This window comes from Leptodactylus fuscus, chromosome 11, assembly GCF_031893055.1.
Source record: "Leptodactylus fuscus isolate aLepFus1 chromosome 11, aLepFus1.hap2, whole genome shotgun sequence".
In the NCBI taxonomy this organism is placed as follows: domain Eukaryota; kingdom Metazoa; phylum Chordata; class Amphibia; order Anura; family Leptodactylidae; genus Leptodactylus; species Leptodactylus fuscus.
This window is the reverse complement of record NC_134275.1, coordinates 61120170-61389627: the sequence shown is the minus strand read 5'-3', so window position 1 is coordinate 61389627 and position 269458 is coordinate 61120170. Positions and strand designations below refer to the sequence as shown.

The 269458-nt window shown below is 43.3% G+C and overlaps 13 protein-coding genes across 17 annotated transcripts; 9 read left to right on the top strand and 4 right to left on the bottom strand.

Annotated features, from left to right (window-relative positions):
* The first annotated feature begins 12983 nt into the window (after positions 1 to 12983).
* Positions 12984 to 13943, top strand: LOC142185476 (olfactory receptor 6B1-like). The gene has a single exon (XM_075260907.1). It carries the CDS (start codon positions 12984 to 12986, stop codon positions 13941 to 13943), a length of 960 nt encoding a protein of 319 aa, XP_075117008.1.
* An 8957-nt stretch (positions 13944 to 22900) lies between these two features.
* LOC142185475 (olfactory receptor 6F1-like) lies at positions 22901 to 23845 on the top strand. Its single transcript, XM_075260906.1, has one exon. It carries the CDS (start codon positions 22901 to 22903, stop codon positions 23843 to 23845), a length of 945 nt encoding a protein of 314 aa, XP_075117007.1.
* A 2595-nt stretch (positions 23846 to 26440) lies between these two features.
* Positions 26441 to 27394, top strand: LOC142185474 (olfactory receptor 6F1-like). The gene has a single exon (XM_075260904.1). The coding sequence runs from the start codon at positions 26441 to 26443 to the stop codon at positions 27392 to 27394; it is 954 nt and encodes a 317-aa protein (XP_075117005.1).
* A 7862-nt stretch (positions 27395 to 35256) lies between these two features.
* LOC142185473 (olfactory receptor 6F1-like) lies at positions 35257 to 36189 on the top strand. The gene has a single exon (XM_075260903.1). It carries the CDS (start codon positions 35257 to 35259, stop codon positions 36187 to 36189), a length of 933 nt encoding a protein of 310 aa, XP_075117004.1.
* Positions 36190 to 42311: 6122 nt separating this feature from the next.
* On the top strand, positions 42312 to 49595 carry LOC142185472 (olfactory receptor 6F1-like). The gene is made up of 2 exons (XM_075260902.1): positions 42312 to 42380; positions 48630 to 49595. Exons 1-2 carry the CDS (start codon positions 42312 to 42314, stop codon positions 49593 to 49595), a joined length of 1035 nt encoding a protein of 344 aa, XP_075117003.1.
* A 24393-nt stretch (positions 49596 to 73988) lies between these two features.
* LOC142185471 (olfactory receptor 6B1-like) lies at positions 73989 to 74954 on the top strand. The gene has a single exon (XM_075260901.1). It carries the CDS (start codon positions 73989 to 73991, stop codon positions 74952 to 74954), a length of 966 nt encoding a protein of 321 aa, XP_075117002.1.
* A 7756-nt stretch (positions 74955 to 82710) lies between these two features.
* Positions 82711 to 83637, bottom strand: LOC142185470 (olfactory receptor 287-like). Its single transcript, XM_075260900.1, has one exon. The coding sequence runs from the start codon at positions 83635 to 83637 to the stop codon at positions 82711 to 82713; it is 927 nt and encodes a 308-aa protein (XP_075117001.1).
* Positions 83638 to 83713: 76 nt separating this feature from the next.
* Positions 83714 to 87592, bottom strand: LOC142185469 (olfactory receptor 6F1-like). The gene is made up of 3 exons (XM_075260899.1): positions 86665 to 87592; positions 85665 to 85731; positions 83714 to 83804 (listed from the first exon to the last, which is right to left on the bottom strand). The coding sequence occupies exons 1-3, from the start codon at positions 87590 to 87592 to the stop codon at positions 83714 to 83716; spliced, it is 1086 nt and encodes a 361-aa protein (XP_075117000.1).
* Positions 87593 to 95770: 8178 nt separating this feature from the next.
* CETN2 (centrin 2) lies at positions 95771 to 101178 on the bottom strand. Its single transcript, XM_075260624.1, has 5 exons — positions 101099 to 101178; positions 99735 to 99893; positions 98058 to 98186; positions 97455 to 97592; positions 95771 to 96580 (listed from the first exon to the last, which is right to left on the bottom strand). Exons 1-5 carry the CDS (start codon positions 101099 to 101101, stop codon positions 96491 to 96493), a joined length of 519 nt encoding a protein of 172 aa, XP_075116725.1. The 5' UTR covers positions 101102 to 101178; the 3' UTR covers positions 95771 to 96490.
* A 229-nt stretch (positions 101179 to 101407) lies between these two features.
* On the top strand, positions 101408 to 116561 carry NSDHL (NAD(P) dependent 3-beta-hydroxysteroid dehydrogenase NSDHL). 2 transcript variants are annotated; one of them, XM_075260101.1, is made up of 8 exons: positions 101408 to 101546; positions 104541 to 104588; positions 107070 to 107231; positions 107345 to 107491; positions 113634 to 113762; positions 114987 to 115129; positions 115389 to 115491; positions 115986 to 116561. In XM_075260101.1, the coding sequence occupies exons 2-8, from the start codon at positions 104568 to 104570 to the stop codon at positions 116316 to 116318; spliced, it is 1038 nt and encodes a 345-aa protein (XP_075116202.1). In that variant the 5' UTR covers positions 101408 to 101546; positions 104541 to 104567; the 3' UTR covers positions 116319 to 116561. The 2 variants fall into 2 exon arrangements, with proteins under 2 accessions (XP_075116202.1, XP_075116201.1); XM_075260100.1 differs by lacking the exon at positions 101408 to 101546 and having other exon boundaries at positions 104527 to 104588.
* Positions 116562 to 118628: 2067 nt separating this feature from the next.
* On the top strand, positions 118629 to 196744 carry ZNF185 (zinc finger protein 185 with LIM domain). Its single transcript, XM_075260897.1, has 38 exons — positions 118629 to 118759; positions 150984 to 151116; positions 151461 to 151532; positions 153549 to 153620; positions 154746 to 154832; positions 156886 to 156909; positions 157736 to 157801; positions 158131 to 158223; positions 158387 to 158467; positions 158879 to 158962; positions 159699 to 159740; positions 161197 to 161289; positions 161654 to 161722; positions 163949 to 164065; positions 165854 to 165934; positions 166347 to 166418; positions 166962 to 167027; positions 167123 to 167236; positions 168607 to 168678; positions 169444 to 169515; positions 169810 to 169875; positions 169971 to 170084; positions 171242 to 171343; positions 172051 to 172104; positions 173174 to 173296; positions 173952 to 174044; positions 174414 to 174479; positions 175333 to 175389; positions 182246 to 182305; positions 183709 to 183768; positions 184502 to 184705; positions 186092 to 186196; positions 192991 to 193080; positions 193226 to 193333; positions 193936 to 194007; positions 194775 to 194858; positions 195853 to 195955; positions 196643 to 196744. Exons 2-38 carry the CDS (start codon positions 150989 to 150991, stop codon positions 196742 to 196744), a joined length of 3168 nt encoding a protein of 1055 aa, XP_075116998.1. The 5' UTR covers positions 118629 to 118759; positions 150984 to 150988.
* A 16310-nt stretch (positions 196745 to 213054) lies between these two features.
* Positions 213055 to 236446, top strand: LOC142184126 (SLAIN motif-containing protein-like). 3 transcript variants are annotated; one of them, XM_075258846.1, is made up of 9 exons: positions 213055 to 213130; positions 219348 to 219968; positions 222243 to 222382; positions 223293 to 223442; positions 226722 to 226862; positions 228854 to 229171; positions 230748 to 230885; positions 232089 to 232398; positions 234707 to 236446. In XM_075258846.1, the coding sequence occupies exons 2-9, from the start codon at positions 219361 to 219363 to the stop codon at positions 234771 to 234773; spliced, it is 1872 nt and encodes a 623-aa protein (XP_075114947.1). In that variant the 5' UTR covers positions 213055 to 213130; positions 219348 to 219360; the 3' UTR covers positions 234774 to 236446. The 3 variants fall into 3 exon arrangements, with proteins under 3 accessions (XP_075114947.1, XP_075114949.1, XP_075114948.1); XM_075258847.1 differs by having other exon boundaries at positions 213062 to 213227; XM_075258848.1 differs by lacking the exon at positions 223293 to 223442.
* A 931-nt stretch (positions 236447 to 237377) lies between these two features.
* On the bottom strand, positions 237378 to 261880 carry VAMP7 (vesicle associated membrane protein 7). 2 transcript variants are annotated; one of them, XM_075258851.1, is made up of 8 exons: positions 261776 to 261880; positions 248185 to 248340; positions 246556 to 246613; positions 245472 to 245609; positions 243952 to 244042; positions 242648 to 242715; positions 241134 to 241226; positions 237378 to 240299 (listed from the first exon to the last, which is right to left on the bottom strand). In XM_075258851.1, exons 2-8 carry the CDS (start codon positions 248328 to 248330, stop codon positions 240231 to 240233), a joined length of 663 nt encoding a protein of 220 aa, XP_075114952.1. In that variant the 5' UTR covers positions 248331 to 248340; positions 261776 to 261880; the 3' UTR covers positions 237378 to 240230. The 2 variants fall into 2 exon arrangements, with proteins under 2 accessions (XP_075114952.1, XP_075114953.1); XM_075258852.1 differs by having other exon boundaries at positions 248185 to 248337; positions 261776 to 261877.
* Between the last annotated feature and the right edge of the window lie 7578 nt (positions 261881 to 269458).

Here is a 269458-nt window from a genome sequence, read left to right as displayed (position 1 = left end):
CTATGGGATTTTTGCTATGTTACTGTTGGGGCTGATCATATTCCTATGGCAGGCCTGAGAGCCAAGACAGCTCCCGCACTATTGCTGTAAGAATTGTGAATCTTTGGAATAGCCTACCCCAGGAGCTGGCACACCAGTCACAGCTGACAGCTTCACTGAAAGGCTTAGATGTATTTTTAGAGAAAAATAGCATTGATGCGTATAGAAATGCATGGAATTCTTAATTCCTTCACTTGTCCTTTCAGTCGTGCCCTTTTCCATTCATTGGTTGAACTTGATGTACATGAGTTGTTATTCATATGTAGTATGTAATATACTTTATAGCAAATTTTTGCTCCTTTCTGTGAAATCCTGCATTTCTTTATTCTTTGAGAGCTGTACTCTGCTTCTCACAGTGTATGTTGTACAGCTCCTAATAGAAAAGCAAGGCAAAGAATAAAGAATTGCAGAATATCCCGGAAGAGAGCCAACATTTTCTAATAAAGTATATTACAAAATTTATTAATGGCACAAATTCTGCCAGAAAATCAAAAGTTGTTCAAAAGTTTAGTTAAACTTTAAGGACAAGGTCTATTTTGGACTTTTTTTTTATTTCAGGAAAGTCTGAGTGAGCCTCTAACCAGCAGAGTTGGGAGAAATCAGGGTGTATTTCAGCCTCTAAGAAAACTTCCTTAACTTGAATAAGGTCATCTTTGTCGTCAATAAAATTTTGTTTAATAAAGTAAATGTTTAAACTCTGTTGATCCTTTTCTTTTCCTTATATATTTGTTACTTTGCTATCATAGCATAGATTTACTGTGCACATGGAGATCTATGCTAGACACATAGCGGCAGCCCCTGCTCTGCATAGATCACTACGTAGAAGACGACGAAGGACCTTGTAGTGGCGTCATCACAGGGACAAGCCAATCACAGAGCAGTACTGACGTCATCACATGTCCTGTTCCTCTCGTCTGGGAAGAGACGGTTGGAGGCTGTGAACTGAAAGCAGGAGGAGGACTTACATAGAAGAACCAAGAGAGGAGGGCATGAACAGAGTATGATGTGGAGGGCTGCACAGAACCCCCACGGTGTAAGGTAGGGTTCATTTACATATATGTTTAAAAGGTAATTCATTAAAACGGGGGGGGGGGGGGGGTCTTTTAACAAATCATTAGCAGGACCTAAATAGCCTTTTTAAAGGCTATTCAGGCATACATTTATCTAAAATAGCAAAAATCCAGCAATAGAGCCCCTTTAAGTCTAAGGCCCTACATTGCGGAAATGCAGATTTTTTGGGGGGCAAATTTTTTTTTTTTTTTTTTTTAGCCAAAACCAAGACTGGCTACAAATGGAACCGAAAATATAAAGAAAGTTCATATACTTCTTATTGTTTAACTGTATTTTTATTGAAAATTTTAAGATTACAAGTAAGAAGACTAATGCGAAGAATAAAACGGAAATAAGGGGGAGGCCACAACGCCAATCCTGCAGCAGGTAACAACATAAAAAACCGTGTTAAGAAAGTATAATGAAAAACTAGAATACAGGGGGAGACAAATACATAAAGACAGAGGGGGAGGGGAAGGAGGGGGGAATACTAAGTCACAGGCCTCGCAGAGCGCAATAGGCATCCCAAGGGGACCAAATGGAGTCAAAGTCCTCCAATGTATTATTGAAGCTGGCCGTCAAAAATTCAAGGCTTCGTACGGCCAAGAGTTCAGTACTAGTGGGGGGAATAGGACTCTTCCAATGCTTAGCAATAAGGGTCTTAGCGGCGGTGCAGAGGTAAAGAAACAATCTGGAGGTCTTACGGCCAAGGAGTTTGGGTGGGATTTTCAAGATATAAGTGAGGGGATCTAAGGGGACTCCTTGAAGAAAAAGGGAGTCCGTCAATGCTCTGACTTCTTGCCATACGCCCAGGATAAGGGGGCAGGTCCAAAAAATGCAATACAGGGTGCCCACAGCAGTACCGCAGTGCCAGCACCCCATGGGAAGAGCAGGATTCAGCGAATGAAGAAGAGTTGGCGTGTGGTACCAATGCATCAAAAGTTTAATTTGCATTTCCCTGAAAGTAACGTACTAGGTGGATTACTGAGTTCATGACTAAACAATCTGCCACTGTCCCGGGGAAATAGTTACACCCAAAGCTTCCTCCCATTTAGACATATAACGGTGTCGGATGGGGGAGCCAAGAAATGCAGAATATACCTGCTGTAGACCACACCTTGACCATATCAGAGGACAAGCTGGAGGGTAGAAGGGGGTTGTAGAGGATGGAGACTATCGACGACCGCGGGCACTTTAGAGAAAATCGGGTCTTACAGGCCAACCAAACAGAGCAGGTAAAGCGTATGGGGCCCAATAAGTGAGGAGAGGGGGGAGCAGGGGGGCAGTCCACCCATAGGAAAGCATTGGGATGCATGGGAGCCAACCAGAGTTTTTCAATCTCTACTAGAGATGAGCGAACAGTAAAATGTTCGATATTCGATATTCGTTTCGAATAGCCGCTCAATATTTGACTGTTCGAATGAATATCGAACCCCATTGTCTATGGGAGAAAATGCTTTGCTACAGGTGAACCCACCACACTCCAGGAAATTATGCCAACACCCTGGAATGCAACTGGGACAGCAGGGGAAGCATGTCTGGGGGCATCAAGTACCTTTATTATGTCGGGATCCCTGTCAGCTTGCGATATGCTGGAGCGGAATTTTTCCCATAGGAATGCATTGACCAGCGTTGATTGGCCAGTGTACGCATTCGGCCAATCAATGCTGGGTCTGCCTGAGGAGGTGGAGCCTAAAATCGGGTACTGCGCGGGGAGATGTCTCCCCACCCAGTACCCGTCAACACTCTCCTAAGCCCCGCCTTCTCTATAATAATAGTCGGGAGAGGGGCAGGGCTTAGGAGAGCCGCACTAAGCCCTGCCTACTCCCTGCATCTCTACAATACTAGTTTAGGGAGGCGGGGCGCAGGGCAATCTGAAGAGGACAGAGGACCCCGCCTCCCTACACTAGTATTGTAGAGATAAAGGGAGTAGGTGGAGCCTTTTGCGGCTGGAGAGTGTGGGCGGGGAGACATGAGTGCATCACTCATGTCTCCCCTCCCAGTAACTGCCCACACTCTCCCAAGCCCCGCCTTCTCCATAATACTAGTCTCGGGATGCAGGGGCAGGGCGCTCTGAAGACATGTGGACAGAGGACCGGACCAAGCTAGGAGCTGCAGTTATGCAGGTAAGTGGACAACAGGGGGGGGGGGGGAGAATCACTACACAGCGTGGGGTCCAACAATTTTTGGACTACATGCTGTGTAGTGAATAGGATCGTGTTTAAAATCCAATCTCCGAATGATCGGAAATTGGTTTTTAAAAATGATCCTGAAATGTCAATATCGGCTCAACCCTAAGTGCTGGCCGATGTAGCAGTGTCCAATGTAGCATCGGTAGAGCTGAGTGTGTAGCAGGTTCAGCTCTGCTTCATCTCAGTACTTCTGTATGGCATTCGGCCAATCAATGCTGGTCAATGCATTCCTATGGGAAAAAGTCAGCTCCCGCATATCGCAAGCTGACAGGGATCCCGACCAGATAGAGCCCCAAAGAGCTGGGTGAGTGACATTCCCACCTAAATAAAGGTAATCCCTAGCTAACCCTGCCTGTACGTCTATCCCTGTCTCACAGTCACCTAGTTCACAGTCTCATATGAACCGGATATTAAATCCACTGTTTGTATAAATTGGAGGTCACCTGAATTAGCCAGCCAATTACTTTTTCCGATTTTTTTTCAATGCCTCCGTTGTCGTAGTTCCTCTCTCACCTCCCCTGCACAGTTATTAGTGCAAAAAAAGTGCCAGGGAAGGTGGAAGGGGAATTGAATTTTTTGTGAGTTTGCCTGGTGTTCGACTTGAATCGAACAGCACAATATCCGATCGAACATGTACTCAATCGAACGCTGTTCGCTCATCTCTAATAGTGAGTAAAGGGTCTGTGAAATTTTGCTGCAAGAAGTTGTCCAACTTTTGATTTGCTTTTTTCTTTTGATTTGTTGTGGCATCACATAAGTTAAATATCGCCAAATCCATTCCTCAAAAAGCTATTCAAGTTCATTTTTTCCTCCAAATTATTATAGAGGGCAGTATTTGGATGCAAGAATGTAGTGCAATGGAGTGTAATATATCTTCTGCACTTTTGATACATTTGATCTTCTTCAGGATGCTCATCCTACAATAATGCAATAAGTCATTTCTGTGATCGTTTCACCATTGAGTTCTGATCCTTGTTAAGTCTTACAGATGTGAGTATTGTTTATTATGTTTGTATCCGAAGATGGGATTGGATGAGTCCTTATGCATGTAACAGATTTAATACAACTCTTTATGAACTATACCGAGTAGCTCTTACATTGAGAGTGGTCACAATAAATCCTTCTTGGTTTTAAACACATTTAGTGACTATGGTAGGGTCATGTGCCCCGCCGGCCACTTTCACAGATCACCTATAAATGATGGTGTATGAAGGGATCCATGAAAATGGACAAATAAAGGACATAACATGTCCTAATAGACCTTCAAAATAACCTACAACTGCGTAACAGTCTAAATCACCGGGGGATGTGAACTTTTGGACGGGGTCATTTTGATGTTTTTGGTTGTCAATATGATTAAAAAAAAGAGAAAACAGAGAATTTTGACAATAAATAGCTCCAACCAACCACTAACCATGAGGGGAGAAAAACTTCTCTGAGAAAAACCCAAAAATCTAAAACTTAATTAAACTTTTTAGCACAACTGTAAGCAATAACACAGTATTACAATTTCTAAGTATTGTCATTCATCTAAGTTTAAATTTCTGTAATTTTTAGAGCATCTAAGGGATAGAGATGATTGTGTACTCACTAATTACTAACAATCAGTCCTGGGATTAATTAAAATGCTAAAATGAAAAAAAAGAGAAAAAGTTTCTAAATGTATTTAAAGGCCAGACAATGGTCTCCATCTTCTCTTTGATGAGACTCTGCTAAGGAGATGCAGCAGATATCCGGTCACTGAGACCAGGCATGGTGAGTTCTCACTGGTTTAATGTATATGTCACATTTATAACTCCACAATCTATTGAATTGCTAACACCAATACGCCAATAACACTGGAAAACACGCTGTGGATATCTTAAATGTCAGTGTTTCTTAGGGGTCATTCACACGGAGTAACGCCGATCACATCCTTGCATAGCGGGACAGCAGAGATAGCAAGTAGAGATGAGCAAGTAGTATTCGATCAAATACCTCCCTGCCATAGGTATTCGTATAAGTGGCTGAACACCAAGGGGTTAAACACTTTGAATATTCTTTTTTTTTTTTGTTTCAATAATTTTTATTAAGAATTTTTCAACACAAACAGTATACAAATAGTAATATAAACATGTATACATACATCCAAGTAGCCACAGCATTACGTTAGCGGTATAAGATGAGCAGCAGATATATGTACAGTAACAAAGGAGCCAATAAAAGGAAAAGAAAGAAGGTACCGGTCAAGCAAAACAATCATAAAAATTCAGTCCCAAATGTCAGGGACAATATCAGAAATAACAGAATCTCTGGTCAGGAAATGTCTCAAAGCCATACAAAATATTTAGATTTAGACCACGGTTCCCAGATTTGTAAAAAGGAATGATAAGAGTGATTTCCTAATGCAATTATTCTCTCATATTTGAATGTGATGTTTACCATATCGACTAAGGCCGAAAGGTTTGGAATCAAATTTGATTTCCATTTCTGAAATATCAAAATTTGTGCCATCGTTAAGAGTTTGCAGAAGAGGCGTTTATATGGTTTGATAGTAATAGGTATATTCAATAGTAATATCCCTAAAGATGGAGTTGGGGTCAATCTGCAGTGGAATAGATCAGAAAGCAGTGCAAATACTGCCCGCCAATATGGAATAATGAGTGGGCATTGCCAAATCATATGAAAAAAAGTCCCTACATCCCCACATGTTCTCCAGCATGACCCAGACGTTAAAGGGTACATTTTTTGTAGAGTCGATGGAGAATAATACCAGCGTAGGCGTACTTTAATTGCAGTTTCAATATGTGAGCTACACGTTAGGGAAGAGTGTATCAAACGAAAAGATTGACACCAGTCCTCCGCGGAGAAAGTCTTCTTAAGGTCCCGTTCCCAATATCTAAAAGGGGGCGATTTATGAAACTCCAAGACCTCACCTAATAAATTACCGTATTTTTCGGACTATAAGACGCACCTAGGTTTTAGAGGAGGAAAATAGGGAAAAAAAATTTTGAAGCAAAAACTGGTAAAATATTTAATATATGGGAGTTGTAGTTTTGCAACAGCTGCAAGGCCACATTGACAGGTGACCCTGCAGCTGTACGGGGACGCATAGAGTGGTTTTTTTTTTGCGGGGCCAGAAGTACTTTTTAGTTTACCATTTTGGGGAATGTCTATTGCTTAGATCACCTTTTATTGAAAAAAAACCGGTGGTTTATGACATATAATCTTCTACTTTTATATATATATATATATATATATTCTAGGGACAGGAGGTGATTTAGAACTTTTATTTATTTCATATTTTTATTATATATTTTTAAAGCTTTTTTTTTTTTTTTTTTTTTTTTTTTTACAATTTTATTCCCCCCCGGGGGCTTGAACCTGCGGTCGCTTGATTGCAAGTCCCATAGACGGCAATACAACTGTATTGCCGTCTATGGGACATTCTGTCTATTAGTATTATGGCTGGTCATAGACCCAGCCGCAATACTAATATAGCAGTGACAGGCCTCGGAGCCTCATTAGGCTCCCGGCTGTCACCCGGACAGGTCGGCTCCTGCGATATTGCCGCGCAGGAGCCGGCCTGCATCTTTACAGGTACGGGGGAGGCACAGGTTCGGGGGAGAAGGGGCCGCTGATACTGACCCGGCATCCGCTGTACTAGAGAGGCGGATGCCGGGGAGGGATAGACGCCGGGGCCTGAGACATCGCTGCCCTGCCCTGCATGAAGCCAGCTCCCGCTGCTGGCTTCATGTAGGGCAGAGGAGCGCAGCGATGTCGCAGGCCCCGGCACCTGTAATGGCGTCTATCACTTGCCGGCTTCCGCCTCTCTATTACAGCGGATGCCAGGCGCCACATTCGGCCTATAAGACGCACCCTTCTTTTCCCCCCAAATTTGGGGGAAAAAAGTGCGTCTTATAGTCCGAAAAATACGGTATACAAAAAGCGTAGGCCCTTCATTTTTTTGAAACATAGGTTATTACTCTATTGCAATAAGGCACAGGTGGTACCGGCGTCTTAGTTAAAAAATGGGAGATTTGTATATATTTATAATAGTGATGTGATGGCAAACCAAACTTTCGTTGCAACGCTGGAAAGTGTAATAAGTTTTTACTTTCGTCATATAAATGAGAGAGATAAACGATCCCTAACTCTTCCCATGAGGAGACCTCCAAATCAGTAATTAACCATGACAACGTTGACAGAGGGGTAGTAGATGGAAGCCAATGAGCATGAGAGGAGGCCTCCGCATGCACAAGAGACCAAGATTTGAGGGAGGCCATCATAGTAGGAGAGAGTGATTTCGGTGGCAACACATTCCAAAATGGGAGCATAAGCAAATCTCTAAGTCTGCCGGTATACATATAAGCCCGTTCAATTTGAATCCAAGGAATAGCATTATCTGCATTCCACCACCCAGAACATTGGGCGGTTAGAGTAGCTAAGTAATAATTACGGATATTAGGAACTCCCAGTCCCCCAGCCAGTTTATGTTTGAACAAAGGACCTCTACATATTCGAGGCCTCCTCCCATTCCATATATAACAGGAAATCACTCTTTGGACAGATTCAAAATATGACTGCGGAACAAATATCGGCAATGTGCGGAACAAATAAAGCAGCTTAGGCAAGAGAAGCATTTTAAATGCAGCCACTCGCCCAATCCAAGAGACATCAACTCGAGACATCTTATCACAAGTATCTTTCAATGTTTTAAGTATAGGTAAATAGTTGCAGTGGAAAAGCGAACCAGCGGAGGACGTTATCTGAATACCTAAATATTGAAACACTTTGAATATTCAATGCGCTTAACCCCGTGGTGTTCGGCTGCTTACATGAATACCTATGGCGGGGAGGTATTCGATTGAATACTACTTGCTCATCTCTACTTCCTATCTCTGCTATCCCGCTATGCAAGGATGTGATCGGCGTTACTCCGTGTGATCGTGACAACATTCTCAGGCCACCGCTTCATATAAAGTTGGGACTTACGAAAAATTTTGCAAAGAAATTAGACAGCGACACTGATCCATTTCGGTTCCTGCGCAACAAGTTCCCAGGGTTGAGTTATGCAAAGGTAAAAGAAGGCGTATTCATAGATCCACAAATAAAAGAAATCATGGCTGATGAACACTTTTCAAGACATTCTAAGTGCTGCCGAAAAAGATGCGTGGGTGGCATTCAAGTCAGTCGTAACCAATTTCCTTGGAAATTAGAAAAGTGCTGACTACGTGAACGTTGTACAAAAATGCATTAGTGTGTACAAACATCTTGGCTGCGATATGTCTCTAAAAATTCATTTACTCGACTCGCATCCGGACTTCTTCCCAGAAAACCTAGGCGCAGTCAGCAAGGAACATGGCGAGCGCTTCCGCCAGGACATTTCGGTGATGGAGTCACACTATCAGGGTCGGTGGAGAGCAGCGACGTTGGCAGACTACTGTTGGACACTTCATCTTGATTTGTCAACTCATCAGTATAAGCGGAAGTCCACAGCCATGAACATGTTTAATGAATTTTTGCAAGTTTTACAGATATTAGACTTCAAACTGAATTTTTAGCATATAATTATGTATGTTATATATAATTTCAGTAGCTAGAGCCCCATTCATGTTTATGTTTAACATTCATGTAACAATAACTTTTAATATACACTACCTGGACAAAAAAAAAAAAGTCACGAGTGTTAATATTTAGTTGGGCCACCATGAGCACGAATAACAGCATGAATCCATCTCGGCATGGTGTCTATAATGTTCTGTAGTGTAGACTCAGGGATTTTGATCCAATTCTCGAGTATCAGGGAGCTCAGGTTACGCAGATTCGTTGGGGGTGGTGAGTGAGAGCGCAGGTTCCTTTCCAGCATATTCCAATGTTTCGTGTGCTTCTTGTCGCACCGGGACACGACCATCACTCTGGAACAATGTGAAACGTGATTCATCTGACCACATGACCTTTCTCCACTGCTCTAGGGTCCAATCCTTGTGGTCTTTTGCAAATGACAGGCACCGACGTCTGTTGGTCTCTGTCACCAATGGCTTTCATGTGGCGACACAACTGTTGAGACCCATTCCTTTGAGTTCTCGTCGCATTGTTCGCTCCGAAATGTGTCGCTCTGTCGAGTTGAACATCTGTGTGAGCTCAAAGGTGGTTTTCCAGTGGTTATTCTTCACCAGTCGCTTTAGGGACCTACGACCTCGAGTTTCAAGTATAGTCTTACACCCACACTTTCCATGGTTGGAGGGGGGATCTCCACCATCTCGCCATGCTCGTATGATACGCTGAACAGTTCTCTGTCCGATACCGGTTACTTTGGCTATCTCCTTGGTCGATTTGTTGGCCTACTGCAATCCAATGACTTGCCCCTTCTTGAAGGCACTAACATCTCTTCCTCTGGTAGCTCTTCCGTTGGTAGACATCGCTTCACTCCTTTAGTTACGATCTGCACTTGACAGGCTACAGCTCAATTATATATATTCAAGAATATCTGCAAATTCCTGTCATGAACAGTTCATAATTATATCAGGGGTGGAACGGTACCTTGTTGCACAAGGCGACTTTTTTTTTGGGCAAGGCAGTGTACAAGTTTTTGTGCAAAAATTACATTTCTTATGTTTTGAAGTAATTCATTGAAATATAAACTTTACGATTGTGGATATTTCAAGAATGGAGGGTGATAGAGAAAAACAGTTTGCATATTCGAAATCAGCATGTTCAAATTGACTAAGATCGATTATTGTATACCAAGATATCCGCTGAAAGGTTTTATTCTTTGTGTAGTGTAATATCCTAATATTATATAACAATATTCTTATGTGATTCTCTCTGCACCTAAACTTACATTTTGACATTGTATGCTTGTATATAAATGTACAATATTATCCGTAAAAAATTAACGCCTTAAGGACACAGTGTAGTTTGTACATTAATGCTTGTCGAGTTTTATCATATTCCCCCCTCCCGTCTTCATTAGTAAATTTTTCTGCTGATGGCCATGTGGGGACTTATTCTTTGCGTGACGAGTTGTACTTTTATTTATGTTTCTTGGGGGCTCCATGCGAAATAACCCAGGATTCTATCATTATTTTTTGCATTTTGATTTTACGGCGTTCACTCTGCATTAAAAATTACACAGCAGCTTCGGCCAGCGGGTTATTACGTTTACGGTGATACCATGTTTATATTGTTTATTTCTATTTTTTCCTGGGGTCACCTTATTCTTTTTTTTTTTTTTTTTTGTCAATGTAGATAGTGAGCCCCACATAGCGCTCACAATGTACTTTTTTTTTTTTTTCTCCCTATCAGTATGTCTTTGGAATATGGGATGGAAATCCATGCAAACACGGGGAGAAGATACAAACTCCTTGCAGATGTTTTTTTGCCCTTGGCAGGATTTGAACACCAAGACCCCAGTGCTGCAAGGCTGCAGTGCTAACCACTGAGCCACCATGTGGCCCTTGGTGGTCACCGTATTCTGTACTTTTTTTACTGTATTTTTTTTTTTTTTTGCAATTCTATTTATTTATTTCTTTATTATTTTTTTTTTACATTTAAGGTCATAATAGACTTTTGGGGACATGTAAACATTTTTTGTTTTGTGTGTTGATACATATATTCTCAGTTACAGGACGAATGGGACCCAGCTGCCATAACAGTCTCTGATCACAGCTCCCATAGCTGTGTATACAGCGCTCATTGAGAGCTGTGTATACAGTGATCGGGAAGACAGGGATACTAATAAATCGTACCTGTCTTCTTTAGGGTAGTTTTGGCCAGTGGCGTAACTACCACCATAGCAGCAGAGGCAGCTGCCACAGGGCCCGGGACATTAGGGGCCCGGTGACAGCTACCCCTGCTACCCCCGATCTTATAAACTGTTGTAACTGAGATAAGATTGGGGGAAAGCTTGCAGGACCTGTGGATGAAGGACCTTGTGTGACGTCACATGACTAGGTGGCGTGTCGTTATAGCCCGTGCAGTCCTGCAAGCGAAGAAGAGAAGGAGAGATGTGCTGCTAGGTACTAAGGGGAGGTATTAATGTGAGATGGAGAATGGAGGGTGTGTGTGTGTCTGTGTGTGAATGTGTATGTATGTGTGTTGTGGAGGAGGGGGAGGTCAGTGTCCTGATATCTGTGTATGAGGAGGAGGGGACACTGTCCTGATACCTGTGTATTAGGAGGAGGGGGAGGTCAGTGTCAGTAGATGGATTAGTACTCTACACATTGTTTGTATCCAGATTTGCCTGCAATTGCTGTTACTAATGACTGTCTAATAGTATTCAGGGGGCGCTCTGTGTATTGTATTGTATTGTATTGTACTGAAGGGGAGGGGGGATGTGAGATGCAGAATGGAGAGTGTGTGTGTGTGTGTGTGTGTGTCTGTGTGTCTGTGTGTGAGTGTGTATGTATGTGTGGTGGAGCAATTAAGGAGCAACAGTAACCTAGGGGCAGAGGTGGAGGGGAGGACATGAAAATGGGGGTAGAGATGAGGGGTGCATGAAACTGGGGGCAGATGGAGGGAGGACATGAAACTGGGGGCAGATGGAGGGAGGGCATGAAATGTCATGTGACATCCGTGCGTTATTAAAGATGGCAAACACAACCAAAGACTGCAGCGGAGCCGGAGACAGGTAAGTAACTTTTTTTTTATGTCTGTATCTCCCCTCGGTCTCCGATTATTATACTCTGTGGTCTGAAAATACCCCACAGTATAATAATTGTTCATGGGTGTTCATTATGAGGCATAATCTCGTGTGCAGGGGCCACAATGGGGTGTAATACTGTGTGCAGGGGCCACTGAGGGACATAATAGAGCACGCAGGAATGCGGCATGGGAGGGGGGGGGTCGGTCAGTCAAGGTCTTCGGCGTTGGTCAGGAAGGGGGGGGGGCATGTCAAAAGTTCGCCCTGCCATTCCTAGTTATGCCACTGGTTTTGGCAGTAGTAACAGGTGGACGCCAACTTCTACAACTTCACGATTTTGTGCAGCTAACCCTGCAAGGACATACTAGTATACCCTTAGGGCCCGTTCACATGGAGTTAACGCGCATGCATTCTGACACGTATACACGTGCGAGTGCTCAAAACAGATCCCATTCATTCCGGCTTACGGGAGCTACACATTGAAATAAATGGGAGGCTTTTAGCCTTCACACAGATAACGCTCCGCACATTTTGCCACAAATTACACGTGTAAAAATACACGTGTAGAATGTAGTAAGCCATTGAGTTCAATGGCTTTTTTTTTTCTTTCGTATAATGAGTGTAATTTTGCGGGCGCAAAATGATATGCCCATAAGCTGACACATTGAAATGAATGGGATCTGCTTTGAGCTCTCACACTCTGACACGTGTATACGTGTCAGAATCCGTGCGTGTTAACTCTGTGTGAACGAGCCCTTACAGAAAAAGACAACCACTATCCAGACATAAAAACCCAATGGGCAGTCCAGAAGTGGTAAGATATAAAAGTGTTTTTTTTCGTAAGTTTATTTTTTTGTGTATTTTTTTTTACTTCTTACATGTTTCAGAAGGGGAGTTGAAGCTAGGATCTCAGATCCCCTGTACAATGTACTGCGATACGTAGTATATGCATGCAGTACATTGTAGTCCCTATTGAAACTATGGCTGTGGGTTCTGAGGGGTGACGGGGGTGACGGGGGCGATCTTGTAACTATATGGCATATAATTGTTCTAATTTATGTTTATTTTTGTAGATTGACATGGTGATGAACCGTCAGAATAACCAGACAGATGTAACCAAATTTATTCTAATTGGATTTTCTGTTCCAGAGAGGACAAGATATTGTCTCTTCCTTCTTATATCGGCGGTATATACGGCCACCATTGTGACCAATGTCTTGATCATTGTCATAGTAATAGCTGAGAAACGTCTTCACAAGCCCATGTACTTCTTCATCAGTTGTCTCTCCTTCCTTGAGCTTTGGTACCCATCAGTCACCGTACCCAGATTAATATGGGCTCTTAAAACAAAGAAGAGGTCAATTTCCTTCGCTGGTTGCATGGCACAATTTTATTTCCATTTTTCTCTTGGTGCCACCGAAATGTTTCTCCTGACAGTAATGGCGTATGATAGGTATGTGGCCATATGTAATCCTCTGCGGTATTTACTCATCATGAGCCCCAATACTTGTGCTGTACTCATAGTAGGGTCATGGGTTTGCGGCTTTCTGGTCGTGATTGGCCCATGCTCATGGATGTCAACTTTATTGTTTTGTGAGAGTAATAAAATTGATCACTATTATTGTGATTTTGCCCCATTACTACGACTCTCCTGTTCTGATACAACGGTGGCAGAAAATGGTTTTTTTTATACCATATGTTTCGTATCTGTGAGTTGTCTCCTTCTTACTGTCATATCCTACATGTGTATCACCCGGACAATCATTAAGTGTCCTACTGCTTCGGGGAGGCGAAAGGGATTTTCTACATTTTCCTCCCATTTGTTTGTGGTTATTCTCTTTTATGGTACAATTATTTTCATGTTTATGAGGCCAGCCAAAGGAAACTTCCTTCACTTTAATAAGGTCGTCTCTGTTGTCCCTTCCATAGTGACCCCTCTTCTGAATCCCATCATCTATACTTTAAGGAACCAAGAAGTAAAGGAAGCTGTGATAAAATTAGGTCAAAGAATAATGGCCGGCAAGTCGGGGAAGGCATAAAATATAATGCTATTGTTAATAAAATGATGTGTAATAAAGCAAATGTCTAAACTCCGGTGATCCATTTCTTTTCCTTATATATTTGTTATTTAGAATTATTCTATTAATCTATTGTACAGAAGTTATGTGTTCACCAGTGCATTATTTTCCTTAGGCTTAAGAACATATAGGTGTATTTTGGTATTTTTTTTATTAACTTAAAGGGATCCTATCATACAAACAGATTTTTTTCTTAGTAACACGTCGGAATAGCCTTAAGAAAGGTTATTTGTCTCCTACCTTTCGTTGTCTTCTCCGCGCCGTTCTGTAGGAATCCCAGTTCTTGTTGGTATGCAAATTAGTTCTCTTGCAGCACTGGAGGCGGGCCCCAACGCTCAAACAGCACTGGGGGCATCCCCAATCCTGCCAGAGAACTCTCTCCAGCACCGCCTACATCTTTGTCAGGATCGTCCTCTTCATCCTCTTCTTCCGCTGCAGGTCTCTGACTTCTAGGCCTCGGGCAGGGCAGACTGCGCATGCCCCCAGGCCACGAGAAAATGGCCGCTTACCCTGTATTGTAAGCGGCCATTTTCTCATGGCGTGTGGGCATGCGCAGTCTGCCCTGCCCGAGGCTTAGAAGTCTGAGATCTGCGCTGGAAGAAGAGGATGAAGAGGAATTTCCTGACAAAGATGGAGGTAGCGCTGGAGAGAGTTCTCTGGTGAGACAATATTGTGCCTATTTTGTCAGTGTGGCTCGAAGTAATCCAGATGTATAGTTAGTTTAAATGGGTGGTCCCACAAAGGATGTCACTTATTCACAGAACCTTCTGTTCCTCCTCCCTGTAGGACTGATGTGAGGAGTTTGATGGGGCAGTGGTCATACATTCAATGTCTATGGGATGGACAAAAACAGACTTGCATTGTATTTAACTGTTTCTGTCATCCCCACAGACCTACTACAGTGCGGAGAAATGGATGGCTTGGGACCTCTGTTTTAATGCTTATTGGGATCCCATGTGGCTAGGTGGTAAATGTCCTTCTAAGAGCAACCCATTAAAGACTGTTCCAGAACAAATAACCGTACATTTAGTACAAAACCAATGGTGTAATCTTTTTGGAAAATTCATAAAAAACCTAATCATAATTCATAAATGGGTGGCCCCACAAAGGACGTCACCTATTCACAGAACCTTCTGTTCCTCCTCCCTGTAAGACAGATGTGAGGAGTTTGATGGGGCAGTGGTCATACATTCAATGTTTATGGGATGGACAAAAACAGCCGTGCATTGTATTTAACTGTTTCTGTCATCCCCACAGACCTACTACAGTGAGGAGAAATTTATGCCTTGGGACCTCTGTTTTAATGATTATTGGGGCCCTATGTGGTGAGGTGGCAAATGCCCTTCAAAAGACCCATTTAAGGCTGTTCCAGAACAAATAACCATATGTTAAGTACAAAACCAATGGTGTAATCTTACAGTAGCCATATGTAGTGGTCTGACACTGTCCCCTGACACTAGTTATGGCTACTTGGAATCTAATAAGGTGCTTTTGTACCTGTAAACTTTACTTTACATCTCTTGTGCCCATTCATGTATCTACCAACACAATGGAAAATCTATAACAATCAAATGATTTCCTATATCTGATCTGACAGACCAAAGGAACATTGTTCAAGTTCTGCACATAAAACTTCAGCCTTAGAAGTTTCCCATCTATTAAAAACCCAACAAATAATACCATGAAACGTTTCTTATTATTGTTGGATTCACCGCTCTAGTAGGAATTCTTATTGTTCTGCAAAATGTAGCGTCAATTCTGGGCTCAAACTCTAACTCCTTTAGTAGACAACATGGAGATTCTGATAACTCAAGTAGATAGAAGAAAAAGTACGATACCATCATATGGTTGCCCTCAAATCCAAAGCTGTAAAATAGTTATCCAGCCTTCTAAAATGGACAGGTCATTAATATTACATGCTTATGGGTGAGACGTTTGGTAAACCGTATCAGCTATTTGTAGGGACCGGGTTACTTGTTCCAGAGCTGCAGCCTTTACAATGTCTACATCAGGTTGCAGCTGCAGAAAACCAAAAGTAGAAAGAAGAGCGCCAGGCGCTACATAGAGTAGATCTGTTACTGTATGGCAATAGACATTCCTGAAAACACTTATAGGCTCACTTTTTTCATGGCAAGTGCACCATCAGAAGATAAATGAAGTGGGGTAGGAAGTTCTATTATTTGTAGAATCTTTCTTCACCATTTGGAGGTTTTATACAATCTACATCAATCTGTACTAGAACAGTAAAGGAATTGTGCTAGTTTTTGCAAAAACTGGCGCTTTTGAACATCTAGTGCCTATAGTTTTCCTAGATGCGTACTATTACTGATGGTAAAGATGGTGAATATAATTCTGTTATAAGATCTTCATGTTTCATCTATATCTATTGTGAGAAGGTGACAGGCAGAGTGCTGGAGTCCAGATATATCAGCCCCAGGTTTCTGACATATGTGTGGTCCAGAGAAGATCTGAAGTAGACCTCAGTCCAGGTGTAGATGCTGGACTCATTACTGAGCCAGAAAAGGCTGCAGATCCTGCATTGCAGGACAGTTCCATGAGGTGAAGGAGGTGTGTGGTTCTGTCCTGTAACCCTATGTCTGGTGAGACTATATTACTCCTGTTTTGTTTGTGTGGCTGTTAGTAAGCCACATGTATAGTTAGGTTATTAGTTCTGTTTAGCTAGTGGCTCAGATGAGCAGGTTTTTTCTTTTATTTTGCCTGAAGTTAAGGCTGTATTTTGTTTTGCTCATTTGCCTGAAGTTAAGGTTTATTTATATTCCTGTTTTTTTTTTTAAATAAACCATTTTTTTTGCTTCATATTTTGTGTCCCTGTCTTGACTGTTTGGGTCCGCACCACTGCTTTTACCGAACTAACTTCCCCACAATGCAGAAAGTGATATTGTAATATGATCATCATTTCTGTGATCGTTTCACCATTGTCTTCTGATCCTTGTTAAGTCTTACAAATGTAAGTATTGTTTATTATGTTTGTATCCAAAGAAAAAATTGGATGAGTCCTTATACATTCACACAACCGAGGTGTAAAACGGCCATGAAAAATGTCTATTTTTCACAGCCATGTTGCACCGCGGGGCGGCCATTTTCACAGATCACCTATAAATGATGGTGTATGAAGGGATCCATGAAAATGGACAAACAAAGGACATAACATGTCGTAATAGACCTTCAAAATAACGTACAACTGTATGGCAGTCTCTGGAACTTTCGGTGCTTTAGGCTCCCAGCTGTCATAGGAACAGGAAATCTCCTACGATTTGACTATGTGAGAGTCGTCCTGGATCAGAAGAGGGATTTTTATTTTTTTTTTTACTTTGAGGGGCTATTACTACAAGCTCAAGTTAACTCTGATCATGGCCATTAGTTCTGGGTCTCTACCGTACAATACGATTGAAACCCAGTGGCTATGCTTTATTGATTTTCAGTAAAAATAAAAAAAACATGCACAAAACTGTATTGTATGAAAGTCATAACAAGTACAACGTTGTACCCAGGTAACAAAAGGGTCAAGAACCCCGAGCAATGGCTTAAGGGTAGAGAAAGAAGGGAGGAAAAGGTGGACGATGATTAGAGAGAGGAAGAGGAAAAGGTGAAAGAGGATTAGAGAGGACAGGAGAAAAAGAAGGTGCAAGAGGATTAGAGAGGGGAAGAGGAAAAGGTGGAAGAGGATTAGTGAGGGGAAGAGGAAAAGGTGGAAGAGGATTAGTGAGGGGAAGAGGAAAAGGTGGAAGAGGATTAGTGAGGGGAAGAGGAAAAGGTGGAAGAGGATTAGTGAGGGGAAGAGGAAAAGGTGGAAGAGGATTAGTGAGGGGAAGAGGAAAAGGTGGAAGAGGATTAGAGAGGGGGAGAGGAAAAGGTGGAAGAGGATTAGAGAGGGGAAGAGGAAAAGGTGGAAGAGGATTAGAGAGGGGGAGAGGAAAAGGTGGAAGAGGATTAGAGAGGGGGAGAGGAAAAGGTGGAAGAGGATTAGAGAGGGGAAGAGGAAAAGGTGGAAGAGGATTAGTGAGGGGAAGAGGAAAAGGTGGAAGAGGATTAGAGAGGGGGAGAGGAAAAGGTGGAAGAGGATTAGAGAGGGGGAGAGGAAAAGGTGGAAGAGGATTAGAGAGGGGAAGAGGAAAAGGTGGAAGAGGATTAGTGAGGGGAAGAGGAAAAGGTGGAAGAGGATTAGAGAGGGGGAGAGGAAAAGGTGGAAGAGGATTAGAGAGGGGGAGAGGAAAAGGTGGAAGAGGATTAGAGAGGGGAAGAGGAAAAGGTGGAAGAGGATTAGAGAGAACAGGAGAAAAAGAAGGTGCAAGAGGTTTAGAGAGGGGAGTAGAGAGAAGAAGAGAGGGGAAGGAAGTAGAGTGAATGTCTAGTGAGTAATTCCATAAAAAGCTGAAGGAAGACAAAAGATGAAGAAAGAAAAAAAACACATAGCAGGAGGTGAGCATATTGAAATCATAAAAATCTAGGGATATTTTGTGTTTTATTGAAAACTTGGGTCTTATGGATATCACAGCCACTAATATATGGGCTAAGAAATTCATACTCAAGAAGTCTTTGAAAAACTTACATATATCTAAAACTTTTTTGCATCTGAAAGTCCACTGTGATCTCTTATTTTCTCTTTTCAGAAAAGTTTTCTCAAGAATTTCTTCTGCGCAAATGAACCTAAACACGACTATTCCCTGGATTGAACAAAGCTAATGGGAATTTGGTATTTACTGAATTATTTATTTTTTTTATTGTTAAAGTATAGGTAAAATTATCTATTTATACTGAGACACATATTCCTATAGGACACCACAAGCAGTATGAAGAACATAGAAGATGATCTGTCTATATGTATGGTAGGTACAAGAGGCAATATCTATCTATCTCCTATCTATCTATCTATCTATCTAATCTCCTATCTATTTATCTATTTATCTATCTATCTAATCTCCTATCTATTTATCTATCGATCTATCTATCTATCTATCTATCTATTATCTATCTATCTATCTATCTATCTATCTATCTCCTATCTATCTATCTATCTATCTATCTATCTATCTATCTATCTACCTATCTATCATCTATCTATTTATCTATCATGTATCTATCTATCTATTATCTATCTATCTATCTATCTATCTATCTATCTATCTATCTGTCTTTCTATCTATCTATCTATCTATCTATCTATCTATCTATCTATCTATCTATTATCTATCTATCTGTCTGTCTATTTATCTATCTATCATGTATCTATCTATTTATCTATCTATTATTTATCTATCTATCTATTATCTATCTATCTGTCCGCTATCACGCCGACGGACTTGGATCCCCGCGGTGGGGAGCGTGAGATGCGAGGGTGCCCCGGTTGCGAGACAAGCCTCGGACGGTGCAGGGCTCCCAGGTAGGATGCAGTGTCGGTGCCGGTGCTGCCATCCCAGGGAGAGGCGACGGGCGCCTTCAGAGAGAATCTCCACTTCCTTAGGCACTTTGAAAAAAAAAACGAGCGCCGAGGGCTTTCCTCCAGGGCGAGCTCTCCCTCTGGTGAGCGGCGGCGTCATGTTGGCGGCGGTGCACCTCGGGTTGGCCTGGAGGGTCCCCCAACGCTCCCCTGCCAGAATGGCCGCCGTGGAACCGGTCGTCAGATAGCCCCGGAGGAGGCCTTGGTGCCGGAAAGTGACTATCGGAATGAGGACGAATTTGAAGCCCGGATACAGGCGGGAGTTCCACAAAGTCGGACACTTTGAGTAGTTGGTCTTCATGTAACAGGACGGGTGACACTCTCTCTGTGACCTACTTTTGGACACCCCCATGTCCAAGGCAGCAGGTCCTGCTATTATCTGTCTGTCTGTCTGTCTGTCTATCATGTATCACACACAGTAGGGTGATATATTCACATACATTTCAGATTTAAAAGCATTTATTGCCATGGTTTAAATGCGAAAATAATTCCTAAATGTCATGAATCCATGAAGTGATGTAACCATTGATAACTATATATGTTAGTCTATCAATAAATCAGAATATGAAAGGATAGTCCAAGCAAAATCTGAGAATTCATTTCTATATCTAGTTAAGCACGATGTCATACAACATTCACAGAAATCTACAAATCTGAGTTATGTGTATGAAGAGCTGAAGATGAGATACAAAAGCTGTAGGTAAAACATAAAGAACTGTATATAATATATAAAAAGCTGTAAATGAGTTATGAAGAATCTGTAAATGAGATATGAAAAGATGCAGACGAGATAGGAGGATCTATAGATGAGATGTGTAGAGGTGTAGGTTACCTATCAAGACCTGTAGATGGGATACAAAGAGCTGTAGATAAAATGGAAAGAGCTATAGATGAGATATGAAGATTTGCAATAAAATCTAAGTAGCTGTACATGAGATATGAAGAGTTTTACATGAGATACAAAGGGTGCAGATAAAATAGAAAGAGCTATGGATAATATGTGAAGAGCAGTAAATAAAGTATAAGGAGCTATGAATGAGATATGTAGAGGTGTAGATGAGATAAACCTCCAAATAGTGAAGAAAGGGTGAACAAATAATAGAACTTACCCTACGCCACGTCATTTATCTACCACTTGCCATGATGGTTGTGAGCCTATAAGTGTTTCCATGAATGTCTATTGGTACTCTATGTAGCGCCTGGCGCTCTACTTTCTGTCTTATGGTTTTCTGCAGTTGTAACCTGATGTACACATTGTAAAGGCTGCAGCTCTGGAACAAGTAACCCGGTCCCTACAAATAGCTGATAGTCAGGGTTTGCCGAAAGTCACACCCATAAGCATGTAATATTAATGACCTGTCCATTTTAGAAGGCCGGATGACGACTTTACAGCTTTGGATTTGAGGGCAACCATATGATGGTATCGTACTTTTTCTACTATCTACTTGAGTTATCGGAATCTCCATGTTGTCTACTAAAGGAGTTAGAGTTTGAGCCCAGAAGCGACGCTACGTTGTGCAGAACAATGAGAATTCCTACTAGAGAGGTGAATCCAACAATAATAAGAAACATTTCATGGTATTATTTGTTGGGTTTTTAATAGATAAGAAACTTCTATGGATGAAGTTTTATGTTCAGAACTTGTTCTATCACATCAGATATAGGAAATTATTTGATTGTTATAGATTTTCCATTGTGTTAGTAGATACATCAATGTGCACAAGAGATATAAAGTAAAGGTTATAGGTACAAAAACAACCTTATTAAATTCCAAGTAGCCATAACTAGTGTCAGGGGCCAGTGTCAGACCACTACATATGGCTACTGTAAGATTACACCATTGGTTTTGTACTTAACATATGGTTATTTGTTCTGGAACAGCCTTAAATGGGTCTTTTGAAGGGCATTTGCCACCTCACCACATAGGGCCCCAATAATCATTAAAACAGAGGTCCCAAGGCATAAATTTCTCCTCACTGTAGTAGGTCTGTGGGGATGACAGAAACAGTTAAATACAATGCACGGCTGTTTTTGTCCATCCCATAAACATTGAATGTATGACCACTGCCCCATCAAACTCCTCACATCTGTCTTACAGGGAGGAGGAACAGAAGGTTCTGTGAATAGGTGACGTCCTTTGTGGGGCCACCCATTTATGAATTATGATTAGGTTTTTTATGAATTTTCCAAAAAATTTCTGGTTCTGCACAACTAAATGTTTTTGGGATTCACCATCCACAAACCACTATTATACTACCCTGGGGTCTGTTCATGCACCTAATTGTCTAAATTTCATTATATTAGTGTTCCCCATAACTGAAGCCCAATCACAGACCTGTGTGGTTAATCAGGGCCACTGACATTATTCAAGAAGATAGAAGAGGCCAGAAGAGAACAGAAAGTGGCACTGGATACTGCAATGGAGCCCAGGAGAGGTGAATGAGACTGTTAAGGTTATTGACCTTCCCCAGCCTCTGATTATTAATCTCTAGTCCTTGAAGAGAACCCAGAGTATAATAACAGAAGTCCTGGTTAGGACCGAACTTGTTTGACCCAAAACTAATCTGCCAAGCAAATCCCATGATGAACCCCATGAGGTTCAGCCAACCATAGTCCTGATAGCTTTTGTAGAAAGCTTAATTTATAATGTTATGTTACTTGTACTTTGAGATGGTGGTGGACTTTAGTAAATGGAGAATTACTCTGATCCTGGTGGAGATCCAAGGAATTTTCATTGAGATAGTCTAGATCTATAAGTACCTGGGTGTGCTCCTCAATAATAAACTGGACTGGGCTGATCACCTGGATGCACTGCAGAGAAAGGGTCACAGCAGGCTCTACCTGCTCAGGAGGCTGAGGGCCTTCAGAGTCCAGGGGGCACTTCTTAAGGCCTTTTTCAACTCTGTGGTTGCTTAAGCCATCTTTTTCAGTGTAGCCTGCTGGGGGACCAGTATATCAACCAGGGGCAGAAACAGACTTGACAGGCTGATCAGAAGGGGCAGCTCTGTCCTGGGGAGCCTCCTGGTCCAGTACAGGTGGTGGGTGACAGAAGGATACTGTCCGTGGTGAGCTCCACGACGGCACTTGGCTTCACCCCAAGTGTTAGAAGGAGCTCTATCGTAGCTCATTCCTCCCAACCACGATCAGGCTACATAATCTACTGTACATCAGACCAAGTGAAGATCACTCCGCACAGAGAACTAAGTGACCCTGAAGTCTTCCTTCTTTCCTCTACTACTTAGCTGCTACAGACTCCTGGTATATTGTCTTTTTCTCAGTATATGTGTGTCTACTTCTGTAATATATTACTGTTTTATTATCCTGTATCTGTATTACTATGCTACTGTAACATACTGAAATTTCCCCACTGTGGGGCTATTAAAGGATTATCTATTATCTATCTTTATTCTAGGACAAAACTCGAAACATTTTGCTTCCTATTCAGCTTAATGTGTGGACAATGAAGATAAGAAATGAGACCGCTGTAAGTGAATTTCTGCTTTTGGGGTTTTCTACATTGAAAGAAACCGGATTCTACCTATTTGTTCTAATCTCTATTATTTACATTGTCACCATATCAGCCAATGTATTCATTATTCTTGTTATAAAAACTGAGCGATGTCTACACAAGCCCATGTACTTCTTTATTGGAGGACTCTCATTTCTAGAGATCTGGTATCCTTCGGTCACTGTTCCAAGACTCCTCTGGTCTCTGAAAACTAGAGAAGAGTCCATTTCTGCAGCCGGCTGTATGACGCAGTTTTATTTCCATTTTTCTCTTGGCGCAACAGAAATTTTTCTCCTGACAGTAATGGCGTATGACCGGTATGTGGCTATCTGCTATCCGCTGCGCTATTTACTCATTATGAGTCCTAATGTCTGCACTGTACTCATCACTGGATGTTGGGTTGGTGGCTTTACAGCAATTCTTGTCCCATGTCTACAGATTTCAAGCCTTTCATTTTGTGATGGAAATGAAATCGACCATTACTATTGTGATCTTGGTCCATTACTCAAGCTCTCTTGCTCTGAGACTTCAAGTGTCGAAAAATTGTTTTTCTGTTTCACCTTGTTCATTATTTTAGGCTGTTTTCTATTAATTATTTTGTCTTACATATGTATAATCCGAACAACAATGATGTTTCCAACAGCGAGCGGGAGAAGGAAAGCATTTTCAACCTTTGCATCCCACCTGATGGTTGTATTACTTTTTTATGGTCCCATTATCTTCATGTTCGTCCGACCCAGTACCGGGAGCCTATTGCACTTGAATAAAAAAGTTTCTCTCATCCCATCTGTAGTGACTCCTCTTCTTAATCCCATAATCTATACTCTACGGAATCATGAAGTTATAGAAGCCATGAAGAAAACAGCCATGAAAGTGAATGTTTTCCATGGATTGTGAAATTGAAGTTACTACATAGAAAAAGACTAAATTAAAAATGGATGTGCTCAGTCTCCAACTCTGAATGAAGTCATTGGTTATATAGAAAGGACAATATCTATCGTCATCCCATGCCCAGGAAAAATCAGGAAGATGCCGGAACCCATTACACTTTCCACTGTAGGTTCCCAAAGTGAACAAATCTACCCAGAACTTTGCTGCTTCCTACGTCCTATGTAGTGCACATACTCCTATACAGGACCTCTTAACAGGTTTCAATTCTGGAGCCATACAGGAAGGCAGGGGCATGAAGACCCCCAAAAATGAATGATCTGTGCTCTTATGAATGGTGGAATCCCAGGTCACTCATGATAGAAATCAAGCCTCTTTATTGTTAAAACGAAAGCACAACACTTTTTGGGAACAGGAATCACCTTCTTCAAGTGCAACAGTATTATTATCCAGGAATAGTTGTGACAATTTTTGCGCTGTAAACAAAAAAACTTGAATTCAACCATATCCACTTTCCGACCCTTCCTTTTGTGGAATAAGAAAAGTAAAAACATAAAATGTCACAAAATCTTTGTGCAGGTAAACAGAAAAAGTTACAAAATCCTATTTTGCAACTTTTCGATGCTAAAATTCTGCCCACACAGTGATGGCCTTCTGTATGCAGATTCTGATGCAGGACTCTCACTGTCTCTCCTAGGAGTCCTGTCAAGATTTATTCTTGTTAGGAACCAAATACAGTACCGAACGGACAGTTAGTCCCAGACAACTAGACTCCTATGCACAGCGAAGCAAAACAGCACTGAGCATCCAACGCCAAGCAGAACCAGGTCCCAGAGGTCATCGGCCAAGCTCCTGATGGTGGAGATAGACTGGTAAATTCTGGGACCCAGAACTGTAGAGGGCGTCACAAGCAGAGCGCACTCCAAGTTACTGCATGACCAAAAAACACGAAAACTACTCACCTAGGTGGGTGAAGAAACAAAAGAGGCTGGTCAGCAGAGTTGAGTGAAGTAACAGAAGATTGCCAGGAGATGGCTGAAGCACCGCAGAGTAGTCGCACAGGCCGGATCGGTAGTCAGGAGGTCACATGGTTTCCAGGGATGAGAAGATGTAGCCAGACAAGCAGGGTCATACACTGGAGGTCACGTGCTACGGAAGGATGAAGTTAATGGGTAATCAGAGAAGCCAGGTCATACACTGGAAATCACGAGGTACAGAGCCACAGGACAAGAAGAGGCGGTCTTCAGGCAGGCCGGGTTATACACTGCAGGTCACGTAGTTCAGAGTGGGAGGACAAGGAGAGGTGGTCTTCAGGCAGTCCGGGTTATACACAGGAGGTCACATGGTACCGAGTCACAGGTTAAGGAGAGGAGATCTAGAAGGCAAGCAGGGTTGTACACAGGAGGTCACGTGGTACAGAGTCTCAGGTCAACTAGAGGAGGTCTTTAGGCAAGCTGGATTATACACAGGAGGTCACGTGGTACAGAGTCTCAGGTCAACTAGAGGAGGTCTTTAGGCAAGCCGAGTTATACACAGTAGGTCACGTGGTACAGAGTCAGAGGTCAAGGAGAGGAGGTCTGTAAGGCAAACAGGGTCATATAAAGGAGGCCAATAGCAGATACACAGTAGGAGGCAGGAAACCAGGTCAGGGGAAAACAGGAACGTAGGTTGAGCTGATACCAGGGAATCTGAATAACAAGCGGCGAGCTGGAGCCAGAATCAGGCCTATATAGCTTCTGGCTCACCGCCTGACCCCGGAAGTCCGGGTTCTGTTCCCAGGAGGAGACTGGCAACCCCCTCAGACTATTGAGGGCAGATAGTGGAGTGGGCCGGCAGCCTCTGTGCATCACAGCGGAGACTCCGGTCCAGCACCTGACAACTCTCCTATTAACTCAGAAATCCTGCTCCAAATGATGTAGTGTTATGGAGATTAGTTTTTCTCTATCAGACCCTGCTCTCCGACAGGGCATCAGAAATCATATTTCATATTCACTTTAAGGGATTAAAATAATGTACCAGTCCTTGTCTAGTTGCATTGAATGGCTCACGTGCTGCTATTTGTATTATCTGAGAATCTTGTGCTTGAAAAGTTTTTTAAAAATTATCTGAAACTTTGTGCAGCTGCAAGTCCTCAGAGATATCGGAAGACGTAAGAAATATTTTCAGAGTTAAGAAACTTTTCTTTTAAAAGAACACAAATGAGTCTATTCCCTGGTATGAAAGCAGCCAATGGGAATTTCCAGTAACCTATTTATAGTGAAGCAAAACTCCCATAACAGATACAGATCAAGGAAACGTATCAAAGAATACTCTGTGGCATTGTCATTGAGACATATCGGATGAGGGCACTGAGCCTAACCTTCCTGGGCAAACATTTGTTGTGAAGGTAAATGCAAATCTATCAGCTAGGATAGAACTGGGACAGGGCAAGTTCAATGCTCCGTAGTCTGGAGTCACATGTGGTGTCACCTTAAAGTCTATGTATCACTATCAAATGTGTCAGATGTTTTCTATAGGACATCGCCTTACTATGTCCTATCGAATAGGGAAATAATTTACATTATTCTATCATTAAACTGTTTTCTTTTTCTTAAGCTCAAAAGGATGGCAATAAAACAGAATAATGAGACGATTGTAACCGAATTTCTGCTTGTGGGGTTTTCTCTATTGAAGGAGACTGGACTCTACCTCTTCATTATAATATGTATCATTTACATTGTCACCATATCAGCCAATATATTCATTATCATCATTGTGAAAACTGAGCGACGTCTACACAAGCCCATGTACTTCTTTATTGGCGGACTCTCATTTCTAGAGATCTGGTATCCTTCGGTCACTGTTCCTAGACTCCTCTGGTCTCTGAAAACTAGAGAAGAGTCCATTTCTGCAGCTGGCTGTATGACGCAGTTTTATTTTCATTTTTCTCTCGGCGCAACAGAAATCTTTCTCCTGACTGCAATGGCGTATGACCGGTATGTGGCCATCTGCTACCCGCTGCGCTATTTACTCATTATGAGTCCCAGGGTCTGCACTGTACTCATCATTGGATCCTGGGTTGGTGGCTTCGCGGCTGTGGTTGTCCCATGTCTACAGATTTCAAGCCTGACCTTTTGCGGTGGGAATGAAATTGACCATTACTATTGTGATCTTGCTCCGTTGCTCAAGCTCTCTTGCTCTGAGACATTAAGCATCGAGAGACTGTTTTTCTGTCTTAGCTTGTTTATAATCTTGGGCTGTTTTTTCTTAATCATTGTGTCGTATGTATGTATAATCCGAACAACAATGATGTTACCAACAGCGAGCGGGAGAAGAAAAGCATTTTCAACCTTTGTATCACACCTGATAGTTGTTTTACTATTTTATGGGACCATTATCTTCATGTTTGTACGACCCAATACTGGTGGCCTCTTGCATTTGAATAAAATAGTTTCTATCATTCCATCCATAGTCACTCCTCTCCTGAATCCCATAATCTATACTTTGCGGAATCATGAAGTGATAGAAGCCATGAAGAAAACGGCTCTGAAAATGGTTCTTTTCCATTTGAAGGGGTGAGAGAATGTATTGTAGTTCTGATATTTATGTAGTGTTGCTGTTGCAGTCCACAAATTGTCTAAAGGTCTGAGTCAAAAGGCAAGGTTGGAGAACAGGTCACTTTTGATTATGCTATTATTTACATTTCATATTTAAAGCAACTGTCCAATCAGGAGCTCAGAAGGGACATGTAAGAACGCACCGATAGGTAATGATCACCTACTACTTTTTATAATTAGTACTCGCTCCTTGTCTAATATCAAGTAAGTGCCATAGAGACAATTCTGAGATCTGTGACTACAGGTAAACTAAAGTAGTCTGGGACACACGCCTTGGCCCATAATTTGTTCACACTACTATTCTTCCCTCCGGCTGCACCTGTGCTTCTTCATATTGGCTCTTGTATAAACACAGTATAACCAAGAGAACGCATGGAATGCTGAGGTCCAGTAGAGGAGAGACGCAATAATTATGAGCCAGCAGCGAGAAAAAGATGGACACCTGTGCAAGCAGGCTTTGACTATTAATGTCTCCCTCACAGAGGCAGTATATATGGTCTTCATGTGTTGATATTTGGTTCCCAGAGGCTCTCCTACATGTACCCATGGACATCTAACCTTTGCTTGAGGTGTAATAGAAGTGAGGGCTTACTCCTCCATATTTGATGGTCCAAATATGCACCTTTTCTTGGTGAGGGCTTCTAACCTAATTAACTCGTGTTTAATGCTAATTAGTATACTGTATGTGGCAGTAGGGACTTACTTTGGTGTGGCGTCATTTCAGAGATGGATCTCTTTATGCTTTTTGGCCGATACAATATAACACAATCATGGAAGCCATTGGTCTGCATCAATTTGGAGAAAATGGAGTCCATTTAATTATATAGACATAAATTGTTTAATGCCACTTGGTCATGGTATCAGTATTCGCACACCATGAGATTAGGGTCAGAACGATGACCAAATAAGAAATGGATTGACTTAATTAATATTATTTCTTCTGTCCCCTCTATTTTCCACTATTTTTTTCTTCTCACATCTTGAGTATTGGCATGGTGCTGTTTGCCTTGTAATTTTTTTTCCTCTTTGCTTGCTTGTGTCTCAGGTGTGATCACTCCCCCTTTATTCCCTTTCCCACCTTGTTATCTTGAGCGTCTTGTCCACGTTGTTTGGCTTGTTCCCCCTTTTTTTACCTTTTGTTTTGATGTTAGTTTCATTCTTGTTGACATATGTGATGCCCTCTCCCTTTTTATTTGGTGGCTCTTGAGTCAACTTAGGGCAGGGATGATATTAGTATTGTTACTAGTTATGGGTTTTTTAATGGTTGATAGTACTTTTAGGAAATTTTACAGTACAAATCTTTCAGAAATTAATTTGGACATCAGATAGTTCTTAATAAGGAGTAGCCTGGATAGCCAAATTGAAATTAAGAGTTAAAGGGGTTCTCCACTTTCAGACCAATATTGAAAGACAAATGTTACTATTTGCAGAATAAAAAATTTGCACAATTTTCCAATATACTTTCTGTATCAATTCCTCAAGGTTTTCTAGATCTCTGCTTGCTGTCGTTCATTCTGCTTACTCCCAGTGAATAAAAATCAGCTCATGGTCATGTGATCTACAGTCCATGGTCATGTAATCTACAGTCCACAGTCATGTGATCTACAGTCCACGGTCATGTGATATATACAGTCCATGGTCATGTGATATACAGTCCATGGTCATGCAATATACAGTCCACAGTCATGTGATATACGGTCCATGGTCATGTGATATACAGTCCACGATCATGTGATATATACAGTCCATGGTCATGCGATATACAGTCCACGGTCATGTGATATACAGTCTATGGTCATGTGATATACAGTCCACGGTCATGCAATATACAGTCCACGGTCATGTGATATACAGTCCATGGTCATGTGATATACAGTCCATGGTCATGTGATATACAGTCCATGGTCATGTGATATACAGTCCACGGTCATGTGATATATACAGTCCATGGTCATGCAATATACAGTCCACAGTCATGTGATATACGGTCCATGGTCATGTGATATACAGTCCATGGTCATGTGATATACAGTCTATGATCATGTGATAAACACACAGGTGCATGGCTCATTACTTTTTTCCTATTTTCATTCCCCACCTTCCAAAATTCATAACTTTTTGTTTCTGTCCACATAACTATGTTCTAAGCTCTGCTATAACTTTTAACTGTTTAGTTGATGTAGATCTATAAGGGCTTTTTGATCACTTTTTATTGCTATTTTTAGGGGAAAGCGAGGTGACAATATTTACAATTTTGCGCATTGCTTTTTTTTCTTTCGGGGTTCACCATAATATAGATTAATAACTCTATATTTTGGTAGTGAAAGCTTATATGCACCTGGTGATTCCTGACATGTTTGTCTATTTTATTTTTACATAATGTGTTTTTTAAATGTAAAGGTGGGATTTTTTATCTTTATATTATTTGTTTATTTTTTATTTTTAACTTATTAAACTTTTTTTTAACTTTTTGCCTGTCCCATAAGGGGACTTGAACTTGGGATCTCTGACCCCAGTGCAATGTACCTCAATACATAGTATTGCTGTACAGTGTACATAAGCTCCCTATGTGGCATAGCAACCCCTTGGACCCCACAATATTATCATGGGGATTCCAAGAGGTGAGGGAGGGACAATTTTGCCCCTGTTTTACAGGAAGCCAATTTGCCTATCAGTATATTTTTAACATGTGGTTTTTATGGCTAGAATTTTTCCCCCCTTTTTTAGAGATATATAGACTTTACTTTTATGTTATTTTTGTTTTTTCCATGTTTACTTTAATATCCTAGAAAATGTTAAATAAAAAAAGAGGGGGCGAAATGTCTCATTATTTACATTTTTAATTTTAATATTTTTTTTAATAACACAAAGTGCTACTAAATAAATGTTTTAAATAGTTTTCTCTTTCCATTATAGTCATTTTTACTTTGGTGACTCTTATGTTGTGTCGCTGGAGAAGGGGCTAGAACCTATGATAGGTGCATGGCTAGAAGCCCTAAGAGTATTAGTATTCTACACTATGTTTTATAGATAGGTTCCTAGGAGCCCTGACAGTGTTCTACACTATGTTTTATAGATAGGTTCTTAGAAGCCCTGACATTGTCATACACTATGTTTTATAGATAGGTTCCTAGGAGTCCTGACAGTGTCATACACTATGATTTATAGAGAGGTTCCTAGGAGCCCTGACAATAAAAAAAATACACTATGTTTTATAGATAGGTTTATAGGAATCCTGACAGTGTTATACACTATGTTTTATAGATAGGTTCCTAGGAGCCCTCACAGAGTTCTACACTACGTTTTATAGATAGGTTCCTAGGATCCCTGACAGTGTCATACACTATGTTTTATAGATAGGTTCCTAGGAGCCCTGACAGTGTTCTACATTATGTTCTAAGCTAATTTACAGTGTGGTTCATTCCAAATTTGTTTGACCTGAAACAAATCTCAGACCCAAGCTACCCAAACCTGAATGAAAATGAATCCTGAAAGTTTCACCCATCTCTGATTATTTCAATTTTAATACTTTTGCCTATATCAAAGGGGCAACTCTTCAAATGAAAACAGAGTACTAAATGCCTGGACATCCAATACTTTTCCATGTTAAGCTACCAAAGATTAATAAGCAACCAATATTGAGTTTATTATTTAACCCCGGAGAGATGGTGTTCTCAAATTATAAATCTACATAAACATGATAAATTCAGTCTGTAAGAGAACCTTGTTACTATCTCCTCATCCCTCTATAACCCCTTCCCGCCGATGGCATTTTTTGAATTTCGTTTTTCGTTTTTGACTCCCCTCCTTCTAAACCCCATAACTTTTTTATTTCTCCGCTTCCAGAGCCATATGAGGTCTTAATTTTTGCGGGACAAATTTTTCTTCATGATGCCACCATTAATTATTCTATATAATGTACTGGGAAGCAGGAAAAAAATTCAGAATGGGGTGGATTTGAAGAAAAAATGCATTTCTGCGACTTTCTTATGGGTTTCGGTTTTACGGCGTTCACTGTGCAACCAAAATGACCTGTCCCCTATATTCTGTGTTTCGGTACGGTTCCAGGGATACCAAATTTATATGGTTTTATTTACATTTTGACCCCTTAAAAAAATTCCAAAACTGTGTTAAAAAATTTTTTTTCTAAAAGTCGCTATATTCCAACGGCCGTAACTTTTTTATACGTACGGGGATGCATAGGGCGTCTTTTTTTGCAGGGCCGGGTGTACTTTTTAGTTCTACCATTTTCGGGAAATGTTATTGCTTTGATCACTTTTTATTCAAATTTTTATCAGAATCAAAACAGTGAAAAAACGGTGGTTTGGCACTTTTGACTATTTTTCCCGCTACGGCGTTTACCGAACAGGAAAAATATTTTTATAGATTTGTAGAGCGGGCGATTTCGGACACGGGGATACCTAACATGTATATGTTTCACAGTTTTTAACTACTTTTATATATGTTCTAGGGAAAGGGGGGTGATTTGAACTTTTAATACTTTTTATATTTTTTTATATTTTTTTTTACTTTTTTTGTAATTTTTTTTTTGCATTTATTAGACCCCCTAGGGGTGTTGAACCCCAGGGGATCTGATCACTAATGCAATGCATTACAATGCTAATGCATAGACCAGCCTGCAAAAGAGACAATTTGCAGACCAGCCTGGGAGCCTTGTACAGGCTCCCGGCTGTCATGGCAACATGACGTCGGTCCTGGAGCATGCTCCAGGAGCCGGCGATCCCGGGCAAAATGGCGGCGCCCATGCGCCACCGGGAAAATGGCGCCTCCAGCGCCTTTGACCGCGGCCCCGGAGGGGTTAATGCCTCCGATCGGTCCGGGGACCGATCGGAGGCATTAGAGCCGGTTGTCTATTGCTTAAAGCAGTAGACACCCGGCGGCTATGGCCATAGTTACAGACCCGACATGCGCCGTACTATTACGGCACATGTCGGGAAGGGGATAATTGATAAATGGCCATGAAAGAGAAACCGGACAATTTTTTTTTTTATGTTTATGAATAAAATATGGAGCCAGATGTTACTAGCAACCCACCAAAATTTTACTTGGCTAAAGAATCTAAGAAGTTTCTATTTTCACATATTTACACATTTTAACATCCACATCGGAACATTGTCATGAGTCGTTCTCCTACATCCACATCGGAACATTGCCATGAGTTGTTCTCCTAGTCATGTCGATTGGGAGTGAACCGTACACTTGACTCCATTTCTCACAAGCATGTCTTTCATATTAGGTGTTCTTGTTACAAACGCACTTGGCCTGGCACCCACAATTTCATAAATTTCCTTAGATAATGTGAGATGACACCAATCTGTTCTCAACATAGTCTGGACATAGTCCTTGTGGAATCCATAGTTGGCAAACAATCTTTGTCTATCCCTATTAACAATCGACATGTCTTTTGAAGGATTTCTTTTTATACAGCCCACTTCTATCAGATCAAAGTTCATTCCTAAAATCTCTCAATTTGTATTTTTTATATATTATTAGACTTTTAAAATCCAAAACACATGCTGTACAAGTAAGTAAGCGGACTTGGTTATATGGGTACAAATACGTGTCCATTTTTACATACCCCCCCCCCCCCCAGGGCCATGAATGATATTATATTCTGGGGTGACCATGCGGTCAGAAGGAGTGTTACGTTATCCTGGGGCTGCCAGATGCCTAGGAGAGGTGAGTATAGCCATTTGTTGTCTTCACTCACCTTCCCTGGATCCAAGAGCATAATATTGTTTTGGGTATAAAAGAAAAACATTGGCAAATGGATGGACAATCCATAACTCTGATTATTGACTCTAATATAATAACATTTAATAAGAACTATGCACACAATACACAGCTGGGCCCATGTGAATATGAACAAGTCAGGTCAAAAAGTGAGTGAGAGCACCACACATAGGGAAAAAATAAGTGATAAATATACCATATGTACTGTATAAAAAATAGCACAAGAATAAGCTTATGTTAGTCAAGGGAGAAGAATTGTTGTGGGACCTGTTACCTGAATTAGTAGTAGGGACATTGAGTAAGGACCCATACTTTATTTGTGAAAGATTCATCTACTGTAAGGATCAAAAAGCTCTAATATATTATGTTGTCATATCGATAACTGAACTGTTGCTATACCTGCTCTTCTAGGACTATATTGTGGAGGAAGGCCCACTTCTAAGCCGGTGTATGTACATAAATGGAAATTGTATGAGTGCATCTTAGTCTTGGATACTGTCTCTAGTAATCTAAAGACAGTAACCTAGGCATATTAGCATGCAGCCCAAACTTCCTTGTTGGGGATGAAGACCAGGAGGGTCCCTTAGACTTCGCACTTCACTTTAGTCAGCATCAAACCAAATGCACGACAAAGACCCACATTCATTTTGCAAAGCTAAACATTGTCCTTGGATCTGCCTCTTCAAGAGGATCATTCCAAATGCAGTGGTCAACATGGTCTAGTAATAGTTTTGTCCATGTATTTAGTTTTTGGTATTATATACATAGAGAGAATCTTAAAATACTTTCCTTCTAAATGAGGTTAGTTTACTTCTAAATTGTACTTGATTTTTCTCCATTCCCAAAGTGCTTATTACTTTGCAGCAGGGAGGGAATAATTATCTTTAGATGAATCCCAAGAAATAGCAAAGGAACAAGACGTCTAGTATTAATAGCGGAAGCACAGTGTTATTCCTTATTGTGTATGCATTTCAGTCGTACCCTTGTGAGCCACCAAAAATAACATTATGGTAAGGAACATAACTAGGTTCATACTGGCAAGCTATTGTAGTTCATTGAAAAAAATACAATTTTTTGTCTATTTTCTTCAAGCAGTCCATTGACTTTGTGCACCTCCTTTTAGGCACCTTCTGTATTGCTACACCCGATTTTACCAAGTTATTTGATGCATGGAATTTTCTTCACAACATGATCTATAAGTGTTTGGTAACATAATTCCAAAAATTCCTTGCCATCACAGTCCTTCTTCTTTGTGTTGTCTGACCCCATTTTTTCTTATAAGAGTTTTCCATTGGAACACTACTGATGACCGAGCCTTGCAGATCAGCACGGGTATGACTTGACATCCTACCTAGAACACTATGGCCACTACAGACAGCTTATTGTGGGGGTGCATATATTAGACACCCACTGATCTGCTACATATATCTTAGGGATCTTAGGGATAGGTCATTAATAATATTCTCCTGAACAGCCCCTGTAAACTATTTCCTCTCTTCTAGTATTTAGACCAGTGGTGTAACTAAAGTTTGTGGGTCCCGGTGCAATCTTTTTTGTAGGCCCCCTACCTCATCCTTACAGTGAATTCTTGATAGTGATGGTTACGGGTGCTAAGGAGTTTAATCCACCTTAGTGTGGTTAGGGTAATCTGTGGGTCTCCTTGACTTATGGGCCAGATGGAATCTGCAATCTCAATACTAATGGCAGTGCTTATGGGTCCCCTAAGGCTCCTGGGCCCCGGTGTGACTTTACCCAGTGCACCCCCTCAAGTTACGCCTTTGATTTAGACCTTTCCAATTTTTCTGAATGTTTATCAGTTTCCTTTTTCTACCCATTTAGGTTCCGTAAACCCTCTCCATACATATGACTAGCAGTTTCATTACTATAGAGACTATACATATCAAACAGTCCAACTTTACTTTGCAAAAATGTGAAAAATTTGGTCAACATATCTGCTTGTCTGATAAGTCTGCAAAGAGTCTGAAGATTTATTTCATGTCATTACATACACAAAAGTGGATCGATCTTTGGATCTGTTGCGGAAGAATCCACCATCCATTTCAGATTATCATGTACAAGTATAGATACAACAAAACTACCATCACCGAATTCATTCTGGTTGGATTTTCCAACTATGGTACAATGGGGCATTACCTCTTCACTATTATATTGATTGTTTATATTGTCACCATTACTACTAACGTCTTCATCATTGTCATAGTTAGGGTTGAGCAACGTCTTCACAAGCCCATGTACTTCTTTATCAGTGGACTCTCTTTCTTGGAGATCTGGTATCCTACAGTTACCGTTCCTAGACTACTATGGGCTCTGCTGATGAAGAAGCAATCTATATCTCCAGCTGGTTGTATAACCCAGTTTTTTTTCCATTTTTCCTTTGGTGTAGTGGAGAACTTCCTCCTAGCCATCATGGCTCTTGATCGATATATCGCCATCTGCAAACCTTTAAGGTACACGCTTATCATGAATCCCGACACTTGTGTCAAACTGCTGTTGGGATGCTGGTTTTTGGCTTTCATTACAGTATTGGTCCCATGTTTGCAGGTCTCAAACCTTTCATTCTGCTCGAACAATGAAATTGACCATTATTATTGTGATTTTGCCCCTCTGATCCGGTTGTCCTGCTCCAATATATCAGAAGTTGAAATGTTATTTTTCATCTTTGCTTGTTTTATCATTTTCGGCTGTCTTCTGATCATTTCCTTGTCTTATATTTGTATCATTCAGACAACAATGACTTTCTCATCTTCTAGAAGACATAAGGCGTTTTCTACATGTGCCTCCCACTTAATGGTTGTTATTCTATTCTATGGTACAACGATCTTCATGTTTATCCGGCCAACCACGGGCGACTTAGTGCACTTAAATAAAATAATCTCTATCATCCCGTCTTTAGTGACTCCTCTACTGAATCCCATTATCTACACTCTACGGAATCAAGAAGTGAAAGAAGCCGTGAAAAAGCTCATCCAAAAAATGTTATAATTAGAACATCAGTATTCTAAAAAAAAAAAAAGTTTTAGGCATATGGCCGTATTATTTATGTGTGTTATAGTAGATCCATAATACAACTCCCATGGAAATCTATAGACCCATAGTGTAGCGCTGTGTGCTGCTAGTGCTTTACATTAATTTAAATTTTTCATGGGCTCGATCAATTTGTAGAAAAAAGAATTTTTTCGGTGGGGTATAGTTTTTTCTTTTTTTTTAATAAATGTAGATATGTAGATTGTGAGCCCCATATAGGACTCACAATGTACATTTTTCCCTATCTTTGGAGCATGGGAGGAAAACCACACGGGGAGAACATACAAACTCCTTGCAGATGTTGTTCCTGGCAGGATTTGAACCCGGGACTGTAATGCTGCAAGGCTGCAGTGCTAACCACTGACCAACCGTGTCACGCCTTCCCGGTGGGGTATAGTTGTTAACAGTCTTAAAGGGGCTGTCTAGGATTTGGGGCAACCCATGGGGCATCCAGGACGAATTTAAAAGATAAGCCTACTCACCTGTCCATGGTGCTCCATTATGTGCTGGAAAAGTGGCCTTGGAAGCCTTGAGGCTTATGTGACCGCTCAGACCAATCATTTGTATGTAAATTAGGATGACAAATGATTCTTTAATGCCACCTATAGGTAATTACCCCAATAAATCAAGGTCCAACTCATTATGGAGCATTGAAACTGGGGAGTCTTTTCCAAAATGGGTGCAATGTTGTATTATATATTATGTACAAAATTTACATCTAGGGGTATTTGGGTCTCACATAGAGGCACCGTACTGCACTACATAGACTGCCTACATTACCCCAATACTTTTCTCTCAGCATTTTTCCACATATTTTAGGGTAAGTTCACACGTGAGATTTTTGGACCGGAATTTGACACGGAGGCCGCCTCAGATTACGGTCCAAAAACGGCTAGCCGCGATTGGATGCCGATGCAGTTCATACAGTACCCCGGCATCCAGTCGCGGCATTCTGCTCCGGATTAGGCTCAAATGAATCAGGAGGGAGGTGTCGCGAGGCGGACGTCCACGCCTAATCAGCTGCTGAAGAAAGGGCAGGTCACTTCTTTTCGCTCGGGGATAAAGGAAATGACCGGCTCCCATTGATTTCAACGGGAGGCAATTTTTTGAGCCACATTCTGACGCGGATTCTGACGTCTGAACGCGGCCTTAGGTGGAAACTTAGTGGACACCACTATAGCTTGTAACTGCTGTTTTACACAAATTAGGTTTCCATTCGTGGGGACCACAAGCGCTTTTTTATTTATTTTTCCATATGGAATAGTCAATGAATTACTACAAGTAAATAACATACCGTAAATAAAAATGATAAAAATACTTTGTGAAACAAATTTTTACTTTCTCACTTTATAGGGTTTTATACACACTATTAAGAAGTAATTGCGTTTTCTTATTTGCATTCACTTTTAATAGTACAGTTGTGCCTTAGATGACCTATAGAAATAGAAGAAATAGGGAACTTTTGTAATATGAAATTTGATAATTTTACATTTTAGAAAATTTGTTGAAATTTTAGATCTTTAGTAGAGATGAGCGAACAGTGTTCTATCGAACACATGTTCGATCGGATATCAGGGTGTTCGCCATGTTCGAATCGAATCGAACACCGCGTGGTAAAGTGCGCCAAAATTCGATTCCCCTCCCACCTTCCCTGGCGCCTTTTTTGCACCAATAACAGCGCAGGGGAGGTGGGACAGGAACTACGACACCGGGGGCATTGAAAAAAATTGGAAAAAGTCATTGGCTGCCGAAATCAGGTGACCTCCATTTTAGACGAATAGTGGATTTCAAATCCGGGTCATATGAGAATGTGAACTTTGTGACTATGAGACAGGGATAGCTGTACAGGCAGGGATAGCTAGGGATAACCTTTATTTAGGGGGGAATGTTATTAAAAATAACTTTTTGGGGCTCTATCGGGTGTGTAATTGTGATTTTTGTGAGATAAACTTTTTCCCATAGGGATGCATTGGCCAGCGCTGATTGGCCGAATTCCGTACTCTGGCCAATCAGTGCTGGCCAATGCATTCTATTAGCTTGATGAAGCAGAGTGTGCACAAGGGTTCAAGCGCACCCTCGGCTCTGCTACATCAGAGCCGAGGCTGCACAAGGGTTCAAGCGCACCCTCGGCTCTGATGTAGGAGAGCCGAGGGTGCACTTGAACCCTTGTGCACCCTCAGCTCTGCTACATCAGAGCCGAGGGTGCGCTTGAACCCTTGTGCACACTCTGCTTCATCAAGCTAATAGAATGCATTGGCCAGCGCTGATTGGCCAGAGTACGGAACTCGACCAATCAGCGCTGGCTCTGCTGGAGGAGGCGGAGTCTAAGATCGCTCCACACCAGTCTCCATTCAGGTCCGACCTTAGACTCCGCCTCCTCCGGCAGAGCCAGCGCTGATTGGCCGAAGGCTGGCCAATGCATTCCTATGCGAATGCAGACTTAGCAGTGCTGAGTCAGTTTTGCTCAACTACACATCTGATGCACACTCGGCACTGCTACATCAGATGTAGCAATCTGATGTAGCAGAGCCGAGGGTGCACTAGAACCCCTGTGCAAACTCAGTTCACGCTAATAGAATGCATTGGCCAGCGCTGATTGGCCAATGCATTCTATTAGCCCGATGAAGTAGAGCTGAATGTGTGTGCTAAGCACACACATTCAGCACTGCTTCATCACGCCAATACAATGCATTAGCCAGTGCTGATTGGCCAGAGTACGGAATTCGGCCAATCAGCGCTGGCTCTGCTGGAGGAGGCCGAGTCTAAGATCGCTCCACACCAGTCTCCATTCAGGTCCGACCTTAGACTCCGCCTCCTCCGGCAGAGCCAGCGCTGATTGGCCGAAGGCTGGCCAATGCATTCCTATGCGAATGCAGACTTAGCCGTGCTGAGTCAGTTTTGCTCAACTACACATCTGATGCACACTCGGCACTGCTACATCAGATGTAGCAATCTGATGTAGCAGAGCCGAGGGTGCACTAGAACCCCTGTGCAAACTCAGTTCACGCTAATAGAATGCATTGGCCAGCGCTGATTGGCCAATGCATTCTATTAGCCCGATGAAGTAGAGCTGAATGTGTGTGCTAAGCACACACATTCAGCACTGCTTCATCACGCCAATACAATGCATTAGCCAGTGCTGATTGGCCAGAGTACGGAATTCGGCCAATCAGCGCTGGCTCTGCTGGAGGAGGCGGAGTCTAATGTCGGACCTGAATGGAGACTGGTGTGGAGCGATCTTAGACTCCGCCTCCTCCAGCAGAGCCAGCGCTGATTGGTCGAGTTCCGTACTCTGGCCAATCAGCGCTGGCCAATGCATTCTATTAGCCCGATGAAGTAGAGCTGAATGTGTGTGCTTAGCACACACATTCAGCTCTACTTCATCAGGCTAATAGAATACATTGGCCAATCAGCGCTGGCCAATGCATTCTATTAGCTTGATGAAGCAGAGTGTGCACAAGGGTTCAAGCGCACCCTCGGCTCTGATGTAGCAGAGCTGAGGGTGCACAAGGGTTCAAGTGCACCCTCGGCTCTCCTACATCAGAGCCGAGGGTGCGCTTGAACCCTTGTGCAGCCTCAGCTCTGCTACATCAGAGCCGAGGGTGCGCTTGAACCCTTGTGCACACTCTGCTTCATCAAGCTAATAGAATGCATTGGCCAGCGCTGATTGGCCAGAGTACGGAATTCGGCCAATCAGCGCTGGCTCTGCTGGAGGAGGCGGAGTCTAAGATCGCTCCACACCAGTCTCCATTCAGGTCCGACCTTAGACTCCGCCTCCTCCAGCAGAGCCAGCGCTGATTGGCCGAATTCCGTACTCTGGCCAATCAGCACTGGCTAATGCATTGTATTGGCGTGATGAAGCAGTGCTGAATGTGTGTGCTTAGCACACACATTCAGCTCTACTTCATCGGGCTAATAGAATGCATTGGCCAATCAGCGCTGGCCAATGCATTCTATTAGCGTGAACTGAGTTTGCACAGGGGTTCTAGTGCACCCTCGGCTCTGCTACATCAGATTGCTACATCTGATGTAGCAGTGCCGAGTGTGCATCAGATGTGTAGTTGAGCAAAACTGACTCAGCACTGCTAAGTCTGCATTCGCATAGGAATGCATTGGCCAGCCTTCGGCCAATCAGCGCTGGCTCTGCCGGAGGAGGCGGAGTCTAAGGTCGGACCTGAATGGAGACTGGTGTGGAGCGATCTTAGACTCCGCCTCCTCCAGCAGAGCCAGCGCTGATTGGCCGAATTCCGTACTCTGGCCAATCAGCACTGGCTAATGCATTGTATTGGCGTGATGAAGCAGTGCTGAATGAGTGTGCTTAGCACACACATTCAGCTCTACTTCATCGGGCTAATAGAATGCATTGGCCAATCAGCGCTGGCCAATGCATTCTATTAGCGTGAACTGAGTTTGCACAGGGGTTCTAGTGCACCCTCGGCTCTGCTACATCAGATTGCTACATCTGATGTAGCAGTGCCGAGTGTGCATCAGATGTGTAGTTGAGCAAAACTGACTCAGCACTGCTAAGTCTGCATTCGCATAGGAATGCATTGGCCAGCCTTCGGCCAATCAGCGCTGGCTCTGCCGGAGGAGGCGGAGTCTAAGGTCGGACCTGAATGGAGACTGGTGTGGAGCTATCTTAGACTCCGCCTCCTCCAGCAGAGCCAGCGCTGATTGGTCGAGTTCCGTACTCTGGCCAATCAGCACTGGCCAATGCATTTCTATGGGGAAAAGTTAGCTTGCGAAAATCGCAAACTGACAGGGATTTCCATGAAATAAAGTGACTTTTATGCCCCCAGACATGCTTCCCCTGCTGTCCCAGTGTCATTCCAGGGTGTTGGTATCATTTCCTGGGGTGTCATAGTGGACTTGGTGACCCTCCAGACACGAATTTGGGTTTCCCCCTTAACGAGTTTATGTTCCCCATAGACTATAATGGGGTTCGAAACCCATTTGAACACTCGAACAGTGAGCGGCTGTTCGAATCGAATTTCGAACCTCGAACATTTTAGTGTTCGCTCATCTCTAATCTTTAGGCCTTCTGTTCTTTAGCTATTAAAACGTATATTCAAAATGTGGTGGACGACAACTAGGGTTCATTTTTTAGGGGATTTAAACACTCTTGTTTGAGGGGATTGATTTTGGCTACATGAACACGATCCTTGTAAAAAAAAAAAAAAAAAAAAAAAAAAAAAAAAAGGACTACTAAAAACAGATGCCCATTTTCCATATGTGTGTCCCATAGTTTTCCTCTATTTCAGCTATCTATTAAAAAAATTGAGGAACGTCATTGGTCTTGTTTTTAATCGACCCGCTGATCCGTATTTCACCGCCATCACTTGAATGATGCAAGTAAAATGTCAAATCCATTGACTTGCGTTCGCCAATTGGCAAAAACTATCAACAATAGGGTGCAAGTCACTGTGCGTTAAAATAAATGGGTAAAAAATAGAGATGAGCGAGTAGTACTCGATCGAGTAGGTATTCGATCGAGTACTACGGTATTCGAAATACTCGTACTCGATCGAGTACCACTCACTATTCGAATGTAAAAGTTCGATGCAGAACCAGCATTATTTGGCCGAATGCTGGTTCTGCATCTGTATAGCATTCGGCCAATCAATGCTGGTTCTTCTCCTACCTTTAGAAGTCTTCTCCGTGCAGCTTCCCCGCGGCGTCTTCCCCGCGGCGGCAGCGTCTTCCGGCTCTGAATTCATTTTGCCAGGCATCGGGCCTGGGCAGAGCCGACTGTGCATGTCCGCTTGTAGTGCGGTCTGCCCAGGCCCGATGCCTGGCAGAGTGAATGAAGAGCCGGAAGAGCCAGAAGACGCCACGGGGATACTGCAAGGAGAAGACTGCATGGTGGATCCAGCCCGACCCTCACTCGTGGACTTGGTAAGTATAATTTGATCGAACGTTGCCTACCCCTGAAACGAGCATTTTCTCCCCATAGACTATAATAGGGAACAGAGTCCCATGTGTCCACAGTAAAAGAAGGAAATACCAGTCAGCTGTAGCATCTTCACACATCAGCAATAGACACCAAAAATCATCTCCTTAAAGAAGAAGTCCACACTTCCATGCAGGTTTCTTCTTCAAGCTTTGTCTGCCGCATGGTGATCATGCTGTCCTTAGCTCGTGGGGGGATGGTAAGAGGCACATGTCCACACTGATCAGGGGAGCGAGTGCTATAGGGAAACCATGGGTGTTACCATGGGTATAATTGACATGTGTGTCCGCAGCATGTATTTTGCGTGGATGGGGCTTATCACTTTGCAGGGAGTGTAAAACACTGCAGTTATTTCCACCGTAGCCAAACTGCTGCGATTGCACATGGCCCTGGCCAAAAGCAGATTTTTATTTTGTTTCATTTTCTATATTTTCTATGTCTCTGGGTCAGTGAAAAACAGAAGATACACGGACATCACCAGTTTATTTTCAAAGATTCATAGACTTTTATTGATGCAACAGGGTCAGTGATAAAAGGCTTCTGTTGGTTTTTTTTGTGAAACATTTAAATAAACCCATTGAAATGAATGGCTACAACTGTGGATGCTATACCTGTGTGAAATACTGATGTGTGCATAAGGCATTAACCTACGTTTACATCTGCATTCTGTAAGCCGCTCAGGGAGTCGGCATGGGGACCCCCCAATCTGACTACCGAACACACTGGCAAACGGTGTGCAGTGAAAGCACACGGACCCCATAGACTATAATGGCTTCTGCGTGCTTTCCATGTGCTGCCCGCACAAATCATGCGGACATGAAAGTAGATCACAAAGTACTTTTCTGTCCATGTGTTCCATGCGGACACCACACAGAGAGCCCTTGGACCCCATTATACGGGTCCGTGGGGGTCCTTGTGCTTTCACTCCACACCGCTTGGCAATACCTTTGGTATTCTGTTCGGGGGGCTCCCCACGCGGACTCCCCGAATGGATTACCAAATGCAGATGAGAACGAGGTTACACTGTTACTGATGTTGTGGTACACACTGGGGCAAATTTATTAAGACTGGTGTATATTACGTTATGTCATGGGAATACCCCTTTAACATTTTAAAAGCAAAGCCCAAAAGACAAGTGCAGAATTGGGATTCTCATGAATAAATTCTCCTACAGTTCCTAAATACACTGCTCAAAAAAATAAAGGGAACACTTAAGAAACACAATGTAACTCCAAGTAACACCGATTGACAATGAATTTCACCTGCTGTTGTGCAAATGTAATAGACAACAGATGGAAATTATTGGCAATTATGGAGACACTCTCAATAAAGGAGGGGTCTGCAGGTGGGGACCACAGACCGCATCTCAGTACCAATGTTTTCTGGCTGATGTTTTGGCCACTTTTGAATGTTGGCTGTGCTTTCACACTTGTGGTAGCATGAGACAGACTCTACAACCCACACAAGTGGCTCAGGTAGTGCAGCTCATCCAGGATGGCAAATCATTGTGAGCTGTGGCAAGAAGGTTTGCTGTGTCTGTCAGCGTAGTGTTCAGAGGCTGGAGAGGCTACCAGGAGACAGGCCAGTACACCAGGAGACGTGGAGGGGGCCGTAGGAGGGCAACAACCCAGCAGCAGGACCGCTACCTCTGCCTTTGTGCAAGGAGGAACAGGAGGAGCACAGGCCAAGCCCTGCAAAATGACCTCCAGCAGGCCACAAATGTGCATGTGTCTGCACAAATGGTTAGAAACTGACTCCATGAAGATGGTATGAGGGCCTGACGTCAACAGATTGGGGTTGTTCTCACAGCCCAACACCGTGCAGGATGCTTGGCATTTGCCACAGGATTGGCAACTTCGCCACTGGCGCCCTGTGCTCTTCACAGATGACAGCAGGTTCACACTAAGCACATGTGACAGACGTGACATAGTTTGGAGACGCCGTGGAGAGCGATTTGCTGCCTGCAACATCTTTCAGCATGACCGGTTTGGCAGTGGGTCAGTAATGGTGTGAGGTGGCATTTCTTTGGAGGGCCGCACAGACCTCCATGTGCTCAACAGAGGTAGCCTGACTGCCATTAGGTACGGAGATGAGATCTTCAGACCTCTTGTGAGACCATATTCTGGTGCCGTTGGCTCTGGATTCCTCCTAACACAGGACAATGCCAGACCTCATGTGGCTGGAGTGTGTCAGCAGTTCCTGCAAGATGAGGGCATTGAAGCTATGGACTGTTCTCCAGACCTGAATCCGATTGAGCACATCTGGGGCATCATGTCTCACTCCATCCACCAACATCACGTTGCACCACAGACTGTCCAGGAGTTGGCAGATGCTTCAGTCCAGGTCTGGGAGGAGATCCCTCAGGAGTCCATCTGCACCTTCATCAGGAGAATATCCAGGCGTTGTAGGGAGGTCATACGGGTACATGGAGGCCACACACACTACTCAGCCTCATTGTGACATGTTTTAAGGACATTACATCAAAGTTGGATCAGCCTGTAGTGTGTTTTTCCACTTTAATTTTGGGGGGGGACTCCAAATCCAGACCTCCATTGGTTAATACATTTGATTTCCATTGATGATTTTTGTGTGATTTTGTTGTCATCACATTCAACTTTGTACAGTATTCAAGTATTCAATGAGAATATTTCATTCATTCAGCTCTAGGATGTGTTATTCGAGTGTCCCCTTTATATTTTTGAGCAGGGTACATCATATAGAACACTAATGGATAACACATATGGATTATTGCAGTAATCAGGATCCCCTCCCATGTGATATCGATGACCCAGTCTAAGGATAGGATAGGTCATCAATATCAAAAGTATCAATATCAAATATCAAAGTAAAGTTATAGAATATACTTTAATTTTCCAAGTTGCATCTGGCAGCGAGTTGACTTATTTTTAGGTATTCCCTAATTTCTTGCAATCAGTCCTGGGATTAATTAAAACGGTAAAATGTGAACGAAAGAAAAAATTCTGCAAATATTTAAATCCAGGCAATGAGTCTCTGTTCTGACTTTGATGAATCTTTTCAGAGGAGATGCTGTGGATATATCATCATTGTGAGAAGGCATGGTAAGGGTTTATATGTTATTCGCAATTAGAATTCCACAGTTAGCAATTAGGCATTGTTCACACTGTTAATTTCGTTCATGTTTTTAATGCATTTGTTTTGCCTCATTCAATCAAAGCATTTTAAGACCTGCTTGATTTTTTTTTTTAATTGCATGCATGTGAATCTGCGACAGGGGTTCATAATAAAGTTTCTAGCATGTGTACAGAGACTTACGTACATCGTTATATACACGGCTGAAACTAATCTGGTATCTGCAACAGCTGAAGATTGCTGCAATTCTATCTAGTAGGGACAATGAGCAATATACATCTATAGGGTGAACTTCTCTCCTGTTCAGGTACTATAAGGTAATGTCAAGGTAAATGTATCAGTCTGAAGACACAGGATTACCTGGACTGGATCCAACTGTAAGAAACCGTCATCTGTGATAAATATATTCCACAGCACTGTACAAAGTGTAGGGTGCAAGCACTGACAAAAAGATACATTACAGAGAAATAGTCAATTCACATAATGGGAGTGAGGGTCCTGTTCGCAAGAGTTTACAATCTATGAAATTTCACAGCTACATGATGAACATAATGATAGATAGATAGATAGATAGATAGATAGATAGATAGATAGATAGATAGATATCTTGATTGATAGATAGATGATAATGATAGATAGATAGATAGATAGATAGATAGATAGATAGATAGATAGATAGATAGATAGATAGATAGATAGATAGATAGATAGATAGATAGATAGGGGTCTATGACCAGCCGCAATAGTAATGTATAGAATCTCCCATAAAATAGTGAAAAAAAAGAAACTTAAAAAAATAAAGTAAATAAAAGTTCTAAATCACTCTCACTTTCCCTAGAATACATATAAAAGTAGAAAATGACTGTGACACACATACACATTAGGTATCCCTGTGTCTGAAAGTGCCCGGTCTACTGAATATAGGGGATCTGCAGTGCTCCTGTTCTGTCGGGAAGGGGTTAATAGGAGCACTGCAGATACCCTATAGTCAGCCAGGCTGAATGAAATGAAAAAAAAAAAAAACCAGTCCTCAAGCTCAGGGAAGGGGCAGACAGACAACCAAAACACCCCCTCCCCTTCCCCAGCATCTACTGCACCCAAAAACTCCGACCATTTTAATTTTTGAAATTCTCCAGTAGCTGCTGCATTTCCCCCCTCGGCTTATACTCGAGTCAATAAGTTTTCCCAGTTTTTTGTGGTAAAATTAGGGGCCTCAGCTTATATTCGGGTTGGCTTATACGCGAGTATATACGGTATATAAACTTCTGTACGACTATTACTTAGGTACTATTATTTGGGCACTGTATTACATTGTTATATGCGCACTATATGGCAGTATTATGTAAACATCTGTATCACTATTATTAAGGTACTATAGTATTATTTGGGCAATGTATTACATTATTATTATATGTGCACCATATGGCAGTATTATGGAAATTTCTGTATGACAGCTATTTAGGTATTATTATTATTATTTAGGCAATGTATTACTTTGTTATATGAGGACTCTATGGCATTATTATATAACTTGTGTATCACTACTACTTAGGTACTATTATTTAGGTAATATATTACATTGTTATTGGAGCACTTTATGGCAGTATGTATTTAAGCACACAGCCATGATTAGGCAATTTACAATATTTTTCCCACCATATCACACTGTTATTAGAGCCTTGTATAGAGATTTATTTTGTTACTATAAGGCATTGCTCTGTAGACTTTTTATGTTCTCTCCATATTGTTCAGAATACAGGGGCAATTGTCATTGTTCTCTTTACAGATACGTCCTTCCTCATCTTTCCTCGTAGCTCAGTATATTACAAAATGTGTGGTATGAGATGAGCAGCTTTAAAAAAAAAACACATGATTTTGTTGTATTCTGTCACAAGATCCTGTATGTGACAATGTATGGACGCCCAGAGAATCTGCTGTGAATTTCAGACTGTTAAGGGTTTTGTTACCATGTTGCAATGTGCATCATGAAAATTTGTCTTTATTCCAGCTAAGGTAAGGACGGACACACTAAAAAAGGGTTTTTTTTGCAAAATGTGAATAATAAAATATGTAAAAGAAAAAATATATATCCTTGTACCGTGTTAGCCAGTGTAACTTCACATAATAAAATATGGTGAATGTTCCCTTATATGTAGTAAATGCTATAGATTTCTGGTTTGCACTCAGTGGAGGAACTGCTGCCATAATACCCCTACCAATCCCTGCTCCTGACCACGGCCCTCTCCACTCACTCTCCAGCGGGTCCCACGTTTGCCATATCATATCACTTACTCTAAACAGTGATGGCAATGTGGTATAAAATGCATGGGTCCCCCTGAAGTACTGAAGAGAAAGCAGAAGGAGCCGTGGGCAGGAGCAGGGATCTGTAAGTAGGGCTGTGACAAGGGTATTTGTTGTGTAAACCTTGTGAGGATAAAAAAATACAGCCTTGTCATGTGACCAGGGGTAGATTATAATATGCGTGAAATATGAGAATGCCCAGGGCCCGAGGCTGTAGGGGGGCCCAGCTCCAAGTTACTGCATATTTCTCCCATTATAATTTGCCAAGACAGTCGATTACTGTGGTGGAGAATAGAAGTCTATTGGTGGTAAGTTTGTGTTGGGCAAACCTCCAAGATTCATCTTGCAAATATTCATGAGGGTCACCTGGCCTATTCATCAAACATAACAAACAGTGTTACTCACCTTCCCTGGGCTCTAGTGCGCCCACTTTGAGTCATCTCTGACCCCATCAATGATGTTAGCGAGGCTGGTGATTATTCCAGTCTTAATCGATTTGCCAAAATATGTTTTAGATTTATTTTTGTTTAAAATTTTTGTTCAAAATTAGAGATGAGCGAACACTGTTCGGATCAGCCGTTCCGAACAGCACGCTCCCATAGAAATGAATGGAAGCACCTGGCATGTACACTTTGCCGGCGGCCAGTCACCGTGCCAGGTGCTTCCATTCATTTCTATGGGAGCGTGCTGTTCGGAACGGCTGATCCGAACAGTGTTCGCTCATCTCTATTCAAAAGTTGACACACCTGAAAATCTATATAGTGAACATTTGATATCACTATAATAGTAGTGACATGCACAATGCAGGTAATATGTTATCTATACTGCCCGGGGAACAGCTTTGCATTTTACATAAAGTTAGAGAATACATTACATGTAATCTTGAAGTAGACCTGAACAATACAACCTGTCCTGCAAAAAACAAGTCCCGATAACTCTATATCAATGGGAAAATATAAAAGAATGACTGGCATGATGCACACTACAGTATATCCCCTATAAATGTTCTAATTTATGATTATTTTTGTCTTTGCAGATGGACATAATGAAAAACCATCAGAATAACCAGACAGTTGTAACTGAATTTATTCTTATCGGGTTTTCTGTTCTAGCAAAGACAAGATATTGCCTCTTCCTTCTTATATCGGCTGTTTATACGGCCACCATTGTAGCCAATGTCTTCATCATTGTCATAGTAAAAGCTGAGAAACGTCTTCACAAGCCCATGTACTTCTTCATCGGTTGTCTCTCCTTCCTTGAGCTTTGGTATCCATCAGTCACCGTGCCCAGATTAATAAGAGCTCTTAAAACAAAGAAGAAGTCAATTTCCTTCGCTGGTTGCATGGCACAATTTTATTTCCATTTTTCTCTTGGCGCAACCGAAATGCTTCTCCTGACAGTAATGGCGTATGATAGGTATGTGGCCATATGTAATCCTCTGCGGTATTTACTCATCATGAGCCCCAATATTTGTACAGTACTCATAATAGGGTCATGGGTTTGTGGCTTTATTGCATTTATTGGTCCTTGTTTTCAGCTCTCAATTCTATTGTTTTGTGAGAGTAATAGAATCGATCACTATTATTGTGATTTTGCCCCATTAATACGACTCTCCTGTTCGGACACAACAGGGGCAGAGAATGTATTTTTTTACGCCACGTTTTTCGTAACTGTGGGTTGTTTTCTTCTTACTATCATATCCTACATGTGTATCACCCGGACAATCATTAAGTGTCCTACTGCTTCGGGGAGGCGAAAGGGATTTTCTACCTTTGCCTCCCATTTGTTTGTGGTTATTCTCTTTTATGGTACAATTATTTTTATGTTTATCAGACCGGCCAAAGGAAACTTCCTTCACTTGAACAAGGTCGTCTCTGTCGTCCCTTCCATAGTGACCCCTCTTCTGAATCCCATCATCTATACTTTAAGGAACCAAGAAGTAAAGGAAGCTGTGATAACATTAGGTCAAAGAATAATGGCCGGCAAGTCGAGGAAGGCATAAAATATAATGCTCTAGTTAATAAAGATATGTGCAGTGCTGGAGCCCTAGGTTCGAATCTGACCAAAGACAACACCTGCAAGGAATTTGTATGTTCTCCTCGTGTTTGTGTGAGTTTTCTCCAAAAATCACACTGATAGGGAATGTAAATTGTGGACAGATATGGGACAGTGATTGACAGTGACGTCTGTAAAGTGCTGCAGATTATGATGGTACTATATAAGTAAGCAAAATAAATAAAAATATTGTAAGTAAAAAATAAAATAAAAAATTAGTCGGGACTAGAGATGAGCGAACACTAAAATGTTCGAGGTTCGAAATTCGATTCGAACAGCCGCTCAATGTTCGTGTGTTCGAACGGGTTTCGAACCCCATTATAGTCTATGGGGAACAGATACTCGTTAAGGGGGAAACCCAAATCCGTGTCTGGAGGGTCACCAAGTCCACTATGACACCCCAGGAAATGATGCCAACACCTCTGGAATGACACTGGGACAGCAGGGGAAGCATGCCTGGGGGCATCTAACACACCAAAGACCCTCTATTACCCCAACATCACTGCCTAACAACTACACACTTTCCACATTCAAAAAAACCTCTATCAAAGTGGGAAAATACCTGGAAACCTTCTTTACTCCCCAAATGGATGGACACAAACCCCAATTTAAGCTCAACAAACAGTAACAACCACCCCTTTAAATCACGTTCCCCATGACAACCACAAATGGAATAGGCAATGGGAATTCCAAAAGCCCTCACCCTTAACTGTCATTTTGAGTGTGTGTGTGTGTGTGTGTGTGTGTGTGTGTGTGTGTGTGTGTGTGTGTGTGTGTGTGTGATGTGGTAAGACCTTCCAAAATTCACTTTTCTAGCCCTTAACATGAGCCCTTCCAAACAAAGTTACATGACCTTAAGCTGAGCTACCAGCAGAGATTGAGGCCCTTGGCATGAGTAGAGCCTTGCACCAGCAGTGTTTTTGGCACTTAGGGTGAGTTGAGCCTTGTACCAGCGTGTGTCCCTTAACATCAGGCGGGCCCTAAGTTCTGCGCTTTGCACAAAAGTTCCACATTAACTAGGCTGAATGGTACAAAGATTAGTAGGCCCGAGAACCAGGAACAGGTCTTGCAATGGCTGTCGGATAACGCTTAAAGCACATTGTCCACCAGCCAGTCAGCCTCTACCTCCTCTTACCCAACAGTCTTGTCCTCCTTCCACCCAAAATTCCCAATCTTCTCAGAACAATAACCCCAACTGTCCCTGCTCCCCAGAGCTGTTCTCCCTTCCTTTGACTGTACCGCAACCTGCCCCTCCATTTCGCGATTCCACGGACCTAACAGACGAGTATCTGTGTCCAGATGCTCAAACACTAGAGTCTCCTCCATTCCATCTCCGGTCGATTTGGTGGCGGATGACCAGCAACCCACCCTCATCGACGACGATGAGACGCAGTTGCTGTCAGGGCAGCCAGTTGACATGCGCATTGTGCAGGAGGAGGAGGCGAGACAGGAGTTGGAAGAGGAGGTGGTGGACGACGAGGACACCGACCCCACCTGGACAAGGCAGATGTCAAGCTGGGAAAGTAGTGTGGATGTTGAGGCAGGTGCAGCACCAAAAAGGGTAGCTAGAGGCAGAGACATGTCCAGAGGCAGAGGTCAGCTGCTTTGCCGAAGCCAGGCCAGACCCGGAATGTCCGAAGATGTTCGCTTTTGTACCCAGCCCAGAAAAACTCCCCCATCGAGGGCACGTTTCTTGAAGGTGTAGAGTTTTTTCAAGGAATGCGCCGAGGACAGATATAGTGTCGTCTACACAATTTGCCTCTCGAAATCGAGTAGGGGCCCTGAGAAGAGCAACCTGTCCACCACTTCAATGCACCGTCATTTGGAATCCAAGCAATGGAATCAGTGGCAGGCAGCAACGGCAGGACAAACGTCGCCCGCCGTTCATGCCACTGCCTCTGCTCACAGTGCTGGCGATGCACTCCAGAGGACGAGCCAGGACATCACTTCATCTGCCTCCGCCACTTTGTTGACTTCTCCCTCATCCTCCCCTGTTTCTGTCTTATCTCCTTCTCCTGCACCATCAAAGGCACCATCAGGCGCTTCTTTACAACAACCCACCATCTCTCAGACATTGGAGCGCCGGCAGAAATACACTGCTAACCACCCACCCACGCAAGCCTAGAACGCCAACATCGCTAAACTGCTGGCCCAGGAGAGGTTGGCGTTCCGGCTTGTTGAAACTCCCGCCTTCCCGGACCTGATGGCAACTGTGGCACCTCACTATGCCGTCCCTAGCCGTCTCAACTTCTCCCGGTGTGGCGTCCCCGCCTTGCACCAGCACGTGTCACTCAACATCAGGTGGGCCCTTAGTTCCGCGCTTTGCTGCAAGGTCCACTTGACCACCGACACTTGGACAAGCGCCTGTGGTCAGGGATGCTGCAGTGCTTATCTTTAATGACAGGCAGGGTGAATGTGGTGGAGTCTGTTCCCCGGGTGCAAACTGGGGTGGCCTATCTCCTCTCCCAGGCCAAAATTCATGGCAGGAGTAGACTGAAACCCTACGACGCTGCAACCTCCACCACAGCTACTAGCGGCAAACGCTAAAACACTGGTGTGGGGAGACGTCAGCAGGCGGTGCTGAAGCTCATCAGCTTGGGGGACAGACAGCACAGTGCCTCCGAGGTCAGGGATGCCATCCTGGCTGAGATGGCATTTTTTTTTCCCTGCTACACCTGGGGCCTGGCATTTTTACGCCTGTGATAATGGCTGGAACCTGGTAGCGGCTCTGGAGCTTGCCAGCCTCCAACACGTTCCATGTTTGGCCCACGTCTAACCTAGTGGTGCAAAGTTTTTTAAAAACATACCCAAATGTACCGAAGCTACTGTTGAAAATGCGGCGCTTGTGCGCCCACTTTTGCAAGTGCACAGGAGTCTCTGCTAGCCTAAAAACACTCTAGCAAGGCCTACATCTGTCCAAACACAGGCTGTTGTCCGTCATTCACACACGCTGAAACCCTACAATACCATATCTTGAGCAGGGTGTGTGAGCTGCACAGACCTTTGATGGAGTTCCATCTACAAAACCCAAGGGTTCCTCAAAGTCAGCAACCAAAGTTTCTGCACCATGAGTTTCCAGGGGTGGCAGAGTTATGGCTAGGGGAAGAGGCATGGATAGGGATGATGTCTAGGGGCAAAAGCAGTGTGGATGTGGAGGCAAGCTAAGCAGGAAAAACTGGGGGTACAAGCTAAGGCATGGACTGGGGTGATGTCTAGGGGCAAAAGCAGTGTGGATGTGGAGGCAAGCTAAGCAGGAAAAACTGGGGGTACAAGCTAAGGCATGGACTGGGGTGATGTCTAGGGGCAAAAGCAGTGTGGATGTGGAGGCAAGCTAAGCAGGAAAAACTGGGGGTACAAGCTAAGGCATGGACTGGGGTGATGTCTAGGGGCAAAAGCAGTGTGGATGTGGAGGCAAGCAAAGCAGGGAAAATGGTGGCTAGAGGCAAAGGGATGTCCATAGGCAGCAAGGGCAAAGATGCAAAACTCTCCCGTTTCAAGAATTTTCCTGACTTGTTTCCCCACAAAACATTCCTGGGAGGAGGGCTGAAACACCACCCTCCTCCTCCTCCGCTGTTAGATTTACCCCAGCTACGAGCTGAAAACGCTGCAACACTGGTGTGGGGAGACGTCAGCAGGCTGGGCTGAAGCTCATCAGCTTGGGAGACGGACAGCACACTGCCTCTGAGGTCAGGGATGCCATCCTGGATGAGATGGCAATTTGTTTATCCCCGCTGCCCCTGGGGCCAGGTTTTTTAGCTTGTTGGAGGGCTCTGGAGCTTGCCAGCCTCCAACACGTTCCATGCCTGGCCCACATGTTCAATGTAGTGGTGCAATGATTTTTAAAAACATACCCCAAATTAGCTGAGCTAAGGGTGAAAGTGCGGCACTTGGACACCCACTTTCCCAAGTCTACAGTACCTGGAGCTAGCCGCAATACACTCCAGCAAGGCCTACATCTGCCTGAAGCACCTACTGTTGTGCGAGGTCACCACACGCTCTAACCCTAGATACCGTATGTTCAGCAGGGTGTGTGAGCAGCAGAGACCTTTGATGGAGTACCAGCTACAAAACCCAAGGGTTCCTCAGAGTCAGCTCCCTCACTTTCTGCACCATGAGTTTCCATGGGTGGCAGACTTATGGCTAGAGGCACAGGCATGGATAGGGGTGATGTGTAGGGGCAAAAGCAGTGTGGATGTGGAGGCAAGCTAAGCAGCAAAAACTGGGGGTACAAGCAGCCGGTGACATCATCACTGACAAGCACAGCTGTCTGTCAGCTGACAGGCTGACTTTCACCAAAATGAACAGACAATGGATAGACTCATCATATACATGTCAGTTACATGACAAATTTAGTGCAATTTGCAAGTCCAAGATGGTTTGGAGATCTGCGGAGAGGAATCTCACCACCTCTTGCGGGTGCCATCATTTGGAAGGCAAGCCCTGGGCTCAGTGGGTGAGAGCAAGCGCAGGATAATCGTCGTTTGGCCTGGCGGCCACTGCCTCTTCCACTGTTGACAGGGCTGGCGCTGCAGTCCAGACCAGGAGCCAGGACACCTCCACATCTGCCTCTGACACTTTGGGGAGTTCACCCTTATCCTCACCTTTTCCTGCCATTTCTCCTTTTGCCCGCGCCATCATGCGCCTCTTCCCAGCAACTCCCCATCTCCCAAGCCTTTCATTTCATGCTAAAGTACAGCGCAACCCACCCACATGCCCAAGGCTTCAACGGCCTCATCTCAAGAAATCTGGCCCAGGAGATGTTGGAATCCCGGCTGGGGGACACTCTGCCCTTTTTGGGCAGAGTGTCTACTGCGCCACCGCACTGTGCCGTCCACACCAGCACTTTCCCCCAAACATGAGGCGGTCCCTAAATTCAGCGCTTAGCCCTAAAGTTCCATGTGACCAGTTACGAATGGACAAGTGCATGCGGACAGGGACGCTACCTTTCAATTTGGGCACAGTGGTTGAATGTAGTTGAGGCGTGGACCGGGTCGCAAAATGTGGTGGCCTGACTTGTCTCCCCACACAACATTCCTGGGAGGAGGGCTGAAACACCACCCTCCTCCGCTGTTAAATTGACCCCAGCTACGAGCTGGAAACGCTGCAACACTGGTGTGGGGAGACGTCAGCGGGCCGTGCTGAAGCTCATCAGCTTGGGGGCCAGACAGCACACTGCCTACAAAGTGAGTCATGCCATCCTCGATGAGACGGCAATGTGGTTTTTGCCACTGCACCTGGGCCCAGGCATGTTGTCATGTGTGATAATGGCCATAACCTGGGATTGGCTCTGTAGCTTGGCAGCCTGCAACATATTCCATGCCTGGGCCACGTTTTTAACTCATTGCTGCTAATCTTTTGAAAAAGGTACCCCAATGTTCCTGAGCTACTGGTGAAAGTGTGGCGCTTGTGCGGATAGTTTTTAAAGTGTATAGTTGCCGCTGCTAGCCTCTATGCACTCCTACAACGCCTGTACCTGCTGGAACAACGGCTGTTGTGCGACGTCTCCACACTGCTGGCACTAAACATATCATGTGTTGAGCAGAGTGTGTGAGCAGCACAGACCTTTGATGTAGTTCCAACTCCAAAACCCTCGGGTTCGTCAAAGTCAACTCCCTCAGTTGCTCAACCATGAGTGGCCATGGGTGGCAGACTTATGTGAAATCCCATCCCATCCATTGCACTGGACACGAAACATTAGCATGCGCTCAGCACAACTTCGGATATGGCAGATGCGTTAAGCAGGGTGCAGGGTACAACACAGACCAGGCCCGAGCACCAGGAACAGGTGTTAGAAATACTGCAGCATCTGCCATTTCCTTCCAATTTTGGGGTTTTGGACCCGCCACCGACTTGTCTGGACCTAAGTGGGGATCATGAGACACAGTTGCCATCAAGGCAAGCTGTGGTCATGTGCGGTTTGCAGTAAGGGGGCAGTGCGCAATTGGAAGAGGAGTTGGTGGATGACGAGGCCACCGACCCCACATGGACAGGGGTGATGTCTAGGGGCTAAAGCAGTGTAGATGTAGAGGGAAGCTAAATCAACAAAAAACCTGGGTAGAAGCAAAGGCATAAACTGGGGTGATGTTTAGGGGTGAAAGCAGAGTAGATGTGGAGGGAAGCTAAGCAGCAAAAACAGTGGGTAGAAGCAAAGGCATGCAAAACTCTACCCTGTTGGAAGACTTATTCCTAGGTCTGGAACACGTTAATGGCCCCCCTGGACAAATTACTGCCACTCAGGGGCCTAGTGTCACCAGGAGGGACAAGTATAGGCGCATGTTGTGGGAATACCTGGCCGACACCAGCTCTGTCCTCTCCGATCCCTCTGTGCTCTACAGCCTAAACTTATTTTCTCATCTTTTTTTCTGAACTGCACATCTCTTGCCTGCTTCCTTTGGGATCTTAGAAATGGTGGTCCACTTCCACAGATGGTAACTTCAATAGACAGTGTAACGGGAGTAGCTGAGGGATCGCTGTCTTAACCACTTTTTGGCACAAAATTAACTTCCAAAGCCAAATATGGTGCAAGTATATGATGCAAGGACACCTACACACCTATCTCTGACACATTGGGGAGTTCACCCTCATGCGCCCTTTTGGCCTGCACCATCATGCGCCTCTTCCCAGCCACTCCACATTTCCCAAGCTTTTCATTGCAGGCAGAAGTACAATACAACCCACCCCCATGCCCAAGCCTGTAACAGCCTCATCGATAAACTGCTGGCCCTGGAGATGTTGGTGTTTGTTTATGCTTCTGGAGACCCAGGCCTTCCGTCAGCAGATGGCAGCTGGGGCACCTCCCTATGCTGGGCCTAGCCGTTACTACTTCTCTTGGTGTGCTGTCTCTGCCTTGCGCCTGCATGTGTCCCATAACATCAGTCGGGCCCAGAGCTCTGCGCTTTGCTGCAAGGTCCACTTGACCACCGACACATGGACAAGCGCCTGTGGTCAGGGATGCTGCAGTGCTTATCTTTAATGACAGGCAGGGTGAATGTGGTGGAGTCTGTTCCCCGGGTGCAAACTGGGGTGGCCTATCTCCTCTCCCAGGCCAAAATTCATGGCAGGAGTAGACTGAAACCCTACGAAGCTGCAACCTCCACCCCAGCTACTAGCGGAAAACACTGTAACACTGGCATGGGGAGATGTCAGTAGGCCGTGCTGAAACTGATCAGCTTGGGGGACAGACAGCACAGTGCCTCCGAGGTCAGGGATGCCATCCTGGCTGAGATGGCATTTTTTTTTCCCTGCTACACCTGGGGCCTGGCATTTTTGCGCCTGTGATAATGGCTGGAACCTGGTAGCAGATCTGGAGCTTGCCAGACTCAAACACGGTCCACGCATGGCCCACGTTTTCCAACTTGTTGGTGCCATGTTTCTTTGAAACCTACACCATTGTGCCTGATATACAGGTCAAAGTGGGGCCATTTTCGTAAGTGAGAACTAGCCTCTGCTAGGCAGAAAACATTCAGAGCACACTCCTCTCATCTTCGCACCGTTGGCTGGCGGAGGAAGACGAGGGGGTTGGAGTGGCATCTGATGTCCCTATCCCACACGAGGCTAGAGGGTGCACTTCAGTGCATCCCATTGCTTCACCACAAATGGTGTGAAGGGGAGTGGAAAATGGAGGAAATGGAGAGTGACCCTTACAGTTGGGGCCAGCAAAGGCATGCCAAGTAACACACTGGCACACATGGCTGACTTCATCTTGGGTTGCTTTTCAACACATATTTCACATCATGAAGAACAAATAATACTGGATTTTTTCAAGCCTCGAACCCCGGTCTAGGTCTAATGTCTGTTCCTTTCTTATATTAGGGGAGAGGGAAAAAAAATTACTTCAGTGATACGTTTAGCGTACATAGACTGACTATTAATGTGTATCCCACTTAGTGTTGTTAGGGTTACACACCGTCACAACCTGGCTAAAGCTTCTATAGCTGTTAATAAAGTCAACATAACTTTACGGTATCCAAAAAGACAGCTGGTACCGACAGAGAGCAAGACAAATGTCACCCAAAGCTGTGAGCTCTGAACACCCACAGTGACTTTGGCGTCATCATCATTATAAGGGAGCGGGTGGTAATAAATAACTTGGCAGTGCCTAAAACCCAAAAAGCTTATACAACTATATTTACATTAAGATACACAAATGAAACTTTTCAGTAGCATGTCATGAGACAAGCTGATAAGCTCTTCCTTTGTGCAGTGCTATTTGAAAGTTAAACGCTGCCTTTATTTTAATTCTGGAGAAGGTGCAGACATTAGATTTAGAACATGTTGTCTTCATTGTCCAAATCCTCTATATAGGTAACGCGTTTTTCGGGCCGAGCTGTCTGGGAACGAGCTGGTGCAGCACTGACAACCTGGGTGAATATGGCAAGAGCCTGAGATGTAGGGTGAATGAATCCCCAAATTATTTGTGGAATTCCCAGTGAGACAATGGCACTGTATACCAGTATTAAAAATTGTGGGTGCACATAACCCCCATATATTCTTTGAATTCCCAGTCAGACAATGGCACTGTATAGCAGTATTAAAAATTGTGGGTGCACGTAACCCCCATATATTCTTTGAATTCCCAGTCAGACAATGGCACTGTATACCAGTATTAAAAATTGTGGGTGCACATAACCCCCATATATTCTTTGAATTCCCAGTGAGACAATGGAACTGTATAGCAGTAGCAAAAATTGTGGGTGCACGTAACCCCCATATATTCTTTGAATTCCCAGTGAGACAAAGGAACTGTATAGCAGTATTAAAAATTGTGGGTGCACATAACCCCCATATATTTTTTGAATTCCCAGTCAGACAATGGCACTATATACCAGTAGTAAAAATTGTGGGTGCACATAACCCCAATATATTCTTTGAATTCCCAGTCAGACAATGGCACTGTATACCAGTATTAAAAATTGTGGGTGCACATAACCCCCATATATTCTTTGAATTCCCAGTGAGACAATGGAACTGTATAGCAGTAGCAAAAATTGTGGGTGCACGTCACCCCAATATATTCTTTGAATTCCCAGTCAGACAATGGCACTGTATACCAGTAGTAAAAATTGTGGGTGCACATAACCCCCATATATTCTTTGAATTCCCAGTCAGACAATGGCACTGTATACCAGTATTAAAAATTGTGGGTGCACATAACCCCCATATATTCTTTGAATTCCCAGTCAGACAATGGCACTGTATAGCAGTATTAAAAATTGTGGGTGCACATAACCCCCATATATTCTTTGAATTCCCAGTCAGACAATGGCACTATATACCAGTAGTAAAAATTGTGGGTGCACATAACCCCAATATATTCTTTGAATTCCCAGTCAGACAATGGCACTGTATACCAGTATTAAAAATTGTGGGTGCACATAACCCCCATATATTCTTTGAATTCCCAGTCAGACAATGGCACTGTATACCAGTATTAAAAATTGTGGGTGCACATAACCCCCATATATTCTTTGAATTCCCAGTGAGACAATGGAACTGTATAGCAGTAGCAAAAATTGTGGGTGCACGTCACCCCAATATATTCTTTGAATTCCCAGTCAGACAATGGCACTGTATACCAGTAGTAAAAATTGTGGGTGCACATAACCCCCATATATTCTTTGAATTCCCAGTCAGACAATGGCACTGTATACCAGTATTAAAAATTGTGGGTGCACATAACCCCCATATATTCTTTGAATTCCCAGTCAGACAATGGCACTATATACCAGTAGTAAAAATTGTGGGTGCACATAACCCCAATATATTCTTTGAATTCCCAGTCAGACAATGGCACTGTATACCAGTATTAAAAATTGTGGGTGCACATAACCCCCATATATTCTTTGAATTCCCAGTCAGACAATGGCACTGTATACCAGTATTAAAAATTGTGGGTGCACATAACCCCCATATATTCTTTGAATTCCCAGTCAGACAATGGCACTGTATACCAGTATTAAAAATTGTGGGTGCACATAACCCCCATATATTCTTTGAATTCCCAGTGAGACAATGGAACTGTATAGCAGTAGCAAAAATTGTGGGTGCACGTCACCCCAATATATTCTTTGAATTCCCAGTCAGACAATGGCACTGTATACCAGTAGTAAAAATTGTGGGTGCACATAACCCCCATATATTCTTTGAATTCCCAGTCAGACAATGGCACTGTATACCAGTATTAAAAATTGTGGGTGCACATAACCCCCATATATTCTTTGAATTCCCAGTCAGACAATGGCACTATATACCAGTAGTAAAAATTGTGGGTGCACATAACCCCAATATATTCTTTGAATTCCCAGTCAGACAATGGCACTGTATACCAGTATTAAAAATTGTGGGTGCACATAACCCCCATATATTCTTTGAATTCCCAGTCAGACAATGGCACTGTATACCAGTATTAAAAATTGTGGGTGCACATAACCCCCATATATTCTTTGAATTCCCAGTCAGACAATGGCACTGTATAGCAGTATTAAAAATTGTGGGTGCACATAACCCCCATATATTCTTTGAATTCCCAGTCAGACAATGGCACTATATACCAGTAGTAAAAATTGTGGGTGCACATAACCCCAATATATTCTTTGAATTCCCAGTCAGACAATGGCACTGTATACCAGTATTAAAAATTGTGGGTGCACATAACCCCCATATATTCTTTGAATTCCCAGTCAGACAATGGCACTGTATACCAGTATTAAAAATTGTGGGTGCACGTAACCCCCATATATTCTTTGAATTCCCAGTGAGACAAAGGAACTGTATAGCAGTATTAAAAATTGTGGGTGCACGTAACCCCCATATATTCTTTGAATTCCCAGTCAGACAATGGCACTGTATAGCAGTATTAAAAATTGTGGGTGCACGTAACCCCCATATATTCTTTGAATTCCCAGTCAGACAATGGCACTGTATACCAGTATTAAAAATTGTGGGTGCACATAACCCCCATATATTCTTTGAATTCCCAGTCAGACAATGGCACTGTATACCAGTATTAAAAATTGTGGGTGCACATAACCCCCATATATTCTTTGAATTCCCAGTGAGACAATGGAACTGTATAGCAGTAGCAAAAATTGTGGGTGCACGTCACCCCAATATATTCTTTGAATTCCCAGTCAGACAATGGCACTGTATACCAGTATTAAAAATTGTGGGTGCACATAACCCCCATATATTCTTTGAATTCCCAGTCAGACAATGGCACTATATACCAGTAGTAAAAATTGTGGGTGCACATAACCCCAATATATTCTTTGAATTCCCAGTCAGACAATGGCACTGTATACCAGTATTAAAAATTGTGGGTGCACATAACCCCCATATATTCTTTGAATTCCCAGTCAGACAATGGCACTGTATACCAGTATTAAAAATTGTGGGTGCACATAACCCCCATATATTCTTTGAATTCCCAGTGAGACAAAGGAACTGTATAGCAGTATTAAAAATTGTGGGTGCACATAACCCCCATATATTCTTTGAATTCCCAGTCAGACAATGGCACTATATACCAGTAGTAAAAATTGTGGGTGCACATAACCCCAATATATTCTTTGAATTCCCAGTCAGACAATGGCACTGTATACCAGTATTAAAAATTGTGGGTGCACATAACCCCCATATATTCTTTGAATTCCCAGTGAGACAATGGAACTGTATAGCAGTAGCAAAAATTGTGGGTGCACGTCACCCCAATATATTCTTTGAATTCCCAGTCAGACAATGGCACTGTATACCAGTAGTAAAAATTGTGGGTGCACATAACCCCCATATATTCTTTGAATTCCCAGTCAGACAATGGCACTGTATACCAGTATTAAAAATTGTGGGTGCACATAACCCCCATATATTCTTTGAATTCCCAGTCAGACAATGGCACTGTATACCAGTATTAAAAATTGTGGGTGCACATAACCCCCATATATTCTTTGAATTCCCAGTCAGACAATGGCACTATATACCAGTAGTAAAAATTGTGGGTGCACATAACCCCAATATATTCTTTGAATTCCCAGTCAGACAATGGCACTGTATACCAGTATTAAAAATTGTGGGTGCACATAACCCCCATATATTCTTTGAATTCCCAGTCAGACAATGGCACTGTATACCAGTATTAAAAATTGTGGGTGCACATAACCCCCATATATTCTTTGAATTCCCAGTGAGACAAAGGAACTGTATAGCAGTATTAAAAATTGTGGGTGCACGTAACCCCCATATATTCTTTGAATTCCCAGTCAGACAATGGCACTGTATAGCAGTATTAAAAATTGTGGGTGCACGTAACCCCCATATATTCTTTGAATTCCCAGTCAGACAATGGCACTGTATACCAGTATTAAAAATTGTGGGTGCACATAACCCCCATATATTCTTTGAATTCCCAGTGAGACAATGGCACTGTATAGCAGTAGCAAAAATTGTGGGTGCACGTCACCCCAATATATTCTTTGAATTCCCAGTCAGACAATGGCACTATATACCAGTAGCAAAAATTGTGGGTGTATATAGCCCCAATTCTATTGCTAGGGGACTTGCAGGGTATTTCTGAGGTGAAGGTGGGGGGGCACACCATTGGAACGGGGATTTGGGGTGTATATATGGGGTATACGGGAATACACTGTCAGTGTGTTCCATTCAGGATCCTGGGAAAGCTGGGTTGCGGCGATTGAGCCCGTCAGTGCCACGTTACACTGACAAGCTTCTCCCTGGAATTGAAGTTATATGTAAGCCCAATATATTCTTTGAATTCCCAGTGAGACAATGGCACTATATGGCAGTAGCAAAAATAGTGGGTGTATATAGCCCCAATCCTATTGCTAGGGGACTTGCAGGGTATTTCTGGGGTGAAGGTGGGGGGGCACACCGTTGGAACGGGTATCGGGGGTATATATCGGGTATACGGGAATACACTGACAGTGTATTCCATTCAGGATCCTGGGAAAGCTGGGTTGCGGCGATTGAGCCCGTCAGTGCCACGTTACACTGACAAGCTTCTCCCTGGAATTTAGCTCTTATAAGAGCTGTTGGTTGTCTTCTCCTTCCTATCCTAGCCTGTCCCTGCCTACCCAGAATCTAACCCCTAGCTAACTGGACGGAAACCTCCGTCCTCGGTGAATTGCAAGCTCAGAATGACGCGAAGCTGGGCGGCGCTGTTCTTTTAAATTAGAGGTCACATGTTTTCGGCAGCCAATGGGTTTTGCCTACTTTTTTCAACGTCACCGGTGTCGTAGTTCCTGTCCCACCTACCCTGTGCTGTTATTGGAGCAAAAAAGGCGCCAGGGAAGGTGGGAGGGGAATCGAGTAATGGCGCACTTTACCACGCGGTGTTCGATTCGATTCGAACATGCCGAACAGCCTAATATCCGATCGAACATGAGTTCGATAGAACACTGTTCGCTCATCTCTAGTCGGGACTTGTAGTCTCTTTGAAAACCCTATCTTACTACTGGAGTGGGCAGAGTTAGGGTGGGGGAATGGAAAGATAAGGGGAGTAGCTCTTTCTAGTGGGTGGGGTATATGAAAGGGGTGTGGCTTATTAGAAGAGGGGTGGAGGTTAAGATGTGTCACATCATGCAATACAAAGATGTTGGTGGAAAATAAACAAAATGAAAAGTGTTATTAAGACAGACCAGACTGTCTAGAGATACGGCATCGGCCACTTTGATAAATCTGGTGCAGTTTAAGGCGACTGAGTCTAAGCTTACATTATCTAAAACTTAGAGAGTATTAGTAAAACTGCCCCAGTATCTTCTGTGTAGACAAGAAGTCAGGTTTTCTGTTAATTTACATTGACACTCATAAAGGAATGAATAAAGATACAGACTTCGTCTTCACACATAATACACAGCGTTGCTTGTAGAGACTTATTGCCTCTGTCACATGACAAAGTTGAGGACCTGAATGAAGTAAACATCTTACAAATGCAGCCCTAGGTAAGATTACCTGTTTGTGGGATAACATGTTTGTGGGAGTTCCACATGTAAGAAAGGGCAGGGCAAAGAGGTGCAGCCTAAGGGAGGACCACATGACGCCAGGGGAGTCTGGACTGCAGCTATTGGTCTAATTGAAGGGAAGAGGTGGAGTTTGAGTTTGAGTTTGCAGTGCGTGAGTTATAGGGAAAAGCCCACAAAGCCAACGGCATTCGCGGTGAAGAGGAAGAACTGTGAGGGACAATCTGAGCCAGCTTTTCTACCTCTTCCCAAGATTGCATCTATTGATATCTATCTATCTGATAACGCAGCTCCACGCTTCAGTTGAAGTGTGGGGCATTGACTGGATGCAGGCCCAAGGCTCTGGCCTGCTTCAGTGGCCTGGAGAAACTCCCCCTGTTGCTTCTCTCTCTCCTTCCCGTCGGCCGCGGAGAACAAGGCCTCCAGTACGCCTGAGTCCCAACCAGGCCCCACGATCCCAGTGCCACAGGCGGAGCCCTTCATGGAACCCTCTGTCCCAGGATGCCAGGTTGGCAGCTGGATTCAGGCAGACCCAGGGTGGGAGGAATTAAGGCGGGACTCATGGCAGAGGCGGCAGGCCGCGCCTCCGCCATCTTGTGATGGCGACGTTGGAGCAGGACCAGGAGCAGCTAAGCCCCAGCCTTACCTGGGGTTAGCCCGGCAGTCTGAAGTTCTGGAGGGTGCAAGGAAGCCGTCGGCAAGCCTCCTGTGTTCCCTTGCAAGCGGGTTACAGCAGCAGGCCTCTGGTGAAAGCGTATGTGAGATGGTCCAGTCCCCTGCTCCATTGACCTCCTCCTCAGTCAGAGGGGGAGGGTCTGACTTGCTAAGTGCTTCAATGGGCTCAGTGGTGCATCTATGGGACTGGTCCATGTCTGGAGGATGGATGCCTGAGGTTCATCAGGATTCAGGAGCGACGACTGATGGGGTCACAGAACTCAGGCAATTAGGTGGGTGCCAGTTTGTGTCTTTTCCTTCCTATCTCTTGCTACCTGCTCAGGGTGGGGGTGGCCATTCTGGGGGGGCAGCCGGGGCCTGTTTGATTTTATGGGGGTTTTGGGGCATTTGTTGAGGGGCATATCAGCCCCAGTACTCACATCCAAAGTCCCGGTGTGGGTGGGTTTGGGGTTACTGAAGGTGGAGTCTCTGGGGTCACCTGTAAGTGGGGGTTCGGTGGTGGTAGCGAGCGTGGCAAGATCTGTGAGTGGGAGGCCGCAGGAGGAAGCTGAGTCGAGCGTGACAGGCACTTCACAGGCTGCTGGTACATTGGCAGGCTTAGAATCGGACAACACTATGGATAAGGAGGATGATCTCCCTAAACTGGATGAATCGGCCAAGGGGGAGGTATATGTTTGCTATGAAGGGCATTTGGAAGCTCATTTGAAGCAGGAAGTCCATGAGAGGATTTGGAAAGGGGAGTACGTAGAGATTTTCTCCCTTTTCCTGCTAGAAAGATTTAATTTAGAAGTGGCAAAAAAAAAGACGAGTCCAAAAAAGAGAAGGAAGAGAAGTGTCGTTATAGGTTAATCCCCAGAACTTTTGCCACATGGTTTCAAGCTTTTGCCATATTGGAAAATGTAATTAGTGAGAAAGCACTGCAGAATTGCTCTGCGTTTTTTTGCTACATTGACACAATAGGTGAGGCGTACAGAGTTTACAGTGGTCATGCCTGGTTAAGGTATGATGAACAAATTAGACAACGTAAGACGGTAAGACCCAGTATCCGGTGGGATCACAAGGATATTGGGTTGTGGCTGAGAGTTACAACACTGGTCAGATCTGGTCAGTCCTTTCCAGCCAGCGCTGGGGGTTCCGACGGGTCGGGACGCTCGGCAGCATCTCAGAAGGGATTGTGTTTTGCCTTCAATGAAGGTTCATGTAAGTTCGGAGCTAAGAGTGCACCTCTTGTGGTGGGTCCCATGGTGCGTCCAGATGTTTTAAGGGAGGCAAGCAGAAAAGCAGGGATGGTGCTGCAAAAGGGGCAGAGCCATATGCGTCTGGATGTGATGCGGCCATTTCTAAATGATCATCCGGATAGGAAGTTAGCATCATTGTTAGAGAAGGGGTTTGAGGAGGGATTTTTGATCCCGTGGGTGGAGGGGGACAGACAGTTGGTGCTTAAGAATCTGAATCCGGAAATGGTGAATGATAAACTGTTTAAGGGAGTGGCATTGGGTCGCATGGCAGGGCTTTTTTCTCAGCCTCCACTTCATAACTTGCGGATGTCTTTGTTGGGGGTTGTTCCTAAGAAGGAACATGGTAAATTTAGACTTATAAACCATCTGTCTTTTCCTAAAGGGTTGTCAGTAAATGACGGTATTGACCCTGAACTGTGTTCAGTGGTTTATATTTCATTTGATGAGACCATATATTGGGTAAGGGAGTGTGGTCAGGGGGCTAGGTTAGCAAAAACGGATGTTGATGCGGCTTTTCGTTTGCTGCCCGTGCATCTGAGCAGTTTACATTAGAGATGAGCAAACAGTGAAATGTTCGAAGTTCGAAGTTTGATTCAAGTAGCCGCTCAATACTCGACTGTTCGATCGAACATCGAACCCCATTATAGTCTATGGGGAATAAATACTCAATTAGGGGGAAACCACTATTCGACTCAGAAGGGTCACCAAGTTCACTATGATACACCAGGAAATGATGCCAACACCCTGAAATGCAACTGGGACAGCAGGGGAAGCATGTCTGGGGGCATCTAACATGCCCAAGTCACTGTATTACGTCGGGATCCCTGTCAGATTGAGATATGCGCGAGCTGACTTTTTCCCATAGGAATGCATTGACCAGCGTTGATTGGCCGAATGCCATACAGAGTACAGCATTCGGCCAATCAATGCTGGTTCTGCCGGAGGCTCGTCTGTGAGGAGGCAGAGTCTAAGATCGGACCAGAATGGAGACTGCTGTGGACCGATCTTAGACTCTGCCTCCTCCGGCAGAACCAGCGTTGATTGGCCGAATGCTGTACTCTGTATGGCATTCAGCCAATCAACGCTGGTCAATGCATTCCTATGGGGAAAAAGTCAGCTCGCGCATATCGCAAGCTGACAAGGATCCCGACCAGATAGAGCCCCAAAGAGCTGGGTGAGTGACATTCCCACCTAAATAAAGGTAATCCCTAGCTAACCCTGCCTGTACATCTATCCCTGTCTCACAATCACATAGTTCACAGTCTCATATGAACCGGATATTAAATCCACTGCTCGTATAAATTGGAGGTCACCTGAATTAGCCAGCTAATTACTTTTTCCGATTTCTTTTCAATGCCAACGTTGTCGTAGTTCTTGTCCCACATCCCCTGCACAGTTATTGATGCAAAAAAAGTGCCAGGGAAGGTGAGAGGGGAATCAAATTTTTAGTGAGTTTGCCACCTGGTGTTCGACTCGAATCGAATATCTCGAACAGCCTGATATCTGATCGAACATCTACTCAATCGAACGCTGTTCGCTGATCTCTAGTTTACATTTGTTGGGGTGTTATTGGGACGGAGGTTATTTTGTTGATTGTTGTTTGCCCATGGGCTGTTCTCTCTCGTGCGCTTATTTTGAATCATTTAGCAAATTTTTAGAATGGGTAAACCGAAGCGAGATGGGCTGGGCTTCAATTATCCATTATTTAGATGATTTCTTGAGTGTAGGCCCAGCCTAGTCCGGGGAATTTGGGATCCCACTGGTGGGTGAGAAGACTGAGGGGCCAGTTACAAATTTGACGTTTTTAGGTATATACATTGATACTGTGGCTATGGAATGTTGGTTGCCAGAGGACATGTTGGCTAGTTTGCTGGAGGAGGTGAGTGGGGCATGTCGACGTCGGAAGCTGACATTGTGGGAGTTGCAATCGTTACTAAGGAAACAAAATTTTGCCTGTCGAATTTTGTCGATGGGTAGGGTGTTTTGCAGATGGTTAGCTGCGGGGACATGTGGGGTTACAGCACCCCATCATTATGTGAGCTTGGGTAAGGAGTTGAGGGCAGTTTTGGCTGTTTGGAATTCCTCTTTGGGTACTTACAATGGGCGTTCGCTGATGTTGGAAGGGGTGGTTGAGTGTTTTGATTTAGAACTTTTTACGGATGCGGCTTAGAGTGTGGGTTTCGGGGCTTACTGCCAAGGGCAGTGATGTATGGGCTCTTGGCTGGTGGCGTGGATTGAGAATGGGTGGACTGGCAATTTAGCTTTGCTGGAATTGTTCTTGATTGTGGTGGGACCTGCCTTATGGGCGGCGTACGGTTTGATCTTTATCCAGGAGTACTAGTATTGCTTAGGGGTTGCTTGGCAATGATGGGAGGAATGGAAGAAGTTGTTTGGTGACCTGGTCGAGGGTGATAAGGCGTTAGTGTTCCTGCTGGTTGGGCAATGTAAGGAGGAGGGTTGGTCGGTCGGAGTGAATAAGTTCATGGTGGGTTTAGCTTATGGGTTTAAGGCTAGGGGTTTCTGGGATGCCACAAAGGCTTTTGATGTACGGCAAGCTTTGAAAGGGTGGAGGAGGGTTTGTGCATCGAAAGATACTAGATGCTCAGTTTCTTTTCAGTTGCTACAGGATTTGGGTTTGAGTCTAGTTCACATTTGCAGTTCACGATCGGAAGTTAGACTTTTCAGGTTGGCCTTTTCACTGGCCTTTTTTGGGGCGATGTGGATGGAGGAGTTATTGAGCCCTTCCAAGAACTGTCCTGGAGGCTTATACACTGAGGATGTGGCCTTATTTAGTGATAGTTTGGAGTTTAAAATTAGAAGCTTGAAGACTGATCCGGAAACTAGGGGCTGTAGAGTTCTACTTTTTGAAGTTCCTATGTGCCCGATGCAGTGTTGCCTGGAATTTTTGCCTGGGAGGCATTTGTAAAGGTACCTTTGCTGAGGCATGAGGATGGTTCTTATTTGTCCAGATACCAGTTTCTGGCAGTGGTGTTTAGGAGATGTTTGGAGGATTGTGGTTGTAGTCCTGCGGACTTTGGGGGCCATTCGCTTAGAATCAGTGCGGCTACAGAGGCAGTCAGAAGGGGTTTGAGTGATGAAGTCGTGCACCACATAGGCAGGTGGGAGTCTGTGGTTGAATTGAGAGTGGTTGGTGACAGTGTTGCATGTTTTCTTTTCTTATTTTGTTTTTCAGGTGGTGGAGGCTTCGAGCTTGTTTGGATTATGGGGCATTTATTTGTGTTCTGGGGGGCTCTCTACAAAGAGGAGCGGACCAAAATTCCTCCTGACATGTGTGCAAACTTCATCATCAACTTCATAAAACCTATGACTGCTGTGCGCACCAACAAAGGTTTTACCACCAAATCTTGTTTGCCAGAGGGATCAAATACTTATTTCTCTATGCAAAATGCAAATAAATTTATAAAATTTATACAATGTGATTTCATCTCAAACATTGGACGCCATAATGGAAAAACAATCACAATGTCCAAATAAACATTTTTTGGAAACCTCAGATCCAAAAGTCGCACTTCAAAATGGGATCCATAAGAATTATAGTTCGCCCCTCATAAAATAACAGATCGCTCAGCTCCATAGGTATATAAAGAGCATCCAGGATGTCAGAATTACTGAATTAGATTTTAATGCAAATTGAATTTTGCTTTGAGAAATGATTTTTATTTTTAGGTATTCCCTAATTTCTTGCAATTAACCTGGGATTAATTAAAACGGTAAAATCTAAATGAAAGAAAAAAAATCAGCAAATATTTAAACCCAGGCAATGAATCTGTGTTCTGACTGAGGAACCTTTTTTTCAGAAGATGCAGTGGATATATTGTCATTGTGACAGGGCAAGGTAAGGGTTTATATGTTAATTATGTAGAATTCCACAGTTAGGTTTTGTTCACACTGCGCATTTCTGTTGTGTTTTTTTGCATTTGTTTTGCCGCTTTCAATCAAAGCATCGGCTTAATTTTTTTTTTAAATTTAAATGCATTTCAACTGTAAGCCAGGGGCCATTGTATTAGAAACCAGGAGTGGATTGACAAAAAAGACGTAGCACCTGCTCTCTATACTTTTGCTCCTCTTGTGGACTACACCATTTTGACTTCCAAAGGGGTTTCTGAAAACCAGAATACTTAACCTTTGATCCCATACTTAAAGGGGCATAGCTAAAGGGGGTAGAAAAGAGGTAGTCGCTATATGGCCAATGGTCTACCTGACACATAAAATATACAGATATTCTAATTGGGGTATGGTTGTTATGTGCCCAGTTGCGCTGTAAAAACGCAGCTTTTTGTTGCAGATTTTGCTAGATTTTTTAAGCCATTGCCAAAAATGGCTACAAAAAGAATTGGAAATATATAGGAGGGACTTATACTTCTACCTTCTGCCAAAAAAACAAAATCCACAACAAAAAAAAGCCATGTTTCCACGATATTGGGCCTTAGCCTAAGGCTAAAGCCCCACAGCTTTTTTGTTGCAGATTTTGTTGTGTTTTTTCGAGCCAAAGCCAGGACTACATTGAACAGAAGTTAGAAGTATAAGAGCTTCCTATATATTTCCAATTCCATTTGTAGCCATTCTTGACTTTACTCAAATGGACAACAATATTGTCTCCTACAGTGAGGTTTGCAATGCACAGGCTTGAATGGGACCGCAGGTGAATTCCTCCGCTTGCCCTATACATCCATATAATATACTATTTGGTTTATTTAAAAAACAACCTACTTTATTTTTATATACTGTAGACACATTGGAAGACTGAAATGACCGAGGTGCAGACTCAGACCAACCAGTGCCCTTCTTCCCCAGACTCCATATTATCACCAATCATCTTGCAAAGTCTGAATGCTACCTAAGGTCCGCTCCTGTGTGGGCATGTATGCCCGGCTCACAGAACTAAGGGCCCCTTCACGCGGCGTAAGCGCTCGGCTCATACCGAGCCGTATACACGTGCCCTTCTAAACACTCCCCATTCACTTCAATGGGAGCGCGTGTAAAGCCGGCTTTACGAGCGCTCCCATTGAAGTGAATGGGAAGTGTTTAGAAGCACTCGTGTGTACGGCTCGGAATGAGCCGAGCGCTTACGCCGCATGAAGGGGCCCTAAGAGGGCCTTAGTCCATGGCAAGAACCAAGCAGACTACTGATAGGACCTCAGAGGCAAGAGCTAGATAGCAAGATACTACTGGGAAAAAAATAAGGTTAGCGACATTTTAGGAACTTGCCTACAAACTACATTCATAGCCTGAACTTCTCTCCTGTACAGATAGTATAATATATTGTAAAGGTAAATGTAACAGTCTGATGTCGCAGGATTACCTGGACTGGATACATTGCAAGAAACCGTCATCTGTGATAAATATTACTGTACATGGGAAACAAACTCATTGATACATTATGAACGGAATGATAGATACATCAGCAACTTCTGTTTCTACAATGACATATTGTCCACAAATAATAAAAAATAAAAAAAAAATGTAGCAGCAGGACAAAAGTTTTAGTAAACGGAGCAGACAGCCCATAATTTAGCGTCATTTAGTACCATGATGAATATGTGGCGTATACTGTCTTACCTTGTGACAACATAAAAACGATAGCGGAGCTTCACAGACTTGTATCAGGGTATATTATTGGTAGTATTATGAAAATTTGTATATTACAGCTACTTAGGTACTATTACTTGCACAATGTATTACATTGTTACATGAGCACTTTATGGCAGTATTATGTACTTTTACATATCACCACTACTTAGGTACTTATTTGGGCAATGTGAGCGCTTTACGCCACTATTGTGGTACTACGGCACTATATGAGCACTTTAGGCACTATTATGTAAACTTGTGTATCACTACTACTTAGGTACTATTATTTGGGCAATGTATTACATTGTTATATGTTCACTCTATGGCAGAGTTATGTAAACTTCTGCATCATTACTACTTAGGTGCTATTGGGCAATGTATTTCATTGTTATATGAGAACTCTATGGCAGTATTATGTAAACTTGTGTATCACTGCTACGTAAGTATTATTATTTAGGTAATATATTACATTGTTATTGGAGCACTTTATGGCAGTATGTATTCAAGCACACAGCCATGTTTTGGCAATTTAGAACAATTTTTGCCACCATATCACACTGTTATTACAGCCTTGTATAGAGGTTTATTTTGCTACTATAACAATTTATGCTACCATATTGTTCTGAATACAGATGCAACTTCCCTTGTTCTCTTTACAGATGCGTCCTCCCTCACCTTTCCTCTGAGCTCGATATATACAAAAATATGTGGTGTGAGACGACCAGCATTTAAATAAACCATGATTTTGTTGCATTCTGTCACAAGATCCTATATGTGACAATGTATGGACACCCAGAGAATTTGTTATGATTTTCAGCCTGTTAAGGGTTTCTTTTAGCATGTTGCCATATCGTATTAAAAGTGCTTAAGTCCTTATTTCTGCTAAGGTAAGGATGGACACACTAAAAAATCTTTTATGAAATGTTAATAATAAAATTTGGTAAATGTTCCCTTATATGTAGTAAACACTAAAGCTTTCTGGCTTGCACTCAGTGGAGGAACTGCTGCCGTAGTGGTGTCATTGTGGTGCCCCCGTACTACAGATCACAGTGACATGCACACAGCCCTGGGCTCTCACATACTGAGGGCGGTTTGTCAGGTAGTCTAGGATCCAGTTGGACAGGTGATGGTCCACGCCAACAAGATCTAACTTGTCCCTCAGTAGCCCTGGCTGAATGGTGCTAAACGCACTGAAGAAGTCAAAGAACATTATTCTCACAATGTTCCCTGGTTTTTCCAGATGAGAGAGAGCTCTGTGAAGAAGGTGGATGATGGCATCATCCACCCCAATGCCTGGCCGATAAGCAAACTGGAGGGGGTCCATAGAGCTCACTAGAGGTTGGAGATGTGTCAGAACCAGTCTCTCTAGAACGTTTATCAAGTGGGATGTCAGTGCTACAGTAGAGGAGAGTTGAATGACATGCTGGGGTAGATGGAGCTGATGAGTGATCAAATCTGTTGAAGAATGGATTTAATTCATTAAGCCACTTTGTGTCTCGTTCTACCTGGGAGACAGGCTGTTTGTATCCAAATATTGCTTTAAGACCATTCCACATTTTACTGACTCATCCTTCAGACATTTACTGCTCCATTCTTCTCCTGTAATTGGATTTCTCCTCCCTAATTTGTCACCTCAGCTCCTTTTGCACATCCCCAGGCTTTCCTTATCTCATGCCCTTAAGGCACTTTTTGTTCTTTAAGAAGAGCTTTTATATCAGGATTAATCCATGATTTGTTATTAGAGAAACACCTCACCACTTTTGTGGGTACTATGTTGTCCACACAAAAGTTAATGTAGTCTGTTATGCAATGTGTAAGCCCCTCCATGTCATTCAAATGAGAACCCAGCAGCACTTCCTATGCAGTTGTTTCAAAACAGTCCCTCAGAGCCACCACATATTCATCTGACCAGATCCACACTGTGTGAGTAACAGCCAGCTCTCTACGTACAAGTGGCTTGTACACAGGTCACAGGTACACCAGGTTGTGATCTGATCTTCCCAGGGGCAGTAGGGCTGATGAGTTATATGCCTCGCTTACATTGGCAAAAAACAAGCCCAGTGATTTGTTGGCTCTTTTGTGGCAGGTTACATACTGTGTGAAGCTGGGTAGAGGATGATGATGGGGAGACATGGTCTAAATCTCCAGGCACAAGGAGGAGGGCCTGGGGGGTGTACCAACTGTGGCTGACTCACCACTGCTTGCAGCACCACACAGGCAGCCTCAGCTTTTGTTGAGGGGGGGAACATATGCAGCTATTATGATAACATGTGAAAATATTCCCTTGGTAGGTAATAAGGTCTCATGTTCACAGCTGATAAGGTCTCATGTTCACAGTCCAATATCCTTACAGCAAGATTGTTCCTTAACCACAATATGCCCAGCGTTACACCATCTTTCATTCACAAATATCGCAATACCAAGCCTCCTCCTTTCCTTTTAGGGCACTCCCATGTCCTCTCTGCCCGAAGAAGCCATCCAAGGAGACAAGAGTGTCCACAGTAACAAAGTCCTGCATGTCTGTCCATGCAAAAGAAACCATTTTCATGGCAGAGAGGCTATATACAGACACCAGCAATTTGCTTTAAAAACCTACTGTACTTGATGGGTGTTAAACTGACTGCTGGTAAGCCATCCCTATGCAGATTTTCTGGGGATTTAGGCAGAATCACGGTGGACAGGTCAAGGCGCAAGTGTGAATGCTGCATAATATGTTATTCATGCTGCACTGTGAACAACATTGCATTGCAAAAACAATGCAACATCAATGGAAAAATAAAAAAATAATGACTGGCATGATGCACAGTACAGTATATCCCCTATAATTGTTCTTATTTATGATTATTTTTGTCTTTGCAGATGGACATGGTGAGGAACCGTCAGAATAACCAGACAGTTATAACCGAATTTATTCTTATCGGATTTTCTGTTCCAGAGCAAACACGATATTGCCTCTTCCTTCTTATATCGGCTGTATATATGGCCACCATTGCTGCCAATATCTTCATCATTGTCATAGTAAAAGCTGAGAAACGTCTTCACAAGCCCATGTACTTCTTCATCAGTGGTCTCTCCTTCCTTGAGCTTTGGTACCCATCAGTCACCGTGCCCAGATTAATATGGGCTCTTAAAACAAAGAAGAGGTCAATTTCCTTCGCTGGTTGCATGGCACAATTTTATTTTCATTTTGCTCTCGGTGGAACAGAAATATTTCTCCTGACAGTAATGGCGTATGATAGGTATGTGGCCATATGTAATCCTCTGCGGTATTTACTCATCATGAGCCCTAATATTTGTACAGTACTCATAATAGGGTCATGGGTTTGTGGCTTTATTGCATTCATTGGTTCATTTTTGCGGATCTCAAATCTCTTGTTTTGTGAGAGTAATAAAATTGATCACTATTATTGTGATTTTGCCCCATTACTTCGCCTCTCCTGTTCTGACACAACGGTGGCAGAAAATGTCTTTTTTTATACCATATGTTTCTTATCTGTGGGTTGTCTCCTTCTTACTGTCATATCCTACATGTGTATCACCCGGACAATCATTAACTGTCCTACTGCTTCGGGGAGGCGAAAGGGAATTTCTACCTTTGCTTCCCATTTGCTTGTGGTTATTCTCTTTTATGGAACAATTATGTTCATGTTTATCAGACCGGCCAAAGGAAACTTCCTTCACTTTAATAAGGTCGTCTCTGTCGTCCCTTCCATAGTGACCCCTCTTCTGAATCCCATCATCTATACTTTAAGGAACAAAGAAGTAAAGGAAGCTGTGATAAAATTAGGTCAAAGAATGATGGCCGGCAAGTCGCAAGGGCATAAAATATAATGCTATTGTCAAAAAAGTTATGTGCAGTGCTGGAGCCCTAGGTTCGAATCCAAGCAAAGACAACATCTGCAAGGAGATTGTATGTTTTTCCTGTGTTAATGTGGGTTTCCTCCAAAGAACCTTCTGATAAGAAATGTAAATTGTGAACCCTATTTGGGGCAGTAATTGACAGCGTCCGTAAAGTGCTGCGGAATATGATGGCGCTACATAAATAAGCTAACTAAATAAAAGTGTTGTATAAAGTAAATGTCTAGACTCCCATGATTCATATCTTCTCGCTATGTATGTAAAGTCATTAGTTTTCCTCATGTGTATTGTGAGAAAGTGACAGGCAGAGTGCTGGAGTCCAGATATATCAGCCCCAGGTTTCTGACATATGTGTGGTCTAGGGCGGATCTGGAGTAGTCCTCAGCCCAGGTGTAGATCCTGGGCTCATTACTGGGCCAGAAAAAGGCTGCAGATCCTGTATTGTAGGGCAGTTCCATGGGGTGAAAGGAGGTGTGTGGTTCTGTCCTGTAACCCTGAGTCCGGTGAGACAATATTGAGCTTGTTTTGTTCATGTGGCTGGAAGTAAGCCACACATATAGTTAGGTTATCAGTTGTTTAGTTAGTTGCTCAGACGAGCAGGTTTTTATTTTGTCTTGCCTGACATTAAGGCTGTATTTTGTTTTGTTTATTTTGTGCCTGAAGTGAAGGTTTATTTATTTTCCTGTTTTTTCCTTTACTTTTACTTTACTTTTTACTTTTACTTTTTGGTAGATTTGGAAGGGACCTCAAGGACCATCGGGTCCAACCCCCTGCGAGTGCAGGTTTTCCTAAATCATCCCAGCTATATGTTTATCCAGATTCCGCTTGAAGATTTCCATTGATGGAGCGCCCACCACCTCCTGTGGCAGCTTATTCCACTCTCTCACTACCCTCACTGTCAGAAAGTTTTTCCTAATGTCTAATCTGTATCTCTTTCCCTTTAGTTTCATCCCATTGCTTCTTGTATTTCCTTGCGCTAATGAGAATAGGGTAGATCCCTCTGCACTGTGACTACCTTTCAGATATTTGTAGACTGCTATTAAATCTCCCCTCAGCCTTCTCTTCTGCAAACTAAACAATCCCAGTTCTTTTAGCCGCTCCTCATAGGACATGGTTTGCAGACCTTCCACCATTTTGGTTGCTCTTCTCTGGACTTGCTCCAATATATCGATGTCTTTCTTGAATTGAGGCGCCCAGAACTGTACACAGTATTCCAGGTGTGGTCTGACCAGGGAAGAGTACAGCGGAATAATGACCTCTCTTCATCTAGATTCAATGCTTGTCTTAATACATCCCAGAATTTTATTAGCTTTTTTTGCAGCAGCACCGCACTGTTGGCTCATGTTGAATTTGTGATCTACTATTATGCCCAAGTCCTTTTCCCCTATGCTATCACTTAGTTCTATTCCTCCCATACTATATACACTCACCGGCCACTTTATTAGGTACACCATGCTAGTAACGGGTTGGACCCCCTTTTGCCTTCAGAACTGCCTCAATTCTTCGTGGCATAGATTCAACAAGGTGCTGGAAGCATTCCTCAGAGATTTTGGTCCATATTGACATGATGGCATCACGGCATCACACAGTTGCCGCAGATTTGTCGGCTGCACATCCATGATGCGAATCTCCCGTTCCACCACATCCCAAAGATGCTCAATTGGATTGAGATCTGGTGACTGTGGAGGCCATTGGAGTACAGTGAACTCATTGTCATGTTCAAGAAACCAGTCTGAGATGATTCCAGCTTTATGACATGGCGCATTATCCTGCTGAAAGTAGCCATCAGATGTTGGGTACATTGTGGTCATAAAGGGATGGACATGGTCAGCAACAATACTCAGGTAGGCTTTGGCGTTGCAACGATGCTCAATTGGTACCAAGGGGCCCAAAGAGTGCCAAGAAAATATTCCCCACACCATGACACCACCACCACCAGCCTGAACCGTTGATACAAGGCAGGATGGATCCATGCTTTCATGTTGTTGACGCCAAATTCTGACCCTACCATCCGAATGTCGCAGCAGAAATCGAGACTCATCAGACCAGGCAACGTTTTTCCGATCTTCAATTGTCCAATTTCGATGAGCTTGTGCAAATTGTAGCCTCAGTTTCCTGTTCTTAGCTGAAAGGAGTGGCACCCGGTGTGGTCTTCTGCTGCTGTAGCCCATCTGCCTCAAAGTTGGACGTACTGTGCGGCGTTCAGAGATGCTCTTCTGGCTACCTTGGTTGTAACGGGTGGCTATTTGAGTCACTGTTGCCTTTCTATCAGCTCGAACCAGTCTGGCCATTCTCCTCTGACCTCTGGCATCAACAACGCATTTCCACCCACAGAACTGCCGCTCACTGGATGTTTTTTCTTTTTCGGACCATTCTCTGTAAACCCTAGAGATGGTTGTGCGTGAAAATCCCAGTAGATCAGCAGTTTCTGAAATACTCAGACCAGCCCTTCTGGCACCAACAACCATGCCACGTTCAAAGGCACTCAAATCACCTTTCTTCCCCATACTGATGCTCGGTTTGAACTGCAGGAGATTGTCTTGACCATGTCTACATGCCTAAATGCACTGAGTTGCCGCCATGTGATTGGCTGATTAGAAATTAAGTGTTAACGAGCAGTTGGACAGGGGTACCTAATAAAGTGGCCGGTGAGTGTATGTTTTTTACATTTCTGTTACCCAGATGTAGAACTTTGCATTTGTCCCTGTTAAATACCATTTTGTTCGCCTCAGCCCATTGTTCCAGTGTGTCTAAGTCCTTTTGAATACACTCTCTCTCCTCTCTAGTGTTGGCTATTCCTCCTATCTTCGTATCATCTGCAAATTTTATGAGTTCCCCAATAATTCCATCGTCCAGATCATTTATAAAGATATTAAAAAGTACTGGGCCCAGAACAGAGCCCTGCGGCATCCCGCTTTTGACTTTCTTCCAGTTCGATATGTAGCCATTTAGTATTACTCGTTGTGCCCGATCATTAAGCCAGTTGTGAATCCACCTAACTGATTTTTTGTCAAAGCCATACTTAATAATTTTTTCAATAAGAAGGTTATGTGATACTTTATCAAATGCCTTACTGAAGTCAAGATATACTATGTCCACGGCATTCCCTTGGTCCAACCATTCAGTGATTTTGTTTCCTAAATAAACCAGTTTGTTGCACATTTTGTGTCCCTGTCTTGACTGTTTTGGTCCGCACCACTGCTTCTCCCAAGCTAACTTCCCCACAATGTATAACAACAATAGAAGAATATGCAAATCTGCCTCCCCTGATGTAAATAGGCAGACAGTGCCTCAGTCATGCTACATGGTGGTCTCTCCCTAAGAAGTGACAATATCCCCTTAACCTGGTCTAGAAGGGGTGGGGACTTGCCTTTAAATAGTGTGAGCCGACGCCCGCCTGGCGCTCACACTTTGATTGAAGTTTACTAATGACAGTAGTTCAGGGCTAGGCTCCAGTATCCAGGCAGGTGTTCAGACTAGGGCTCTCTGTGGGGTTTCTTTAGCCTCTATCTGCTCTGTAGGTAGTACCTATAAATCCTGAACTGTCAGCCCTACACTAGACTAGGAGTGGTGGGCTCTGTTCCAGCCTGAAGCATTGATAGCAGGTGGTCTCTGAGTTAACCTCTTTATACTGTCAAACTTCCTGTGTACTCCTAGCTGTTGCAGGAGAATGTTTTGTTGCTGACCTGGGGTGTTGGTTAACCCTTGGCAGCCTTGCTGTTTCAGCTGTACTGTGCACCTTTCCAGTGAGGTTAACTGGCAGGGTGTTGTTGCAGCTTGTTCACATTGTGTACCACGCCACATGACTGCCAGTGCAGTTTAACTGGTAGCAGTTCTGTAGTTAAAGTTTATTATTTTTATATATACACAGAACCATAACAGTCGGGCATGATGTGGGCAGCATAACTGAGGTACTGTCTCCCTATTTACATCAGGGGAGGCAGATTAGCATATTCTTCCCATGATCCCTCACAGTACAGCACATATGGCTGAATAAGACTCCACACACCTACATGGTGGTCTCTCTGTAAGGAGTGACAATATCCCCTTAACAACAATAGAAAATAAAGTATATAGTCTTTGCACTGGGGAGCTCATATTTCTCAATATCAAGCATGTTCAATATCAAGAGCAGGGGTTTGATTTGCCTCTAGGGGTCAGATTGTAAAAAAAAAATTGGTTGGCACTTGTATTCTCTTTAAAAAAATAAACCCCATGGAAAGATAGTGGGGTGGGGGCATAGAAAGATAGGGGTCAGCTCTTCTTAGTGGGTGGAGCATACTAAAGGGGGTGTGGGTTATCAGAAGAGGGGTGGGGGTTAAGATGGGACAGAGTATCTTATTTCCACTCCTATCTTCTGTGGCTCTTTGATTTTCTCTTTCCTCCCCCACTTAAATGTTTTGTAGTTGTGCTTATCTGGTGACAGCTGTTTATAGAGTTGAAGCCCATAATCCATGGTCTGTAAACTTAAAAACCTACTCCCTATAGATGCTGTGGGTTAGTGTACTAACACTTCGAGTAGAAAGCAGTGTCCGTGGTTTTTCTATGTCTTCATACTGTACAAGCCCTGTACTGTAGGCCCCATCACCAGTCAATTTAATTTCGACTGACCTGATGTTCTTTAAATGCAGCTCACTACTGTTTACATAGCTTTTTACTATAGCTATAGATTGTTATCTTGTAGACTTGCAAACACTCTCCAAGGACATCAAAAAGCCAGGAAACCTTCAGACATGAACTCCATACCAGTACAACTCTCCGTGAACTTGTTAGAATTGCCTGAAGTTAATTCCCAATAACAGCTGCTAGGGAACAAGAAATAGTGATCCCTAAACCTAGGCCCACCCCATGCCCTTACCTATTTGCCACAAGTGTCCTAATGACAGGGACAACTGGACAACAAACCCTACCCTACAGGAGAAGACAACACAACACAGAAGAGGAATCCGCAAGCCAAGGGTCAAAGCCAGAGAGACAAAACAGTACCAAATCGCAATCCAAAAGTGTAGCCAAAAAGCAGAGGTCAGTGAATACAATACAAGAGCAAGGGAAAACGCTTAACAAGGTCAGAAACACAATACCTAGCCACCATGTGTGGGTTGGTTGCCAGTTAAAGGAAGTCCAGAACCCGCTCAGGCTTAATTGGCAGATAAGCTGTCAATCACAAGTACACAAAAGTTAACTCTATCAGTACCAATATAGAATGGCAAGAGTCCCGGAGCAGGTATTCATGAGCGGACACGCCACCTGCGCCATACAATGAGGCCAGAAGAGTTCAAACAAGTGATGGCGTAAAAGAACCATACTCTGAATCAGTTCCGAGTGCTGACACTGTGCCGCACAATACACAGGACTACACAAGGGGATGAACTGGGATGTCAGCTCTGAACCACACCAGGATTCCAAGAATTAAGGCCAAAGAAGAAACACCAAACTCACAGGTCATGGTTTTAGCAGCAACTTTATTTAGAGGTAGTTTTTGGACTTTAAAGCAAATTATAGTAGTTAGACAGCAGCTGCAGTGCTTTCACAGAATGCAGGTGATGGCTTCTTCAGTCAGCATAGGAGTTACACTTCCAAAGAGACACCTAGCAACATGAGGCCGCATTTGGTATCCAGACGCCGCAGGAGGATTTGCGGGCCGTATACGCTCCCATTGTTTTCAATGGGAGCCGGTATCGTACACGCGGCGCTATTTTTGCTATTTGGCGTCTACATACCAAATGACGAGCCAGAATACTCCGTGTGAACCCGGCCTAAGTGTACAAATAGCACTAAGAAATTCCACATAACTCACCCAAAATATGCATTATCTGAACCTGACATCCAGTGGATCAAGGTCGGTGCATGGTCCCGGAGGAGAGCATTACATATGAATAACTTACATAAAAACAATACTTTTATTAATCTGTGTTAAAAATACACAATCATAAATTTTGATTAGGATTGTGATACCGAGGAACTGCTGACGTGTTTTTATGGAATTCTCCCCCCTTAATCATAGCATGGTACCAACTACACACTAAAACTGTTTAAAACCAAATAGAACAATAAGGAAATACAATGTCACATATGACATATACACTATGGAACATTAGAAATAATACTTATATAAATCACAAGTTGTGTTCCAAAAAACCCATAAAAAACAATCAGGTGTGAGAAGGGGACAGGCAGAGAGCTGGAATCCCTGGAATCCAGATATATCAGCCCCAAGTTTCTGACATATGTGTGGTCCAGGGCAGATCTGGAGTATGCCTCCGCCCAGGAGTAGATCCTTGGCTCATTACTGGGCCAGAAAAGGCTGCAGCTCCTGCATTGTAGGGCAGTTCCGTGGGGTGAAAGGAGGTGGATGGTTCTGTCCTGTAACCCTGAGTCCAGTGAGACAATATTGCACCTGTTTTGTTTGTGTGGCTATTAGTAAACCCCACGTATAGTTAGGTTATCCGTTTTTTATTTATTTTTGCTCATTTTGTGCCTGAAATCAAGGTTTATTTATTTTCCTGTTTTTTTCTAAATAAACCAGTTTTCTGCATATTTTGTGTCCCTGTCTTGACTGTTCGGGTCCACGCCACTGCTTCTACCGAGCTAACTTCCCCATATAGGCTATAGACTTATTTGTAATATTGCAGCAATGTGTTTGTTATCTGGACATATCCTGGAGACCTCTAGACCCAAAACAAAAACATACCATGAAAAAAAACCTTTACCACCAGAAAACACCTACCAATATGCTAGCCAATTCTTGTAGGCGTTTGCTGTGTGGACTTTTAATGGACAATTAATAAAATTTGTGACATTGTAGCTAGATTCCCATGAAGTGACTGGACATTTGTTTTTCTCCATTGCTGCTGTCCCATCCCCTAGGCTGTCCATGCACGTGTGGATGCTCTTATAAAGTAATCAGAGTTTTGGCGATGTTACTTTTTTTGGTGAATACCGGGCTGCTGTAGCTTGTCACTGTCCCAGTTTCACCTAAGCAGGAGAAACATGACTTTCTTTCCTAAAACTAAATAACAGGAATGCTCAGTGTCCTCTTGTGTAAGGGGTTCAGGAACCCTGTGCTTGAGCACCCCATTACATATCTGCCATTATTTATGCCAACCAGAAGGGGCTATTCATTATTCCAATGGATGTCAGACTGTTTATTAGTACTCCATTGTTATATAACCATTTCTTTAAGGAGGTATACCTTCATTTCCACCAACTCCAACTGTTCTTCAATAGGCTCTGATTCAGTTGGATTTTTTCTGTAGCCCCCACCATTCCCAAGAAATTGGTACTGTTTTAGCACCTAGTAAGCTATATAAGCACTCTACTGTCAAGTGAGCAGTCCCAGGAGGTCTGTTTCAGTCTAGGACTACCCATGTGACAGTAGAGATCCAAATTAACATTTCGGTCCCCAAAATTGACAGTACTGATTGCTCAGGAATGCTGAGGGCAAGAGAAAACAATCCAACTGCTCTGCACCTATTGAAGCATGGTTGTATGCAAAACCAAGAGATGGTTTTATATCTTTCTCTGTTATCAACCTGATGCATTGTCTGAAAGTAAGAACACATTTGCACCTCACGCAGTATACAGAACTGAGGTGCATCTATATTATGTAGCCACTTCATTACCAGGGCACACCCCATTGGCTATAGCTTATATCTTAATATTTGCCAAGTGTTGACCAGAGTAGGGAAAGCCTGGCAGGAATGCAGGATACTTATTCAATATTCAACATTTACTTTCTTATTTTCTGTACTGCTTTCTTCATGGCTTCCTTAGCCTCTCGGTTCCGTAGGGTGTAAATAATGGGATTCAGAAGAGGAGTCACAATGGACGGAATTACTGAGATTATTTTATTCATGTATGAGAAATCCCCTGCCGTAGGTCGGATGAACATGAACATGGTGGTTCCATAAAAGAGAAGAACAACGATCAGATGAGATGCACAAGTAGAAAAAGTTTTGTGTCTTCCAGAAGTTGGAAGCTTAACGGTGGTCCAGATAATACAAATATATGATACAATAATCACAGTGAAGCAGCCGAGTATTATTACAAAGACTATGACAAAAAATTGCTTCTCAATGCTCATTGTATTAGAGCAGGACAACTTAATGACGGGGGCGAAGTCACAGTAATAGCTGTCAATCTCTCTCTGAGCACAGAAGGAAAGACTGAACATCTGGGCACTTGGGATAGCAAATATGCCAAAACTCAGCACCCAAGAGCCTATGAGTAGCCTCTTGCAGAGCTCCGGGTACATGATCAGTAAATATCTCAGAGGGTTGCAGACAGCCACATAGCGGTCGTAGGCCATGATAGCTAGCAGGAAATTCTCTACGGCACCCAAGGAAAAATGGAAGAAGAACTGAGTTATGCAACCGGCTGGAGAAATAGAATTATTTTCTGTTAGCAGGGACCACAGTAGTCTGGGAACAGTAACTGATGGGTACCAGATCTCTAAGAACGAGAGTCCTCCAATGAAGAAGTACATGGGCTTGTGAAGACGTTGGTCTGTGCCGATGATGATAATGATGAAGACATTTGCTGAGATGGTGACCACATACACAGTACCTATTAGAAGGAAGAGGCCAAATCTAGCCTGCTTTACTACGGTGAATCCTACAAGAAGGAACTCAGTTACCACTGTGAGATTATTCTGCATCCTGTTGTTCCGCAAAGCAAAAATCTATTCTCAATTGTATAACCAAAAGTGATCCTAAGTCTACCACAATGTTATGTTAAATGTATCCTTGAGTGAGAAGTACCTTCAACTTATTAAACTTAGGGAATGAGAATCCTCCAATGAAGAAGTACATGGACTTGTGAAGACTAAAAGAGACATAGAACATAGAACGTAACATAATTAATACATTAAAATAAAATAAAAAACATCATCCATGGCACGTACACATTTTGAGTGGAGCTCTTAAAAACACAATGATCCAATACCCTATGATCCAATGAGACACAGCATTAAGATCACATGACTAGCAAAAAAGCGGCTGAAAACTCCGCAAACATAGTAAACAAGAACCCAAACTGATATAGCACACTAGAGGCACTTCCAGTACGAAGAGAGAGATGAACAACATTGTACAAGATAGTCCAATACACGGAACCCCCGAGAACATCCCAATCGTATATGGAACGGAAACCTATAGGTGCATAAATGGCATTACATAGATGGCACGTCCGACAAATAAATAAATGATGGGGAAAAAATAACAAACAAAGACGAAATGTGAATTTTGCTATTTGTGTTCATTACTAACATGTGGAGCGCTGACATGTAAGATGCAGTCACCAGCATGGCCCAACATCTCTCTTTGGTAAATGCTTCAGCTCTTCATATTCACAATACAACTGTGTACGGACTCAGAGGGTTACTAGGGAGAAAGTTACAGCCTGTTCTTCTATAAAAAGTAAGTTAGATAGGATACTAAAATATGTTACAAAAATGTTCACCAGGATGAATTGTCTAAGAGGAGCGCCCTTACAATTGAGTAATCATAATCCTTTCCTGCAATGTCGATGGACCTGATAATGTGGGGAGGGGTGTCCATATTATCTCATACATCTACAAGACGGAGGCTACTGTACATAACAAATTTGCTCACAGAATAAAATAGGTATGTATGGACAGAGTATAAAGAAAGGGAATATATTGGTGACCAGCATGGCCTGAAATACCAATGTAACTGAGCTGAGTCTGACAATGTAGAAAATAAGCTTGTCATTGAAATATTTCTCCTGTGCACCCAGATTTTAAAAAAAAGCCCTCTGATGCATATATATATATATATATATATATATATATATATATATATATATATACACTATTCTCTTATATATGTTTTTGCTCCTCTAAGAAATATAAGTGATAGTACTCGTACCTGTCAGGTTGGAAAGATCTGCCGTGTGATGAAACCTAACAGAGACATTTATAGGTAACTCTGGTCTGTAGTATACAGTAGAGATATTATAATGACGTCCTTGATTGCAATACCTAAGAGATTAGTCTCAACTAAGAGACCTATTACCCTGCAAGCTAACAAAGTTTACAATTTTATAGTTTTATAATTTACGGTTTTATTCAGTCTATAAATCAAATCAATTAATGGCAAAATCATTTTTATTATTTTTCCTAGATTTTCCAAAAACCATTCCAAAAACCTTCTGGCCTGTCCTGGAAATCTTTAGCAAAGTTGGCACTCTATAAATAAAATGTTATATTTTATTATTAATTATTATTATTATTATCATCAATAATAATAATCGTTATTATTATATCTCCTTACAGACTCATCAACTTTCACATTAGTGAGCGCAAGAAAGATCTTTAGTTGCTTAGAGGTTACCTTGGGTTTCTTTGTGACCTCACTGAATATTATACACTAAGATCTTGGTGTGATTCTTGTTAGTCAAGGGTAATAATGGTCTTGAATTTCCTCCATTTATACACAATCTGTCTGACTTTGCATTGGTAGAGTCCAACCTTCTTGGACATGGTTTTGTAACCTTTTCTAGCATGTTGAGCTTCAAGACCTCTTCCTTGGAGGTCCTCAAGATTTTCCTTTGTTCATGCCCAGGAGTGAACATACCCTCAATGCGGTGTGAGGCATAGAAAGACGTCTGTCTGGTGTCATACGTCCCAAAGGTCAATGTTGAGTGTGAAGGATATCACCTTACCAAAGCCGCTTGGGAAACCTGTGATCACTCTTCTTTCTTACTTTCCACTCACCCTCCGTGAGTGTGCCTGAATTTATAGGTTAACATGAAACAAGCTTTATAAATTTTATATATTTATTAACCCGAGTGAGTCGGTACGAGCCTCTAACATATACAGAAATACATAGCAGTGGATAACAAGTAAATACAGATAAAAGCACAATACAATACATAAAATAAAATGGGAAGAAAAGATAGAAAAGAAACAATACCAAAGCGAGTCCCTGACATACTGGAATTGTGTATTGAAAGACCTCTGAATACACAAACCCCAGACCTGGTGTCTGGAAGCCAGACTTCAAAGGGAATATGGGTTTCTGATAATATTTGCCTCAGAGAACAGGCTATAGTCGTGCTGATAAATTCCTCAGGTGCACAAGATGGAGACGCACAGTTACAGTCCAAACTCGGTAGTTTTGAGAACAGGGAAAAAGTCCAGACACTGAACTCAATACCCAAAGGGAATTGAGGTGTCTACATGATGGGGATCTTGCCATGAACCCCATGATACCCATCACCTGACATTATGGTCATCTGGTGAGGAAATATGACGATATGTGGTTAGTTGGTTTCAAGAATGGAGGGTTGGACTTCCCCCTAATGACATCACTCATGGAAGAACCTGGGAGGAGACTGGGGAGAGTTTAATGGTCTCACCTGAGGGAGTTCTGACAAAGGGAGTTCTGACCCTGGGAACCATGTGAGCAGATTGAAGCTCCTTACCACAGGTACTCCTACACTAGCTCTATCTATTTTTTTTCTGTCAAATCTTCTCATTTCAATATTTAACATGAACATTAAATAGCATGACTAAAAATGGTACAAATGTTTAGTCACAATCTAGGGTCTAATATTATTACATGGGTGTTAATATATGATTTATAAAGCCCCTCCCACTTTTGATTTCAGCTACCAATAGCAAGTCATCCTTAATGGGTTTCTCTTGCATTCTACCTCTTACTCATGTGAACCATTTTCTTCATGGCTTCTTTTACCTCTTGGTTGCGTAGGGTGTAGATAAGAGGATTCAGAAGAGGAGTCACTATGGATGGAATAACAGACATCATTTTATTCATGTATAATAAGTCGCCTGCTGTGGGCCGGATGAACATGAACATGGTGGTGCCGTAAAAGAGAAGAACAACAATCAGATGAGATGCACAAGTAGAAAGAGTTTTGTGTCTACCAAAAGAAGACGACAATGTCATTGAGGTTCTGATGATACAAGTATAAGACACCATAATTACAAAAAAACAGCCAAATAATATAACCGACGCTACAACTAAAAATTGTGTCTCAATGATGCCCGTCTCTGAGCAGGACAGTTTGATCAGTGGGGCAAAGTCACAATAATAGCTGTCAATCTCTCTATCAGAACAAAAAGAACAAGTGGATATCTGTAAAGTTGAGACAGCTGTCACGATAGAACCACATGTCCAGGATGCCAATACTAATTTTAGACAAACTTGAGGTCTCATAATAAGTAGATATCTCAGGGGGTTGCAGACAGCCACATATCGATCATAGGCCATAATGGCTAAGAAAAATTTTTCTATCGCTCCAAACGTAAAGTGAAAATAATACTGAATCAAGCAACCCACGATGGAAATAGTGGCCACCTTGGTCAGAAGAGCCCACAATAGTCTTGGAACGGTAACAGATGGATACCAAATCTCTAAGAAAGACAGGGCACAGATGAAGAAGTACATGGGCTTGTGAAGACGTGGCTCCTTTTTGACAATGATGATGATAAAGATGTTGTTTGAGATTGTAACCATATAAATCGTAAAGATTAGGACGAAAAGGCAAAAACTTGCGTTTTCGGAAACTGAAAATCCTTGTAAAATAAATTCTGTAACCATGGTTTCGTTCTTCTGTGCCATTGTCATATGGACTTGTAGGTCTAGAAATGATATATAAGTTTTGCTTGAAGTTTGATTAAAAAAATATTAATATCTATCTATCCATAAATTTGGTCGTACAAATTTGCCAGAACCTGTGTACTTTGGTAGGACCAGTTGACCAATAGATATGAATGGGGACCTCCTGACTCTCCCTCAAAGGAAGATGTGTAAGAAGGTAAGATTGGGTAGATGGATTTCAACTTCCAAATACATGCATACTCTACAAGCCCAGTGTGCATATCTTTTTGGGAGTCCATCCATTCAGTAACCAATATCATCTTGGCACCTATCATGGGGTGTGATAGATATGGAAGGAAGTGAATAGCCAGTTCTGGAAGTTAATGTGCTGGAAGCAGAAAAAATGGACTTGTGTAAGGATCCAATCAACTATGACAAGGACCAAGAACCATGAACTGGCAATAGGTCATGGCCACACAACGCTCATTCATGTGTCTGAACCGTGGAAATCCTACTCAAACTTACAAGACGTAAAGAATCTGCTGCTAATGTCTTGGTCACTGATATCACAGGACACCTCCAGAAGTTTTGGAGACGCTAGAACTAAGAGCTGTTTTGTTGGAACTTGGCTTGTACTGGCTTGTAGATGGTGATGCTCTAGATACATGGGTACACCAGATTTATGATACCAATAGATATGCCTTCCTGGGCCTTCTATAGTCCACATATCTGTTAATCTAATAAAAAATTCAAAAACACTTTCATAGAAATTTTTACTATGTTCCTTCTTCAGATGTTATATATCCATGATGGTGAACCTATGGCTCGGGTGTCAGAGGTGGCACTCAAAGCCCTCTCTGTGGGCACCCATCTGCGGAACAGATTATACTTGTACTATGTGAGGGCCACTTTGCAGCAGATTATACTGTACGGGGGCCACTGTGAAGTAGATTGGACTGTGTGGGGGCCACTTTAAAGCAGATTATACTGTATGGGGGCCACTGTGAAGCAGATTGGACTGTGTGGGGGCCACTGTGAAGCAGATTGGACTGTGTGGGGGCCACTGTGAAGCAGATTGGACTGTGTGGGGCCACTGTGGAGCAGATTATACTGTGTGGGGTTCACTGTGGAGCAGATTGGACTGTGTGGGAGTCCTTCACTATTTATATCACACAGTATCTATTTTTTTTTTATTATTATTTATTTTATTTTTTTTTAATGTAGATTGTGAGCTCCACATAGAGCTCACCATGCACATTTTTCCCTATCAGTATGTCTTTGAAATATGGGATGGAAATCCATGCAGACACGGGGAGAACATACAAACTCCTTGCAGATGGTTTTTTGCCCTTGGCGGGATTCGAACACCAGGACTCCAGCGCTGCAGGGCTGCAGTGCTAGCCACTGAGCCACCGTGTGGCCCCACCACACAGTATCTATTTTTTATAGCAGACATGTGATATTATTACAGGTCATAACAACATTACGTGGTCACTATAAAACAGATCTGTGCAATGTAAATAGTGAACATTAATTGTTCAAAAGTACCAAATGCAGTACAAAGTTGTTTGCAATATTGAAAGCTCTGTAAAGCCCCATTCACACGACTGTATTTTGCGGGTCCTTAATTGTCCACAATTGTGGATCTGCGCAGTATTAAGGTTAAATTGTCGTGTTGGCACTTTGTGATAAATTAGTGGGTTTTGGGTTGCAGTTTGGGCACTCGCTCTCTAAAAGGTTCGCCATCACTATTACATATGATCGCTGTTAGTTTTGGTATCCATAGTATGACCTCAATACCCCAAGCCTATAATGGTCTTTCGACTTAGCAGAACCTCATGATGGCCAGATCTTGAAGACATCATACGGATAATAAAAACCCGTTTTTATGTCCATCTGAATGAACCAAAGTAGAAAATATGGACCAGTAAAAAAGTTACCTTATCTACATGTTTATTTGCAAGAATATTAGTGGGATTTGGTAAAATGCAGATCTCTCATGGTTACCAATTGTCTTTCCATAGGCGTGCATGGTAATAACATTTATCCAGTAATTTTAGATGATATTAGTGTGATAAAGACTCTCTAATAATAAATCATATAAAATATATCTCAGTGGTTTTGATCAAATTGGTTTCATAAAAGGGATGTTGTTCTCCACCATACAGTACATGCCCAAAATGAGATCTTCTTCTGAGATGAGGATCTTCATATATTGTGTGTCGGGCACAAATAACGTCTCATTACCGTTTCCTCTTCCATTATAATATCGTTAAACCATTGGGAAAATTTTCTTCGCTTGGGAATATTCACAATTAGGAATATTTTTCAAAAACATTCTATAATCCTTTATAATGATGGCTACAAAGTATTGTCAAGGGGTAAAGTCCTCCGGGGTCCGTTCAGGGCGCAAGGGAAATGGTGATCAAAACAACACAGGATCCTAAAGGAGGTTTTTAGAAAAGTCTTCGACTTTGGCTCCACAGTATGTAAAACCACCCTTGGTCTACATGCACATGAACAAATGCATGTGGCCGGTCTGTGTTAAAACAACATGGATGGCACATGGGTGCAACCAAACAGATATACGACCTGTCCTGATTTTTGCTCGGGTTCACTAGCCCATACACTGACCCGTGACAATACATGGACGTGTATAATGGTTCCATAGAATATAATGGGTCTTTGTGCAACTTAGAGTTATCTCTATGGACTGAGACTTGTCAGAAACCCAGCTATGATTTCCTTCTTCTATACAGACAGTGACATTACTAGATAACATGGCCACAATAACGAAATCATGGCTAAGTTGCAGTGCCTAAAAAATTCCTGCATTCACGGTGGTGCCCATTGACAAGCGATCAAGAAAAAAAGATTGTCACCACTAATATGGGGAAGAAACTTTTTAGTGACTTTTATTTGAAAAAATATTTAACTTTACATTGTAACATCCACAACCACCAATACTATTACTGCAGTTCAGCTGTTACGGTGATGATGAGTTTCATTGTGCGCTGGAGGATCATCCCCAGGAGGACCATGACACAATAATGAGGCAGAAAGTGACATTAAACAGAAATTCTCCTGGCTACAAAGTTTCATCCAATATGAAAAATCCATAGGGATGAACCATTATGGGGATTGCAATGTTCCAAAGGATCTATCGTTCACTAGAATGATCGGTATCTCAGGAGGCTTCCAATAAGAACTTGGCAGCCATTGTACGGAAGAGGCAACAAGTCGTTGGTAGACACCAGGAAGAACATTAACCCTAAAACTAGACCCTGAAAATCTTTGTGGACAGAGATAGTAGTATATAGATATACTACAAGTTTCACAGATGTAGCAGAGCTGGATTTGCTGGTGTAGTTTTAAAGGTAGTAGTGATAAGCTGACTTAGTAGTAAGCTGCCGCTAGTAAATAGATACTGTGGTCACTTGTGAACAAAGCATCTAAAGGATTCATGCCCACTATCAGACACAACGCAGACCCCGAGAATATGGTACCATATTTAAAGGCTTGAGATCTGCCATAATAGTAAATTGGGAAGGGTTTGAAGAAGACCTGTCAGATTTGCAGTGTCCAATGATATACATCACCTAAGCACTTTGGTGTATTGTGTATCCAATCTGTTCAGCCATTCCAAAGATATAAGCCAACTCAATAACTCAGAGAAACACCGAAATGGTCAGGGTGACGGCACACATCATAATATACAGTATGTCAGTAAGCTTTTCAAACCTGGTGACGGGTCAGAGCTTAGTGGGCAGAGTTTAATGGCAAGCACATGGAAACATTGGTACTCTAGTGGACGGAGGTACTCCATTCACTTTTATGGAGGTGCCAAAGATACCCAGTGGTCCAATATAGAATAAATGCAGTGGCAACTATCACTGCAGTCATACAGGGGAACATTAGTGGTGGGGGACCCAGTAGTCAGACCCCCAATGATCAGACATTGGTTAGAGAATAACATAAAATGACAGGAGTAGCCCTTTAAGGGACATATACAGTTTGTAGTCTGACAGTTTTTGACCCAAACTGAAAGTAGAGTGCTCATGTAAACCCCCAAAGAGGTTAGCTGAACATGCACTAATATAGTCTATGGAAGATCCAAAAACAGCTTAGTAGTTGACAGAGAGGGCTATTAAGAAACCCAAATCTTGGGAGATGCCTGTAATAGGCAGCAAGTTATGGACTCGGTTGGCACTTAACCAGTTTGACTTTGGGCCATTTCCATGGGTGCTGTCTAAGTACCCGCCTTGGTATTCACCCTTAACCCTTTATGGGGATCTGGACTTCACTGCAAGGAGACCAGGTCACTAAGTGTAGGGAGTGACACAAATGTTGGAGACACCTGACCATCAGTGTGTAGCAGAGGCACAATGACGTATAGCACCGAGTAACTAGGTAGGAACAAAGTCAGATACTGGCCAAGGAGTCAGTAACAAGGTCAGAATGAACAGGTAGGTGCAAGGTCAGGACAAGCCAGATTGGTGACAAGTAGCAGGAAGATCAGGATGAACAGCCAGGTATGAAGGCAGGACAAGCCAAGGTCAGTAATGAGCAATCGTTTAAAAAGTGCAAATTGAAACTCATGCAGAAACAAACAGAGGCTATGAACCTGTGTTTCTCAGGTACCTGTCTGATGGCTGATCACACAAAATAAATAGGAGAATTCAGGGATAGGGACTCATTGGCAGAGAGCACAGTGACCCTTTAAGAAAGCACACACAACGTGTGCACCCTACAGGCTGAGGGTGAATTGCAGGGGAATTAAGTGTGTGCACGAAGTTGCACAAAACACCGGGTCAGCTGTGGAGGAGGAACCCAGAGGGACAGTCACTCTTTAAAGGGGCTCTATCAGCAAAATTTTGCTGTATGAGCCCCACGTATGCATGAATAGCCTTTAAAAAGGCTATTCAGGCACCACTAATGTTATTTTAAACCCCTGTCTCGTTTTAAAATAAAACTATAAAAACATATATGTAAATCATACCTGAACGTGCACAGTGGGCGGTCGTGCACAATCCAACAACATCTTCTGGCATGCCTAACTCTTCGTTCTTCTTGCAGCGACGCCCGCTGGTCCTGGCTCTTCCGCGCCTTCAGCGTCCTCTTCTTCCAGCGTAATGGCTTCAAATCCGGCTCCCGTGTAGTAGTGCTTCCCTCCGGAGTGCTACTGCGCAGGCTTCGGCGCTCAGGATGCTCAGTTCCCCTTACAACTTCACTAACGTACTGCCATTGCTAAAAATGGCACCGAAGCCTGCACAGTAGCGCCTCCGGAGGGAAGCACTACTACACAGGTGCGGGATTAGAAGCCATCACGCCAGAAGAAGAGAACGCTAAAGGCGTGGAAGAGCCAGGACCAGAGGGCATCGCTGCAAGAAGAAAGAAGAGGTAGCGTGCCAGAAGATGACGTCAGATCATGAATCACCGCCCACGTTCAGGTATGATTTACATATATGTTTTTATAGTTTTATTTTAAAAGGGCCAGCTCTGTCCTGGGGAGCCCCTTGGACCCAGGTGGTGGGTGACAGAAGTATACTGTCCGTGGTGACCTCCATGAGGGAGAACAAATCCCACCCCATGTATGGGACCTTGATGGCACTTGGCTGCACTGTAAGTGACCATCTGCTTCATGCCAAGTGTGAGAAGGAGCTATCGCAAGTCCTTCCTTCCAACCGCAACCAGGCTGTATAATCTACATCAGTCCAAGCGAAGATCACTCCGCACAGAGAACTAATGATTATGACTATGAAGTCTTCCTTCTTTCTTCTTCTGTTCCTTAGCTGCCATGGACTCCTATTATATCTTCTCTTCTCAGATTATGTGTGTCCTGTAATATATTACTGTGTATTATCCTGTATCTGTATTACTATGCTGTTGTAACATACTGAAATTTCCCCACTGTGGGACTATTAAAGGGTTATCTTATCTCTCATCTTTAAAATAAGATTAGCGGAGCCAGAATAGCCTTTTTAAAGGCTATTCACGCATATGTGGGGCTCATACAGCAAAATTTTGCTGATAGAGCCCCTTTAAATACAGAAATGATAAGACATCATGTAAGTGACAGGTGGATGATATTTATACGGTATATTTATTCAGCACACAAGGCATCTCAGACACATCAGATATAAATACTGTATAGAAAACACTTCTCATGGCTGACTTTACTGGACCTTTGTGAATGTGCTCTATAGCTCTTCTCCAGTAGTTCACCCAAATACAGAAATAAAAAATACACATCACAACATCTGAAGACACACATTCACATACAGAGGTTTCAGTACAAAAAGCTACAACTAAAGGACACTCTCAGCGGGGTCTTGTTATCTGCAAAACGGAACCTTCAACATCATGAAAACAGAAGTAGTAAGAAAAGATCTGACTTTTTGACATAAACATGTCAACCTTTAAAGGGAACGTCCACCATTTAGTCATCGCGCTGTTCTGGATATATTTTTAGTGGGGTCAGAGATCCACTTTGCTTATAGAGAGCTCTATAAAGTTACATTAGTAAATCCTGGCAGCCTTCAACCACCACTAGAGGGAGCTCAGGAGTTTTACTGCATACTGCTTTATGATTTAGGGCAGGGTGTATATCGTATACAGTGAACTCCCTCTAGTGGTGGTTCAAGGCAACAAGAATTTTTATTTAATTTTGTGTTTGTAAGGGATTTGGAGCTTTGTTTCAGAAAATTGATGCAATGTATTGATCACAATAAATATATATGGACCTATTTGAGTGAATAAAATCTGTTTAAAATTGGACAATCACTTTAATATATTGTACTTAAAAAAACGGATTGTAATAAAATAAAGACCTTTCCCATCTTTACTACATAGAGCAAGCAAAAATAGCATTCCATGAATATACTTTTTATACCACAAAACTCGGTCTTTTCTGGGCTACTTACAGAAAGACTACTGGGTATAGAGAGATACAGATGTGCTAATGATCCATGTGATCCAACCAGCAAGGAGTGTTCACTTCAGTTACTTGTGTGTCCATGAGAATGATCGGACCAGACCAATATTCCAATAAAAATATAAGCATAGATTTAACGCGAACACGTCCTTTCATCTCTGTTGCCCTATCTAAGGGTACGATATGCTACAGATATATATAGGTGATATATAGGTTCTTACAGGACTCCTAAGCGAGACAGTAAGAGTCCTCATAAACCCGCCATAAACAGCGATTGACAGTCTTCTATGCACACACACCGATACGGGGAGAGCTGTCAATCACTGTAACTGGGCGGAGTCATCAGGACTCTCACTATCTCTCTTAGGCCAGGCTCACACAGGGTTTTTTTGGGCCGGATTGTGATGCGGAGGCCGCCTCAGACCTTATCGGTCCAAAAAACGGCTAGCTGTGACTGGACGCCGATGCAGTGCACCAACATCCAGTCACACACTCCTCTCTGGATTAAGCCCAAATGAATGGGCCTAGTTGGGAGGGAGTGTCTTCAGGCGGACGTCCGCGGCTGAACCGGCCGCGGAATCCGCCTGAAGAAAGGGCATGTCGCTTCTTTTTTCCACAAGCCGGAATAAACCGTTCACAGAAAAAAGAAATGACCGGCTCCCGTTGATTTCAAAGGCAGGTGGTTTTGTGAGAAGGACTCCGCATCAAAATCCGTCTAAAAAAAACCTATGTGAACCCGGCCTTAGTGTGTGTTCACATGGAATTTTTTGTAAGCTGAAAAAAATGCTTCAGGAATTAGGAAAGGTTTTTTTCCCGCGGTTTTTGGCATTTGTATTTTTTTTTTTTTGCTCTAGTACACTGTATGGACCTGGATACTTCTTATTTAAAAAGACACTAGCGGTTTTTGCAAAAGCCGCACCAAAAAAACCACTTGCGTTTTTTCCACCTCTCATTGAATTCAATGGGTTTTTCCAGGCAAAATCCGCCAGAAGACATGTCATGTCGCTTTTTCTTCCCGCTAGCTGAAAAAAAAAACTGCTAGTGACTCCCATTGAAATGAATGGGAGGTGGTTTTCTAGGTGGATTTTGAGGTGGATTCTGCGCCAAAAACTGCCTGCAAAAAACTCCGTGCGAACTGACCCTTAGGAGTCCTGTCAGAACAAAAATTCTTTATATTATAATAATGGATAGTAAGGAATTTTCCATTTCGGTATAAGGAAACATGAGCTTGGCATGCTTTAGGATGGCTGAGGCATTGTGGAATATAGATATTAAAGATAAAATATACATATACAGTATATACACAACACACATAAAAAATAAAATCACTATTTGGTTCAAGAACTTGTAATAAAACACAGATGATATTGTCAAGTTTCGTTTAACTGGTCATTGTCACCAAACACTGCACGCGTTTCATACAATAGGTCGCCTCCCTTGCATTACCGGCTACACGATATATAGGCACGTCTTTTCTAAATAACAAAGTAAAACCAAAGGGCTGCTTACAATACTCTGGTTGGCACATTGTGTGGGTTTTCGGGGCAAATGATACTGAAGGCCTATCCGTAGGGTAAGAGAATCAATCAAGAGTCTGATAACCAGGACCGCCGCCGATCAGCCGCTCTCAGAAGCTGCTATATAGAGAATAGAACAGGAAGCAGGTAGCTCTGTTCTCCATCTTGTACAGGAGCTGATCTGCAGTAGCTCAGCACAGGTACTATGTGGAGAACAGAGCTACCTACTACCAGCACTGTTTTCCATGTAACTGAAAACAGCTGATCAGTGGAGGGTCACAGATATTAGACCCCACCGATAAGGATGGGTTATCGGTATCATTTTCCCTATATGCCCCTTTAAGACATCTCCATTTCCCAGAACTGGACAAGGTATATAACACAGTTGTGCTTTTATGTGCTTCAAGGGTTTTAATCTGTCAGTTCCCTAAGGAGAGAAGACGAAGATCAGGACGTGGGTGCACAGAGGAGTGTTCAGTACAGGCTGGTCTTCTTCATTATTCTAAGGAACTCCTGCTCATTCACTTCCCCGTCTCCATCTCTGTCAGCTTCATCGATCATCTCCTGTAAAAACAGACGTAGATAACATATAGGATCGTGACGTCCACAACTCCAAGTACTCTGCAGCCTCCTCTTCACTTTATTCTGTTAGCCATTATGATTATGGCGATACCAAATTTATCCATTTCCATGCTAAACCACTATTACATAATAAAATCACCTCTTCATTTGTTTTAATATTGCCCTATTTTGAGAGCCATATCTTTTTATTTTTCCATAAACGGAGTGTGTGAGGGTTTGTGTTTTTGCGGGGCGAGCTGTAGTTTCTACTAGTATCACTTTGGGGTTTTACGCCACTTTATGATCCCTTCGTATTCAAATCTTTTGGAGGCAATGGGATCTAAAAACAGCAATTTTTTTGTACCGTGTTCACTGTGCTGGATAATGATGTGTTATATTTTGTGAGACTTGTATCCAATTTCTCATAAAACCAATTCAATAAATTATCATGACATCAAAACACTTGACAGGCTGCAACATACAACGTAACCATTGGCTGGCACACATAGACCTACACTAGGTAGACACGCTGGGACAAAATATTCCGATATCAGGGGCAACACGGTGGTTCAGTGGTAAGCACTGCAGCCTTGCAGCGCTGGAGTCCTGGGTTCGAATCCTGCCAAGGACAACATCTGCAAGGAGTTTGTATGTTCTCCCTGTGTTTGCGTGAATTTCCTCCCACTCTACAAAGACATACTGATAGGAAAAAAAACGTACATTGTGATCCCTGTATGGGGTTCACAATTTAAATTATATAACGATATTGTGTTTTAAAAATGTTGGTCACTTTGTGTCATTGGTAACTTTCCATACTCAGCAAAGAGAAGAATATATCTGAACTTGTACCCAATTGTAAAAATTTCCAAGCACAGACCTGCAATTCTTCATCAGTGAGATTTTCTCCAAGCTCTTTTGCCACCCGTTTCAAGTTTTTAAAAGATATTTTTCCAGTTTCGTCGTCATCAAATAACCGGAAAGCCTTCATTATCTCCTCCTTGGAATCTTTTTCAGCCTACAAAAGAATTTGGTGAAGAATTAATCAAAAACGTAAATAAAAAATTACAATAGTCCTACGCAGACCCCATGGTAGACGCTGACCTATATCAAAACAGGAGAATGTCAGGTCAAATGGCAAGACATGCATGGAGAGTTTGTTCCATGAAGACATGAGGACTATAGGTACCCGAGACTGAGCTGTGATACATACCCTATTATAATGGTTGGGCTGGCATAACGTTCCCCTGCCATATTGGAAAAAAAATCTTGTATTTTGTCACAACATACGCCATATCATAAAATACCCAATATACACTATCAGCACCGGACATCCAGCAGTAGTGTGATCCCGTCCTTCCATATTAATATGCTCTGTTACACTTTACAAAACATAAGAATCTGAGTCTCTCATAAGTCGCGTATCAATGCCATACAATAATTTATATACATAGTATCTGCAGGATCTTTCCTTTGCACTTACCATCTTCTGAGTCATAGCTGAAAGGAAGTCACTGAAGCTGATTTTTCCTGTCCCATCTTTATCAATATCTGAAATCATCTTCTTGATTTCCTCCTTCTTGGGTTCAAACCCGAGCGCCCGCATGGCGACCTGCAAAGGTTAAGCAAAGCTAGAGATTGTATAAAATGTGCAATTCAAGTAAGCAGTGATAAAGAGAATATATAGAAATTATTTACATTAAAAAAAATTAAGAAACAAGTCATTTCTCTTTTTATGTCTGGTTTATTAGTGCTAGGGTTCCTTAAAGGGATCCTATCATTCAAACTCATTTTTTTGTCCCTAACACGTTGGAGTAGCCTTAGGAAAGGCTATTCTTCTCCTACCTTTCGTTGTCTTTTCCGCGCCGCCGTTCGCTTGAAATCCTGTTTTTTGTCGGTATGCAAATGAGTTCTCTCGCAGCACTGGGGGCGGTCCCCAGCCCTCAAACAGCAATGTGGGCCTCCCCAATGCTGCTAGAGAACTCTCTCCAGCCTCCATCTTCTTCAGCAACGGCCTCTTCACCGTGTCTTCTTCCGGCGCATGGTAGGTCAAAATTCAACACATGCGCATGTTGGCTCTGCCAGCGGGCCTCGGGCAAAGCCAACTTCACATGTGGGCAGCCATTTTTTTGTAGCCTCTTACGCGAGCATGCCCGCATGTGAAGTCAGCTCTGCCCGAGGCCCGCTGGCAGAGCCAACTTGCGCATGCATTGAATTTTGACCCACCGCTCTCTGGAAGAAGACGCGGTGTAGAGGCCATTGCTGAAGAAGATGGAGGCGGCGCTGGAGAGAGTCCTCTGCTGCGAGAGAACTCATTTGCATACCGACAAAATCCGGGATTTCAAGCGAACGGCGGCGCGGAGAAGACATTGAAAGGTAGGAGAGAAGGAGAAGAATAGCCTTTCTTAAGGCTATTCCAACGTGTTAGGGACAAAAAAAATTAGTTTGAATGATAGGATCCCTTTAAAGGCATGATCCAATTCTTTTTTTTATGTAGATTGTGAGCTCCACATAGGGCCCACAATGTACATGTTTCCCTATCAGTATGTCTTTGGAGTATGGGAGGAATTCGACACAAACACAGGGAGAACATACAAACTCCTTGCAGATGTTTTGTCCTAGTCAGGATTCGAAGCCAAAACTCCAGCGCAGCAAGGTTACAGTGCTAACCACTGAGCCACCATGTTGCCCCGGCGTGTTCTAAGTCTGTTTAATAATAATAACGCACTTTGCATGCGTCTACTTGGCTGAGGATCTAGTAAAGAGTCTCTGATCAGGCCCTGGTGTTCCTGACTTTCGGCCCGCACATGAACAAAGCAGTTATGTTGTGTTGGCAGCTGCTTGAAACTGTACAAGACGGGGGAGTGAGAATGGTTTCAGCGATGTTCTGGGAGCTGAGGTGCACTCACTGAGTGCACCAAATGCTTCATTGCTATAGGTCTTCATGATTATCAAGATTTTCGTGCAAATCTACTGAACCCACATACAGGCGGAATATTTTTTCAGTGTATTTGGTACACGATGAGGCCAGTTCTATATGCTAAGTATAAGTGAATTGAAGCTGTATGTATGAGGCTAGAGAAGTGAATGGGTCAGTGTGTGCTGTCCATTTAAAAATGGATAACACACTAGAGAAAAACACATTCCCTAACACTGTCACCTTCAGCTCCTTTACATCTATGGTTCCACTTCCATCAGTATCAAAAAGATCAAAGGCCTCTCTGATCTCCTGCTTCTGCTCCTCGGTGAGTTCCGGCTTCGGACAGGTCTTCTTCCTCTGAGTCGTTGCTCCTAATGATGGCTTTTTGTAGTTAGATGCCTGAAGGAGAACATGGGAAAGTAGGATTTGGTGAACAACAAACCAATGGTTAAAAAAGCAGCAAATAGAGAAGAAACAAAATTACAGTAAAATTTCATCAAAGCAGAATTATTGTGTCCAGGAAATGTCATGGGTCACGGGGTCTCAGTTACTGTCTAAACGGGAGCGACAGGGGATCAGTGAAGTGAGTCTGATGGAGCCGTCCATATAAACAAACCAAGACAGACTGAAAACTGTCAGCAGGAATCTGATTGTCTAAAGCATTGCCCCACTTTCCCTTGTGCGAGTTTTGGAAGATGTCTTGTGTGTGCGTCCATGTGAGATTGTGTCATGAATCAGTATGTGGACAAAATAGGAATTGCAACTGCATCAATTAGAATTTACATTTAGAACATAGGCCTCAACTTCACCTTCACTGTGAGTTGCATTTAATTTAAGGTAGAAGTAAATTTGGAGAAATAAAGTGTGAAATTGCAGATATTTGCAGATATTTTACTGTAATTACGCTAGCGGTATTATATTATTCCATCTATACTGGCATCAATAGGAGGTTCGGATACACATTCGACATTGCCAATACTTAATGCTTATGGTCATAACTCAGGGCTCTAAGTTGGGGTCACGAGTCACAGCCAAACTACTGAGAGCTCATTTTGTTTACTATTTACTATTATTCTTTACTTATTTATTATGGAACATACTTATTAGTATTTATTAAACACTCCAGGCTTTCCACAGACCAAAATACATCTTCTGACAACCAATCCTTATCCTCTATCCACAGGATGGGGAATAAGTGTCTGATGGCTGGAGATGTGACTGTACCCCCAGTAATCATGAGAACGGGGTCCCTCAATCCCCTGTGTGACTGAAGCAATAGAGTGCATATATATATATATATATATATATATATATATAGTGTGTGTGTGTGTGTGTATATGTGTGCGTATGTATATATGTGTATATATATATATATATATATATATATATATATCCATATATATAGTGTGTGTGTGTATGTATGTATATACGTTTGTGTGTATATGTATGTGTGTAAGTGTGTGTGTGTACTGTATGTATATACCTATACATGTTCCAACCTGTGGATCAGAGCTCCAGCCCCAGATACCTGCACAGCCATACAACCTACACTACTCCTATACAATGTCAGTCACAGCCCATAACCGACCGATAGCACCACTCACCATATCGGGCTGCAGCACTACAGAGCCAATACCTCTCCTACTACACACCACTACCCGGCCCAACCAGCCGCTCCAATCATTGACACGGGACTCAGACATACAACCAATCACAGCTCAGCAAATTGAGCAACTCATTCCTATTGGGTTCCCGTCACAGGTTCAACCAATAGGAAAGAAGATGTCATGAATCAGAACGAGGCTTGATACGCAGCGCTATTTCCCGGCGCAGGATGAGTGACGTTACGAGCTGGTTACCATGGGAGACGCTGCTTTCTCTTTCTATTGGTTGACTTTATGTGTGGCTAGCCAATGAGATGCAGGCGCCTGTGCTCTGCTGATTCTCAGCCCATGGTGAGGCATGTTATCTGTGTGTTACACGGGCTGGACTGAGTGATCTGCACATAGCGGCAGGTGGAGAGGGCTACGTCTAGCGGCTTCTAGGAGACAGGTAAGAGCTGGGCACACCTGCTGGGATGGCATCATGGTACGAGCCGCAGTAACCAGAGTGGCAGGATTTAAAGGGGCCGGTTATAAAATGTGTTCCAGATGCTTAGAAAAAGGGGGCAGCGTCTCCTGGGGTGCACAGTTTATGCAGATGGAAGGGTGTATCATGCAACAAGAAAATCCTCATAGAAATAGCCCTCACACAGCAGCAGACATTCACATTCCTCTGATGTCACTGCAAATAAATATCGGATTTTTCATTGCTCAAAAGTCCACCATGTGAACATAACCCTAGGCTAGGACTATGCGGCAACTTTGGTCGTGCGCCTAAAGATCAGCAGGATACCCTAATATTAGTGAATGTCGTCACTCTGTGACCCTAAGTGCGCCACGGCCACCATTTCTAGTCCCCATGGGTCGCGGTTGCCTCTTATTAGAGATGGCAGTGTGACTCCATTCATTAATAGTAGTGACATCTACTGTATTACTAAACCGTGCAGCTCACAATCCACAGGCTGCAGATACTGATGGCGGCCAAAGCCCTATAGGCTGACGTCATGTTGTGGAAAAGCTGTGGTTTATATGTCTCTTCTATATATCTATCATCGCTCTATTTACTATTAAACTATATCTATTTATTTCATATCTAAGGGGGCGTTCACACTTGTGCCCATCTCCATCCTTTTCCCCAGACAAGCTGGATAGGGGACGGCTTCCCAGCGCTCAGTTTTAAAACCCATTCATTTGACCGCCGGTGTCCATATGCTGCCTCACCGCGGGCAGACTGTTTTTGGGGGCGGACACAAAGTCCTGCATGTCTAACTTTGTGTCTGGCCAAAAAAAAAATGGTTTCCCTGTCTAGAGGCTGGATACGGACACTGGGGGTTTGCTTTTAAAACCTATTCGAATGAATGGGTTTTAAGACTGACCGCCGGGAAGCTGTCCTCTATGCAGTTTCCCTGTGGGTGGACACGGGTGCAAGTATGAACACCCCCTAATCTGTCTCTCTATCTAATATTTATCTATACTCTGTTTATTTCATGTATTAATCTCTGTTTATCTTGTATTTATATATACTTTTATGTGTAACTCACAGCTATCCATCTATCTGTATTTATATCACGTTTGACTATCATCTATCTTTCTGCTATTAATCTATACTCTATTTTGTGTCTGTCTATGTATCATATCTATCTTCTATTTATCTATACTGTATCTCGTGTGTATCTATTTACTATTAATCTATACTTTGTCTATCTATGTATCTATCCTCTTTGTACCTCTTGTCCTATCTATCTATCAATCTATCTCCTATCTATCAATCTATCTCTCTCCTCTCTCTCTCTCTCTCTCCTATCTCTCTCTCTCTCTCTCTCCTATCTCTCTCCTATCTCTCTCCTATCTCTCTCTCTCTCTCCTATCTCTCTCTCTCTCTGTCTCTCCTATCTCTCTCTCTCTCTATGTCTCTCTCTCCTATCTCTCTCTCTCTCTCATCTCTCTCTCATCTCTCTCTCTCTCTCTTATCTCTCTCTCTGTCTCTCTCTCTCTCCTATCTCTCTCTCTCTCCTATCTCTCTCTCTCTCCTATCTCTCTCTCCTATCTCTCTCTCTCTCCTATCTCTCTCTCCTATCTCTCTCTCTCTCTCTGTGTCTCTCTCTCCTATCTCTCTCTCTCTCCTATCTCTCTCCTATCTCTCTCTCTCTCTCTGTCTCTCTTTCCTATCTCTCTCTCTCTGTCTCTCTCTCCTCTCTCTCTCTCTCTCTCTCTCTCTCTCTCTCTGTCTCTCTCTCCTATCTCTCTCTCTCTCCTATCTCTCTCTCTCTCCTATCTCTCTCTCTCTCCTATCTCTCTCTCTCTCTCCTATCTCTCTCTCTCTCCTATCTCTCTCTCTCCTCTCTCTCTCCTATCTCTCTCTCTCCTCTCTCTCTCCTATCTCTCTCTCTCTCTCTCTCTCCTATCTCTCCTATCTATCGATCTATCCTCATATCTGTGTATCTCAGAATTTTGTCACGTTTCTAGGTTCCCAGTACTGTAACGTTATACTTTGTCTTTTGTCCCATAGACCTTTCTATAACAAACTACAGGTTCGTGTCATTGACCTTTGTAGAAGCAGTATAACTAGTCATGTGACTCTGTAGTCAGGAAAGTTGGTCTCTGTGCTGCTATAAAAGCTATTGAAGTGTCACAAAGACATTCCCGCAGTCTCCTATGTCCACTCTTAACCTAAAACCTCTTAATTTACTGGTTGCTTGAATATAATTTATTATTCCCTATAGCCGGGGTAGGCAACCTTTTTTTTTGTATGTTGTGCATGAAAAATAAAGGGCGGGGGGGGGGGGAGATACTCATGTGCCAGCAATAATTATGTTGTCGACCCCTACGTAAAAGTTATTATAACAGGATTTACTGCTGCCATACAGAGAAGAGATTACCCCAGTATTATAGCTGTGTGAAACCTGGCCACATTTATGTTCATATGTGCATTGTATGATCTATTAGAAGCCTCCAATACAGGTAAAAAGAAATAATACAATAGTGCCAGGACCCCTATATACCATATAATGCCCCTTGTTGTCCCCTATGCGCAGTATAACGCCCCATTTGTCATTTGGATTAATTACCCAGTAAATTATCCTCGTGCTAAAGGTATTTTACAAGACAAAGATATTAATGACCTATATTTAGTATAAGTCATCAATAGGAGATCGCTGGGGGTCTCACACCTGACACCCCCAGTTCAAAGTGACAGCAGTGTTTTATATTGCAGTACAGCCACATTTACTTGAATGGGACTGAGCTGTATACAGGCCAAGTAATCAATGAATATGACGGTAAATGTCCTGTGAAGCAGCGTTCTCCGGAGCGCCGCTGCCACTTTGATCAGTTGATCTATCCTAATGAGTGATCATCTGTGTTTTAGTCCTAGCAAACCCCTTTAACATGGGGTTATATATTCATTATATAGGACTAATATTTCTTTCTTTCTTATTGGTTTCAGGTGGACTGAAGGAAAATTACCTCGGAAATGGCAACACGAATACGACCCGTAAGTACTGTGATGGTCGCTGGAACTTTTTTTATATGGAAGCACAGGAGGGTCCCAATTTTAAAGACATTTTTACAGGGATCTGTCCTATTATTATGTGGATGTTGTGTGCATTGTTTTAAGGATCAAACCCCCCCCCCCCCCCCGAGGGGTTTAAAAATTACAATAAAAAAAAGTGATAAAAAAAACAAATAAATTCAACTTAATCCTCTTTCTCTAGAAAAGTACATTAATAAATTGAAGCACATACACATTAAGCAACCCTCTGTAGGAAAATGCCCAGTCTACAAACTTAGGGTGCATTCACACTACGGATACGGTGACTGATTCTGAACATTAAAACACATTCAGAATCAGCGTGTATAAAGCACATCCCATTCATTTCTATGGGAGCCGGCATATGAGCGCTCCCCATTGAAATGAATGGGCTGCTTTTTACTCTACGAGCGCTCCCATTGAAGTGAATGGGAAGTGCCGGCGTGTACGGCTCGGACTGAGCCGAGCGCCGGGCCCCTTCACACGGCGAGCCGTACACGTGAGCGCTTCCCATTCACTTCAATGGGAGCGCTCGTAGAGAAAAAAGCAGCCCATTCATTTCAATGGGGAGCGCTCGTATGCCGGCTCCCATAGAAATGAATGGGATCTGCTTTATACGCGCTGATTCTGAACGTGTTTTAACGTTCAGAATCAGTCACCGTATCCGTAGTGTGAATGCACCCTTATACAAATATTTTTCCCATACGGTGACTGGGGGAAAAAAAAATCTCCAATTCACCCCATTGTAAATTCTTTTCCAGCTTCCCAGTACATTGTACAGAATATTATTGGTACCCAAAAATTTGGCACTGGACAATTAATGACAGTCCTTCAATACTGGAAGGCAGCAGCTAGTGACAGTCAGAGACGTTAAAGCAAATGGAAGGATGGACCAGCCTTATGGAGACAGGCAGAAAACCAGCGCTCACCCACAGTAGGATACAGAAGGCAATTTTATTTAGCACGACGCGTTGCGGGCATTGGAGCCCTTTCTCAAGTGCAAAAACAATAGTAAATATGGGGAAAATCAAAATATGGCACTGGAGGTTAGGGGTTAAAAAGGTTGCCCAGGACCTGAAGATAATTGGTACTAATGGCCTATTTACAGCATATAGGACATCAGTATCAGATTGGTCGGGGTCTGACAACCAGGCTCGGTGCCGATCAGCTGTTTCACGTACAGGAAGTTATATGCTAGACTAGGTGTATGGCCAGAAGCAGCTCTACCCCTATTCAAGTGAATGGAAGCCAGACTGTAGTTCCAGGCGCCACCGCTATAGTGTATGGACTGGAAGCTGTATACTGTGGCTAGATCAATTATCAATTGACATTGTTACTTACAATTATTTCCTATTCTTCCAATGCAAATGCATTGGTCAGGGGTTGGGTTGGGAGCCTCAGGCAACGTTTTTGCATTGGAAGAATGGGAAATAATTGTCAGGGGCCCACAAGAGGATTCACCGGTCAGTCCTAGCCTGGGTAGGCTATTCTACAGATTTACAGTCCTTACAGTGAAGAAACTGTGTTGGCTCTTAAGAGACTTTTTTTTTTTTGCTCCAGATGGAGGAAAGGATTTTACATGGAACAGCTTTTCCCCATATTTACTATTGTTTTTGCACTTGAGAAAGGGCTCCAATGCCCGCAACGCGTCGTGCTAAATAAAATTGCCTTCTGTATCCTACTGTGGGTGAGCGCTGGTTTTCTGCCTGTCTCCATAAGGCTGGTCCATCTTTCCAAGGACATGAAAGGTCGTCTTTAACCCTATGGTATCCTTTTAATGCCTGAATTCTGCTGCCATCCTCAAAACAATACCTATTATTCCTTATGCAATTTAGGTTCTTCAAGTTAAGGGGGTGTAAAACTATTGGAAGAAGTCTCCTCGGCACACCCAACCCATTAGACTTGGGACTTACTATTCTGCATAAGGAATACCAGTTATTTTTCTGAGAATGGCTGTAGTTCTTGGGAATTATAAGGAAACCACTGTGAGATATTTATGGTGGCATGTGATGCCCTGTGAGGGACTTATGGTGGTTTGGGGTAGAGGGTAAGTCAAACTGACAGGTTCCCTTTAAAGGAGTCTCCCAGAATCGTAACTTATCACCTTTATACAAGATAAGTGGGAAGTGTCTGATCCTTGGGGATCCCCCCACTTGGTTGGATGGGACTTGCACCTGGCCGCTGCTGTTCTGTTCATTCACATGGGGAAGATGGATATAGTTTAGTACAACCTTCACCCCTTTATGGTCGCAGACCTCCTAATATCGCAGCAGAAGTCCCAGACATGACCCACCGTATATTCCCTGTACATAAATACTCATGTCATGGTTTCTTCCTATGTGACTATTAAGGACTCCATGATAGATTTGAAAACAGAGGCCATTGCAATATCTCAGAAGCCGCGTCTTGGAGGATATTTGTTCTAAGTCCTTCTCTCTGTTTCAGGCCAGCAAGAAATGTGCTGTGATTGGTGGGTCTGGATTCCTTGGACAGCACATGGTGGAGCGCCTGTTAGATAAAGGATACTCTGTCAATGTATTCGACATCCGGCAGGGCTTTGAGAACGACAGAGTGCAGTTCTTCATTGGTGACCTGTGTAGTAAAGCGGTAAGTAATGTACATACACAGGGTCTACAGTATATGCAGGCTGCACAGATCTGTGTATTTTACATACATTCATTTCATTTTTATAACTTGTGTCCTCCTCATGATTCCTGCAGGATTTACTGCCCGCCCTTCAAGGTGTGAATGTCGTCTTCCATTGCGCCTCACCAGCCCCTTCCAGTAACAACAAGGAGCTGTTCTACAAAGTCAACTACACTGGGACAAGAACAGTCATTCAGGCCTGCAAAGAAGCCGGCGTCCAGGTGACTATAGAAGGAAGATCATGTTATTAAGATATAGTGCTCAGTGTCACTGTCCTGGACAATGCAGGAACTCCAATGCAGTGTTCAGATGACTGTTGCCACCTTGTCACTGAATACCAAGCACAGTGCTGTACACCTCCTAGGGGCTGTGCTTAGTATTGCAGCTCAGGCTGATTTAATGGAATGCGATTTAGCTTCTGTACTGCAAGACGTTATTGGCACATGGAAGTGTTGTCATAACCTGTGAGGTTTAATAATAAGGTGTTGACTGCCATTGCAGCTCACAGAAGTGTCTTTTTGTGCTAGGCTTGTATATATCCTATTCCTTGTTTTATCAGTTATATAGAATGGACACAATTAGAGATGAGCGAACAGTGAAATATTCGAGATTCGATATTCATTTCGAGTAGAGCTTCAGTATTCGACTACTCGATCGAATATCGAATCCCATTCTAATCTATGGGAAAAAATGCTCGTTTCAGGGGAAACCACTATTCGACTAATAGAGAGTCACCAAGTCCACGAGTAGCAGGAGGAGAGTGTTTAAGAGGAGGAGCGCTGTGCAGTTAAAGCGCACGGACCCCTTTATAGTCTATGGAGTCCGTGTGTTTTAACTGCACAACTTGCAGTTGCGCTGATAAAAAGTAATCTCCCTCGTAACCGCAGGCTGGCAGCTCTCCCAACTAGCAAAGACAAGCCTGCGGCAAATCAAAGCTGGTTCTGCAGCAGGCTCTTCCTTGCTAGTCGGGAGAGCTGGCAGCTTGCTGTTACGAGGGAACTGACTTTTTCTCATAGGAATGAATTGACCAGCATTGATTGGCCAGTGTACAGCATTCAGCCAATCAACGCTGGTTCTGCCGGAGGCTCATCTGTGAGGAGGCGGAGTCTAAGATGAGACCTAGACTCCGTCTCCTCACAAACGAGCCTCCGGCAGGACCAGCGTTGATTGGCCGAATGCTGTATACTGGCCAATCAACGCTGGTCAATGCATACCTATGAGAAAAAGTAAGCTCCCTCGTAACAGCAAGCTGCCAGCACTCCTGACTAGCAAGGACGAGCCTGCTGCAGAACCAGCGTTGATTGGCCGAATGCTATACACTGTATAGCATTCGGCCAATCAATGCTGGTTCTGAATCAAATATTTACTGCGAATAGCTAGTAGTATTCGATCGAGTATGAATATTTCGGATACCGTAGTATTTGATCGAATGCTACTCGCTCATCTCTAGACGCAATGAGATAGATTTATGAAGCCTCGCATTATCATTGCCCCATCACCAGTGCAAAGGTTGTGCAATATGACAAGGCACACTCTTCCTAATAAATGAGGCTCACCCTCCACCGAGCAATGAATTTCCGGCATCATCTACCCCAGATTTATGGCGTAACTGATAAATTGCGACTTTTTCATCATAGTGTGCCTGTAAAGGGGAATGAGTCGGTAGTTCAGGGCATGAAATTCTCCCAATCTATATACCTCAGACAATATACAGTATAAACAGTGTTCCAGATACAGCGGCGCCGCACCACAGTCATTGATTCTACACGCGTGTTCCCTCACCATATTATTTTCGCTCCTCACACTCCTTCATGCAGCGCTGAGGCTGCTGGAATCACAGGACATTATTAACTAGCATGTTCTCCCTGTTGTGCTGTCTGATAAATGGCATATAATATAAATTACTATATTTTTAATTCTTGAAAAGATACTTGAATGTACAGATGTAATATTTTGCAGAAATCTCCCCTCTCCTCCTTGACCCCCAACCCTTCACTTTGGTACCGCAGTAAGGAACTCTAGTTACGAGATCTAACAAGGAAGGGTTTTCACCTTTGATGGGTCATGAACTTTTGTCACCATTGGACCCTTATGTGTTCTAGACATGTATACAGCAACACCACTGAGTATAACTTAGTTTTGTCCCATCATCTTCTGTTCCCGTTACCATAATAACACAAGGAATAAACAAGCACTTTCTTGTAATGAGACAAGTTTCACTGCTTACATAACAGACAGGTTCCCATCATGGCCTCCGTACATACCTGACATGACAGTCATGTAGCATTCCAAATGCGACGTGTAATATCTCTACTATTTATATATCATTACATTACATATAGTGAATATAATCCACGTATTGTGTCATCATTGCATCCGGTCATGTCCCAGCCTGTAAGGTAGAGTCTTCCCTTATCGTTTCTTATGTTGTCCCACCTTTCACTTTGGTTTTGTCTTAGGGAAATTGAACTAAAACATCTCTTACTTTGCAAAATATCTGGTTATGGGGGCGATACAGGAGCGGCTGTTGCTTTGCTCAGTTTCTCTATATGCTCTTTGCTGACTTTGATGAACAATGAAGTACTTTTTCCTGTATAAATAAAACTGCTTATATTGTAATGTTCTAGTATAGCAGTTAGTGGAGTCCTTCCCATAATATCATGTAATAGCCACATCTGCTAAGGGGTAGTGGGACACATAAAATGGTCCCCTGCCTATTCTTACAATGGGAATGCAGCAGGACACAGTCCCCACATACATTTCACGTATAGAAGGTGCCTTGGATGCATTGTTCTCAGCCGCTCCCCATATAGGTCACCTCCCTTCTGAATACTAGATGATTTACTTCCTCAACCCCCAAATAGGAGATAACAAAGGAGGAAGCGGCGCCTGCCGTACTCAAGTGAAATATACCTCATTGCTCCCTCAATGTTATAGTGAAATGTACTTGCATGACATCCGAGTCCTTTCCGTTCCCCCATTGACTTCAGCGGGGTTTTCTGTTCACATTCCCATGTCATAGAGCAGGATAAGAGCAACGGAGGCCGCCATCATTCATTCATGTGCATGAGGCCTTAAAGGGGTTCTATCAATAAAAAACGCTTTTTAAACTAAAAGTACCTAGGAATATACTTTATAAAGGCTATTCATCTCTTATCTTTATCTTGAAGGACCCCAGCGCCATTTTTGAATTTCTCTTCTTTTCTTCTTTAGGCTAATTGAGCTCAGAATGCACAGGGGGCGCTCCCTCCATGCTCTGAGCACAGCGTTGTCATCCATACAGCGCCACCTTTTTTTCTGCTCTGTCAGCCATTCTCTTCCTCTTCTTACAAGAGACCACCACAAAATGGCCAACAGAACAGCTGACCGCGCATGTTCCTCAGCCATTTTGTGGTGGTCTCATGTAAGAGGAGGAGGAGAATGGCTGACGGAGAAAAGCCTTGATCAGTAGATCTATCCTCTTGTAGCATAGCCTCCAGTCCGAGAGAAATGTTGAACAGCACAAGTGTGTCGCATGACCTGGTTCCCTCCAATGGGGACCCATTATCCGATTACAGCAGCCCCAGTCTATATCATATTAACCCCTTATCCTTCTTAGTGGGCAGATTGAATCTGTGCTGTAGAGTGCCAATACCTGGACAGAGGTGAGATATGTTACTCTTTTGTTTCCTGTATTATATACAGATGTAGCATTTGCCAAAAACTTTATTTGTGTAGTTCCCTTTGTACGAAACGCTCTTGCTACACAATGGGGGGAATTTTTCATTCCCTCTATGCTAGAAAACTGGCGTAGAGGAATGATATTTAAGTACCTCAAGCCCAATTCGTCGCCGATCACATTCTCTCAGGGTTCGTGAGTATCGGGGTGATTGATTTACTAAAACTCACGCCAGTCTTATATCTGTGAGTCGTCCGGTCATTGATCTAGTTCATGTCGCACCCAGTATGATGGATGGCGACGTGCCAGGCGTGCAATGGTTATATATAGACTTACATGGGCAAGGTTTCCTTTCATATCACATCATGAGTAGGTTTCTTTTTAGCTCCAGTTATGCAAAAGCTCCGCGTGTCCTCCAGCTATTCAATTATTCATGGAAATTGCATAAGTAGCACTTACCGTACATGTTCCTCAGTGGTACGTTGCGGTAACACATCATTTCTCTACTGACAGATTTGCATGACATCCTGTAAAATTTCCAAGTTTTTTATAATGTTATTGCTGCTGCAGCATCTAATGGCAGAATCACTGGCACATTTAGGGAATTGCTATTTATACATTTGTATAATATGTATGTCTTAAAGGGTTTTTCTGGCCCTTTTACGCATGTTTCATAGTGATGATCTATTCTTAAATGGTTCCATATTTCCACAGTACATATATATGATTCACTGTTCGCTTCTCTGGGCATTCAGTTAAAGGTGTTTTCCATGCTAAATAATCGATGACCTATACTTAGAATAGGATACCAATTGAAGAGCAACAGGGGGTCCAACCCCTTTCAGATGGATGCTGCAGTCGCTTCAGCCATTACCAAGCACGTACGTTTATATAGTGGTTTTGCTTGGTATCACAGCTCAGCCCATTCACATGAATGGGACTGAGCTGTGAACAGGCCAGGTGACCGATGAACAGGACTCGGGGAGTGCCACTGTTGCTTCAAACAGCAGATCGATGGGGTCCTGGATGTCGAATCTTCACTTGCTGACCTATCCTTTTAAAAAGTCCTGGAAAACCCCATTAATTTACCTTAAAAACCAGTGTTACAGGGTTCTTCACTTTGCATTATTAGAAGATTCCCTATACCATAGAGTATCCCCCCGCCCCATCTACGACGCCCACTGATCAGCTGTAATAATTGGAGAAACCAGGCTGTAAGTGCATGTCCGTTTGCTTGCAGCGCCACTGCTGGGGAGAACGAAGCATTACACAGCACCCATTCAAATCAGTAGGTCATCTGTGTCACCCAGGACAGGACAAGTCCTCCAGAGTGAGAGACTCTCTTGGTAACTTACATAGATTACATGTAGCAGAGCTGAGTTTGCTAGTAAGGCACACTATATGTATGTATAGATAAATAATACCGTATATATTTCTGGCTCAATGGATGTTGAAATGTCACCCAGTAGTTTTTTGCCTTCTCTGGGTGGAGGCTGCTGGGAGTTCCCGGCTGATGTGACATGTAGAGGTGTGGGGGATGATTAAGGGCAGAAGGCAGGGCCGTGTGTTGTAAGTCACTACTAAATGGAGATTATCTGCCTACTGTGACACTGGAAATCACTTACTGATCTATTGTGTGTACCAATGAATAGACAGGCGGGTGATTAATAGCCCTGGATTTGGGTTTTGTTTCACTGCACTAGTATCAGGGACAGCGCCATAGTGTTCACATATCTCGTACATGACATGTTCCTGCACGCAGGGCTATGGCCGTCACTGGGTGTCCCTCTTACGACACAATAGAAGACTAATTCAGAGGTTACCCTGTGTGTGTATAATAAGGAGCACAATGATTCCCTAATATCCTCTGGGGCAGAATGGTGAATACAAGAACAAGAATATGTTACGATATGTGAATGTGGACATGTATATAAGCGACATGTATAAACTCCTTAGCTCTTGCTGGGGTTTTTTTTAGTAGGTTTTGTGCATTTCCAGTGCCGCTATCCTTAGGATAAGTCAACCATATTAGATCGGCGGGGGGCCTGAACAAGGATCCCCACTGATCGGCTGTTCCTAATGTAGAGACCGTGCTGAGTTACTGCAGCTCAGTCTCCATTCACTTATATAGGAGTTGAGCTGCAGTAACTCTGCACGATCACGAAACGTAGGACAGATCTGCATCCGGCTTTGTTCTACATCTATCAGCTGGTGTCTGAGACCTGCCGATCTGATATGGATGATCTATGCTGAGGGTAGGTTATCTATATAACTTGTCCAGAAAAGGAATACTCCCAGCTTATTAGGTAATGACCTATTACTGGCATACGCCATCTTTTTAGTATTGGTGGAGTCCAGAATCTGGGATCTCCCATCAATCCTGAGAATATAGAAGCTGCAGCACTGACTTAATATTGCATCACCTTCACTATAGTGGCGCCCTCAACTCAATGTACAGCCAGGGAAAACTTAGATGGGGTCCTTCAGCCTCTTCGGCCTTAGGTTATCCTGGAGGTTGGGCACACACCAGTGTTCGTAGTGGCAAATCCTGAGTTATGAGATGACGTTTTCCTTAAAAAGGTGACCTCTGATGTGTGTAGACCCATTAAACATGTCCTATCAAAACTTTTCTGAATGCTAAAAATAAAGAAATTTCAATGCTGTTGAATTTATGGCCACTGACCAGTCTTTTCTGTTATCTGTAGAAACTGGTGTTGACCAGCAGTGCCAGCGTGGTATTCGAAGGCAAAGACATCAAGAATGGCAGCGAGGACCTTCCGTATGCCCAGAACCCCATAGACTATTATACAGAGACCAAGATCCTGCAAGAAAAGGTAAAAGAACGCTATACTATTGATATATGGATGAAGATGTTGGCTGTTACCTCCACCTAAGAGCGCCCCCTTCAGATATTTTTTTCCCTCTGCACAGTACCACCGTTAACCCCGTGCTATTTTGACCCTGTATGGGGCAGTGTCGCAGTCTCTGCTTTGCCTCTCCATCATTCGCGGTGCTGTGCACAAGACTTCCAGTGAATAGAGCTACACTGCAGTACCGGGCACAGCCTGTAGACAAGAATGGCACTATCTCTTGTAATCCCATTAAATAATTACTTACAGACACTTAAGGGTATTTTGACACGTTGGATTTACACATTGTATTGTAACACAAGATCACACAGCACGAATCCAACGCTGACACTTGGCTTTGTGTCACGGACATGCTGGTTGAGCTGCTGTGAGTCTGTATGAGGTTTTAACGCCATTCATTGAGGCTAATGTGCATTGCGATAATGCAATGGACTAGGTTGCCGACATTAACATGTGCACAGGGTCACGGGCTCCCCATTCACATGAACTAGGGCCACACATGCAATATGACAAACTCTATGCCACATGGAACGACACATCTAATAACGGTCAACGTTATTGCCCCCTATGGCTGCATGTGTGTACCTGCGGTTTGGTTGCATCTTTACTGCCAAATCACATTGTCACATAACAGCAAGTCAGAGACAAATCACACTTAGGGTGGGGTCAAACCTGCGCCCAGTCTCCGCTTTAAACAATCCGGCGGATTTCGTCTTCTGCCCCGAGAAACTGGACAGGAGATGGAAACCCTACAGTCAGTTTTCAAATCCATTCACTTGAATGGGTTTGCAAAGTGACTGCCAGTGAGCGTCTTCTGCCCGTTCGCAGCTAAACATTTTTTTGTTTTTTTTTAACCGGACACAAAGTCGGACATGCAGGACTTTGTGTCCGGTTAAAGAAAAACTGGTTTCGCTGCAGAGAGGCAGAAGACGCACACGGGCGGTCATTTTGCAAACCCATTCAAGTGAATGGGTTTGAAAACTGACTGCTGGGTTTCCGTCCCCTGTCCCCACCGGCTTGGTTAAAGTGGAGAGCGGACGCAGATGTGAACCCGCTCTTGTCGCCATATAGACCCAGCCTGCTGAAGTGAGCCTACCACAAAGAGTTAGGGGGGGAAAGGGGCATACAACTCCATTGTCTACCATTTGTTGATCTAACCCATAACTGTATTTGTATAATCTGTTACAGGAGGTTTTGGGATCAAATGACCCCGCAAATAACTTCCTGACAGTGGCTATACGTCCTCATGGCATTTTTGGCCCAAGAGACCCGCAGCTTGTTCCTATAATGGTGGACACAGCAAAAAGTGGCAAGATGAAAATCATGATCGGGTAAGTAGTGATGTCTGTGCCGGCTTCTATCATTATCCTGTCCTGCTCATGTATTACATGTGACCAATCAGAGCTCGGCTTTCATTCCTAAAACTGGTCTGGAAAAATAAAAGCTGCTCTCTGATTGGCGGATATGGACAAGGTCAGTTTTTAGATCTTTTTGTTAAAAATGAGGCTCCTTGATGTCATATTTCTGTGTGTTTAGGATCCTTTACAAGCTAAATCTTCTACTTTTTATATTTTTGCCTGTTCCTTTTAGAAATGGTCAGAATTTGGTGGATTTCACGTATGTGGAGAATGTAGTGCATGGTCATATCCTGGCAGCTGAATACCTACAGAAGGACTCTCCTCTTTGTGGAAAGGTATACTTTTTGTTGATTCTTGAAGCTAAAGTTTCTTGTGTGGGGCATACAGAATGTACAGATGCTGGAAAGCCTAATTCTTCATTAAAGGAGTTTTTCCGGGACGTACATATTGATAATCTGTGTTTGGGATAGGTCATCCGTATATGATCGGGGAGAGTCTAGCACCCAGGACCACCACAGATCAGCTGGTTTAAGAAGCCTCCGTGTTTGGATGTGGCCTCTTCACTTAGCACCAAGCACAGCATCCTACATTGTGTATGGGCTGTGCTTGGTAGTGTTATTCACTTGAATGGGACTGGGTTGCTGCTGTACCACGTGATCATAGATTCTTAAAATGGGGAAGGCAATCAAAAGTTGTCTGCAAATCTGAGCCAGAATATAGAGGTTGTACCAAATATATTTAGTAGGCTTCCTCCATTGTTAAGCGGTTCTGTGCCCCTAAACTGTGGGGCTGTATATGTGTTTGACTTGTCTATATTCTCTACTCTTAGGCATACCACATAACAAATGACGAACCCATTCCCTTCTGGACCTTCATTTCCCGGGTCTTGGTTGGCCTGAATTATGACGCGCCCAAGTACAAGATTCCCTTCTGGTTGGCTTACTACCTGGCTCTGTTCCTCTCCTTTTTGGTGTTCATCATAAGTCCAATTATCACAATTAAGCCGACTTTTACACCCATGAGAGTCGCCTTGGCCGGGACCTTCCACTATTACAGCTGTGAGCGGGCCAAAAAAGACATGGGCTACAAGCCACTGGTCAGCCTTGACAAAGCCATAGAGAAGACCGTCCAAAGTTACCCACATCTGCGGAGGGCAAGTTAGGTGGAAGACGACACCGTGGGCAGCGTTGATGTAAAATATTTTCTGCAAATAACTGAAGGAATAACCGAAGCTGAAGGGGACCCAACATGGACTCCACATGTTCTGGATGACATCTGTATTTTTGCCATTTTTATGACTATCTAGGGAAACTAGGTGTGAAAATAAAGGCAAAAATTTCCTTAATGCAGAGCGTAAAGGGAAAAAATTACTATCGGCCGAATATCAGTTTTTCCATTTAATTTAAGCACATGTTCTCTATGCAGTTTTTTTGTTAGTAATTTTTAACTGTCGATGTTCATATTGAATATAATATTCCTAAATGAAGTAAAATTAAAATATGTAAAAAAAAATAATCTAAATGACACTCTGCATTGTGCCCTTTTTTATTGAGAATTTTAGATTTTGATTAGAAAATGTTTTTATTTTTTCCATGCGGGGTCATTTTATTGTCTTGACTAGCGATGATGAAGGGAGGCAAAATAAAGAAAATTATTACAGGATAGATATTGGAGGGTGCTCATCTGCTCATATTATGGGGTTAAAGAGGACCTTTCATGGTTTGGGGCACAGGCGGTTTTCTATATCGCTAGAAAGCCAACAGTGTGCTGAATTCAGCGGCTTTCACGATTTGTGCCCCGGGTGAAGAGCTATCGGTGCCGGTACCGTAGCTCTTCACCGTCAGAAGGGCGTTCACTGTCAAAACTCCCTCTGCTCACAGTGCTCGTCCATAGACGAGTATTATCAGGAGGGGAAGGGGGCGTTCCTCCCCGCTTACACTGTACAGCGCTATAGATGCTTCTGTACCGATAGCTCTTCACCCGAAGCACAGATCGTGAAAGCCGACAGTGCGCTGAAAAGCGCCGGCAGCAGTAGATGGGGAGCGTCCTATTCAAGTTCTAGGAATGGCGCTAGATATGAGTGTCTGACCCTCCCCACCCCACAGATCAGACACTATGAATAGGGCATCAGTATGAAATATGCATTTTGGCCAGGACAACGCTTTTACGATATGGGGATCTAAAGGGGGGAAAAAGCATGTCCTTTGTTGCTGCAGTTTTATCGCCAAAAATGTAGTCAAACGTTGGCAGATGGCGTTGAATGATGCTATATATTTGTGCAGGTCCCTGACAATGCAAACTACTGAACCATATTCAATGCTTCTATTCTTGCCATGGATTCCACTGCAAATATACTTTGGATATTTCTGATGTGATTTGTGTGAACCCTTAGGCCCCAGGCACCCAACCATAGTTGTGTGCGCATTGCTGGAAAACAGGACACAACGCACATAGGTGGCATCCATGTGCCATCTGTTCTTTCCATGGACCTCAATAGAATAGACAGACCAAGCTGCAAACACGGCTAGAAATAGGACATAGTCCATGTGGTGCAGCTCTGTCCTACTGCATCCACACAGATCCTTAAAAACTATGGATGTGCACATTAGGCCATAGAAATAATGGGTCCATATGCTATTTATTATGGATCCGTAATAACAGCGCATAAGAAGAAACCAGTCATGTCCATGGAGCCTTAGACGCCCACATCTGCAGCCATGCTATATGGAAGAACTGGGATCTTAAGATATGGAATTGGTAGGCCAAACCACCAACTCTGATTCAGGCTCCTGTATATTTCCACAGCCCAACTCTGACTCCAGATCCGACTCCAACTCCTTCACAGCTATGGTCAGTCAGAAGCTGGGATCGGAGTCAGTAATTGTTTTTGCCCGACTCCAACCAAAATGGACCTGATTACGTCTACAACTCCAACTTGAGACTGGTTGAGGCCTACAACCATAACAAACACCTTCTCGTAGTTCATTCAGTCTTGCAGTACTTGTAGGTAATAAACATGGCGCCTCCATGTGACATTCAGTGTCTGAGATAAAAGCGTTTTATATTGTTGTCACCCTTGTTGTCACAATACGCTCACAGCATGAATTATTCCACGTTACCCAAGTTTGTGTTGCGTTCCTCAAAGCTGTTAAACTGGTTTGCGGTGGAAAAAATCTATAGGTGTCAACATGCGAAGAGTTCAGTGTTAAAATACTTCAACCTGACCATGGATGGTCAGTGACTAATAAAATGCTAGGTGTCTGTTTCCAGGATACTGGGTCGGCGATGACGCCTTATGTGAGAATGTGAAGAATGTGGCAGCTATGCCCACTTAGAAAAAGAGAAAGATGAGGACGGAGGAATTTGTAGGACAAACCTGTTTGGTTCCCTAAAGGGCACAGCCATGCGACTCCTCCCAGGCTTCAGACCTGGGCTTGGCTGCTTTCTGTAGAGACATCTTCAGTCAGGGCTCGCACAGGTAAACCTGAGTCACATCGAGCTGACAGCTCCGGAGACGGCTATTACAGACACGCCTGCACTGGGATTGCTCAAGGAGACCGAGGTCTGAATTTTTAAGGCACGGGGGCTTGTAGAAACAAACAGGTAAGATCTTATTTTGGATAATTCATCGCTACCACTTTAAATACATACGGCTGATATATACTTATATATAGGGTAGGGGGCTGTAGGGCCTCGTGGCTACATTTATGTCCCCACTGACTTCTATATCAATGTCGTAATCGCACGGAGATCTATGGGCAAATGTCTACAAGTACAACAGCCGTGATATCAGTCAGCAATGTATGGCTATATACAGGCCAACTGTATTGCAAGGTTATTGTATAGCAGCTGTATATCTAGGACGCCATTATCATACGTACATACATAGATATCTATGGACATAGGTGGATTATCAGCGTGTGTGCAAATATATTATTTGCATTGGTTTGTTGTATTAGTGCATCTATGGGTGGCTTTATTTGTGCCCTTTATCGTGTCATTTATTTGTATTACTATCCTATTGCAGTATATATTGATGTATGTTATATTGCTAGTCATTCATTTTTTTGTTAGGATATTGTCCTGATATCATTTATGACACAAGTCCATGTCCAACTTATCGTAACCCTGCAGTTTATCTTCATTCCATTTATGCAGTTAGTTCTAAGCTATTGTCTCCTTATATCAGCCATGCATAATATGGCGAGACTGATTGTAATGTTGGCCATTACAATCTGATACACATGCACACTCGGCTCGGCCAAGCATGCATGAGGGACGGTGGAGGGAGTGTTGTCTAGTGTTCATATGTCTCCAAGAACAAAAGGATTGGGCATATTGAAATCCAGCATGTCTACATTTGCAATCAGTGAAGAGTTGGGAGGTCCCATGTACAATAGACAGTCCGCCACTCTCAACAAAGTAGTACACCTATTGCCCAAACACTCATTTGGCATACATCTATCTATTGCAATCCCCCATACACACGCAGAAAGGAACCCAAGGAGCTGTGACTGCGACTTCTACTTACAAAAACCACCGCTGGATTATTTTGGGACTAGAAGTCACCGTCACGACGCATCTCCATTCACTTAGGCTATGTTCACATCTGCGTCAGAGTCGACGCCATCACAGTGTCCGTCAAAAATTTACTTTTTCCTCTACTGAAACGACGGACCCCATTGTAGTCGATGGGGTCCAGCGGGATCCTAGTGTAACCAATATTTTAGCAGTCCGCTGATAGACCTGAACAATGGAGAAGCGACCCTAGGGTGAACCTAGCATTATATGGGTGAATGAGTCGTAGGGTAACATGGCAATCTTTGGTACAATGTGTAACCTTAGGTGGTCAGCCAGTCCCGTTGGAGTCATCAGGTTTGGTCAATCCTATCTAATGTGCACATACACACAAAAAACCCAAGCCCCAATGACCCCTGCTTCATGTCCCACATATCCAGTGCTGAGATTCTCCGAGAACATTGCCTTACATAAGTGTGATTTACAGTAGAGGCCTCTCTTGTAAGCTGCACTTTTATAAGTCGCTGCCTTCGCTTTTATGGCCCTTTAAAGTTTCGCTTTATTACAGACTAATGTATTTTATAGAAATCGTATACCTATATGGTGCTTGCACTGAAGGGGTTAATGGGACGTAATAGTCTTTGGTATTTTTGCTCCCATATATGCTTACAATCCTATCGACCTCAGGGTGTCATCGTTATGTAATGTGAATTATTATTATTTTTCAGAATTTTCTAAATATAATATAATTTAATAGGAATTTAACCTCTGGAACTTGTAGTTCTCCAGCGACCACAACTCCCAGCAGTCAATGACATCGGACTATAATGTGAAATAAATTATTGTTTTCCTATTAATGACTGTTATATTAATGCAATTGCGCAATGTAACAATGTAGGGACGAGTTTGTCATTTGGCGCAAATTTTAGTGTTGTCGTCCAAGGTTTTGCATAAGATAGGAGTCACGCAGAATTGGCTCTGCTACATCTGTATACAAGATCAAGGCGTTTTATAGTTGCTTGGTGTTCTGTCCTTGGCTTGTCAACACATCCCTGCCTTTGTTTTCTTGGCATCCATCGGAGATTGTATGTAAATGACATGGTGCGCAGTCTGCGATACAACTGAATGCCCACCTACAGGGATGCTTCTATTGCATTTGTTAAAATTCAGGTCAGGAAATAAGGGGTTAATGTGTGACAGTCTGGGGTAACTGTAGTTGGTGCAGCAATAGGAGTCGCATCCGGGCCCCGGCGCCTGAGTGGACACCCGTATTATAAATAGCACATGGTAGGTTCAGGGCCCTGTTACAGATTTTGCATTGGGGTCCAGAAGTGTTAAGTAAGGGCTTTTTACGGATGTTTGATGTCATGGACAGCACGTGATTCTGTCTTGTGCTGTGATTGGATGATTCTTCTTTTTAGGTCTGTGAAGGCATCAATTTTTTTTTAAATTTCCTATTTTTTATGTCCCAGGGTGTGTGTCCATGATTTTCGAGAATTCATACACTTTAATGGAGCTCTGTGGTCCGCAATATGGACCAAAATATATGCACCCATTAAAATGAATGGACATCACATGTACAAAGAATGCTGATGTATGAATAAGCCATAACCTAAATACATTACGTTACCCATAGTCCAGAGCTGAATTCACAATTCTGCTTCACAGTACTGGAAACCATTTACAAGCTTGTCAATGGACATATCCTTACAGGGGTTTCCCACAACTATCCTGTATCCAGTGGCATAACTAAGAATGTTGGGGCCCCGTGGCGAGCTTTTGACATGCCCCCCCACCCACAGACCGACGCCGAAGTCCCCGACCGATCCCCCTCCCCTCCCTGCCCCCCACATTCCTGCATGCTCTATTATGCCCCATAGTGGCCCCTGCACACAGTATTATGCTCCATAGTGGCCCCTGCACACAGTATTATGCTCCATAGTGGCCCCTGCACACAGTATTATGCTCCATAGTGGCCCCTGCACACAGTATTATGCCCCATAGTGGCCCCTGTACACAGTATTATATCCTATAGTGGCCCCTGCACACAGTATTGTGCCCCATAGTGGCCCCCGCACACAGTATTATGCTCCATAGTGGCCCCTGCACACAGTATTATGCCCCATAGTGGCCCCTGTACACAGTATTATGCCCCATAGTGACCTCTGCACACAGTATTATGCCCCATAGTGGCCCCTGCACACAATATTATGCCCGATAATGGCCCCTGCACACAGTATTGTGCCCCATAGTGGCCCCCGCACACAGTATTATGCTCCATAGTGGCCCCTGCACACAGTATTATGCCCCATAGTGGCCCCTGTACACAGTATTATGCCCCATAGTGACCTCTGCACACAGTATTATGCCCCATAGTGGCCCCTGCACACAATATTATGCCCGATAATGGCCCCTGCACACAGTATTATGCCCCATAATGGCCCCTGCACACAGTATTATGCCCCATTGTGGACACCCATGAACAATTATTATACTCTGGGGTCTTTTCAGAAAAAAAAAAAAAACGCAACGGTAGTGACTGACACTTCCCTATCCAATCAGTGACTGACACCAGGTGCTTAATGTCCTGGGCCCTGTGGCAGCTGCTAACGCTGCTACACCGGTAGTTACGCCACTGCGTGTATCCACACAATACAAGACACTTGACCTATTGCTAAGGGTATGTTAGATTATGTATCTTGTACCGATCACAAGTTACAGCCTATATTATACCATAGAGATGCATTCACTAGTCTGTAGACTTCAGAGCTGAAATCCCCCAGCAAAAATTCATCAACAAAGGCTCATTGAGAAGTAGGGGTTGGACAACTGGGACCTCAGTGATCACAAAAACAAGTAATCATGGGGTACCCTTAAGTGTCCCGTGCGAATGAATTGGTGGTACGTATGCTTGGCCACCCCTCTGTTCACTTCAATGTCTGCCGTAGGTGTGCTGGATAATTTCAGCTCTGAAGCTTACAGAATTGGCCATTGAATCAGTCCGTGTTTGACCTCCATATAAACACACGTGACAAATATGTATAGATGACATCCGCAGGTAAACTAGAGGACAGAAGGCGTGTGTACCTTTGTCTACTATTCCATTTACTTACCCATCAATTGAGGACCTTGCAGTGGCCTCCTCTATATCAACCAGTCATTGTTTGTAGACCTTGCGGTTAACAAGACACAAACACAATCCAGACCTGCCAACCATATGACGGATCTTTACCTTGAAAGCTATACCTATTGTGTCACATCTGATGAGGTCGAGACTCTTTAGAAATGCGTTTTCATGGTAATGATTCCAACTTCTTAAAAAATATCAAAAATAATCATCAGTCTGGAGATTTGTTCTTGAAGTGATGTCATCTTAGACAACTTTCACTTCATTCCATTGGGATCAGGTATTGGACTGGGCAGCATTATACATAGTTACTTAATATGGTTGAAAACAGACATATGTCTATCAAGTTCAACCAGGGGATGGGAAACGTCATGACAGTCTATACATTTTGCGGGGACGGTAGCTCGGTAGCAGCAATGGTGAGGACCCAACCAGAGACAGGGATACACATGTCTGGTGAAAAGAGGTTTATTTGGGGAAAAAAAACGGCAAAATAAATAAATCTTCACTTCAGGAACAGAATAAGCAAAATAAAATATAGCCTTAGCTTCAGGCAAAAACGTCAAACAAAACCCTGCTCGTCCGAGCACTAACTAAACCGTATAATGCTAACTATACTTGTGGCTTACTATCAAGCACACAAACAAACAAAATAGCACAGTACGGTCTCACCCAGACCCAGGACAGACCCAGATGCCTCCTCTCACTCCCAGGATCTGCCCTGAAGTGCAGGCTCTGCTGCCTTTTATGGCCTAGTAATGTGCCTAGGACCCACACCTGGGGCTGAGGCCTACCAAGACCTACCCTGGACCATGCATAGGTCAGAAACCTGGGACTCCAGCACTCTGCCTGTCACCTTCTCACAATTTCCATAACAATCAATGCTATTTTGCTCTATTTAAACTCCGAACTAATAATTTTTTTTTTGCCTGTGTGGCGACTTCGTGATTTGTCAGCTGGATTTATTCCATGCTCTTCAATGGGTCAGAAGTAACCATTTCTAAAATGAGACCCTTTCCTAGAGTAACATACAGTACAGGTAATAAAAGTTGCATTTGACGTTGCACTTGACTTGCATGAAGAGGTATTGAGGTGGGCAGTGACGGTATTGCGGTATGTGCAGGAAAGTTTGTGAAAGTGATCTGGGTAAAGTGTGAGTAAAGATTAGAAACTTTTTATTGGAAACCAGTAGAAAGGTGGAGTGCGCTGTAGTTATAGGACTGCTCACTCATAAAACTTTCAGCTACAGTGCAGAGCAAAACTTATAGGCAGGTAGCAGAAGTAGTGCTACAAAGTAAAAGGATTTCAGAAATTGGAGTGTTAATAGTTAATAACTGAAAATAAGGAATCCTGGAAGTGATGTCATCATCATCCAGTCTGTCTGGGAAAACATGATGAGACAGACGGATTGGTACAAGCCAATATCCACAGAAGATCTGGGCTTAGTTCTCCAAGATGGCGGGAACAACCTCCCTGCCAGATCCTTCAAAACCTGTCTGCAAGTACCAAGAAGAATTGATGGAAAGGCAAAGGGCAAAGGTCAGACCAGATATTGACTTTCATTTTCCATTAACTCTTCTGTTTCTGGAAGCCTTCTTACTCGGCAGCATTACTTCCACACCTGCCTGACATTTTTGCACAGTACTGTGGTTTGTTGACTGTAGACATAATGGTGCCCCATACCTACGCTGTGTCTCATATCTAGCCCCATGCAAGTAAAACGTCCACGGATATCAGTCTTTTGGAAATCCGTGCAATCTTCCTAATGTCTAAAGTATATCGCCATTCCTAACCACCTAGCTAAACCTTAGTAAGCCTCGAGCACTACACATAAAAGCTGCCTATGTACACACTTACCACTATTGACTCAAACACCGGTGAGGTACTCAAGTACCCTCAGATCCTTCTGCCATACCTTACAGAAGCAACATGACCGATTAATAAGTCCTTGATGCACAGATAGGACAACTCCGTTTCTTAAAGGAGTTATCCGGGGCTATGATATCGTTGACCCATACTTAGGAGAGACTATCAGTAGTAGATTGCTAAAGTCCTACACCCAGGACCTCTGCTGACCAGGTGCTAGGATGAGCTCCACTTCCTCTTCATCATGTCCATTGGTCACATGGCCATGCTGTAGTTCAGTCCCTTTGAAATGAATGGGTTGAGTTGCAATACCAGGCACAGCCACCATACAATGTATGGCGTTGCACTTGGTAAGTAGTAGAGAAGCCACTTCCAACAGCCCCTTCAGTTTGCAGATTTGTTGGGTTTCTGAGTATTGGCTTCCACTTGTGTGATAGTGAGGACCTAGCCTAAGGACAGGTGATCAATATTATTTTTTATAGATTGTACTTTTTTTTGTCCTATCAGTATGCCTTTGTAGAATGGGAGGAAATCCATGCAAACACGGGGAGAACATACAAACTCATTGCAGATGTTGACCCTGGCGGGATTTGAGCCCAGGACTCCAGCGCTGCAAGGCTGCAGTGCTAACCACTGAGCCACTGTGTTGCCCCCGATCAATATTATAGTCCCAATATTCCCCTTTTAATCTATATACTGTACAATATGATTGTCAAATATTCTTTATGCATGCATTTTACCGATGGGGACGAGAGGTGAATGAAACGAAACATTTAGAACCGTATGCAACCTAAAAGTTGGAAACTCAAAACTTTTGGGGTTTGTCACCCACAAAATAGTATTATACTCTGGGGTCAGACCCCAGAGTATAATAAGTGGAGGCCCAAGGGATGTGCGATTAGATAACAAACACTTATACTCACTTTGCCTTACCTTTCTTGGGCATCTTCTTCAGGCCTCTTCCAGTCTCCAGCTGAGGTCATGTGCTCTTGGACTGCCCCATGCAGGCCTCTGACCCAATCACAGGTCACCATGGACCACATGACATCAGCTGGAGGCTGGAAGAGGCCTGAAGATAACACAAGGAGATCACCAGATGTTTGGTTGTGCCAACTATCCTCGGACAGTAAATGTTGAGGGAAAGGAAAGTTAGATGCGTTGGATTTTGGCAAGTCCAAGTCTCTTCTCAAAGTCAATCGTGAAGGATTGAGCATATTGAAACTCAACATACCTGACTCTTTCAGTCGTGGAAGAGTCAATACACCCCCATACACATTAGCTGGTTGGTCAATCCCACCCAATATGGGAACATCTGATGTGTATGGACACCTACAATGAGAGGTGTAGAGATGTTATTTTCCCTCATAGGGTTGTTACATTTCCTCACTTGCTCATTATATCGCTGATGACCTAATATAATGTAATTACTAAGATGGCATTGGCACCAACCCAAGTGCAAACATAGGATGTGGTTTGGCAATAAATAGTTAAATTTGTATCTTCTGAGCCATTCAGTGTGAGCTTGTTCGGTGCGTAAAAGAAATTATAAAATACATCAAATAAATTTTATCATGACATTACCATTACAATTAGCACAATGATATAACCTCTCATTGGTATCCTCCCCTTCATTTGCATTGAATAGTACTAGCATGACAGACGCTAAGGAGAGGCCTGTCAACAGGAGGAAAACATGACGTGATATCCATGACTAGTGAAATATGAATGTTCTGGAGAAAGTGACGCATATACATCAATAGTCTATTATTGCCAGGTATCTCATTCCACTGTATTTCGTCTCATTCAGTATACAGGTTTTCTTATTGAACACTGTGTGATATACAGTACTGTGCAAAAGTGTTAAGGCAAGTGGGGAAAGAATACTGCAAAGTAAGAATGTCATCTGAAATAGAAGAGTTAATAGTCACAAAATGCAAACAAATTAACAAAAGAGACATCTAAATTCCATCAATATTTGATGTGACCTTTGCTCTTTGGAGGAGGAGTCCTGGAAGTGATGAGACGGCCCCCACAGAGCCCTGATCTCCACATCATCCAGTCTGTCTGAGATGACATGAAGAGACAGAAGGATTGGAGCAAGCCTACATCCATGGAAGATCTGTTCTTAGTTCTCCCTGCCAAGTTCCTTCAAAAACTGTCTACAAGTACCAAGATGAATTGATGGAAGGACAAAGGTCACACCAAATATTGATGTGATTTAGATTTCTGTTTTCTTAATTCACTTCATTTCTTTCTGAAACCGTTCTTACTCTGAAGTATTTTATAAAAGATCTAGCTAAAACCAGTAGTGTATAAACATGGTCTGTATTGCTTTTGAACCCCTTTGTCTACTGGGGAAGGTAACAATAGGTAATGTATTAACTCTTTTTGAAACATCTACCTGTTTATGACTGTTCCAAGTGTAGACCAAGTTCTCTAGGAACATGTACATAGTCTTCTCTCTTTGGCAACATCTAAGTACCCAAATGTTGGGCCTTCAAGAGGCCTACACAAGATAAGTGTATGTTACTGTAACAACGCCAAATGAAGACAATACCTCTGCACAGTCATTATCTTGTAGTAGGAGTGTGTGTCAGCTAATAGTCCTGGTGTATTCTCTGTATATGACATGACATGGGCGACAACAGGCTCACCAACCATCCATAAATGTACATACAATTGTTGTCATTTAAGCCCAATGCACACTGTTGTGAGGGTTCATTGTACAAGGAGTAGTGAGGTTTCATGCAAAAATATTACAATTTATGGCTAGTAGATTTTTGTAGTTGACAAGTTTTATACTGATATGGGGCAACTGGCACCAGCCATATGGGTTTTTATACCATTGTCAACACTTAAGGAATATAAATTGGACTTGATGGACCTGTGTCTTCTTCCAATCTTATCTACTATGTTACTATGTCTGTTGCACCATATCTGAGCCTTTCATCCGTAGTCTACATTGGGAAGGCTCTGACTTATGTCTCTATATAGATTAACAATGGCATAACTAGGTTGTAAGTAAACAGATATCACATTGTATACTGTACATATAGCAAAAGTGATGTCTATCACCCAATGGAGGCCAAAGGGCTACTTCTCATAAAATGGAAGGAACTTAGACTGAGCTAACCATTGAGTAAATATCATGAGATCACATTGGTGTAGACTTTAAGTGGGTTTCATTGGTCATCTTGACCTACGCTTGGCTAGTGTTCCATACATCTGATGTCACCATGTTCATCAGTCATCGTCCCAATATATGAGGTTTCTGTAATATGTGTTGGTAGCTTTTAATTTGCATGAAGCGTGATAAAACTATGACATTAAGGATGATAAACTATGGCATTACTCAAAGAGCGCGATAATAGCATAGCGGTCAAAGCACAACACTGTAGAGTTCATCCAAAGTTTGGCCATAAATCTGTAATTGATGCTTACAATAGCCAACGTTTCAGCTGCCAGTCCAGGCCTTCATCAGTAGATTCTAGATTATAGGCCTATCCTAGGGATTCCTTCTCTAGTGTGTTCTGTAAGTAGATGTTTTATTGCTTCTTCTATCTAGAGCAGGATCCTACATGTTGCTCTGTAGAAACGCTTGGACAAACCATGGCTAGAAGCCGACAGACCAGAAATACAGATCATTTACCTCGGAGACGTAGAATAACATTATCTTACAAGTATATTTGGTTCAATGTATTTAACCAGGGGGTAAATATTTAATTGAGGTCCTATAGTTTGTAATACCATAAGTATGATGTAATGGTTTATATAGGTGCCTGGTTATTTCCTATATCCTTAGTGATCCCCTCAGGGTACAGTCAGATGGGGCGGTAATGGAAGAAACATGTAGTCAGCCCCCTACACTTGTTTATTCTACTCCCCATGCAGGTGTGCGGAGGTGAGAGGTAAAAATACCCCAATACATTTCCCCACCCTCGTCTCTTCTAGACACATTCTGAGCCCCAGTTCTTATTCGTGGCATTAAATTATAACACAAGAGAAGGTTTCATTCCAGGCAACGCACCCAAGGCTCCAGTTTAGTCATAGCAATGATGAAGAACGACGGCGTGAAACGCGTTACCTAGAAGACAATTTCATTCACTGTTCGCATATTTTCTGACTGCAGAGTGCTTGTTCTTTCTTCATATGTGGCAGCGCAGGCCTGACTACCGGGGTATCAGACATAGCAGCTACTATGGGGACCAACAACTAAGGGGGGCAATTCCACTGACGCTGGGGTACAATATGGGATAACTATGATTGATGGAAGGGGATGTGGAAAACTCAATGTGTCTCCATTCCTTTACTAGAACATCTTAATGCCTATATGGGACATTATTATAATTACTTTCTTCATATGCTGTGATGTCACAGTGTGCACAGTGATTTTTTTTTGTATATGCATTATCCCTGTATGATGTCATAGTGGATATTATCCCTGTGCGGTGACATCACTATGCACATTATCCTGGTATTGTGACATCACTGCACACAATATTCTAGTACTGTGAGATCTGTGTGTATTATCCCTTTTACTGTGACATCACTGTGTGTATTATCCCTTTTACTGTGACATCACTGTGTGTATTATCCTGTACTGTGACATCACTGTGTGTATTATCCCTGTACTGTGACATCACTGTGTGTATTATCCCTTTTACTGTGACATCACTGTGTGTATTATCCTGTACTGTGACATCACTGTGTGTATTATCCCTGTACTGTGACATCACTGTGTGTATTATCCCTGTACTGTGACATCACTGTGTGTATTATCCCTGTATTGTGACATCACTGTGTGTATTATCTCTGTACTGTGACATCACTGTGTGTATTATCCTGTACTGTGACATCACTGTGTGTATTGTCACTGTACTGTGACATCACTGTGTGTATTATCCCTGTACTGTGACATCACTGTGTGTATTATCCTGTACTGTGACATCACTGTGTGTATTATCTCTGTACTGTGACATCACTGTGTGTATTATCTCTGTACTGTGACATCACTGTGTGTATTATCCTGTACTGTGACATCACTGTGTGTATTATCCCTGTACTGTGACATCACTGTGTGTATTATCCCTGTACTGTGACATCACTGTGTGTATTATCCCTGTACTGTGACATCACTGTGTGTATTATCTCTGTACTGTGACATCACTGTGTGTATTATTCCTGTACTGTGACATCACTGTGTATATTATACCTGTACTGTGACATCACTGTGTGTATTATCCCTGTACTGTGACATCACTGTGTGTATTATCCCTGTACTGTGACATCACTGTGTGTATTATCTCTGTACTGTGACATCACTGTGTGTATTATCTCTGTACTGTGACATCACTGTGTATTATCTCTGTACTGTGACATCACTGTGTATATTATCCCTGTACTGTGACATCACTGTGTGTATTAGCTCTGTACTGTGACATCACTGTGTGTATTATCCTGTACTGTGACATCACTGTGTGTATTATCCCTGTACTGTGACATCACTGTGTGTATTATCCTGTACTGTGACATCACTGTGTGTATTATCCCTGTACTGTGACATCACTGTGTGTATTATCCCTGTACTGTGACATCACTGTGTGTATTATCCCTGTACTGTGACATCACTGTGTATTATCTCTGTACTGTGACATCACTGTGTGTATTATCCTGTACTGTGACATCACTGTGTATATTATCCCTGTACTGTGACATCACTGTGTATATTATCCCTGTACTGTGACATCACTATGTGTATTATCCCTGTACTGTGACATCACTGTGTGTATTATCCCTTTTACTGTGACATCACTGTGTGTATTATCCCTGTACTGTGACATCACTGTGTGTATTATCTCTGTACTGTGACATCACTGTGTGTATTATCTCTGTACTGTGACATCACTGTGTATTATCTCTGTACTGTGACATCACTGTGTGTATTATCTCTGTACTGTGACATCACTGTGTGTATTATTCCTGTACTGTGACATCACTGTGTATATTATACCTGTACTGTGACATCACTGTGTGTATTATCCCTGTACTGTGACATCACTGTGTGTATTATCCCTGTACTGTGACATCACTGTGTGTATTATCTCTGTACTGTGACATCACTGTGTGTATTATCTCTGTACTGTGACATCACTGTGTATTATCTCTGTACTGTGACATCACTGTGTATATTATTCCTGTACTGTGACATCACTGTGTGTATTATCTCTGTACTGTGACATCACTGTGTGTATTATCCTGTACTGTGACATCACTGTGTGTATTATCCTGTACTGTGACATCACTGTGTGTATTATTCCTGTACTGTGACATCTCTGTGTGTATTATCTCTGTACTGTGACATCACTATGTGTATTATCCCTGTACTGTGACATCACTGTGTATATTATCTCTGTACTGTGACATCACTGTGTGTATTATCCCTGTACTGTGACATCACTGTGTGTATTATCCCTGTACCGTGACATTTCTGTTATCATTTTCCTGGTACTTTACAATAACTATGTGCTTATCTTTGTACGTAAAATAGACCAAAATAATTGTAGATTTTCAAGTTCAGAACTTGCCAAGTTGGCCATGACGCATAGGGGTGCCATTACAAGTTTTGCTGCGGGTCCCATGGTTACTTTGTACGTCGCTGTGCGTTGCTAACACTAGTTTGAAGCTGGTTGAAGTCGGCAGTAATGCCAGTATGTACAGCCTGCACTATGGCATCCAGGGCTTGCTGAGAGTTGTAGTTTTGCACTGCTAGAAACTGTAATTTTGGCCTGTGTGACCCAGATAAGCCAGTCTATGTTATTAATGCACAACTGGAAGAGTTTCCTAAACATTTTTCAACACGTTTTCTTCCTTCTGTCGCCTTGTAAATGCAGAAGATCTTCATGTGCCTATAGCCGCCTGTACACACATCACTTTATACAGCACAGTTGTAGCCCATACAGGACTGAGCTGATATCAGATACTTGTCTTGAGGTCATTGTCAAACATGTCAAGTGCTTTATATGTTTGCAGAGCCGTGTCCCAGGGGTGTATTCTGCTTCCCATTTACATATCATTGCACAAGATAGACTCGTGGTCAGTCATGTACAGCATAGACCAGATCTGACCATAATCTGCATTTATGTGTTATTTCAAGGGAATCTCTAAAATCTGTCACCTGCAAATAAGCTCCAGGGTCAACCATAGTCAGATCATGGAGATTGTATGTTCTTGTCCTGGGTTTCTCCCCCACTAGAACACAGGTTTAGTTGGCCTCCGATGAATAAACCCTGTTAGAGTATAAACCCAATGGCGCATGGACTGGGTCAGTATACAGAGTTATGGAATATGTTGCCGCTATACAAGTAACAAGAAAGAAATATAGGCTAACTTTACTTACCGTAGAGGTCAACTATGGGATTGGTTATGGAATTGATAATATATCTACTGTACATGAACTTCAGGGATCGTGGAAATCTTGATGACAACCCTACTGGTAGCCATATTGTTGACCATGGCCAGTAAGACTTCCTTGAAGACATAGCTAAGCAATGTCCACAAAGAGGATAAATCATGGACCTTTGGAGGGGTTTATATATTGAAGACTTATTCTTTGGACAGGTCCTCAATATCTGGTTATTGGGGACCCCCACAGGTCAGCAGAATCCGGTGAGTGTTGCTTCTTCTTAGACCTGTGATACCACATGTATCCGTCACTTGATCTGTGTGTAGTTCAGTCCCCTATAATATCTTACGTTCCTCTACCCAACACTGCGCAGTCTGGAGCTGCCAGTCACAATCACCACGCAAGGCTGACCTATTCGGACTATGAGGCACCTGTTACAAAACTCTCATTCACCTTCATATTCCATTAGTGCATGCCATCGCTATTTGTGCCACAGACTTCTACCCTCTGAAGGTTATTATTAGAAGTGATTGATAGATATTACATGTGGTAATAATTTACATATCCTCATTCTTTTTTGGTTACAGAAGAGATTTTGTCTCCGTGAGTCATATAGTACCTGTTGGTGAGAAGGTCACCCAGTATCTGGTCTGGTATGAGATGGAGGTCAGATAATCCTAATAACATAATGTGGGGATTATTACCAAACTAGTAGTTCTATTCCAAAAGGAACAGATTCCCAGCTGTGGACAGAGCTGTTTCCATCTGTTGGACCTCATCAGCACAGTGTAGGGATACTAGTAGAGGTTGGATAAAGAGTGAATTATCATTTTTGGAGGTGTGATTGGACTTACATGCCATAGCACAGATGGATTTGTGTCCAGATCTGTTACTAAAGTTGATTATATATCTGTAATAGTTGCCATTTGGGTAATAGGTGTTCTTCCAGACTCCCCTATATACGGCCAAGCTTGCATGTGCTCTCAACAGGTAGAGGGGTGCAAGCGACTACCAGATGCCTATGATGATGGCTTATATTTATGAGAGCAAAGGATCGGGATAGTTAAAATTCCCTTATGTCATTTGTCAGGGGTGAGCGGGCATACCCCCATATACATAAGGTAGTCAACTGGTACCACCAAAATGAATGACATTGCGTATGGATACCTTGAAGGGTGAACACATCTGATCTTTGGGCAGCAAGTTATAGAATTTAGTCACATAAACCTTTGCACATTCTGGGGCTTGGAGTCCAGTGGGCGGTGCTACATATGGCTCTATAGGCTCATGGATATAGAGAAGGCTGTCAATCGCTGAGCAGGACCGATCGCTGAATAATTATTTCTTTAAGCTCTGCTTCTCACAAAGAGTACTACAGAGTCATAAGGTCGTGGCTTTGTAAGCACATGAGGCCTAAGATATAGATTTGGACAAGGTTCGACTGGGGTTTCTTGAGCCCACTAGATAACATGATACTCTACAACAAGACCCAGGAAATAGACCATAGTGCCCTTCAAATTTGGGTGACCATTACCGTACAGCCTAGGTCCACCAGAGGATACTCTGACACTTTGGCTACTCTACTGGGTTTACACTAGAACTATTGTATGTACTGTAAACTATTATATTTGATCAAATTTTTTATGCCGTATAATAAGACAGGTTGTAGGATAACCATTTGCACGTTAAATGGGGATTCCAAGTAATTTTTTTCCCTGCAGAGGTTTAAGATAACAATTGTGTACACTCACCTCTCTCTTCGGCCAGGGATCCAGCGAAGAGTCTTAGTTCGGTCCTTGGCATTTCTTGATCTTCTGCCCATAGCCAATCTGTGACTAGGCGGAGGTCACTGCTTGACCAATGATTGGCGGATGATCAGGAAGACCATGGACCCAAACAGAGAGTCCTATGTGGATCCCCAGCTGGACAGAGAGGTGAGTATGCTGTCAAGTCTCTGCAAGGGAAACAATTACTTGCAACATCCCTTTAAATTCAATGAACCTTTATGGTAATTCTGAACGGTCACTGTCCATTTTTACATCCATTCCATGACATCATCACTATTTACACTATTTATTTATTTATCGGGGTTATCGGGGTTATGCCATTTTTCTGTTCAGAGGAACAACCCCCTTGGTTATGCTGTAATATATCATATTGACTCCATAAAATGCATTGAGGCATCCAACGTGTCAACATAAAGTATTTTTCACTGACAGATATGTATCACTTATTATCTACTAATGTGCCACAAAACACAAGTAAGTGCCTTCAGTGACAGGCGCAACGCTTGAACGTTTCGATGCCTGTAGTGTCTACACAATATCCGCAGGAATTTAAAACTACTGTATTTTATGAGGTTTCTTCTCAGCCAAGGAAAATGCTGTCGGGCAGGTTATACAGGGATTGGGGTGGCAAACAGACTGACAAGAAACTATGTTGTTGCACCACACCCCCGCAGAGGAATTAACTAGAAGCTGTCACGCCCTTATCAAAAAAAGGTTGTGGTAGGTTTTAGTTCACGCTAAAGGGGAAATTGTTGCAAATAAAATTGGATAATCTGTAGGAAGCATTTAATAACTCTGCTACTGATTTCTTGGGTATGTAGACAACATTGTCCCTGAGACTTATTATTGTTAGGTCCGTCTTTGGGTCACAGTTTCAAGAAGGATTGAGAACTAAAATATAAGATAGCTTCCTTTTTCTTCACCTCTCCACTTTGTACATGTAGGTGTAGACCAGTTAATGTTGTATACTAGAGGTATAGAGGTCACTTGCAAATAGACAAAAGCAATGGTATCTTCTGGGTTGGGTTGGTATGCTATGCTATGGTATCTTCTGGGTTGGGTTGGTATGCTATGCTATGGTATCTTCTGGGTTGGGTTGGTATGCTATCGTATGGTCTGGGTTGGATTGGTATGCTATGCTATGGCCTGGTCAGCCTGGTGGATCAGTGGTTAGCCCTGTATCCTTGCAGCACTAGAGTCCTAGGTTTCAATCCAACCAAGGAAAACATCTTCAAGAAGTTAGTATGTTGGAATAAGGTGTGCTCTAGGCAGTCGTGCCTTCACGTACCCATTGTGCCACCAATTGATTGACGGAGATCAATGAAGCAGATGCTTGTATCTCTTCCCATAATCTTAATTTAGGCTTCTTTCTCATACAGTCTTCTCAAGTATCGGTTTCTAAATCAGTCCAGATATAAGTGTCCTACTTGGGTCACCACCCAGTCATTTGTCACATGTCAATGATCTCTTCTTTTGGATTTAGCATTATAGTTGGAACGTAACACCTGGAGCAGGTTATTGATCAACACTTACCTACATAGAATTATTATATCCGATTATTCTTTTATAGAATTCAATTATATTGAAAAATATATATACATACATATATACATACATTCACATCTGAGTTCGGGCCATTCTGTTCGCCTATCCATATGAAATATGTGCAGAGAAAAGTCCTGCAAATAGCACTTTTCTCTCTGCATTTTTCGTGCGGAAACCAAGTGGAAACCACACGGACCCCATTATAGTCTAAGGAGTCCGCGGGTTTGCTTAGGTAAGGATAGGTTTCATTACCCCCGAATGGAAACCCGAGCACAGATGTGAATTGGGCCTAACACTGAAATTCTAATATTACTGAAATAATTTCATGATTTTTTCCAGATCTTGCCACAGTTCTTTTTTTTTGATGAGACCCTAAAAGAAGCGGTACATGCGAATTTGCCTAAAAAAGACTTTATGGTTGGAGCAGCTATCATGTCTGACAATCTGGTTACTAATAACACTCCTTTGCAGGTGTATGGAGACTTACAAACCATTTCCGCTCCACTGGGGGATTATGGGAAATATATGCAAATCTGTTTTCCAGGATGTAATTAGTAAAACAGTGCCTCTGTTCGCTGTCTCTTAGGACGGTCCCCTTAACATCATGCATAACTTTTTCAATAAGCCTAATAACATAATTTGGGGATTATTACCAAACTAGTAGTTCTATTCCAAAATGAACAGATTCCCAGCTGTGGACAGCGCTGTTTCCATCTGTTGGATCTCGTCAGCACAGTGTAGGGATACTAGTTTGGCAGAGTGAGAGACTATAGACCAGATGTTGCATATATTTCCCATAATCTGGTTCCTAGGCACACACTGCCTAACAACCCAGTCTTTTTGATGAGATGATGTCGCAGCTTGTTTCTGCCAACCAGTCTCTGAACTCTGAACAAGGCCCAATGTACGCCTCTCAATAACATATCTGTCAAATGAGTGTTTGCTCAATTTATAATTAAAAGTAATTATGTCTTCCTAAATATGAATCTCCCCGGCAATCTACCAGGCAATTGGAATATGTAATGTGAGCTCTATAACGTGTCCCGTCTTGTTAGTTCATCACATTAGCAACAATCTTCATAAAATAAGTATTACACAGACAGATAGACACACATACACGCACAAACATATCAACAGCTCCATGTAAAAGTTTTAGGCAGATGGGTGGGGGGTAATACTGCAAATTAAGAATTTTTTCAAAAATAGAAATGGTTAATAGTTAATGGTTTATATTTATCAATTAATAAAGTGAATAGATAAAAAAACAATCAATATTCGGTGTGACCTTTGCCCTTTGGAGGAGGAGTCCTGGAAGTGATGATACGGTCCCCGCAGAGCCCTGATTGCAACATCATCCAGTCTGTCTTGGATTACATGAAGAGACAGAAGGATTGGACTAGCCTACGTCCACACAAAGTCTGGGCTTAGTTCTCCAATATGGTGGAAACAACCTCCCTGCCGAGGTAATTCAAAACTGTCTGCAAAAGTACAGAGAATTAAGGGAAGAAAAAGGGCAAAGGTTACACCAAATATTGACACTATTAACACTTCTATTTTTGAAAGTGTTCATACTCTGCAGTATTTTTTCCACCCCTGCCTGAACCCTGTATTGTAAAGGGTTATAATGACTTCTTGATGATTCCTCCATTTCAGTCTAACTCTCTGCTCACTGCTGTCCCTTTAAGGTTGCCATGTCTGCCAGTCAAACTTGGCTGGGTCTTGCCAGTCAGAGCTTCCAGACAAGGTGCCAATCATGGTGCTGCCTCATCCTCCAATCCAGACCTGAGGCAGGGTATTTACACCTGGCTCTGTCACTGCTTCTCTGCCTGTGATTACATAGTATTCTGACTCTGTGTTCTCAGGACTTATACTGTTTTCTGCTGATTCCTGGTTACTGATTTTGACTTACTCTACTGGTTAACCTACATTTTGCTGATTTTGCTTTATTCATACCCTCTGAGACTCGACCCTGATCTGGACTCGTTTGGATATTCTATATTCTCTTGGTTTGACCTCGACTTGTGTATTCTTCTCTTTGCCTGCTATAGGTTTTCTGGTTTGATCCTTAGCCTCCATCTGCATCCATTATCTTACACATTGGTCTGTAGTTGCAACCTGGGCTCTGAGCCACCAAGTCTATCCTACCTGGTGGCAGTCTCTGGTGAATACCTTGAGGTAGCCTTAGACATTGCAAAATGGAGCAGTGTTGCATTACAGGTACCTTGTTTAAGTTGCTCTATATTGTCCAGCAAGATATCTGCCACCAATTAGGCGATTGCTTGCAGCAAATTCATAACAGTTAGGGATTGGGGGAAGGGTTCATTCAACAGCAACATGCCAAATGTCAGGGACCTAGGTCTAGACCATGACATTCCGATTCCACTGCCTAAGGCACCAAGAACGTTGCCCTACCCCTAAGGGGAAAGTTGATATGCATGGGAGAGAAAAAAACTTAGCCATAACAAGTTAACAACCAATCAGATTGTGCCTTGAATATAAACCATGAGATCCAATGAGATCAGATTGTGACTTCTTGAATTTCTATGTATTTAAGTCAGCTATCCTGGTAGTCACAAGGTCCAGACTATGTTGCAGACTATTGCAGGTAGTAAATATTACAACATATGAGCCAGTACTTGTTACAGGAGCAATCCATCATCTAAGCATAGGCACTAATAGTAAGACTGCATTTACATTGGCTACTGAATATCTATTTCTGGGCGTAAAGGACACATTTGCTGATACTGACTTCATAGGAACAGGCTCGATCTTGTCAAGCTATTTTTTAGAAGAATCCAAGTCCTATAGTTAGAGTTACACCTGTGTTGCCAAATTGCTGGAGGGTCGGACCTGTGTTGTGTCACGTGTACTGGATATTTTAGCATCTGTCTTATAAACCCACCGGCAGTAGATGTATGATGTATGAAGTTCTCCTTGCATGGGCTACCACATGGTCTATGTACACAGTCTGTAAACTTGGTAGAAATCAATCACAGTTTGTGACATAGAATAGAATAGAATAGAATAGAATACATTTTCTCCTAATACTGAACGTTTAATTTGCATTTCCTCTATAAGTGATTGAATACTATATGTAATACCGACCTACTTCTAATTTCCATCAATGGTAGCTTTGGTTGTTTTCTACTGCAACTTAACTTCTTTTGCAATAAAATCTTATACAGTCACTTTTAAAAAAAAATAAATAGTACAAATGAATGTAGGAAACTTATTAATATATCTTACTAGAGGGAGGACCCGGCTTCGCACGGGTATATTACATTTTATGTTTGTGTAGTGGCCCCATAAGAAATGTCCGATTTTGCACTGGTGTATTTTGTATGTGGTTTGTGTGTATGTCCATAAGCGTCATGTGATTGTGTGTATCTCATTTTGGATATCAGTGAAAAACCTGTGATCAGTTGTTATGGATACCTGGAGTAAAGCTGTATCTAATCCTTCCCCGTGTAGTACTGTGTTTAGACTCAAGTATCTAATCCTTGTTGGTGTGGTACTGTTTGCAAATGCACATATCTAATCCTCCGGCGTGTGGTACTGTGTGCAGATGTGTGTATCTAATCCTCCCCTGTGTGGCATTGTGTTAAGAGGCACGTATCTAATCCTCCGGTAAGTGAAACTGTGTGCAGACGTGCATATCTAATCTTACGGCATGTGGTACTATGTGCTGATGCGCGTATCTAATCTTCTGGCGTTGTGGTACCGTGTGCAGACAGGTGTATCTAATCCTCTGGCGTGAGGTACTTTGTGCAGATGCGCGTATCTAATCCTCCCCAGTGTGGTACTGTGTGCTGAGACGCGTATCTAATTCTCTGGCTTGTGGTACTGTGTGCAGAGGCATATATCTAATCCTCCAAAGTGTGGTACTGTGTGCAGACACACGTATCTAATCCTCCCCTGTGTGGTATTGTGTGAAGAGGCACATATCTAATCCTGAGGCATGTGGTACTTTGTGCAGACGCACATATCTAATCCTCCCCGTGTTGTACTGTGTGCTTAGACACGTATCTAATTCTCTGGCTTGTGGTACTGTGTGCAGACACACGTATCTAATCCTCACCTGTGTGGTATTGTGTTAAGAGGCACGTATCTAATCCTGCGGCATGTGGAACTGTGTGTAGACACACATATCTAATCCTACGGCATGTGTTACTGTGTGCAGACGCGTATATCTAATCCTCTGGCGTGGGGTACTGTGTGCAGACGAACGTATCTAATCCTCCCTGTGTGGTAATGTGTGCTGAGATGCACAACTAATTCTCTGGCTTGTGGTACTGTGTGCAGAGGCATGTATCTAATCCTCCAAAGTGTGGTACTGTAATCAGGCACACGTATATAATCCTCCCCTGTGTGGTATTGTGTGAAGAGGCGTGTATCTAATCCTATTGCGTGTGGAACTGTGTGTAGACGCGCGTATCTAATCCTATGGCGTGTGGTACTGTGTGCAGATGTGCGTATCTAATCCTCTCCTGTGTGGTACTGTGTGCAGATGTGCGTATCTAATCCTCTGGCATGTGGTACTATGTGCAGATGAGCGTATCTAATCCTCCCCCGTGTGGTACTGTGTGCTGAGACACACATCTAATTCTCTGACTTGTGGTACTGTGTGCAGAGGCATGTATCTAATCCTCCAAAGTGTGGTACTGTGTGCAGACACACGTATCTAATCCTCCCCTGTGTGGTATTGTGTGAAGAGGCACGTATCTAATCCTACAGCGTGGGGAACTGTGTGTAGACACACATATCTAATCCTGCGGCATGTGGTACTATGTGCAGATGTGCATATCTTATGCTCTGGTGTGTGGAACTGTGTGTAGACACGTGTATCTAATCCTATGGCGTGTACAACTGTCTGCAGACGCGCGTATCTAATCCTCTGGAGTGTGGAACTGTGTGTAGACGCGCGTATCTAATCCGACGACATGTGGTACTGTGTGCAGACGTGCAAATCTTATGCTCTGGTGCGTGGAACTGTGTGCAGATGCGTGTATCCAATCCTTTGGCATGTGGTACTGTGTGCAGACGCATGTATCTAATCCCCCGGGGTGTGGTACTTTGTGCAGACGCGTGTATCTAATCCTTCGGCATGTGGAACTGTGTGCAAACGCACGTATCAAATCCTTCAGTGTGTGGAACTGTGTGCAGAAGCGCGTATGTAATCCTCTGGTTTGTGGGACTGTGTGCAGACGCATGTATCCAATCCCCCGGGGTGTGGTACTTTGTGCAGACGCGTGTATCTAATCCTTCGGCATGTGGAACTGTGTGCAGACGCACGTATCAAATCCTTCAGTGTGTGGAACTGTGTGCAGAAGTGCGTATTTAATCCTCTGGTTTGTGGGACTGTGTGCAGACGCGTGTATCTAATCTTCTGGAGTGTGATACTGTTTGCTGATCTGTGTATCTAATCCTCTGATGCGTGTATCTCAAGTTGGATATCAGTGTTGTATTGTGCATGTAGAGTGACCATGTGTATTGCAGTTGGAATATGAGTGAAAGTCTTGCAGGTTTGTATTGGCTAAGGGGGGGGCACTGTGTTTGAAATGCTGTATCTCAGCAACGGTACGTCCGAGTGAGTTGGAGTCTCGTCTTAAACCTTCCCGGATACCTGACGTATCTCTGTACCAAATTTGGTGAAGATCGGTCCAGTCGTTTGGTTCGCATTAGAGCACAGACAGACAGACAGACAGACAGAAATTCATTTTTATAATATAGGGAGATAAGAGAAAAATGCTTCTTTTTCCTCTTATCTAGTTCTTTTTCTGCTTCCCTCTATCTCCTAAACTGACATTCACTCAGAAATCTCTGCTTAAGGCGGTTGTCCGGAAATTTGTAATTTATGAATAGGCCGTATATATGTGATCGGTTGGATGCCAACAGGTGGCCCATGCACGGATCAGCTATGCAGGGCATACTATACACCAGTTGGCTCCAGTCTCTCTATAGTGACTGGGCACCAATACTGCAGCTCAGATACCATTTACTTCAAGGGGAACTGAGCTGCAGTATCAGCGCCTGGCCACTATATAGGGCTTGATGCAATCTGCTTCCGACGCCATCTTGTATAAAGCACAGACAATGTAAGTTCCCCTGTACAAGCTGATATGTATGGGGGCTGCCTGTCACCACTTTCCCCCCTACCCTTCAAATATTTATGGCTTATCCTAAGAATAGGCCATAAATTACAAATTCCAGGACAACCCCTGTGCATTGCTAGCAAAAAGGGTTGCCACTAGCAGAGGTATCAGATTATAGTTTCACATAGAAATCCACAGAGATGGGAGTGTAGTGAGTAGGATCTGAGAGAGAAAGAGAGAGAGACCAGTGGTTTCTGAGGCTGAATTGGAAGTTTCTAATTCACCCCAAGTGCTTTATTCACATCAAAACAGACCAGTACTTATATAATCTCCTATATGATCTTGCTGCTTCTGAGTAAGAAAGTTAGATGTAAAGATTCTCCTCTACATTCTGTGTGCAGTGTATGACACACATCGTAGCAGCTAGACTCTACCCAAAAACTCAGGGGCAACTTACACTTAAAGAGCTGCTAAAACTGCTTAATGCAAAATATAAATCATGTAATGGCCAGAAATAGTATTTATCATGTACATACACTGTACTATTGGTTTATGCAAAGTTTGTTGAAAGGTTCGGTTAAAACCAAAAATCCAGAACAAGAACTGCTTTTTACTGTAGCAACTGGCCTCAATAATAAGACAATATTCCTATATATTAGCAGACAGTTCTATTAGATGTCCTAATACCACTAAGATAGTGGTGGCTATGATGTGTCGTATTGTTTACCTGGCTTTACAGCTCTTTTTTTGGAGAAGGAGTTGTAGGGCTGGTCATGTAATCTCTTCTAATCTTTCTCAGAATGTTCTTCAATGCATGTCATCCTGATGTACTATGGGTGAATTTCCTTAGGACTGCAGTTAAACCTGCTGAGTTATAGCTGAAAGTTATCAGAATGTAGGAAACGAAACGTATTCCGCTCTGCTACTTGTTGAAATTCCTCTGTAGACCCATAGTAGAACGATAGAACATATTCTGCATATAGAATATAATTATACACAACGGTCATGGCTCTCAGCCGCAGGAAAATGGAGAAGTACTGTATATACTCGAATATAAGCTGAATTTTTCAGCACAGTTTTTGTGCTGAAAAAGTCACCCTCGGCTTATACTCGAGTCAGCAAAAAAAAATAAATTATTATTTTTTTTTTTTTTGGTAGGAGGGTCTATGGCCAGCCGCAATAGTAATGTATAGAATCTCCCATAAAATAGTGGGGAAAAAAGATTTACAAAAATATAATAAAAAAATAAAGTAAATAAAAGTTCTAAATCCCTCCTTTCCTTAGAATACATATAAAAGTTGAAAATTTCTGTGAAACACATTATACGCATTAGGTATCCCTGTGTCTGAAAGTGCCCGGTCTACTGAATATAGGGGATCTGCAGTGCTCCTGTTCCGTCGGGAAGGGGTTAATAGGAGCACTGCAGATACCCAATATTCAGCCAGACTGAATTCCAAGTGGGGGGAGGGGGAACCAGTCCTCAAGCTCAGGGAAGGGGCAGACAGACAACCAGAACACCCCCTCCCCTTCCCCAGCACCCAGCAACTACAGCACCCAAAAACTCCGACCATTTTAATTTTTGAAATTTTCCAGTAGCTGCTGCATTTCCCCCCCTCGGCTTATACTCGAGTCAATAAGTTTTCCCAGTTTTTTTGTGGTAAAATTAGGGGCCTTGGCTTATATTCGGGTCGGCTTATACTCGAGTATATACGGTATTAGTTTTTTTTCTTTCTAAATTGGCATAAGGGGGCAGTATATCCTGTGGGAGGCCTTTATGATGGCATTATACTGTGTGGGAGCAATAATGGGGCATTGTATTGTGAAGGGCAGTGCCATTATTCTTTATGGGGACTACGGTGGTGTGGGGGCACCATGGGGGGCATTATACTGTATTGGGACACCATAGGAGAATTACACTGTATGGGGCATTAAGTCAGCTATATACTATATGGGCATTATAGTTTGTTTGGGGCATTAAACGGTGTCAGGACACTAAGGAGGCTTCATTACTGTATGTTACACAGAGGTGGGCACCGTGTGGGACCACAAAGGGACTGGATGGGGTCAAAGAAGTCAAGGGTAGGACTGAGCCGCATTTGCATTTGATAAAACTTTTTTTTTTTCACGGAACTGAGGCATCTGTTGGACTATCTATAGGAATGATAGTGCTCAGCATAACATCCCCTACAATGCACTGCGACTGGGGGGCATTGAGTTCCCTGGTGACTCCTTTAAGTCATGGTAGATCTTAAACTTTAGCTGGACAACAAAATGAATGTCTGATCTGCAATGGCCAACATCCGGGGTTTGTCCCAACTGGTTTATATAGGAGATTAAAGGTGTACGGTTTCCCTTGTCACATGACAGCTGATCTTCTTTGCCTTATGTGAAATGTTGCACCGTCAGCAAATGAGACAATGTTTTATATTCATTCCTCTGTTTGCTCAAGGATTACGTGTTGTTCATAGGAGTCCTAGAAAATTCCTGCAAAAGGAATGACGTCCGTGGATGGCAACATCCAGCCTCACCCATATCATGCCAGCCTCAGTTATATATAGTAGATTTAAGGACTGACAACAATGGGTGCACTAATATTTGTCATACACACCTCAGACCGATGGGATAATATAACAAAGCCATCTGGTGCCAAACCATACAAGTATTATGTGGAAGTGATACAATGTGGTTTGTGTAGTTGTGGTAATGTACAATGTATAGAGTATTGTTTCTGGAGCGTTATAGTGGGTTAAGTATGGGATTCTCATATATCACTAGTGCACCTACCTGTTGTCTATTACACCAATGACAATGTCACATGACGACTTGTACTCACCTCCTGATTCAGATTGGTGCAGGGTCTGGGTGTCAGACCCCCAACGATCAGATACTGATGACCAATCCTGTGAATATGTTATCAGTATCTAAGACAGATGGGGTCTTGGAAACACCCTTTATGGCTGAGTTCACATCAGCGCCAAAGTCGCGTCACAGTGACCGCTGAAAATCGTTCGTTGAAAAAGTGCCGGAAGTTTAAATGAATGGACACCCAACAGATCCTGTCAATGGAGTCCGTCCAGCACCATTGATGTCCACTGTTTTACCGGCCCATGTGTTTATTGTCTTGACGAACCAGAACAACTGACATTATGGCACAGATGTGAAGATACGTTATTACTCCATTGCTCTGGTCTATGACGTTATCCTCGTCACTGTGTAGCGCCATCCATTTATAATGGAACTTCCTGCTTGGCAGATCTCATAGCTTCATGTAAGAGACTTCTAGTAAAACAATATGAAAGTACCGCTATAAAAACAAGTTCAAAGGTAAAAACAAGAGGTCTAGACTTCTTAATCCATTATAATAATTGTCTGCTCAGACACACATAATACAATGCTATCTAATATTAGTCCATGTTTGCATAAGCGTTACACAAGGTAGTTTTTATGTAGCTTTGATTTCGGTCTTTGTACTATTGCGTCTCCGCAACTGCTTCATTGAAAGGAATCTACATGGTCAATTTAGTCAGTTCTGACAACTCCTTGAAGACTATGATGACAACTGGGCCATCCTTCAAGAAATGCGCCTTCACAACTGTCCCCAATTCATCTGTTGGCAAACACAGATCAAGCCAAGTACAATATCTTAAGTACGTTCCTCAAGACTCTCAGTACACTTACCCACTGACTCTTTGTGTGTGTTTTTGTAATTGATCACAACTTTTTGTGTTCCTTGTGATGGTCTCCTCTACCTTAGAAATTTTTACTAAATTTAGATTAATTTTTTCTATAGTTTTGTGTTGTGGCCTTTGGCTCATATTACACAGGAAGCAAAAAAAAACTGACATCAATGATGGTGTGTCAAGATCGTACTCGACAAATAAAAATAGACAATGGATGAATTGAGACGGATTAAGTGAAAAGTTGTCGTTACATAATAATGGGTAAATTGTCTGATTCATTCATTCATAAAACTGCTGGAAATAACTCAATGATTCAACCTAAGAAGATGGGATAGGAAGTCAAGTCATAGTAAATGAGAGGAATACTGATGTATGATGTATGGATGTGTAGGTGAAATGGTGCGAGGTTGGGTACGACAGACCATTGATGGAAAATTCTTATTGTCCTATTGTCTGGAACGTTTGATTATTCAACATCCCACATCAAAGGATACTTGGCATCGTAACAGTGGGAAGTGGAGAATCAGAGGCCAATAAAAAGGACCTTTATACCTTTGTCATACGAAAAGTAAAGAGAAATGGATGACCAGGTCATTTCCGCTCATAGTCCATGCCTTGAGGTGTACCAACTGTGTAGCGTTGGACAATGGAGTCACACAAGTTTCTATGTAGTATATTATGTGTGTTGAATCTTTTTCTCTGCCAACTGTCCCAAACTTGACTGAGTTATCCCAATTTTTCAAAAAAATTCCAACAAATTGGTCATTTCTTGGAAAAACCTGGCTTGTCCCATGTGGTTTTGGAATTGGAACTTAAGTGTCCGAAAGTTCACGTGAAAAGTGTCAGTGGCACATTGTGTTGTCACCCAAAAATGGCCAAAGCACAGACCATTGGGTTATAACCTATTATGGCCAATACTGGTTTACCTTTTGGTCAATGTACATAATGATTTTTCACTATTTCCATGCTTACATGGCTCCATTATTTAAATGAGTCGCCAGAACCCAGTATATCAACCCAGCCCGGCAGGTTAGGGTCACCTAAATCACACAGTGTTTTCATTTTGTGAATCACTGCCTCCATTGCCAAGGTATCACCATTTTTGGATTAGGATTTTGGAATTGGATATGGAAAAGGGTTTGCCTTTGGACTCTACCAGATCAGCTGCACCCATTGTTACTGAGCTATTAATTCTAAGATCAAGATGTTCTGATGAGACGGACAGGTCTGACAAGTTATCATTATATTGACATATGGAAGACAATAAGACTTTCTATCAAAAGTAACACTCAGGCTTAAAACCAATTCAAATAGCACACTAGGAAATTGCAGCCATTTCAATATCTTAATATAATGTTATTATTAGCAATTCCCAACTATCTTAAACTTATGAGGTGTGTCGGCTTTCCCCACCAACAACAGTTAATGTCAAGTGTCAATGATGATATATTTCAACATGAATCAGCATGCTAAATTTGTGTATTATACTCCCCATTGATAATACATATTGTACTTGCTTGACTGAGCCAAGTTTGCATGTGTGTGGATACTGTTAGCGTTGTCATTTACCTTACCCCAGGACCGACCAGGTAGACCATATAATCAGATATTAAAGACAGACACACACGAGTTAAATTTCTGTGCGTCCGGACAGAGCTCTGCAAAGTTCTGCCCAGAATCAGTTTATTTTATAGTAAGTATTGTCATTGAGAATTAACCAATCCAAAAGTATATCGGAAATGAACCAATCAGATTAGATCAAAATTCCACCAATACAGTTATTGTCAACAATCCTAAATTGTCCAATCATGTACTGACAGACTGGTCAGGCGTCATGCATAACCTGGCCAAAAATACATTCTTTTAGTATGTGATCAAGAAATTCTGGAACTTTTTCCCTACATCTGGCATCCATCATTGGTCTGCTAATTGGTCTGAAAATGATAACCGTTGGCAGTTCTTTCCTGATTTCCAAGAAACCAAAGAACAACAAAACAAACTGGACATCTGGTATCTTGGCTAACTAACCAGCACAAAGGTTCAGATGTGGGTTAGCTAACTTGAATATGGAGTAGAGGATACAAAATGACTGCTGGACTGCTGTGTGTACCAATAAGAATACACATCAATTGAACTACTCTAACAACTCCCCTCTTTTTATCATTTTCATACAAGGCCCATATTTCCTAACTACCTCCCTTTCTCTCATGGATAGCAAAACAGAACCACCCTACATACTCAAAGTGTGTGAATACTAATTCCACAGATTGAGGGATGCTAGCATCCATCCGGATGGTCCCACCACCTCTATCCTTCTACCTTGAATCAGATTTGATCCACAGGACCTTGTGTAAGAAAAGGACAAAAAGATACAAACTAGAGGGAGCATTCTCCTTTACTTCTGCCCTAACTGTAATAATGAGTATGCTACAAGATGAACAACATATATATCAATATGGCAGAAAGGCTTCTTCTTAGCAGGCTGTGGCTGTTTCGAACTTTGTCCCACAATATATGCAGTTGGACAGGTCACCTAGAGCCTCTTTTCCGCAAGGAGTACATGTACATTTTCGGATCATCAATATCATCATGGAATGGACATTGGAGCTTTGTGCAAAAGTTGGTCCAATCTTAACTTTATCTGAAAAACAATTAGACTTTAGTGCTCTATTTTAAATCATCAAGTCAAGTCTAAGCACAAACTGCAGTATAAATATCCTCCTGGTCCCCTGAACCAATTAACTGGAATAGCCAGAATAGCCATCCTGGCCAGGGGCATCTTTTTCTGAATGACTCTCTCTGAACTCTTCCTTCAATCTCTCTAGTAAATTATGGGCAACCCTAAGCATACCTTGGGCATCAATGTAATGACAACACGCTGGGGCCACAATCTGACATAAGTCTTCTTGAGCTGTAGTCAAGTAATATCATAATATCATAACATGCTGACTAGTGTCTAGAACTAACAGCTTTATATACCAGATACTAGTATTAATAGTTTACTTTATCTGCCTGTCATCATAAGTGTCATATGTTCTGACCTAAAACATAAACAAAAACATAACATTGAATAAGAAATCAGAGAATCTTTAAGACTCATGATTGAGGAATCGGCTGTAATGTGAGGCCTGAATCCAAGTCGGCTTCCCATCAGTTTCACTGAGGTGGATATGGTCAGCTGGACCTGGAATGGACCATCGAACCGCGGATCCACCAAGGGTCTCCTGATGTGTCGCCTCACAGTAACCCAATCTCCTGGCTGTAGAGAATGAGTCTCCTCCAATGAGTCAGAATCTGGAATAGAGCTGAGACCACGGTTAGGAATCTATGGGAGATTCTTATGCATATCCCTACATATTCTGTCATGTCAGAATGTCTGATTTGAAGCTATCATGGAAAACTAGAATCTGGCGGGAAAGGGAAACTGAAAATATACATTAATCATATGCTATTAATGATTCATCACATAGTCAGGACATCAGACTACATCTGGGACAATTATGAACAATACAATCCAAATCTAGGGCTAAGGCTAATTTCTCCTGTCATGAATGTGCCTTACAGAGAATACAAATGCAACAACCAATAAATACTTCCCAATACTCTGGGAACAGCATGGGGGTAAGACACACTTGTTATATCCCCATGGTATACATTTTCTTTATTACCCGTATGGTAAATTCCATTATCACTTTGGTGGTCTCGGGGATCTTACTTACACTACATCAGTCCCGTTTGTGGTGGTTTTCTTCACCAGATATGCCCCAAGCCATCCTGAAGGGAAACAACTACACACAAGCACATACCCATACCATATCACCTTTAGTAACTGTATATACTCAATCTGCAATCCCTGGAACAGGTACAAGGGCTTCAGGCCTGACTCTTTGACCTAACACATGCCATGCGGCTTACATATATATCTGACCGTAGTGATGCTAAATCCTGCAGCTGCCCGCATCCTCCACCAAGTTGTTAGCGTTGTCATTTACCTTACCCCAGGACCGACCAGGTAGACCATATAATCAGATATTAAAGACAGACACACACGAGTTAAATTTCTGTGCGTCCGGACAGAGCTCTGCAAAGTTCTGCCCAGAATCAGTTTATTTTATAGTAAGTATTGTCATTGAGAATTAACCAATCCAAAAGTATATCGGAAATGAACCAATCAGATTAGATCAAAATTCCACCAATACAGTTATTGTCAACAATCCTAAATTGTCCAATCATGTACTGACAGACTGGTCAGGCGTCATGCATAACCTGGCCAAAAATACATTCTTTTAGTATGTGATCAAGAAATTCTGGAACTTTTTCCCTACATCTGGCATCCATCATTGGTCTGCTAATTGGTCTGAAAATGATAACCGTTGGCAGTTCTTTCTTGATTTCCAAGAAACCAAAGAACAACAAAACAAACTGGACATCTGGTATCTTGGCTAACTAACCAGCACAAAGGTTCAGATGTGGGTTAGCTAACTTGAATATGGAGTAGAGGATACAAAATGACTGCTGGACTGCTGTGTGTACCAATAAGAATACACATCAATTGAACTACTCTAACAATACGTAGTATGAGAAGGTGACCGGCAGAGTACTGGAGTCCAGATATATCAGCCCCAGGTTTCTGACATATGTGTGGTCCAGGGTAGATCTGGAGTAGACCTCAGTCCAGGTGTAGATCCTGGGCTCATTACTGGGCCAGAAAAGGCTGCAGATCCTGCATTGCAGGGCAGTTCCATGGGGTGAAAGGAGGTGTATGGTTCTGTCCTGTAACCCTGAGTCCGGTGAGATAATATTGCTCCTGTTTTGTTCATGTGGCTGGTAGTAAGCCACATGTATAGTTAGGTTATCCATTCTGTTTAGTTAGTTGCTCAGGCAGGCAAGTTTTTATTTTGTTGTTGCTTAAAGTTAAGGCTGTATTTTGTATTTTGTTTTGCTCATTTTGTGTCTGAAGTCAAGGTTTATTTATTTTCCTGTTTTTCTCTGCATATTTTGTGTCCCTGTCTTGACTGTTTGGGTCCGCACCACTGCTTCTACCGAGCTAACTTCCCCACACTAGGAAAAGCTGTCATACAACCAGCTAACGCAAGTGCATGGGCACCTAATTGTAGTCATCTGGTTTTCTATGAGCATACAAGTGATTTAATGTACATTGGTCTTCCCATCTATAGACCTTGAACATTCAATAAATCCAATTTTACTACTCCTAGAATGGATCTGTCTGATGTAACGTTCAGACCCATCAGGTCAAGTGTCAGAAAAGCTTTAGCAAAACCTAACACCTCCACTGGTATCCAGGGCATAATGGACAACCTTCAGAATTTGCCTTCCAGAAGAACTGGCATGTGACGCATGTTTGGAAATCTTCATAAGTTACTAAAACTTTGACCTCTTTGTGGGCATGACATGAACCTTTTTGTTGAATAGACACAAAATGTGCCAGTCACACCCTTTTTTTGTAATGTGAAAGGCACATAAAGTGAGCACCTAGCATTTATTGTGATCGAAAGTCTGGCAGATGTTGGAGCATTCTGCCAGGCCCAGGAGACTTGTCCACTCTTCCGGGATGACGGGAGGTGACATCTTTTTGTCGGAGCCTACTGGATGTTTCGGAAGAGTTGGCAAGTGTGATCTAGAGATCTAAAGATGTAAAGATATTCCACCACCATTTGAAATGATGTCCTCCCATGTATGGCCATCTTTATTTTTCCAGCATGGCATTACTTTGCCTATATGGCCACCTTTACTTTGCCAATATGGTCTTTTTGATAGATGAAGCTGTAACAGTGTTGTCTTTATTTCAGACGAGATGAGTGCTTCAGAATCGGACAGGCAGAACATCCTAAAACAGATGAAAGTGCGCACGACGTATAAGAAGGACAAGAGTTGGATACAACAGAACTCAGAAGATGAGAGAGATGAAATCCCCAGCCCAATGTAAGAAATTCTTACGCTCAACAGTTACCAGAATTATGGTCGCCACATTTCATGTCCAAAGCTATGGAGTAAAGCCCTGTATGAAGTAGTCACTGACTATTGTAAAAGGCTTGAAATGCCATATTAGGGACTCATTCTTGAGAGACATTGGCTAGAAGAAAACCGAATATTTCTATTCCAAAATGTTCAACGTGACTTTGCATTTGGCTTACCGGTAGATTAAATATGTAGCCACCCGATATTGGCTTTGAAAACTGTATCAGTAAACCTGAACATGAGTCTTTAGCCTAAAACTTGTTTAAGAGTTCTCATTCGTATTGAAACTTTCTTTTTCCTTCTCTTAGATCTCCACAACTGAAGTCACTCGAGGGCAGGAAGTTTCTTTGGTCTCCAACCCCAGAAACAAAAACTGAAAGGTAACTCTATGTTACTTAAGACATAACTTCCTATAAACTTAGAATTTAAGTTACTTTTACAAAGGGAGATTTATGGTTTATCGGTGCTCATCGGCCATTGGAAACTGTATGGAGAGGACTGATTGTTATTTAGTACAATTTTTCGCTCCTATACAGTTTGTGTATTGTCTGAAGCACTCGCCAAGTTTTCACATGGAGATGTGTGTCGAGAGTGAAGTCTTAAATAAAAGATTAGCAGAAAAAAATTCTCATTTCTCGGCTAATCTTTGTCTTGGTTACACCAGGCAATAACTGGGAACGAGTATTCCTAGGAATACTCATTCCCTAATACTAAGATCTAGTAAATGGTATTACGTGAGAGTGGTAATGGCTTCTTCAGATAGTTTTGGAGTTGCCGTCCCATGGAGACACCAAGCAGAGCTCCGGTTGACACAGGGGTTGCCACTCAGCTTGTAAGGACCCTGTCTGTGTAGGTGTCTAGGACCCTGCCCTTAGCTTTTGGGGGAAATATAACAGGTACACAAAGGTCACTTCACACTAACAGGTTACTGTATTGATTGCAGCGAAATTCTGGACCAGACCTCTGCAAGGTCTAGGTAAACCCCTATTATAGGGACACTATCCAGTCCTGGCATGAGTGCAAAATATCAGGTTGCAGCGTACATAGACTGTACCTCAGGAAGCACAATATGGCATTTCACAATATGGGATTTCACAAGCTTAGAAACTATTGTCCTGTTTCCTGTCAAGAAGTCACCAGAACCATGGGTGATGTGATGACTATGCAATACAGTCAGTGCCATATAATATACCGTACACTAATGAAAAAACATACACTACTGAAAAAATGAGGCATCAACATTGGTATTAAACTATGTTCAATATAACACTTATATAAAACTTCACAATACACTGCGAGGACCGCAAAGATCTAGAACATAAAGAAAGGCACATGAACAAAGACCTATCCTGAGACTTAATGTCAATCCTACTGAGGAAGGGGGATGGCTTTCAACATCTTGCAGGTTGTCTCCTCTATTAGGGCATATGGACATCATGGAGGTGGATGCCCCTTGCCCAGAATCCCAATTGTTCTCTGTTGTGTCTGCTATCGGTGGTTTCAGGGAGCAGCAGGTGTGATGTAAGTGATGTCACTACACTACGTCTACGGCTCTCGAGACACCGGGAGCAGAGAGAGGAACTGAATAGCGGTCACCCTGCTTCACCATTGTATTCAACTCATCATGGAGGTGGATGTCCCTTGCCCAGAATCCCTATTGTTCTTTGTTGTGTCTGGTACTGGTGGTTTCAGGGAGCAGCAGGTGCGATGTAAGTGATATCACTACACCATATCTACGGCTCTCGAGACACTGGGAGCAGAGAGAGGGAATGAATAGCGGTCACCCTGCTTCACCATTGTATTCAACTCATCATGGAGGTGGATGTCCCTTGCCCAGAATCCCTATTGTTCTCTGTTGTGTCTGGTACTGGTGGTTTCAGGGAGCAGCAGGTGTGATGTAAGTGATATCACTACACCATGTCTACGGCTCTCGAGACACCGGGAGCAGAGAGAGCGACTGAATAGCGGTCACCCTGCTTCACCATTGTATTCAACTCATCATGGAGGTGGATGTCCCTTGCCCAGAATCCTTATTGTTCTCTGTTGTGTCTGCTACCGGAGGTTTCAGGGAGCAGCAGGTGTGATGCAAGAGATGTCACTACACCACGTCTACGGCTCTCGAGACACCGGGGGCAGAGAGAGGGACTGAATAGCGGTCACCCTGCTTCACCATTGTATTCAACTCATCATGGAGGTGCATGTCCCTTGCCCAGAATCTCCCTCCAATATCAAAAAAGTCAGCTACTGGTGGTCTCAAGCTTTCCAAGTATTATGTAGATAGCCATTTATCTATATCGCCATTCCATAATACTACATTTGTCTGACTGGCCGGGTTGACTACATTCAGGGGTACATAACATGGAGAACTTTCTTATTTTACTATATATTTTTTTTAGGAAATCGGGAACATTTACAGCTAAAGAAATTATTGCAACTTCTCCATCACCACCAGTTCATTCAAGTAACAGGTAAGCTAGATGTTGTATTACAAACATAGTTTTACCCATCACCATTCTGTTATCTATATCTTTATGTATATATTACATATGACATGGTGTATAGAGGTAGATGAACTTATTGAGATGAAAGGTGGTGTTGGTTAAAGGGGTTTCATGGGACTTTTTGATATTGATGAGCTATCCTCAGCACAGGTCATCACATTGGTGGGGGTTCAATCCCCAACACCGCCACCAATCAGTTGGTTCACTTGAATGGGTAAAGCCACTATAAAGAGGACTGAGCTATGCTGTTTCTCATGTTGCCATAGCCCATTCAATCAGCAGACCCATGGGGGTGCCAGAAATCAGGCCCACTGGTAATGATCACCTGTTCTAAGGTATAAATGTCCCTGAAAACCCTAAGTTACCTTATAACATGCCGTTGAGATAACTTTTGCCATTGGTTTATGTGTTATGATGAAGCCATATATTATTTTGGGTTTTAATATGCATTATATCGTATAAAACGCCACACACATCCACTAATATATCTCATGTGTATTGGGGCCTGTAGACTGTGCACTCATGGCAGATTTCAAGAGAAAGAGGAATCAGTTAGGTATACAAGTGTAAGGGGGGGAATCGGGCAGAATTAGCTGTCGGCTATTTTTATAGTGGTTTTTGTGAAGGACAAGGACTCTGCTGCTGTCGCACTGATCAACTTTGTCTCTGGAGTCCTCTATCCTGCATTCACCATGAAGGGCATTGCAACCACCATCAGGCTCAGGGACACTTACAGGGATGTTCCCCCGGGGATACTCCTACCACCATCTTCCACAACTCAGGTCCTCTTCTCAATGCGTCAAATGCTGTAGGGTTTGTTGAGTCTACCACAGCCACCATAAACCCAACCATGACAGACTACTACTCCCATCCTTCATGTATATCTTCTCTGGGTTGCCGCACCTTCCACAGGAGTAAAGGATTGTGTGTGTCTAAGCCCAACAAAACTCAATAATTTAGCCATTGCCATCTACCTTTATGGCCAACCCAACGAAAGATTTCAACAGCCATAATCTAATGTATGTTGTCGGCTTCATCTTATATATAATTCTATTCACCGGTATGCCATAAATCTATGTTTTATTCCAACAGGCAGTTTTCCTATAGCTCAAATGAAACCATTAGACCAACATCAACAGCATCTCAGCAGTCACCACCGCCATCAACCACTGGTGGCAGGTAAGTTATCGAATTATTCATGTTACCCTTATAGGGTGAACCTGACGTGATTCCTATAGGGTTTTTAAAGGGGATATCCACATTTTCAGTTAGAAGGATCACTTGACATTCAGCATTGATCTCACTGTAGAATACGCCTACTATCAGCTGTAATATATGGTGGATTTTGGCAGGACATGTTTAATTTCCCTGCAGCACCCCCACAGGGCAAATGCAACATTGCACAATTGTAAGCATTTCACACAACTACAGTCTATTGTAACCCTATGGCTACTTGGGTAGTAGACCGCTACTGTATATACTGCCGTATGATGGAATGGTCTGTCTGCTAACTGTACAGATACATAGCAGGGGTTATCTTGATACTGGGCTATAAATCCTAAATCCTAAATCGGAGGAAACACATTTTAGGCGTCGTAGTGTGTAATGTGTGTGTGATAAGGCGACATAACATGTTATATAATATTTTCCTACCAACTGTCATGTAACTGGCAGAATGGCACATTTCCTTCCCCACCCTTCACGTACAAAACTCCCAGAATATTTCAGATTCTCCTACAAAAACTTTCATTTGGTTTGCTCCAAGTAACATGGAAAATATAATTTTATGAAGAATTAATCAACATTAAGAGTGGAGTTCCTTTATAAATATATTCTATTACGTATTTTGTAGTGAGTTACAGCTTGTGTTATAGTTCAGAGCTGCATTCACAATTCTGAAAACTTCAGAGCTGAAATCTCCCAGCATTCCTTGCCGGCTCAATGGTTACAGTATGGTGACTTTACAGCCCTCCCAGAAGGCAGATATGAAAAAAATCTCTGTATTATAGGAGCAAAAGTGTTGTGTGTCTGTCAATAAGGCCAACAACCAGCAGAACTGTCAAAGCAGGTTTGATCTATTGTACAGCCTCTAGCTCAGGATCACGTCATGCAACGTGTTTACAAAGTTGCTCAACCTATATTAACCACCTAGTATATTAATCTATAGTTATACTATTTGATATATAACTTCAAATTCTGGGGTTGTACAAGATTTGGTGCTACCTGTGGACAACCAGGGACGTGGGTTAGGGTTGAGCGATCGGGATCGGATTCTGATCGGCGATCGAGCAAATTTCATGATCGCGATTGGAATTCCGATCCTGATCTTTTTAGGTGGGATCAAGTTCTCCAGTTAGTTCCCACAATGCTTGGCTACTGGTCAATCATTGTGAGAAAAGCTGACATTGGGGTTGAGCGATCAGGATCGGGAAAGATCGGATCCCGATCGGCAGTCGAGCAAATTTCACGATCACAATCGGGATCAGCTGGAAAATAGATTTTAAAAATGATTCTGAAATCTCAAGATCGGCTCAACCATAAAGGGGATGTGAAAGGAAAAAAGGCATACTCACCTGTCCCTAGCGCTCGGATGTCTGACATCAGTCTCCTTTCCATGGAGTGCCAGGGCTTCAGTGCAGTAAGTCCTGAGCCTCACATGACTAAGACCATTCAGTGGCCTCAGCGGTCACTGGTAAGGAATCGGTGAAGTATGTGAGTGATGTCATCAGTCCTTCTCCAGCAACCACTGATGTCATTGACCAGGCTCAATGGCCACGTGAAGTTCAGGACTTCCAGCATAGTGGCCCCAGCAGATGACAAGAAGGGACAAAGGAGCGTTGGTGAGAGATAAGTATCCTTATATTTTTCTTTTACACCCCCTTTTCCCCCAACCCCCACACAGGCTGCTCTAAATCCTGGACAACCCCTTAATAATAAAATTTTGGCTATATGCAGAGACCACTAGGGGGAGCTTAGGACATTACTTTTTTTCATTTTTATTCAGTTCAATGTACATATCATATAGTCTCATATATGGCCCCAAAGTACGGTAAGCTAAATTTGAGGATTCCTGGTTTGGTAACGTTTATATAGTTGCACAATACATTGTATGTTGAAAAAGTTCCCAAATCCTTTAGCAATAACGTAATGTGTTAGGTAGTATTGGGCTCTGTATGTAAGTATATTGGTCTTGTAACATTTAGAGTAATGGAGTTTTTGTGTTTTTGTGCAGGACCACCCCTTCATACATTATAAGGTAAGTTCTGGTCTATGAACTGTAAATTTACACATATTAACAATGTCTAAGGATAAAAAGAGAGCACTGAGGCCAAGCGAGAAGTTTCAACAGGCCATGTCATGAAGGACTACGCAGCTGGATCCCCACACTCATGAGGAGGATAGTGTGAGGGCACCATCTTAGGAAAGTGCATGTTCTGTAGAGTTGGCATACCCCTTCTTCTATTTGGCATAGGAAGATGGCTTTCGGTCACTGAGAGCCCCAGTGCAAGAGGGCTTTGTGTACATTTTGGTCCTCAAATGTGACTATAATTTGTAGAGTAGGAGGCGTCTATGTGGCTACTACCCCTGTGGGCAGTGGCATAAGTAAAGTCTTGTGGGCCCCGCTGCAATCTTTTGTCCAGGGCCCCCTACCTCATCCCTACAGCGAATTCTTGATAGTGATGGTTATGGGTGCTAAGGAGTTTTATCCACCTTAGTGTGCTTAGGGTAATCTGTGGGTCTCCTTGGTTTATGGCCAGATGGAAGCTGCAATCTGAATACTGATGCCCCTAAGGCTCCTGGGCCCCAATGCGACTGCACCCTCTGCACCCCCTCAAGTTACGCCCCTGCCTGTGGGCCATAATCCACCAGTAATGGTCACGGAGACCCTTAGGGCAGTCCGCTATATGTACTCTAGCAGATGTTTAGATGCACCACTACTTTCTTTATTAGTTGTCATGGGATTAGATACATGGTACATATGTGATACATCTTACTCTAAATTTAGCTTGGCTACATCAGGGTCTTGCCATTTGTTCATAGATATATACTCACAGCATATATAATGTGTCTTCTTATGGCAGGGGTCAACCATTTAATGCTGTCTCACAAGTCAAGAGCCCAACGTCTTTCAATGGATTCCAGAAGAGGTAACTCATATCTACATACATGTAAATGGCTCCATTAAAGGGGTTTTCTGAGAGTTAAACATTGATGACCTATCCTTAAGACAAATCTTCAATATGTGATCGATGGATGTCTGACACCCGATATTTCCCCATATGAAACACTCAAATCACAGGCCCGTGATATCACGTTTATTGGCCACGTAGCCTCTTTGTAGCTTAGTCCCATAAAAGATAGTAAAGGATAGGAGTATACTGTAACTGGTAGACAAGGAAAATAAAAGACAGCGTCAAAGAAAGAACACAAAGATATGATGTATCCCCTATGTAACCCATATATGTATACATCTCAGTTACAGCACGGTCCAGCCTCGCACCTCAGCCAGTCTTCCGAGAGTCCCAAACGCAACGGGTCACAGAATGTCCACAGAGGAATACAAGAAATTGTAAGATGTCATATTAATATATAGCACAATACAATACAATATGTATTATATAGTAATAGCTTTGTGATATTTTACATGTGTTATGTGAGATGTGGGGATTGCAATATCCTAGAATTTGGGATTGAAATGTTGTTATATTAATTTTGGTTCCGATTTTGCACAGGGCACCCTATAACATAAGGAACAGATCTGTAGATCTGTCAGATGATGAGATGCCACAAACCCAACAGGAACAAGCCACAAGGTAAGTCCTGCTCCTACAAACCTCAATACTGGATCATTTCCAGATTTCAACATTTCTATGATTTGTGCCCATTTTTCGGATCTAGAAGTCTGGTTTCCAGAAGTGATTTAGGAATAGACAATAAGACATACTAACATACATTAAGATAGATAGACGGCAGCATATTTGCATTACCAGACTATACAGGGTTTGTTACCCTAAAGACATACGGATCTTAAAGGGGTTGGCCACTTTCAGACCAATATTGACAAACAAATGTACAATAGAAAGATATATTGGAAAATTGTATATCTTTCTATTGTATATTTGTTTGTCAATATTGGTCTGAAAGTGGCCAACCCCTTTAAGACTATAAATTGCTATTTAATGTGTGGTCAGAGAAACAGTATGGATATTCTATGTTTATTTAAGGACTGAACAAGCCAGCGGTGTACTAAAAAACACATCATCCAGGGAGCGATCCTACGTCTTATCTGCAGCTAAAAGAAACAGCGGGTGAGTTTCCTCAAAATTATTGTCAAATATACAATTAAACACTAACTTTGTATAGGAGTAACCTGGCCAAAGCCAAGGGGTTTGTTTGCTGGGGGCACCTGGCTTTGACCACATATAATTAAAGGGATCTTTCACCACCTCCACCAATTCCATCTCATTGAATTCTTCAATTGGTGCCTCTCCACTGATTCTGGCACAGTTGGAATTTTTTTCTCTAGCACCCCACCATTCTGGAACAACCAATTCTGTTAGTTTCAGTGCTAAATTTGCTAATAAGTGTCTCTATAGTCAGGTGGGCGGTCCCTGTTTGTCTGCTGCAGCCAAGGACCACTCACATGACAGTAGAGGGCTTAATTAGGACATTGGGTACCGAAGCTTACAGCACCAATTGCTCAGGAATGGTGGAAGCTACAGAAGAATATCCAACTGCACTGGAACCATTGGAGCTGGTTAGAATTGGTGAAGGGGGTGAAAGGTCATCTTTAATATAGGAAAATCAACCAATTAAAATGTGAAAGAAAGTTGACATGGAAGCATATGGTTCTTGGTTTTTGCTGAAAATAATTCTTGACGGATTACAAGTAAATGATAAGGCCGGCTCAATACAGGAAATGCGATTGTAATGTAGAAAACAGGTTGGTAGGTAATAAAAAGAGTGAAAAGTAGATACAAAATGACTATAAAACATGTCCTGATAGTTTCTGACGGCACTTATGATTGTCATTTTGTATTTCAGGACTGGAACACAGGAAACACCGTCACCGTTTGTGGCAAAAAGGTGAAACGTTTTATTTGTGTAATGTGTCCTATATGGTCATATCATAACTCCAATAGTAGTCAATAGACATTACAGAAACTACATAACATAACTACAGCTATAGCTACACTCAAAGCTCTAAAGGTAACTCTATAAGCCACCGGAACATCTCACCGTAGCTTACCGGGCTACACTGTTTCCATAACTCCTATTTAGTTCTAAGGGAATTAGGGAAACAGCATAGAGCAGTGGTGATCAGCTATTTCTGTAACTTCCAACCTTGTCTTTAGGAAAACAAGTCACATAGCCTTGATTGGCTGAGATGGGAATACTCCTTTAGGCCGGGGCCCCACGGACCGAAAATGCCGCGATTTGCCCACAGCGGAGACGCTGCGGGAAAAATCGTGGCTTTGTACAGTGCAGGCAAAGTGGATGGAATTCATGCGAATCCCATTCTCACTTTGCGGAAAAGATCGCAGCGCGGACACGCTGTGATTTGCAAAGCCATTGCGGCTTTGCAAATTGCAGCATGTCAATTATATCTATGGAAGCGCCAGCGGCTTTCCCATAGATATAATGTTAAGAGAAAGTCCGCAGAGGAAAATTCTGTGAACTTTCTCGTAAAAGCGCAGGATACGGCTTGTGGGGCTTTAGCCTTAGGCTAAGACCCCACTAAGCGGAAACGCAGCGTTTTTGGGAATTGCGGAAAAAAAAAATGCTGTGTTTTACAGTACCAGCATAGTGAATGCAATTTTGTCTAATCCTAGCCCCACACTGCGGAAAAAAACGCTGCGCTTTACAAAAACGTTTCCGTAGATATAATTGACATGCTGCCATCTTTTCCGCAAAGTGGGGATGGGTTTCGCTTGAATCCCATCCACTTTGCCTGCACTGTACAACGCCGTGATTTTTCCCGCAGAAAATCACGGCGTTTCCGGTCCGTGGGGCCCTGGCCTAAGCCAAAAACTTACTTTTGCCAAATCGCCTGCCAAAACTTGGGTTCTCATCAACAGAAGCATAACTAAAGTCTCACGGGTCGTGGTACAAAAGCTCAGCTTGGGCCATCCTGCCCAACTTTTCTTTTCAATAGTCAACCACCTGTGCCTTTGTCTCTCCATCTGGTGTATCATAAATCTTCTTCCCCTGTCTCACTCCGGTTTACCAGTGGTCAGGGGATATGAATTTATAATGCACCACCTGCCAACCATCATAGAAGTTTAATCCACCTTAGTATGATGTGCTTGACCTGTGGGCCCCTCTGGTTTATGGCCCTGTTACAGATGCAACCATTGCAACCCTTATGGTCTTGCTAGTGCTTATGGGTTCCCTATAGCATTTAGGCTTGAGGCAACTGCACCCTCTTTACCCCCTGAAGTTGCATTGCTGGACTTGACAGCGTTATGTATTTTTAGTAATGTAAAGAGCTTCATTTCCCTTCAATATAGCCTGAATTCATGGTTTTTTTTCATCCTTCAAGGGTGCAAATACAAGAAGAAGCAACCAGTCCAACCAAAAAGAGCCAGACCCTTCCGAAAACTCTGTCTTCTTACCTATATGATGATCACAAGAGGTAGTATCTCATTACCTTCTTGTTACTTATTGTAGATATTTTATGTGTTGTTCTTATTACAATGACATCATGTCTCACAAGTTTCTTTATAGCAGTCCCTTATATTTATAAAGGGATATTCTTGAGATAGGTCAGGACTTGTATGATCCTTATTTCTTATTTCTTGACCAAACATCATAATTTTTCAACCCTGAGTTTGCTTTGCATTGTTGTACATCTACCGTGCTAATTTATGTTGATGTTTTGTACTTCTGCATGAAAAAATTGAATAGAAATAGCTTTTGTTTCCTACTGCACTTTTTGTATGTTTTTGTACTTTCTTACTATGTTGTGTTGTTTGACTCCATCCTTTAATTCCTTTTAGGTCTGAAAATCACTGGAAAGATACACAATCAAAACAGGGAACTTCAGAAATAACTCCCTCTGGACCAGGGTAAGTAATGAGGGTCACGCTATAATCATCGACATGGTCCCCCGCAACTTGTCAATGGCTGTAATTGCCATAAACTGCAACCATAGAGTAACCGCATAGCAGAAAATGCTGCAGTAGGATGTAGTGGTCATGGTATTCTTGGGGGGATAATGGACAATGTAATAATTTGTGGTCCAGACCAGTGGCTGGGGTGTGACTTGAGAGGGCACAGTCGAACCTAGGCTCTGGAGTCTTAGGGGTAAATAAGGCATCTCCTTCCAATATAATAATAGTACATTATAGTTGGGCGGCTTGGTACATACACCGTCTACCAATAAGTATTTGGACACCAGTGGTAGAATAAAAAAACAACATTTATTCCTATACAATAGTTGGTAGAACCCAGCAGATGCTTCCTTACGGATGGGATTGATGGATACAATACTGCCGGATGCCTGGTGAAACTCCTGGTGTATGTGAGCCATCGGTTGGGTGCGGTTTCTCTGGCCAGCCCTTGTCGGTCTGTATCTCCCAGTTTCGGGGGTCACATTCCAAGAATCACCTTCCACCTTCCACTTGGTAATCACATAGGCCACTGTCGATTTTGGGTAATTCAGTTTGCTTACTATGTCCCTTAAGGATCGACCATTTCTATGGTACCCCACAATTACCTCTTTCTCAAAATCGGACAACTCTGCACTTCGTGGCATCTTGCATGCAACTAATGCCAGTGCACTAATGCCAATGCTGTTTCCTATTTAACGGCGGAAGGCGCGACCTACATCACAACCACAGATATCTTCATTTGCATGTGTGTCCAAATACTTATTAGTAGACTGCATCCATCTATCTATCTATCTATCTATCTATCTATCTATCTATCTATCATCTGCACACAGTAACTCCATCTCTCCCATTATATTCCAGTGATGTAGATAACAGCAGAGTATCCAGCAGAACAACAGAGATATCAACTGCTACAACACGCGCTAAAATCACCATTGAGACACTAAGTGACAGGTAAGAAATATTCTGTTCAAAGATAAAACCACCTACCAATGCCCTCATAGCTGGACTAGTGTGGTGACGTCACACAGGGGCTATTACAGTATAACCTTATACCCTTGTCTGATAGAAATCGGACAACTCTGCACTTCGTGGCATCTTGCATGCGACTAATGTCAATGCTGTTTCCTATTTAACAGCGGAAGACGTGATGTACATCACGACCGCAGATACCCTCATTTGCACGGGTGTCCAAATACTTATTGTTAGACAGTGTAAAAACCATACCTTTCTTAAGTTTCAGAGCCCCAGGAATGGGCAGAAAAAACTGCTGTTAGAAGAATAAAACTGTTACCTTTCTTATGTTTCAGAGTCCCAGGGATGTGGAGAAAAAGCACTTTTATTCTTTATTCAATTGAGGATCTTGTCACACAGGGAGAGTTTTCTTCTATTACTGAGCACTGCTGTATCATCACTAAACATTCCCATCCTGCATTTAGCTCCTCCTCCTGGGCAGTGTGAGGATCAACTCATGATGGATCAACTCCCACTGCAAGTGGGAGGACCTGAATGCAGGATGGGTGTGTTTGGTGATGATACAGCAGTGCTCAGTAATAGAAGAAAACTCTCCCTGTGTGAAAAGATCCTCATCTGAATAAAGAATAAAAGTGCTTTTTCTCCACATCCCTGGGGCTCTGACACATAAGAAAGGTATGATTTATATTCTGCTAACAGAATACAACACTATGGGATCGGTTTTCAGTAGCTGGGGGCAGTGCTAGACTCCCTTTAAAGGAGTTGACCAGAAAGTACAGAGGCTGGGGAAGGTGAAAAATAATAATAATAAAACATACTCAGCTGTCTCTGGTGCTATGCTGTCCCTAGCTGTTGTCCAGTTCACTCAGAAGCCCTCTCCACATAAGATTATTGAGGCCAAGTAGCAGTCTAAGGAAGGGAATTCGGAAGTCACTCACTTATGTTACTGGGGTGCCAGGTACAGGTGTGTATGGGTTTGGGTTTTTTTTTTCACCATCCCTAGCCTCCTGGCAAAACCCTGTAATTCCTGGACAACCCCTTTAAGAAAGCAGGCCATATAGTAGACCCCATATGGGTGTTTGCAGGCCCCTTTTGTCTATTTATATTTCTATACAGTTTTTATACAGGGCAGCTCCACTTTATAGATAATTGCCCACAGTCATGGTATCACCACAAAAACAACCCAAATCTGTATTCCCTTTACAGTACTGAAAGAAGCAGCAGCCCAAAACTAACCTCTTATTCTACAAGCAACACCGTGGAGACCCGAAGCTCAACAATAAAACCTGAACCTGCAAAGATCACAGTGGTCAGACAAAACAGGTCTGTGAACTAACATGTATATCGCCTACCTTATGTATAGCCATTCCATTTCTGCAGAGCTTTATGGTGCAAGGCGTGTACAGTAATGAGCTGCAGTGCCCTCCTTTGGTAATATCTGGAACTGCAATACTTATTTGGATCTGGAACAGCTGAACGGCAATGATAATAAATATGCAAAAAGTCCTATAAGCTGATAAAAGTGTAATATCAAATCAAATCAAATCAAAAAAGCTTTATTGGCATGTCCGAATAGATATTTGGCATTGCCAAAGCTAGTAGTGTGTGTGTGTGTGTGTGGGGGGGGGGGGGGTTGGGTTGGATTCGGGTGGGTGAGTGGTGGGTATGGGGGGGGGTGGTTTGGGGTACAACAGTCCATGGAGTCTCATCTTCTTCTTAGTTGGTGACCGCTATATGGGGAGGTGGGGTGGGGCGGGGCGGTTGGTTTGGGGTATAACAGTCCGTGGAGTCTCATCTTCCTCTCGTTGGTGACCGCTATATGGGGGGGGATGGGGGGGTGTATTGGGATAAATATAACAGTCCGTGGAGTCTCATCTTCCTCTTATTTGGTGACAGCTGGACACGTATTGGGCAGCGATCTCCACAGTGGCCTCTTCTTCTCCCAGTAGGATGTAGAGTTTCCTCTTCTCGTCTGGGATGTGGGCAGAGAGTCTTTGGTAGTAGACGGCCCTCACAGCTGAGTATTTGGTGCAGTGTAGCAGGAAGTGGGTCTCGTCTTCTAGGGCCCCCTGGTCACAGTGCTGGCACAGTCTGTTCTCCCGTGGCTTGTACGTCTGCCTGTATCGTCCCATCTCTATCTCTAGGTTGTAATATATAACAATGACTATAGCTGGTCATAGATGATGGTTATTGGTAACCAAGGAAGACCAAGGACGACAGGTAGGTTGAGAGTAGTAGTTACAGTTGGGTTCATGGTGGCTGTAGTCAGCTCTACCAAAACACAAGCACTCCTTAGGATTGAGGCAGTGGCGAGGGGACCGTCAGTAGACCGTATGTAGAGTCTTTCAGGGCACTTCTCTCTATGAGCCTGATGGTGGTTGGAGTGCCTTAGATGGTATTTCAGGATAAAGGATTCAGGAGACGATATTATACAGTACAAGAGCTCACGGTTTAGTTGAAGTAAGGCAGGTAACACCAAGCAGTAATGGAGGGCCAATTTGGGCAGTCTCCCCAACAAAACGTGTGCTCTAAGTCTTCCACAAAAAGACCAAAAATTCCAGCTAGGTGTAGTTTCTGGAAAGGTTGTCCAACCTGGCCTGAGATTCATAAGCAAGATGGTGGCTATGAGGTCCATCCAATGATGTAGTCTGGATCGTAGCTGTGAGTTCTGTCTAAAATCCTCACGTGGTTCAAAACGTGATTAGGGCTATAGCTAGGGTTGAGCAATCGGGATCAGAAAAGATTGGATTCCGATCAGCGATCGAGCAAATTTCACGATCGCGATCGGAATTCCGATCCTGATCTTTTTCGGCGTGATTGAGGTCTCACGTTAGTTCCCACAATGCTTGGCTACTGGCCAATAGGGCTGAGTGATTGGGATTGGAAAAGATTGGATCCCGATCTGCGATCAAGCAAATTTTACAATAGGGATCGGCTGGAAAATGATTGAAAATTGAATTTTAAAACCGATCCTGAAATCTCAAGATTGGCTCAATCCTAGCTATAGCCCATCTCTGAACTGTACCCATGCCATGAATTCTACGTTTTTCATCTTATTGAGTGACAAGTTCAGTATAATGTGAATTGAACCAGAATTTTTTTTATTTATAGTAATAATAGTGAAAAAACTGAGTCCAAACCGTTAGTAGAGAGAGATTACTCTACAAATACAGCGACTACACGGAAGGAAAGGTGAGCCATGGATTTTATTCTGTTTCATGATTCTCTATTGGCTTATGAAGGATGGGAGTCAGTCTAGAAAGCAAATTGCAATACATGTAAAGGGGAGGGCACCCTGGCGGGATGTATGATGGGGGACTGTCAATGTGGCACTCATAGGCGTGGTCATTAGTCAGCGACTGGTTAGCCAAAAGCAGAAAATTTTGATTTAGATGTTTTAAACATTTTGACAAAATTTGCCATCATGTACTGATAAATGGAGACCTACCAACTGGCGCCTTCATCCATCTTTATGAATACAATATTGTGCTATACTGTAGTTTTTACTGCTCTAACCTGTTTTACCTGTACAAGTGCATTTCATCAGTAAATCCCATTAACATGACATGTAACTATATCAATATCACACTGTTCTCTACGGCAGGGTGGAGACCACGAAGAAGAATGACACTCTCCCGGAATCCTTGGCGTCTTATCTGTATGATGATGTCCACAGGTAATCCATGCCCAGTATCTCAACCTTTAGGGGCTTACATGTCTATGGGATCAATGATCCTGATGGGAGATAAGAGAAGAAACTCAGATTAAAGCGTTCCTCAAGTTATGTGCTTTTATTATTTACACCTACCCCTATAATACTCTGAGGTCTGACTTCCCACTCTGCATGTTGTGGGGGTGATATTAGTTAATCCGAGACATATCCCAATTGTTCGTTTTCATTATAATTTGAGATATTTGATCAAATTCGAGCCATCCGAACCTGAAACGAAACGAATCTTGTTAGGTTTGTCCATCTCTAGTACTAGCGACAGCACTCCCCTAAATATCAGCCCACGGTATCCCCATTACAGTGCCAGCCATAGTACTCAAAGATGGCTCCCATAGGTTTCTAATTCACCTCATTCTGCAGTGCCATAAATATAGTCTACGCCACAATCGCTCATCATTCTTACCATGTACTTTCGAGATGATCTTACGAAATCTGACATAATGTAGGAAACGTTGGAATTTTAACGTGTGTATGTATTTGCATCTTCAGGTTTGAGAAAAGCTGGAAAACAAGCCAACCTGCACAGTCATCATCTCAGACAGTGACTACCACCAGGTTAGCTCCATGGTGTCATCTTCATTTCTCTTACTTAAAGGGATCGTCCATCTGATCACTTTAAGCCACCTCATTGGCATCATTTCTTCTTATAGGGTTACTGACCGTCCAGAGAGCCCTAAACTGACCTCATGGAGCACTAACAGCCAGAGCAGAACTTCAGCAGTCAAACCCGAGCCCGCCAAGGTCACCGTCCTTCGCGGTGAAAGGTAGGATATGTGTTTGGGCAACTTTATATTTAGTATGTCAGATATTTATGGAAATGTTCTGTGGTGTTACATCTACATTGTACAACACTGACCAATAGACACCATTTACTTATTTAATTTATGTAGCTTTATTGTGAAGTTATGTGCTCCCTCACCCACCCGGAGCACTGATCTCATTTCTAGAAAGTGGCAAAAAAATGGCGCACTTTTTTTAGACTGTGGGAAGAGTGGGAATCTATGGGGACTGGAGGGTCGATGCCCCGCACTGCCAGATTTAATACAACTCCCACCAGACAATTAGCTTGTATTATGATAGGAATTTACACCAGCTTTTAACTGGCATAGATATGAGTTCAGGCGCATCAACACACACAAGAATTATTAAAAAAACAGAGCCTCTTAGTGATTCTGGCGCTCCTTTTGCCTGTTGGGGAATGAATTAAGACTGACTTACAAAAACGCCGGTCATAATAAATTCCCCCCACTGTGTGCATCAGAGGAGCAAGCCTAAACCTGCGAAGATCCCAGTAACCAGACAAGAAAGATCTGTTTCTATACTAATGTATATATCCCCTACTTCATGACTGTTTAGAACTGATCACATTCCTTATATATTTCCTCATATACTTAACTGACATACATATTAATACCATGAGTGCAGATGGTGAAATTGCACCCTGGCCCCTATGCTGGAGGGGGCCCAAATGGAAGAGCAGGATCATGGAAATTGTAATATCTCACATAAACTGCATAGTATAATTGCCATTGTTTATATAGGGGTGTAACTTGAGGGGGTGCAGTTGCACCGGGCTCAGGGGGGCCATAAGCATTAGCAGCTTCCATCTGGCCAATAAGCCAAGGAGACCCACAGATTACCCTAGAATTACCCATCACTGTAGGGGTGAGGTAGGGGGCCCCAGACAAAAGAATGCACTTTAGTTACGCCACTGATCATAGTCCATACTGCTGTAGATCAAGGTCATCTGAAGACAAGTCACCAAGTATGTTTTTGGAATGTAGGAAGAAATCATATTAACCCTTACAACTCCTAGGAGTTCACACACCCTTCACGCACATATTGCCCCTGGACAGATTTGAACGTTATGCCGCAAAGCATTTGCAGTACTCAACTGCAGTGCCCTCTTTTGGTGAAGTCTGGAGCTACAGTACATGCAAAATTGCATCTTATATATAGTATAAGATGCAGGTTATGGGCAGTATAGTATATTGCTCTGTGTTATCAATGTGCCGCCAATAATAAGCACAGTCGAATGGGAGGAAAGGGGTGATCATTACTGCTTTGTCTTTACTCCGATTGAGTTCAGAATAATGTGAATTGAATCAGAATTCTTTATTTTCTGTAACAATAGTGAAAATTCTGAATCCAAACCGGCAGTAGGAAGAGATTACTCTACAAATACAGTGACTACACGGAAGGAAAGGTGAGCCATTCTTGTGTTATTTTCAGTGAACGAGTAATGATGGGAGTCAATACAGAAAGTGAATTACAAAATAGGCAAGTAAAATGGAGGGATGTTTGTATGGTGCTCGCGCAAAAAAGGTGCAATGCTCTGCATGACCACTAGTCAAAAGACTGTACCTGTATGCTGCTGACCAGTCATATGGCTGTCGGGATAATGGAGCAAAGAGCTGCACAGCAAAAAGCATAAGAACCAATTGAAGCAAAGTCTTGATAGTAAATACAGACGGTTCCAAGAGACTGTTATTGGTTTGGTGTTGGAATTAGACAAGCAAGATCAATGCAGAAAATCCAAGCAAATAGGAAAAGGAAACCGTTGTCATATCCGGCAGCCGATCCTATAGCTGGGACCTTCAACATTATGTAGTCATTGGGTTTAAAACCGATATACCAGGCATAAGCAGCCGGAGCACAACAGTCTCTCAATGATAGTTACGCTATCCCACCAGCAGGCAGAGATGGTACTGTCTCTGTTGCAGATTTTGCTGCATTTTTGAGCCAAAACCAAGAACGGCTACAGAAGGAATGGGCGGTATATAGGAAGTTCTTATACTTCTACCTTCTCCTCAATCCAGTCCTGGCTTTGGCTGAAAAAGCCCTAGCAAAATCTGCAACAAAAGAATCTGCTTTTCCGCATTGTGGGGTCTCAGCCTAAAGAAGTCTTTTCTTGGTGTCTGTTGAGCTGATTGAATAGGCTATATATCAATATCACTGTTCTCTATGGCAGGGTGGAGACCACAAAGAAAAATGACGCTCTCCCAGAATCCCTGGCGTCTTATCTGTATGATGATGTCCACAGGTAATCTATGCCCAGTATCTCAGCCTTACATGTCTATGGGATCAATGATCCTAATGAGAAATTGACCAATGATAAGATATGAGAACGCTAATAGGCCAAAGAATATGAAAGCGGGTGAAGAAAATCTCAAAACTGATTGTATTATCTCCAGTAATAAACTAAGACTTACAAACTAGCACCACTTGTCAATCGCTCCTCGTACTTCCCATGTACATCGCGTCCAGATGATCTATAACCCAATACTGTATAACAGACTCTGAAGCTTTAATGTAGAATTGTATTTTGCATCTTCAGGTTTGAGAAAAGCTGGAAATCAAACCAACCTTCACAGTCATCCTCTCAGACAGTGACTACCACCAGGTTAGCTCCATGGTGTCATCTTCATTTCTCTTAATTAAAGGGGTCGTCCATCTCATCACTTTAAGCCACCTCATCTGCATTATTTCTTCTTATAGGGTTACTGACCGTCCAGAGAGTCCTAAACTGACCTCATGGAGCACTAACAGCCAGAGCAGAACTTCAGCGGTCAAACCTGAGCCCGCCAAGGTCACCATCATTCATGGTGAAAGGTAGGATATGTGTTTGGATACCTTTATGGAGAGGTCCAGTAGGTATAGGTCTATACGTTCTGGCATCATGCATCATACAACACGGACCAAGGGACACCATTTACTTACATAGTTACAGCATGCTGTCCCCATAGGGGCCAACAATGTCAATTATTAGTATGCTTTCAATGTATGGGGTAAAATCAGAGCTTTAATGCATAACTATGGACAATTAGTCATTAAAGGGAATGTTGGGGCTAGGAATCCCATTATAAACAAGCCATTAGGAGAGACCCACATGTGTGCGGCCATGTCTCCTTTCACTGTGGCCGTGAGACTGGACCCCTATTCTCAAGATAGATTTGGATCTCAGAAGTGGGACCTGCATCTACTGGGCATTTATGGCATATCCTAAGGATACAGCCATACACATACAGATGGAAATATCTCCCTCAGATTTTTATGAGTTATGCTGGGTTCACACCAGCGTCCGGTCTCCGTTCTGAGGTTTCTGTCTTCTGCATGCAGAAGATGGAAACCTGTCAGACCATGTCCGGCCGTGAGCGCCTGTGAGCGTTTTGTGCTCTCCGCGGCGAAACCGTTTTTTTTAAAACCGGACACAGAGTACTGCATGTCCGACCTTGTGTCCGATTTTCGCTGCGGAGAGCACAAAACGCTCACCGGCACTCACGGCCGGACACTTTTCAAACCCATTCATTTGAATGGATTTGAAAAATGCCTGCAGGTATCCGTCTCCTGTCCAGTTTCGGGCAGGAAACGGAAACCTGAAAGCAGAGACCCCGGGCGCAGATGTGAACGAGCCCTTAAATAATGGATTGTCAGGGCCCTCATCTATTAGAAAGAAAAAAAAGGTTGTGGAGGACCCAACACATCCAAGCATTATGTGGACAGCTCATTGATTTTACTTGGTAACATGTAATTCTTTATTTCTCCTGTGGAGGCACTGTAGGGATATTCAACACTAGGCTTGCCCATAAATTACAGCTGATCATTGAGAGTTTATGCAGAAGGACACCCTGTAATTGTTGGGGCACCTTATAATAAAAATAAATTGTGCAAAATCACCAATTTTTGGTCAATTTAGGAAATTAAGCAAAAATAATGAATGCGGTAATTGAAACACACTAAATATACTAAACATGTAACATTTTTTACAGTGATGCCAGTGACCCTAACATCCCAGTACTAACCTCCAGTACCACAAGAAGCTCAAACATCCAGCCAGGACCTGGGAAGATCACAGTCCTCAGAGAAGAAAAGTAGGGGAACAGATCTTGGTCCATCATGGCTATTTATATACTGTATGATACAATACAAAGGCGTCAAGTCGCATCTACCAATGGGGTGGCCATGGTGCTAGTTGTAGTGATGGTGGATATCAGAATATCACATTTGGAAGGATTTTGTGCCAAGACATAGCAATGGCAACTATGATGTCTGCATGCATATTTTTGCTGATAAGTATAACTTTAACCAATTTCTGGCAGCGGCTGGTGCATGCGCAATAAAGAGCGTTGCGCTGTCCTTAGCTTCAAAGGTGCAATGAACATAGTTACCAACTCTGAAGTTATTAAAATAGGATAGGCCATCAATATTAGATCTGCAGGGTCTGACACCCAGGACCTTTGCAGATCACCGGGACTGCTGCACGAACTGTAAGTACTGCTCTATTATAGTCTATGGCGGTACCTACACTTGCCGCTTGCTACAATTTGTACGGCAAGGAGCAGCCTTCCAATCTGCCTTGGTACCAGTCATCCGTGGGTCTCCTGGGTGTCGGTGCCCCCACAGATCTAATATTGTTAGCCTATACTAAGGATAGGACATCAATCATAGAAACAGGAGAACCCCTTTAAGGGACAGGTGCAATAGGCCATAGTCTGGCAATAGTCTGAATGGGTCTTATACCTTACAGACATGTTCTCTTATTTACAATTGTCTTTATTTGCAGCCATGACAATATCAGAGAATCACCGAGGCCTTCAGTGGAGAGCCGCTCTACCACCAGGACTACGGAAATGTAAGCATCCATTGTGTACAGGGTTACCTCAGACAGTAGTGAAGCTATAGGGGGTGCACATATCTGAGCCCTGGTATCTGAGGGTAGTCCCTAGGCCATTTCACACCCATATATATAATATGCATTGCTGCCCAGGCACATACAACGGTATTCCAACGTGGCATTTATGATAGATGTGGATGCCAGCACTAGGGCATTCAACAACCTTGAGACCAGGGGCCCATTCAAGGCCACAAGTGAATGAGAGATGGCCGCGCATGCGCAAATATTTCCATTTACTTGCACAGGATTTCCAGAAATTGCATAGGCAGTCTGCTCAGCTGGTATTTTCAGAAGTCCCATATATAGTCTCTAATATGACGTCTGTATTGCATTTGCTCCAATATTAGACCCTATAGCAGATACAGGCTACTTTACAATCTCATGGGCCTACAGTCTGTTGTAGACATATAGAAGGCCAGTGGGATACCTTCTGAAGAGGCAGATTTAGGCAACTACTATGGATCTCATAGTAAAAGGGCGACCCAGATCTGAACACAATATGCACAGTGTTTTCCTGCAGCCCCCACTAGGAGGCGCTCATTACATATCATTTATATAGCTCTGATTCAGTTATATGGTAGCTGGTTTAATTGTTATGTACTGAGCGCCCCCTACTGGACACCACACTAGAATCACAGTTATAGTTTACTATTGAACCAAACTGTGAATCTGGAGGTCACTGAGATGAATCAATCGATCTCTACCAATGCTCTCATAGATACATTGAACAATATGGCTTTTGGGCTGAATGCAATAGTTATGGGCCCACCTGCAATTTTGTTACGTTCTTGTGACATAGATTGCCATTCACTGGTACATTTTACCACTTTGCGACTTGGAATCAGGTTATGGGAAAGTTGGGTGTTACTTGTAATGATTTTAATAAACAGCAGAGTTTTCTATGGGCACAGTTTAACTATTTATACCCCAATACCAAATGACATGTGTGCTGATATATATCTGAATACTATAGTATGTAGTGTCCTCATGTGAATATGTCCAATTTCACACTACTGTATCTTCACAGAAGAAACGATGTCCCTGATTCCTTTAAATTGACGTCTTCATCACTGTCCACAAGTGTCACAGATAATACACAGCCCAGAACACAGGCCGGACCCGGGAGGATCACCGTAGTCCGAGACAATGGGTAACTACTGACTCAATGTCTACAGCACATACTGACTCAATGCTCATCTCTATATCTATCTATCTATCTATCTATCTATCTATCTATCTATCTATCTATCTATCTAACTATCTATCTATCTATCTATCTATCTATCTATCTATCAAATCAAAAAAGCTTTATTGGCACGTCCGAATAGATATTTGGCATTGCCAAAGCTAGTAAAGTGGGGGGAGTTGGACTCGGGTGGGTGAGTGGTGGGTATGGTGGGGGTCGGGTGGGTGGTTTGGGGTATAACAGTCCGTGGAGTCTCATCTTCCTCTTCGTTGGTGACCGTTATATGGGGAGGTGGGGTGGCATCTATCTATCTATCTATCTATCTATCTATCTATCTATCTATCTATCTCCTATCTATCTATCTATCTATCTATCTATCTCATATCTATCTCTATCTATCTATCATTTATCATCTATCTATCTCCTATCTATCTATCTATCTATCTATCTATCTATCTATCTATCTATATCTATCTCATATCTATCTATCTATCTATCTATCTATCTCTAGTATCTATCTATCTATCTATCTATCTATCTATCTATCTATCTATCTATCTATCTATCTATCGTTCTATGATCTGCACACAGTAACTCCATCTCTCCCATTATATTCCAGTGATGTAGATAACAGCAGAGTATCCAGCAGAACAACAGAAATAACAACTTCTACAACACGCGCTAAAATCACCATCGAGACACTAAGTGACAGGTGAGAGATGTTATGTGTAGAGATAAAACCACCTACCAATACCCTCATAGCTGGACTACTGTGGTAACGTCACACAGGGGTTATTACAGTATAACCTTATACCCTGGTCTGATAGAAATATCCAGGGGTCTGACTCCCTGCACCTCGGCTGATGAGCCATATCAAGGGACTGTGGTGCTTGGGTAAGCCCTGTGGCTTTTATTTCGGCCATGTTCATGAAGCACACCCCTATGTCTGCTGTAGGTTGGACATACAGAATTCTATATTATTAAGCAAATGCCAGATTATCAGACCAAATGTTAGCTTGAAGGAATTTCATTGAACTGCACTCAGCATATCGGTAGTGAATGTATTGTATTATATTCCCAGCACACCTCCTGAACCTAAACCCAGAGTGGAAACCAAGCCCAGGGAAGCCGCAGCCGCTAATACAAGGTCGGTTCTTCATCTTCATCATGTATCTTATTAAGGAGATCTGATTCCTTCACCACTATTATACTCTTCTCCTGGCCCTTATCTTCAATCTGACAGCCTTGTTTATTTTATATTCCTCTCTCTATCCAGCCTTACACACAGAGCTCTATGGAGAAGGGAGGGGTGGAGTAGGAGGCTGCTGCTGGCTGGTTAATTGATCACTCTGTGCACTTCCAGCCTCTTATCTACAACCTAATTAATTTAAAAGAGGTTGGAACAGCAGCAATTATTTGAGTGTCTTTTCTATCCCCCTCCCCTCTTCAAAGACTGATATGTAGAAAGTAATTGCCTGAAAAGTGGAGAAGAAAACATATTACTTTAATAAGATAAATTACAAAATTCCATATAATCACCCATACTATTCATATATGAAAAGGTGTTTCTAACTGGAGGTACACTTTAAGAAACACTGCTTAAACTCTATCTGGTATACATAAAGCATTGTATCATAATGGCATCAAGTCCAGATCCTGAAATCATTGAGTCGTATTCTTCAAGAGGTTTTGCCTTGATAGATACAGTATTTGCGCCTGTCTATTGTCTGGTGGGAATCTGACCAATGGGACTGGCAGTCCCAGTACATAGGTACCTGACTACCCATGTTTGGTCACTATCCATTATTATTATTATTATTTATTTATATAGCACCATTAATTCCATGGTGCTTTAAAGAGTATGAGAGATTTGTAGACCTGTCCACAGACACCATTGTTCTCAGGGGGTTCTACATATGCTATAAATGTCAGTCTTTTATAATAATATTGCCAGTGGGAACTATGGCGTTGCATTTAATATGTCCACCTGTATATTGCAGTGATAACCGGCACGATCTCATCAGTTGGTCCGACTTGGATACCAACACCACCACCAGGTATGTTATAGCTGAAATTAAAATATCAGCAGGAGCAAAATATATCATACAAGCCATTGGAGGGAACTGGTGGATGGGAGTAGTTGCCGCCAGTGGCCAGGAGCATTGAAGTGACACCTCCTGCTCACCTCCCAAGTTGGGGCAGTGTTGAGGGGGCCTGCGCTATAGCTGATGGTGATTATAGTTTCCCCGGGGCACTTGTGGTTGGAAGGAGTGTCTATGCCAGGTGATGGCGGTTGGAGAGGTATGTATGGTAATCACAGGAATGACAGCAGTTGTAGTTGAAGAAAATGTTGGCACTTACTGAGATAATGGCAACCAATGTAGTGTAGTAGGACAACGGGAGTAACACTGCAGAAGATGATACTGAGTCATGTGGAGAGGAAAGTAGGTCATGAAGTACTTTTCTCTCCACATGTTCCGTGCGGATACCGTGCATAATCCCATTAGGGATGGTTCACACAGGGCTCCGCGATGGGATGCCGGTGCAGTGCAGTGCTGGCGTTCCACTCCGGATTAGGCCCAAATGAATAAGTCTAGTCCGGAGGGAGCTGTCACGAAGCGGACGCCACTGCTTACTCAGCCGCGGAATCCGCCTGAAGAAAGGGCAGCTCGCTTCTTTTTGCACAAGCAGAAACACACCGCTAGCGCAAAAAGGAACGCTAACCGTCTACATAGACCTCTATTGTGAGGGGGCGGATTTTGAGGTGGATTTGGCGTCAAAATCCACCCCCTGTGAACATGCCCTTATAGTCTATGGGGTCCGTGTGCTTTCATAAGCTCACCGCTTGTCAATGCGTTTGGTATTCCGTTCGGGGGTCTCCAAGCAGAAGCCCCAAATGGAATACCGAATGCAGGTGTGAACCAGGCCTTAGACTTTATGTCATTATCACACCCGCCTGTCTCCCTCCCCTAATAAAACCACTGTACATATTCCTAGTATTGCCATTAGTACATGGTGCGGCTCAGTTACATGCAATACCGAGTTGCGCTTATTGACCATGTTTTTATGCCGTCTACTATATTCTAGTCCCACTAGATGGCAGTAGTGAGAAGGTCTTGTGACTGGTTTTGTTTAGTTTTGTGACTCTTCTCCCATGTCAATCCTCTCTCAGATGTTCTTGTGTAACACTCACATGTATATCACAGCTACATAACTCAGAAGTGAATCCAGCCACATGTCAGGGGCGACAGCCGTGGTGTTCAGCATATGTTAGACTCAAATTCTTAAAATGTTTATCCCCCCATTGGTGTAATCCCCATATATATATATATATATATATATATATATATATATATATATATATAAAAAAAAAAAAGTGATTGCTATCTTCTAGAAACAGTGCCACACCTGTCCATAGGCTGTATCTGGTATTACACCTCAGATCCAATGAAGTGACAACCTATGACCATATGAAGATAAGACAAGTAACATAGTCACACTATGTCATATCCACATTATAGCATCACATACTAGGAACTAGAAAGTCACCATGCAGAAACAACCTCTGAATAAATGACATGCAGTTATGCAGATCTCCGTAGGAGATCAATTATATCTTAATGATATGGATTCCCACGTGAGTGATAAAGTTCCAGGACCTACTAACTCATAGGCTATGTTCACATATTCGGGATTATGTAAGGATATTGGTGAGTACGGGTGCAATGTCACTAAGTTGGCCCCTTGATTTGGACAGCCCTTTGCCATACTGGATTCCTTCCAGCACCAGGGCAGTATGTGCTCATATATGAGTCGATGGGGTGGTGGCAAGATAAGGAAAGCAAAATAACCGTAAACTTTTCAGATTCTGCTACTTGGTGGTCATGGCAGGGTGCGGCTCCATGACAAGTTTTCCTATGGGGCCCAAGGGTTACTTGTTATGTCCCTGTTGTCTATCGAAGACATTGTATTTTAAGATCTCCAATATCAGGAATGATAAACTTTGTCTTCTCATTCGTGCCTGATACGAAGCAGCTTCTTCCTTTTAGAAGGCACCCTAGTTGTAGAAGGTATTTACTCCGCAGCCACAGAAGGTGCAGTAATAACCCATACAGCTCATTACACAATGGCGCATTATGTAAAGCGTATTTAATGCTGTTTATTTTCCTGTGGTTTACTTCTTATGTGGTAACTAGTTTCTTTCTCATGAATGTACATATTCATTTCAGTCGGTACAATAAGGAGAAGCATTGCCAACATCAACACACTCAACAATGACACAATTCCCTGTGGTCTCTGTGACGTAACAGCAAAGATTTCCCTTCCAAGCCTAGAAGAAGAGTGACAAACTGTGTGTTTGTCAGTCTCAATGTACTCCTATGTGATGCAGATTTCAGGCCATCTCCTCTGCCCCCTGTTTTTTTATTTTTTTTGTCAGGGGAGATCAAGGCAAATGTACATCTCTTAGGAATACACTGAAGGTTCTGCACACAGCACACACATACATAATACAGACAATGGGTGTTTTATAACTCTGCAGCTAATCATTGTATAGGCTAGCCTACTCTATGATACGCTATCACAGGTCTCCTGCTCCGTTATTTAAGGTAGAAATTATATATCTAGAGGGGCATACAAAGAAATAAGAATTTTTTTTTTTACCTGCCTACACATTGGTAACATTTCTGACATGAAAAACTCTTCTGACGTAGACGGTTGTAAAATATTACAGGAAAATGCTTTCAGAGTATTGGACATGACACTTAAGTTTTATAAAGGCGTGAAGTATTACTGGGAAATGCTTTCGGAGTATTGGACATGGTACTTTATTTTTATAATACTTTATTACACTTACGTCCAAGTTATTACCTGTATGAGTAAGAGAAGAACAGGATAAGTGACTCCTGAAAGGTAACTGTGAATGTAACATCTTACCCAAAAGTCTTATACAATATGGGATAATGGGTTGCCTTCCAAAATTGGTGTAATCTCAGTCTGTACACCCATGCCTATGGCCAGCTGTAGGTTATATAACTTATTTGATATGTAATAGTTAAGCTGACCACCCAACTACATTAGATATTTTTTGGTGGGACTGGGTGGTACATATAATGTATATGAGGATATTACATCTATTCTTTTTTTATGTAGATTGTGAGCCTCATATAGGGCTCACAATGTACATTTTTCCCTATCAGTATGATAGGGAGTATGAGATGGAAATCCACGCAAACACGGGGAGAACATACAAACTCCTTGCATATGGTTTTTTGCCCTTGGCAGGATTCGAACCGAGGACTCAAGCACTGCAAGGCTGCAGTGCTAACCACTGAGCCACCGTGTGGCCCCCTGATATTATATCTCTTCTGTGATAGCAAATTCCAGGACCAAGAAGGATCAGACATGTTGGATTTCAGCATGCCCAATTCTTTGTCTATGAATGATACAGGATGTCTCCAGAGTAGTCTGGCAATGGCTTATTCCTCTTCCCCTCTCCCCATTGAAATCACATATAAACCCAACTGAGCAGGCTTGTTTATGGCGGAGTTTCGAGGAATAGCTGTCATCCGAAGAAACGTTCGGCTGACAACTTTTTGTAGTCCCTTGGTTTTGACTATATCATGTCTTGACACTCAACGTGCCCATGTGACCAATGTGGCTTGATCACGGGGCTCAGCAGTGACCAGCATGACATCACCGAGGAGACCCAGGGAGCGCCAGAGATGGGAAGGCATCTCCCCTGGACCACCACCTATTATATTCTAGGTAGGGTTGAGCGATTGGGATCGGAAAAGGTCGGATCCCGATCGGCGATCGAGCAAATTTCACGATTGCGATCAGGATCAGCTGGAAAATGATCGGAAATCAGATTTTTAAATCTCAAGATCGGCTCAACCCTAAAAGTGACTTTTCCCATAGAGAAGCATTGACTAGGGTTGAGCGACTGGGATCGGGAAAGATCGGATCCCGATCGGCGATCGAGCAAATTTCACAATCGGGATCGGGATCAGCTGGAAAATGATCGGAAATCGGATTTTAATCGAAATCGAAATCGATCCTGAAATCTCAACCCTAATTCTAGGATATGAAGAGTATAATTTCAAATATGCTTCTATCTGGACTTGTTCGACCCAAAACAAATTTAGAACCCAAGCCACCAGAACCCAAAATGAAATAAATCATGGGAGGTTCACCCATCTCTTGGTTGTTTTTTTTTTTTTTTGGGGGGGGGTTACCACTTTCCACATCCATAAGCAATGATAGATGATCTCATGACCCAGAGACATCTCCGAGTTTTGAAGAATAGTTTGTGCCTTAGAATAATAGAACTTCCTTCCCATTTTTTATCCATTTATACAATGCTATATATTAGAGAGTATCATTTACACAAAAACAGCAGTCACATCCACCTGATCTTCTTCCTGACTCACTCATCCTTCCTGTCATATTCCCTTGTGTTTAGCCCTTAACTATATTAATTTGCAGTGACACGAAGTAGAAATATGACAGCCATGTAACAATGCTTAATTCATGCGAGGGCTCGGGCTGTGGGAGTAGAACAGCACCTTGGTCACACCCTACATACTGATATCTGACCCAAGGTACCTTGAAATAGTAAACTGGTTGAGTGAGAAGCGCTGAAGGTTACATTTGGAAGAAGTGGACGTAGCAGCAAGTTTGACTCAGCCGAAGAGGCGCAGTAAGTTTACAATTTAGGGGCTTAGAATTTGGGCTGGTTACAATAGGTGACGGAGTATAATGCTGCAACTATAGTGAGCATGGTGGAAATGCTAGGCATGGACTGAAAAGTGGAATAACGTATAATAGAGCTGTGCTATGTATAGGCTAAAGGGATTTTGGGTAAGTGTCAAATCTTAGAACTCCATTTGCAGGAGGCGAGTTGTGTTATTTGCCTATGGCTACCCGATAATCTGTATAAGAGACAAGGGCCACCATCATGTGGGCCATTTTCCTCCAGCATATCTGCAAATAACATCTACTGATATTTAAGCAGATTTATAGTCTAATGTAGTAAAGGAGTGAATAGTAAAATCCCTGGAAATTTAGAGTAGAGGAATTTTTTTATATCCCTGTTGGTCTAGGGTAGAGAAGGGGTTAATGGTAATATGGCTTGTGAGCTGGGTTAGTTAAGAGATTTATGGTAACCTCCCTGGTGGTCTAGAGTAGTAAAGGGGGTTAATGGTAACATCCTTTGTGATACTGGGTAGTGAAGGGGTTCATAGATACATCTCTGGTGGTCTAGGGCTGGTAACTGGGGAAGAGACTAAGTTAATACAAAAATGATCCAACACAATGCAGTGTATACAAAAAGAAGGTTATAGGAGCTTGGGGGGCAGGTGTTTTAACACGACCTGTGATTTGGGCAGACTCCTTATGGAGCTGCAGAGGCTGTGCAGGCCAGGGGTGTAACTGAAAGGGTTGCAGAGGGTGTGGTTGCATCTAGGTAAGGCAGCCTTAGGGGGGCCCATAGGGTGTCTATTTCCAATATGGGGAGACTAGTACTATAAACAGTACATTATAAATAGGGGAACCTACTACAGATTTTGCATAGGGTCCCACAAGTTTCATGCCCACCCTTTGTCTGTACGTGTCAGATACATTAAACTACTGTATATATACGTGAAGCATCTACCTAAGTGGAAAAAAACACAAGGGTTGCTGATAACAGGGAGCAATAGTTTGGTTTTAACTGGACAGCAAATGCAGATGATATAGATTTTAGGTTTTGTATCCCTCCATAAAGTATTTGTAGGACTATCTTATCCTATAACTTTCCACTGAGCCGTATAACCTATGACTGGGCGAAACATATATTGTCAGAGAGCGATTTACTTCTAGATACTATGCATATTTGTATAGGATAGCTCCACCTGATCTATATTGTGTAATATCTAATGGCTGAGTCATAGCAATAGCTATATAGGATGAGTTATGCTAAAGGTATTATATGCAATGAACTAGATAGAAAATGATAAATTTGCTTAGAATCAAGGTCGGACACTAGTATTGCTCATGGGTAGTAAAGACTCATAGGACTGCCCTTCCGCTTTGCAATGATGATGCAACCTGTCTTCTGAATGTGTCAAGGATGTGAGGTGTCTCAAGGAACTAACACTCCACCCCCGCAATAGTAACCAATGAGACCATTAGTTTCTTAATGTAGCTTGCAAAAGTCCATAAGCCTACTGTCTCCGGGGATATATCTGTAGCGGGGATTAGGGAGAGCACTTACCTTGGTCAGCACATTTAGCTAAAGGGCTATGGCAATGAACCTAGCTTTACATACAGTTTATCTGCACCCCTGTCCCATTATATTCCATATTTTGCAATGCAAGATTCTGATATATACAGCACTGAACACAAAATTTTAGGCAGGTGTGGACATTGGGCCACAGGAAGGAGGTTGTTCCTGCAACCTTGGAGAACTAAGCACAGATCATTTGTGGATATAGGCTTGCTCCAATCCATCTTCTCTTCATGTAATCCCAGACAGACTAGATGATGTTGAGATCCAGACTCTGTGGGGGCTGTATCATCACTTCCAGGACTCCTCCTCCAAAGGACAAGAGTCACACCAAATATTGATTTGATTTGATTGGCAATCTAATACTGATGTTGGGTGATATAAAAGTAAAAACTTATCAACATTACAATTCGTGAAAGGGCTTACAAATGTAATGTCACCGAAAACCAGTTTAATCCTTGGTGGACACCCATATACTCATACCCATCATTGTGTCAAAGTGAACAATAGTCATGGCTGGTGACAATGACATAATGGCTGAGCTTGTGGACTCTTCCTTTGTAATGGTAATTGTACTGTGACTAGCTAAAGAGTAACATAATGGAGATGGTTATAATTGTAATAATGATTTCTATGTTGTTTAATAGGGTTGCAAAGGAAAGGTCCGTCTCCCCAACGCCATTGCCCCGGCTTACCAACAAAGACAGGTTAGTGCTACATGACATAGCATGCTATTAGGTGCCATTATGTCTATACACTCATCATTGTGTGGTTGCATTTTTCTGATTTCATGTTTTCCTGTCGCATTAACCATGCTGTCTGATGGTTCATATCTGCATCAAAGTCTGGAATAGAGTCCGTCTAAAATCGTGGACGAAAATGTCCTGGATGCAGGGAAAAAATGGATACCTGACAGACCCCATTACAATCTATAGGCTCCCTTGGGATTCATTGTTATCCATTCCACTGTTAGGCCTAATGCACATGTCCGACTGTGCAGGCCGATGCTCCTTGGAGGAGGCATCTGATGGTCTATTCCAATAAACATAGAGCAGGTCTTATCCTGCTTCGTGTCATCGGAACAGGACACATCGAAAGCCCCCATAGAGGTGAGGACATCATGGTATGCCCTTGGATATCACTCTGACGTTCATCTGAGAGAGCACACTTGGTCATGGGCATGGGGCCTTATTCCCACTGTTCAGATTTTGCCCCATCATGCATCGTTATCACAAACACCTTCTTGTAATGTCTTCATCTCTAAAAGGAGCAAAAAATAAATAAATAAATAAATAAATAAATAAATAGAATATATAATACAAGCAAACCGGAGATAAACTAGCCATCACTATTTGCCCATTATGATCCTGATACAGTCTTGTAGAAATCCTACAGGGAAGAAGGGATTAATCTCCTGCTGATCTCTATGGGATACGGACTGGGGGGAGGAGGGGAGGTTGAACAATCTTACTACTGCAGACAGGACACAGCAGGGAGGCTTCTGCTTCAGCCAGTTGTCTTACACCAAACACCGGCCATTGATAAGGAAAGGCCATAGCAGATCTTCTGGGACACATAAGGAAGGCCTCTTATATATTTCTCAGATTTAATTGGTGTATGAGAAAGCCAAAAGCAATAAAAGTGGTTACCAGTGAAAAAGCTGCAAATCCCATAGACTATAATGGGATCCGGCAGGCTTTTGTCAGCTTCAGTATAAAACCGGTGGAGAGAAGAGTCTTCCTTGCAGGACTTTGCTTTCTGTCAATTTTAAGTGGAGTCTGTGTCAGAATCTCCTACGGAAACTCTATCGCAGATGTGAACCTAGTCTTATTGAGTAGGAAGAATGTCATCGCCTGATCTACCAACTATTTTTTTCTGGCTTCCCTTTGAGAACATGTCATAGATTATGGAAGGTGGTTGTCCTAAGAAAAGGCATGGTTAACCACAAAGATGACATTTATGACCGAATACTGTGCAAGAATCATTTTATAGAAGTGATGGAAGCCGAAGACGTAGATTCTTGTCCTTGACTGGACAGAACAGACTAGTGCCTGTACATGCTTTGTAACCACTAGTATCAATAATTGAACTTTTTACTGTCTTTTGCCAGTGAGAAGACTTCAGAGGGACCTCCACTTATTATCATCTCCCCCGAGCTCAACAGTAACAGGTATGTACCCTAAAGGTCTTCATCATCCAAGAAATCCAGGGGAACATGATAAAAAAAACAATATGGAGATCCTCTAGGGCAGTGTTCCTTAACCTGTTTGTAAACTGAAAACATGTCCATTAAAAATATAATAAAATAAAATTATCATGGTCTCTGAGCCCCCAAAACAAGAGGATTCTAGGTACAGGTCAGTACCCCTTTAAATCTGTTTGATATAGGTAAGCATGGAAATCCATAGATAAGTCTTCAATATCTGATCGGTAGGGGTCCAACAAGCAGAACCCCAACAGATCAGCTGTATGAAGAGACCCCAGCAGATAGGGGAGCTCTACACTCTCTGCATAGCAAATACAGTGCCATACATTGCATAGGGGCAGTGATTGGTATTGCAGATCAACCCAATTCACTTAAAGGGGACTGATGGTGAGCATGACGTCATCAGCACAGGGAAGAGAGCCATGGCATCTGCAAACAGCTGGTTGGTGGGGGTCCTGGGTGTCAGGGTCACACTGGCTCAAGGATAGGCCATCAATATATTAGTCACAGATGAACCCAAGAACTTTAAAGTGCCTTTGTTTGTTGGAACTTTCATGTCTGTTTATTTCCGTAAAGAAATGCTGTAACTTAAAATAAAACTTTTACCAGACTGGTCCATATTTTACCTTTTTAACTAAATATTTCTAAGAATCTTTTGAATTAAACTTTAAATTTTGAGTTATACTTTATTTTCCAGAACCAACCAGCCTTCGAAACCTGGCGTTATCACCACATTGGATGAGACAAAAGTCAAGGAGACCAGATACCGGGTTTCTGAGAGCCTTGACGAACCCGAATCTTATACCAGCAATACTCCAGGAATCAGAAGAGTGACTGTGACCAGCACCGAAACGCAATCTGAGCGCCCTAGGACCCCAGAGCAGAGAAGCAGCTCCCCAAGGTTATTACCTCCATATTCTATATCATTATATGCTTTAGGACTCATGATGTATGGTCATTCACATTATAGCTTAATCTGGTATTTCCTGAAAGGATCACGTCCTTCTTATTAAAGTGAATCATTAAAGTTAATAACTTAATCAGATATCCAAAATGCAGCAAATAACCTATGTCATTTCTGTGTCTAATGTCAGATTTTATTAACATGCCAATATGCGCTCCTTATACTGTACCCATATACTTGGACAGGTAGTAAACAACTTTTCACAAATTAATAGCACATGTGAATATAAGAAACTTTGTCGTGTATCTTATTTTAAAAATTTGTTTCCTTCCCCAAATGATTTTGCTACGTTTTACATAGAAGTCTATGGAGGAGGCTGCTGGAAAAGGCACATAAATAGCAGCAGCTGTTAAACTTTGCTACACTATGAGTCCAGGAGCTTCTATAACACCACTACATTTCCAGATAAAATGCTATCACTGCACAGAATTAGGCAACACATCAATTAATAGCTGCCTCCCCTCCCTTCTCCATAGACTTCTGTTTGTGAGCGGGATATGGAGACAGACTCTATACAAATCAACAGTCTGAGTGAAGATAAGGAGGAGGAAAGCATCCTAATAAGATTACTTTAATAAGATATAGTAAAAAGTTTCTTATAGTCACTGTACTAGTCATTTATGTAATTGTAGGTACGCTTTATAATGCATCTATACTGTGGTGCGGTGATCATGTATTAGATAAATGTCAGTCGATACCAGTCATTTTTTAGGCTTCTAACAGAGGAGTCTGCCAACAACTTATTCCATCCTGTCTATTAACCTTTAAGTACTATCGTGGTGTCTATCATAATGATATGTTTATGATAGTGGTGTATGATAGACACCATGATAATACTTAGGGTATGTTCACACGGTGGAATTTGCATTCTGCAAGTGAACAGTTCCGCATGGCTAGCCGTGACGGGATGCTAGTGCAGTGCACCGCCATCAGGTCACACCATCACAGCATTCAAGCCTCACGCCTTGGCTCAGTCAGCAAGATAGGGCATCTAGCTAGCTAGCGGAAAAAAAGCGAGCGAGAAAGCGAGAAGTCAATAAGAGCCATTTTTGACCCGGATTTTGAGGCAGATTCCACGTCAAAATCCGGTCCAAAAAACTCCATTTGAACTAGCCCTTAAGGTTTAAGAACAAGCGCAACTGAGTCAAGTGTGCATCAATATGAAGGTCAGGAGTTATAGCTGCTGCCCCAAAGAGCCTCCTGCCATCAATTACCTAAAGTCTATGGCCAACCTAACACCCACCAGTGTCAATGCCAATACCGACGGACCGTATTGATGAACCGCAGAAGATCCTGATGACTTTTTCTTATCTCTTATTTCAGACCCACCCCACGTCCTCGTGAAACCACTAGCACCACAGTGACTGAGTCCAGATACCGAGTTCCAGAAGATCTTGACGACACAATGCTGGAAGCAGGTCCATCCAGGTAATTTACATTTACTACTGCCTTGAGGACAGTCAGAGATTAAAGTGAAAGGAATAGTAATAAGTCATATGTATCATCGTCCTATGAGTTGAATATATGCCTTGTGAAGGATACCATTTCCCTGCATTGATATCCAGCTACTAGGACAATAATTCTTAGGGAAAATGTATTGAAAATAACTCTCCTCCAGATGGGAGTATGATGTCTATGGACCATCTATATGTATAGTCAATATCCGACATGATAAATAAACTAGAGATTGGTTGGGTTGTCAGTACCAGGGGTGTAGATATTGGGGTACAGTGATATTAGTTGCTACCGGGCCCCAGAGTTCCCAACTACGTAAAATATACCAGTACTGTAAATGGCACAGGGTAGGTGGGGACCCCATTACAGTCTTTGCTTTGGGGCCTAGGAGTTTTACGTTAGGCCTCTGGTCAGTACAAAGCTTAGCTGGCTGTGAATGCTACCACGTATACTGCCACATAGTCCCCATAAGGCAGTGAAATGCCTCCATACTGATATGTTTACTCTCTGATCCCCGGATTTTAGCTGTGCCTATCCCTTTTACTCAATGTGGCGCCAGTGACAGCTCTATTTATTCTTTGTATTACTGTAACACGTATTGATGGATGGAATAGTTGAATGGTTTCCAATGTCATTGAGATCTGTTTGTCTTCGCTACATAGCTCTATTATTGTACATGAATAGCTCCGATGTTAATAGTTCATTCTTGGAATAGTATTACAATACATGCCCTCATATCAATCACAACTAGACTTATTATTGACAGATCCCATAGCTAAATTGTAGTGTGACAACCCTATATGTACAGCCCTTGGTTGGAGGGTTCATATAAAAAAAATATAAAAATAGATATACTGATCACAATACATATAGTTTCTTTAGGTAGGTTAGACATGGCCAACTTCTGGCCAGAAAACCTGGTCCATGTGTTATATGAATATACCATACCAGCTCAGTATGTCAGTGCTGTTGAGCCGAGCTGTGTTCGGGCTGCTAAATCAGGAAAATACATGGACTGAGTTTCCAGGTCTGAACTCAACAGTGTGCAACCCTCCATAGGGTATATTCAGGCACAGCAGATTTGTTGTAGAAATTCAGTTGCTTACCCTAACCTATCTATCTGCAGGGCTGGGTTGATATACTGGTTCTGGTGACCCTAACCTATCTATCTGCAGATCTCGTTTGATATGCTGGTTCTGGTGACACTAACCTATCTATTTGCAGGACTGGGGTGATATGCTGGTTCTGGTAACCGTAACCTATCTATCTGCAGATCTGGTTTTATATGTTGGTTCTGGTGACCCTAACCTCTATCTATCTGCAGATCTCGTTTGATATGCTCGTTCTGGTGACACCAGCCTATCTATCTGCAGGGCTGGGTTGATATGCGGGTTCTGATAACTGTAACCTATCTATCTGCAGATCTGGTTTTATATACTGGTTCTGGTGACCCTAACCTATCTATCTGCAGGGCTGAGTTGATATGTAGGTTCTGGTAACTGTAACCTATCTATCTGCAGGGCTGGGATGATATGTTGGCTCTGGTGACACTAACCTATCTATCTGCTGATCTCGTTTGATATGCTGGTTCTGGTGACATTAACCTATCTATCTGCAGATCTGGTTTTATATGCTGGTTCGGGTGACCCTAATCTATCTATCTACAGGGCTGGGTTGATATGCTGGTTCTGGAAACCCTAACCTATCTATCTGCAGATCTGGTTTGATCCACTGATTCTGGTGATAGACTCCTTTTAATGCACTTTCTGTACATCGTTGCTTACTCCCCTCCACATACACCCATGAAGATCACAATATAGTTTTGTTTCCTTCCCATCTACCCAAAAAAATTCCTCAGTAACATTTCAGTGAAGGGTGTAACCTAACCTGAAGATAAGTGCCTAAAGTTCCCTATTTGTCATCATGTCACTAGGGAGGTGACCGGCCTCGAGGCAAAGGATTTGACATTTCTATATGTGTGCGGCTCACACTTTGTACATATATGTTGGTTTTCAGCATTCCCAGCATGCTTGGGACTGGTGCAGTCGATATTTTGAAGGACGTGGCCCATTGGAGAACTGGTTCTACCAGCGCTCTGTACTATGCTATATCTGAGTGATTCATCATCGCTATGTGCACATTCAGCTGTATATCATAGTACATGTAGATTCCTATTCTGCGGTATTAAAGATGATGATATAGCGTACATCCCATTTATACAGTAACATATAGACAGGACATGCTCCTCTATCATTATAGAATGTATGTTATACCCCAGGTAGATGGTACGTGGAGGTTAATCCTGTTACTAATGCAAAAGAGTCATTTAAAGTAGCAGCCAGTGAAGAGTTAATAGTACGTTTTATGGATCTAGTAAATTCTTTAAATTCCTGAATACAGATTATAAATGAAGAAGAAGATTATTGAAACCGAGAACCTCTAAAAACCTCAATATTCAGGTTAGGCTACAGTTAAAGGGCTCTTCTATATCTATGTAATAAAAGTATCGTAAAAAGTTCTGCAACTTTTTAATATAATTTTGGGTCACTATTTTTGAGATCTCTTAAAGGGATCCTATCATTAAAATTGTATTTTTTCTGCCTACCATGTTGGTATAGCCTTCAGAAAGGCTACTCTTTTCCTACCATTAGAAGTCTTCTCCATGCCGCCGTTCGGTAGGAATCCTGGTTTTTGTCGGTTCTCTCGCAGCACTGGGGGCATCCCCAGTGCTGTGAGAGAAATCTCCAGCACCGCCTTCATCTTCGTCTGGAATGGCCTCTCTTCGCATCTTCTTCCGGAGCTGGGCTCAAACTTCTAGGCCTCGGCAAAGCCGATTGCGCATGCCCACCGGCCACAAGAAAATGGCTTACTGTGTAAGCGGCCATTCTCTTGTGGCCTGTGGGCATGCACAGTTTGAACCCAGCGCCGGAAAAAGACGCGAAGAGAGGCCGTTCCAGACGAAGATGGAGGCAGCGCTGGAGAGTTCTCTCCCCAGCATTGGGCTACCCCCAGTGCTGCGAGAGAACTCATTTGCATACCGACGAAAACTAGGATTTCTATCGAACGGCGGCAAGGAGAAAACATCTGAAGGTAGGAGAAGAATAGACTTTCTTAAGGTTATTCCGACGTGGTAGGCAGAAAAAATACAATTTTAATGATAGGATCCCTTTAAATATTCTTTTTTGCATACAGAAGCTGAAAAGGCCGTATTCACACAACTGCATCCACGTTTTTCACAGATCGGATACGTATCCATTTGTCTCAATGCGGAATGGCATTGAGTTTTCCTCTGCGGACTCTGCCTCATTATACTTGCGTTTCCGTACCTATAAATGACATGCTGCGATTTTCAAGCATTTTTGAATTTGCATATTTTTTTCTGCGATGTGTGGATGGGATTAGCCAGAATCCCATACACTTTGCAGCTAACGTAAACCATAGCATTTTTTAGAGCATTGTTTCCGATGTGCTTTGTTTTCGCAACACGGAGCCCCAGCCTTAGTCAAATGTCCACATTCTACATTTTTCTTCTTTAGAATTTTTTCATCTTCAAAGGTTTAGGCAACAAAAACAGTGAACGATAAGTGGTTAAATTTGTAAGTCATGGAAGGGGTTACAATGCAGTAGCCCACTTGCTCAGTCTTCCAGGACTGTTGCGCTCAGCGTTCTCCGGCTTGTCAGCAATGATTAAGGATCTGCCCATTTTATTCAGTTTCGTTGTCCGTCCCATTCTTCTACCTCGTGTGACCTCGCTCGCATCTCATGAATACAGAGAAAAGCGGGAAATGATTGCCTGACATTACTGCCTGGTCACATCATAAACCCTTTCATCTGGAATATAATGAAGAGGGTTAGGGGCACTGATCTGATTGAGAACCACATAATATACGACATAATGGTTTGGTTATTAAAGCTTCTATAATGGTTGTTACTCAATTCCCTAAAAGCCATACAAGCAAATTTACACAGTTTAAAAGGATCCATCCACATTACTGATATGTCTTATTTAGTAAATACTTGTATTTCCCATATAATAATAATAATTCTGGAGCAGACTGATATTCACCCATTGGGATCTCTGCTTTTCCAAACTCCCCATACCATGAAAGGAAGAGTCTTGGAATTATGGAAATCTCAGGATTGATAGACAAGTTAAAGATACATGGGAAGAATATGCAAATCTGTCTTCCATGATGTAATTAGGAAGTCAGCTGCTGTTGCCTCAGTGTTGCAAACCAATAGAGGGCGCTCACTGGAATGTGCAAACCTGTCTTCCCTGATGTAGTTAGGAAGACAGAATTCCAGTGAAATAACCCAATAAAGGCTGCTTCCTTTTGCATCATGCTCGACCTTCCAAGAGGCCTTTGTTTTGCAATGACGCTGGGATTATTACCAGGTATAGTCTCTCAATCGAGGACAGCCGTTTCGATGTGCTTGCATCTCATCAGCTCGATGTAGAGGACTATAACCTGGTAGAGGTGAGAGTCTTAGACAGGGTTAAGGGGATATTGTCACTCCTTAGGGAGAGTTAAAGTTAAATATATGCAAATGAGACAAAAATGGAAACAAAATATTCAAAACATCTTAATTCATTATCAAGTATGTAGATATACACATTCTTACATGCCTTGGCATGCTATCAATGAGGATATTAATGGATGTCTGAGGAATGTTACTTGGGCACACATATGATCAAGGTTGGCTACTGGTAGCTCCCTTTGCAATTGTTGACCAATGGCCTCCAAGATGTCCTCAATGGGAGACAAGTCTGGAGAGCTCCAGGCCATGGTAGCATGCTTAGGTTGTTCACATTTGCACAAGCAACATGCGATCTGGTATTGTCCTGTCCTACCAAATCAATATAAGGGGGAGTTCACATGGAGTAACGTGCTGCGTGATGTGGCACGTATACGGCGTGTGAGACTTTGAGCGCCGTATACGCTCCCAATGATTTCAATGAGAGCCGGGATCGTATACGCGGCGTTATTTTCTTCCACAAAATCACGGCCGCAAAATAATGCCGCGTATACGATCCCGGCTCCCATTGAAATCAATGTATACATCAAAGTCTCATACGCCATATACGTGCCACATCACGCGGCACGTTACTCCGTGTGAACTCCCCCTCACACTAAGTTAGTGTACCTGAAATGAAGCCTAGAAGGGTCCGGCTACAGTACTTTATTCCACCCCACACCATAATCCCAAGAGTAGGAGTAGTGTGGCATTCCCTTGTGAAGGCCTCTTCATGGCATTGTCCACATGGTCTAAAGACCAATCTTCTGATATCATTGTATCTAACACAAAAGCGGGACTCACTTAAGAGGAGAGACCTCCATTCCAGCCTCTTGCTGTGCACCATGATATCATTGAGAGCAGTGGTCAATGGAACATCTGGCTCGTATCCCACTATTGAGCAGACACCATCTTAGGGTTTCGGTCAACACTGTTCGCCACCCTAGACTTGGGATGTCCAATTTCACTTGCGGTACAGGATGGATCACTATGTGCTATTCTGCCAACCAGATGATCAAATCCGCCTCAAATTCTGCCTGAAATCCGATTCCCATTCATGTACTCGTTCTTCAGGTGAATTGCCATTGAAATAAATGGGGGGCAAAAAATACACCTCTTCTGAAGGTGTGGAATTTATCAAAATCTGCTAGTGGAAATATAGAATTTGGCCCTGCCCCACAAAGGTAAAATACAGTGTCACTCTTCTCCAAACTCAGCTTCATATTCCGCTTCAAATTCAGTGACAAAATCCTTGTTGGTTTTTACGAGCAGAAAAAATTAGCTTCAAACTCCTAAAGAAGAAATTTTCTGATTGACAAATTCAGTGTCAAATTCCTACATGTGAAGACCTCTGTAGAGAGAGATTGTGTTTCCAAAGGTTATTTATTGTAGGTAATGGAGGGGATGATATAGCACGGGCTTGACCAGCGGAGTGCACGGTGCACAATATGTCAGCTTCCTCAGGTCGCTTCTTCTGACCAGTGTCTTATCTGGACAATTAATATGCAGCAATTCCATTATATAATTATCCGCCTGATGACATCCAAAGCGGGAAATTGACTTAATGTACCGGAGCAAATTGTCTTCTAAAAGGCAAACGCATAGATTTAATTCCACACATGCAGGAAATATTTTACTACAGGATAAGCGGTTGTAATGACTGGTATTACCATAATGTGCTGATGATGCCTCATTGTAGACCTCATTCACTGTATCTTACTATCAGGTTGTCCGCCATTATCCTTCAGTGTGTGGTCTATATAGACGAGAGCTCCCGTTCGGATGTCACTTATTCCCCCTGAACCTCCATACTCATAACCAGCCGAGCTTGCAAGTGTTCTCAATACGGAAAGGGAAGTAAGACATTGACTTCAGGCTGCAACTTATCTCCCCAACTCAGCGCCTTGTCTGTAATTGATGTCTCAAAGTCCAGCCAACATCACCACAAATGGTGGACTAGAGCTGAGGAACATCAATGACAGTCGCTGGGTTTCAGCAAGGAGAGGATGACCTCTTCTGCCCACTCTCCACCATCTTAACTCGAAGGATTTAATTTGACTTCATGGACCCACTTACGAAATAGGTATACCAGTAAATTTTGTCACCCACCAACCAAAGCCTCCTTTATCCCAATATAGTCCAACACAGTCATCTGTCTCTTAGTATTGTTATTAACCTGTTGATAAAACAATGTCCTGTACCTGTAGTAGAGCAGACCTTGGACATATGACATGATATCTATGTTCTTCTAGATCCAACTCACGCACCACAGTGACTACAACTCGCTCCACGGACCCCGTGTACACAGAATATATGGAAGAGTCAGACAACAGGACTACACGGTAAGAAGATAGGACTGGGAAGGGATCATTATATCCATGTACATGACTTATATGTCAAATTTTGGCCTCAGTGAACAATAAAAGCATCTTAGTGTCTCAGTTATTTGGTGGCTTCAGTCAGTGGTTACATTTTGGCTTTTTCCAGAACTGTATCCAGCTCCAGACAGAACATCACCACAACTACCACAGTGGAGACACGATATGGGAACTCCTCTTCTTCTGAAGCCGACCAGTACGACCCTCAGTCACCCAGGTAATATTTGACCCCCATTATACACAATAACATATAGTATCGACTGATTATTAATCATCCGAATACCTCAAGAGGCTGTAGCACAGTGCCCGGGGTGTGCCACGTGTGGTCCTCCATGCAGCACCATATGATGGATATGTTCTCCACTGAAAGCCATGTTTATGGGCCACAATACTCCTGTAATATGGTGTTCAGTGCAACATGCAATGTTTTTTTTTTTGTATTTTTTATTGCCAATTGTCATTCATATTAGTTGGCATCACCAGCTTGGGATTCTAGGCTACGGCTAGTATATGCCCTATCATCAAGCAGCACTCTTCTCTTCGCATGAGTTGTACAGACACCAGGCAGAAAACATACGGACGCCATTATAGTCTATGTGGTCGGTGTGGTTTCTTAGCTAACCGCTTTTTAATGTGTATAGGTTTCCGTTCAGGGGATTGCCAAGTGGACTCCATGAACAGAATACCGAATACAGGAGTGAACCAGGCCTTATATCTATGTATTTCTTATGTTTAATACCATCTTTACTTCTACCTAGAACATCTGTGTCAGTCTTTGAGTATTTGTTTAAGGCTCCATTTTATTCTCTCTTCTTTCAGCAATAAAGGAGTCCTGTTTGTTAAGGAATACGTGAACTCAAGGGAGAGCCTGAAATCGCCAACCTCCTCTGGGTAAAGCTTTACATGTACTTTCTGGGTTATACTCTTAGATTTGGGCTATGTTCATATCAGTGCTGGTCGCTGAACCCATAGAACGTCATAAAAGAATTTACACAGCTGGCTGCTGTAATTTGGACTGGCAACACCATGGCCATGATATTGGAACCCATTGGACTTCATTATAGTCCATTGGGTTCCAATCATGGCTAGCCTGGGTTATATATGTGTCTATATGGTAAGCTAGAGGAAATACTTTTAAGTTAGACAAGGAGGTGACAAATTAGAGATGTGTCCCATAAATTTCAGACCCTCCAAAAATAACTTAAGCCCATATAGCAATATTCCCGGAACACGACTGTTCTTGTTCATGAGGAGTCAAGAATGAGATTTTCTGACTCTTGGATCAGCACTTTAAGCTTTGCATTCCCCATTCAAAGAGGATTTTTGGGACTCTACTTTTTCAGCTTATTCTTGTCTGACCCTATATATAATCATGGTGGTCTGACCCTTACGTATTATCAGAATAGAGGGGCTTGCAACTCAGCCCTATTGAACTCTATAGAGCTGAGCTCCTTAAATAGACAATAGAAGGATTGTAGTCCCAATGTAACACTGATCTGCGGTGTGTCTTGGGGTTGGACCGTCACCAATCAGACATTGATGGCCTTCTCTATCAATTGAAATATGTAGATTTTTGAAAAACCATTTTAAACTAGGATGAGGCAGATATGCTCTAACACAGAACTGTTAATGATATACCGTATATCTTTTCCTTACAGAAGCTTTTCAAATTTCTCAGACGACTTGGACAGGATGTCTTACACCAGTAGTTCCAGTTATCTGTATAGCAGCCCACCACAGAGGTAAGCAGGATGGATGGATGGATGGATGGATGGATGGATAGATAGATAGATAGATAGATAGATAGATAGATAGATAGATAGATAGATAGATAGATAGATAGATTTGTGTGACATCATATACTGTTACATAAGTGATGCTATATCCTACATCATATTTTTCATTGCTTTCCATATAAAAGTACACTCACTTTCCAAGGTATTTTTATTCTATCACTAGGAATGGCGAAACTCATCCTCCTCTTAGATATGCACATATACAGTAATTCTACTTTCTTCATGACCCAGATTTCCGTTTTATGCACTAAAATATTAATGTGTCAGTCACACTAAGCAAAAAAAAAACAAAAAAAAAACATCATAAAATGAAATGTCAGCGCTGTTTCTCAGTATGAACTGACACCAATTTCAAGAGACATTTCCCTTTGATGGGTATATTAAGGATCGGCTATGAAGACTGGTACACAAGTAGTGCTCAGTAGGTGTCCAGCCCCAGAGGTACTACGCACTATACCTTTTATCTGTAAATCTATAGATAAATGGAAGTCATTTTAGTCTTTAGCATTAAGAGGACCGTTCATCGGCACTGCCAAGTTCAGTTCTTAGCATCATGGTATAGGTGCTGTGTCAGCGATTCCAACACTGATGGAATTATTTCTCTAGCCCTCACCGTTCCTGAGCAATACATGCCTGTTATCCTATTTAGACTCTGTACTGTCAGGTGGGCGGTGTCAGGCAGGAGCCCTGCCTACTCCTGCCTGACACTGCCCTCCTGACAGTACAGAGCCTAAATAGCATATCAGGCACCAAAACCAACTGGATTAGTTGCTCAGGAACGGTGGAGACCAGAAAAAAATTGAGTTATTGGAGCAGAGCGTAAAACAGATTCTGAGAACTGGAGTTGGGGTATGTGGTAAAAGGTCCTCTACAAATCATTGTGAAATCTTAGGCACCAACCATTGCCTGGATTACAAGCTTGTTGTTTTTTTTTGTCTAGATCTGACGAAGGTCCCTGTACTTACTGTGGTAAAGAAATCAAAGACTGTCCCAAGATCATTCTAGAGCACCTTAATATCTACTGCCATGAATACTGCTTCAAGGTAATGACACTTTATACATTTTCTATCAGCCTTCTAACTACACAGAACGGATATATGGAAGACAACATGTTCCCCTGCTTCATACACTTGCAACATAACTTACTATATTTATAGGGATAAAAGCCCCATTTTTACAATCTAGAACTTCAAATCACCTGCACAAGCCCAGAGATACAAGATACCATTATTGTTACCAGCAGCCACCACTAGGGGCAGCTTTGAAGCACATAAAGATTACATGGTGGTTAATGGAATATTACAAGCACAACAATTACTCACATCCGCAAAACAGGGGGTAACTTGCTGATTGGTGGGGTCTGACCGCTGTGACCACCGTCATTTGCAAGAAATGAATGGAGCAGGGGCACACATTTCCGACCACCTGCTCATTTGAAACTGGGGTTCCCATAAATGGTGGGGGACCCAGTGGCCAGACCAGAATACCCCTTTAAAGGCCAGGATTTGATCTACGGTACCTGCAATGTAGCAGGTGCAGAAGATGCTACTTTTTGCCCATTGCAACACTAAAGTTGCATCCTGTAGAATATACAAATTCAGTTCATTTGCAATGGTGAAGGACTTTTTCCACTGCAAGGCGCCGCATCATGGGAACAGCACCATGTCAGAGACTAGAATTATGTCACTCTGTAATATGCAGACTTATCATGATACTGTTTAACTTTGCAGTGCGGGATTTGCAACAAGCCTATGGGAGATCTGATTGACAGCCTGTTCATTCACCGGGATGTGGTTCACTGCGAGAGCTGTTATGAGAAGCTCTTCTGGTGAGTACGATGGCAGATTATATATTGCTGTATACTTGGACTCAGAATATACGATGAATGTGGCGGTCACCTGGTTCACTTAAGTTTTTGGCATATGCCCAATTAGGGTACATTACGATGCCCTGTATACCAGCTAATATAGTTGATAGTTGGGTATACTTAGCAATATTTAAAGGGGTTATCCAGGACAATGATACTGAACTCCAGTTCTTCGACTTAGGAAGTGACATCATGTCCTTTGGTCAAATGGCCACGCTACAGCTCAACCCCATTTGCATTGCCATGTGACCAATAGAGGTCATTTCAATTCTTGAGAAGAGGAATTAGAGCTCAGTATCATTGTCCTGGAAACCCCTTTAAAATATTGCTAAGTATACCCAACTAGTATGTCTTGATAACCCATTTAAGTTAGTAAAATAGGGACATTTAAGTTCTGGCCCTTACTGAGAGGGACTGCCCATTTTTGGGTAGTTTCTTTTGGATGTATGGCTTCTCTCGGGGTCAGACAGACCCAAATTTACCAAGGTTGTTTTGGAAAATTCTGAATGGTCCTGGCTCTTTTACAAGTCTTACATTGTATATCTTAAAGATATCAATGTGAGTGTGTAGAGAGTGGAAATAATCTTGGCAATCAGACGATCGACACAAGTTGATTCTATCACATTAGATAGATATGGGGGGAGTTCTGCTATTTCCACTGGTTGAGGGTGCAGGAGTTGCACTGTTGCATACGGAAGGGGTCTCAGGGGACTCCCCTCCATATGTATGTGTACTAATACTGCATATGGACGAGGATTTTCTGATACAACCCCTTCAATCTGTAGCAAAAGCTCTTTATTTTTAAAAGAAGTAAAGGATTTCTTCACGACAGCCATTTCAGAAAACCCCTGGCGTCTGATATAATGCGGATTGTATAAAATTATGAAATATATTTGATTTTATACGTAACTAGCTATAACCCGCGACTTCGTCCGCTGTCCCCTCACCCTTGCGTGAACCACCTGCAGCGCAGCCCGTGGCCCGTCACGGCCGTTTCATTGCGGCCGACGCGGGCCCCCCACACAGCATCGTGGGCCGGGACCCCACGGCCCCGCTGCTGTGCCTCTGCCCCTCCCGTTTCCCCCCAACCGTGCCTCCGGCCCTACCCTTCCCCCCCCATCCGCACCCCCGGCCCCCTTCCCCCCCTTTAGAGGTTACAGTCACCTCCTATATCTACCCCTTCCCCCCACCACCACCCACCTGTGACCCCGGTTATCCTCCCCCCCCTTTCCACATGTGCAATCTGGCACCCCTACTTACCTTCTGCCCTCTGGACCCAAACCCCGCCCCCCCCCGGCCCCCTCCGTAACCCCCACCACCTCCACGGTGGCGTTTTGGGGTGAGTGAATCACTTTCAAAGTAGCCTATTTATCCTTCCTGGCCAATATGTAGGTGTGTGTGAAATTTCTATGAAATCCATTCAGCCGTTGGGTGTGATTGAGGAACAAACATCCAAATACACAAACCCAAAAACATCCAAACACACAAACCCACAAACATCCAAACACACAAACTTTCACAATTATAATATTAATAGGATTGGTCCAAGGCTATGAAAATATTCAGACAGCAGATTGTAAAATTGGAACATCAATTTCTAAATGTATAGAGAGTTTATGCCAAACTAAAACATAAAGGAAATTGATGAAAGCAGCAGATAACAGGCAGCCATGCATAGAAATTGTTAACTGACTGTAGATTCACAGCCGAGAAGATGCAGCCAAGCATGGTCAAATAGCCTGCATTATTCATGACAAGCTGCAAAGCAAAGCTCTGCTATCTACTGCTCTTAGGGCAGACTGGAGGTACTGGTGTTTACACAGATAGACAAGCAGAGATAGATAGATAGATAGATAGATAGATAGATAGATAGATAGATAGATAGATATGAGATAGATAGATAGATAGATAGATAGATAGATATGAGATAGATAGATAGATAGATATGAGATAGATAGATAGATAGATATGAGATAGATAGATAGATAGATAGATAGATAGATAGATATGAGATAGATAGATAGATAGATAGATAGATAGATAGATATGAGATAGATAGATAGATAGATAGATATTAGATAGATAGATAGATAGATAGATAGGAGATAGATAGATAGATATGAGATAGATAGATAGATAGATAGATATGAGATAGATAGACAGATAGATAGATAGATAGATAGATAGATAGATAGATATGAGATAGATAGATAGATAGATAGATAGATAGATAGATAGATATGAGATAGATAGATATGAGATAGATAGATAGATAGATAGATAGATAGATAGATAGGAGATAGATAGATAGATAGATAGATAGATAGATAGATAGATATGAGATAGATAGATAGATAGATAGATAGATAGATAGATAGATAGATATGAGATAGATAGATAGATAGATAGATAGATAGATAGATAGATAGATAGATATGAGATAGATAGATAGATAGATAGATAGATAGATAGATAGATAGATAGTAAAGGAAATACTAGAGCAGCACAGCAATATAAAGGCGGCTGCAGATCCAATTCAGAGGATGGCAAGTCCTCAAAACAAGAAGAATGGCAGCACACCAAAGTTAGTGTACAAAAGTGCAAATTTTTCCAGTTCCTTAGGGTCCATTCACACTGAGGAAAATGGTGAGGAATTTGGTGTGGAATTTCAGTGCTGAAAAAAGAGCCTCCCATCATTGAAGTCAATGGGAGGCTTTTTTTTCAGCGCTGAAATTCCACACCAAATTCTTCACCATTTTCCTCTGTGTGAATGGATGTTCAGATAGATAGAGAGATAGGAGATAGATAGATAGACAGACAGACAGATAGGAGATAAATAGATATGAGATAGATAGATAGATAGATAGATAGATAGATAGATGTGAGAGGGAGAGAGAAAAATAGATGGAGATAGATATGATTATATATAAAGATGATAAATTTCAATTATCTGACATCATTTATCTAATTTTTGTATATTTTTTCTACTTTAGATGGAGTGAAGACAGTGCTTTAGAAGAACAGTGAAGTGATGCCAACAATTTCTTAAAAGTTACAGACACTTTTTATTGGTTAGCGATGACCCGATTACTACATATAAAGTATTTTACTACTTTTTTTTTCCAATTGCGTATATAATCTTAAAGATATAAATTATACATTCAGAGTAACAGTATCCTAATTCTTCTGTATGATAGGAGGTCTTTATTACTCTGTGTATTGGTGTTTTGTTTTTTGGAAATCATCCAATCCTGTATAAAGGGCAGATCAGTGAAATGATCTTCTGATGTTAGAGATGCCATTGGTGAGGTAACACGGTGGCTCGGTGGTTAGCAGCGCTGGAGTCCTGGGTTCGTATCCCGCCAGGAACTACATCTGCAAGGAGTTTGTATGTTCTCCCCGTGTTTGCGTGGATTTCCTCCTATACTACAAAAAGACATACTGATAGAATTCAACACAATATGATGTCCAGTGCTGTGTCTTATTAGTAATAGAAATCTCTAAGCAGTGCCAAAAGGGTTTGTGTTTTCTATAGAGGTTATTCATTCACCTTTTGGGCATCTATGATATTTCAGAAGATCAATGATTCAGATTCCTTCTTTCACTGGCAATATACATCTACACTCTCTGGTTTCCTTGTAAAATTTCTGTTCCATTGCTACACTGCCTATATATAATATGAACAATGATATAGCCATAGACATGAATGATTATTACATTATCCTTGGAGCTTTTGAACATAATCTTTCCATGTTCTGGCAGGATATTCAGTGTTAGTTGGCAAGGTTCTTCTATATAGAGCTCTTACCACTTGGTACCTCGCTCAGTTTGGCAATACTCTCTCTTGGCAAGCAGGTATATTCCCAGGGCTGTTTCATAGCCTCTAAATGGGCAACCACAATGGCCGGTTCGTACCCTCCTGACCCCTCCGCTATCAATGGTAGAGTTACACCGTCTTCCCAGAATTAGGAATTAGCGCTGGGGACAAATGCAACACTAAGCTAAACCAATGCAAACAATTATATTCACTAAACAGTTGCCCACAATATCAATGGAGCATTGATCTTCCAATACCTAGCTGGCTGAATGTATGGATTCCTCTGTCTATACCGGGTCTCCACAGCCTAGATGTTTAATGAAGCGGACCGTGTAAAGCACCGCCGTTCAGTCAGAGAAATAACTATGTATGTACCAATTAACTAGATGATTGATGCATAGCAACAACCCATGCACGGACTACAATGGAGGCTGTTAGTGGTTGTCACCCAGCATTTGATTTAGGAAAATACAAAATGGCACCAAGAGATGATCCTCTAGAGAGCCTCTGTCTGAAGCGGACCTCATTATAAGTCAAGGGGTCTCATGGGACACCATTTGGATTGCACAATGGTACTGGGATCATGCAATGGATCCTGTTTATATCTGGGGCTTCTGATATGAATGGAAGTGACAACGCATTGTAAGTAATGATGACGTTATGAGATTAAAGGGTCTTTCTGGGCCCCCCCCCCCCCCAGTGTCTTTCACACTGAAAACCTACCCACAGGATACGTCATCAGTATATGATTGGTGGGGGATGTTTCTGGGCGCCACAAGCTATAGGGCCAGAATTACAGTATGTCAACACCATTGCTATACAGTGGACGGGGCTATGGCTTTCGGTCTATTACCTGAATGGAAGCAGAGTTGCTTCTGGCTCCGTCTGCCCTACATTGTGTGGTGTCCAGAGGCAGCCAGATTAGCTGATCAGTGCAAGATCCAGGTGTCGGACCCCCCTACAGATCAAATACTGATGACCTATGCATAGGATAAGCCATCAACATGAAAAATGTTGTAGGGCCCAGAAAACCCCTTTAAGGTCTTACAACGCATGTCTTATGACACCAATGATACATGTCGCTCCCCATGGAACACATCACCATATTCCACCACATTTTGCTACAGTCCTTAATAATAATAATAATAATAATAATAATAATAATAATAATAATACATTTTATTTATATAGTGCCAACATATTCCGCAGCGCTGTACAATTTGTAGGGTTCAAATACAGACAGATACATAACAAAGAACGTCATATCACACAATGGGACTGAGGGCCCTGCTCGCAAGAGCTTACAATCTATGAGGTAGAGGGGGTGACACAAGAGGTAGCAGGGGGTGACACAAGAGTCCTTCTAGGTCAGCGTGCATCCATAGCATCCATTGGAGCAAGTCTGGATTTTTCTTTTAAAAAAAAAAAGTAGCCTGGCGGTCTCCATAGACCACCATTGTGAGGGGGCGGATTATGACGTGGATTACGCGCCATAATCCGCCCCCTTAGTGCCCGTGAGAATGAGCCCTAAGAGACCATATGTATGAGGCCTGACGGTTTTGGAACAGTAGCTTCATATATCCAGCTATAGATCTATATATTTGATATACATGATCAACATGGCCGCCGGTATTCTACGGTCTGTACTGTGATTATTTTTAAATAAAGCGCAAAAATCTGTACAGGAATACATCTATAGGATTTAACTGGATAAGGCCTCAAAACTGCCTCAGAGATGAACAGGCCGCGTTGCCCATAAAAGAAGCCGGTACTTTTAGTACAAGAAGTATAACATTTATCTCATTCATCCAAGCAAACATGGGGTTATATATAAGATTATAACTAATAGTAACTAATAACTGGTGCACGTCCTATCATGTTACTGACATTCTTGGGTGCATGGTATATATTATAATGAAACAGGTGGGAAAATGGCTACAGGTCCAGTGTTTATATTGGTATGGGTGGCGATACTCATGCAGGATGTCTATGTATGTATGACAGATATTAAAGTATTATTTTAAATGATATTGTTTCTGTGTCTTATTGAAATCACTATCGGTAGAAAACTCAGCGTTTTACAGTCACTGTTTAGCAAATCCCATTACCACAGTGTGGGAAATTACATACTGCGGACACACTGCGATATCCATTGAAGTTTTGGAAATCGCAGCACGTCAATTATACCTACGGAAATGTCAGCGGTTTCCCTATAGGTATAATGGACGCAGCACGGACCTCTGTGGACTTTCTGTGAAAACTGATGTGGGAAAAACCGTAATGTGATGCTGCAATGATTTTTTTTTTTTCACTGCGGCCCGCTACGTTGAGTCTTAGCCTCAAAGGGATTTTCCAGGACTTTGATGTAGATGGCCAATATTGAATAAGGATCTTGCAAAGTTGCCCTACAAAGGCCACTAAGGCTACGTTCACACTACCGTTGTCAAAGGGATTCTACCATTAAAACCCTTTTTTTTCTCGTTAACATGTCGGAATAGCCTTAAGCAGCGGCGTAACTAGGAATGGCGGGGCCCCGTGGCGAACTTTTGACATGCCCCCCCCCCCCCGACGACCCCGACTGCCCCCCTCCTCTGCATTCCTGCGCGCTCTATTAGTGGCCCCCATAGTGGCCCCTGCACACAGTATTATACCCCATAGTGGCCCCTGCACACAGTATTATATCCCTTAGTGGCCCCTGCACACAGTATTATACCCCATAGTGGCCCCTGTACACAGTATTATGCCCCATAGTGGCCCCTGCACACAGTATTATGCCCCTCAGTGGCCCCTACACACAGTATTATCCCCCATAGTGGCCCCTGCACACAGTATTATCCCCCATAGTGGCCCCTGCACACAGTATTATACCCCATAGTGGCCCCTGCACACAGTATTATCCCCCATAGCGGCCCCTACACACAGTATTATGTCCCTCAGTGGCCCCTACACACAGTATTATGCCCCACTGTGGACACCCTTAAACAATTATTATACTCTGTCATCTTTTCAGACCCCAGAGTATAATAATCGAGGACCCAGGGGGGGATAAAAAATAAAAAAACACTGTTACTCACCTATCTCCCGGCTCCGCTGCAGTCCTCCACTGTCAGCCTCCACTGTAGTCCATCTTCTATGACGTCAGATGTCACATGACCCCAGCTGGAAAAAGATGAGTGAAGAGGCCGGTGCTCAAGAAGATGGAGGCGTCGCTTGAGAGAATTCTCTCGCAGCATCGGGGACGTCCCCAGGGCTGTTTGAGTGCTGAGGACCGCCCCCAGTGCTGCGAGAGAACTTATTTGCATACCGGCAAAAAACGAGATTTTAACTAAACGGCGGGCCGGAAACGACTTCTAAAGGTAGGAGAAGAATAGCCTTTCTTAAGGCTATTCTGACGAGTTAATGAGAAAAAAAAGGGTTTTAATGGTGGAATCCCTTTAATGTCTGCTGCTGTCATCCATTGTAGATAGCAGAGTTCACAGACCCTCCTCTACCTGTGTCTGTCCCATTGACTCTAATGTAAACAACATGATGGACACTTTCTTCCACCATGTTCATCTACTTTTGTAATAGAAGTCCTTCATGCAGGACTTTTTCTTCTTTCAAGAAGAAGCCCCTGCCATGTTTTTCACATTATGGTAAATGCAGACCAACACCCGACAGAGAGCTCCATCTGCATTATCGTCCTGCGATGGATGAGAGCAACGGACATTAAATAATGGTAGTGTGAACCTATCCTTACATTTATGTGCCAGTGACCTCACACAATGCTATATAACATGATTTAAGATAAGAACATACAAATAGTATGTACATACATACAGTGCATTACATACATCCCATATGTATAGTCATCTTGGAAACAAGCAATAGAGCTTATACTTTAACTGTTTAAATACAAGGCCCATGTGCTCTTTATACCTCCGCTATGCCTTTGGGGATCCCACAAGTATCTTTTACACACCGGTTAAGCAAGTATGTTTGCCTACATAAGATACAGTATATACAGTGAAGACTATGTGTGCATGTACTCAGCAACCTGCTATGTTTATTCACCTAAGTGGTTTATTTTACAAAATGTTCCCATAGATAACATTCGATTTAAAGTTTATAATCCTCATAACAATATGTAATTCCTGAGAAGAAAAGTGAGGCTATTTGGAATCTGATGTATGTTTTATCTTCCCATTGTACTAATAAAAGCACTTACATTTTTGCTAAATTTGACTGTTTTTGTGCCAAGTTTATGTACTTGGATCAGGTCATGTATTGGGTCTGTCTTTCCAGGCGCAATATGTAAAAGAAAGTGCGTCCCAGGTTTTGTCACTCAGGGTTGAAGAATTGGTGTTTGTTTCCCACTCCCGGCCTTTTCCGTGACCATTAGTCCGTGGCCCCATGTAGCGGAAACGCCCTGCAGAAAAAAAACACACCATTTTACAGTCACAGCAAACTGGATGGGATTCTATCGAATGCTTTCCCCACTTTGCGGGAAAATACATGGTGCGGACATGCCACGATTTCCGAAACCAAAGTGGTTTTGGAAATCACAGCATGTCAATTATATCTATGGAAACGCTGGCGGTTTCCCTATAGGTATATTTGAAGCAGAAAGTCCTCGGAGGAAACCTCTGCAAACTTTCTGTACAAAGCGCAGTGGGAAGAAATGTGATGTGTTGCCACCGCGGCTTTTTCCGAAGTGCTTTTTTGCTGTAGACACTGTAATAGAGTGTCTAGGCCACTGCACAGAGTACAGAACCAACTACTTCCAATCCTTTAAAAGGATTCTACCATTAAAACTTTTTTTTTTGTGGATAAGACATCGGAATAGCCTTTAGAAAGGCTATTCGTCTCTTACCTTTAGACGTGGTCTCCGCCACACCGTTCCTCAGAATTACTGGTTTTTAACGGTATGCAAATGAGTTCTCTCGCAGCGATGGGGGAGGTCCCCAGCGCTCAAGAAGCGATGGGGCATCCCCTCCGCTGCCAGAGAAGTATCTCCAAGCGCCGCCTCCTTCTTAGTCTGCCATGTCATCTTCAATGTCTTCTTCCAGCGAAGGCTCGTACCCTAGCAGAGAAGAGCAGAATGCGCAGACGCACAGGCCATGGAAAAATGGCCGCTAACAATACTGTGCAAGCGGCCATTTTCCCATGACCTGTGCGCCTGCGCAGTCTGCTCTGCTAGAAATTACGAGCCTGCACCGGAAGACAGAAGATGACGCGGCGGACGAAGAAGGAGGCGGCGCTTGGAGACACTTCTCTGGCAGCGGTGGGGATGCCCTCATCGCTGAGGGAGAACTCATTTGCATACTGGTAAAAACTGGTATTTCTAAGGAACGGCGTGGCGGAGATCACATCTAAAGGTAAGAGACGAACAGCCTTTCTAAAGGCTATTCCGACGTCTTATCCACACAAAAAAAAAAGTTTTAATGGTAGAATCCCTTTAATGATAGGTCATTCATTTATGGTCTTAAATAACCCCTTTAAGACTGTCCCCTACCTACATATTTTCTAAGCAATTAAAAAGCAATGTCCTGCTAAAGACGTAACTAGAAGCTCCTGTGCCCCAATGCCAAATCTGTAATGGGACCCCTACCTGCAGTCTTCCTATTAGAATAATGTCATACTTTATGTGGCGTTTGTGGCTCCCAGTATTCAGGGCCCAGTATCGACTACTGACCTTGCACTCCCTATAGCCACAACCTTGCCTGCCCAGGAGCAAAAGGAGACCAACCAAGGCTAGGTTTTTTCTCTCTCTCTCTATTTTTGTGTTGCCCATTGAGGACACTGCTCCATAGAACTATAGAAACAAGTATTGAAAGAGTTAATGCCATCGGAAAAAGAGCAAAACATAACATTTAAGTAATAAGACTTTAATATTTCTACTGTAGTAAAAAGAAGGACTTAGATGTTTTGACATTTTCTTGTGTCGGACAGATTCTCTATGTAGGTCAGCCCTGGGATGCGGCTGCACAAACAGGAAACTCTTCAAAATTCTGATAAAGGGTTTCTATGTAGTATCTGGGGCAACCACATCCCCGCACCACATGGCCAGCAACAGATAGTTTTATTTGAAGGGAATGTGTCATCTGTTTATTATGTATTTTACTATTTTTGTATATGGTTTGGGCATACTTCCCAACTTTTGAAGAACAGAAAGAGGGACAAAATGTGCGGGGCGCGCAGCGCGCTGTGACAAATTTAGCTCCGCCCACTTATGTTGACTCTGCCCATTCTAATTCATTTTTCATGTGCCCCCACACAGTATAATCCTCCTACAGTCACCTGTAAATTATATATTCCCCCTCCATCTCTCCCCCAGTTTCATGTCCCTCCCATCTCTGCCCCGTTTCATGTCACCCTTCCATCTGCCCCCAGTTTCATGTCCCCCCATCTCTGCCCCCAGTTTCATGTCACCCTTCCATCTGCCCCCAGTTTTATGTCCCCCCATCTCTGACCACAGTTTCATGTCCCCCCATCTCTGCCCCCAGTTTCATGTCCCTCCATCTCTGCCCCCAGTTTCATGTCACCCTTCCATCTGCCCCCAGTTTCATGTCCCCCCATCTCTGCCCCCAGTTTCATGTCACCCTTCCATCTGCCCCCAGTTTTATGTCCCCCCATCTCTGACCACAGTTTCATGTCCCCCCATCTCTGCCCTCAGTTTCATGTCCCCTCCATCTCTGCCCCCCGTTTCATGTCACCCTTCCATCTGCCCCCAGTTTTATGTCCCCCCATCTCTGACCACAGTTTCATGTCCCACCATCTCTGCCCTCAGTTTCATGTCCCCCCATCTCTGACCACAGTTTCATGTCCCCCCATCTCTGCCCCCAGTTTCATGTCCCACCATCTCTGCCCTCAGTTTCATGTCCCCTCCATCTCTGCCCCCAGTTTCATGTCCCTCCATCTCTGCCCCCAGTTTCATGTCCCTCCATCTCTGCCCCCAGTTTCATGTCCCCTCCATCTCTGTCCCCAGTTTCATGTCCCCACCATCTCTGCCCCCAGTTTCATGTCACCCTTCCATCTGCCCCCAGTTTCATGTCCCCCCATCTCTGCCCCCAGTTTCATGTCCCCCCATCTCTGCCCCCAGTTTCATGTCCCCCCATCTCCGCCCACGGTTTCATGCCGTCCCCCCCCTTCATCTGCCCCAGTTTTTGGGCCCCCTTCATTATGTTCAACCTCAATGTTTTACACAAAAAAACACTTATACTCACCTCTCCAACGCTCCCCCGTCGCTCTTTCCGCAGTCTCTCTCACTCACAGAGTTGTAGGCATGATGTGACGTCATCACTTCGCGCCTACACATCCGCTAGCTAGAGCGCAGCATTAAAGGGATTCTACCACTAAAACACATTTTTTTCTAGTTAACACGTCGGAATAGCCTTTAAAAAGGCTAGTCGTCTCTTACCTGTGGAAGTGCTCTCCGCCGCGCCGTTCGTTCAAAATACCGGTTTGTACCGGTATGCTAATTAGTTCTCTCGCAGCGATGGGGGCGTCCCCATCGCAGGAGCAGCGATGGGGGCGTCCCCATTGCAGCTCGAAAACCGACCGCAGCGCCGCCTCTCTGGTCTTCGGTGTCCTCCCCTTGCTTCTTCAGCGTACTGTCGGACGCCTGCGCAGTACGCTCTGTTCGGCGAAGATTGCCGAACGTACTGTGCATGCGCAAAATTGCGGTCCCAGCCATAGTGCGGGCACCGCTATTTCGCGCATGCGCAGTATGTTCGGCAATCTTCGCCAAACAGAGCGTACTGCGCAGGCGTCCGACAGACGCTGAAGAAGCAAGGGGAGGATACAGAAGACCATAGAGGCGGCGCTGCGGTCGGTTTTCGAGCTGCAATGGGGACGCCCCCATCGCTGCGAGAGAACTAATTAGCATACCGGTACAAACCGGTATTTTGAACGAACGGCGCGGCGGAGAGCACTTCCACAGGTAGGAGACGAATAGCCTTTCTAAAGGCTATTCCGACGTGTTAACTAGAAAAAAATGTGTTTTAGTGGTAGAATCCCTTTAAAGCAGGTGCTCCTGCTTTAATCGGCTATGTATTCAACTCAGTTGAAACCGGGACATACCTCCCGCCGACTGGGACCGTGGGACAGGACACCGAATCCATGAATGTCCCACGGAATCCGGGACGCTTTGTAGGTATGGTTTGGGGCGCCATTTTGAATTCTACTTTTTAGTGACCCATAGGCCATTGGAGAACTAGTATACAAAACAGAAGCATGCACACTCATTGCCAGGTATACAGTAGCACTGCCTGACATAAAGTATACAGAGGCCCCCGCCCCCCCAGAGAAACCACAGTGTTACTGGCCACTTGGCTTGTATATCGTAACCTGCATCGAAACTAAAAGGGCTTATATCTTTGGAATGGCTTCAGGGTCGGACTGGCCCGCCGGAGCACCGGGGGATTCCCCGGTGGGCCCCCGAGCCTATTAATTTTATCTAAATGCACTTGTCAGGGGCCCGATCGGGATCTTCAGGGGCCCGATCGGGATCCTGACCGTGCCAAAATGGGCCCCTGTAGCAATCGCTGGGAGTGTGCGTCTCTGCTCCCTGCACTGTACACTGCCGTCACTAGCAGGAGCTGTGCTGCCCCTCCCCCACACAGATCGGAGTGTGCAGGGGGACGTCTGCCGGCTGCTGTAAACAGAGCTTTCACCACAGCCAGACAGGACACAGCCAAATGTAAGTACATTTTTTGGGTAAAGTATGTATATTTAATGTGTGTATATTTGTGTAAAGTGTCTGATATACTGTGTGAGTCCTGTATATTTGTAGATAGGTGTGTGTGTATGTATATGAATGTATGTGTGTAAATGTATGTTATATGTATTAGGCCTGGTTCACATCTTCCCTTTTCGGGAAGTCCACTGTGGGGAATAATACAGTGTGCAGGGGCCACTATGGGGCATAATACTTTGTACAGGGGTCACTATGGCACATAATATTGTGTGCAGGGGCCACTCTGGGGTATAATACTGTGTGCAGGGGCCACTATGGGGAATACTACTGTGTGCAGGGGCCACTATGGGGTATAATACTGTGTGCAGGGGTCACTATGGCACATAATACTGTGTGCAGGGGCCACTCTGGGGTATAATACTGTGTGCAGGGGCCACTATGGGGCATAATACTGTGTGCAGGGGCCACTATGGGGTATAATACTGTGTGCAGGGGCCACTGTGGGGTATAATACTGTGTGCAGGGGTCACTATGGGGCATAATACTGTGTGCAGGGGCCACTATGGGGTATAATACTGTGTGCAGGGGCCACTGTGGGGTATAATACTGTGTGCAGGGGACACTATGGGACATAATACTGTGTGCAGGGGACACTATGGGGTATAATACTGTGTGCAGGGGCCACTATGGGACATAATACTGTATGCAGGGGACACTATGGGGTATAATACTGTGTGCAGGGGCCACTATGGGGCATAATACTGTGTGCAGGGGCCACTATGGGGCATAATACTGTGTACAGAGACCACTATGGGGCATAATACTGTGTGCAGGGGCCACTATGGGGCATAATACTGTGTACAGAGGCCACTATGGGGCATAATACTGTGTACAGAGGCCACTATGGGGGATAATACTGTGTGCAGGGGCCACTATGGGGGATAATACTGTGTGCAGGGGCCACTAAGGATTAGGCCCTACTGAGCAAAACACAGTTAACGCTGGGTTCACACCAGCGTCTGGTCTCCATTCTGAGGTTTCCATCTTCTGCATGTAGAAGACGGAAACCTATCGGTTCGAGTCTGGCCGTGAGTGCGGGGAGTGTTTTATGTTCTCTGCGGAAAACCGTTTTTTTTTTAAACCAGATACAAAGTCCTGCATGTCCGACTCTGTGTCTGGTTAAAAAAAAAAAACGTTTCGCCGCGGTGAGCACAAAACGCTCACAGGAGCTTACGGACGCACACTTCATTTGAATGGGTTTGAAAAATGCCTGCAGGGCGGAGACCCCGGGCGCAGATATGAACGATCCCTTAAAAACACTTTCTATTTTTTTAAGCACACTGCCGATCGGAGTGTGCAGGGGGAAGTCTGCCTGTCTCAGTGTCTCCCAGTGCGGTCCAGTCCGGCATGTAACTACCAGCAGAACTGCAGGACCGGAGCACTGGGAACAGATGAGTGCGGGGTTTTTTTTTATGTGTAATTTGTTTTTCACCTCCCAGGACTAATTATAAACAAAAAAAAAATAAATTCTGCTGGACAACCTCTTTAAAGTGTGGGTCATTTTGGGGGAAAATTAAAGGGGTTGTCCAGGCATAATTTTCTATGGTTTATCGTCAGAATAGGCTATAAATGCCTGATCTGTAGGGGGCCCACACCCAGCCCTCAGACCGATCAGCTGTATGGAGCCACTTCTGGTACCAGTCCTGTACACAATACGGGGCCAGAAGCAGAAAGCTCTGTCCACTGTATATCAGCCGGCACCTTCTCTGCATCTCGGTACTTATTGAAGTCAGTGGGAGCTGAGCTGCAGTGAATCTGCCAGGCAACTATACAGTGGATGAAGCTTTCTGCTCCCAGTCCTGTGTCGTGTACAAAACGAGCGCGGAAACGGAAACCTCTGTCGAGTTTCTGCAAAAAGCGCTGCAGGAAAAACTGATGTGTCGGTGCCGGGGGTTTTCCCGCAGCGTTTTTTTGCTGTGGGACGCTGTGTTAGGCCTTATCCTTATAGTGTGATGTACAGTATATTGAGATGGTAAAGAGGAGCTCTCACCTCCTGGGGCAGGTGCGGTTTAATACACCGCTAGAGAGCTGACAGTGCGATGATTTCAGCGCACTTTCGGCTTTCCCATTCTGTGCCCCCGGTGAGGAGCTATCAGTCCGTAGCTCTTCACTGTCAGAAAGGCGTTTCTGACAGTCAGTCCGGAACGCTCCTTCCTCACAGCAGCGCCTATAGCCCTGTACTGTGAGAGCACTATAGGCGCTCAGCGTCATCGCTGGCTGGTAAGCAACGACCCCTCTCACAGTACAGCGCTATAGACGCTACCGTGAGGAAGGCCATTCCTGACTGACTGTCATAACGCACTTCTGACGATGAAGATCTACGGTACCGGCACAGAACGTGAAAGCCAATAGTGCGCTGAATTCAGTGCACTGTTGGCTTTCTAGCGGTGTATTAAACTTCATGTGCCCCAGATGGTGAAAGGTCTTCTTTAAGGATTAGGCACAACAGTGAGATGCAGCTAAAAAAACATTGTGGGAAAAAATTGCAGTGATTCTCAATATATTTTTTTCCACCACAGTGTTTTTCATTGAGCTTTTGTCCCCAGCACTCCACTGTCCCCGCCTGTGTCTGTTAGATACAGGATTTCCAGAAATGAGACCTAATTGGTTTCAGTGGTCCCATGAGGTGCAGGACTCCCATCATGGAGGCACTGGCGCGAGACTGAATGGACACTGGCAGCGGACAACGGAACAACAGGAACAGGTGAAGGCGCTTTTTATTTTACACCTCCCTCCCAGCACATGGGTTGCTCCAATTCCTGGACAAATCTTTAAAGGGTTTATCCATCTTTGTAATATTGATGGTCTGTCCTTGGGATAGACCATCAATATTACATCTGTGATGACACAACAGCCTGGACCTCTGCAGATCAGCTGTTCCAGGACAGCGCGGCTATAGGTAATGGTAACATTTCTAGGAGCCACGCTGTTCACTTTCCATACAGTGTGTAGCAATGGGTTTAGGTAGTGCAGTGTTGCACATTGTATGGCGGGTGAGCAGCATGGCTCCTGATATGTTATTACCTTCAACCGCCCTGTCTTGGTATTGCTGGTTTGCAGGGATCCTGATGGTGGGCCCCTAGAAATAATTCCACTGGTGGGCCCTAGACACCCCAGTCCGACACTGAATGGCTTTACAGATCTGGTGTCATGTCCTCTATAAGTGTTTTCTGATAAACCTTTATTGTAAATCTTACGGTAACTTATGTGTATCTCGCCACACCCCACCCCGACAAAAGAAAAGATGTCTTCCACGCCCGCAAGTCAAGGCTACATAAAGACATATTAATGGAAAGAATATTTAGTGCTTAAAGGTGAAAATAATAATTTTAAAAAAATAGCAAACAGGCCTGGCCATTAAAAGGTTAAAAAACCCAAAAAAGTATCCTGCCTACTAGAAATGCCTGTAATATTGGGATTGGTGAGCCTACAGTCTATCACTGATCATCCACTGCCGAGCACAAGATGGCAGTCTCCTCCTCGACACGCACCTGCTCATTTCAAACTGGCCACGCCTCAAATCCCAATGCCCCGCCCCCTCTTGTTTCCAGTTCTGATAACTATGCCCCGCCCCATTACCTCCTGCGTTGTATTTTGAATTCGCGCCGCCCTTCTCATTTCCATATGTGAACCATTCCGCCGCGCCCTCGCCCTTCTCCTTTGATGTTGGCCCCGCCTCTCTTGTCTGCCGTGTCCTCAGTAGCCCCGCCCCCTGCCGTTCGCAGAGGATATAGCCGCTGTGTGTGAGGTGAGGAGAGCGCGTCCCCGAGAGATGCTGCAGCCGTGCTGACCGAGAGGTGAGGAGCGCGCCCGGTGACAGGTGGAGGAAGTGGCGGGGAGAGTGCCGGGGGACGGGAAGGGGCTGCCGAATGGAGATGGACGGGACACGGCGAGGTAGGATGGAGGATGTGGGGAGCGGAGCGGGGGTGCACACAGGCCGAGACGTTATGCTTTTGTTTCCATGTGTAGCCGGTGCCGTCTCTCCGGGCCTGCCGGCCTGCCCATTGTCTGCATCCGGCTCCTCTAGACACAATACAGGGACAATAAAGACACCGCCGCCCCCAGTGCACTGCACCTCCACTATATATAATATATATGTACCCAGCGCACTGCACCTCCACTATATATAATATATCCAGTGCACTGCACCTCCACTATATATAATATATATGTACCCAGCGCACTGCACCTCCACTATATATAATATATCCAGTGCACTGCACCTCCACTATATATAATATATCCAGTGCACTGCACCTCCACTATATATAATATATCCAGTGCACTGCACCTCCACTATATATAATATATCCAGTGCACTGCACCTCCACTATATATAATATATCCAGTGCACTGCACCTCCACTATATATAATATATCCAGTGCACTGCACCTCCACTATATATAATGTATATGTACCCAGTGCACTGCACCTCCACTATATATAATGTATATGTACCCAGTGCACTGCACCTCCACTATATATAATGTATATGTACCAGCACACTGCACCTCCACTATATATAATATATCCAGTGCACTGCACCTCCACTATATATAATATATATGTATCCAGTGCTGTGCACCTCCACCCTGTGATCACCGAGCAGTGATATTATGTATACAGTGACTATATATATATATATCCAGTCCACCTCCACCCTGTACCAGCTGTGTGTGCAGTGATATTATGTATACAGTGACTATATATAATGTATATGTATCCAGTGCACTGCACCTCCACCCTGTGATCACTGTGCAATGATATTATGTATACAGTGACTAAATATATGTACAGTATACAGTGCCCATATAAAATGTGTATATATGTATCCAGTGCACTGCACCTCCACCCTGTACCAGTTGTGCGTGCAGTGATCTTATGTATACAGTGAACTGCCCCCCCATATCAGCTGTGTGTGCAGTGATTTGTATACAGTGACTATCTCTATCCAGTGCACTGCACCCCCCCCCCCCCCCTTTACCAGCTGTGTGCAGTGCACTGCTAGCATCTCCATTTATACATATAATAATCTATCCAGTGACGAGATCAAGAGTGCACTGCTAGGCTATCCAGTGTATACAATAATAGTACTAGTGACTATTTGTGTTTCCTTTTCTTGGCTCTCCAGTGTATCCTGTATTAGCACCTTAAGTCTGCACAGTGCACAGCTAACACCTCCAAGGAGACTGTACATGTATTCCTCTGCACATGACTTGGCCGTTACACGCGTGTGCTTCCAGCAGGGACATGTACACCGTGCGCTCCTGGGGATCCTTATGCTTTGTAATGTCTGTATTGCTCATTAATGTGTGCAGTATTCCATACGGGGGTCCCCAAGTGGGCTCCCTGAACAAAATACCAAACGCAGATGTCAGCTCTTCCTTAGGCCTCGTGTTACGTCCTGCAGCGCACAAAGTTCTCAGACGTTTCCTCCGCAGCTTTTTGCTTCCATTATACCTATAGGAGAACCTCCAGTGTTCTTGTATGTGTAATTGATAGGCTACGATTTCCAAAACCGCAGAGGTTTTAGGAAAATGCTGTGTTTTTGTGTTTTGGTTTTTTTTTGTTTTTTTTCCCCCTCTCTGCAGTGTTTACACCATATGGGGCCCCGGCCTAAATTTGGTTATCCACATGGAGTGAGGCCTTTTTGTTGTAATAATAGAAGACCTGCTAGGAAATGACTGTCCATTGACTCTATTGTGTGTATAGTAGTGTGGGTGCGGGGTATGTGTCCTATTCATGTGTAATGTCCACTTCATGCATGTGAGTGGTGAGGGTGCTGGGAGGCTGACCCCCACTCAGCTTATGCTAATAGGGTCTAGGATAGGCCATCAATATGCAGTTTCTGAAGACCACATTAAAGGCATCCTATCATTAAAATCACATTTTGTTTCTCGATCACACGTAGGAATAGCCTTAAGAAAGCCTATTCTTCGCCTACGTTTAGATGTCTTCTCTGCGCCGCCGTTTTGTAGAACTCCCGGGTTTCATCTGTATGCAAATGAGTTCTCTCGCAGCACTGGGGGCGGTCCTCAGCACTCAAACAGCACTGGGAAGGTCCCCAATGCTGCGAGAGAACTCTCCAGCGCCGTAGGTAGGAACGGCCTCTTCTTGTGTCTTCTTCCGGAGCTGGGTTCAATCTTCTGAGCCAACTGCACAAACTCACAGGCCACAAGAAAATGGCCGCTTACACAGCTTATTGTGTAAGCGGCCATTTTTCTTGTGGCCTCGGGCATGTGCAGTCGGCTCTGCCGGAGGCCTAGAAGTTTGAACCCAGCTCCGGAAGAACTAGCCTAGTGACTAGTGAATGTAATGCATCAGGTAGCCGCTTCAAAGAGCTGATCTGCAGGGATCCTAGTTGTCACCGGCTAATTAAAAAGTCCCAGAAAACTCCTTCAATAACCTAGAGCTGCATTATTGTCACCTCCACCCCCTCTATCCTGGAGGTCACTTGTGTTTAGTTGCAATTCCAGCTACGAGGGTAATGTTTAGGTGTCTGGGTGGGGGGGGGGGGGGGTTCCTTATAAACAAGGCGTTATAGGATTTATTTCCCCTTGCCATCCTGCCGGTGTGTAGTAATGCAGGTCTCCAGGGAGGTCGCTTTCCAGAAGTTTGGCAGAGGTCTGAAGGAAGAAGGCGTTAATGGCAGCGCTCTTGTTTCTGGTCAGCGGGGAGATCTTCATCTACTTTTACTTTTCCCATGTGATTGTTTATATTGTGCACGAGGCGTTTCGTTTCCGTGCTTGCCAAAGGCTGTTCTGTGCACGCCCTGATCTCAGCAAACAATAGGGACGAGGGACAGGACGCGCTGAGATCTGCTGTGTGTGACCCCTGATGGTGACGAATGTAAAGGTAGGGGCTCCTTATCTGTGGGTCGCGTTGAACTACATTGGGGAAGGGTTACTTAGTAAACAGTAATACAATAGACTTCTCAGGAGACCTCCTCCTCCTCTCTAAGGGGACAGACTTGTAGTATGTACAGCGGGGTCAGCCATATCTGCGGCTTATCTGCTGCTATATACATCGCTTCATACTGGATGAGGTTTCTACCACAGAGTAACCCGCACTTTAACCCCGACATCTCAATTATTGCAATGCAAAGGATGCCGAGTGCAGGAGGGCAGTGAAGACCCCTGAAAAAACCACTTGTTTCTGGCTGACTTTTGCTGTTGCTGCGGCGGCTTACAAGGACACATACTGGAGAATTTCCATGACGGAGGTCGGCATCATGTCCGGCCCATTGGTGTTTTAAAGAGGTAGCATTATTTTGTAGATTATTCTGTGTTTCACAAGTTCTACGGAGAAGCCTTTGGGGGAAAAGCAGAAAAAAACAAAACCCCATATCTGGAGTGTTCTGCATTATGAAATCTAAAAGGTGCCGACCCCAAAATGCAAAAAATAAGCAGTGAGTAGCCATTACAGTAGGAGGTTTATGGCCATCTTAGTGAATAACTGCTCTCTGCCCCCACTCCTAGCACTGGAACTTAGGGATAGGGGTGTGTACTAGGTAGGCCAAAGCACCGACTCCTCTATTTTCTTACAGCCCAACTCTAACTCCTTCATGATTGACCGAATCTGCAAGGAGTTTGTATGTCATCCCCGTGTTTGCGTGGATTTCCTCCCATACTTCAAAGACATACTGATAGGGAAAAATTTACATTGTGAGCCTTATATGGGGCTCACAATCTACAAAAAAAAAAAAAAAAAAAAAAGAGGTTGCAGGGGCCACAGTGGACCCTGCAACCTCTTTAAAAAAAAAAAAAAAGACCAAATTCTTATGAAAGCAAGTAGGGAACAAGCTATACATCTAAATAATGATACAATATTAATAATTCCAGAATATGGTTAAAAGTCCTTTTTATTTTGTAGTTGCCATCAGTACCTTCTTGCCGATTCCAACCCTGACTTTGACTCCACAAGCCTCCTGTTTCTGCAGCTCCCATAAAGGAGAATGGGTGCTATAGAAATCACATAACACATTTAGCTGCGCTGTTTCTGTAACTCCCATACTCCTATAGAGGGTTATGGGAAATGGGGCAGCCCTGCGCAACTGTTCCCATGAGTTCTGGTCATATGGGTCAGAGAGCAGCTATTCCTATCTCTGCAAAGATTGGGGTAATCCTGTATAGTAATATTTGGCCGCTTTCTTTTTGGTGCCTCTATATTTCAGTTCCCTGCAGAATGGGTGACACAGAAGAGCCGTTGTGCAAGGACAATCCGAATGGGTCTCATTGCTTAAAGGGAGTCATCACTGCCAACACCTAACAGGTCCTAATGTAGCCAAAATGAGTGCTCGAGCGGATGCGGCCATGCTGCCGGTGCACTGAACACTTCATCTCTATATGGTCCGCTAGATTGTATTATCACTATGTCACTAACAGACCCTAAACCAGTATATAAGTGGCTTAGTAGGGACTTTGGTGGTGGTAGATGCCATTAAGTAGTGCTGCAGCCCCTTGTTTGTGAAGGTCCTGGGTATCTGAGCAGTCAGACCCCCGCCATAGCCTTGTGATATGTTGTAGGAAACCCAATTTTCTTTTGTGTTTTACATGGGCCATTAAGCTTTTCAAACACTTAGTGACAGCGAGCTTAGGAATCGCTCTCACCTCTCAAAGACAGATGTGTGTCCAGCCCACCTTCCATACACGGGGCCTGCTGGCGTGTACACTGAAAGCATATGCTCGTATCCTCAGTCCAGTGTAATGTGCGGGTACATAGAGGAGGTTATTTGCTGAAGATATCACCCACCCCCCCAGTGTATATAAACATGTGAAGATGCAGCCTTACAGGAACAGGTTAATACTAATACAGGGTGCGCAGGGTAACCTCTCAGTTGTACAGGTGCTGGTTAGAAATGTATGTTCACCGCAGAGCATCCATCTAAATCCATATGTTTTTGCAGATTTTCTTCATCGTCGCCAACACACAGACGAATGAATATATATACCGTATACATATACACACACGACTTTGTGTGTTGGCGATGATGACCCACCTGTATTCAGCAAATTGCTGCCGTCGATGGTTCGCCTGCTCCGGCATTTCAGCAGCTCTTAAGCTGTCCTGCTGCTGAACTTGTTCCTCACGCCTTGCCTGTGATTGTTCTGGCAGCTCTCTGGGACGCCATATAATGAGCGTGTTGTTGGAGTTGATGATCCGCCTGCTCAGGTGTTTCGGCAGCTGTCAAGCTGGCCTGCCGCTGAACTCATTCCTCGTACTGTGCCCGTGATTGTTCTGGCATCTCAGCAACTTGAAATATAATGAGCGTGTTATTGGTGTCGATATTTCCCCCCTCCCCCCATTTAGAATTTCGCGACAAATTAGATTTTCTTTTTCCCGGCATGTTTAAATGTACCAAACTGCCAATTTGGATTAAAGGTGTTTTCCCATGTCAGTGTGTTAGCACTGCCTGGAGCAGATCGGATAATATGCAAATGCATGTACAGAATGGATTGAGGGTTAGCTGAGTGTTTACACAGAGAGATGACAAGCAAGCCTGGCTTAGATAAGCTGCTGCCAAGAGCAGTGTAATATAGTATGTGAACATAAATTCATAACAGTTGTGAAGCCATGTCATTTACTAAGATAAAAAGTAGCCTATGTGTTACTCGAGGTTACAATCTATCTATGTGCCAAATTTCATTCAAATCTGTTACAAAAAGAGAAAAACATGGCCCGCACATCCCAACCTTATACATTGATCTAGCGCTTCTCAGCAAATTTTACAATACCGAACATATAAGTATAAGGTTGGGATGTGCGGCCATGTTTTTCTCTTTTTGTACATGTTTCATTCAAATCTGTTCAGCCGTTTCTGCATGATTGAGGAACAAACACACCAACTTTCATATTAATAATATTAGTAGGATATAGATATGCAATATATATATATATATATATATATATATATATATATATATATATATATATATATATATATATAGTAAATGCAGTGTGGATTGACTTTAGTAACTTAGACTTCCTTATATCTAAATGTCTTCTTTTTGCAGAGCCCATTTGACAATGGTGGTCCCTGAAAGTTCCCCTGGCATACAGCATGACCGCATGAGAGTGGCAAGCAACAGTATCATGGACGGAGAAACCGAAGCCAACACTAGTTCTGACCTAAAAGAAGTCCATAAACTGCACGAATTGGTCAGAAGACTTGAAATTCAGAACCAGCAGTTACGGGTAAAGAAGACCCTGCAAAGCACAAGTCAGGAGCCGGGGATGGACACTCGCCTCTCCACCTTACACTCTTCAGGAGTCATGAACAGCATGAACATCCAGCCAGAGATGGGAGATCTGGAAATCATCCCAGACCTCCATAGTAAACTGGATCAGATACACTTTGAGAAGGAGAACATCCCGCGTCTGCGGGTGGACTCACAAGGACAGTACGAGAAGGTGTGTTCTGACTCCAAGCTGACCAGTAAGGACGGGAATCACTGTGACGCTGACGACAGCTCCTTCTTCAGCCTGGATGTCAGTGGGATAACCGAGGAGGGAATGGGCAAGATGTCTGACGGGAGCTTCAGTGGAGACCTTACGGATCTTTTGGATGAGACTGCACTGGATGAAGTTGAGGTCTTGGAACTGAGCTCATGTAGTGAGGATGACGAGGACTGCTGGTAAGTTTATTGCTGGGACTCTGGGTTGGGGGGTGTCATATGAAATAATACTGTGCACCATTGAAGGACTCACTTTCGGCTTACAGGTCACCCTTAGCCTTTTAACCACTTCCTTTTTTTTGTCTGGTTCAATGGCTATAACGTTTGCAAATGAGTCAGGATACAAAACTTTCTACCCTCAGGTTTCTGGGTGCTGGAGATATCGGTGCCGGTAATTTCAGCACTGATATTTCCCTACGGTCATAAGGGCGGGCCCTACAGCCTTGTGTCCTCTGAGAATTCAGCACACTGCTGTACCCAGCACTCTCTTATAGATGACCGGCGTTGCATATATGGCTGCCACTCCGCCCATAAGGGGGTTATATTTTGGACCTTGGGGTAATAATTCCAGCTTTTATACCCCACCATTCGGACACTGTTCTTTCTTGTTAGTGGGATAGAAGTTTATTTCTTAGTACAAAACCTTCCAGGGGTTAACATGACCAGGCTGACGTGGCAAAGCTGTAAGCGGACAGACTGATGTAGCCGGTTACTTATTGCGTTGTACTATCCGGTAATGCAGAAGCAATTTGCTGCTGTGAAATATTTAAGCCGCGCTCCTGTGTCAGCATGGGGGGGGGGAGGGGAGATAAACATCCCTCGACCTAGTTTTTTTTTTTTTTTTTTGTCTGCATTCATGTATTTTGTGGTCACATGATCACCTAATATTATAGTAGGTTTGTGACCTGACTATATCTGGTATCAGCGCCGGTCAGATCTGTATAGAGAGATGTTCTTTCACATTTCCCTACAGGTTCTCCACCGTCTTTTCTTACATCCCCTTTTGTCGAGTTTTTGTTCCCTTTTTTTTAATTATTTTTTTTATTGTTATTTTTATTTATTTTTATTATTACATTATTATTTATTATTGTTTTTATTATTTTTGTCAGTTCGATATTCCCATGACACTTATTCTGTAAGGTTTTACATTTGGCATTACAATTCTCACTGGAGTATTCTGAGCCACGCTTTCTCCTAATACTTGTATAAGATATCGGTAACTTTTGCTAATCGGACACTGTAAACAATCTTGTGCCAGATTTTTTAAAAATAGTTCAAAAATAGCGCCACTTTTTATACATAGGCTATGGATGGTATTGCAACTTAACATAATTTATGTGAATAGGACTGAGCTGTGTTACTAGATACAGTCCATAGTAAAGTGGTGCTGTGTGTCGGGGTTTGAGGAATCGTGTTTTCTAATCTCTTAACCCCTTTAAAGGGATCCTACCATTGGATACCCTTTTTTTTTCTGAATAACATGTAGGAATAGCCTTAAGAAAGGCTATTCTTCTCCTACCTTTAGATGTCTTCTCCGTGCCGCCGTTCGGTAGAAATCTCGTGTTTTCTTCGGTATGCAAATGAGTTCTCGTGCAGCACTGGGGGCGGTCCCAATGCTGCAAGAGAAACCTCCAGCGCCGCCTCCATCTTCTTCTGGAACGCCCTCTCCCTGTGTCTTCCGTCCTAGGTTTCAATCTTCTAGGTGTCGGACAGAGCTGACTGCACATGCAAGCCACTTACATAGCTTACTGAGTAAGCGGCCATTTTCTTGTGGCCCAGGTATGTGCAGTTGGCTCTCTCTGAGGCCTAGAAGATTGAAAGCCAGGACAGAAGAAGACTCAAGGAGAGGTTGTTGCAGAGGAAGATGGAGGCGTCGCTGAAGAGTTCTCTAACAGCATTGGGGATGCCCCCAGTGCTTTTAGAGCCCAGGGGTCCGCCCCCAGTGCTGCAAGAGAACTCATTTGCATACCAAACAAAACTGGAATTTCTACCGAGCGGCGGCGTGGAGAAGACCTCTAAAGGTAGGAGAATAGTCTTTCTTAGGGCTATTCCTACGTGTTATTGAGGGGAAAAAAAAGGATATCCAATGATAGGATCCCTTTAAATCTTTAGTTGTAGTTAGCCTAGTTCTGTGGTTCGTTGACATTTCACCCTACAATTACATGACAGCAGTAAGTGAAGCGTTCAGTCAAGTCATCACCCTTGAGAATATTCAGGGATGGTTAAAAAAGGGTGATTTGTGTCTCCTACCTTTATGCAGAGCACTTGGCTGGCGTGGATCCCTATGGACGTATCCATGTCTGCCAAATGCTCTTTATACAGGTGGGAGATGCATGTAATATAAGTAGGGGAACACTGTCCCCCCCCCCCCCCCCCCCCGTGGGGGCCAGAATTATTTCTGTACCCAGTTGACATGGCTTTATGAACTCATTACCTGAATCTATTTTCTTTAAGGCTTTACGTGTCACCAAGGAAGTTGGCATGTGCCGAGCAGAAGCCCGACTCGCCCTTAAAATGGTGCAGACAAGTGTTGGATCACCACAGCCCTGAGACAGAAGCCGCCTGCCGGACATTAATCGGAAAGCTCGATCAAGGTTGGTAAAGTGCTGTACATATTGAGATGTAAAACCTTAACACCCCCCACATTTATATAACCAAGTTTCAGCTGTGAAACTCGGACCGTGTGTGCCGGATTTCCTGGTGTGACCCAGGGGTGAACCTGCCCCTTTCGCCACCCGAGGCGAACTACAGAAAGCCGCCCACTCTGCCACACCCACGGAGGGGGCATGGCAAAGTGGAGGGGGCGGGGCTTAGCACCGTTCGCCGGCAGAGAGCAGGCACGGAGACGACCTGCTCTCTGCCTGAGTGTGAGAGGAGGCTGCTGGAGCAGCGCTGCTCCAGTGGCCTCCCCAAACCACCGCTCGGTGCTAAGCCAGTCCAGGACAGCTTGTCCTGGACTGGCTTAGGTAACCAAAAATGCCGCCCTACCTGAGGCCCTGGCATAGCCCCGCCTGAAGTGGTCGCCTCATGGGAGGTGCGGTGCTGGTGTGACCTGTATGTCAGGAGCGGGAGTCCTAGCATTATAGTGATCTAGTCTCTGCCGAATTGCAATACAGGACAGTATGTGGCTTGGTGTGTGTGTGTGGGGGGGGGGGGGGGGGGCGGCAGAGACTTCTATTATCGTAGATAAGAGGCACATGGGAAGTTGTGACCCTCTGTGGTCATTTCTTTAAAACCCTGACTACACTAGGTCAATGGGATTTCAGAAAATTCCCTGTAGTTTTGTCTGGCGGCTGATCAAATTACCGTATTTTCTGGACTATAAGCTGTAAACCTTTCTTCTACTTTGCAGTGTCTTATGGCGGCACAAGGTAAGCTTGGTTCCTATTCCTTGTTCCTCGCCTCGGAGATTTTCCAAGCACCCTGTGTTATCTGTAATGGCGCTTGCATCCCTCCTCTCCTTATCTCCACTAATACTGTTCTGCTTTCCAATTGTCATTGTAGCGAGTAGATGGAAAAGCCTGTACTGCAGCCCGCTGGCATCGCCAAGTGCATATAGCGCCAACAATGAGACCAGCTGTTGTAGCAATACACTAAACTCACCGGGGTGCCTCAAATCCACTAACAAACCACTACTAACCTGTGGCAGCTCAGGTATGGCATGTTGCGAATGGCATGATACCTAACCTACACAACCATTGTTTTTTATGTGTGCTCAATATACCGACTTCTGTAAGGCTGGGGACACAGCCATGGGTTGGCCGTTGCAAATTTGCTGGCTAAGGCTAGGTTCACACCGTTTGGGGTTTCTGCTTTTCGGGTGGGAATTCTGCGGACCTCATTATAGTCTATGGGGTCTGCGGGTAATCAGATTAGGTTCCCATTTGTCCAGTCTCCAAGCGGAGCCGATGAATGGAAACCTGAACGCAGGTGTGAACCTAGAGCACCACATGGCGGTATTCCAGATGTTCAGGGGTTGTCCTGTATCAGTAAGGAAATGTTATTGTTTGTATAATAAAAAGTTATCCGCTAGTGTTGAGTGAATAGTAGATATGGATACCTCGCTCCCTTAGGAACGCGTTAGCGCCCGGCAGCGCTTAACCCCTTGCTGTTCGGCCGCTTACATGCATTCCTACGGGAGCGAGGTATTCGACAAATAGTTTTGAATACTATTCGCTCATCTCTATTATCCGGTTTCTGTATCAACTCCTCAAGGTTTTCTAGATCTCTGCTGTCCTCCCACACTTTGAGGTCAAAATCGGTGCCTGGCCATGTGATGGACACACAAGTGCACAGCTTGTCACCGTCTCAGCTCAGTAAGGGCGGGTTCTCACCTGCGCCCACTCTCCACTTTTAGGTTTCCATCTTCTGCCTGAGAAACTGGACAGGAGATGGAGACCGGCAGTCAGTTTTCAAACCCATTCATTTGAATGGGTTTGTAAAGTGTCCGCCTGTGAGCGTCTTCTGCCTCTCCGCAGCGAAACCAGTTTTTTTAAATTTTTTAACCGGACACAGTCGGACATGCAGGACTTTGTGTCCGGTTTTAAAAAAAAAAAACTGTTTAGCCGCAGAGACCACAAAACGCTCACTGGCAGACACTGACTGCCGGGTTTCCATCTTTTATCGGCAGAAGATGGAAACCCACAAAGCGGAGACCTGGGGGAGACCAGACGTGACCCTGGCCTAAGCAGGGCTCTGTCTTGTAAAGAGCCAGGGGCCCGGCCGTCACCCACTGGAAGTGCAAGCGGAGATCTAGTAAACCATGAGGAATTAATCCAGTATATTGGAAAACTGCATAACGTTTAATCAGACAGACAATATTTGTTCAACGAAACTACATCTTTGTGCTGTGTCCCTAGTCGTAGACATTTTTTTTGGTATCTGTTTTCAATTTAAATTTTATAAAATCCAGTGTACAAACCAGGAAAATACATCTAGTAAAGGGGTTGTCTGAGGTGGGGAAAAATAGCAAATGTAATAAAACATAAAGTAGAAGTAATACGAGGAAGCACAGTAGTCAGAGGTTTCGGTGGTGCGATTATTACACGCAGTGTCTAGGGGTAAACCATCGGCGCAGGAGCTGTGGTGGATTACAAAGGTAAGTACTCTCTATAGCTCAGCATGTGTTCCAGTGGCCGCCATGTAATGCTATAGCTTCTGTACAGCTGCAGTAGAAATGTCTGGCTGTAGCTTTCGTCTGCAGAATCCTCTGTTTGCCAGGGGCGGGAGCGAGAACGATCTGGTGATAGGACAAACCCTTTAAATCATGCCTATCATTTTTTGTTTAACTACAAACAATGCCGCACCTGTCCATGGGCTGTGACCGCTATCATAGCTCAGTTCCTATAGAGATGTGGATCCGTGTAAGCCTGGACAACCTCTTTGGCCATCACATGCCGTATTATGGTGGGAGTCATGATGCCAATATCGGTGTCCGACCGTTGTGGCCACTTGGCGGCAGCCATCACGTGTGTCCTATGTAAGCAGAGATTGGGAGGACTGTGGGTTATTGGTGAGGTCTGTGACAGACGATCCTATACTTGCCAGATGTGGGGCCTTCTCTTTTATTATGTTGATTCTCGTGAAGTTTATTGTGCACTTTAATGTTACGTCAGGTGTAATACAATTGTGTTTGGCATTTTGGATGGTTGAGGTTTGGCAGGATTATGCCAGGTCTATTACATATAAATAGCTTTGGATAAAATAATACCGCCATTAAGGTGTGACAGTAATAAAAGTGGTTGGGGAAATTCACAATGGGCAGCCATAGTTTTGTTTTCAGATACAGTATTATGTGTGAACCCCGACTTAAAGGGATGTCCCATGCAAAATGTTCATAGAGATATACTCCTGTATGTAGATATTACTATTATGTGATTGTTATGGTAGTGGTGAGGAGGAGACACTTCATATATATATATTTATTTGATGTAGATTGTGACCCCCATATAGGGATCACAATGTACATTTATTTTTTTTCCCCTATCAGTATGTCTTTGTAGAATGGGAGGAAATCCACACAAACACGGGGAGAAAATACAAACTCCTTGCAGATGTTGTTCCTGGCGGGACTTGAACCCAGGACTCCAGCGCTGCAAGGCTTCAGTGCTAACCACTGAGCCACCGTGTTGCCCTGAGACACTTCTAATATGTCAATAGCAGGAATGAGTCCACTGCTATGTATAAAGCATGAGTGACTTCTTGCAGTGGGCATAAGGCTTGCTTGACACCCATAGTTAAAGGGGTTGTCCAGGCACAATGTTTAAAGTTTAAATCTGCTGGGGGACAGTGGGAACCCCCCCCCCAAAAAAAAGAAAAAAGCCATACTCGCCTGTCCCCATTGCTCCGGTGTCACGCCGTGCCTCTCGGTATGTCTGAGGCCAATCGTTGGCTTTGGCACAATGCCAGAGCAGAAAAACCAGGAGGCGTGGAAGGACACCAGAGCAATGGGGATGAGACGAGTATGCATTATTTATTTTCACTGCCCCCAACTTATTTAAACTTTAAAAGGGCTATCCATTTTTGCCTGGACAACCCCTTTAACGTAGAGTCACGCACATGCACTTTCGTGGATGTGGCAGCCGACTTCACTAAGTCAGACAGTAGTCGGGGATCTCCCATTGTGGAGAGAGATCTAGTCCCAGAGGTGCAACCCACATCTGAGACATTTATAACATCTTCTCTGGGTAGACTATGAACGTCTAAGGTGGGAACACCCCAATAAGCAGCGCCCCGAATTATCAGACTTCTCATTCTCTGATATAAGGGACAAATGCAGCATCCCCTGTAATAAGCAGGTGACACGAGAGCCTTCCTATGGCTTATGTGATGATGGGATGTGTCCGCCTCTTCCATTTTGGGTTCCTGGGATTATTGGTTTTGTGTAAGGGGTCTAAGCGTGTGATCTAACAAGCAGTCTCCCATTCCCTCCAGGTTACATGAGCATCCATTCTGCCCTCAGCTCTCAGTCCTCTGTGGACAGTGAATTAAGCACATCGGACGACTCCATATCTATGGGCTACAAGCTGCAAGACCTGACTGATGTTCAAGTGATGGCCAGACTACAGGAGGAAAGTAAGACGGCAGCTCTCAGGCTACCAGGACACTGCAGCGCGCATTGCATCATATCTTGTTTTTGGGTTAACCCAAACATTTATTAATTTTTTTTCTTCATCTCGAAGGGGTTTACAAGGCTGACACTATTGATGACCTCTCCTAAAGACAGTAGGGACGAGACACCAGACACCCCAACTGGTCAGCTGATGGAGCAGGAAGCGGACAGCTCCGTTCTCCTTGTAGTGGCTGAACAGAGTCACTGCAGCTGAACCGCGGTAACCTGATCTGGCCACTACACAAATAGGGTTTCCTGCCCCATTAGCTGCTGACAATAGCCATTTGGTGGGGGGTCCCGGACTAGGGGCATTCTGCCATTTTTGACCAATTTCTAAGTTCGATATGTTCTGCTCAGCTATGAACATATCCACTTGTATCTAATCCAGGATCTAAGATGTGTATTGTGTTTGCTGTGCAGGGAGAATCCTATTCCGTGCATGCTTTACCATTCAGTGACCCATGCGTTGTAGATGTATATTCGTGGGTCCGTCCCTCATTTCTCTCTCCACTTGTCCTCCCTGAGATTTTTACCTCGATTTAGGACAGTGGTGTAATTGTTCACATGACATACAGTAGTTGGGGAGAGGTCCTAGTGGGGCAAAATTTTTACCTGAAGCCTATGTAGAGAGTCCCTGCAAAGCCATATATTATGTAGAACACTTGTAATACTATACATCAGGCATGTCAAACTCAGGGTACCCCAAGGGCCACATGAGTAACAAGAGGTTGTTGCGAGGGCCGCACACAGCAGCTAATGTCACACACGTATTTTAACAGCAGTCATGAAAACAAGACATGAAGTAGTACTATGTAACAGCAACTAATATATTTAACAAAAATACAGCAATTAAAAACTTAATCTTTTTTAGTGTTTTGTCCTGAGGCTTGACACCTCTTTGTGCTAACAGTTGTTGGTATATCAGGCTGAAATGACAATGCAGTGCCTACTTTGATCAAAGATTATAAGTGGTGATCAGTCAGCCTTGTTCTCTGAGAAGAATTTGTTAGTTTCATAAAAGAAAATGATCTGTTTACATATACACCCTTCATCTGCCCCCAGTTTCATGACCCCCCCTCCATCTCTGCCCCCATATTTATGTCCCCCCCATCTCTGCCCCCAGATTCATGTCCCTCATCTCTGCCCCCATATTTATGTCCCCCCCCCATCTCTGCCCCCAGATTCATGTCCTCTGCATCTCTGCCCCCAGATTCATGTCCTCTGCATCTCTGCCCCCAGATTCATGTCCTCTGCATCTCTGCCCCCAGATTCATGTCCTCTGCATCTCTGCCCCCAGATTCATGTCCTCTGCATCTCTGCCCCCAGATTCATGTCCTCTGCATCTCTGCCCCCAGATTCATGTCCCCTCCATCTCTGCCCCCAGTGTCAGGCCGTCCCCTCTTTAATCTGCCCCCAGTTTCATGTTCCACCTCTATGTGTACACACATTAAACTTACCTTCTCCGATGACTCTGAGTCCTCGCTCCCCCGCCGCACTCTCTCTTTCTCTCTCTCCCGCGTGCTAACAGTTGTAGACGCGATGTGACGTCATCACGTCTACACAGCGAATAGCAGCGTGAGTTTTGTACATCTGCGGCCCGCACAAAAGTCCCAAACTTTATCTCTAAACTTTAGAGACAAAGTTTGAGACTTTTGTGCGGGCCGCAGATATGCCTGTAAAGGGCCGCATGCGGGCCGCATGTTTGACATGCCTGCTATACATTACCTGTACCATCCCCCTACAGCCTCCCCCCAGCAATATACCCGCTGTGACAATCAGACTGCATTAAAGGGTTCCTGCTGCTGGGATAACCCCTTTAATGGTGGCTGTATTCTGCTGAGAGAGCTGGTCATATAATAGGAGTACATTGAGGAATTGCTGAGGAAATCATTTCTATATGGAACATTTTTATACTTTTGCATTTGGCTCTGTCTAAACTTTAGCTTTTTTGCAGGTCTCCGGCAGGACTACGCCTCCAGCTCCGCATCAGTTTCCCGGCGCAGTTCAAGCGCCTCCCTCAACTCTCTCAGAAGAGGAACCTTCAGTGACCAGGAGTTCGACACGTACAGCCTGGAGGACGACGATGACTGTGATTGTTCCCTGTCCTATCGCAGCGCTCACCGCTATTCGCCATCTCCGCTCAGTTCACCACGGTGCCAGTCTCCTTCAGCCACAGGTGAAAGCAGCAGATCCACAGCTTCCCGCCTTCGACCACCTCGTAGATCTATGCAAAATCAAGTGCAAGACCGGATGAAGTACCCAGGCTATGAAGGTAACACTATAGGCTGTAGCTTTTTGTGTGGCTGGCTGAGAAAATTACGATTTGCTTCGTTTTTTTTTTCCTTCCTAAGATGTAAGTGTATGGGTTTCCTATAACTGGGGAGTCCCAAAACTCAGTATCCCTTGGAATGTTTTAATGAGATTGTTACAATTGTAATGTTACACTGTTCTACAGAATCCCCAGCTTCTAGTTAAGATGAGTTATAATGTAAGACTTGTCACATTGACTATTTAAAGGGATCCTATCATACAAACGCATTTTTTTCTTAGCAACACGTCGGAATAGCCCTAAGAAAGGTTATTCGTCTCCTACCTTTTGTTGTCTTCTCTGCGCCGCCGTTCTGTAGGAATCTGTGTTCTTGTCGGTATGCAAAATAGTTCTCTCGCAGCACTGGGGGCGTCCCCAATGCTGCTGGAGAACTCTCTCCAGCGCCGCCTCCATCTTTGTCAGGAACGTCCTCTTCTTCTTCTGGCGCAGGTCTGACTTCTAGACCTTGGGCAGAGCAGACTGCACATGCCCACAGGCCACGAGAAAATGGCCGCTTACCCAGTATTGTACCCATTTTCTCGTGGCCTGTGGGCATGTGCAGTCTGCTCTGTCCAAGGCAGCATTGGGGATGCCCCCAATGCTGTTTGAGCGCTGGGGCCCACCCCCAGTGCTGCGATAGAACTAATTTGCATACTGACAAGAATCGGGATTCCTACAGAACGGCGGCGTGGAGAAGACAACGAAGGGTAGGAGAAGAATAGCCTTTCTTAAGGCTATTCTGACGTGTTAATAAGAAAAAAATGTTTGTATGATAGGATCCCTTTAAAGGGTTTGTCTCAATAAATTTAGGAAATGCTAGAGAAGGTGAGACATTTAAAAAAAAAAAAAAAAAAAAAATCAAGTTCAAAACTTAAATGTACCATGAAAATGAGACCAACAAAAACTACAGTTCACCCTACAGAAAAATAAGCTCTGTGGGAGACATGTAAAAAAAAACCTTAAACCCCCAAAATTTAGTTTCGATGTAACGGTACTGATCTACAGTATAAAGTTATTTTTATTGCACAGTGAATGCCATAAAGGCGAAATCCAGAGAATTACAGAATGGCAGGAATTTTGTTTTTATTCCACCCACAATTTTTTTTTTTTTAAATATATATAATTTTTTATACTGCCTTCACCTTCTTCAGTGGGTCACATAATAACACTATGACTTGTTTTTTTCTAGCATGGCTTGCTGTGCAAACGGGTAGTTTTTCGGCTGTGTGCAGATATTATTTGGAGTCACCATGTGATCCCATAGATGTGGTTTGATGCAATGAAAGAACCAGTCTGTGGCCTCTTTGATCTGTTTCAATCTGATCACACACATAGTGTGTATGTGGCCTGCCAATATAATACAAGACTTAATAGTTCTATGGTGGTATATACAGTCTGTATTGTCTATGTAGCAGAATTGTAATTGGCCTGATGAAGGACAAAAAGTCTGTTTTAGCCATCATCTGGTATATGAACATGAAAGCAGCCCTATGTATCTATGGTATCTATCTATCTATCTATTTTTTTATATACATTCTAGATGACCTGAGACACAGCATGCCCAACCTTGCGAAAACAAGTCTGCGTTCCTTGGAGGCAGTGAGGAGCAGCCGCAGCTTGGAGTCTGATCTCCAGGGACCGAGTGGCCGACTGACCAGGATTCAGCAGCCTATAAGCAGTATGTATACGGCCCTATTTATAGAGGATATCGCCACAGGCTCTTGTCCATTGTTTGGATGGTTGATTTCTCTCCACCCTTTAAAACAACATAAAAGGTGATTTCTTAAGATGACTGCAGGCATTAATTCTCTTGTTGCCAAGAAGTCATTGAAATTTTCCAGCAGCCACTTAACCCTTTTGCTACCATGACCCTTTTCAGCATGCATGATTAAAAAATGGAATTTTGGCAAATTTCAAATGATACTCCTTACCCATCTAGATGTAGATTCTCCTGGCACAACGTAAGGGTCTTGTAAGAAATACATTAAAAAAAATTCAGGTTTGATGCTTAAAGGGATCCTATCATTCAGACGACATATTTTTTTTTTTTCTAGGTACCACGTCGGAATAGCCTTAAGAGACTATTCTTCTCCTACCTTTTGTTGTCTTCTCCGCGCCGCCATTCGCCTACAATCCCGATTCTTGTCAGTATGTAAATTAGCTCTCTCGCAGCACTGGGGCGAGCCCCAGTGCTCAGACAGCACTGGGGGCGTTCCCAATGCTGCAAGAGAACTCTCTCCAGCGCTGCCTCCATCTTCTTCAGCAGCATCATCTTCAGCCTCTTCTCCCGGCGGTGGCTTGTAACATCTAAGGCCTCTGGCCTTGGGCAGAGCAGACTGCGCAAGCCCATAGGCCACAAGAAAATGACTGCTTGCATAGTATTGTAAGCGGCCATTTTCTCGGGGCCTGAGGGCATGCGCAGTCTGCTGTGCCTGAGGCCTAGAAGTAAGAAGACACTGCCGGAAGAAGAGAATGAAGAGGCTGTTCCTGATGAAGATGGAGGCGGCACTGGTGAGAGTTCTCTCGCAGCATTGGGGCCGCCCCCAGTGCTGCGAGGGAGCTAATTTGCATACCAAGAGAAATCTGGATTGTTGGCAAACGGCAGTGCGGAGAAGACGACGAAACGTAGGAGATGAATAGCCTTTCTTAAGGCTATTCCGACGTGGTACTTAGAAAAAATGACGTCTGAATGATAGGATCCCTTTAAAAATCTTCAAGGGGCCTCACGGGCTGCAAACGCCGCGATTTGCCCCTGCTTTCATGTTGAACACAAGCTAGGTTTTTTTGTTTTTTTTTCCCTGTTCTATTCAGACAGAAATCTCTCTGAGTACGTTATAGAAATCGATGCTACACTCTCTAAATCTGGGTTTTCTGGTTGCAGATGTCCCACAGAGCAAGATCCGCTATAGCAGCACCGGCGGCTCCGGCCATCCAGCAGGGGTCCGTCAGCCCGTCAAAGCAGGTTTAAGCACAAGCTCCCTCATGAGCTCCAGGCAGCCAATAAAATCATCCGGTTACAACGGCTCCAGCAGCGTCCGTAAGATGTCTTCACCAGGTTTAGCGCCAGTCGTCCAAGGAGCTTCTCCAAGAGCCAGTAACCTTCCACCATCGATGAAACACTCAGGTGTAAAATCTCAGTCGTCTTCAGGAAACTCTGCTCCCAAAAGCAAGATGGTGCAGCCTTCCAGAAGGTGAGGATTTTAGCCAACTTTTCGGACCTTAAAGCAGGCGGTTTGGTCATGTCAGTGTCGAAATCTGCGGGGTACAGTGACCTACAGTACAGGCCAAAAGTTTGGACACACCTTCTCATTCAAAGAGTTTTCTTTATTTTCATGACTATGACAATTGTAGATTCCCACTGAAGGTATCAAAACTATGAAGTAACACATGTGGAATTATAGACTTAACAAAAAAGTGTGAAACAACTGAAAACCTGTCTTATATTCTTGGTTCTTTAAAGTAGCCTCCTTTTGCTTTGATTACTGCTTTGCACACTCTTGACATTCTCTTGATGACCTTCAAGAGGTAGTCACCTGAAATGGTCTTCCAACAGTCTTGAAGGAGTTCCCGGAGATGCTTAGCACTTGTTGGCCCTTTTGCCTTCACTCTTTGGTCCAACTCACCCCAAACCATCTCGATTGGGTTCAGGTCTGGTGACTGTGGAGGCCAGGTCATCTGGCGCAGCACCCCATCACTCTCCTTCTTGGTCAAATAGCCCTTACACAGCCTGGAGGTGTTTGGGGTCATTGTCCTGTTGAAAAATAAATAATGGTCCAACTAAACGCAAACCGGATGGAATAGCATGCCGCTGCAAGATGCTGTGGTAGCCATGCTGGTTCAATATGCCTTCAATTTTGAATAAATCCCCAAAAGTGTCACCAGCTTGGCACCTCCACACCATCACACCTCCTCCTCCATGCTTCACGGTGGGAACCAGGCAAGTAGAGTCCATCCATTCACCTTTTCTGCGTTGCACAAAGACACAGTGGTTGGAACCAAAGATCTCAAATTTGGAGTCATCAGACCAAAGCACAGATTTCCACTGGTATAATGTCCATTCCTTGTGTTCTTTATCCCTTCCAAGTCTCTTCTGCTTGTTGCCTGTCCTTAGCAGTGGTTTTCTAGCTGCTATTTTACCATGAAGGCCGGCTGCTGCACAAAGTCTCCTCTTAACAGTTGTTGTAGAGATGTGTCTGCTGCTAGATCTCTGTGTGGCATTGACCTGGTCTCTAATCGGAGCTGCTGTTAACCTGCGATTTCTGAGGCTGGTGACTCGGATGAACTTCTCCTCCGCAGCAGAGGTGACTCTTGGTCTTCCTTTCCTGGGGCGTCCTCATGTGAGCCAGTTTCTTTGTAGCACTTGATGGGTTTTGCAATTGCACTTGGGGACACTTTCAAAGTTTTCTCTATTTTTTGGACTGACTGACCTTCATTTCTTAAAGTAATGATGGCCACTCGTTTTTCTTTACTCAGCTGCTTTTTTCTTGCCATAATACAAATTCTAACAGTCTATTCAGTAGGACTATCAGCTGTGTATCCACCTGACTTCTGCACAACACAACTAATGGTCTCAACCCCATTTATAAGGCAAGAAATCCCACTTATTAAACCTGACAGGGCACAACCGGTGAAGTGAAAACCATTTCTGGTGACTACCTCATGAAGCTCATCAAGAGAATGCCAAGAGTGTGCAAGGCAGTAATCAAAGCAAAAGGCGGCTACTTTGAAGAACCGAGAATATAAGACATATTTTCAGTTGTCACACTTTTTTGTTAAGTATATAATTCCACATGTGTTACTTCATAGTTTTGATGCCTTCAGTGTGAATCTATAATTTTCAGTCATGGAAATACAGCAAAACTCTTTGAATGAGAAGGAGTGTCTAAACTTTTGGTCTGTACTGTATGTGTGTGCACCAATATAACACAATAAAAAACAAAAGAGACACCGAGCACACTATATAGTGTAGAATGTCTGATAAATTTTGGTGGAAATAACCAGAAGATTTAAAAGGACCAAATGGCCTCTCACCTGATGAGGTTGTGACAATCGCTCACAACTACGTTTGGGGTTTACCGTCAGGTGGAGGAGGCAGCACGTCTGATGGACACCGGCCAAGGCCAGGGAAGATAGAGTTTTCAATGAAATGGAAAGACGGCGCTCTCAGGTCACTTCACACAAAGCTCGGTCAGTCTGGAAGATGTATACAAATTGTATACATCTTCCAGACTGACCGAGCTTTGTGTGAAGTGACCTGAGAGCGCCGTCTTTCCATTTCATTGAAAACTCCACCAATATAACACAACATTGCTAACATAGACCATAAATGAGTCTGTCATAGGGGCAACACAGTGGCTCAGTGGTTAGCACTGCAGCCTTGCAGCGCTGGTGTCTTGTGTTTGAATCCCATCTGCAAGGAGTTTGTATGTTCTTCCCGTGTTTGCGTGGATTTCCTCCCATTCTACAAAGAAATAATAATTTTTTTTTTTTTAAACCCAGATCTATGAATTCCTCAAGGACAAATCCTCTGGACGACGACGACTCGTGGAAAGACGGATGCTACTGAATCACCCCAAAGACGAGGCTGTTTCTTTTTTTTTTTCTGTTCTGACAAGTCCAGCGGGCTGGACTTTAATATTTTAGAAGGAAAGAGGGAAAAAAAAAAAAAGCCCCCACCAGTTTGCCAGATCTGGAGACCCGTTTTGCGTCTTCACTATAGTTTACGTTTTCTTAGCGTCGAATTCTAAAAGAATACGGAGATGTTTGTGTTTGTTGCTTGTTGCTTGTTGTAGCAGATGAATCGGTTTCACCTTCACACCCAGACATTGGTTTCAGAAGGATGGATAAGAAAAAGTTAATTTGTGTCATTGGACATTCTTGCACTATTGCTGTCGCTGTGATTCAGTCTACACATGATGATGGCGGAGATGAAATCTATATGACGGAGGAGATGTGTCCATACAGGGACGGGCCCCAAGGGGTTGTAGTTCTGTAATGGCTAGAGAGCCATGCACTGGTCTATAGGGTTACACTATAGCTCCTTGCTTTGTGCAGAACATTTTGGCTTGATTCAGTATTTATTGCGGTGTTGAATACAACATTCACCTTAAGTCGGTTGGTGTTAATGAACCGCATGGACGACACACTGATGTCCCCTGGATGCTGCGGCCCCCGCCCCATTCATTTCATAAATACGAGCCATGGAAGTAGGGACACAAAATCTGACAGGACTAGGACCTGTTCCATATTTTGTGGCCTGGACAGGGGACTGTGTAATTCACAGTCATGTGTAGGGACCCTACGTAATGAATGAGTCTGTGTGCCCACTGGTCTTATCACACGGTGGGCTACAAGGAGGCTCAGTCTGTGCTATTCACTTTATTTTGGTGGGGGTGCAGATTCCAGGTAGACGCCCATTGAGGCTGCACTAGGTACAAGAAGCGCTTTGGCCCTAATAGATTTCCTAGTAGTAAGTGACTTGTATGAAATGTCACCGTGTGTCCCATGAATGTGATGTCATCAGCACAGCGCCACAGTCTCTTCGATCAGCATCATCTCCATTGATGGTCTATCCATAGGTGATAAGTGGTGTTCATGAGAAACCCCCAAAGGATTCAGTGTTACTATATAGACTGTACCCATCAGAGCTGGCTGGCGTCCTGCCGCCTAACCCCCTGCGTGCCGGCTGCGTCCATTCATTCCTATGGGTGCGTGCTATTCAAAACAGCCGCTCATCTCTCGTTCTAACCATTTTTAGTATCTGTACCACCACATTCATGTTTGTTACTAGATTCCATTTCCTCCTGTCATGTCCGCCTTCCACATGTGTAGACATGGAGCACACGCTTCCCGCCTCTGGACATCATGTTAGGAGCAGATGTAACGTAGATGGTCTTAACATTTTATATATGGTTTTCTGTTCTTTTCCCTTTCAGACATTTTTGTATTTTTTTTTTCTACTTCCGAGCAGAAATGGTTTTTTCATCTGCAGGTTTTTAAAGTTGTGGACTTATACTGTGTGAATATATGTATATACATAGATCTATTCCCATATGGTGAAGTCACTGGAGAATCCCCCGGGCCACACGGACTGGCTTAGCTGCAATCACAAATGACGACGGTGCACAATATTTGTGTGTTCTATAAAGTGGGTTTAGTTGTGTAGAAGAGAATATGTTTTGTGGAACGTCACCTTTTGATTTCCTGCTTGACAACCTCTCAGTAAATGGAGAAATGTAACCCCGTGTTGTGTGGTTATTGCGATACTACACTATTATCTAATCTATCATGTGTTATGTAACACCGACAGGCATCAGCTTATAGAAAAGGGGTACAAGAAGTAACTCCGCACACACGGATACTGCGTGGCAATAGGACCCCACAGATCTAAGGGGCCCCTCTTATCCCTATCAGAATGGATTGACACACTGCCCTCAACTATATGGGCTGGCTGGAGATGGCGAGCTCCTGCACCATCATATCCGGCCGTCCCATAGGTGTAATGTTCCTTTGGGGCCATTGCTTTATTCAGATGGGGGGTACAGGGGTCTCCGTGGTCTCACTGGTCAGACCCCCATTGATTACTGTATCTTTGTGGACAAAATCCTTTAAAGGGCTTATGCCACAAAAAGTACATAAATACCTGATTGGTGATGGTATGACTACTGACCCCCACCATTCCCAAGAGTGAGGGTACCTCCAAAAGAAAGAAAAATGCACTGTCTGCAAAGTTAATAATTGGGCAACCAGAGGACCCTCTACTATACAGGTTTATATCATACACCATACAGTTTTATGTCACCACACAACCCCTATGTGAATGTTGTAATGGTAATGGAGTGCGAACATACCCTCAAATTACTGAATAGATGATTTTCCCATTTCCCTGTTTCTGCAGCTTTGGGTTACCTGAAATTAACTGAAGACTCCTTTAAGAAATTAAAGGTGAGCTCTGATAGCCTGCTAGGAGTAACCAAGACAGACTTACTACTGGCCAGTACAAGCTACGGGCAGCCAAGACAGACTTAGTACAAGGTATGGGCAGCCAAGACAGTCTTACTACTGGTCAGTACAAGTTATAAGTCTGAGTATAACTTCCTTCAGTATCTCGGGATGAGTGATGTTACGTCCCGGCGGTGAAAGTGCTGCAGGTTTTTTTTTAATTTCTTTATTTTCAGCAATCTAAGATGTACAATAATTACAAAACAGAAGACAGACAGACATAAAGCAAACATCCCGGTATTAACACAAACCATCAGCTGTTCCGATAGAGAACATTGTAAAACAACGCAAATGAATTCCCAGCGGCCTGGACAATCGGCTCCGCTCTCCTAGCAGCACACAAGATGGCCCCTGGCTCAAAAACAAACAAACCAAAAACTATCTTTATTTGTTCTCTTCCGTCACACAGGCCGTTGCCTCGTTGACCACTACGAGGTCTACCATTATAGCTCTTACAGGAGGTCATCACCTAGCTTTCCCAAACTCCTGCAAGGCAGATCTACCCATTTAATAACACATTCCACGTTCCCAGATTTCTGCCTAAGCGCATTTTCCGTTCAGCGGAGGACATAGTTTTCCACCCAGCTTTCCCATCATCGGATAGAACGATGAAACAACTGAACAGAACTTAAAACCACTTGGCAGAAGACGACGACTTGAAACCTTCCTCCATGTTAAAATGGGTTTACTGGGACTGTAACTGACGGCCTATCCCAGGACCCGCTGTCCATAAACAGAACAAAGGGGCCATAGTTGACTGTTTATCCAGACAAGGCACCGTACCTAATGGTGTGGCCGTATCGGGTACTGCAGCTCAGTACAGGCTGCTCTGCTCAATTAAAATATTATGCGACCTAAGCGGAAGTAGTATTTAGTCTAAAAAAAAAAAGTGAAGGTGCAACAAAAAATGTCTTCCCCTGGGCCACAGGATCGATCCGTAACAAAGCCTGACAAAGTGATAAAACAAGATGGAAGCCGGAGCCAGCGTGCAGACCTGCCATATATTACACACCAGATTACTTCATTACTCCTTAGTAGAGATGAGCGAGTACTGTTGGGATCAGCCAATCCAAACAGCACGCTCGCATAGAAATGAATGGACGTAGCCGGCACGCGGGGGGTTAAGCGGCCGGCTGCCGTCAAAGCGGAAGTAGCAGGTGCATCCATTCATTTCTATGGAGCGTGCTGCTCAGATCGGCTGATCCAAACAGTACTCGCTCATCTCTACTCTTTAGATAAAACAGGATAATAATGGAACACATTAACTATAGGTACAATTAAAAACCCAAAATTTTCACCAAAATAATAAGATTTAGAGAAACTTAGTGTATGTTAGTGCCCTGTGCACACTGAGCGCCAGGACATACAGAGCCAAGGCGGCTGTTATACTTCTGTGTGACATTACTGCTGTTGTTTTAGTTATATCTCTTCCTGGGGAAAGCTGGGTGACAACTAACGTCAACATCTTCCAACTTTATTAGAAACCTGAATAGCAAGCAGGAAAAAAAAAAAACCCTGGGAATGCAGTGACTTGGACAACGAGGACGGATCACTGGCAAAAGTCTGGTAAACCAGGGCGGTGTTTCTTTTGGCAGCCATATTGGTTGCGACGTTGCCCGAAACAGATCAATCAGACATGTAAACGCTCTATGGCAACCAATCACGGCGCAGCTTTTATTGTCTTTCCGACCTCTTAAAGAAAGGTGTGTTGTGATTGGTTGGTATGGGCAACAGGTTTCCTTTTAGACAATTGGGTGGCACACAGCAGCCTACGGTTACTGTATTACAGATCCCCCCCCTCCCACCAAGTTACTCCCCTAACCTATAGGGGACAACTTATTAGAGATGAGCGAACACTGTTTGGATCAGCCGATCCGAACAGCACGCTCCCATAGAAATGAATGGAAGCACCTGGCACGCAGACTTTGCCGGTGGCCGGCCGCTTCCATCCATTTCTATGGGAGCGTGCTGTTCGGAACGGCTGTTCCGAACAGTGTTCGCCCATCTCTACTTGTTATGAATAAGCAACCCCTTTAAATCCTGACTGTGTGAACGTGGCCTTTAGGGTAGATTCACACTACCGTTATTTAATGTCCTGTGCCTTCTTCCATTACAGCATAAGAGCAACGGGCATTAAATAACAGATGTAGATGGAGCCCCCTCTGTTGGAAGAAAGTGTCCATTGTGTTGTTCACATTAGAGTCAACGGGAGCCGACACAGATGGAATGGATGGTGTATCCATCACTCTGCGTTAGTTAATGTTCGTTGCTGTCATCCTATGACAAATGCCAGCGACGGACATTAATAACGGCAGTGTGAACATATCCTTACAATTCAGAAGGAATTCAGGGAACCCTACAGCAGCAAACTGGTTATCACCCAGCTTTACCAGAAGCTACAAGTATACAGCAGCTGAACAGAATAAGTATTACATATTACAAGTCATTTTCGGAAGGAGGGAAAGGGGTCTTCATGTTATTACTAGTCACTCTCGAGGTGGCGTAACCCATAAACCCGAGCAAACAGAAAACATCACCTTGGCGATGGAGCGTTAAATCTGTGTTAGAGACATCCATAAAAGCAGACTGCAGGTTTGTCACATTAAGACGGGTGTGTGGATGGCATCGGCGTGGCAGAGCAAGCGGTGCGGGGGCGGCCGGGCAGATGGAGGTTAAAATGAAACACTCACCGGAGGTTAAAACATGAACCACCAGTCCAATATACAGATCTTATTATTTAAGGAAGAAAAGAAATGGGTGACAATGAAGACATGGTCTCTCCCGTCACCGTCCTTCATCTCCAGTAGTTAGACAGAGCGACGGGCTCCTGGGGCGGGGGATGTATAAGGCATAGAGATACATTGTCCAGTAAGGATGGAGGGAGAACTTCTGACACCTCAGTGTCCAGGGGGAAAAGGCTTTTCCATCAAGTCTCTTTTCTACGGGACGCTATGCGTGTGAACAGGTAGTACGTTACGTTCTGCTTCCTGTTGGTGGTCTTCATGCATCAGAGGAGAGGGGGTTACTTACTCACGCAGCTGGGCCATGTCAGCCCTCCGCAGGCTGCCGACACGATGATGTAGATGACGACCTGCAAGAGAAATGACATTTATTGGAACGTTCTGTTCGATGTATTTTATAATATATCGCTATAGGCGTTCCATTTGTTGGACTATTGCTTTCCTTAACACAGCAGTAGGGTTAGTCATTAACATTCTGGCAGCCACAAGGGGGCGCTAAGGCTATAAGAGGCAAACAGTAGGCACCGCCCAGGGGTGGCCATAGTCAGACATAACTCACTTTGTACAAGGGATTTGGAGATCCGCATGTGACAAAAGTTGCTTGTAGAGGAATAAAGGGCGTATAGCTGTAGATGATCTAGAACAGAGGTCGGGAACCAGATATGGCTCTTTAGATGGCTGCATCTAGCTTGCACGCCGCAGGCCCCACAAGCACTATTATACTCGGGGGTCATAAAGGGGTTATAGAGGCTGTCCTATACAAACTACACCCTTTTATATTAACATGTGAGGGCATATATGGGAAATCTATATGTTACTGAAGAGCTGCCAAGTATGGCTCAGGCACATCCATCTAAGTATACAGACACTACTGTAAGGCCCAATTCACATCTGCGTTCGGGAAGTCCGCTTGGGGACCCCCCCAAAACGGAAACCTATCTGCATTAAAAAGCAGTTACGACAGACTCCATAGACTGTAATGGGGTCCGTGTGGTTTCTGCACGAAAAATGCAGAGAGAACAGTGCTGCCTGCAGATAGGGGAATGGAATGGCCTGATCACAGATGTGAACCGGGCCTTAGAAAACAACACTATATTATGGAACAGCTAGTTAAGCGACTATCTAGGGGTTTCTGAGATTAGATAACGTGCACTAGATGGTATGACAGTATGTAAAGTACTTACTATTGTTACAATAACAATAATGATGGTCAGCTTCAGATTCTTCATGCACATAGCCCTGGCGAGATTTCTGCTTGTGGTCTTAAAGGTGACAGACTGGAAAGACAACACAAGGGTTAAATGACAGACAAAATAACAGGTTAGAGGACACTGGGTCCTGGCTGCCATAATCCAGAGATTACAATCAGCTGTGATGATGAATGAAGCCACTAGATGGCAGTCTTGAAGGACTCTGGCCATATATTACAATAAGGCATTGTGTATACACTTAGAAGTTACATTACAAGATGTGTAATATGGCCCCTGGAAGGTTATATGCAAATTTATTTTATTCTCCAAGTGGCCAGGAACCTTTTGTATTTTTTTTGGAGAAAATAAGGGTCACCGTCCACTTGGTGAATAAGAATTAATACCATTAAAGAGAACCTTTCATGGTTTGGGGCACAGGCAGTTCTATATACTGCTGGACAGCCGACAGTGTGCTGAATTCAGCGTAATGTCGGCTTTCCCGATCTGTGCCCCGGGTAAAGAGCTTTCGGTCCCGGTATCGTATCTCTTTACAGTCAGAAGGGCGTTCCTAACAGTCAGTCAGAAACGTCCTTCCCCACAGTAGCGCCTATCGCGCTGTACAGTGTGAGCGGGAAGGAACATGGAGAAGGACGTTCCTGACTGTCAGGAACGCTCCTTCTGACTGTAAAGCGCTACGGTACCGGGACCGAAAGCTCTTTACCCGGGGCACAGGTCGGGAAAGCCCGATTCAGCGCACTGTCAGCTTTCCAGCAGTATATAGAACTGCCTGTGCCCAAATCCATGAAAGCTCCTCTTTAAACAGGGGTCATATGTTTTGAATGGGTGGACGGATTTTCTTAATACAAATGATCAGGGGCATGGCGAGAATCACATGACGTACGGCTTTCAGTATATTAGTGACAGATCTTCCTTCTTTGTTCGCAGTCTCAAGTGTCTGACATTACGGCTATCATATAGATGTCACCCAGCTTTGTCAGGCTCGAGTTGAAATCTTCTCCACCAGTTCCAATTCTAAAACGACGGACACCCAACAGACCGCATTATACCCAACGGGGTCCATCAGCCACTTTTGTTGCGGCCCGCTTATACTTTATTCTGATCCTGAACGGTTAGGCGACGCTAATGTGAACGTAGTGTAGTATGTTAGGGATATCAGTGAGTAATGTAACATCAGTCTATGCATTTACATTGAACTCCAGCAAATTTACACCGCTGTGGAACTACAACTCCCAGCATGCCCTGACAATTATGTGCAGACTGCATGTTCAATTGCAGAATGATGAAGTAAATCCATTATCAGCTATGGAGTATATAAAGAACTGTATTAGTGAGGGCTCCACGTCTTCTTTATCCGCCATGTCTGTGACTGTATGTGTACAGAGTGCAGCACTCACATGACTGCGCCTTGGCATGGTAGAAGTGAAAGTCATGTGTCTGCCAGGAGGGGGCAGAGTGAGGGACATTCTGGGATTCCTGCATATACTTACTGAGTCCACAAGGTTCTCCGTCTTATCTATTAATAATTCTAATCGTTCTCCTCTTTGGGCTACGAGATCTGTGAAAAGAGAAAGGTAATGAGTCCTGGCAAGGAAAGGGTGTATACGTATCAGATGTTCTGCCATTGGCGGCTCACAGCAGCTCTCCATTAGAGAGACTAGACCTGGGCGGTATGAGAGTGCAGCCCATCAATCCTGGCTGACAGGGACATGATGGGGTATACGCAGAGAGGGGGCGCTCTCCTCATGAATATAGCACACTCATGAGAGTCCACTGTGGTCTCCGATAGCTGCTGTAAGCCAAATGGCATAATAGTTTTTGTGCTATTTACGGTGATAGTGCACCGGGTCCATTTTTATATTATGCTGCCCTTCGATCTGCCAGGGTACTATTGTCATCTATTGGTTTCAAAGGACTTCAGACTCCATCATCTTAACAGTAAAAACCAGCCCCCAAATGTGTGTGGTACCATTAAACATGGAGCGGTGGGTGCCAGGTGCTGGCTTCAATCATGTGACCTGGCGTTAAAACCAACCCAACGTGCAACACTTCGCCACCCCCAAAAAGTCCAGCAAATAGCTGCTGTTCCAATGATTCTGCCACAGTTGGATTTTTTCCTCTAGCCCTCCCTGTTCCTGAGCAATCATTGCTGTTAGTTTTGGTACCTGATATGTTATATAGTCTGTACTGTCAAGAGGGCGGGGTCAGGCAGGAGCAGACAAGAGGCGTGGATATGAGCTGAGTCACGCCCCCTGCCTGACACCGCCCACCTGACATTACAAAGCTTACAGAACACATTGTTCACCAAAGCTACCTGCACTTATTACTCAGGAACCGTGGGGCTTAGAGAGAAAAATCCAACTGTGCTGGAATCAGAGGTGCAGCTCCTATTAACAGATGTAGAAAACTAGAATTGGTGGAGATGGAGAAACCTGGGTAAGAAATAGGCAAAAACTAGCCCCTTTAAACAACCTCATTTATTCCAGCCTCAAAATAAAATTACTATAATAACGGTACAATAATTAATATTGTATGGTTAATTAGATGTATAGTTGGTTACTAGAGATGAGCGAGTGCTATTCGAAACGGCCGTTTCCAATAGCACGCACCCATAGGAATGAATGGAAGCGGCCGGCACGCTGACTTTGCCGGCGGCCGGCCGCTTAACCCCCTGCGTACCGGCCGCGTCTATTCATTCCTATGGATGCATGCTGTTCGAAACGGGAGTTTCGAATAGTACTCGCTCATCTCTATTGGTTACAATCTCTAGCTTTCTAACGAAATGTGACTGTACCTATATTCCGGACCATAATGCCTTTCAGCTCATCCACTTGGGCTTGTGTCTCCACTATACGGTCCACACTCTTGTTTTCTGAATGATGTTTCTAAAGAGAAATGATAGAGAAGACATTAAGTCGAAAAATATCCAATATAACCACATTCACGCACCACTGGGGTATATCCAGCTTACAGTGTATCCCTCCGCCCTACCATTAGTCCAATATTCAATCTCGCTCGCTCTTCTATTTTGTAGAATTCCTTTAATCCGGCATCTCTGATACTTCGATGATTACATAAAGCTCGTAAAGCGAACCCCAAATCATGGTATATGTAAAGTATTCATCAAATGATACAATGAATGGATATTACATGTGAGTATAAGACGCACTGCAATATAACTTATTAAAGAAATCCGTTTCATTTTCCACTTAGACCGAGTTATATAGAAGTCTATGGAGAGGGAAAGGAGGCTGCTGGAAAAGACACACGTATAACTGCTACATTGAGGAGCTCCATAGACAATACTATAGCTTGCAAGGTAATGCTCCGCCACCCTAAAGCATGAAACAAATTAAGTTGACTCCTCCCTCTCTATAGACTTCTGTGTGTGAGGCTGGATATGGATACAGGTGGGATTAGAAATAAGAATTGAAGTGAAGGAAAAGAGAGTAGAACGGAGTGATAAGTGAACCAGATATATTACAACGTTCCTTATATTCCCCTGTACTATTTACCATGTAACATCTGGGCAGGGAAATACCGTAGGGAATACTAGACCTGTCCAATAGGAAAGGCTCGTCAGTGAGGAGACGAAACATTTAAAGGGATATTCCCTTTAAAGTGATGGTGTATCTCTAGAACAAGCTGTCACTTTGTGACGGGTGGGTGTGTGTGTGTGTGTGTGTGTGTGTGTGTGTGTGGGGTCTAACCTCAGGGACTCCAGCAGTCCCAGTAACGCGCAGCCGATGGTCTTCTTTTCCGCCGAACGACGCAGTAGCTGCACGCAGCTGTAACACAGGGGAGTGCATAGGTGATTCAGTGATAGGTATTACTTACTGACAATTCCTAAATGTAGTTACGGATTGCAGGACGTCGCAATCGCCTTGAGGAGCTAGCTGCAGTCCGACGAAATGGTATAGGGGTTATATCGGTGTTATCTGGTGGCAGTACGTTTTTACCATCTAACATTTCCAATGATAACACTACTTTAGATTTGGTATTTAGACAGTTCCATTACATATTAGATGAAGGGTCCGATGTAGTTGCATGTGGGGAGTCACATGATGGCCACGGTGTATTCAATGTGGGGGTCACATGTGCTCATGTGAACGGCTTACAGAGATTGCGATCACTGCTGCCTCACATGACCGATGGCGGCTCCTCCCTCGTATCTGGGCTCAGATACAAAGATTAAGAAACTCGGCTTCAGCACCGGCCTCCTTCTAAGCTGATGATGTATTCTGTTCATTGACTCCTCTAGTACAAGTTCTGCTTATACAGAGCAACCGTTCTACATACAATAGATCTACTAACCAATTGCGCTGCGAGGACGCTAGAAAATTCGCTGTTCATGGCGTAGGGGAGTGCGGTCTGTGCCCTGGATCCATAAGTGGTCTGAAATCTCTTCTTTACTTCATTCAGGAAATTAAAGGCCCGGGAACGCTCAAAGTCCTGCAAATAACAGATGATCAGTGCGTTCTTCATAGCTTACTATAGCAGGTATGGGAGGACCGGGCCATCAGATGTAAGACAATGAGAATCACTAAAGGGTTATTCAGGTAGTACAAGGTATTCCGGATTACAGTCTAATGGGGTCTGCCTGCTGGGACCCCACAAAGCACAGGAACGGTGCTCTTGTGTACCCCATATGAATGCCACGGGTCACATTCACATACTGAGACATCGTTCATCTCTATGGGTCTGCCACAGAGAAGTCACGTCCAGTACAGTCCCATAGAACTGCATGGTAGTGCCCACATGAAACCTGCCGCTCTATTCACACAGGGTGCACAAGACCCCCATTTTCCTGATCTATAGGGGTCTCATTAATGTGTCCCAAAACAATTTGTGGACAGGACATGTCTTGTGGACAGGAGGCAGATTATAGTGGTCCTGTAACTTCTCAAATGACTAGTCACTTATTGGCTTGGGAATACTGGGAACAAGTAACACGTAAGATTTCTTGACTGTTCGGGTGTATGGAAGTGACTGAACATCACATATTGTATTTGACATATCTCCATGTGAAAGGTTCCAAATTTGGGGCTTATATGAGTTATTCACAAAGCCATATTTTTACATTCTAATTGATGACCTAGAGAAGCGTAACATAGAACTCATGTGTCCCAGTGAATAATACAGACTAGGGCTATAATACTGGTCGTGTTATGTGGCAGAGGGACCTTAGGGGCCACTCAGGGACCAGGGGCCGAGCACCACTGCTACCTCTGCCCCTTTATAGCCATGATCCTGGATACACGGCCTGTTCTATAGGTATATAGACAATGCCAGGGTAATGGTCTCTGTGACTCTAAACCTAATATACCTAATATGTAATATACCTAATATACCTATATGTAATATACCTATACCTAATATACCTATTGTCCATACTCACGTCATCTGTGATGCAAAGGTAGATAATTCTATCCTGACAGATGTAATGGAAGAGATAACTGTAGAAAGAACAGAAACATAAGACAAGGTTAAGTAACTCTTCTATACATCACTGCGGCATTGGTGTCATGTACTCACTCCACTATAATACAAAAAAGGAGCTACAGAAACAACCGACTCCTTCACAGACATAAGACAAACTACATTACAAATCCGCAAGGTGCTACACGAACATTAAGGTAGTCAGTCTAACCCCCTTCTAAATCTCTGTTGACCCGCTAATATGTTGTGGTAGGGATAATGGCATATTGGGCATACCTTCTGTGCAATCCTGCTGACAAAACCAACCTTTAAGGGCAGGTTGACACCAGCGTCTTGAATGGGTTTGCAAAACGTCCGCCTTTGAGCGTCTCTCCGCGGCGAAACCGTTTTTTTTTTTTTTTTAACCGGACACAAAGTCGAACATTCAGGACTTTGTGCCCGGGCGGACACTGACTGCCGGGTTTCCGTCTCCCGTCCAGTTTCTCGGGCAGAAGACGGAAACCCACGAGGCGGAGACCGGGCGCAGGTGTGATCCCGCCCTTATCTGTGTGCAAACAATTTTTTTGTTACGCTCGAAGCACGTTGGAGCACATGAGGATTGTCTTTATGCAAGGCCTCATTCACATCTCCGTTTTTAGCAGTACTCTGACCCATAATCATGGACAGCCGTGATCCTGCTCATTTTTGGATCCCGTACTGTCCGTAAATGATCAGTTTTTCACTTCAGTAAAAAACAGATGACCTATTTTTTTTGTCTCTTTTCCAATAGTATATCAGTATCTATGTGGTGTCTGTGTTCTTCACCGGCCCATAGAATGTAATGGGTGTCAAAATGTCCAAATTGGACCAAAATAAAGCAAGTACCCCATGATAATTATAGACATCGCAAGTGCACTAAGAACGTATATGTGAATAATTCCTTAGGTAGGGGCACTGGATGGTGACCTCAGATGTATACTGATGTATAACCACACCCTGGGCGAACGCAATTGCTCATTTGCATATGGATTAAATGTTTTCATTTTTTAAGCAGCATCACAGAGCAATGACCAAAATTAAACACATCCCATATCCATTGACATCTCTGCGCTTTCTATGTTGAGGAGTCCAGGAGGTGGAGCCATCAGTGACTGACCACCTCCCCAATGACTGTCCATACAGAGATAGCTGTCTATCACTGATAGCTCCGCCCCCTGGACTTCTCAATATGGATAAATGACAGGTTTTACTGAAGTTTATCAAACAAAGCTCTTGCTGTTCCATAACATACCGCCTGCACATTACATGGAATTTACCAATTGACAGGTTCCCTTTAAAACAAATGTGCAATCTTATCATAAATATATGGCACAACGTGACATTGGTCGTTATCTAGAGCACTGAGACCCATTGTTCTAAAAACGGGTGGGGGTCTCTGCACCTTCTTCGACATTAGAAAGTAGAACTACAGACAAAGTCACCACTGGATGGAATGGCTCCCATTAGTTTTGTGGCGACTGTTCTCAGTGGAATAGATATCCAAGGAATAACGATATAGAAGTAACACGCACTGACCACATACGATGAGCCCACCCCTCCAATATCTCACCTGCCATGAGAATAGGTCAGCTTGTTGTTTTCTGATGGGATCTTGGCCAGGATCTGCTCCGTCACCTCCAGGAAATTTCCTCCGCACCAGGCATGTTTTGCCAATATGGTGGTTCCCCTTGCAACAACAGCGAACAGGATGGCCATCTCTCCCCTGCTGAGAACAGAGCGGACATGTTAGAGATCAGTCTGCAGAAGCTGCGAGCTCTGCGCTATGCAAGTCATTACGGAGATTCGGATCTCTAATGTCAAGTGTCAATTATCTGGGGGATGAAGGAAACCGTCAGCCTGGATCCTTCTAGTCTGTGTCTTGTACTGTTCCTTGCTGCCACCTTCTATCTCGTAAGTCGTTTCCAAGTAATAAAAATTTGACATTGACTGGAGGAAACCTCATAGAAAGAGACAAGGTCAGATATCTCCTCCAATACATTACATCTAATCCATCCATTACAGGTCACCACTGACGGTTTAGGCCGTACGGAGTCTGTGCAACTTTCTGACAAGGATGATGATGGTGGGTGATACAGGACAAGGTCAAACTTGCCAACCAGAGAGTCATACCCTGGGCACCCACCATTACAGGACCTATGATGTCCAGTGTGGCTCATAAAACCTATTTCTGGTAGCCAGGTGTGGAATTCACCTGAGGGTACGAAACCTATCCCCTACATTGGTGGACTAAAACTTGTGGGTTCCAGGTTTTGCCCCCAGTAAATTTGCAGTCTGTGGCTGTCAGGGCATGCTGGGAATTGTAGTTCTGCAATAGCGGGCATTTCACAGTCTGGACACTACGGGGTTAAACAGCGCATACACTGAACACTGTAATCATCTGCATTGTGGTTTCTCTTCGGCAGGATATTGCAAGGCCCGGTCATGCTACTTTGTACTATGCAATGGAAAACTTTCCTGGCCGTAGCGGCTGGTACCTGTGGTGGTGACAGTGTAAATACACAGGCAGAAAGAAACGGGCACAACCCTATGTACTGAATGGTGGAGACACACTTTATATTGGGAACCTACAATCCTGGAATAAACATCACCCTTGGTCTTTTAATACTCTATAGCCACTCTGGTGTCGCCTCTCTGGTCACTATCATCCAGTATATATATATTTGTATCTTCTGAATACAACCCTCTGATAATTGTTGATAACTGAGAACAATAGTGAGCTAGTTGTGTATACATACAATCCTCACTAATGCCTGATAATAGAAGGACTATAGTGAATGAGCAGTGCATATGTATACAAGCCTCTGATAATGGCAGATAACAGAACAATAGTGAGTTGTGTATACATACAATCCTCTGATAACACAGGACAAACCTTAGCCTTTCAATTTTTTTGCATAAATTGACACTTTCTAAATAATGGGCATGACAAGGGCATACTGCAGGAAAGATGTCGCTAGATATATCATGCCAGAAACCTCTCCAGGTATATGACCCATGCTTTGTTTCTGAAGGGGATATGAAGACGTCAAATGGAAGATAAAAACACCAGACTTTAGAAATCTACCCCATTGTAACTGGAGATTGTGCCCGCGTCTGCGGGTTGGTGTTGGCGCTGAGCCACTTATATTTAGCCAATTGCTGTTGTGGATGATCCGCCTGCTCCCGCGTCTCTACTACATCGCAGCTTATGTGCAGCATACTCAGTTGTATGTACATCTCTGCATATGAGGCACAACAATACATTTCCCATCGTACTCACAAACTCTACACCCGATATACTCCTCTTGCCCACACACATCCTGCGTGTTCTTTAGTCTCCTGATCTTCCATGAGACTCCATTTTCATCAGCTTTCACACTGTCCAGCTTCATCCTATATAGCTCCGCCCACTGCCTAGAATGATTCTATCCTAGAATGAACACTGTAAAAATTGTATATCACAGCCTTGGTGTTTTGTGTGATCCCATTGTGTAATATACTAGCACTGATGCACGAAAAACTAAACCATGCCGGTACAGGTATTGTTAGACAGTCCCACTGAGGGGTGAACATATATACATATTTTTTTGTGATCCCCCATATACGCTTGGGTTACGATAATACGACTGTACTGCAACAAAGAATTTTTTGATTCCAAACTAACACAAAAATGGATTCCCATACTACGGAAGATTTGAGAACAAAAAAACTCGATGATATGTTTAATCATACAAAGACTATGAATAGTGACAGCGGAGAGTGTAAAGAATTACTACGCAAATTAAACAACACTTGGGCAGCGGAAGTTAGAACATGGTGGGACTTCAATACTCTAAAAAAAATATATAGATAAATTGATGATCCCCAGAGGACTTCGTATCAAGAAGTTCCCCACCACTGTTTTCAATGAGGATTTCTGAACTAAATGGGAACAAATTCTATCTAAATGTTCCCTGGACCTTATGTCACTTATAGTAAAAGAAGAGGAAGTAAAACTGGACAACTATAAAGAGGAACTAAAACAAATCAAAATGGACCTGGTGAAATATGAACATACAACAACGTATACGGAAAGTTTTGCCAAATTACAAACCAAGATACAACAGTTGGAAGAAAACATAACAAATACCAAACAAAAGAAATTCAATCGAGATAAAACGGACTATGAATCCAACCAGGTTTACCAATGGAGAAACTCTTCATACATAACGGAATCTATCCCCAGGTCTATTCTGAAAAAACGACAAAGATTCAATCGGTCGGGAAATTCCTCGAATGCTTCCTCTACCTCAAGAAGGGTATCATTTAGTTCCTCGGAATCAGATTTTGTGGAAGACAAAACTTCCCAATATCCAAAAAACGAGAAACATCACACAATGAGAAAAGGAAACATAGAGGGGGAAGAAAGCATAAAAAATACAACAAAAAAAACAAGATATTTTACTCGCAGGACGAGAGAATATCAGTAATTCATAAAGAAGTACAGCAAGCACTATCGGCTCCTAATGGAGATACAGAACTTAGTAATACAGCTGTACTCAACCTCTCGTCTTTTCCTTTGACTAAAGATATGATATCCCTTCTGAACAAAGGACTTAACTTCGTACCAGCCCAGAATTTCAACTTAACAGACACCCTACTGGATGTTAATAAATTCGTACGGTCATTAACAGTCAAACGTCATTTTTTTGACAATAGTGAAAGAACAGATAACAACAAAAGTGATGCATACAGTATACCTGAAAACGAAAATGAATATGCAGAATTGATGTTTAATGAACAACTGAGTGTGATAAATTTACAAGAATTAGAAAATAAAGAGTGCACACGTCGGGTACATACCACGGAAATAGCAAGCAAAAATCCCTATTTTTACCCAATAAAATCCCGAGTATCTAGTCTGCATTCTTTCCAGTATTTAGTAGAAAGGGATCTCAAACTTTTGTCTAACCAACAAACACAGGCCCATTTCAAAGATAATTTAACATCTAGGGAACGAGTGGCTTTAAAACAACTAGCCAGTAATAAAGCTGTTATAATTCGAATGGCGGATAAAGGTGGTAGGGTGGTGGTTCTAAATAGGGAGGATTATGTGGTTGAAATATTAAAAATCTTACAGGATACCACAACATACAAGAAATTAGAGGTAGACCCCACTAACATTTTTAAACAAAAATTGACAGATCTAGTAGAGGAGGGAGTTAACATAGGTGTAATACGGGAAAAACAAAGTAAATTCCTAATACCAGATAATCCGATAGTACCAGTGTTTTACGGGGTACCGAAAGTTCACAAAGGGGTCTCACCATCGCCCCTTCGCCCTATAATATCTGGGGTTAAATCCCTGAACGAGAACATTTGCTCATGGTTGGATGAATTACTCCAACCATTAGCATCAAGAGTACCGGGTTTCCTAAGGGATTCCAAAAGTGTGCTTAAACAATTTGAAAGTTTTCAGTGGCAGAAGAATTATGTATGGTTAACATGTGACGTATGTAGTTTATATTCTTGTATACCACATGGGCTGGCTATCTCTGCTTTATCCCACCACCTATACAAATATTCGGAGTATTCGGAGGAACTATGTGAGTACATTATCACGGTAACGCAATACTTATTAACACATAATTATTTCTGTTTTGATGACCAATTTTTTCTACAAACTTGCGGAGCCCCGATGGGGGCCCGCTTTTCCCCATCATTGGCAAACATTTATATGTCATGGTGGGAGGAGTTGTTTATATACACGGAGGCAAACATGTTTTCATCTAACATATGCTGGTACGGCCGTTATATAGATGATCTTCTCCTAGTTTGGTCGGGAGATGTGACGGCCGTACCAGCATTCATGCAGTATATAAATGACAATCATCTGAATTTGAAATTCACATACAGTATACATGAAAGGATGGTAAATTATTTGGATATTAGCCTAAAGGGGGATGGTGGAAGTAACAGGGTAGAGAGTAGCCTGTATAGAAAACCAAATGATGGCAACACGGTCCTGCATGCCACTAGTAACCATCCCTCCCATACGAAAAAGGCAATTCCAAAAGGAGAAATGATTAGAGTTAGACGGTCATGCTCAAATGATGTAAAATGTGAGGAAGAAATGAACAACACAATTGATAGACTGAAAAAACGGGGATACCCAACATGGTCCCTAAGCAGGGCAAAAAATCAAATGGTAAAGAAGGAAAGATCTTTACTACTTAGGGACAATGACAAAAAGAAAAACAGAACCAAAGAGCAACATAAAGGAATGTATTTCTGTACAAACTATAGTAACAACTATAAAGAAATAACGAGCATAGTACGAAAGTACTTACCCATACTCTATCAGGATACCATTCTTACAGAAATTTTAAATGAAGGGTGCAAATTTGTTTCTAGGAAGGGAAGGTCTTTATCAGACATGCTCTCCCCAAGTAATCTTCCAAAAATAACAACAGACAATAAGGATACATGGCTGACTTATCGGGGCTTCCACAAATGCGGAGCACCACGATGTTAGTCATGTAAATATGCCAAAAAAGGTAGTTCTTTTGTCAATAAGGTTTCTCAAAAAAATTACACAATACGAAGTTTTTTGAATTGCAAGTCGGACCATGTAGTATATGTTATTTGGTGTAATGCATGTGACATGTATTATGTTGGATGCACCACTCGTATGCTAAAGGTTAGAATAGCTGAGCACATAGCAGATGCAACCAAAATAACTACAGGTAGTATTTCAGGTGCATCCAAACACTTTCACCAGCAGCATCAGGGATCCCTGCAAACGTTCCAATTTTGGGCGATAGAACGCGTAGAAAAACCACTGAGAGGAGGGGACTGGAAGAGAAAATTATTAAAAAGAGAATTCTTCTGGATTCTTGAATTAGGAACAAGATTTCCAGCTGGTCTGAATTATAAAACTGACCTGTCATTTTTCTATTAATAAAAGTAATACATGGTAATATTTTGTAACATAAAAACAAAATAGAATAAAATTACAAACAATAAAATGTACATTTCCAACAACAGAGTCAGTACTTGCTTCTAGATGGAAAAACAGTTAGATATAAAAAAAAAAAAAAAAAAAAAAAAAAAAAAGGAATCAGACTAACCCTTGTCAACACACATATTACGGTGGCACCCATTTTTACTTTTGGCATACAATAATAAGCTGTCCTGCAGGTCTCGCGGAGACATCAGAGTCGGTGATTGGCATCAGGATATGAGATATCACATGACTCATGTTTCACATGTTCCCATAACGACCATAGTTACGTACAAACCAGGGGGTAGGATACCACGTGATAGACGCAAAACGTGCTACTATAGCAACATAATAAACGACGTGGTAATACATAGTGATTGTTTAGCCCAAAGTGAAAGCGTTACTCCCAACAGAGATTCCACCACAGTAAGTAAATATTGTAGTGTAATAATGGAAGGTGTAGTTTTTGTAGGTAGATATTTCTTATTTTACATATTCCCGCAATCCTATTTAACGGGGGAAGTCCATAATAACAGTTCTTATGGTAATTTCGATATATAAAGCAGGAGTGTATTCAAAATATTCGTATTCAAATGGAACACGGTCAAATTCAAGATATTTTATATGGTTTTTATGTGTAATACATAATTGTATTGATGTTGTATTGTGAAGTGTATATATGTTTTGTGGGTATGTTATTTTGTTGAATGAAAACTGTGGCTAGACCACATTACAGCTGGAGTAGATACGGATTAATTAACATCTAACCTAGAAGAGGGTATAAAGCCACAGTTTTCTCATTCAGTCTTTACTTCGCCATGAGGAAGGGGCTCTGACCCTGAAACGCGTAGGCGGCTAAAGTTTTTTTCGTGTATCCATTGTTCCATGTAACCCAAGTATCGTCTATATATGTAAGTGCTGTGTCTTTTTGCTATTTTTTACTGGTTTCTGGTGATTGTGGAATTTTAAATGGCTTTATTAAAGTATGAAAATTTTTTAAGTCTACACTAGACTGGATGCTGAATCACTATATGTTTTTTTCTGGGACTGTCTATCCTAGAATGACTCAAGGACCTGTGATGATGTCAACACAGGTCCTTTAGTGTTGTGTGAACCTAAATTTCTTCACTGCAGTCGTGTAGTGGCGTCATTTACCAGGATAAAAAGTAGCCTATGTTTTAATTGGGGTTCCTATATATGTATGTGTCAACTTTCATGCAAATCCCTTCAGCCGTTTTTGCATGATTGAAGGAACAAACATCCAAACACACAAACTTTCACATTTATAATATTAGTAGGATAGGAGGATACATGTCTGTGTATGTGTATATATATGTGTGTGTGTCTGTGTATGTATATATGTGTGTGTTAGAAGTCGCACACAGGCAAGTCCTGGTCCCTAAAGCCCCTTCAGATGTAACATCAAGGCTTAGGAGCTTCACATTACCTGTCTGACTGGAAAAAATTAAATAGGACTAATATATATATATATATATATATATATATATATATATATATATATATATTTAGTCCTAATATATATATATATATATATATATATATATATATATATATATATAGTTTCCTGTGGGGAAGTAATAAATATTCACAGACCGACGTGAGGGAGCGCCGCTTGTAAGGCCGATGGTCAGAGACTAATCTCCATGCGCAGCGCTGTGTGTAATATCTGCTGTAACCCAGGGGATCCCCAGTGTAAAGCGCAGCGACTTCACTCCCTGCTAAATTACTGTTTTGCCTGTAATTCTTCACGGCCCGTTAGACGACTATTGTTATAAATCTACAATCTGCTAACGAGAATAATTACAGCGCTAGACATCTCTGCATATATCAGCAGCCCTGATCTCCAATCCTGCAGCTACGCGAGCGGAAACACATAAACGTTCCTTCAATCCTGTGCATAGTGATGTTATAGAATAGCGTTAGGCCTCACTCACACACGCGCCATTTTTAATGGATCTTATGTCCATGAGAAGCTTTGGTTTTTGCCCGCCGTTTTGCATCCATTCAGTTTCTACGTTTTTGAGTATCATCCGTTTTAATGGGCCGTTCCATAGGTCGCCTGCCGTTGTCGCTCCGTGCGCGTCAATGTCACAACTTTGAGTAATTTCCAAATGGAGAAAAGTAAAGAAATAAAACAAACGATGAAGGTGCCCATGGGGTCACGACCGTCGCCGACTCGGAGGGTTCGGTATCTCTGAATGGCCTTGTATAAAATCCTAGAATGGTACAGATAGGAATACTTGTAGCACAGTTTTGGCAATGCGCCACGTTCTACTTTCTGCGCCCCACTTGCCACTTTTTACAAAAGTGGGTGGAAAGGGGAAAAGAGCAAGGCAGGCCTGGCAGGGGACCCAAAATTTCCTATAACTCATGCCAGAAAACTAGTATAAAAAAAAATCTACGCCAAGTCCTGACTTCCACTCTGGAACACAACAGTGCGCCTCAAATATTAAAAGGCCAGAGGACACGATAATGAAATGGCGCTAACCATGCCTGAATGAAGACTGGCATGCAGAACGCCGGTCTTCATCATTCCCCTGCAGCGCCACCACAGGGGATATTGGGCAGTACAAGGAGCCACCAATGGCTGTCTAGGTCCGTCAAATGCTAGTGTGACTAAGGCTACGAGACCTGGCGAGCTGGCGTGAAATATACAGTATATCTTAATATCTTCTAACATTGGAGAACCCCTTTAACCCCATCCTGAAAGCGCTATAACTGGGTTCTCTAGGAAAGTAATATCAAGGCCATATCCCTTTCCCTAGAGGTAAGTACAGTATGTGAATGGACAAATGCATTGTCCGTGGTTAGTAAAGTGTTATAATCCATCTGACTGCACAACTCCATTTATTGCTGTCCATTTATCAGACTAGGCGGGTGCCCGCTTTCCTTGTTGACATTTTGATTTAGTAAATTGCACTTTATTTCCTCCTTTACAGGGAAAACAGAATATTACGGCAGGTGGGTCTGCTAAGATAGTCCAATATACTTATAAGTAGGCATGAGGTCATTTGTGCTTCTTATTTACAGTGTCATAAACTGGGTAAGGAAAGTAAGAGACGCTGATAGACCAGGGATGAGCCTAGTATTACTGACAGGTTACAAGGGTGTGTACTACAAGACAAGCCTTATTCTGGTAACCTGAGGAATACATTATAAGGCTAAGGAGACCCCGGCTGGGTGTGCGGCGGGATACCATACCTAGCAGCGGTGAAAAACAGCGGGTTTTTGCAACAGCTGTAAAGAGCGAGCTCCAGGCGGCTGGCCAAGCGTTCCACTTTTTGCACTGCAAAGGTTAAGAACTGCACCGAACCCACAGCAATGAATGACACTCAAGCTCAAAACCCGCAGCACAAAGCAGGTTTTATTCTGCAGTGTGGATGGGATTTGTTAAAGTTAAATCCACTATACTGATATTGTAGCTCACAGGAGATTATACAGCCGTGAACTCACCCTATGTATCCCAGTTGGCCTAGGACCCTCAATGACCAGCGGGTTGAAAGGCCTGTGGCACTTGTGCAAGAACAGTGACCTCTTCACGCTTTATACTGCACACCATATAATTCATAGCGACCGCGCCTTGTCCATAAGGGAATGTCATCAATTAAAAAAAAAATAAAATTATATATATATATATATATATATGTATATAATATAGGGAGAGAAGCGGAGCTGTGTGATATATAGAGTTATAGGATTTGGATTTAGGACAATAAGCCACCCAGAAGTTCTTATGAACCAGGGGTTTAGAGTCCCAAATCACTCTGTAATAAAGTCCTCCATGACTGCAATAAAAATAACAAAGCTACATCCCCCCCCTATACTCCTCGGTGTATACCCCGCACCCCCAGCACTTACACAGTGATGGCTAGAAATCATATAGGATTCTTGCTGACAAGTGTGTAAAGATGATGAGGTTGGAAAACAAACAAGAGCCTTGAAGGGAAAATATCTATAAGAGGAGCGAGAGAAGATCCTGGAGACTGAAGAGAAATACCTGATGGGAAACTGTCCAAGTATTCGCTTATACAGCCCCGGGCATGGAGCTTGTTGGACTTTGCACATTGATAACCGTGTATAACCATATGGTATAACAACAACAAGAAGAACGCCTTGTAGATACAAAAGTAACCAAACCAGACCATGAAAGGAAAGGTCCATTGGTCAGAGTCATCCCAGTTTCTTCTGCACCATATTGATAGCAAGGATGTAGCCCTGGACAATACCCAACCCTCAACCTAAATACATTTTATTAGACTGTGATGGTCACTGGGCATCGCCACCATGATATCTGTGGTCAGATGGACGCAGTATCACAACTATACGTCTAACCCAAGTTCTGAAGGACAAAGTGGATCAAAGCCCCAACGTAATTCACAGTATACTTGTCTGTACGGTCTCTATGAAAGCTTTCAGTAAGTTACTACAACACAGCATTGCAAGGTTTCACATTCATATGAATAGGAACTGCGGATGGTGGAACTTTCCTCCACCGAACCAGAGTTTTAAGCATCTAGATGACAATTTCTAAGGTTCGGCCTTCACAGGATCATCCAATTTTTTATTTTTTTAATTTTTTTTTTACCCATAACATAGCCATCTCTTTCAGATCAGCTCGGGCCCCCTGCAAAGCCGCTGGTTTTACCTGGTCCCAACCTTTACATGAATTATTATTTATAGGATTGTTAGACGGGTCCCTTGACCATAAACAGATCACAAAATGTCCCCTAAAAGCGGTTCCCTGCGAAGAAACTAGGCAGTAAAGGTTCCATTTTTCTGCTGCGCCACCACAGGGCTAATGAAGTATTACACAGTGGCCACACAAGTCACTCTATTAGCCTACTGTCCTATTGTCTGTGTAATGCAGGAACAGTGGGGTCCTCCAGAGTGAAAAAAAAACAGACCTTGAAATCAACCCCCACCCTAACCAAAAGATGGAGATCTGGACCCCCCCTCCCCTACTAACTCAGAATCCCCTAATAGGGTAGATAAAAAAAAAGTTTCCCTGAAGAAATCCTTTAAAGACTCCTAACACTTACACAGGTAACCTGTGGCCGAGTATCCCCATAATGCTCGGTCTATGGGTGCAACAAAGAGCTGCTAAGGAGGTTTGCCTCCCTAAACGGATTTTGAGGATACCATACTGATGATCTATTGACTGGTTAGAGCAGGGGTAGGGAACGTACGGCTCTCCAGCTGTTGCAAAACTACAACTCCCAGCATGCATACTGGCTCTGCTGTTCTGGGAACTCCCATGGAAGTGAATGGAGCATGATGGGAGTTGTAGTTTCACAGCAGCTGGAGAGCCAAAGGTTCCCTACCCCTGGGTTAGAGCATCAGTATCTAATTTGGAGATCTGACACCCAGACCCTGCACAGATCAGCTGTTCTTGAAGCCTCAGGGTACCAGAACAGAGCAGCAGCCCCATCTACTACATAGTGGTGGTACTGAGGAACTGCAACTTGAATATGAGCAGACTGCACACACGTCCCCATCCACTGCAGCAGCTTCCAGAACAGCTAATTTGTGCGGGTTTTGAGTGCTGGACCCCCACGGATCAGATCAATGGACAACATATCCATAAATAGTAGACAGTCAACAAGTCCCAGTATTTTGTGTCCCACCCTAGTGGAGCCTGCAGGTTCTTATCCCAGAGCTTTTATTTCCACAGGACTTTACCGTCTCCCCTGACAGCAGTTGCACAATCTTTCCTTCTCTGGTAGCCAAACACTGGATATAGGCCAAAAACCACACGCCTCAGTCCTATGCTTCCAGTATCGTATTTACCTCCACTCGGATTTTACAGGTCACAATAGAGTTACCAGGTCTGACAACCCAAAAAACATGTGTTCCTACTGTCTGTTCTGGAGGGGGGGGGGGATGGGGTCTGGAGTTACACTTATGTGGAGGAGGTCAGCCTGTACATCCTCCATTTTGGATTCCGGCCATGTGGGGCCTTACCTGCAACCATTTTACATTCCTCTTTGTTTGGAGATCTCATCCCCCCCCCCCCCAGCCTTAAAGGGATGCAGCTTCTACTGCTCCTTACCCAATAGCCAGGGGCAGGAACTATTTTACAGCTCTGCCACCAATTAGGTTATGCTAATTAGACTTGTCCAACCTGTGTTTTATCTACACATTGTACTCAGAATACCTCTCAGCCATTATATACACAATAATACATCAACTTTATGAATTTGGACTTCAATATGGTGATGCTTAGAGTGGATTGCGCTTACACTTCTTTAGATGTTGCTTCCATGAGTTCATTTGCAAAAATTACAATATATCGGCAACGGTGGCCCCAATTCAGGTGACCCTAAACTATCTGATGGTCTTTCCCTTACGTTATATGAGGTTGCCAGTTATCAGGAGTCCACGGGCCCACAAGTTACCCTCTATGTTCCATTCTGAGACAGAAAGTTGCAAAATTGGATTTTGTGACTTTTTGGGATTATTTGATGTCAGTAGGTCCAATTTTGAAGGTAGGTGAGAAAGTGAACCTGTGAGTACTGGTCATTGAATAATCCAGACTGCTGTAGCTAAATGGCCACATAGCATTCGTGCACACATGTCCGACCATCCTCAAGTCAAGTCTGGTAGTTGGGCATGTGACCAGTGTAGTAGTGGCGCTGGAATGGCAGGACGCTCACTGGTGTATCTCATACAATTCATAGCAACTAATCACAGCTTTACATAGTAGCATAGTAGATGAGGTTGGACGAAGACTCAGGTCTATCAAGTCCAACCTATAACCCTACAGTGTTGATCCAGAGGAAGACAGAAAACCCCATGGGCCGATATCAAGGGCAAAAATTCCCTCTCAACTCAAAATCCAGCAATCAGTATAAAACCCTGAATCCACTGTCATTGGTTACATGAGCACCGGGATCTGGGTTGTTACTACGGGCAACTCTGCCCATAATAAAACATGCTATAATGTGTCGCAGATGAGACAGATGTAAAATTGCTATGTATATCAGATAAAAACAAGATAAAAAGAGAAGATATGTAACAACAGATAATACAAGGGCTGCAACTGTTTGCCCATCACCCTACCAGGCTGTGACCGTGCACCCACCACTGTTCTGGGCTGTGACCATGCACCCAGCACCCTACCAGGCTGTTACTGTGCACCCACCACAACTGGCTGTGAACGTGCACCGACCACCCTATCAGGCTGGGACTATGCACCCACCACCGTACCGGGCTGCGACTATGCACCCACCACCATACCAGGCTGCGACTGTGCCCTCACCACCACCATACCATGCTGGGACTATGCCCCCACCACCATACCATGCTGGGACTATGCCCCCACCACCATACCATGCTGGGACTATGCCCCCACCACCATACCATGCTGGGACTATGCCCCCACCACCATACCATGCTGGGACTATGCCCCCACCACCATACCATGCTGGGACTATGCCCCCACCACCATACCAGGCTGTGACTATGCACCCACCACCATACCATGCTGGGACTATGCCCCCACCACCATACCAGGCTGGGACTATGCCCCCACCACCATACCATGCTGGGACTATGCCCTCACCACCATACCAGGCTGCGACTGTGCCCCCACCACCATACTAGGCTGCAACTATGCCCCCACCACCATACCATGCTGGGACTATGCCCCCACCACCATACCAGGCTGGGACTATGCCCCCACCACTATACCATGCTGCGACTATGCCCCCACCACCATACTAGGCTGGGACTATGCCCCCACCACCATACTAGGCTGCAACTATGCCCCCACCACCATACCATGCTGGGACTATGCCCCCACCACCATACCATGCTGGGACTATGCCCCCACCACCATACCATGCTGGGACTATGCCCCCACCACCATACCATGCTGGGACTATGCCCCCACCACCATACCATGCTGGGACTATGCCCCCACCACCATACCATGCTGGGACTATGCCCCCACCACCATTGTCCCAGGCTGTGACTACACCAAAAATGCAATTTCCTTTCATTTCGAAATTCCCTCCTGTGAAGACATCACATGAGGCTGCAGTCAGCAGCAGACTCTTCCCCTGATGATAAGATCTGCCCTCACTGCCCATTACCTGCCCAGTCTGCCCCACTAGCCCCCTGCCACCCTCTGCCCCCTCAGTGCCCCCTCTCCCCGTACCTGGAATGGCTCAGGCTGTAGATTGTAGATGCAGTCAGGGCGTTATTACATGCCAGGTCCCTGCAGCTGCTTCCTCCTGCACTCAGCACAGATCACGCTGACTTCCGCAGGTGACTCTTTGTCACAGTGAAGCATCATGGGAGATGTAGTTCTGGCCGGTGATTGACTCCTCCGAGCACTCCCCCTATGGGTGTGAGAGCGCAGCAACAAGTGACTGGCTGCAGAGTGTTGTGTGCTGTGGTCAGTGCTGGTATACAGCTGGGACACTGTATGGTCACATATATAACTGTATACTATATCAGTGACTATCAATCACTTCCTTTATAAAAGAGATATAGGAATTAAAGGGGTACTCTTACTTTAACCACTTCAGTACCGGACCAATTTGTACCGGGACACATTTTAGGTTTATTTTGTATGTGCGGTTTTGAGGGCTGTAACATTTTTCTCGTATGTCTCAGTCAACTAATTTTTGTGTCTTTTTTCGGGGACACATAGAGCTTTATTTTTATGTTATTTTTATTTTCGAATGTGTTTTATTTTTCTTTATATCCGGGAAAATATAAACAAAATAGGAGGGAAATTGTGTCTGGTTTTCAATTTATTATTTTTTTTAATTTAATAACACAAAGTGTCACTGAAAAACCTTATAATATAGTTTTTCCTCTCCGTTACGGTAATTTTTATTTTGTATGGTGTTGTCGGGGGTGGGGCTATAACCTTTCATAACGGCGTTTTATTGGCGTATTATTATTTATTTTTTTATTATTATTTTATTTACATTTTTTAAAAACTTTTTAATTATATTTTTATTTTTTTTCAGATAAGAGACCTTTGGGGACATCTGATCACTTCTTTTTTGTTACAGAGGCTGATTTCCCCTGCAACGGAGGCTGGTACATTTAGCCTCAGTTGCAGGAGGAATCCAGCCTCCTGCACACTGTATACGCAGAATACAGAGCTGATCTGGGGTCCTGTAGGACCCAGCAGCTCTTGCAAGACGCTGCTCCTGGCGGATCACGTGACCGCCGAGTCAGAGGGCGGCCGCATGATGGCAGCGCCCATAGCTCATTGAGCGCTGTATACACAGCGATCGAGATGGCAGGGAAGGGAATAAACCTTCCCTGCCATCTCTCTGGGAGCTCCAGCTGAAGTTACAGCCGGCTCCCAGCTTTAGTAGCTGCACGATCTCCGTGCAGCTACTGTGTTCTGACTGGACGTACCAGTACGTCCTGTCAGAACTAGGCAACCACTATCCGGATGTATATACTCTATGGGCAGTCCGGAAGTGGTTAAAGGAATTCTACCATTAAATCAAATTTTTTGTCCCTAACACGTAGGAATAGCTTTAAGAAAAGCTCCAACCTTTAGATGTCTACTCCGTGCCGCCGTTCCATAGAAATCCCAGATTTTGCCAGTATGCAAATGAGTTCTCTCACAGCACTGGGGCGGTCCTCAGCGATCAAACACCATTAGGGGCGTCCCCACTGCTGTGAGAGAACTCTATCTTCTTCAGGAACGGGTCTTCTTCTGGGGTTGGCTTCAAACTTCTAGGCCTAGGGCAAAGCCGACTGCGCATGCCCACCGGCCACAAGAAAATGGCCGTTCCTGAAGAAGATGGAGGCGGCACTGAAGAGTTCTCTCACAGCATTGGGGACCGCCCCCAGTGCTGCAAGGGAAAGCATTTGCATACCAGCGAAAACCGGTATTTCTACGGAACAGTGGCGCGGGGAAGACATCTAAAGGTAGGAGACGAATAGCCTTTCGTAAGGCTATTCCTACGTGTTAGGGACAAAAAAAAATTGATTTTAATGGTAGAATCCCTTTAAGAAGCGATGGCTGATATGATGGGGTGAACTGTGGGACTTCTGCAGATCTTATAAACAAGGGGCAGATCCTCCTTTAGCAGTCATTGTGGGGGCAATGTCAAGGTCGCTCTATTCTATCTGCCATTTATGGCCTCGGAGCTTCAACACAGATGTGTACGGAGTCGCAGGACACCCCCATGCACATTAGAGGGGCTGCCTAAATCTTCCAGTTCAGCTGATATCCATCTAATGTGTATGGCCAACTTTAGGATCTGTGTTTTAAGCCGCCATTTCTTTACCAACGTCTTACACTGGGTCACATCTGCACCTGGTGTCAGTCCACGTAGATTTGACAGAAATCACTGAAAACCCGACTTCTTTGTCCTTTGATTTGATGGACCATAACAACGGAAACCCGACGCCGATGTGAACCCAGCCTAAGGACATTGCTATAAGGTAGTCTATGACTAGGATCAGGATTACCCTGAAGATTCAGCTCATTGGGTCTGTTGGGACGAGCGATATAGCAAAAAAAATAACAATGGTGGAATTTATCAAGGCAAACACTTCAAAAACATAACTTTTGCTAAATTAAAGTACTTTTTCGCTTAAAGATTTCAGACTTTTTACTGTTTTTGCTCCATGTGCCACTAAAAAGTGGGAATGTCAGGTTGGGGACTGGCGGGACGGGTCGTGGCTTTCTGCGGCTTTAAAGGGGGTATTTGGGCGGTTTAAATTTACATACATGACACTGATGGATCCAGGGGGCTCTGGCATCGTCATGACCCCTGTGTCTTGTGATCGGAAACAGCGCTCCTGGGTTGCTCCTCAGGGGAGAGGGGAGGGGAGTGAGTGATGTAGTTACATGGGACTGCACGTTGGATGAGGCTGAGGGGAGTGATGTAGTGACATAGGACTGCATGTTCGACGAGGCTGAGGGAAGCAAGTGATGTAGTTATATGGGACTGCACGTTGGCTGAGGGAAGCGAGTGATGTAGTTACATGGGACTGCACGTTGGATGAGGCTGAGAGGGGAGTGATGTAGTTACATGGGACTGCACGTTGGATGAGGCTGAGGGGGAAGAGAGTGATGTAGTTACATGGGACTGCACGTTGGATGAGGCTGAGGGGAGAGAGTGATGTAGTTACATAGGACTGCATGTTAGATTAGGCTGAGGGGGAAGAGAGTGATGTAGTTACATGGGACTGCACGTTGGATGAGGCTGAGGTAAGGAGTGATGTAGTTACATGGGACTGCGTGTTGGATGAGGCTGAGGGAAGGATTGATGTAGTTACTTGGGACTGCACGTTAGATTAGGCTGAGGGGAGAGAGTGATGTAGTTACATGGGACTGCACGTTGGATGAGGCTGAGGTAAGGAGTGATGTAGTTACATGGGACTGCGTGTTGGATGAGGCTGAGGGAAGGATTGATGTAGTTACTTGGGACTGCACGTTAGATTAGGCTGAGGGGAGAGAGTGATGTAGTTACTTGGGACTGCACGTTGGATGAGGCTGAGGGGAGAGAGTGATGTAGTGACATAGGACTGCATGTTTGACGAGGCTGAGGGAAGCAAGTGATGTAGTTACATGGGACTGCACGTTGGCTGAGGGAAGCGAGTGATGTAGTTACATGGGACTGCACGTTGGATGAGGCTGAGGGGAGAGAGTGATGTAGTGACATAGGACTGCATGTTCAACGAGGCTGAGGGAAGCAAGTGATGTAGTTACATGGGACTGCACGTTGGATGAGGCTGAGGGGGGAGTGATGTAGTTACATGGGGCTGCATGTTGGATGAGGCTGAGGGAAGGAGTGATGTAGTTACATGGGACTGCACATTGGCTGAGGGGGGAGTTATGTAGTTACATGGGACTGCACATTGGATGAGGCTGAAGGGGGGAGTGAGTTAGTTACATGGGGCTGCACGTTGGGTAAGGCTGGGGGGGGGTGAGTTATGTAGTTACACGGGACTGCATGTTGGATGAGGCTGAAAAGAGAGTGATGTTTTATATGGGACTGTATCCCGGAGGGTCTGGGGGATTGGATTGATGTTTAGGGTGGTATAGGAGTCGTTGGCATGGAGGGAGACAGGGTTCTTTGGGTGTTTCTGGCATTTAAGGGGGAGCAGGAGATCTTTGGGGGTACTGCTGCATCTAAGGGGGAGGGCAGTGGCGTACACAGTATTTCATGCCCAGCAGTGCCCCCCCCCACAGTATTATATGCCCAGCAGTGTCCCCCCCCCCACAGTATAGCAAACCCAGCAGTGCTCCCCCATACAGTATAACATGCCCATGCTGCGACCTGTGTCCTTGTTTGGAGGTCCCTGGGGTGCGTTTACTGTATGGAGGTCTTCCCATAGATAATTAATATTTTTGTAGTATGATAATTCTATGTTGTATTTGCACTCTAAAAATTATGGATATTGTATATATCCTTATATGTATGCAATGAGAGTGTCATTTACTTACTAATATATAGTATTATCTCAATTGGGCCTCCATTTTTTGTATGGTTGTACCACTTCATTATCTCTTTTCTTATATATGTTTTAACATGTATTTAAATAAAGTCTGATATATTTTTGTTAAACATTTTTTGTGGCATTGCGCTTTTTTAGCATAGTGTTTCAAGATAGAAAGAAGGTAGTATGACTATAGCCTGATATAAATGGTGTCTCTTTGTATTAATATTCCCCCAATATCCCCTGATACCCCCATGATATAACCAATCCCCCCAATGTGCTCTAAGACCATCAATGTCACCTGCTGCCACCATGTTTTTATACCCTCCTGTAATGTAACCTGATTCCCCCAATAATATAATCCCCCACAATGTCCCCTTATTATAACCCCCCCGATGTGTGAATATTATACTCACCTCCGCCATCCTGCGGTGACGCTGCTTCTTCCAGATTGTGAGCCACATACAAGGTACCGGGAGTTCTGAGAGGACATGAGTGACCCGACACGGGGGACACAAGGCAGTGATTATTCCACCACCTGCACCAGGACACGTAACTTGTCTGTTTTCCTCGCACCTTGTAGACCGCAGGGTACTTTTAACCTATATATCAGAGTGGTAGGGCAGGAGGCCTATGGCTTCCTGCTCTACCGGAGGCTCAGAATCACATCGGTGGAACCTTTTATCACTGTCTTTGCAAACCTGCCAAATATTTAACAAGTAGATCAACAGAACTGGGGAGAAGCGGCTTCATCCCACCCCTACAGGTGACTCTATAGGCCGTTTTTGGCGGTGTCAGGATCACCACTTCCACCCAGGGATCTCCAAATAAGTGCAGTGTCTCTGCTGTCTTTGCCTCTGGTCCTCAACCCACGGCCTACAAGCTGGTCTCTTACGTTACAAGGACAAACCCAGGTTTGTCCTCCAGGTTCCAGGCCAACTCAGTCTCTTGATAAGATGACGTCTTCCATGTTGTTGATGGTTCACAACTGGATCTGTGCTGTACCCATCCCAACTAGCAACATGGACTCTTTTCCATTTTTCTGTCTGCAACATTGTCTAGCCTCTCCAATGGTAGTTCTGTGGCTCAGCCCCATTGTCTACGTACTGGACCCTACTCGGTTCACAGGTGCCATACTGAAGACCCTGCCTCTGTCCTACGGAGACATCTTGGGGCTTTTTGGATCTATGGAACCAGCTACCCCCAATGGCCAGGGGCGAGACTTCTGCACTACAAATACAGGAGGAAAGTACTGAAGTACATTTACACTCATAAATAATGATTCTGGAAGGGGGCAAATACTTTTTTTTATAATGCTTACATTGGACGTGACTAGAAAGAAATAATAATAATTGTGGCTCCTGCTGGATTGTCGATATAATTGGGTGATGGTTCTATTGCGGATTGTGTCCTCTGGGAGGTAGAACGCCGAGCATGTACTGGGAGATGGTAATAATTGACCTCCCGGGTCTGAAGCCTCCATGATATGTACAGTGTGTATATATATATATATATATATATATATATATATATATATATGTGTGTGTGTGTGTGTGTGTGTGTGTGTGTGTAAAACAAAGAATGGACTGAATGAGACACGTGCGGCACCGCAGCATCACACAAACCCCTGACAGATGCACTCCATGAAGGTTATATGAAAGTCTGCTCTGTCACTTTAAGCCGTCAGCATAGAATCGGTGCAGAATATGGATAATAACATTCCTATGGGGTCTGACAGATGTAGCAGTGCTAACTACTGAGTCTCCGCTGTGTGAGGCTAGGGATAATGCATGCTCAAAACACTCTGACTATAGATAATATTAGATCAGGAGTATACGGAGCCCAAGACAAGACTAAGAAGCATCCAAAGACCAGGCTAAACAGAGCCCTAGGTCAGAACTAGATACAGCCCAAGACAGGACTAGACACAATACAGGACAAGGCCAGACACAGCCCAAGGATAGGTCTAGACACGGCCCAAAAGCAGGCTACACCAGGCCAATACAGGACTAGATACAGTCCAAGACAGGACTAGATACAGTCCAAGGCAGGACTAGACACAATACAGGGCAAGGCCAGACACAGCCCAAGGATAAGTCTAGACACGGCCCAAAAACAGGCTACACCAGGCCAATACAGGACTAGATACAGTCCAAGACAGGACTAGACACAATCTAGGACAGGGTCAGAGACAGCCCAAGAATAGGTCTAGACACGGCCCAATACAGGACTAGATACAGTCCAAGACAGGACTAGATACAGCCCAAGACAGGACAAGGTCAGACACAGCCCAAGACCAGGACTAGATACAGTCCAAGGACATTACTAGACTCAATCCAGGACAAGGTCAGACACAGCCCAAGACCAGGACTAGATACAGTCCAAGACAGGACTAGACCCGATCCAGGACAGGGTCAGACACAGCCCAAGAATAGGTCTAGACACAGCCCAATACAGGACTAGATACAGCCCAAGGACAGGAATAGACACAATCCAGGACAAGGCCAGACACAACCCAAGACCAGGACTGAACACAATCCAAGACAGGCGAGGACTTCAGCGAAGACTAGGACCAGATCAGGACAACCAAGAACTTCCATCATATTAAACCTCAAAGAGAACACAAAACAAAACAGCACCGAGCAAAAACCGATGATAGTGTAGTAATTTTTAAACTATGGTGGGTACATAAAAAGTATAAAAAGTAATAATATCTATTTAGTCCCGATGGCCTCTCACCTGTTCAGGTTGTGAAACTGACGTGCACAACCACGTGTAAGGGAACATTCACACAGAGTAACGCCGAGCGTGTATCACAGCCGTACACGCAAGCGCTACGGCAGGCTGCCGAACACTTCCCATTCACTTCAATGGGAGAGCTCGTAATGGGTTCAGTCTGTAAAGAAAGAATAAATAATTGAGTTATCAGCTGCTAAAATGTGTATACATTTTTTTGGGACACCCTGTATATGCGCGCGCATATATATGGGACACCCTGTATATGCGTGCGCATATATATGCGAGCGCATATATATGTGAGACCCTATATATGTGCACGTATATATATGGGACACCCGCGCCCATGTGCGCGCGCGTTTTTTTTGGACACCCTGTATTTGCGAGCGCATATATATGCGCTTGCATATACAGTCCTATGAAAAAGTTTGGGCACCCCTATTAATCTTAATCATTTTTAGTTCTAAATATTTTGGTGTTTGCAACAGCCATTTCAGTTTGATATATCTAATAACTGATGGACACAGTAATATTTCAGGATTGAAATGAGGTTTATTGTACTAACAGAAAATGCGCAATATGCATTAAACCAAAATTTGACCGGTGCAAAAGTATGGGCACCCTTATCATTTTATTGATTTGAATACTCCTAACTACTTTTTACTGACTTACTGAAGCA

Coding starts and splice junctions, on each gene's coding strand:
- NSDHL (XM_075260101.1), top strand. CDS start 104,568: ATGGCAACACGAATACGACCC. Junction 107,492..113,633: donor GCAAAGAAGCCGGCGTCCAG/GTGACTATAGAA, acceptor TGTTATCTGTAG/AAACTGGTGTTGACCAGCAG. Junction 115,130..115,388: donor AAGATGAAAATCATGATCGG/GTAAGTAGTGAT, acceptor TGTTCCTTTTAG/AAATGGTCAGAATTTGGTGG.
- LOC142185475 (XM_075260906.1), top strand. CDS start 22,901: ATGAAGATAAGAAATGAGACCGCTGTAAGTGAATTTCTGCTTTTGGGG.
- LOC142185471 (XM_075260901.1), top strand. CDS start 73,989: ATGGTGAGGAACCGTCAGAATAACCAGACAGTTATAACCGAATTTATT.
- LOC142185476 (XM_075260907.1), top strand. CDS start 12,984: ATGGTGATGAACCGTCAGAATAACCAGACAGATGTAACCAAATTTATT.
- LOC142185474 (XM_075260904.1), top strand. CDS start 26,441: ATGGCAATAAAACAGAATAATGAGACGATTGTAACCGAATTTCTGCTT.
- LOC142184126 (XM_075258846.1), top strand. CDS start 219,361: ATGGTGGTCCCTGAAAGTTCCCCTGGCATACAGCATGACCGCATGAGA. Junction 223,443..226,721: donor ACTAACCTGTGGCAGCTCAG/GTATGGCATGTT, acceptor CATTCCCTCCAG/GTTACATGAGCATCCATTCT. Junction 229,172..230,747: donor GAAGTACCCAGGCTATGAAG/GTAACACTATAG, acceptor TATACATTCTAG/ATGACCTGAGACACAGCATG.
- LOC142185473 (XM_075260903.1), top strand. CDS start 35,257: ATGTACAAGTATAGATACAACAAAACTACCATCACCGAATTCATTCTG.
- LOC142185470 (XM_075260900.1), bottom strand. CDS start 83,637: ATGCAGAATAATCTCACAGTGGTAACTGAGTTCCTTCTTGTAGGATTC.
- VAMP7 (XM_075258851.1), bottom strand. CDS start 248,330: ATGGCCATCCTGTTCGCTGTTGTTGCAAGGGGAACCACCATATTGGCA. Junction 244,043..245,471: donor GCGTCCTCGCAGCGCAATTG/GTTAGTAGATCT, acceptor ATTTCTCTTTAG/AAACATCATTCAGAAAACAA. Junction 241,227..242,647: donor CGGAGAACCTTGTGGACTCA/GTAAGTATATGC, acceptor TTGTCTTTCCAG/TCTGTCACCTTTAAGACCAC.
- ZNF185 (XM_075260897.1), top strand. CDS start 150,989: ATGAGTGCTTCAGAATCGGACAGGCAGAACATCCTAAAACAGATGAAA. Junction 151,533..153,548: donor CCAGAAACAAAAACTGAAAG/GTAACTCTATGT, acceptor TATTTTTTTTAG/GAAATCGGGAACATTTACAG. Junction 165,935..166,346: donor GCGACTACACGGAAGGAAAG/GTGAGCCATGGA, acceptor TCTCTACGGCAG/GGTGGAGACCACGAAGAAGA.
- CETN2 (XM_075260624.1), bottom strand. Junction 98,187..99,734: donor TAGATGTAAAGGAGCTGAAG/GTGACAGTGTTA, acceptor TAACCTTTGCAG/GTCGCCATGCGGGCGCTCGG. Junction 96,581..97,454: donor TCACTGATGAAGAATTGCAG/GTCTGTGCTTGG, acceptor CTGTTTTTACAG/GAGATGATCGATGAAGCTGA.
- LOC142185472 (XM_075260902.1), top strand. CDS start 42,312: ATGCAGGTTTCTTCTTCAAGCTTTGTCTGCCGCATGGTGATCATGCTG. Junction 42,381..48,629: donor CCTTAGCTCGTGGGGGGATG/GTAAGAGGCACA, acceptor TTGTCTTTGCAG/ATGGACATAATGAAAAACCA.
- LOC142185469 (XM_075260899.1), bottom strand. CDS start 87,592: ATGACAATGGCACAGAAGAACGAAACCATGGTTACAGAATTTATTTTA. Junction 85,732..86,664: donor GAAGAAAATGGTTCACATGA/GTAAGAGGTAGA, acceptor CTATAAATTCAG/GCACACTCACGGAGGGTGAG. Junction 83,805..85,664: donor AGGTTTCCCAAGCGGCTTTG/GTAAGGTGATAT, acceptor TGTCTCTTTTAG/TCTTCACAAGTCCATGTACT.